Below are 288,358 nucleotides of genomic sequence, written 5' to 3'. Positions count from 1 at the left end.
TGTAAAAGATGAACTTGGAAAAGTTATTTTTTTATATAACTGAAATGCTTTGCAAGTTTTCAAAACAGACTATGCTCTGAAGGTATACCATAAACGTCTGCAGATACATTGCATGTATCTTGAGTGTACACTGCAAAAAAAATGTGAAGGAATGTCACATCAAACCTTTTGCAGAACCTAAGTCTGAGAGCAGGCAAAGGTTTGCTGTCTCCTGATAAAATACCTTTAATTTCAAAAAAATCCTATATTATATAGTAACTCTTTTGATCTTTCAAATTATCCCTTTTAAACTTATGCTTATCCTAAAATAAGGATTTACAGTCATACTTTTACAGAAAGTAATGATTAACTTCCCGAAATGTATATAGGAACCAGTTTTTGCATCACGCAGCCTAGCATTATGTCAATTCAATAAGTCATTCAATTAAAAACATAAGTTATGCAGCCTTGAATTCAACTAAAACATTTATTAATACATTTTCAAAATAATTTTATGCTCTTCAACTTTTAAGAAACAATGAATTTTAGGTCAACTGTCTTTCCCAGTATTTTACAGCTGTAATGATTATTCAATATGTTAACACATAAGAAAAAAAAAAAGTACCAGTAAAGATTGTTCCACTGGAAGGTTAAACAGAAGTTTCTTTTCATGAAGGAGTGAGCTAAGTGAAACCTACACTAAAACTTTACTTTTAAACCTAGATTTTTATTTCCCTAAATTGTTTCTAAATCAGGTATTTTTTCTAAAACATAACACATGAGGAGATACAGATCTTGATGATGTCCTCTAACATGATTTTTTTCTTTTGAGCAGTTTTTTCCTTTACATGGACACTATCGCTTTTAATAAATTTTTAATTTCAATAAAAGCTCTACAGTTAATTTTCTTGGCATTCTGGTGGATGATCAACATGAGGAATATTGGCAATATGTCTGTAAGTCAACAGAGCAGCTTTAACAAAAGCCAAAACCAAGGCTAATAACCCTATAGAAGAGCAGCAATATTTCTATATGCATGTAATCCTGAGTCACACCAAGAGGAGAATTCCAGGCAAACAGAACACACACAGAAAGAAAACATACTAGCTAAAGGAGCAGCAGAGAAGCACTACTTGCAATAGCTGTGGGCAAACCAACCATATTGAAGCTACAGCTGCTTCTCTAGCCCAGGTTTAAAGGACATTTTTCAAAAGAGATGCTGGCAAAGGATCCTCTGAAATAATAGAGCTCTATAGCAGCTCATTACCTCAGATAAGCTTTTATTTTGCTGGATTATATAAAAGATTTCATAACAACAATATCACTAAGATACACATTAGGAAAAGTGGGAAAGTTAGCCTCTGCGGAAACCTGGTCTTGAAAAGAAGCATCGCAGGAACTGCACTAAAGATTTGTGAATTGGAACCTAATGGGTGATGTTTCCTCGTTGTTCCCTAAGGTTTCTTCCTTTCTGACTTCACATTAATTTTCATTTCTGTTTAAAGTGCTGGTTTTGACCTTAGTGACCTTAGCTTAGAAAGAATGCTGCACAACAGACACTAATGTTTACTCAAAACTTTGGGTCTCCAGAATTTTCTAATATAACTGTTGCTGACACATGCAGCACACTGCGATGTACTCTCACGTACTATTGCCATACACCTTCCACAGCTCTGCCAGAAATTACTTTGAGGAGTCCTAATTCCAGTGGGAATAACTGGTGTTTCGCCTTTTGTTAAGACAAACTTAATATTGCTGTGCTATACTGCACTGAAGGGGAACACGCCTTCCGTGGTTTGAGTAAATGAGAGGTTTAAACAACCCAGAAAAAGAGGAAAGAAAAGCTTGACGATAACAAAACCACTTAGCTAGTGCAGCGTGATAGCTAAGATAGAGATGCTTGTGAAAGTGTTAAATTTTCTCCTGGAACCAACTTGGTAATGTCTGTGTTGCATTTTATTTAATTTTATTTAATTTACTGACATTGTAGGACTTAAAGTCATGAAGCAAAATTTCCAAAAGCTCCTTATTTTCTTAGCAGCCTGAATAACTGCACTTTACAGTCCAGTCCAGATTCCCCAAACAGTCTAACCAGGGCAACTCGGGTACCATGAAGAGCTGTCTGACTGCCCACACTGGCTCCCCGGAGCTCCACACTGCCACATCTGAAGTGGTTCTGATACCTGATATTTGCCTCAGTTTAAATATCTCAGTGCAAAGCAAACATATGTTATCCCATTCTCAGCACAACTTAAGGCCGGCAGACTTACAGAGAGATGAGATTCTGAGGCACTTGAGGCAGCTCTCCATAATTTTGAGGTTCTCTCCATTTAATTTTGAAAAAGAACAGATAAGAAGCATTATCAAAGCAGAAGAATGCATTGAATAGGGCTCCACAAGTGTGTGTTCTTAGTCCATAATTTCATATTGTCCTGGCAGACAAAATAAAGATTAGGTTTATTAAATTTGCAGACTAGTAAAGATTGCCAGCAGTTAGGAAGATATGCTCAGGACTCATACTGATCTCGACAAATAGGAGATTTGGTCCGGAAAAAAAAAAAAAAAAAAAAGCTATTCAAAAGAGTAAGATAAATTTGCTATACCTAGCAAGAATTTTAGGGTACATAAAAACCAGTACAGGCAACAGTTCTGGAAAAGAGGTTCTAGGAACTACTATGGAGCCTTAGCTGAGCATATGTCATGATAATGAGCAAAATCAGTCTTTACATTATGATAGAGAAACTGTTCTGTGAGCAACATGAAGTTGGTTTTCTGCTTTTGTACTGACATTGAGAAAACCCCAGCTGATGCTCTAGATCTGATTTTAGGGACTAAGTATCAGTTGGAATACCCAGAAGAGAATGAGAAGAATGACACAAGATCTAGAAATGGGTCCTAAATATGTGACTTTTTTTTTTGCACAGGGAGGTAAATAGGTAAGGAGGTAAAATATGGAAAGAATCTTCACTATATGAAAGAGTGCTGGGGAGTAGAAAGGAGCAATCTCTTCTTGTCACATGGTAAGAACAGAACAAGAAATAATAGCAATAAATTTCAGGAAGAAAGATACAGGTAGGACATGGAAAAAACTTTTTAGCAGTAAGGACAGTCCAAAGATCTCTCAGTGGGATTACCCATAAGGCTGAACTCCATTCGTCAGTGGAGGCAATAACAGCAGCTTAAGGAAGCGTCTGTAAAGAATGGCACAGCACAGCTGACAACGCCTGAAGACAGGGAAACGGAGGAGATGAGATGGCCTTTCTGTGTTTGTCTCTTGTACAGAAACTGAACTGTGACGGAAGATACACATGTGGTTAAACCTTGTGCTTTTTAATCGTGGGGGGTGGTGTGGGAGAAGGGAAAAAAACCCCTAAAGCACAATTAGTGCATAAGCTTTACTAGTATACAAACATGTACAGTACATACCTAGATCTGTAAATGGACATCATCATTAGTCTTGGGAAGTGATCTCAGGACTTCTGTGACACGTCTCAAGAGATACATAGATATCAGGGTCACTTTGAAGATACTTGTTTTAACTTTAATTTCAGAAACCTGGCTAGAATGATTCATGAACGTCTTGTGATTCTGAATATTTTTGTAGCATTGCCATGGCAACCTGATGTGATAGATGCAGGAGATAGTCACAAAGATCTGACTAAAAAGATGTTGAGACTTTTCTAAAGAGAAGAAAAAACAGTGAAAATAAAACAAAATACATAAAATATTAAATGTATGCCTGCAACACCTAAATGTTGCCAGATAGTAGGAAAACCAGATTTTCCATGTAGAAATGACATTCTTATTCCCTCCTAATGCTTATCCTAAAATAAAATATTACCTCACAAAAGCATCTAAAAATGGTATTTTGTGTCTTTTTGATTTCTCTCATCACAGAGTTGCAAAGGAAGCATATGTTTTAGAAGTCATGATGCAATTGTTGCTGTATCCCCACATGTGCACAGGAATACAAGGATTAAACAGATTTGGCAGCACATTGCTTTACAGATCAGCAATGATAGGTAGTGATCCAGAAACTTCCACAGGAGAAAAAAAAAAATAGAGTGCTGGCTGAGAGACTTATCCAAACTCCTTGCTGCCACAGTACATGAGGGAAAGAGCCAAAGAGGTACAGAGGACAACTACAAGTGTTATTTTGAAAACGGCAGCAAGTGTATGGCTAACTGGTTTGGTGAAGGCAAGTCCATAATAATGTTTCACATAGAGACAAGACAGGCATCTGTAATGCTGCAGGCATGCAAAACAGTTGGGCTGTAATGCAAATGCTCTCTATGGCTATGATGTGCTTCACCATTCCCAACATATCTAAGGGAACAGATATCTATGGAGTACTGAATGAGTCTGCTCGTAATAAATTGATTCCCATTGGTGGTGTGGACTCAGAATCAATGGAGATATAAGACGCTGTAACTTGCTTTCATCCATGCTAAGCATGGCAATTTTAATGAGTAATTGATTCATAAAACTCAATCTGTTTCGGGATCATCCAGTATTGCAGAATATACTATAATAACATATTAGAACATGTTTAAGCACTAGTTGCAGTTATTGGCAATCCTTGGTACAGGGATACATCTAATATTTATGGGATATATTGTGTCTGATTGATAGCAATGGATATGAGTTTACCTAAATGCTGTTAAAAACAACATAACATAAAATACAAAAAAACAAAGCAAATAAAAAACCCCACTCAAAGTAACAGTGCTTGCTGGTTTGGAAGTGTGACAATTTATATTTATACCTTTTATAACTTTAAGATAATAAAAACTTTGTAAAGGAAATGACGATAGAACTGTGCTAATGAAGAGAACCAAATAAACTTTTAAGCAGAGACATTTTTAAACTTACATAGGTATGCAAAAAAACCCAAACACCAACCAAAAAACAAAACAATTGCTGTCTGACACAAATTTTTTACAACTGAGGGAACTGGGAATTTTCACAGAACCTGTCAGCTTCTGTGAAAAAAGACTAAGTACTGTATTTTTTGTGACTTTTAAAACTGTCAAATTTTAACCACTGAAAGCCTTGAAAAGTTCACAGAGAAAATGAACCTTGTTCTTCTGTGTGTTTCCTCAAACCATAATCCATGAATGATGTGGTATTGCAAATTGTGGCATGATATTAAAAGGGAAAAAGAAAGGCCTTTAGTATTTCACAATACGTTCTGAGCTATATGTGATGAAGAACATACGATGCAAGTGAAAAAAGCAATATTATGAAACACTTAGCTTTTGACTTAGATGTTAATATCCTCCCATTTTCTTTAGTAGTATGATCACTGCCAGAAAACCCATAATTCTCATCAGCTATAAATTCACTGGCTATCTAAAAAGAAATTTGTCCCATATTGCTTTAAAGCAGTAACAAATATGGAGGTTGTCATTCTGTAGCCTGAAACTTCAATCCCAACGTTTCTATTGCTGTAGGGGAAACTGTTTGGTTTTTTTTTGTTTTTTTTTTTTTACCCGGACATTAAAGTTTATAGATAATTAGAAACAGAAATATGTTGGTAGTTTTGTATTTTTAATAATTTTATTACAAAAGGTTTTTAGTCCTTTGAAGACAATTCCTCCCATTATATTCTTATATGGATAACTGATCACAACAGCAATTTAAACAAAAAACCTCCTCCTAGGTTTCCACAGACGAATCCTCCTGTCTGCAGGGTTTCCATTCCCTAAGATTACAAGGACAAAAGCTTAATATTTTTCATTCATTGGATGATTTTGTGTTTTCCTTAGTTAAACTCCTAGATAACAAATGAAATCAAGGATTGTGATGAATTTACACTATATTCTCATCTACTTAAATTTTTGCATTTGCATGTCACAGAGGAATTGTTTTCCAGAGCATTGAGCCTCATGGATGTGATAAAGGACTGGAAAAGAAAGATTTCACAGCGGCACATGGACAATCTCCACCTATTCATGGAAGCACTTCCAAGAGTTGTGCATCTCATTTTTTCCTCATAACTTTGTTTCATGGTCAGTGTACCTTCACTGTTTTTTTTTAAAGCATAGTCATTGGATGTTTATTGATTTCAGTACCTCCTAATCATTATACACAACACCTTGAAGGAAAATAAGAAATGTAAAGAGGACATATGTGTGGCATCTCTTGAAACCTTGCTTTCTCTGCCTGAGCACACAGTCACAGGTTGTTTTCCCCCCCACCTTTCTAACAATACTATTAATAAAAAAAGAATCAAGCAAACTACATAATGAAGTGAAGAAGTTAAGAGGACATTAACACATCATTTCACTTGTTCTTTGAATACTTTTTAGTTTTGGGGGATAAACACTGAGGATAGATGACTGAACTGTGATGTCTTTTTCACTTTAAAAAGAGCTCATATGAAAGACAGTTTGAAAATTTTGAATCTAGAAAGCTTGCATGGGTATTTACCTATCTATACTTATATATCTATACCTTCAGCTACATTTAAAACAGAACTTTGGAAATATATGCTTTTAATTAAAAATCTACAATTTTATAAGGAATGAGAGCAAATAAGAACATATTCTGGATATTCAGATAAAATACTTAAACCAATACCTGGATGTTGCAAGTTCAGTCTGACAAACAACTTGCAATGAAGTCAGATAAACTAGTAAGTTAAAGAAAGGAAACTGAAGATTTTCACAGTGCTCCATTATTTTTAATAGTTAAAGTCAAAATGAGAAGATAACTGTATAAGAACTGTAGCTGAAGAATTTGAGATAAGAGTTCTGTTGACCAAGTTTAAAACATAAACATATAACTTCAGTTGTCCTGAATTCATGCTTTATAATGCTGCTGAAGCACAGAAAAAACATCTCTTTATTCTATGCTTGTATTACACATTACAATAAGTTCTGTATCAGTGAAATGGTACCACAGATAAAGATGATCCCATATTAATTTTCAGTCAGCTGAGGATAGTTTTAATCTTTCCAATGGTTTAAATATTTTAATATACTATACAGATGGCAAATTTATGTTGATAGCAGTAACTGCTCTAGAAACTTAGACAGCTTTCCTCATCTAGACAAGAGAAATAAGCAAGACTTATACCCATCAGTCTCACAGTTAATTTAAGACGGTGTCTGATGGACACCTTCTCAGACAGTTTCACCATGTGGAAATTACCAATAAAATTTGATAGGAAGCAGAAAACTTTATTCCTTTGGTAAACTTATACACTACCAGATTTTGAGATGATTTCTGAAAAACCATCCGCTATATTGGAATTTTAATAGTCATATGCAGATAAGGTGGTTTACAAGAGACACCTAAATTTCAAGTTAGAACTATCACTGCAATGTAAAGAAATACAGAAATAAACCCTATTTGCAAGCAAGGAAATAATTATAAAATCACAAAAGAATTGAGGTTTAGCAATCTTCTGACCTAGATGTTGCAGAAAAAATAAGAGAAGGATGTAAACTTCTGATGTGAAAAATGTAGAGCTGAACTTGAATTAAGAATCTTCACAGAATGCTTAAAAATTGTTCTACTATCTTGTAGAAGCAGCAGAATTTGAAAAAAAAGTCATACGATATTTATGGCAATTTATTAATTTATCTTAGTATCTGTCACTTGTCCATATTTCCATAAAAATTAAAATTCTCCTCAACAGTAATTAGCGCAGTTGAATAGATATATTAGATTCTTTGGTAATTTGGATTTTACACTTTTTTTTTTTTAGAATTTGCTGTAACAAACAGAAAAACATGAGATATACATTCAGCTCTGTTCTCTACTTTGGGGCACTGACATGTAACTAGAGTTAAAATGGATTTTGTACTTGTAAAACATGTGCTTTGTTACACATTTTACAGTTCCAGAAAATGATTTTGTGAATGAAGGTGAAAATGAAGTATATATTTGTTAAAAAGTAATAGTAATGGAATTACCAAAAGATCATATTTATTTGTTTTGAATTTTTCTTTAATTTACTCAGATTTTAAGGCACTTAGATAAATTAACAAATACTTTCTTCTATAAGTAATTGCGTCAGAATGGAACTCAATAATGTGGTGTAACCAATAATCAACACCATGAATTTACAAAAATGTCATTGTACAGCTGTAGATCTCACTGCTATTAAAGTACCACTGTTCTGTGTGCTTTAAAATGAATATTAAAACCCAGACAGAACATGCAAAATAACAAAAATTATTTCTTTACTAGAATCTTAATGTGCCACAGTACTGATCTATGGTGAAAGATTTAGCTCTGTTTCAGGTTATTTCAGAAATCTGGAGGAAATACTTTATTTTTTTAGAAAAAAACTATCAATACAGCTGTTCAATTTTGGATTACTTTTTAATTTAGCTAGAACCACAGTATAGATAACGTAATAAATGGGTTTTTTGCTGTGAAAGGTAGTGCTAATCCACCCACCCACACCCCCCTAAAATATTGTCATTTATGTGAGTTGGAGAAGTTTCTCAGCCAACAACCAATAAATCATGTATGGTTTTATTCCCTTTCTTTTTTTAATATATACTGAAATGTAATAATCTGAGCCTGCAAAAGCAATAGGGATGTATTCTTCTACTGAATACAGCTGTAGAATTTACTTCTCAATACTAATATCAATGCCAGTCCAGTAATAACTAGCTCAAATCAAGAAATAAAAGAATCTTTAAAAGGAAAGATGGGTGATGGTTTTTGATCCCCATTACCAAAGAAGTCTTCACCCATCCTTCACTTCCCTTAAGATTATAAAATACAGATAAGTAATGTTAACCATTAGTCTCACTACTCAGTCCATTTTAGGACTTCTTGCTTGCTCCCATGGATTAATATTTGGTTTAGCCTCTAAACTTCAGGGATGTCTCTTTCTTTAAACTTCACTATTTATACTAAGTTGTATGAGGTTGGTTTTTTTTTTTCCTCCCCCTTTCTTTTGCATCAATACTCATTTTGTAAGCAGATGCTGCAGTAAGACGTGAGATTGAGCACACTTCAGAATATTAATGACAGAATATTTCCATTTAATGTCTTCATCACTGTCTTCTGAGGTCCTGGCCACTTCATTTTGAATTTAAGCAGCCTTCAGTTAGCCAGTTTGTGCAGGGAAGAGGCACCAGAAATACTACAGAATTAGATTTCAATTTCTCTAATCCATAATTTTCTTTTACTTCCTTTGAATTTCATGAAATAGACACAGTTTATGTTCAAATATACCTTTTGACCTTGACCTTATCAGACCAATTATTTCACAGTTATCATGCCGATTCATTCCCACCTAATTCTGAATAATTCTGTATACTTAAATCCAGTTATAAAGCAACTTTTCGTTTGGTCAGAAGGTTGAGACAATCCAGGCAGGGACACAGGACGTTCCATTGCCCAGGCAGCACAAAACACACCTCTGTCCTTTCTCCTATGAGAAGAGTGATAGTTAAAGCAGGGAAAGGAAAAGGACAGTAATGATTTAGTTTGAACATCACAGCTCTCCTCTGGTTCCACATCATAATGAAAGAACTAGAAAACTGGTCCTGCTTCTGTATTAATCAAATAGCTGGTATATAAAGTTGACTTTCCTTTTCAATAATCAATCTTTAAGAAGTAAATAGTGCAGTACCAAAATCTATTGAAGTGGTTACATGATGCTGATGAGCTTCTGATATGGTAGAGACTTCTCTGGGCAATTATGGAATTCCCTCAAGAGAAAAACACCCACCCCCTTTTCCAGATGGCTCCATCCATTCTCTGCTATGCCTTAGGGCTGCAGTGAATTAAATGTTAACATGTTATGCATGAGTTTACTCAAGGAATTCCCTTTCCTTTAATCAGTGCTGGTTAATTGACCAAGAAATTTCAGCTGTATATCAAAAATGCTCAAATTAGAAATATTTTGCCAGAAAAGTTTTACATTATGAAAGACTAATTCTAAAATGGCTTTTTCTTTTGACTTATAAGGTTAGTTCATTTTTGGTGTGAAACAACTGTGATTGCTTTATAAATACAATCTGAGTTTACAAAAATTCTGAATAACATAATGAAAAGAACTCTGGATGCACAGACTGATTTCTAAGAAACGGTTTTGGTAATAATCTATTTTTAATAGGCACAATATTATCATGTTATTACATAAACTGATGGGAGTGTCTTGCTTTGGCAGAAGAAGGGATGTGATGAATCCCGCTGTATTTATCAAAGCTTTGGGGATTGCTCAGAGGAAGCGGGAAGTGCCTTACCGATCTGCCCACTGTGGTACTTTTGGAGGGCATGGTATCATTTCACAGTTTCCTTTACTACTTGTTTAGAGCAGACATACATACATACTACTGCATTTTCATGTTCCCACCTTTTCTGATACACACGACAAAATAACTCTGCTATTCCTGGCCTTCTGCATCCCAAACCCAACCTGATTAACTAGGATTACCATTCTAGGCAGCCCGCAGGACTGCTGTACGGACAGGGAAGCTCCATACACCAGCTCTACTGCGGGAGCAAACAACTCCACAAACGCCTACACGAATCTCTTCTACTTTTGAACTGCAGCTAAGAAAAGCACCAACAAATCCAGAACACTTTTAACATATCCATCATCTTGGAATGATAATAAAGATTTCAGTTCTGCTTTAACTTAAAAACAGTTACCTGGTTAATCACAACATCACATCTAGAACATTCTCTATTCTAATATATCACAGCAGGCATCTTATTCTCTTATGTGTCTCCAAAAGGGAAGAGGGAGGAAAGCACCTCTAGCTGCAAGTGTACAAAACCAAAAGCAGACAAGTGTACACAGCCAGAAGCAGGCATTTTTACACTGAACTACCTCTAATCATGAAACTTTTCCATATGTTACTGTAGTACTGTAACCATATTAATGAATTATTCCCTTCATGACCCTATCATTCCATGTCCTTCAGGGTCACTAGTGCTGATGCTGTCTCCCTGTAATGTAGCTACATAGCCTTGGCCCAAGCCTTTCACTGTATCTTCTGCAGAACTGGCTGCTTAGTGTCACTCAGTCCCGTCATTGTTCCTTAGATCAAAGCAAAGTAGCTTTCACAGGTAGATCAAAACAAAATAGCAGAACGGATTCTGGACAAGTAGTCCAGTGCGTTCACTAAAGGTTCACAAAATTTCCAGGCAGATGGAAGCAAATACACTTACATTATGGCAATTCAATTTTCCTAATGAGGCTATTGCAACAACATCAACATAGGGCAGTCCAGCTGGCTGCAATATCCCATCAGCCATGATTAGGAAAGAGCAAACAAATTCCACTTGGTCTGCAGGCTCTCCTCCATTGTCATACAGACTTCTAGGACTCACACAGTATCAGCTATAGGACGGCACGTTGTCTCCAACATAACTACTGTGGTCTCATATTTTCTCAAATGACTTTTTTATTCCTCTCTACTCTTAACCAAATAAATCCAGTACTATAAGCTGATTTTTTCTTTTTTTTTAAATACAATTATATGACAGTTTTTAGAGAATATTGCCAAAGCTGTTTTCATAGAATGAAATAAATCAACAACATTGTTCTTTTGCGCATTTCAATGGGGGAATATTACTACCATTAGCTGTATGTGATCAATCAGTGACTAAAGTAACAGGGCAGCTAGTGCATTGATGTACATGTATGTGGCTGAGAAGTTTGTTACTTCCTCCTCTTTAAAGTCCTGGCTTGTACAAAATCTCAAGGAACCACTATTATACCAGTGTGATTTGTCATTCCCTCCAAGGACCTCAGAAGAGCTCTGAGCATTTTTATGAGCTCAAGACCTGCCTTGAGCCCAGAATGAGTAGGATGAACATGAATTAAACATAGGATTTTCCCAAAATGCACCATATACAGTGTATGATGAACAAGCTAGCAGACCTATCAGCTGGACATTTCACCAAAACACTGTTGTTATGTCCTCATAAAATAATTTTTATAGTAAATGAATTTATTAGAGATAAATTCAACAATATTTGCTCAGTTTATTCCCATTTCATTTCTTACTTATACTAGATTTATAGCATACATAACCCATATATAACCTGTATCCTTTATAATATATATATACAATAACAAAATTTTAAGGAGATAAAAAGAATTATCTACATTACTCCTATCACTATCCCCCAATTCCCTTCATCTCAATTTTTAGCACTAGTATAATGATAAAGCAATATGTAACTCTTCGTCCAGAAGCATCTGGCCGGATAGATTTTTTGAAGTAAACAGCACGCTAGGTTTAGCCTAAGACTTGTAGGGTGCTACCAGAAGATGGAGGGTACACTGCTGTCCTCATATATGAGTGTACTGAATTTTCACTGTAGGAGAAATTTCCAGTCCCAGAAATCCCAAGAAGCTCAGGCTGATTACAGTTTGTTTGTTGTGTTTGACACCACAGGATAAATGAATAGCTTTCTTGGAAGGATACCCATTCCCCCTGGCACAGCATTCATTTAATGATGTTCACAATTATCTTTACAGCAAAGATACTGGCTTATTATGAGCTATCACTGAGCTTGTGGTTCCATGTCTCTTGCAAGAAATTGCCAAAATTGATACAGACTGCAATGAAAGCAAGCTGTGTAAATTAGCCATGTAGGGAGTTGCAGGAACGTCACAGAGCACGTTAGGAATTAAGTTGAGGACACTCAGTCTGTTCTATATAGCACATATCAGTATGCAGTCACATGGTAAAAGAGAAATATAAGGTTTTCACATAGATGTGTCCATGGCAACTGACAGATTATTTTCACTTGTCTCCAAAGATGTTTCAAGCATGAAGGACTCCATTAAACCTCACAGATAAAAATCACTCTCAGAAAGACCAGCAAAGGGCCTTTGGTAAACTTCCATCCTGTTTTGATAGGGGCATGGAATTCCTTTTTTTCACTAACTAATTATGAGTTCCTTTTTACGGCAGAAGAAAACAAGGGGGAGTTTTCATATACACAACATATAAAACTCAAGAGTTTAAGATTATTGTAAAATGATATTAAATTAGAATTGTAACACTCTGTACCCATTTTCCACAGAGAAAGTTATGAGAGAAGGTTAAACATAATCCAGGAACATCAAGAGCTGAAGTAATTAACGGGTACATGTTGGAAAACTTGACTGGAGCATGGAAACAAAAATGCAGCATAGAGCACAAATGTGATGACTCGGAGCCTAACTAGTCTTTCCTTGCCTGACACGGCTGGGATGTTACAATGCCCTTGAAACAGGTCTTCCTAGAAGTGACAAGAAGCTGCAAGAATGCTGAGGAAGTAGTGCACTCTGCAAAACCTACGATCATTAGATTACAAGGGAATTAAACAGTTCAAGACAGTATGAGGAATAAATCACACTGTTTGATTGTTCAATTAAGGCCACTGCACAAATCTGTGCTGCAGATCACAATATTAAAGGAAAATAGATATGTGTTTCTAAAACAGTCCACCTGTTAGAAATTCTTACCATAGCACATGGCATGTCACACAGTAAGTATTTTAGTATTTAAAAAATAACCTTAATTTTTGCCCCAGTGTAGCAAATTTTCAGGGCTTTTCTGAGTATTTGTTGCCATGGAATGACCTGTCTCCTCTTCCAGTTCAACATTACCTCCATTGAAACCGAGCGATATATTTTCCATTTAAGCTAGATATTATATTTAGTTTTTACTGAATGAATCTTTCATTATTTGTTTTAATTTTATCAGATTTCATTGTTTTAATTTTAACACTTTTTTTTTTTTTTTTGCTAGTTCTTACCTTTTTTCTAAGCTTTCTGACTTCTGAAGTAGATTTATTTGCTGATCAATCCATTTATCCGTTCCTTACAGGCTCCCTGTGTATTTGTAATAGTCTTGAGTAGCCATCTCAATGTCGCTAACGTGCTTTTGCACCAGTTGCACAAGGCATAGCACACAATCTAGCAATTTAGCCAATGATGAACTTTTGACATGTAAATCAACAGTCAAGGATTAATGAATACAATTCAACAGTGAAGATTAATGAAGGAAGACAACAGGAAAAATTCTCAGTTACAAAAAGAAGGCACACTGCAACCAAACATTTTAGAACAAGTAATACAGTTTTTCTTCCTCTGGAGAGAATAAAAGAGGTTTCCATGGTACTGGAGTAATGTGCATGTCTGTCATTTTAAGTCACAGGTCCCTTAACCTTACCATAAATTTGTGAGCATACAGCGGGAAAACCAGCAAGAAAACTACATGTCTCTGAACTACTTTCACCATATTTCATCTAAGAAACGAACAAAACTGCTCTCCAAGTAGATCAGATACACGTTCTGGAGAAACAGACTCACACACTAGCCTATTGTATTTGATTCCTCCGGACCAAAATGGTCCTTTGTTATTTCAGAAAGGCTTCCAAAGATTTGGTAGCAATAAAGTATGATCACTAACACACACAGTCACACAGCATTGTTGTGTTTTATCCCCAGCACTTCCACATAATCCACTAAGGCAAATGTTACACTCTCTTGTTTTTCTTGCTCATCAACAGAGTCATAATATTTCATATACTTACATATATGAAACTTACATAAAGATTAACACCCTTTATCATACTCATAGGTTTCTTTCCTGCACTCCCTGAATTGTCACCAGGTAACTTGTTCTGCTTCTGAAAGGGCACTGCACACCCCTGCAGTGGCAGGTGTAATGTATTAGCTCTAACTTGTACCTCAAGATGGTTGGAGAAGCCTTTAAAGAGGGGAGTTGAACTACTCAAGTCTCAGGCTTGGTTTAATTCTTTAATGGGCAGTTATTCTTTATAACTAGTAAGTCTAATCCCTAGGAAGTTGGTATCAGTTCAGAATACAGGTGCTCAGTTAAGCATTCTCTTGTTATACAGAATAACTTAACTTCTTAACAGTGGTAAAGCTTCCTTCGTATTTGCTTAAGTACCATATTGGTTGTACACAGGTTTAACATGAGATGCATGAACGTTTTTTGAAGCCTTTTTAGTGAGATCCAAAAAGGACCTTCAGATTTACTGAAACATTTACATTGCCTTGTACATGTTAGGTTTGTCATTTAGCACTCAGCCACTTGCACTTGATCTTTTGTGAAAAAGGGTCTATGGAAATGGGAAAAAAGCATCAGAAGAATACAAGGGTTAAACCAAAATAATACAGCCTTGCTAGGGCTTAATATTTTCATGCTTGGGTGAGGGGAAAAAAAAAAAAAAAAAAAAAAAAGGAAACTAAGGGACATAAAAATCGCCAGATATACTACAACACTTACCAGCAGCCTTGTAAGCACATGTCAAATTCATACAAGAACTATTACCAACTCTCTGCCATGTCCAGTTCCAACTACTGAGCACAAAGCTGTGTTCTGTGTTTTTAAAGTGTTCATTTGAATGGGCACAGGTGATTTTTCTTAGTTCGTCTGAGAATATCTTAACGAGGTGGCTGGCCACGCCCAGGGAAGAGTACTAAAGGCTCCTAAATAACTGTAAAGAAGCAACTGTAATCACTGCCACAAGGATGCTAGAGTGACCTTGATTTCCCATTAAAAAAATATTTAGACTTTGCTAATGAAGACATATTATATCCAATATCTAACACTTTTTAAATGTCAGAACATTACTAGGGCAGATTACTTCAATATTTTTACAGAATTTTTTCTCATTTCATTCACGTTTTACCAGAATTTCATAATACTCACACATTCACCATTACAGAATTAATTGTGAATTCACTGTTAATAAAGGGAGTTTCTTTCCTTTGTAAATGGAAGAGTATTTATTAAGTCTGTGTTTACACAGCGATGGGTTGAATTGCCACAGAAGCAGGCAGTTATGTGGGCCTTAGTGTATCGTTTGGAACTTACAATTTTAGTCTTGACCCACTTTGTAATAAAGGCGGACAGTTGAAAGTCCTTACTTGGTTGCAGTTATGTTTGGGGTTTGTGTGGCAAGGTTTTAGCAGTGGGCAGTGTTACAGGAGTGGCTTCTGTGAGAAGCTGCTGGAAGCTTTCCCCATGTCCAATGGAGCCAGTGCCCGCTGGCTCCAGGACGGACCCACACTGGCCAAGGCGCAGCCCATCGGAGACGGTGGTGGCACCTTTGGGATAACATATTGAAGAAGGGGAAAAGAGCTGCACAACAGCAGCAGCAGCCAGAGGGAGGGGTGAGAATATGTGAGAGCAGCAACTCTGCAGACACCAGGATCAGAGAACAAGGAGGGGCAGGAGGTGCTGCAGGTGCCGGGGCAGAGATTCCCCAGCAGCTCATGGTGAAGACCATGGTGAGGCAGGCTTTGCCCTCAGCCCATGGAGGTCCAGGGTGGAGCAGATATTTACCTGCAGCCTGGGGAGGACCCCATGCCCGAGCAGGGGGGCACCCAAAGGAAGCTGTGACTCTGTGGGAAGCCTGTGCTGGACCAGGGTCCTGGCAGGACCAGTGGACCCATGGAGAGAGCAGCCCAGGCTGGAGCAGGCTCCTGGCAGGACTCGTGACCCCGCGGGGGACCCAGGCTGGAGCAGCCTGTTCCTGAAGGACATCACCCTGTGGGAGGGACCCACACTGGAGAAGTTCATGAAGAGGTGCAGCCCATGGGAAGGATTCACCTTCGAGAAGTTCCTGGAGGTCTGGCTCCCGTGGGAGGGACCCCACGCTGGAGCAGGGGGAGAGTGAGGAGCCCTCCCTCTGAGCAGGAGGGAGCGGCAGAGACAACGTGTGATGAACTGACCGCAGCGCCCGTTCCCTGTCCCCCTGCACCGCTGGCGGGGAGGAGGGAGAGAAAATCGGGAGAAAAGTTGAAGCCACACAGAGGGAGGGGGCAAGGTTTTTTAATATTTGGTTTTATTTCTCATTACCCTGCTCTAATTTGAATGGTAATAAATGTGATTTCCCCAGCTTGAGTCCGGTTTGCCCATGATGGTAATTGCTGAGTGATCTCCCTGCCCTTATCTCAAGCCATAAACCTTTTGTTATATTTTCTTTCCTTTTTCTAGCTGAGGAGAGGGAGAAATAGGGCAGCTTTGGTGGGCATGTGGCATCCAGCCAGGGCCAACTTGTGGTCAGCCACAACTTACCAAATGGTAACCAGTTATCATACATGCTTATGGTGAAATAAGAAGAAATCCTATTCTTACTGAAATAAATTGGATTTTTTAAGGTTTTAGGAGGAAAGTCTTTATCTTTCCTTGGTCACCGTTGTAATTATTCCACTAGGCCTGTAAAGATGTCTTATTCTCTCATGTATCTTGTTCTGTATTTGAAGAATTTTGGTGAACTACCTAATGTTGTCTGTACAGACCCTCTTTACAGAAGCAGTGTAATTCACCCGGACTAATTTTATTAGGTGTAACTGTCTTTCATGACTATTCAGATAGTTCTTTGCTTTCTAATGGATACTGTAAATTTTCTTCTAAAACTGCATTTGAAATTTTTTATAAAATATTTTATTACAGTAATTATTGCTCCTGTAGTATAATATGCAAATATTCATGGATTAAAGTCTCCCTTGAAAATGTGGACAATAAGTTAGTTCAAACAGCACAGGCCAATAAATTGACAGTAAAATTTGTCCATTGCTGCTTGGAAATCAAGGAAACATACTTGTAATAAAAAAAATTAGCAACCCTTTTATTCTTTCGATTTGAGATTTCAGTGCTTGTTCAGATAAAGGAGTTGTCAATCTTCTTTTCTTCAACATGAATATTTATTCTTACTATTTAATTTGGTCTTGAAATAAGCAAGGACTTCAGACCTTGGTATTCACATCAAGTAAAAATATCTAATTATCTAAATCTCCATTTCATACTAAGTAATAACCAGTTCTGATGGCCTGCATGCAGTTCTAAACAAAATTGGTCTTTTGAATGATGGTAAGGAGGTAGCTGATATGGATAGAGGAAGTCACTGAGGCTTAATATTAAATATAATATTAAGAAAGGAAGACTGGATGAGTGTGACACTGTTTTTGAATGAAAGGAGATATGTACATGGGTGTAGCTATTATAAGTGAATTTAGAAAACTTGCACGGCCCTTCTAAGTGCTCTGAATTTTTCTAAGCTTGCTAAAAAGTGTATCATATCTTCATATAGAAGATGACAGAATTAACCACCCTATATCTCATTACTGGCTTGTCTACTGTTCAAACACAAACACAAGAAAAAATAGTCAATAGACATAATGTCGAAAACCAGCAATTGGAAAAAAAGATCTTTTCTGAATCTCCCAGGCAATCATATTAATTCTGCAATATGAGATCAGATTAGCATAATATGGTTTTAGCTTACAAGACCATGAAATACTATAAGTAGTTGAACTTAGTACAGAATGTGATATTTTATTAATGTTAAGTTTTTAAATTGCTTTTAGAAGTAAATTTTGCTTTGTTTTAAATGGATAGCCAGGAATCAAATGTGATGTATGTAGTACCTTTTATTGGATAGCCAAATTCCTTTGGTACTTTTGAAAAATTCCATTGTAAATCCCTGATTTACCAAGTGCCCAACTTTAGTCACATGGACAGCCTGATTTATCTTGATAAGAATATGCAAATGCTAAATGTGCCAAGCTGGAAAGGGATACAAAATCATACTAGAAACCTTGATGTTCCATTAAAAAAACTTCTTAAGATAACACTTGACCATGTGATAGAATTGCTAATGCAAGGCTTTCATATGTTTAATTTAATGAATATTAAAACTTGCTTTCTTTTCATCTAGTTCTCATTACTTTCATCGTGAGAAATTTGCATGTATATGCATTTGCATGTAGAATAATATGCTAGATATCATGCCTTAAGGATAGATAAAAGGATAGAATGAGTATTCATACTGCACTTGTCCAGGATCAGGTCAGCTATGACGGTCTAGATGTACGAGCAAGCTCAACAAGGAAGAAAGCAATGGAAAACAAACCAAGATTGTACAAGAAAAAATGAACTAAAGGAAATGAACAAACATAGCAGAGTCAGTAAAAATGCTAAAGAAAGACTTGTGGCTCTATGAACACTTGTCTGTTCATATGGCCAGAAGAATAGTTGATTAAGACAGATTTTTTTTTAGTATCTCTTATTTTGAATGATATTTACAGTTAATTATCAACCACCACTTCACCCCCTGCAAAACAATATAAAATAGCCTGTTGTGTAGCTTGTCTCCTCTGCCTCATTTAGGAGTTAAACTGCCTTTTTATACTTACTGGGTTTTTATTGGATTGTCAGTATTATTCAGCTTAGCATACCCAAGCAGGTTCTTCTAAACCTATTTGCATTTAATTGTAAGAACACAAGTAAGTAAAGCTTAACTTTTTTTTCTTAATTAAACTCCAAACAACAAATCATCATTAGTAAGACACCCTGCAGGGACAGAGAGTAGAGATACAGAGCCAAACCTTAAAATCTGGTTTTGTGCCTGCAATGCAATATTTACAAAACTATCAGAACAGTTTGTGTATTTGTTAAAGAGGCAAGAATATGTTAACAAATAACGTAAAGAGTAAATACTTTAGGCAGGTCCATGTTCTCTTCCCCAAGGAAAAAAAATGTCTGTTGGGAGGCAGCAGAAACAACAAAAAGTTATATTGCCTACATTACTAATGAGATCTGACCTTGAGTTCATCCTTCACTGAATCATAGATCATGAGCACAGTCTGCTGCTTAGCTCAGTGCTGGTGATCCACCCGTAGCTTGAACCATCCATCTCAAATCTCCCAGGTTTTGAGGTACATCTAGAACTAACTGCTGCCAGCACTGGCAACGTAGGTCTGTCTTGCTGACAGGCAAATTTGTCCCATCTGTGATTAGAAACAGATTCAGAACAGAAACAAGTGGGTTTATCTATTTCTGCATTATCTTTGCTTGGAATGGTACAAAGTGATGTATTCTGCTTTTCAGTACCAGAGAGGATAAATATGAATCAGAGTCTGAACATTTTGGTGTGGACTAATATAATGAAGAGAGAGTAATGGTAATTTACATGGCTCAGGTTGCTGAAGGTGATTCCTAGGCTAGTGCAGAGGATTAGTGACTCCTTTATCAGACCGCATCTGTTTGGCCATGGACTTTAGAGTACCTAGCATGAGGCACGAGTAGTTTCTGGAAACTAAAGTAAATATTAATTTATTGATATAGCAGTTTCACCAATATTCAGGCTGAATAATCATCAGTCACAGCCCAAAGATTTCTGAGTATTTATTAACAACTGCAGTTGATTTGCTTGCGATTGTCTTTTGAATCCTAAGTGATAGTGCTATAGGGCACATTTTCAAAGGTTCACCATAACTGTGAAGTCTACAACCTTAGTTATAATTTTTAGTTATTTTTGGAAAACTGATGTGTTTATATAGCTAACAGTACTCATACTTGAGTTTTAAGGCAAACAAGACACGTTATGAGTCATAACATGTAATTCACAGAATTAGAATCAATCACATTCACTAAAATGAAGGACTTGGCCTGCAAATAGTATCTGTGTATGTTTGTGTGTGTGAAAAGATGAGGGAGAGACACAGCCAGACGGACAGAGACAGGTTCTCTGGCTTGAGCCCATTGCAGGAAGTCAGGAAGATCAGAAATACGACTTGGTATTTCCCTGTGAATGTCATAGTCATGAAGCATGAGTTAATCAAGTCTGCACCCTAACAATTCATGAGATAGCAATCTGTAACAATGACAATCACACGTAAACTTTAGAACAGAATTTTTCCTTCCACTTTTCTGATACTCTAGAAATGCTTCTGGTATTTAATTCAATGCTAATTTAAGAATATAAAGACCACGCCTGTCCCAGTAGATAAGCTTTTCCTTTGGGAGATCTTTTGCCATTATCCTCTAAAATCTGAGTTGACTGAGGCGAGTTAGCAAGGTTTTCTGCTACCTTTGTTTACCCTGAATCATACTTTCTGCATTCTACAGCTGAGAAGCTTGATCTGTTTATTTGCTGCTGCATTCAGTACTGGTAACTGTAATCATAGTTTTTACTATGACTTCCTTTGCTTTATTGCTTCAGCTGACTTGTATAATTCATCATATTCTGCATTTGCAGTTTCCTCCATTCTAGTATTTTCTTTTCATTTTGCTGGCTTCAGCTCCTCTTACCAGTTGCTTGCTTGAAAAATGACCTACAGCTAACCACTTTACATTTCTACTCCCAATGTCTGTTTTGACCGAAGGGCTGTGACTAGGATAATTTTAATTCAAAGTCTATCATCTGAAGGCATGCTGGGATATCCAGAAAAACAAAGGTTCCATCTAGGGAGATGATACATTAAGTGACATGGTGTTTAATTGATTAAACTTGTCCTTAAGTGATACTAAACAAGCAAGTAAGCCAGTTATCATCGATTAATTCTGTGTGGATAGATAGGCATCGGTAGCAATAACTGCCTCTTTTCCAGACTTTCTGGCTGATGTCTTTATATCAAATAAAACTTCTGAAGGCTTGGTCATTTGCCAGTTTCTCCATTGAAAATTACAGAAATTATATCACAAACATGGGTGTGCTAATAAGATTTATTTTTTATTTCACCAATTAAATAAAAAACAGGTGATAAATAATGCAGAATCAAATAATTAGCTTTTCTTCAAATTTCTGGTGAATTAGAAAAATAAGAAAAAAATAAACATTTTTGTTATTTCCTTGGAATCCTGAAATTCATCTTTCATTCATACCAGATTCATTTGGTAAGAAGGTGATTTTGTTGCCTAATAAATCTCCAGAATGCTAATTGAATTTTTAAAAAAGTATTTTAAAATAATATTTTCATAAAGAACAAGTGAACATTCACCAAGGACCTATTTACATTTGCGTTTTAAAGTGTTTTCTCATAAATTGTAATCTAAATTATGGCTAAGGTTTTTACAAATCCATCTCCTGTTGGCAAGGACTCTACCCTCCCTGACGTTATACACTCTTATAAAACCCTTCTCAGAAAATTAATGCAGAATTATGTATAGGAAATAATGTTTCAGTAAAAAAAGATGTCAAGTCAGAGAAAGAGATTGAAAACATTTGAATATTCAAAAGTCTGACAAGGATTAATCCAATAATAAGTAGGTTTAACCTACCTATCTAAATCAACCTGATCAGAAAATTGATCCAGTGTCTGTCTTTGCTAAGAAAATGCTTTCAGCATTGTTATCTGTTCTAGGGTTTTCAGTTTTTCATAGATATTTTCTAGGGTAAAAAGAAGTAAATGAGCCTGTGAAACAAAACAGATTGTACCCTTCAAAAGTTTCTTAAAATTATCATTTTCTAAAGAGCCATAAAATGAAAAAAACTAAAAAACTATGACAATTATTTCTTTTAGTATTTGCAAAGCTCCCATATGACAGTACACTATATTGCTGTGAATTTTAAAGGAGGCAATATCTCTTGCACAATAATATAGTGCTCTTCCTGATGGATTTTGACCAGATGATCAGTTGAGAAACATGAGAAGCTATTGTAACTTTTACTTTGTAAGTATTCTGTTTTTAAGTACTGCTTTGTTTTGCTACAATGGTTAAACTGTACTTTACTTTTTACTGATTTTAATATCCTCCAAGTTTATAATTTTGTACAGATGTCAGATGCTGTTCAAAAGCATCACAGCACCTCATGGGATTCTAAATTTAGGCTAGCTCTTTCCAAGCTGTGGTGTTCTTTTAGTACTTTAATTTGCAATCATGATATTTGACTGTACAAACTGCCTGACTATTTTGATGACAGAAGTATTCTTTTAAAAATTTACCTACCATTACAAGTGAGTGGTACTGTAAGTCAGCAGCAGAATGAATGCTCAAAGGTGCTTCCCCCTATCTTCGTCCTCTTCTGCATATTACTTTGAGTCCCTGCCATCAAAGTTCCTATGAAAAAGTATTGATAGCCAAAGTGGGGTGATTGCTAATATGATCAAATGCGAAACAGATTTGGATTTGTAGCAAAGATTATTTTTCTATGGGAAAAAGACTTTTTTCCCAAACTTCATACTACTTTTTTGCCTATGACTTAACTTTGCAGATTGCATCATTTGTTATCATGCATTACTTATTATTTTGTTAGTAATAATATGTCGTATTGGAGTTTATACTCTTAAGCATAGTAATAGTTAAAGAAATATGAAAAGAGAAGAAAAATCCAAGTAATAAAATAGCAAGTTTTTGATAAAATGGTTAAATCTGGATTTTCAGGCTAACAGGTTAAGAGATACTGAGATGAAGCACTCTGACTGTTGTACTCTTTCCTAAGAATGGTATTTTTTCATAGCTGTTCTGGCCTGATGCTTTCATTGCCAGATTAACACCCACGTATCTGCACATTCTGACGTGGTTGCCTTCTAAAATTTGGAAATAAATGCCTTAAATAATTCTGTATCTTTCCTTGTAATTGAAGGAGCTATGTTGTAAAGGGTTCTGTGTTCCTGCAGAATACCTTGACAGCGCAAAATCCAGTAGCCTTATTGCTTGCTTAAACTTTGCTGTTTTATTCTACTTTGCAAGGATTAGTCTGCAGTCCCATCCTCTGCTAACCATTTTGAATGTCTTAATCCATAATCTCTCAGTACTTAATCTGTATTCTGAAAACTGTTTAAATAACAGAACTAAATCTTTCTATTTAAACCACTGATTGTTTTGAAGTGTTTTAAAACTCCTTTGAGTTTGATAGATCTTGGTTACTGGTCTTTTCAAATTACTTTGAACATTGTTTTGATTGATTCATGATTTCAGGAACACTTCGTTTGCTATGTATAGTTCAGTTTTGGTGGCTGTTGTATTTCCATATACAGAAACAAAACCAAACAAAAACCATTCAGAAGTTTATATTGACACACCTACTTTTCATTTATAATAAGGCCATTCCAAGCAGCAGGATTGTGGTAATACAGTTTAGGTTTTACAAAACAGTGCTTTACGTGTGCATGTTAGGCTCGTGCTTCATTCGGAGAAAGCATAACTCTGTCAAGTGTACACAACCATAGCGCTGTTCTCCATTTGGTCACAGGGAAAGTAAGGATAGACCCTACAGGGCCCAAAATCTCACAGAAAATCTTTCCAGAGATTTCAAAGAATTTGAAACTATGCTCTCCTGAAGGTGGATACTGAGTATTTATATTCAGTTCCAGTACAATTACAAAAAACAAGCTCTGTTTACTTCCAGCTGTTTTCCACTCCTTCCATTCATGCATCTAGGTATAAGCTGTGCTCCACCTCTTTCCTCCCAGATATTTGAGACTAGTGTCAAAAAAGAAAGAAAAGGATAAATTTACAGAGCACAGAAAACTTACCTGTAGCCTCATGAAAAGCTGTGCAACCTGAACACTTTTAGAAAATACAAATTTAGCACAACACATATATTGTTTTCCTGATTGTATAAATGAAAAACCTGCTTCATTTATGCTGAAACTACTTATACTTTAGACCTAAGAGAACTGTCAGCAGGTACAAATTCATCCCTGATGATTTCCAAAGGGATTAGTTTTGTTCTTAGCCCTTACACACACAGAAAGGCAGATTCTATGAAAGTAATGTTTAATATACTGATATTATGGTTCACTGTTGAAAAAGCTATAGTAAACTTATTTCATACGTAGCACAAAAATTAGCACTATGCCTGGGTTTGTTCCCTTCTATCCATTTACAAGAATATTAGAAGTGGTACTGAAATGGTAGCTTACTCACTGTCTTGTGTTTATCACTGTATTACCAAATAATCATAAATGGGTTAAAATACAATAAATGGACAACTGACTACAGAGTAGAGCATTACACGTGAGTAACTGAAAGTACATTGTTATTCAACTTATGTTCCATGAAGCCATTACCAGTGATTTATTGCATTTGTCAGACATATCTGAAGCTGATATAGACCTAGTTTATTGCACAAGGTTTTATAAATGCTGCGTGACTCAGAGCTCAGCAAATATCTGTGAAATACAAGACATGATGCTTAGAATGCTTGCTTAGATAAAGGCGTTTATGCTATGCAACGGTTTCATTTGAATTGGGTCTGGAACAGTGAAATCTTCAGCCCTGGTAAACATTCAGAAAGCTTTTCTCTGTTGACAACAAAGTTTTCCAGGTGAAACTTCAAAAAACCACAATTTCTTTGCTAACAGTTCAAAATCTGACAGAAATCCGTATCTGTAGGCTCATGTTTATAGCTAAATCTGCATCTACCTCCATATCTGAGATTTTCAGAAAGGCAAAATTAAATCTAAATGTGTCTGAATAAATTGCTCAAATATTTGTTACCTTCAAATAAGTATTTTGATCAATTGTCAACTGTTCTGTTGTTTTCCATCATATTGTTATTCACAGAATGCAGTTTCAAATATTCATAATACTCTAAGAGAAGTTTGGACAGACCCTAATTTAAACTTTTGGGATAAAAGAAAGAGTTTTCAGGATCTGATACAATTCAAACATTTTAAAGATTAGAGATGTGAAGAGGAACATGGCTGAACAAATAGACTCTATGCCTAGAGTAGTATAAAGGCAGAATAGTTACTTTTATTTATCAGTTTAAAAATCTGTTCTTCCTCAAGTTCACATATGAGTAGATAAATTTTGTATGTTTATGTATAAGTAGGTAATATTTAACTACTCAAAGTGGAAAAAAGTTTTTATTTGTCCACTGTAGATTCAAATGCAACTTAATTGTTTACCTTTTGGTTGTAATAAAGTTGTTACCTGTAAATGACTGGTCAATATAAAATAAGTTATAATTAAAGGTATCTCTTAAATTCCCAGTTACCTCTGTTCCATGCCTTTAATTGATACCTTTATTTGTGGTGTCAGCAATTAAAAAAATGAAGAAATAAATGACTGTAGAAAAATAATTTCAGATTATGATTGAAGCTTACCTAACACCTAGGATGATGCAGTCCTTGCCTCTGTCTGAAGTACAAAAAATGGGTTGATTCTTTCCAGGTTGATTTTGACATGGGTTTATGTTGGTGGTAATAATGCAGTGAAGCTTGGAGAACAGAGGGTCTCTATTCTCAGTGGTATCACTGTGTTGAACACAAAGCAACTCTGCATAAATGGTCCTATTTGCCAAATAACTTCAACAGATGTTGAAAACATCAAAACAAAAGATGTCTGGGACTGTGTATTTAGCTGGTAGTGAGATTTTCAGTCTTCCTCTGAAGAAGCTAGACTTGAAACTTTAGAAGGAGAATGCCAGTCAGCAAGAGAATGGCAGCCAAAGGACTGGTCTAATGCAGAAGACAATTTCTACTGTGTTTGTGTAGCACATTGATGACACTGAAAAATTTCCAAGGGTGGTAGAAAGTATGTGTGTAGATTAAAATACTCAGCCTCTGTCCACCTCCCCACACTCAAAAACCCAACAACCTGGGATCAGTGCTGGTTAACTTAATATCCCTTATTAATATATAATTTTCAAATTCCAAATTGCTTCTGAGAATGAAAATATTATAAAAACAATAAAGCTGCCCTTTAAAAAAAACCCAAAAAACCCAAAATGAGCTTCCACATAAGGAACTAGACCATACTGTCTGACAGATTTTGTAGCATCTCATCACCTAATATCTTACCTGAAAATCTTCTGTATTTGTTATCTGATGGATATTTAAGACATATTATGGTATAAAACCATCATGTAAAAAAATAATTTATTTGGGCTACCATGACTCAGTTAAATTTACTTTTGAGTTGATTATGTTTTAATTTTATTGAATGGAATTATTGAAATCTAATACTGACTTATTCTTGTATTTTTAATAAAAATGAGCTATCTATTGATCTGCACAATTTAACAGAAGTTTCTTTTATTTCATGATATTTTATAAGCCAAATAGATTGGTCTCAGGAAGTCAGTTTTAAAGGTCTCATTAAACACTTTCAGCCCTGTAGATGCTAGTTATTGTAGTCCATGACCACAAGTGTCAAGCCTGTCATTTACCGCAGGCTGCTAAGAAGTCCTGTCAAATTTCCATGTTCAACATGTTCTTTCTTTTTTCTGGGACTTTAAATAACTACTCCATCTTATCATTGTTTTCTTGTTTATTTATTACCAACTAGATAAGCAAGAAGGAGCAGAATCTCACTGCAGTTGGTGCTATAGGTGAATCGAATCCAAAGAATTTATGGAGTAACTGCAGGTGAGTAAGAAAAACCACAACAAATGGCAATACAATACACACAATGACTGATCACATATAACTGTTATGGTAAGTATCTAGTGAATGATTTTTATATGGCTTTGCAAAATGGTTAGTTTAGCAGAACAGTTTTTACTGGGTTTACTTCCAAAAGACATATGTTTATGAATTAAGATATATGTTTATGAATTAGTTTCTTTTAAGAGACTGTTGATACTTTGCTCTTGAGTATAACATTGTTACAGATAGATCAGGCAGCTGAATGACCTACTGTAGTACTGACTTTCTTTCCACTGCAAACAGTACGTGAATATTGCCTATGTGATATTGCACAAGTCTTTTAAGTCAATCCTGTTATTTCTGGACTACTACTAATGTGCTCTTTATTTGGGCCTGTTTAATATGACTCTTACAAACTTGTGTTAGTAGTAAACATCAAACATGTAAAAGAATGTACCATTAATAAAAAAGCTATTATTTTCATCCTACCATCAGTCCTTATCAACCTCACCCTACAAATATCTAATCACCCAAGCATTGTTATTAAATTCTATTAATGATTTTAATTACTTTTGCACTTAAGCATTTGCAAAATTGGACTATTTACTTGCAAAGATGGCATGACTTTGAGTCAGAGCTGTTTCTTTCAGCCTGTCTTAAGATATAATATTAACCTGAGTGATGAATGCATATAAATTCCCAGACAACACTGCTCTTCGAAGGCTGAAAAACATATCAGAAGAAAGGATTAGAATAAATTATGAGATTATTGGAATCAATGCGGTATGGATAAACATAAGTTCTCTATTTGTCAATAGGCAATTTCTTTGAAACAAGTATTTGATCACAATTAAAGAAAAGTCAAGAATATTGTGCTTCTGACAGAAAGGGAAACATTGTGGGATATAGAAAAAGCAAAGTAATCAATTCAGTGTATGTAGTATTGGAAGATCTCAGCTGCAGACTGTATCCAACTTAAGCAATAAGTGGACTGACTGAAGAAAATCCAAGGAATGCAGTAAGAATAATAAGCAACCTGCAAACATAAGATACAAGAATGGTTTGAAGGAATAGGATTTGTTTCATCTAAAGAGAAGATACGCAGTATAAAACTTCATATACACAGTAAATACCTTAAAAGAAGAAGAAAAGTTTTTTCTGTCAGCACAGGGTAAGATAAAAACCAAAGTTCTTTAGCTGGACAGGGAAGACAGCTGGGACTGCAAAGCACTGAAACAAATGGCCCAGATAGGCTATGAAAGTATCACCCCCAACTAGCCTGTATAGGTTTTCAAACTAAAACTAATGAACAAAAGGACAGTTCTTGGTATTAAGCAAAGCAAAAATAACACTAAAAATGACACTGTTATGGTATGTTCTGACAGTAGAACATGATGCCAATGTGTGTGTAGGTGTTATTCCACTCAGAAATATAGGACAGCAGCTTCACAAGTTTTCCATTGTGACTCCAGAGCTTTGGAATCTCCACCTAGTAGTTTTGAAAAGGAAACGGTCATAATAAATGAAAAGATCACAAAAATTTGTAGCCAGAAAGCAAAATACAGAAGTAATTTTGTTGGTGATTATTGTGAATGAATAAATATTAACACAATAGTCAAGTGGGACTGACTGCAGTGACAAAATAGTTATGTTTATGTGGTTTTCTATTTTTCTATCTTTTTTATTGCCTTTATCCTGTGTGATGTCCTCCAAGATCCTCTGTAAATTTATGTCTTTACTACTTTTTTCTATAGATTCAATATTGTGATATAGCTAGGGAACATAAACCCCCCTCAAGATGGCACCTAAAAAACACCACAAATTTTCTTGCATTTAAAAATAAATAGTCAACTATCCTATTAACTTACATTTTTCAACAGAAATTTTGCAACAGTATCTTAATGATGTATTCATGAATTACGCATTTTATTTCTGTCTTATGAAACAGCCCTTTACAGGCTGCTGTTCTTCACTTATATTCCTGTAAGACAAGGCTATGGGGCATTTGTTAAAGTAAATATTTATATCTAATAGTATGTGTGTGTGTATATATATAAGAAGTATAATTGCTTAACCATGTATATATATGTTCTATGTATATATATGCTAAAGATATTAACTCAGGATCAATTTCTTTTGAGAAAATTAATCCTTCTAGCATTTGAACATGTCCTACAAACGTAAAGCATATGAAAGCAAGTGTTGGTTTTACATCCTCAACATGCTAGACAGCAAATGTCTGGACTCCCTCAGTAAAGGCTTGATCTTGTACTGGATCTTGCTGTCACCAGAGGGGAAGAATCAAGTGCCAGAAGAGCTAAGTTTGTCTCACCAAGAAGTTGGATCACAGTTACTCTATTTTTATGAATTACAAAGAAATAGATGATTATTGATGAAGGAGACTACAGGGAAATAGAATATTGGCATGCTGATGGCATTTTAAATGGATCCCCTTAACCAAAGAAGAGCAGTGTATATTTCTGACTACTGTGGAGTGCTGCAAGGCAATAATTAGATGCTTCAGTACCAGTGATTTCTCAAGTTCTGAAAACTACTTCTCTAGGCAAAGGAAAAAGAAAGCATTATAAAAGTAGCGAACGTATCATATACGGGAGTATTATGAAGAGTGCAATTTCATTTCCGGGCCCTCATCACATGACGTTGATAGATATGAAAAGGTTTGTATTATTTTGTATGGTTTTGTATCCAGTATCTGCAGTCATGAGTGTTACAACAGAGAACTGGGATTTTACAGGAAGAGAGCAGTGAAAACTACAAATCAGATGCACAAGAAAGGACTGAAGAAGACCAAAGCAAAAGGTAACATCTGTGAACAGCTCCTGGAACAGAATGCTGTTTTAAGGGAAGAAAAGTAGTAAAAAAGGAAAATAACTTCTGAATAGGTTTAGAAAAGGAAACAGAAATGAGCGATCTAGTAATAACAGTTTAAGATACACCTGAGAAAGCTATTCGTTTGCAAAAGGTGAACAGAGACAAAGTCACAAAACATATTAGCCATCTACCCAGTATGGAACTGGAATGACTCAAAACTTTCAGCAGACTTCCAGCCCCACCTGAAGTTGTTTTGCTGCTGATCTCTGTTTCATTCAGTTCACAGTGCATTTACATTTTACATAGTTTCCTTTAAAGTAGTCATCAGCCACGAATAGCTCTGACTCATGTGGCTCAACCTTAAAAGACTCAGATTTGGTTGCCTGACTTCTCCTTTGCTCCCTGCTGGGAAATTATTGTACAAACTTAACACTGAAGGCAAGTCAGGGATGGTAGCTGCTGGTGTTAGTATAGACCTGATAATGAACAAGGAGGAATAACAAGCATGCCTTAATAGTAGATAGAAAAACTCACTGGAGAAAAGAAAAAAGTGTAACCCTTGCTACCTAAGAATATAAACCCCAAACTATTTGCTGGTGGATGTCTGAAGGCAAGAGAATGCAGGCAGTGAGAGGATTTCTATTTCTTTTCAGCACACCCCTCTTCCAACCCGTAACTGGAAGCAGAAAAGGCAAAGTTCAATTCTGAGGACCAAAATGAATGCCCAGCTGAAAAACTTACCCCAAATTAAACTGAACTGTCTCAGGGCTCTGTGAGCCCTGTTATGCTCTAAAATGGCTTAACAAAATATTACTTAAAGAAAAGAAGAAAATGCCCAAGGGAGGAAAGAGGACAACAATCAGTAACCAGCCTTCTCTTCCCCGAAGTACGAAAATAATAACACTGGAGTCCTCTCCTCTTGCTATGGTAATACATTAAGCTTATAAAGTCTGAAATCTTATCCTGTTTCACAGTAAGACTTCAACCAAGCTTCAGTTGGCCTTCCAGTGTATATTGCCCACCAGCTCTTTCTCCAGCTCTAAAGCAATCTTTTTTCATCAGCAGGAGTACCAGAGCATAGCACATACCACATTAAGTTTTGTTGTCCAAAAAAGACTTGTTAAATAGAGTTTAACTGATCTCGACTTTTCAAAGAGGTGTGTCCTTTCCTCTTTAGAACATGCACTGTGAGGCTGCTTACTATGGAATTACATGAGGGTGACTGCTCACTTAGACACATTTAGATAAAATTGGTTTACACCAACTTTCAGTCATTTACTTCACTTTATCACAGGATTTCTTTTTTAAAAGAAATGCCTACAAAGATGGTAAAATACCAAATATGACTCATTTTCAGTTCTGTTGTTATGTCTGGCTATCTACCGCTTCTTTCTCTGCATCAAATGACACTTCTGCACTTCCACCCCTCTGACATTTTCTAGTAAAAGCTAATACTCAGAATTGGTCAGGAATTTTTAACTGGCTTTTACTTTAGTACCTGCTGAATTCTTCCTCTAAGGTGCAGGAAATAGTAATGTACACCTTAGCTGATGTGAACATTATTAGTCATGATGTCTGAAATGCTCTGTCTAGTAAAAGGCAACAGTTTCTGCACATAATTATGTCCTTCTTGTAGTAGTTAGTACAAAGCACACAAAGATAATGACTAATGAAGACTCAAAAAGCATATGAAACAATAATTTGAAATCATATTCTTACTGTCACCCATTAGTGAAACAAAAAGACATTTGTCTACTTTTGGTCTTTTAGTTCTTCTTAGGTAACAAGTTTTGTATTTTCTTTAGATGCAAACACAAATTATACTTGGCTGTTATACAATGAAGTGACTAACTAATAATAAGACATTACAGGTCATTTACTTGTGAAAAAGCCACAGGCAGTTGTCTGAAAAAGTCAGTTATTTTGTCTGTAAATAAAATTAGAAAGATAAGAAAAATTAGGAAGTAGAACTATGAATGACTGGAGATCTCAAACATCTTTTTACAAGAGTGAACGACTTGACAGGAATTCCCTTATACATGATGATACTCCTATCATAATCACTCATGAAGGATAGACTTCATTTTCATGCCAAAGATGCAACTGTTAGAGGCCTTAAGGTAATATGAGAGCATTGATGGACAGCCTCAGAATAGGCTCATACCTTGTCATAGACTTTCTCTCCCAGACATATTATACCCTTTTCATCCAACAAGGATACTTTATTTTCCATTTATAAACCAAACTGCCATCTTAATATAAGGCAGTAGGAAATAAAGACACAGGCATTGAAATAAAGGCAAAGGAAAGGCATAAGAAACAAAACAGGCCACCTCAGGTTCAATCTATAACGGGTTAGGACAGAAAAATGGTAAGGATGTAGTGTTTTCCATTTTGTATACTTGCACCAGTGAGACAACTTGTTTGCCAACATCAGACAAAACCTTAACCAGCCTGTAAGGTAATAGTCTGTTTCTCAAACAGAAAAAAAATTAGATATAAAGAAGTAGATTTCTTTCTAGAACTGTAATGCAAGTCAGAGTAAGAATAGTAAAATCCCCTCTTTCAGTTCCCAGATATATGCTTAACTTAACTCATTGCATTAGGCCTCCTGACCGGCCAAAGTAGTCAACCCTTTTAAGAAAACATATTAAGAACACACATTAAGAACATGCTTTTAGTAGGCACTGTTGTTTCTAAAAAAATCCAACAAAACCCACAAACACACACACACCCAAACAAAAAAAAAAAAGAAATTACACAAATAAGGCTCACAAGTAGCTCGAGCCCATTGAAGACTGCCAAGCAATAAACATGTTCTAACATAAGACATCCTTAAGCACTTCCCAGAGAGCTGGGTAAAACTTATTTGTACAAGGTCACTGATGTGGTGGGATTTGTCGTTCCTGACCTGCCATCAGTATAGGTCAAGTTAGTATAGAATAGTTTGGTATTTAGCTTTGGGCTCCTTGTAAACCATTATTATTCTGAACTGAAAAAGAAGCAAATAACCCCTTCTTCTGTGTTATCTGGAAAAAGAGAGCCTAGTACAGAAAAACAAAAATTCACCTTAAAAATGCTTTTTGGGGAATGGAAACTTTGATTCAAAGTGACATCTCTAATAATATTTTTCCATTTTGTTTTTAGTTTTCTTCAGGCTGTGGAAAAATAAATTAAAAAAGAAAATAAAATTATTTGAGTGGAAGGACGATAGAGAAACTGTTAAATGAAAGGGCACAAAGCAAGCACTGCAACCCACAAACCAAGGAAAAATATTAAATTAATTATATTTTAGGTACACTTAGTATTTAAGAACAGTAATTAAACCTAGAAAACTTTTTATGTCATAGATTTTAAAGCAGTTACAAAGCAGGCTAAAGTTCTTAACCACTTTTTTAGTTAAAATACTGTCATACAAGAAATGACTAGCATTTTCAGAGACAAGGATCGGAGCAGAAGACATGGCAATGATTTTAAAGTTTGCCCTTACTGTCCCAAATAACTATATAACTTCAATTTTGTATAATAAAATATTTATATAACACACATCAAAAGACTAAAGTCAGAAGTTTAAGCATGTTCTGAAAGCAGCGTCTCATCCTGATCTAGGAATTTGTCATGATGAGGGAAAAATCCCAGAATGTTACCTTTTATGATCAGAGAAGTACTATCTTTTAATTTGCTCAGTAGCTATCAAGTCAAAACAACACTGACCGAGTTATTTCTTTAAGGAAACAGCTAGGTAGGATAAGATTTTTGTCACAAGGATCTGAGAGCACTCTAATTTGACATCCTCTTACCATTAAAGGTGAATGCCCAAAGGTAAAAAATCAAGTAGGTATATTTCTCAATATAGAGATGTATTTTCATAGAATGACATGATGTTTGCAATTCTAGATGTTCAGCACAAGGAATAAATAAACTCCCTCAAGGAGCAGGAAATTCATGGCTCCATTAGTCAAAGTGCTAGCTTTTTAGCTTCTGTATGTTTATTACTTTCAAACCTGATTGAAATGATTTATTATCCAATCTCCATATTTTATTATTTTGCCTTACACATCTTTCACTCAAGTGACTGACCATAATTCCCTGCAGTCATTCTAATAATAAAAGTTTGTTAATATTATTTCCTCCATAGATCATTTAATATTCATCACACCTGTATAACATAAATGATTTATGTTCTGAAAGTGGGAGAAAGAAAGCCTAGAGCTCTGCTCAGAACTGAAATTTTCAGATATTTTTAACAGTGACTTATTATATCTTTATTATGCCAACTAACCTATTTTGACTTCAAATCATCTGGTAGAATATGAGCTTTTGGTCAAACTAAAGAATTCAATACCTTATACATAAATTATAATATTGGCTAGCCATAATGTGCTTGCTTTATGTAGGTCTGGTTTCATGACAGTAACTTGGTTAATATACAAATGGGAAAGTATAGGGATTTCATAGGGCCAAACACAGAATGAAATCCTACTTCCACAGAATTTAATGTGGCCAGGATTTCATCTCTGTCCTTACATTTTCAAGATAAACCTCTTAAATAATATTTACTGATCGAATGCTGCATCTGTTACATGTACACAAAACCATCCTCAATACCTTGAAAAGATGTAGCTATGTTAAAGCCAGGCTCTGAATACATCTTATAGGAAAGAATGTTTACTGATAGGAAAAGTTTTGAACTTAACATTCCTACTTAGATTTAATAATATATAGCAAGATAATAAAATATATGGAAATAAAAGAAACAACAGTGGGGATAATGTGCAGGAAAAGTTAATGTAAATTAACGTTGGAAGGCTGAACCTTGAAGTAAGTTTGGGAAAAAAAACTCTATAACAATATATATTGGTGAACATCAATCTAAATACCATTATAAAATGTTTTTTAATCACTGACTCTTCTTGGTGGCTTTCTAATATTTGAACAAATATTAGTGTCATTATTATTCAAATATCTGTACAATTGAAGATAAAACAAAGCACAAAATAAAGAAACCTAGGGCCCAAATCTTGCATTAGTGGTCACAGATGTCTATTTCTGAAAATTACAAGTTCAGAGGTTCTTGTATTTTCTCTTCACAGAGGGAATCAGATGGAAATACAAGAAATGTGCCTTTCATTTTGTGTATAAAACCTTTTTCTGGGCTATGATTTGGTTTTGATGTGAACTATTTTTATCAGCTATGTTTCAGAATATACTTGTGATTACAGTTTTAAGCGTGTATAGAATACTTCAGAAACAGCATATCTAAGTATTTTTTACTTACATAATGTCTGTAATAACAATAAAATCTGAGATTTGCTTCTTTAAATTCTTACTTTAAATTCTAATCTTTAAATTCAGATACATTCCTATCCTTTGGTTGAATGTGTTTGGTTGAAAGATTACTGTTCCATATTTTACATAGCCATAATTGAGACAGAAATGCTAAGGATTAAAAAGTTAGAGACATTATGTGTATAAATTCAGATTGTATGTTTCCTAAACACATTTCTAATCAATAACTTTCTAAGAATACAGTTCACATCCGGACTACTTCTCTATTACAATGATATGTCAATATCTTAGTTATTTTGCCTCTTGCCATAAAATGTGCTGTTAGGGATAACTGGAAAAAAAAGTAGTATAGATTGGAATAGTTAATGCCAACATGATTGAAGCAACATGAACCTTCATTAGCTGTCTTCAAAATGCTGATAGAAAAAACTTGAATAAAGCACAGCAAACAAATGGAAGGGCTAAGAAATTAACTTTCACCTTATGAATCCCTGTGCAATGTCTTAACTACAATATCATTCCTGATAACTAACATGGTGCATGATTTGAAAAGGCTTTTAACTTTTTATATGCTTATTATTTATTCTTAAAGATGGATAGGGACAAAGATTCAAATATTATGATTGCTTTGAGTTAACAACTCAATTTATAAGGGTATCTTGACAATTGCTGCATGTGAACTAAACCAGCATGTTGAAGAACCTGTGGTTATATTCCAAAGGCTGTGAATTTTTGGAAACCATTGCCAATCCAGGTAAAAAAAGGAGTAGGTTGACATCAAATGACAATTTTATCAGATACTAAGGAAGAAGAGAGAAAATCCTAAGAATTCTCACTTATGAGCTGTACTTCAAGTAGACAATTTTCATTTCACATTAGCCAGAAATGCACATAGCACTGTGCGTTCTTACCTTTCACCTAACATTTAAAAATTTGAAAGATTTTCAAACCACGAAGGAGGATGAAAAAGAAGGTTATTAACCTCACTTTTTGTTCATCATCATGTTTGGTATTTTCACTAGACCCAACAACAGACATGCATAAAAAGGGATCTATTTTACAGCTACAGAAATATTCCCTTTGCAAAAGTGGATGCTTTCTTTTGACACGTTCACTGGCACAACCTGAGCTGCATGTCATGCTTGTCATTTAGCTGGGGGTACAGACACTTTTTCACATTCATACATATAGCTCTCAAAGCCTTTATATAGTTCAACATGTTTATCTGCTTTAAAGAAACTACCAGGTGTCCTTGTTTCAGCTGGGATAGAGTTAAATTTTCATCTTAGCAGCTGGTGCAGCACTGAGTATTGGATTTGGTGTGAGAACAATGTTGATGGCACACTGGTATTTTGGGTTGTTGCCGGGTGATGTTTATACAAAATCAAGGGCTTTTCAGTTTCTCAGGCCCTGCCAGCGAGAGGGCTGGGGGGCACAAAGAATTGGGAGGGGACACGGCCGGGACAGCTGACCTGAACTAGCCAAAGGGATGTTCCATACCACATGATGTCATGCTGAGTATGTAAGCTGGAGGAAGAAGGAGTCGGGGGAGGTTCAGTGTTACAGTGCTTGTCTTCCAAAGTAACCATTACACATGATGGATCCCTGCTGTCCTGGACATGACTGAACACCTGCCTACCGGTGGAAAGCAGTGAATTAATTCCTTGCTTTGCTTTGCTTGCATGCACAGCTTTTCCTATACCTATTAAACTGTCTTCATCTCAGCCCACAGGTTCTCACTTTTACTCTTCCAACCCTCTCCCCCATCCCACTGTGGGGGGAGTGAGTGAGCCCCAGCATGACTTGTAAGAGGCACTTAATCACCAGCCAGGGTTACATCTCAACACCTGGAAACAATGGAAAGTACTAATAAGGTATAAATCATTCCATTCAACAAGGACAGGGGTTGGTGATGGCAGGTCCTTTTCATCCTCAAGTGCTTGACAAGAGTCTAAGTCAATGGAAACACCTTACAATGAGCTTTTGCTTACACCATACATTTCCTAATTTGCACAATGCCATAAGCACCAACAGTACAATCTTCTTAAGATCTGAGATCTCTAAGAAATTAACATGTAACAAATGGCTTTGTGAACAGCAATAAATTTATATTATAATTTTTTATATAATATGCATTATTATGTCTATATTATATAATTATATAAATAAATTTATCCTCAGGACTGAGCTGTGACTTGCTGTGCACATAAACTGAGAGGATAACACTGTAAAAAAATCCAAACACACAGACTTGGATATTGTTTTCAGATGCCAGCATTTCAGCTACTATTAATGTGCACCTTTGTTGATAGGATGAAACAGCACACAAGCATACCCTGGGGTTGAGGGTGAAGAAAAATCTTCAGAATCAAGTCCAGGAATTAAATTATTGCTTTCACTGGTGTGATCTGTATTTTGAGAAAGTCATATGGGGGTGTAAGGTAGTCATCCCTAACCCTGAGTAATTAAGGTACCAACAACAGCAGGACCTGCATTCTGTCACTTCCAACTTGTCAGGACACTGTATTCTTTAATATCAGATTTCATTAGAGACATCTATGCTCAGATGGATTAAGAATCACTTGGACAGATGCATTTTGTCATTTATAATTTGGAAGGATACACCTCAAACAGAAATAACAATTTCTGTGAAGTCTTAGTAAGAAAAGGCAGTAACCTTTGGCTCTCAGTATACTATTTTTCTGCACCTTGCCTTGGCTCCTTTATATTGTAGTGCGTACCACAGCAGCTGCAATTTTTCAAAGCTACACTATTAACATGAAGGACTCTGGAAATTAGAAAATGGGATTTTTTTGATCAAGAATCCTGGAAAACGCCAACTTTTCTCAGAAAAAATAAAGGCAATGCCAAGGACTGAACAAGTTTACATTCTGTTGGTTCATTTTTGTGAAAGCCTACTGCAATAATCAAAGATGATAAATTAAATAATATATAATGAATTAAATATTTATAACAAAATAAGAATTACGATTCAAGTACCTGGGAAGCCAGGAAAAAACAGATTCCTATAAAGAGACTTAAGGACTTTTTAGTAAACTATAAAAGAATACATACTTTTGATATAATTAAAATTATATTTGATAACTGCATACCATTAAAATAGATAATCCAGTCAGTATAATAACCAAGGTTTTACCACACATAAAAGAAAGTCAGGGGAGGGGGAGGGCAGAGGGGAACATCTTGCTTAAGAATCCTACGGTTAAAAAATTGTACTTCTGTACTGAAGATGGTTCACTGGATCTCTAGAGCAAATTTGCACTCACATACAATTTTTTATTGTGTTTCCCATTAGGTCACATCATAATTTAGGCCCCTAGTTAGGTGCTCCATTGCCTCCAGGTATAGGGGTTTTTTTGCTCTCAGTGAAGACAGAGGAATCTTTTTAGTAGAATGTAGTTGACTTACAGTAGCTTTGCTTTAAAGTTTTTGAAGCAGATTTTAGAGTAGATTTTTTTTTTTTTTTTTAAAGTAGGTACTGTTGCTATTTCTTAGTTGACTGTCAGAAATTTTCTGGAAGGAACAACTTATTTTATCCAGTTTTGAATGAGTTGTCGAGGAAAATAATTACTGACTGTTAAATATATTTCTTCATAAAATTTAAGGAATGCAAACTCTCTAGTCTGTTTGAGGTTGTGCAAGGCTATGTCCTTTATCAGGCTTTTGACTTCTAATGTCCTTAGTACACCACTGGGCAACAATATACTTTAACAAAATGAATTCAAGGACTTCCATTAAAAAAAAAATAAAGCCTGGCCTGAGATCATACAGCTCCCAAGATCACTCTTTACTGCATTGATCACTGTGGACTTTATTCATTGACTCTGCTGAATCAAAAGACTCTCTCAGTTTATGCATCTCAGTTTAAAGCATGATTGCTCAAACCAGTAGCTCCTATTCAGCTTCTGAGGTTATAGACATAGATGCCTGGATTCACTGATTCCTATATGTAACTCTAAGGATAGAAAAGTTCATCTGTAAGAAACCACTCACATCACTAGGACCTAAGTATGCTTAATTTTTACCAAATATATACAGAAAAAACCTAAGTATGCTTAATTTTTACCAAATATATATAGAAAAAACCTAAAAAACCATAAACAAACTCATGTTAACATAGCTCAGAAAAGGATGGAGACTTTGTTTGGGAACAAAAATTTCAGACTTTTCATTTATATGGCTAGTGACACCTCACCAGTTGCTGAAGACGCATTAAATTTACACTTTAGAATTAGGAGTATGTTGGACATCAAAAATAACATATCATTGCTAATAATTCTGAAACCAGTTGATGAATTGACAGAAGGTAAAATAACAGTAGAATAGATTAAGAATAGATGCATAGTCACATGAAGAAATGTCATGTCAAGTGGTGAATGTAAACCCAAACATTGTCTTTGGTTTTGGGATAGGCAAGCCAATAATAATTTCTAAGAGACACTTTGGTAAACATGATACAAATGTGGTGTTTAAATAAGAGAAATTTTAGTTATAATCCCTACTTCCGACTGTAGCATCCACTTTCACGGAGGTTAATACCTGGAGGAACTATCAAATGCTGGTTTTGGTAGGTCTGGTAGGAATCAGGAGTACTAAGATGTAACCCTGTGAGAAGTAAACACATACTGCTTCCCACTTCTATGTTCAAGTAGCTTTTACCCCAATAACTCTTCTACCTTCCCCTAAACAGACCTCAGCTTAGCTCAGTTAACCAAAATCCTCTGCTTTTACCTTTATAATTATGGTCTAACCATCTGAAACAGGATACTTTGAAAGCAAAACCACAATTTGTTAAGAACCTAGAAAAAAAAAAACCTCTAAATACCATTGTAACTGATTCACAAAAGAAGCTCTTTATGTTCAAGTATGCTTTTCATATCCTCATAATCAACAAAGATAAGAAGGGGAAAATACATGCTAATATTCAATAGTCTAAACAGGAAAATGAAGCCTCAATGACCGAATTTTCTGGCTTTCAAGGCAGACCAAGACTGAGTGTAAGGATAGATGATGGTCATTTATTTTTACTTACTTGAAATAATAATATGCCTGAACACGTACTGGACCCCACTACATAAAGGGCTGCCTGAGGAACGTTCCATTTGCCATGTCAAATTGATACAGCAATGTGCTGAACATGGTATTTTGCGTGAACTGTATTGGGAGCAACTTTTCCAGCATCCCTGAGCAACTGCACTGATCATTGATGTAGTAAGACCTGTAAAACAAATTGGAAATAACTTTTATTTTGTACCTATTGGTAAATTACATGACATTTCTGCCAAAAAAAGCCTCACAAGCTGCCATACCAGCTGGAAATAGTTCAGTTTAGTATAACAAGTGCAACCCTGAAGAGCTTTTATAGATATGACTAATTCAGTTTAGCTTCATTGTAAATTAATGCATTGGGACAGCCAATACTAAAGCTATTAAAAGAATGAAATGTCAGTGGAATTGTCAAAATTTCTCCCTTAGCCTGCATTTAGGAAGACAATTTCAGCTACATGGGTCTCCAGTCAGTGGCGGAGACAGTCATCCATTACAATCAAACACGCATGAGGTTTTTGGGGGAAGTACTTGAGAAAAACAGTCTCTCTTACCCACTGAACAGCACGATGTGCAGGCATATGAAATTTACTTTAGTTAACAGGACAAAAGGGGTAACACTGCAATCAGACAAAGAAGGCCCCCTATCAAGCAAAAGCCTGTCCAAACAGATGGGCTTTCCAATACACTTGAAGGTCAACAGATTCTGAATTTGCCGAATGTGTCAGTAACCATGATATTGCAGCTACTGGATCTATCTAACCTGTACATATCTCAGCAATTAAAAGATAAGGCCCATAAAGCAGCTATCCAAGAAAACTGAAAAACAAACTAGATCCCACTTTATTTAAAAAAATAGAAAAGAAATCTTGTTGGCCCTAATTGGAAGAAGGTTAAAGGTTAATAGGGAGTTTTATTTCCACTGTAGGCTATTTAGATTTTGTCTGTAATCACAAAAGAGCCCAATCTAGAAACCACAGGGAGAGCATTTCCTCAAAGTTTCTCCTGTGGGACTTGCTTTGAAGTAAGGAAGTTTAAGGACAGAGGTAGTCTGGCTTAACCATCAAGGGCTTTTTCTCTGTATTTGGAAATTCCTTTTTATTTGTGTCTTAAGTATATTTATGGTGCAATACTTCAGTGAAACTTAAATGCATATTCAAAATGCACTTCTACATGGAATGTTGATGTTTTTGCATGGTTTAATGGATGCTCCATCTACATAGCCAAAGCAGGAGATTTAAGTGAATATTTAACCCCAAATAACACTCCCTTAATATTATAGTTTCAATAAACAAGGCAAAATGCTATTTTTTGTTGCACTGATACAAATCTTACATAGCACTATTAAAATAAATGACATTAAATCCACTGTAAAAACTGTAAATAAAAACAGCATTTTAGGCTTTCACAGTAAGTTCTCCAGAACTAAGCATACAAAGGATATCCGATCATTCTGACATTCTCAAAACTGTAATGGTCAATATATCCTCATTCTACATGTACTCTTTTTTAAAATCTAGGTCTTCAACTCAGTTTCCTTGGTATTTTTTTTTTTTTTTTTTAATTGCTGTTCCATGAGCCTTAAGCACCTACAGAATATGATACTTGTCTGTTGCACTCAGTGAGATTTTCTAGTCTCTTATTCTGTTCCTCCTGATTAATCTGTTTTGACTTTGAGACTAACTTTCTCTCCTCTCTTTCTTCATGTTTTTTCTTTTTCAAGAAAAAAAAGTTCCTTGAACCACCAAAAAACAGACTAACCTCTCTGATAAATTACCATCATCTAAGGCTTGATGCAAGTTGGAAGAAAATTCTAATCAGCTAGGAACAGTCTCTCAGGGAAATCTTTTACCCTATTAATCAATCACATCCTTACAGTGTAGTCTGAACAACATTAAAGGAAATTATTTCTATTTCTTAGCTGTCTGAAAGGATGCTCCCTTCCATATCTGTTTCTTCTCTCAACATCTTGCTTCTCTTTTTGTCACAGGGAACATTTGGATCTACCAAACTTAACTTGGACATGTTAAAGAATGCAGACACATCCACCGATCCTTGCAGCATGCCAGATGCAAAATAAGAAGGTAGTATTTAAACACTGGTGATAATGGGACTCACTCAATCTTCCCAGATCGATACAGTGCAAAACATTTTCACTACTAAACCTTATTTCCTGTTTTCTTGCCTAAACCTCAAAGTTACTGTTTGTTTTGAGAAACTGGATGACTGTCACCAGCTTGGTCAGTAGTACCTTATTCTGGGATTCAATTTAGTGCAGTAACCCATAGCAGTATCTCTGCTTTCTCTCTTTGTATAGAAAAACTAGAAGGATTTATGTTTTAGAGTAACAAAAGTTGCATCTCTGCATGCCCAGTATCACTCCAAGTCAGAATAAGGACTGATATTCTTTAAAAGAATCATCCCTTATGTCAACTCAGCACAAGCATGCAGTGCAGTGCAGGTTTTCAGTCAAACAAAACCCCAGCTTTTTCATTTTAACAAAATGAAGCAATTGTACAGAAAAAACTTGTGTACAGCAGTAATGAGATGTACTTTATATGCTTCAGATTGTCTGCAAAAAAAGACAGGAAGAACTGGCTCTTACAAATGAGTCATGGTGCAAAAGCAATATTAGTGTTTTTTAAAAGAATCAGTAAATATTTGAAGAGAAAAGCCTCATGGTATGTGGACTTCCAAACACTTCAGATAGTCCTCAGAAAAGGCCAAAAAACCCTTTGCCTTCGTTTGCAAGAAAATGATTTTGTCTTGAAAGCAAAAGGAAGGTCGTTTTGTTAAAATGTTAAACAAGCAAGCAAAGGCAGAAATGTATTATAAGGTTGCACAATGGAGGAGTTTAGCAGTGAAGTCTCAAAGGAAAGTATCCTGGACTTGTGTTACAGATGTACATACATATACATACACACACATATATAATCTGAAAATATGGTCAAATGTCTGTGCTAAATGTTTCATAATAATCAAAAGTAAAACTTACTACAAAGGGCTGCAGAAAGATCTCAGAAGACAACATGACCTGACAATAAAACTGCAGCTGATATCCAGTATGAATAAATAGAAAGTAATGCACAGAGGGATAAAAATCCCTAAGAATATATACATAAGCATGGGTTCTAGAATACAACTAATGAAAAATAAAAACTGGATTCTGGGGGAATATAAGCTCTTTCCTCAGCAGAAAAGAAATGTTTAGAACATTAGAGAAATAAATAAAAGAACGGACTGCAAAACAGAAGTCTTGTTTATAACTTCCAGTCACCCAAACTAAAAAAATTACATAAAAAAAATTAAAATGTGAAGACTGGGCTGACAATAGCGTATAGAAAAGTTTACATAAGATGCCCTTAGGGGACCATAAAGCTGAACAGTAAATGAGTCAGAAACTACTCTGGTCTGGAAAAAATCTGGTTAAAAACAATAGTAATAAACTGAATCAGTTCCACCATCAGATGCACCATATGGTCATACAAACACTTGTGCCAAAACAAGTGATAAGGCAGCATGGGGAAAGGGATTAAATGAATGGGGGGATACTGTGATTACACCTTTCAGGGACAATGCTGGCTTCAAATGTTTGCAAAACAACAGACTATCCAGACCACAACATTTCACCTCAGAAAAAAAGCAACTGAGGAGGGATATAGAGAAGGCAAACCAAAAATTCTGTAACCTAGCTCCTACAGAAAATTTTGCAACAATCGTAATTAAGGGAACCAATTTGTGCTTCACTTCATTCTTCAAAAACTGGTGGGTACCAATTTGCAATTATCTGACAATCCCCTCTCTACAACACAAGTCGTTCTTCAGGCATCATATTATGTTAATTAAAATGTATTAATTAGACTGCTGAACAACTTACCAAATACAGAAAGTGTTTATATGAAATTTTTTTCCAGTCACACAGGTGCTTTAAAGGAGGTGAATTTTATTTTTTTTGTTAATTTGACCACCTCTGAGACTGAGAGAGAAAAATATCTTTTTTCTATAAAATTTACCATTTTTGGTAAATATTTGCATCTTTTGATCTACATCTGGCACTTCCACTACTTTTCTCCCCTGCAAGAGCATAGATACTAAAAACAGAAAAGGCAAGTGTGAGTAATGAATGAAATAAAAAACTGGAATGAATAACCTGAAATTTGTAACAGATACTACCTGCAAAAGTCTCTCAAGTTCAAATATTGACAACTTTATTTTTATCCTTCCTGTACACAGGTGTAGCTTACATTGAAAGATCCATTCACGACAATTTTAGTAAAGCCTGAATAGATTCATGATGTCTATTAAAAATTTTAAAATTACTGAATTGTTCTTTCTTTCCATTGTTACAGTGCTTTGTTTAGTTACAGACGGTATTAGCAACAGTTCTTACTATCATCCTCATCCTAGAACAGGGCAAAGACATTTCTGTTGTTTCCCAAGATCATCATGTCCCCAAAAGCTCAAAAGAGAAACACATCTTCAAAGGGGAAACAAGTTAGAAAGCAATCCATGATGAGCAATCATTAAAAAACAGTGATCCTTACAGAAACTGACAATTAATGACAGTTTTAAATTTAGAACTGAGTCTTGAAACCCATTTTTCCTATAGTGTTCCAGGGACATTTTTCTTCTTGAGGGAAAATAAACTCACGACCCACTTACAAGATAGCACATAACCTTGTGGCTCTCAAAGAATACAAAATAAATAACACCAATCTCCTTCAGTTTTTTATCTTTCTCACTTTATTAAAAAATTTGCTTCAAGTAAAAAATGTTAATAACTGAGGTCCTTTAGCCTATGAGAAATTATGTAATAACTCAGGGAAACCCATATGGCAAAAGTTTCAGATTTGAAGCATAGTTGAATTTGAATCACCAGAGCTCTTTAAATAAAATTAGTGAGAGAAAGACTATTAAGCATTCCAAAGGGTTATTTCTGCTTGGTATGATTCATGTTGGAGAACAACTCATTTTTAAACCAAATGAGGCTTAGCACAAAGCTATCTGACTTAGGCCACCGTCCTGATGAAGGAAGACTCCAGGTGGCTCATCTTGATGCACCTGGGTACTGCTATTATTAACTAATCAGAAAAGGAAAAAGGTGAGTTTATGGTCACAGTCACAATAGACCCATTATATATTAAGGCTCTATTAGCAGGAAGGATTTTTCATGCAATTGCAGAGTGGCTTAGCGTAAACAATTTTTTTGTTTTTAGGTTTGTTCGACAAGTCTCTAAAACCTGCCCTACTTAGGGATCCAGAGGCAATATTGGTTAATAGGAATGCTAGGATCAGCATTCAGAAGATCCAGCAGCAGAATGGCATGTGCAAAGCTATAATTAGTTGGTTGAGAGCAGGAACAGAATTGTTTATCTGGGTTTCAGAAGACTTAAGCCCTATCAAATCTTGGTGGATCACTCTTCACCTTCTCACTAAGAGTCTCAGAATGTCCCAAAGCACACATATACAGATGTTGGACATGGCTTACAGCTGGGTACAGATCTACTTGAATAATTCTGTATAAAACATGCAGGATGATGTTTGAATTTGCTCACTTAGTGCAGTGTCACACCTTCACCTATGTCAGACTGCAGACCTTAGCCTTAAACAAGGTGCAGACCTGAGCTGAATAAATAAATTCAAAAAAGCAGAACCCAAACGTTATAGCATTGCTTTTGGCTTCTTATTAAATCCTCAATGACATAGTTGAAGCTTCAGTCTGTGTACAGTGAAAACAACTAACCAAAGTAAATCAAAGTTTACTTCCTTTCTAAAGAAAGCTGGACAAATTCCAGGGTCACTTACAAAAAAAAAAAAAAACAAAAAAAGAAAATAGAAAAGAAAAATAAAAGACTAAGACAGTTACAGAGAATTGAGTGGTAGATACATATTCTCTTGTCATTTTATGTGAACAATTTTCAGCCTCTGCAAGTTATTATAAATGAGCCATTTTTACTCTCCTTGACCTGACCAGGGAGTTTATTTCACTGTCTGATGAAAGGATAATTTGTATTAGAACATACAATCATTTGCACATCACTGGCCTTCCCACCTCTTCATGTTTCACACACCTACTCATACTCCCCTCTTCCTTCCAACCCCCCTCTTTTAAATGAAACACCCAGATCTTGAAATCTTTCTCAGAAATACACACAAGAACATATTCCTTGGCAACATGACTCACTCCAGTGTCTTACCCTCATTAGTAAGCAAGGCAGATGCTCTGATACCAATGCTGTCTGTTTTATATAATATCTCATTATTTATATATAAATGTATAATGCCTTGTCTTGGGAATACGGCATCAAATTTTGGTTGAACATTAGTAAGATTCACTCATACGTACAAGTGTCTTGTTTATTTTAGTTCACTTTATGGTTTTCTTTAAATTTTGTCATGAATTATGCTTACTTAGAAGAAAGTAAACCCCCTTTGGGACATTTTCCCCTGAATGCATTGCATATTCCAATGGCAGAATCTCTCACGATGTAGCAGTTGACAGTCTGCATACTTTAATTGAGCCAGAAAGTTTTAATTATACTGCTAGAGGCATCCAATTAACATTTATTTTCTTTAATAAGGACTCTATGAGAAATTAAAGAAAAAAAAAAAAGGTAGAGACTGCAGCTTTTTGGAAAGAAAGAGGAGGGCACTCCTCTGTTTCTTAAACACAGCCAAACCTGAACATTATCACCATGAAACAACCATGGAGTCATGGAATCATTTAGGTTGGAACAGACCCTTAAGATCTTCAAATCCAATTGTTAACCCTGGACTGCCAAACCCACCACTAAACCATGTCCCTAAGTGCCACATCTACCCGTCTTTTAAACACCTCCAGGGATGGTGACTCAACCACTGCCCTGGGCAGTCTGTTCCAGTGCTTGACAACTCCTTCTGTGAAGAAATTTTTCCTAATATCCCGTCTAAACCCTCCTCTAGCGCAACTTGAGGCTATTTCTTCGTGCCTTACTGCTTGCGACCCAGGAGAAGAAACCCGCTCCCCCCTGCCTACAACCTCCTTTCAGGCAGCTGTGGGGAGCGATAAGGTCCCCCCAGAGCCCCCTACTCTCCAGACTAACCCCCCAGTTCCCCCCGCCGCCCCTCCCAGCACTTGTGCCCCAGCCCCTTCCCCAGCCCCGTGCCCGGCTCTGGACACGCTCCAGCCCCTCCATGTCCCTCTGGCCGTGAGGGGCCCAAACCCGAACCCAGGGTTCGAGGGGCGGCCTCACCAGTGCCGAGCACAGGGGGACGGGCACTGCCCTGGCCCTGCTGGCCACGCTGTCCCGGCTACGAGCCAGGGTGCTGCTGGCCTCCTTGGCCACCCGGGCACGCTGCTGGCTCCTGCCCAGCTGGCCACCAGCCCCCCCAGCCCCTTCCCCGCCGGGCAGCTCCCAGCCCCCTGCCCCAGCCCGCAGCGCTGGGGGGGCTGTCGTGCCCCCGGGGCAGGACCCGGCACTCGGCCTTGTTGAACCTCCTCCAGCTGGGCTGGGCCCCTCGGCCCGGCCTGCCCAGGTCCCTCTGCAGAGCCTGCTGCCCCCGGCACATCAGCTGTCCCCCAGCCTGGTGTCCCTGCAACCCGCCTGGGGGTGCGCCCAGTCCCCTCGCCCAGCCCCTCGGTAAAGATGTTAAAGAGAACTGGCCCCAGCCCTGAGCCCTGGGGAACACCGCTGTGACCAGCTGCCAACTGGATGTAGCTCCATCCCACACCACTCTTTGGGCTTGGCCATCCGGACAGTTTTTTACCCAGCAAACAGTACAGCCATCCCAGACATTAGCAGCTAATGATGTAATTTGTTTTCTTTTACAGCAAGAAAGAGAAAAAAATGTATGATACTGTAGTGTATAAGGCTTTCAGATAATGTAACTGTTCTAACAATAGCAAGACCTTTAAATAAAATACTCCTCCCTGTCCATTTCCCCATTTTCTGTCTTCTGGCATTTAGTACTGGGAGTGGGTAGCTCCATGCAGTTGGGAACTGTACACCTGAACAAATACAGCTGTAAGAACAGCATGTGTCTTGCCCTATTTAAGCTCACCTTGAACAATGTCAAGGCAGGAGATTTTAGTTTGGGAAATGGAGCATCAAATATAAGGCCTCCTCAGATGCCTGCTTTGGGAAAGAAAGGCACTGTTACAAAATACCTGTTGGCCTTTGAAACAGAATTTTGGAAAAAGCAGAAAGACTGTAATCTATTGAGACAGATCTTTTCTTCATCTTAAAAGGGTAGCATGATTTCTCACATAAATTTATTTTAGATTTAAATGTTTTCCTGCCATTGTCATTTAAGTCACAATTTCAGATATTGTTGAATAATATTTTTCGCTATTTCATTGAATATATGGAAGTAATGATCTGCTTTTGATGCCTTGTAATTTTGGGCCTGAGTTCATAATTTGCCTTGTGGTTTTTTTCGAGGATGAGCTCATTAGCTACAGGGTTCCTGATTTCATTCCAAATCAGGTAGTTCTTTCTCTACAAATTCTCTTTAATCTTCATTTGGGTACACTATATTTCTCTCCCTTGTCTGAAAGTACTATTTATGTAACATAACTGTTACAAGCTTTTCCTCATTCTTTCTACACCATAGGTGGCAGCACTATAAGAGTGAGAAAAATAATCTGTATGTGATCAGTAATGGCTGGGAAGTTACAGCTGGAAGATACATGTTATATAGGACTATTAATGTAGGTCGCAGTAGAAGGATAACAGACAATTTGGCTGAAATTGCAGTTAAATACCAGATCAGTTCTCTCCATAGATTTCTTGTTTGACTGAGCAAATACATACAGCACATTTAAAACGGTATAATCATCCCAAAACAGATAAGATACCACAAGTTGAAAAAGGGACTTAAGTGCCTAATACATAAATCGCATGGAGTTTAAACTCCCAGAACCAAAGACACAATCATAAAACTATGCCCTTGGATTACGTGGACTCTAGGGAGCATATAAACCAAAGAGGGAGTTCAATATAAAAGTGTTTCAGACAAAAAAAAAAAAAAGAAAAAAAATCAGCTTCTCTAAATGATGAGAAACAATTCAGTCCTGTAAGAGTTTAGTGTCATGTACCTCACTGCAGATGGCAAACCTAAGCATTCCTCTGCCTACCCCTGTAAATGCCTTGTGCCAGTAGGTTTTAAAGCATACTGCAAATTCATTTCCTCTTTAAAAAAAAAAAAACCAAAAACCAAAAATTTCCCATAAATCCTTTTTCTTTTTTTTTTTCCAAAATGCCAAGAAAAAGACTGAGATTTTCCTTCTCCTTGCTTTTAGACAAAAACTTACTCATTGGAGCAGTGATCCAGGCTTCACTCATTTTCCGTCTTTAAAGTGGTATTCAAACCTATACATCTACCACGTAAGAAAAATGCACAGATGCAAAGACAGGAGCTCTTTCCAGATACCTCTGGAAGCTTGTGGCATTTTCCATATAAGAATTAAAAGACCATTTGTTGGGGCATTAGGGGGAGAATAAAGGTTGAATATTACTCTCTGTCCTATGAATTACTGTGGGCAGCTGGGAAGGTGGATTCCTAGGCTGACCTCCAGAATAAAAGCACAAATGTAATATAAAACTGTAAGGAAGAAAAAGGAAAGAAAAGAGATCTTTGATTAAATGCTAACCATCTCTTCTTTTTCTTTCCATTCAAATGTAACCAATCCTCCAGCTTAGGCTGACTCCAGCAACAAGTACCATACATAAGAGTGCAGTGACTGCTTATGTAACAACATATTTACAGCTGTTCCTATGTGGAACACAGGTGTCCCCTTTTGATATTTTTCTGGCTAGACAGACAGCATAATAATCTTTTGGAGATGATCCACAGCGATTTCATAAAGAGAATTGTACATCTTCACTGCCACTAATTATAGTAATCATCTTGCTCTGTAACAAGCCAAGGGCTTTCGCCAGAGCAACTAATTTTGCTTTTAATCCTGACTCCAAATTGCTACTACATTGTCCAGCCTTCTTTCAATTAAAAATTGTGTAAATGTTTAGTTGGACTTAAAGCTGAGCAAGTAATAATATTTTCTTCAAGATGTATAGTGATTTCTAGACATAGGTTGTTAAGCAATGCTGGATTCAACTGTGAAGCAGAAGACAACTGCATTTTGAGGTGTGTCTCAGGAGAGCAGGTGATTACGTTGTAATATCATGTTTAACAACAAATTATCCTTTTGATTAAAAAGTATCTCAAAAACACTGGTTATGTCAGTGACAACATTTAAAGTGGCCCTCAATAATTTCTCAGTTTTGATGAACCAAAAAAGGAGGACTAAATAAATAAGCTATGCCGGTAATGTAATTTTATATGGTGTCAAAAATTGCATTAACCTATTTGAAATTAATGCCCAGTAGGTAAGTATGAAAGCCAAAGAAATGAAGCAATGGGAGTAAAGTGATGATGTATATACTTGGTAAAAAGCAGAAAACATTAACGTTTTAACACCTGTAGCATTCAGAAAATTCTCACAGACATGTTATAATGGATCTGAAATTTAACTGTGACATTGAAAAATACAGTATATATAGGAGTATGTCAAAATTTGAATATTGTTCAGACAAATTATATATATATGAACGGTTATAAAATGAATAGAAAAAATTACATAATTATCTCCACTAACTTCCTCATGCAGTTTCCTGTATCTTTTAGAATAAAGATAACTAGTCTGTCCTGTAGGCATTGTATCCAAAGTCATCTTAGCTTAATTCTGTTCCATACTTTACCAACTATAAATATTTTGTGATTTTAAAATTATTGATACCTATGCAAACAAGAAATTTTCAAGTAGTATTGATTTTATTGCCTCTGCATAGAATATGCCAAAAGGCTGAATACTCTGTAGGCTGCTTGAGTTACATTTCTCTGTTAACTGGGCTAGGAATATAATTTCTACGCTGAGAAATTCTTAGTTAGACACACAGTGTGGGACTGATCTGGCTTAACTTAAACATATAAATACTAGATGCAGAAGTCTGAGCTAGTCATTCACAATCCCTTTAATAATTGAAGAACAGGCATCCTTAAATGTTTATCATTAGATCACTTAAACTGCATATCCCTGTTCCCCCCCCCCCCACTTTATAAATAAAGAAATTATCCTTCAAAACTAGACATGTGATTGCCTTAAAATTATTTAAAATTTCCATGTCACCATTATGCAGTGCTTGTTCACAGTGCAAGTTGGGAGAGTGCAATGAGAGTGATAATTAGTTGCACAACAGTGTAAGGTCTCCATATCTTTTCTGTACTCTTCACTGTAAACACCAAATATCAAAATGTTGAACTTACTAGCTTTTAATGGAACTTCAGTTGTTGTTCTCTGTTTCTTCATAGTCTTAGTGCCCTTATGTGTTCTTGAGAGATTAGGATAACCTTGAGAACAAAAGAAAAAGCAGAAGTAATTTATTGCAAGCAGTACAACTGCAGAGGGTATTATGTTGATAAGGGAATAGCCCTGGAACATGACAAATGCAAATAAGGCAAGCAGTAATGTACTGCATGTTTAAGAACTACTTATATAATAGGTAAGTACTGGAGAAATTATTTCCTACCTAGTATGGCAGCTTTTGATATATTTTGCAAACACCAAAATGTCATTCTTAGAGATGAATCACTGCTTATCAGTCCTTCCTCCCTCAATACATACATACATACACATTCATAAAAATATTAATAAGAACAAGCAGAATCAATTTAAATACATTATTTTATATTTTTTAAAGAATGTATGGGATGAATTTTAAGCAAGACAGCCAGCTCAAAGTATGTTTCAGTACAAATTACTGCAACAATAGTTTAATTGAGACAAGATATTTACAAGGTAATTCTTCTAGCCATTAGAAAGGCAAATATGCAAACCATATAAGTGGAAGTAAGCAGCTTCAAAAACATTCAGAAAACATCCCACATAAATTTTATGAAGTTATAGAATTAAAAAGGGAAAAGAACATTTAGTAGCTTAAGGTTTTCCTCAGGGAATACTTCTTTTCCTCTCTCATGCTCCACTGAAAGCACTTCAGATCCTTCAAGATTGTAGCATGACATTTCTAGATGTTCACGTAGGTAATGGACAAACGGAGTACTAGTTCATCCAAAATGAAGTTAAACAAGCAGAAATTAACACAGAATAATCAACTCAATATTAATTTTCCATCTTTTTCCTCAAAGATCAGATCTCCTTTTGCCTCTAGCTGCCTGTTTCATTGCGGTATGGTGATCTCTGTCCTGTTAAATGTTTTGATATGCAAGGAAACAATATTCTTTAAAAAGCTTTGGAGCTTCCATTGGTTTGCCTGTTACCAAACTCTGCTTAGTGGCAAATAAGTCCCACAGGGTACTTTCTCTTTAAACTTTTTAAATAGATAAGATTATCCATTTTCCCTTGCTCATCTGGAGAGGTGTGTCACTGCAGAACACTTACATGTTAAAGTACCACATTATTTTGTCACTTCTTCAAGTGAGCTAGCTAACAGAAATAAGAGACATTTAGAAGGTAGAAAGTGCAGAAAAATACATTTCAGATAGGTTATGAACAGAGATGGAGAGTCATCAAAGCCAAACATACAAAGAAATTATCTCAGAACTGAAATATTTCACTCACGTGATAAAAATGTCAGAGAAGAAACATGTATTTGAATTTCTATGTCTGTCAGTGACACTTTTCACAGTGACATCTGAACATCTCATTCACATTAATTAGCTGAAATTCATGACACTATGCCTGCAAACTCAGGAAGGGATTGAACATGAATACTTTATGAATAGAAGCTGAGAAAACAAAGAAATTATGGATCTGGTGTTCCAATACACTAAAGACTGCTCCAGAATTTTGCTTGAGCTGATAAGAGAAGTATTTGTCAAAACAAGAAAACAATTTTCCAGCATCTTCTACAGAAGAAGTTATACTTCTGTTGCTATCCCACATACTTCTATTTGGAAGTCAGTGTGGTTTATCCTGCATTATCCATAGAAACTAAGATGCTTAAATCCATGGTTAAGTTACTGACATTTCTCAGAAGGTAAGAATGAAATATTTGATCCTTGGAATAGAAAAATCTTTGCTCTACTGGCCAAAAAAAATTATTTATATTTCCTTAGGAGTGAAAACTTTCAAACATTTTCATATCCCTGCCTCTGTTAGTAAATAATGTCATCTTTTGTGAATTTTTTTATTAAAGTTGCCTTTCATAACTGAGTTCAGATTTTTAATCATAGTAGAATCACTTCTTTAACTTTTCACTTTGTATTTAACAGACACTTCTCTCTTCAGGTTTTACAGACTTTTGCCTCAGCCAAATGACGTTTTCTGGCAGTACTTAAATCAATAGTTTAGAGACTTCCTTTCCAAAGAGTTGCTACAAAGTGTTAACATACAAAGCATTCCAACGCATAAGATATTAAAGTAGGAAAAAAATGTCATTTGTCTCTCCTGCTCCCTAATATAATTAATTTTGTAAATCTTTACTGTATGGCTATTGATTTCCTGAATCAAAAACACAGAACCTTTTCTTTCTCCTTTTATTAAAAAGCATTTTTACCCACCTTCTGAGAGTTTTTGGCTACAATCCACTCACTAACTTGAAAGCAGTAAGACTCTGGAAGTCTTTCATGCTGCTGGTTGCAGAGTGAAATATTCACGGAAACCAAAGAACTTTAAACTTCACCACATTTCACTTATGCACTCTCTCTGCAGTTTTCTCTGTTTTGATAGTTTTTGGCTTTTAGCTATAATGCTGCTTGTTTTCCTAAATCATTTGCAGTGAGAGTGTATGAGTGTGTTATTTTTGAGGCTTGAAGTACTGGGGGGAAGGGACATGGAGCCCTTGAAATGACTGCTGAAAATGCAAAAAAACTTTAACTTAACTATTTAATTCCTCTTTGTGGCAAGGTGAAAAGGCTGGCACTCTTTTTAAATGACTTTTGGGCAGGTGTACAGCCTCATAAGCAATTCTCTTTATTCCAGTCAAACATATTTCCATACTCTAATCTCTGTGCAAGAAAGCTTATGCTGAACAAATTGTGGCTATTGATATTTGTATTCCCCACACAGTCAGAGCACCCACATTATCTAGCTCATTACTGGAAATTGCTTTAGAATGCCTTTAGTATGAAAGGTGTTATTATAGTATCAAATCCTACTCTAGTCTGCATTTCAAATTCTTGATTAAAACAGTATTTTGGGCTAACGAGTCCTCTATTAACATCTCACCTATATACTTTACCCTGAATAATTCTAAATAATTTGTTACAGCTAAGGAAGGTTAAGGCTGCTTAGAATAATAGTCTGCTATTACTGCTTCAAATGAGATGTTTATTGCAGTACTGGATTCAGTATTATAAAATATTATATTCAATCAGCTACTACCAGTGATAGAAGCTCCTAAACTGCAGTGAATGGGAGTGATATGACTCGGGCTAGCATCACACACTGACATCACAAGTATACGTTCTTTGAACATGTATGTGAACAGTAGATTGAGAATTAATTTTTTCATTCATAGCAGAATGAAATAAAATTTTGGTTACACTAAACTATCATCAAATGAAACATGCAGACTCTCTTTGCAGTAAGTATTATATATGCTTACAGTTGCAAGAGTATGGATAGGACCAGGATCTCTCACTTCTGCTTTTGGGAATCTAATCAGATGCACAGCCTTAACATATATGTCTCTGTGGGAGAGGAGGATAGTGAACGTCTGAAGAGAGATGTATGAGAGGTGTATGGAGAATGTCTGACCATTACTGATGGGAGATAAGAAAGAGGAGGATAGAGAATGTTTGGAGAGAGATATATGAGAGGAGGATAGAGAACGTCTGATCTGACAGAAGATGAGAGAACAACTGCGTATCGTGAAGGAAAGTAAGAAAGATAAACATGGTTATCTAGTGGTCAAAAGGTCTTTGCATGCTTGTGGTGATATATAGTTATGTAACTGCATGAATAGTTTCTGCCCTGAGCCTGGTGGTACATACAGCTGGAATTTGTATCCAGGCTCAGAGATATAAATATGAGCTTCTCTGTACAATAAAGTATCTCTGGTTGAACCACAACCTGAGTCTGTGCCTTCACACATACCACATGTCTCCATAAAGGCGACCACAAAGATGTGCCTGAAAGAAATTAAAACAAGGCGTTCTGGACACAGAAAACCAAGGCCTGTTTGCACATTAGTGTGCTTGGTTTAGCATTCACTTACTACAGGCTAGAAACAGTGAAGTACTCTGAAGGAAACAGTGCCAGACTGCATTTGTTGTGTCCCTTGTCAAAAAGCAAAAATAAAAGCACTCAAATACCAAGGGTTTTTTGATTAAGGGACCAGAGGCTTAATTTAACTACCTGAGGTCAAGTCTAGAAGCTCTGCGACCCTGAAAACCTCTGCATCCCAACGCCACAGCGGAGGTGAGGCTCACAGGCCTTGCGGAGCAGCTGCTGGGAGAGGTTCGGGAAGGCGGCTGGCACCTGTGCCTCAGGCTGTGCAGCCACGTTCACCCCAGGCCCTCAGCCCCGCCAGAGCATGGTGCTGCTCACCGGCTGGCAGGCCCTTCCCCACCACCTTGCCCACTGCCCGCCGGGGCCAACGCAAGCTCTGTGCCCTGTTGTGCCACGGGCCACCCATAAAGCACCTCCTGATGATAAAAATTGCCCCTGATACCCCAGCTTCAGAAGGTCCCTGTCATTGGCAACACAAAGCCTTTCATTTCCAGGCGAGACCTGGTACACCCCAAGCACTGGGATGCTCCTCGTGGAATTGCTTTCCTCTGTGCAGTTGTAGCTGTAAGAAAATACCTCAGTTACGTTTAAAATTGTAACTTCTCCATAAAAAGAAGGGCCCAAACCCTGGAATACAGTAGTATAAAAGCACTAAATCTGCGTCAGAAGGGTTTAACACTCCAGACAGCAGTGAGTAGGCTGAGACAAACACGACTTCAGAAACGATCTAAGAAATTAGGTCAAACTTAGTTACCACCAGGGCATGCCAATCCCTTAAGCAACTTAAAAATGCATGTAAACTGCTTTATCAAAATACTTCCCTGACATCCTTACACGCAAGAAAGTTTCTTTCTACTATTCATACAGTTGATTTCCAAATCCAATTGAACTTGATTTTAAAATTCAAATATATGGACATTAAAGGAGATCCCTTTATTTCTTAAATAACAAGTCACAGGTCCCCAAAGGAAAGAATTATCAAGCCCACAGGCAAATGTGCAGGGATGGCTGAGAGCTGGGACGACACAGCCCTAGGGTGGTCACCAGTGGAAAGAATGTGGAATTGCTTCTGCACAGGTCAATGTCAGGTACCTCAGAAGCAGATCTAAAGAAAGAAAAAATTAGACATGCATTTAACCTTGCAACATAACTTGGTTCAATAACCTTAGAAAATAGTACTTTTAGTAGGAAAATATCAGAGACATTTTCATCTGCATGTGAAAAAGATTACACTGAAGCTTGAAAATCCCTAATAATTTATGGCAATTCACAATATTCCAAAATCAATCCTTACATACCTTGGATGTTATCTACATTTTCGGAAGACTCTTTGAATTAATTACTCATTTTAAACATTTCACAGCCTCTGGAGAACTGCGCAGATTATTTTCCCCTGCATAACTATGGCAAGGAGATCACTTTGTTTCAGGGTTAATTGGGTAGTTTACAGAAAAATGGGAGAATGAGACAGAGGGACAAGCTTTTCTTTTCTTTAATAATACTGAAAGTTATCCATGCAAGTCATAGCCTTCAATCAACTACAAACAATAAAATCAATCAGGATACAGTCAGAAATGGAATTCTGATTTTAAAAAGGTGCAGACTAACTGTTCTATCACTTATGTTTCCTCCATGACAAACAAAAAGTTTGAAATTGCATTTTCTCCCAGTGACAGCCAAGTAACTGTAGGCTATAATGTTTCTTTTATAAAAGTATAGAGCAAAATATTTTCAATACTGAAGAAGGAAAAAAAAATAAAGAAGCAGCTTACAAAATTTTTTTTACAAGCTCAGCCTCAGTTCTGATGACCTTGCTCTAAGCACCTCACAGACTTTGAAATGGAGAACACAACTTAAAAGGAACAACAAATAAGTTGAGTCCTGCTGAGGTTCACAGTTTAAAAATACACATCTTTCAATACAAGACAAAACTTTGAAATTTACTTGGCTCTGTATTATATTGCCACTCATTCACTGTAATGTTAATATTTTCTAGCAGACAACTTCACTACTGTGCATTTATTTATGGATTTGATTTAGAGGCAGGCAAAATATGTTCAAGCCATAATTCAAACCAATCAGTTCTACTTCATCTCTCATTTTCAAACGCTAAGAAATTTTGCTCCTCTCCCTATCTCCCTAAGTACTAGCATAGTGTAGCAGCTGAAATCCCAGTGTTTCATCTTCTGTGAGCAGGCACCATATCCCTGAGTGCTGACCACTCTTGTGCTCTGTCTTCCATTGAGTTTGCACTGAGTCTTGATTCCATTTTGGTCTGAATTAAAATCCACTGTAGCTGTGTACCAAAGGAAGCAAGGCCAGCTGCTCATTGTACATCCTACATATAAAATAGTCAAAGATGGGACCAAAGGAATCAGAGTTACTGCTGTGAGAAAGCAGAGCAGGAACTAGCAATAATATATGGGGACGGAGACAGAAGTGCTGTGTCCTGAAGCTGGCAGGAAAGGAGGAAAGATACATAGTGCATAAGCCACCAAGGAAAATAAAATTGAATACTTAGAAGAAAGGACAAATTGATGGGCTGACCACAACCACAACCTGAACAATGAGTCTACAAAGGAGTCAAGAAGCCTGAGAAACAGAGCCCATAAGTAGATAGGTAAAGAAAATGAAGCAAGAAAGCTGAAGTAAGGAAGATAGTAATCTATCATTGGAACAAATAGGACAAAACAAATGAGAAGAGCTTAAGCTTTGCAAGGGAGAGCAGAAAAGCCTTTGACTGTGAGAGGAAACTCTTTGGAGACAAATGGAGGCCAAGATCCCTGACATTTATGGTTCTGAAAGTTAGGACATGAAAAAGCCATCAGGCATGGTGCTCCTTCATTACATTTAGTACCAATGAGCACCAATCATAGTCAGCACCTCAAATTTGTAAGTCAAACATCTATTGAGTAAATTTAATGGGTTCCTTATATGCATTCCTTAATCTTCTAGGACAAAGTACATAAATTTTTATAGTTTTAGTGCCGGTTTTGTGTGTACAAGTAAATATGTGATTTTAGTAAACGTTTTGTTTCTGTCTTCAGCAATATAAATTACTAGAAATAAAGTGAAAAGCAATAACCTTGAACACATGCTTTTGAATTGCTGCATAGGATTGACCAATAAGCCTGATGTTTCCTACTGAAACTTAATGGAAGGTCTACAGAAAACTACAGAAATGGAAGCACTGTATTTAATTCCTTAATAAAATATCAATTTGAAACCTCAAGTGAAAAAGACACGTTCACAGTGGGGCAGATAAAACTCAATAATCTTACATATAACCATGTGAATGAGCTACAGCGATCTGCCATACGTTTCCTGTTTGCCCATATGATTATTGCTGTGGCAGTGGACCCTCAGAGATAAGCCTACAGCTGATGAAATTGCTTTGCCATGCGACTTACCTCGTAGATCACCCTCAGGAACACAGCTGGGTAACCTGGGATAGACCCTGCATTTTAAAATGCAGTCAAGAGTCAAGTTTCCTGTGCCTGGCCTGGCAGTCTTTGCCATTTTACTTGCTTTTGTGGTGCCATCTTACATTTGGTACCAGAGAGACAAGAGGCAATCCTCTTGCACTGACGGTATCACCTACCACAGGAGTAAATCGGATGGGTAAATAGCTTTTGCTCAAACTAAGTTCAGGGTGATTGTGAAACAGTATAAATGCAAGAAATCGTATAAAATCTGTTTCAGGTTAAATGGTTACTTGCAATCAGTCCTTCAAAAACAGATCATATTAATTTTTCTAACTTATTGAGTGATCTTTTGTCTTTTAAAACTTCAAAACCATTTGAAGTGTATCAAAGACTGTTTCATCCTAATCTATGTTAATCTTGTGGTCCACATATATGATGAGGGCATTAGAAACAAAACTATTTGCAAGTATCAATATCAGTCTGGTTTGAGTGAACTATGAAAAGTGAACAGCTGAAAATTACACTGTGCAAAAGGGAGCCAGGCAGCAATTGTATTGCCACGGACTTCTGAGATTTCAGAATATTCCCACTGTATATTACACCAAACTAAACCACTCTCAGAGCTTTTCATGACAAAGGAAAGAGCGAAGAGGAGGGAAAAAGACCAGAACTGCATCTGTGCCTACTATCTGAATGTTCACTTCGGCTGTAGGGAACCTATATTGTTGTTTTCAGTCTCGTCGACTGAAAGCAGGAACTTTGAAAACAGTTTTCCTTTCACAGGAACTACAATGGCTGTGGGTATGGAAATCCTTTGTTTTGCTCAGAATCAGTCCCTAGGCTAATCAAAACTTACCTTCAGGAAGGGAAAAGGGATTTTTGCAAAAAAAAAATAAAAAATGGTGTATTCCAGTAGAAAGTTTCAGGTTTTTATAAACTTAAGTTTCTTAATGAAAAGATATATCATCAGAAAATTCCTACTCACCTCTAGGAAAAAAAATCTTTCTTCATTCTTTTGTTTCAGTTGCAAACTTTGTCACTGTAATTAAATGATTTGTTTCACAAGATAAAGCTCCTCTAGAAACTAGTATTGTATTTGCATTTCTATTAATTATTCTGATTGCATGTTATCTTGAAAACACAGTGCTTAGATTACATTTACTTTTTTTTTACTGTTTATTTTGAAGGCATAAGATTTTCTTTGTGCAGATATCTATGGAACTTTTAATAAGTAATTCAAATGTTTGGTTATTAAATGAAACCCATTGATTCTTAATTCAATTTAGAATTCAGCATTTGCTCATTTCTCTGATTCAGTGTTCAGAATCAATTTGCTCTATCCTGATACAATTATTTTAGGGCTTAGCCTGAAAAAGAAAAGTTTTTGCAGCTGTTTCTTTGGAGTACATATAAAACAAAATTTCTACAAATGTAACGTATAGTTTAATGTTTGCCACCTTCTGACCACGAATTTTAAAGTTTTCAGGATCAACACAGGCAATCCAGGTAGCAAGGTATGATGTGACATTTGACTTACCTTACCACCCGTCTCAAGCTGGAATAGAAACACATGTAAAACCACAGACAAGTGAATACAATTATATACACATCTCTTAACATCTCGAGTCACTAACCTAGCAAGAATCAATTACACCAGAAGCATTGACTGGAGCTTTAATGAGAGTAACTATCATGGTTTCAAGTGGTAAAGACTCAGTGATATTCACTCCATCTTTCTACTGCCGAGGGTGTCCTCTCCCTGCAAAGGGAGGAAGACAGAGCATGTGCCCGCCCCTCAGCCTTCAAATTTAAACCCACATTTACCTGCAACTTTAATTGAAGGTCCAGAATTTGGCTAGAAATAGTTAAAACATTGTTGAATTTTACTGAATCTGTTAAGACACCACTCACCTCTGATATAATGGGCAATAACAAAGAATATAAGAACTTTTGTTGTTGTTGTTTTATGTACTTTTCTGTGCTCATGAAAGATGAATACTTGACTCTTTTAAGAAAGAAGCTAAATTTTTAATTTTATATAATTCTATGAGCAGGGGTAAAAGTATACGCAATATCTGTCTTGCACATTGTATTTCACAAAGCAGTATTTACATCAAACTGAGCAGGGAACAATAGCCACTGTTGCAGCTCTCTAGAAGGAGAGCCAAACAACAGTTAGTTACCCTGCTCAGAAGAATGGAAGACATATTACCATCAATGAGAGAACTCAGCAATGTGATGGTAAATGAAGAAAATTGGGTAGGGTTGTTAGCTCTGTGCATTGGAATAACTGCAGAAATATAAGGAGGACACAATTTCATTATCCCGTTGTTCAGATAAGTATATTGTCTCCTGGGCTATTTCTTAATGTTTTCTTCATTTTATTTAGTATTTTAGAGCTTAGATCTCCCACGTCAGTCACTGAAAAACAAGTTCTAGAGAATAGATTGAGGGCTTCACTTGAGGTGTCTGAATCTGGTGACTTGCCTTGCTCTAAACTCTTCTAAACTTAGAAGTTTTACTCCATGTTTCCTTCTCCCACTGAAATGTGTCAGGTTTTGAAGCACTCAAGAATTCATCATTTCCTGGCCTTCTGAGGACATAGCCTCTCATTGCTAGGATAGGTGAAATCAAGACTTATCAGCCAGGATGATATGTAAACAGATTTATTTCCTTGACCCCTTGATGATATTTACACAAATGTATTTGTTTTGCAAAGAAAGGCTTGGAGAAGCTTGCATACAAATATTTGCTACTATTTGCTCCTGCTGTTTTAAACCCTAGGTAGCTCTGCTTTTAGTAGTTATTTCTTGAACTGCTACCAAGTAAATAATATGGCAGTGCAGATTCCTCTAGTACTGTTAAGAAACCTTTTTTCCTGGCTCCATATTTAGTTACATTTCAAAGAACAACTGGGAAAGCCTGTGCAGTAGTACCATGGCAGTGGTGTCTCATAATATGCAAGTTTTTCTTTCATTGGCTCATAACAGGGAAAAGATCTAAAAATCTCTTCCTTAAGTAAAACCAAGTCAGCTGAAGTAACCAATTTTTGTAACTAAAAGTCCACACACACATCCATTTCCACATAGTTTACTTTTTAAAAAGTGGTATTTATAAAATTTTCTTTAGAAAATTCAGCCTAATGGAAAATTGAGGCACATAGGAAGAGAGGAGGAGACATCCTCCCTTCAGTTCTGGCAAAGTAAATTGAAACTTCTTGGCATCATCATTTACTATTTCCTGAGTAAAATAAAGCAAGTATGATTCTTTTTTTCTTTTTAAGTTTACCAGAATTATGAAAAACTTTAAATGTTTCTGAAGAAAATTACTCACACTGATTGAAATCTTCATGAGGTGAGATTGCCTAGATGTAACAGCAGAGATAATGCTATTGAGTAACTTTTTACAGTTATTCTTTTAGAATGTAAGCACAATTTCAAATTTTCAAACTATTGTCTGATGTTGATATATGAAGACTGCTATATTCTCTTTCTAAACTTATTTCTTTGGCCATTCAGACATTTGCAAGTCAATTTCCACTTTAACAAAAACTAATTTTGTTTGGTTAATTTTCAGGTATTGCCTTTTTTGAAAATACTCAGTTGTTTGCTAAATAATATATGTGGCAGAGTTTTCTCTCCACTACTCTAATAAAAATTAGAGGGAAATAGAGCTTCTGTGATTAAATTTGCTTGTAAGAGGAGAATATATTGTAAATCAGCAGCAATAATGGTCTGTTACAATTAAAAGACAAGAATTAAATGACCACTTTATGACACAACATTTCATAAACCATGAAAACAGACCCCATTAAGAAGTATAAACTTTTTTTTTTTTTTAAAGAAAGGCATACAGCTGCATATGCCGAAGGTTTCACATGGTTTTGAAGTCTATATATAAAAGCAGCTATGAAAATGGACTTTCACGTCAAGTCCTACATAAACTTCAAGGTATGTGCTATCATGTATTAAGATAATTTCTATTAATACCTATTATCAGGTATAAATTTAATGTCAATAATCAGTTAAGCCTTATGTTAATATTTGAACTCAATCCCTGTGCCTTGACACACTCTTTATTAAAAACCAACCCCAAATCATATTCAAATCACTTTAGCCTAACTTAGAAATAATAAGAGTAGATAAGACATCAGTGGCTGTAAATTGGTGTAATCTGTCTGCAGGATGTGAGATCACACTATCACAGATTTGAAGATGTGGCTTTTGCTTGTTTTTCTTTAGGAATGATGTGTGGTATACCTATTTATTATAAATAGCACATAGCTCTTGGGTTTTCTGCTCGGCAGAAGCTGTCTAGAATTCCAGAATTAAGTCAGAGAAAGCTATTTGTGAGACATCAAAAGGAGCAAGCCAATAACAAAGATAAAGCTTTCACATTGGAAAAGGACCTTTTTGTACATGCATGTGCAATTAATTACAAGTTCTGTTATGGCCAGCATGGCTGACAAAGTTTTCTCTTCTTAAAGCTAAAACATCCCAAGAGTGTAAAATTTTTGAATCTTTGGTAATCAGGTAGCAATGAGAGAGAGCAGGAGGGTAGTGAGGAGTTCACAAGGCTGAGAGAAGTTTTCCTGACTTCTGTTTTGTGTGCGAGAATGCACTCTACTAGTATCCTCACCGACTTCCCTCCTTTCATATCGTCTTCTTTGTAGAGCACAAAAAATATTATGTTTGTTTTGAAAAGGGTTTGAATCTTTTTGATCAGGTATAGTCACAGGCTCTTAAAAGAAAAGATTCATAATTGATGAATTTAATTGGTCATGCTGTGTTTAACGTGGTCTGGATATAGACAAGTTCTATACTGTATTTAAATGCAGGGCTACTCAACTTCAGAAAATAAAATATGTGTATATATTACCTACCAGGATTTATAAATTATCTACCAGGTTAATTGCTTTTTGCAACAATACTAAGTTATTGGTGTAATGAAATAACTCATTGTAAAATAAATCTCTCAATTCAATGTCAATCATAAATAGGATAATTGTTACTATACATTATATTAATAATACATTAATCAATGTAAATAAACTGGGCCTATATTTCCCTCTCTCTAAATCTATTTTTCCCTTTAGGTTTAAATAATGTGTTGTTTTTCTCTACAGTACCTCCTAACTTCTTCGTGTTCTCTTATCTTTCCCTTTATTGTCAGTTTAAGTGAGATCTTAGTGCTCTACAGATTCTCCTGAGTCTCCAGGTGAGCATTATGATAACTGCCAAAAGTTATTTCTGAGGTTTTAGTAGAAGCAATAATATCAGCAGCAAATCAAAGATAATCCAGGAAATTCTTCTCAATGATCTGTTCTCCCTTGAAGATTTTGTACAAAAGGTGAAATAATGGTTAGGACAGTGTCTTCCTGTCTAATATATCACTTTAACTTGCTATCTTAACTTCTTTTGTCAAGTTTAAAAGTTGTTAGGCTAGTCAGATAGATCCAGCTGAATTCAGTTTTGTTTAATTTAAGGTTTATCTTGTCTTTCATAAAAAGAATCTCAAAGTGCTTTAGAGCTGAAGATAAGAAATGGGTATTAAATTTGGTACAATTACCCTCCTAGAAATAGAAAGACAGATGATTTTTTTGAAATTTGACTAGCATCTGAAGAATGGGAGGAGTAATTGGGCACAGAGGGAAACAGAAAAGACAGAGATTTGAGAAAAATCTTTCCAAAGCTGTATGTGTGAATTTATGTGCTAATACCTGTGCATTCTCCTTTTGGAAACACACAGCTTCCAACCATACTAACAATTCATAATTAACCTTTCATATTGGTACTGAAAATTAAGTAACACAAAATACTGGGTAAGAAAATTGCATTGATGTGACCACTTACACACTTGTTCAATCTAATGAACATTTTTGGAATATTTTTTTTCAAGAGTTCAGAAGACAGTGCAGGAGGAGCAAGGCTGAGTAGCAATATTTCCTTCAAGATTCTGCCTTTTGCAGAACTGACTTCCAGAATTCACAATCTTACTGTTATCTTATTCATGCAACAAAATTGTGAAATTCTGTTCTTTGAATTTTTGTCAGGAATGAAACTCAGTAAGATAAAAAGAAAGAAAAAACAAGAACAAATCAACAGATGTGGAAGAAAAATAGTATTTTTTATTTTTTTTTAGTTTTCAAAGATAAATGCTATAAATAACATACGAAAATGAAAATATCTACTGGGAAAAAAGTCTATGGAAGTAAAGAAATTTTGCAAATTGATGTGAACATGGAAAATAAAAAATAAAGAGATAGGATTCTGAAATTGTATGTACAGAATCAAAGATTAGTCTCAGTATTCTAAGAAAGATCAGAAAACCTGAGAGGAGGGATTTAGAATTTCTAGAATGGCTATTGCAATCAGATTTTGTAAAGGATATGATCGTGCACAGCTGCATGACAGTCTCTAAAACATAATTCATTCTTCTTGTGGAATTCATATCTGAGAAATTACTTCAGAACCTTGTTATATATTCTTAAAACTTTGAAGTGTTTTGTAGTACTAGAAGTTATTAATACTTCCTTTCTTACAGTTCAGTATCCAGGAATAAGACAAACCTGAGTAAGAGCCCCAGTATTTGGCCATTTATTTTTCAGAAGATTAATTCTTTGGAAAGACAACTCTGAATCAAAGTCCCAGCTATATGCTTCTCTAAGACTTCATTTATATAAAAGTTCAGTTATTAACTTGAATTTTACCACTGGACATACTTGTAATTGTTTCTAAATCCCAGATTTAGTTTTGGAAATTAGTTGAAATCCTGATCAGATTTCTTCTTTGTTTCACCTTAAAAATAAAAAGAAATAGAAGAAGAGGTAACACAGAAACATATCTGGCTTGCATGTTAATACCTTAAGGACACCGTTGTCTTTCTTTTCTACATCTTTACCAGATGTAGCTTAACTGGTGTCTGAATTTACGTTACTTACAATAACTTTGAAATCTGAGTTCTGTTAAACAGAAGTAAAGCCCAAATCTGAACCAATGAAAATTCATAATCTCTGAGTCAGCACTGAATACCTCAAAAACAGAGTATGTGCTTTTTCTGAGAGGGAAGGGTGTTATCCATACAAGGTGAAAGAAATGGGAGTCTATGAAGAAAGTGTTTTATTATTTGAAGATGTAATGCAAACAGTTATCCCAAGGAATTGCATTTATTGCTCTATTTATTGTCATTGCTTTATTTAATGAAATGCATCCTAACCAAATACGTTTCCAATAGCTCTATCGCTTTTTCCTGTTTTAAGATATGAATAATAAGTGCAATAATCATAAATGTTTGTTCTGAAAGATCCTGTATCTCCATTTTTGCGAGGAAAACTAAGTAACATAGGTATGAAATGTAATGCATACAGTTCAGAGTTAGAATAAAGGATGAAATGTAGGCAAATGTCCTAGAAAATATATTAAATGTAAATCAAAGTTAACTAATGTACCCATTAATCCTTAGATAGATTGTGAACCAGATAGAAGATCACTTGGTAGAAAATTGCCAGTAAAAATACTGATATAAAATTTCCATGCCAAATGGCTAAGTCTTAAGTTAAACTTATCATTTAAACTTCAGGAATAAGCTTTCTGAGAAATTATGCACTAAAGCAGTTGCGGTTGCCAGAAGGTATCTGTATTATTGCTTGGATCCTCAAGATAAAAGCTCCATTCATAAATTATGGCTTGAACAATTCTTGAATGAATGTATTTTGAAGTGGATTAATTTGTCACAAAGAAAACATGTGGAATTAACAAGGTAATACCATTTAAAGAACATGATTTAACACTACTTGAAAGCAGAGCCATCCCTCATACACACAGAAGGGCATTTTTACATTATAGATTCCATTTTGGGTGTAATGAAATCAAGAGCAGATCAGGGAGTAAAAGAAGAAAAAGAGCTGTGATTCTTACTGCTCTTTGGATTTAGAAACATTATTTTAAAATTAAGCTGTAACTTTCTATAAAAGAACAATTGAGTCAAGACAGTGGAACAAAGATTTTGCTAGAAAAGCGTGTCAAAATCCTCTTGAATAGCCAAGTGGTTCTAACTGTTAAAAGAACAGTAACTGGGAAACGGTGTTGCTTGAAGTGAGGTGTAAGTAAACGTGGTGACAAGCCTTTACCTTTAGTGCATGGCTAAAAAAGATCTATGATTGCCTTCTAACCTTACAATAAATGTGGCTCAATTAAACTACGAGAAACATAATAGAAAGGTTTTTTCTTCATCTTCCTTCCTGTTTTCACAGATCAGTAAAAGTTTATTTTTCTTTTCCAATACCTCTGAAGCAACTCCACAATCTTTCTTTCATCTCAGTAATTCCTATAACTCCCACTTTTCATACATTCCACACAAGTAGACTCCTCCAGCCCTTAAAGACATACCTACTTCTCTCTTATCCCATCATTATTTACTACCGTTCAATATTCTCAGTATTTGTCCCAGCAGAAAACTGCTGTGGTTTAACCAAATCAACAAAATCTTGACCGCAGTAAATCATATGTCACAGGGTGTAGCAGGAAAGCCTCTCTTTTCCTGAAGAAAAGAAAGGGAGGTGGGGGTGGGGGTGTGATCCTGTACAATTTAGGCTAACCTTTTTAGATTGTCAAGCCATGAATTCTACAGTATCATTTGTCTTATGTCATTTTTTAACAAACTTAGTGTAATTTTTGCTATTATTTTGGTAAAACCACCTCAAATGCATTTTCATTATATAGTTGTGTCTCTTCAATAAGATAAACTAGAAGTCTGAAAAAAACCCAAAAAACCAAAACAACCAAAAAACACTTGCTAAAAAGGATGACTAAAGTTAGTAAACCTAAATAGTAATTTGAAAGGAATTTTGATTTTATCCACATTAATAAGTAACTTCAAACAATAACAAGAGACCAGCAGAACAAAACAATTGGTGCTGAGGCCTCAACATGTACACTACACGTGGTCCGAGAGCTTTATTTTAGGCAAGATTCAGTTTGGCCCTCAGGACCCCGTCTCCACAAGTATGTGGTTCAAAATGCTCTCAATACGCATTATTGTTCTGAAAGAAAAGCTGATTTAGACGCATCTTGCAAGTATTACCAGCACCACTTCCCCCATGGAGAAGGGGGGGTGGGGGGGTTGTTTTCTCTTTTCTCCCACTGAAATATTTACAGAATGATGAAATACTTGAGCTTGGAAACCACATGCCTGTGCCAATGTTTGTTGCATGACCTCCACGATTGTCCTGTTAACCCAGGCAGCCACATCGTAGCAGAAAGCATTTGGTAATGCCTGAGGAGACATTTGCAGAAACATTCATGGACATAATCTGTTGCAGGCTAACATTTGTTGTAGACATACAGTATGCAGAAAGTAAATGTGAATAAGATACATTTTTTACAATTTTACTCTTCATAGGTAGTCGGAGAGAAGACGACTGTCACTAGTTGTTGATCATGGTTGGCTTTTAGAAATACTTCGACAATATTGTAGTGTGCCTAGGACAAAAGGAGATAAAATTGGTAAAGCAGTTTGTTTGTTTGTTTGTTTCCAAACTTTACTATTCTCCACAAGTGTCAAGGTACACAAGTGTCAAATGTACCCTGCAGATCTGAATAAAGGGTTGGTACATACCTGTGAAAAAGCAACGCTCTTCAGCTTCCTCGACTTACGTAAAGAGGAAAATAAGTAAACAAAAAGTATGTGCATATTTTGAAAATGCCATAATGGTGTGCTTCCAAAAGATTCTAGAGACAAATTTTTGACTAATCTTTCCAGAAACCAGAAGAACTGTTAGCTGCCCAGAGATTTGGATTTGAAAGCTGCTTAGTGTGGTTACTGTTACAAAATATATGCAGAAATGGAGACATTTCAAAATTTCCTCTATTTGTTCACATCTCTACAGCTTAAATAGACTGCTCATGGAGTGAGAATCAAGACATTAATGTGAAAATGGAGACATTTTCTCCCAGTGTAGTTTTAAAACTATATTAAAAGAGCTATCCATCCCCTACATCTTCACCTTACATAAATCAGGTTAGCCTACTGACTTCATTGTAAATACAGTTTACAGGAGTTGTCTCACTGTACCTCAAGAGCATTCAAATGTACCAGAAAGATCAGAAATAACAGCTGTAAATGCTCAGATGATTTTTTTTTTCCTCATCTGAGATGATAAAGTGAAGACTCTGGTAATTGACTGTACTGAAACCTTATTCCACTAGAAACAGTAATTTTGTATTTCCTACAAGAAAACATATAACATTTGTTATTGCATTAAAAACAAAGAATGTTTTTTCTTTCTGGCTTCAGTGAGAAATCCTGGTTTTAAGCCCTGAAATCTCTGGATGTGTTCATACAATTTTTTATTTTTTTTTTTTTTAGATGCAATGAAAGAATATAAATGTCATAGATTATAGATGAATTATTATTGCTTTATTATTCCATCATAGCTTCAACAAGCAAGGGTTTTAATGTGTAAAGGCATTATCAGCAGTCTCCTTTCAGTCCCTCACCATTTAAAAGCAAAATTGACTTAATGGACTGGATGAGAGATGGTGTTTCCAGCTAGAGAGGAGGAAATCATTGAAAAGTGGGCTGGTGGAATTTAGGCTTTTCTGAAATAATGGCATTCAGCAAACAATATTACTGTTTAAATCCAATATGAAACAAAAGAAGCAGATGGATGCAATAATTCAAGTCAACATGCATATAGAAGTTGTATGGCATTTTGGCAAATGTGCAGTTTGATACATTTTCAACTATTCTGGCTGCCTGTACAGGCTGAGAAAATCATAAAACCAAGGACCATCTCCAGTAATGAACCATATCCATGGCCACAAAAATCCTCATCAGTAGTCAACTACAACTTTAAATGTCAGGAAAAACACTGAAACACATCTAAGGCATTCGCTGAAAAGCAGAAACTAGACTTATGACATTACTACTGAAGAAATAGTGTAGAATTTTAAGAAATGAGAAAATAGTTAATGTTCTGAATATGCAGAAAACCCACCGAACTATTTCCTGCTGTCCTTTCCCCCAAACACAATATTCTGGTGAATTCTTGTCACTGCTAAACATTTCTGCAAATGTGTTGTTGGTTTTTGTTTGTTTTTTCTCTCTTTTGTTTGTTTTTGGTTTTGTTTGTTTGTTTGTTTGTTTTGGTTTTGGTTTGATTTGGTTTTTTTAAACAAGAATTAGAGAATTACCAGAATTACAAGATTTGAACTTACTGCCACTTACAGGAGAAGGCTCACTGGGAAGGGAATATCTGAATTTCCATTTTCAAGAGGTATCCATTTCAGCTGGTTAAAACATTTTCAGGATGTTTACAGAGTACTCAGAACTATATTACAAACTTTGCACAAAAAGGCCTTCTGTCTGGATGTTGTTTTCACTGACCAAAATCCTGATGAGGACACACAAGTATTTGTAGATAGCTGCTTTCTTCTAGAGGTCTCACTCATGTTCAAAGTTGATCCCACAAGGAGATGCTGAAATTCATCAGATTGAAAATTACTTCAAAGCACAGATTTTAACACTGCAATGGGACTGTTGTCTGCCTCTTCCCAATTTTAAATGTAATACATCCCTTCAGAATGACTAGACAATCATTTCCTGAGTAAATCAGAATTTACTGGTGTTTCTACAGTACTGATATCAGATACCTCATGATGTTTTTTCACAGCACTTAAGTCTGATCTAAATCAGTGCTGCCATAATTTGGTCCTGCTCTGACTGTGCATTCCTGCTTCTTCCTGGATGCCAGCAACCATGACTGATGAATTGTGAGGTGGAGAAATTCAAAAGATAAATGGGGGTGAGACATTTCTTGGCAATTTTAACTCTCATGTTATACAATGCACAGACAACACAAAAGAAAGGACTGCTTGCCAAGAGGCAAGCATATGTATGGTGGGACTTCAGTAACACTAACTTACAGTCTTGCAGAACTGCACACTTAGCGTGCAGCCTTGCTCTTTACAAGCTGAAAACTGCATGTATGCAATCAGCTAGAGAATCAGGTACAAAACAATGTATGTAACTACTTATGGCTGCTGGCTGTAAAGTTAATCAAGTGAGTTGGGGTTACAGAGGGTTTAGGGTGAATTTATAGATGTAGACTTCACAGATCTTGGCAATCCTGTGATGTACCAGCAACATATATACTTCTGAAAATGTCTAGGAAGGTTACTGGACATGGTGTCAGAAGTGTTCACCTGTCTCAGATTAAGTTCAAGAGGTACTATGACAGAATGGTGCAGGAAAAAGTTGAGGATGTGATGGAATGGATTAATGGTTTAGAAAATAGGTTTGACTCTCTGTAATTATAGACCTTTAAATCAAACTGCAAAACTACAGCAAAGAGCCACATGTTCCTGGTTTTGGCTATCACTGCTCTCTGGTATGATGTTTTGATTCTTGCAACAAAGCTTAGGGAATGGCCAAGCTTGTCAGACCACAATCTATTTCCATATCCTCCTAAACACTGATGATAGAGGGAGGGAGAAAAAAACCAAAAAAACAACAACAGCAAAAAATATTAAAAACCACACGGCAGGAGCCTGAGATAGCCAGAGCCTTAAGGCGGGTCTGCCTCACATTTCCTTGAAATAAATATGCCCCCTACCCTGAATCCCAGTCTCTGAAGACAGGTTTTATTAGAACACGTAGAACAAAGTATAAAATAATTTTTGAAATAATGATGCCTTGTGGTCAGCTGGGTGAGACTGACTTTGGGAGAACAAATCTGCCCTGTTCTCTGTGTCGTTATACGGCAACTACTTTCCTCTACACTTCAGTGGCTTTGAGGGCTGAATGAACCCCACAGGGTCCCTTTGCTGGTCCCTGGGATTGTCCCTCCCTCACCCTGGTGGCTTGATTGTGTGTTGACCCCCTTCCTGCTGCAGGAACCCTGCTGTCACCTCCTCTGCAGCATCCTCTCCCTATTTGCATTGTAAGATGTTTAGAAAGCAGAGCATGTTCTGTTTCTCTAAAGTAAAATGCCACCTTCACCTCCCTCCTTACTAGAATAGATGATCCATAGCATGGCAGCCAGGGTATCCTGCACAGCATCAAATCCTGCCCTCTCTGTTACCAGATGAGTCCTTTGTCCATGTGCTGTACTAGACCTGTTCAAGAAACGCTGCAGAAGCTGATCCAACACTTATACTCTCCATCACAAACACTGTATGCAAAAGACCTAGTACCTATTTCAGGCAGTAGTAAGCCCTGGAAAAAAACCACCAGAAATTTAGGGGGGGGGGGGGGGTTGTTGCTGTTTTTTGGGGGGTTTGGTTTTTTTGTTTGTTTGTTTGTTGTTGGTTTTTTTTTTTTTAATAAAAGAATCATCTGGAAGGAAATCAAACATATTGAATTATGGGCTAATGATATAAATAACATTCCATTAAATCACAAAAGCAAAAAAGAAAATATAAATTACTTTAAAGCAAATCTGTCGGTCTTTCACTGCAGGATGCCACTTGAATCTATGGCACTTTACTACCATATCTGATTCTGTATTTGTGATTACATTTATCATACCCAGGAGACAGCAGTTTCCCTGTTCTAAGCAAAATAGTAACTAAATCAATATTCTTGTAACATATCAAATGCAAAAGGTGCTAATCTTTAAGGGGGATAGCAGAATTTGAAAAAGAAGAGGGGTTAAAATGAATTCTGCCCTTCTGTTCAGGTTTTGTCTTCCAGCCAAGCATCCATTTTTTAATACCTAGTTAAAGGCTTCCCACTGCTGCTTATGCCTGGACCACCTGTTCCCATAATGCACTCAAATCAGCAGGTTTTGGCACCGCATTAGATAGTTCACAAAAATACTAGTTCAGCATCAGACATTTAGGGTGAGCAGGCTAAACCACGTGACCCACTATTTCATTTCCATGAAAAAAGAAATAGTTATAACCAGGAAGGAAAGAAGGAAAAATATTGTACAAATTTGATGGTAGGTCAGGGTGGTGGAAATGAAGGAGAAGTGCCTCAGAAGAAATGCCTGAAGTGTATCTGTAGCATGAATGTTACAGAGAGGGAGAAAGAGACAGTGAGGAGGGAGGAATTAGATCATAATTGGTGGAGTTAAAGGAGAGTGAACAATGCTGAATAAAGAGAAGTAACAGGCAATTTGTCTATTGATAGATAAGAATAGGAAGAGCAGGCAATAAATCATCTCATCTAAAGAGGCAAATAAGTGGTATATTAAAGAACAGAGTGTAGGGGGAAGGAGAAGTAAAGTGATAGATGGCTAGCAGATCGAATAGGCAGGTTGGTTTGATAAATAATTCTTGAGTGGCAGTTTTAAAAACTCTCTGAATTATGAATTTTAAATCAGCCTTCACATCTGGCCTCTGACAAAACTTTGTTATCCATAGCTACATATTCACATCTGGAAGAAAATATCCTGAAAGACAGTTACAAGCCTTTTATATTTAGTGCATAAGAAACTTTTTATAGCTGCTTTTCTAGCTGGAGCTGTCTGGTCTGTTTTCTTTAACTTTGCATTGCCTCAGACATTAGACTGTGTCTAACAGCTCACATTTCAGCCAGTGAGATTGCCATTCCAGGAGATGAGGGGAAAGAGGAACTCCTCCTCTTTCTAGAAGAGCTTTTCATTCACTCCAGCTACAGCAGCAGGTTCAGACCTCTAATCACTTGACATTTTCATGGAGAAAATACTTTATTCCTGGCCTTGGCACTGCAGTGTTCTTTGATATTCAGTTCACAAGGGTATTATCCCACATGTAACACCATACTATGAGTGAATCCCACCCTTTTAAGTAAACAATACTAGATCTTAAACATTTAATCCACTACATCTGAAAAGATTCTTGATGTACTTTCACAACTTGAAACCAAATGTAACAATCTTTCCAGGTCCGTGCCCACAGAATAGTTCCTGATAAAGTGAGAGGCTTGCTTGGATAGAGGTAGCTTTCTCCGAAAAGAACATGATACTTAGCTAAAAGGTATTTTAGTTCTGGAACTTGGAGAAGGTTGAGAGATCGCTTAAAAAGGCAGTTCTTTGTTTGAAGGACTTCAGGAAGGTAGAAACAAATGAATGATGGAAAAGAATAAGGCTTTTTATGAGCTATCTCATACCTGGAGGGGCTGGTGCAGATCCAGAGCCAAAAAAGCCCAGCTATCCCCTTGCTCATTCATTCTGATGTCTCTGCTTGGAGACTTACAATTATGGGGAGAAGGTAGGTTCATTACAGCTGGGTATGCACAGGGCTGGCTCAGGTCCATGATGCTCAACAGTTTCATAATATATTTAATGGTTTCTTCAGGTACTTTAAAGCTTTTGTAGCTCAAATATATCATTATCCACAGTGACCTGCAATCCAGAAGATAAGTGAGAGTTAAAAAAAATATAAATCTTTTAAGATAGTTAAAAGAAAATCACTTTTTATCCCAGTCAAAACAGAAGTCTTAAGTTTTCAGTAAAGATGTAAGGGAACAATCACAACATGAACCTAAATAGTATTATGTTAATATACCTCTTACTTCAAATATACACCTTTTTTCGGGATTCTGCTCATGTAAATACCATCAGATTTTGGTTTTTAGGTTTCATCATACATATGAAGTGGATATAAAGAGACAACGCTGAATTTAAGACAAATTATTGAAAGAAACTTAGATTTTCTTAGTCCCTAAAACTCAACTGAAGAATGAGTCCTCTGTTTCTTTGTCATGCAGGATTGATCCCTCCAGAACAGTGCCTTTGCAGTGTTTTGCCACTTAAGAAACATCAGTACATAGAAGCAGATAGAAATTATTCATATTTCCTGTTAAGAATATATACTAAATTGCAGAGCTTGTTAAGGTGTCAAACCTGTTCTTTCCTATTTTCTTGTAGGAACAAGGATTAAGTAAATTAGTCTTCAGAGAGCTATGTTAATTTTGTTGTCATTTCTCAATTAAAATAAAAAAAATACTGTCTTATTTGACTGAGACCCAGCTGACACATGGTCTTTTTTTTTTTTTGCCCCATGTAGAGGAGTTAGAACTTCTGCCCCTGTGTTTCCCTTGGTCACGTCTCTCCACTAATACTGAACACGTGCATATTTCCTACACTTTTTAACGTCATCAAGCTGGCAACTGTCTCATCCAATTTGCTGGAGCAAACCAAGGTGCTGGCATGGCTTTCTTGAATGGTAAATATCATCGCTGAGTGTAACAGCTGAGAATGTTGCCTCTAGCATCTGCCCACATGCTGTAGGACTATCTGGCACATCCATAATCTGTCTGCTAGCAGGAAAATAAAAAAACCTCACAAAACAACCACAACCCACAACACACACACAAAAATACACAGAAAGAATCATTCAGCTCTAACTGAAGTTAACTCTTTCTTTAACAAAGACAGAAATATCACCATATCTGCTTCAAAAAGCAAGGTTAACAACAAGAAGATCACTTATACTACCCACACTCTGCCTCCTCCAAAGCTGCAAACATGATACAGTTACAGAGGAAGAAATTCTGTCAAATTTCATGTGGTTACTGTTGCTTGGGAAACCACTTCCTTGGTAACTACAATGCATTCTCAGCACGTCTCAATATCAGTTTCTCTCTGGCTCTGAGACACGCAAACCTGCAGTATGGTATGAAGAGAGAAAAAGAAAAACAAAAAACCAATAACAGTGAAACCAATCTGAAGGGAAAAGAACGAGCAAAAGATTTGTTGTTGCTGTAGTTTCAAATATGTCTAAATGAAAAATAATGTAATCGAAAATATATCTGGAAGTTGTTTTTAACATTGTTTGGAGGAGAAATTGTTGATATATGTCAATAAGTGTGTCTTGAATCATAAGCATGAGGTTGGAGACAGGTGTTTGTGTGGCTCTGGAGTACTGGCACTGAGCCTGGTACAGAAAGTTGGCTGTCGCTGTGATTTTCCCTGCTCTGTTCCAGTTTGTCAGATCATTTGTTGCTGAATCCACACTATACTTTAGAATTCAGCTTCAGAAAATATCTGTTAAAAATAACTCATTAGTATTTTCAAAATAATTTCTAAAGGAAATCATAAAAAGCAGAGATTATAAGCCAAAGAGTCCTTTCACAGACTGCTCCAGAAGTGTGGCTCTGGGAAGCCGTGACACCAGGAGATACTGCTGCTAAATCAGTGGCAGGTTCATCATTGTTAAACGCTCATTCACCTTTCTTTTCAGAAATATTTGAGCTCTTTGCATAGAATGCAAAACTTGATTTATTCATGGTTTTGTACCAAACCCCTTGCTTTCCGCTTACCTGGACCTCCAGTTTCTCTCTGACAACAAGACCATGCAGGCAACTCAGCACAGTTTTTGTTCTGGACAACGTAAAGGAAAAATCCAATCTTTATATCAAACAAATGGAAGGAGTGCTGCAGTAATAGCATTATCCATGTATTTTTTTCCCTGTTTTTCTTTTTCTGTGCCTTCTATCAGAATCATTAATGTGTTGTTCCAGCAGTCAAAATCAACTAATAGGGAGAAGTTGAGAAAAGGAAGCACTAAGAGTTAATGCCACATTAAGTGTCCTATGCACTATCCTTACAGGGCAAAGCAGACTTGACAGCCTGTGTGGGATATAAACGTCTGCAAAGGAAGTTCCTTTTTACACAGCTAGAAATGATCAGGACGGCAAAGAGGAGGCAGCAGAACCTCACTCCTGCTCCTATTTGTATTAACTAGCTTAGTTTTGAGAGTGCCTCTCAGCAAACATGGAAAAATATACTGTACATGTAATTTAAATCTCCCCTGCTCTCACTGTAATGAATTATTATTTTTATGTGTGTCTGTATGTACACACACACTCCTGCCTTTTCAAGGACAGTAGTAAGTCTTTTTGTAACTTTTTTGCAGATAAAATAATTAACTAGCTGAAGTTATTTTGTTCTCATAGGATGAGCATCATCCAAAACCATTAATAGTGTCATTTTAACACCCTTAGTTCAAGCATGCCTTCCACCCACACTCCAAATGGTGGAGGATATATGTAAACCACATCTCTTCCAGGAATTCAGTAACTTATTGAGTCAATGGAAACACTGGTGCTAAACTGCAAGAATATACTCATCCCTTTCCTGGTGCTGTTTCCTGGATTAACTACAGGGATAAATTAAGAAATCTGAAATTGGAAGACCAGACTTTAAAGTTTGTTCTCTGGGAATACAGCAGTTCATATATCTGCAGTATAATATGTGGCTAGGGGAGAAAGGGCAGGAGGATGACTCGTATTCTGATTACTAGAAAAGACATCATGGAGTGATGTGTAGCAGTAATGGATAGGATAGTATCACTTTCTGTGATGATTACCTGGGTCAGCACTAGTTTCTCATGAAGTATAGTGTCTTAATTTAGAAAAATAGATGAGAATGTCCAGAGGAGTTGAGCTGATAGTGTATTGTGCTACTATTCCTAGGTAGTTGACATACTTCAGCATATGTTTATGGTACTTAGAGAATGAAAAATGACAGTGGGATATGCCAAGTCTTCCACATTGCTGAGATGGCACTTAAAATGTTTTGGCAGTACTCCTTTCTCTCCCTGTGAATTTTAATTACCCTATTCAAAAGCACCAAGTAGCCATTAGAATCAATGTTATTCAAATACTGATGCCACGAAAGCTCTAGCCTTGAATGTAAGGTTGTAGGTCTTCTGTTGTATAATCATTGTTACCAAATTATTCTTTGATGAAAAGCAGGAAGTTAGATATATGTTAAATAAAAAAAGAAAGCCAAAGCCACAAAAAGAATGGGGATAACTGAGGGTTTCTGTTTGCTTTTTTTAAAAAAAGTTTGCATGCCAAACTGAATCTTCCAAAAATTCATACGTAATAGTCTCCATTCCTCTCCTGTCAGCACAACTCTAGTTCAAATTTAAACTCTGCAGTCATACTCTTTCCTTTGGCTGGATGAAAGAAAAATGCTGGAATATATCAAGCTTGTTTGTAAAAGTTTATCACTGTGATTTCACCTATAAATTAGCATCTTTTAATTATAATATATAAAATAATTATATGTTCTTGAGTAATACAATAATGTACTAAATATATTAACTAATATATGGCATAGACTTTCCTAAGCATTTAATACTTACTTTTGTGTCTAGAGTTTATTGAATATTTCACCACTGAAGTCACGATCAAAAAAAAGTTTCAGGCCTATATTAAAACACGTGAAAGTAAGCATCCAGTGTCATAGCATGTTAGACTTGCACCTTGTGTGTGGTCTTTTTCAGTGAGTACCATGTAAAACCAGTAAAATCCAAGGAGACTTTAGTATTTCACATTATCAATTCCTAACTCACATAAAGATTTGTGGGTTACTACAAAATCAGAGTTTGAAGATTTGCTGAGCCATTGTCTGACAGGGTCATTGTGTGAGAGCCACTATTACATCCTACTTGGCAGGTTATGAAATGAGGTGAAAGCAGATATATATCCATGTAAAAGTCATGTCTTGTACTGACTGGTACTGAAGTGACTGCATATGTCAACTTGCAGTGATTTAAAAATCTATGTTTAGAGCAGTATTTCATCATGCCTTCTGATGTAGTTCCTAATGCCTCATTCTGGTATTTAAATGAAAACAAAAAATTTATGTCCTCCAGACTGGAAAAATTCATAGAAGAGGAACCAAATCAAGACTGTATCTTTGAAATTTCTATACATTGAGTTTTAACTTTCCCTGTCTCCAAATGTTAGCTAAATGAGAAACTGCCAATTTCATTTGGACTGCGTTCTGAATTTCTCACAGCTCATTGAGTAACATGTTACTTCAAGAGCAGCCCATCTAGTCAGGGTGGGATGACTTACTAGAAATGCTTTAGACAAAGAAAAATTCAGAAAAAACAGAAGCTTGGTTAAAAAAAAATCACTTTTGTATTATCTCATAGGATTAGATTCTGTCTCTGTCACTCTGCCTTTAAATATATAAATATTGCTGCTTCTTGCATATTGCTGGCTTGATTCAAGCAAATCCGTCTAGGTTTTTAAAAGTCAGTGTTTGTATATTTAATTTCTCAGAGGATTCAGTTATGTCTACAGTCCACGGAATCAAATTGAGAACATTATTCTTGCCTTCCAAACATTCATTTACAAGCGCATCATGTTTTCTGTGATTTTATTTAAAAAAATACTTTTCCATAAATCTGAGGGAGGAGTTCAATTAACATGGAATGAATAATAAACTATCATTTATCTTTCAACATGCTGCAAATCAAGGTATTAATTTAGGTTACCTCAGTGTGCAAGAGACATTGCATTTCTTTGAGATGAGGGACAGAGAGATAAAACCCATTTCCAATATGGTTTCATTAGACAATTTTTTTCTTTCTGTTGAGATGTTCAGTGTCTGTCTGTGAAGTGTTCCAAAGCATTCACAGAAAGCTATATTGCTATTCAGTATTAAACTACACTGATAAATTTTCAAAAGAAATGTCTTTAATATACAAAGATCCTCTGAAGCATTTTTGCAGAGAGACATGTAATTAAGAAGGGTTATTCAGAGCAAAACTGTGATGGAATAGTGAGGACTTCTAGCAGAGCAAAGCTTCACACAGAACAGGAACAAATATCCATCTTTCTTGTACCTTTGGTTGAAGTCCTAATCTCTGGGATATTGGTATTCTGTGCCACTTCCATTATTTCTTTAAATATGCATCAATCTAATGAAGGGTGAGTTAGAACATTGCCCATGATGTTAACAAATCAGGAAGAACAACATCTCAAACCTTGGGCTCCTAGCAGCTATTCCATTGCTGCTCTCTCTGATGTTTTCACAAACTTAATTTGCATGGTCTTAATTTGTTTCGGTGCAGAATAAAGAACAAATGTCAAACCCTTGCAATTTTAAGAGTTTTCATTTTTCAGGCAGCCTTCCTTACCATTTCTGAAGACTGTTCCTATGGTCCAGAGGAGTCACATTCTTATAAACTAAACCAAATCAGTCTCATGGAGTCCACCTTTCCTCCAAATTAGAATAAACAAGAAAGCAATTTGTCTAAACACTAATTAAACCTTTCCTGTAGCCACAAGGAGCTCAAGCAAAATCGGCTCCAGGCAAAGCATGATTTGTAGAGGAGCACACCGCACCATGTGGGACAAACCAAGATCCTGTATTTCCAAACATCCTTCTAAACCCCAACCAAGGAGCCACAGGTGGCACCTTTAGGGCATTAAGAAAGGCACCAGGGAAAGTCCAGTGAACATCGCTAGGCAGTGGAAGCAACTATTACTATGGTAGCACAGGGACCTTCCAAGGAAATGTCCACCGACATTTTAATAATCTTTTAATAAGACTCATTATCTTCAGCTCATGACCTCTCTTGACACTTGCCCCTGACGACCATAACACAGCTTCTTCTTCCCCATCTCTCCAGTAAAATGAATTTTTCTGCTGTCCCTACTCTGTCACCCCTTGATTTTCTTCGGTTTTCTTCCCACTTAGGGTGTATATTTTATCTCCCGAACTTGTAACTCTAAGACCGTGAAAATTTAGTTTTATATATATATATGTATGTATGTATGTATGTATATGTATATATATATATATGTATGTATAATTCTGCCCCTTTCCCTTGTGTTTTTCATCTGTTCCTCTATTCTTTATCATAAACCCCATGATTATTGGTACGTAAAAGTAACGAGTTCTTCTGTTGCTAACTGAAACGCAACTGAACTAGTGACACCTATAGGAGTCAGGTTTTCGAAAAATAGTCATAATAAATTAGCTGGAAGCATTCCAAAGAAAGTGGTTTCTCCCTGGATAAGTAAAAATTGTCACCCCAGTTGGCATAGCACACCCTAGACTTCACCATCTAGCCATTTCTGTCTTCTATTTCTTAATTACTGGTATATTCATATGACCATAGTTTCAAAGATCTCTTCAGTGCGTATTTGTATCAACACAATTTCATATGAATGGTGGCTCAGACCACCACATATTATGAAATCACTTTCTAAAGCAAGTACTTTAAAGTTATCACAAATAAGGCTGATGCTACATATTATGTTTACCTTTAGGTTATTTGCTTTTTATTTTCAGCTTCTTAAACAATAACCCTATTAGAGAGCGCTCCTATAATTGAAAGTGTTTATGATACTTCTATTAATACTTCTGACACAACCAAATGCTGAATGTACAGCAGGGAGTCAGCGATCTTTCCTCTGTCATTTTAAAACTTCAGTGGCATCATTAGCCACGTTAGGTAAAGAGAGTGTTGAAAGGGAGATACAATAGAGATCTACAAAATTATGAGTTCTATGGAAAAGCTCAACAACAACATTCATTGTTTGTCGTAATAACATGACTGGAAGCCAAATTCAAACCAAAAGGAGAAACATCTTCACACAAACTAAACTATGGAGATTCTTGTTAACGCATGGCACTGATTCAGAAGTTTATATAGATTCAAAAATTACGTATACTAATTTATGGAAGGAGAATCCACTAGGTATATTAAGCATAGGATACCATCCCTGGCTCAATGAATTCATGAACTACAACTCACTAGAAGCTTGCAAATTCCACTCTACAATTGCTCTCTTGTATTCCCGCCCCCTCCCCCCGACACCTGCTCATGGCACCTACCAGAGGTACAATACTGCATGAAATGGCTTGATGCAGGCCAGGCTTATAGCGCATCAAAAACCAGAAAGCTCCAGCTGGTATCTGGGACCAGTATTTTCGGATTCATTCTATGCACATTTAAACATCAGGGTCTAATACTGTCCATAGTGAAAGAATTCTTTCAAGTCCTGTGCTGAATGTTTGAGCAGGCTTTTCATAATGTAGGAGGTCACAGTCAGTATCACAGAGAACACTGAAACCCTCACCTACTCCTAGTCCTGGAGGTGGTTATTGTATGGCCCTCTTTCAAGTGTCTCATAGATCTATAGACATATAGCTAATGCTGTGGCCACCATGATTCTGCCAAACTGAACTCACTCGCAAGCACCCAGGCTGGCACCCCTCCACTGAGGTGGCTTTTGTTAACATCACCCTTGCACAGGGCAGTGGTGCTGTTGAAGGCCCAGCGGTGCCAGTTCCAGATAGCCTCCAAACAGCTTTGGTGAAGCAGGTGGGAAATTTGAGTGATCTACCTTTGCTCAGAGTCGGGTCTCTGCAGCTGCTGCAGCTCCAGCTTTAGGTCAGGTGAACCATGATGGCTCCTGCAGGGGCCATCTCCCTGTGCCCTAGGCTGCCTCTACTTCTGACCCAAGAAGCTTACACAATTAAATTACTCTGTTCCTTGGGGTGCTAAAGCCTTACTTGTAGACTCCACCTCAGAGGATCCTGGGACAGGGGACCCCACAGAAAATGAAGACCTCGGACTGTATTAGTGCTTTTTACCATTGAGGTACAGATCTAAACCAGTAATTACCTGTTTTATCTCCTTCTCCCTGTTCTTTACCAACTACACCCAAGCTTCATTATCTAACTTTACCTTATGAGTAGCTATGGTGATCAGATAGCACGGTTCTATGCTGTTTCTTGGGCATCATTATTTATCAACTTATTTATTGGCACATGCATAAGTCATAAACAAACCAGGTAAAACACAAATGAGACAACAGCCTGCTATTACACAAATAAACCTTTTCCTTCCATTCTAAAATCATGGGGTTTAGAATGAAAATTGGCAAGACTACAGTCTTTCCTTTACTATCATTTAAAAGTGACAACTGTGTGATGTTATATTGGTGGACAAGGGAACTGACAGGTAGTTAAGACAGCAACTATTAAGATGCAGAACAGCAGCTGCCTGACAGAACAAGTAAAATTGATTCTTGCATGCAGCTTCTGCCAAAACAATGGCAAATCACGTGGGAATGTGTTGTTTGTATGAAAAAGGCTACCTTGAATTTTAAAACCTAACCCCCCCAGCAAACGTACAGGGCTTAAGGACATGAATCACACTTTTGCAGATAAGTAGGCTCTGGTTTCATGTAATAAAACTAAATGCTTGAACTCAAACAGATTTTTTCCTTAGATGTGGTTTATTGCTTCAAGTAATATGAGTTGTTCTAGGTACTTCATTTTCTTAACACTGAGATTACATTCATTTTAGATTTCCACAAAATGAGTGAACGGACAATGTGTCTGGTCAAAAATAAAAGACTTCCCTTTAAATTATTCTTCTAATTACACTACAGTAATGTGACACTGTAAATATGGAACATACCCATAATTTCAGGAAGTACTTGTATGAACAATGAACTTGATGATGTTCTTGTATTGCACTCAAAGTAACCTCAGTTGCACTGAATTTTCTATACTATTATCAATTAAATTAAAAAGAGAAATGAAGCAAAATAAACAACTTGCCTTTGGAGCAACAGTCTATGAACTGACCACTGTTTTTTGAGAAGATGACATTTGAACAACATATGTTATTTAAACATAGCCATCATATGTCAAGAGACTTTAGCTGCTGGCCACAGCCTTGCTAGACTGCCCAGTACAGAGCTGGCCTCGTTGCTGCAAGGGCACACCACAGACCTGCAGTCAGCTGGTTGCCCCAGAGGTCTCCAGGCTCTCCTTGGAAAAACTGACTTTTTCTAATGTACAGAGCTACTATTTACAGCAAAAGAATCCTGCTAAACCCGAGTTTCATATTCTTATACCCTTTTACAGTATTGATATTATGAAGGCTAAAAAGAGCCCTTTTTAGGATTCTTCTGGATTATTTTAAGTACCTCGCATGTAATCATCAGATCTAACCAAGAAATGCTTGTTTCCGAGTCTGACAAGGATCTTCATTAAATTGTTGAACTATTTTCCTACGCAGGAGTAGGCCAAACAAGGAAGCAAACCAGTAATATATTTCCAGTTGTCCTCACAGATCAGTAATTACAATCTACATTAACCTTTTTACATTCAAAAGCTAACCTATGAAAGCTCTGGTTCTTCATTAAAATCAGCTTTAAAAAAACTTTTTTATTATTTATGAACCTTCAGGTTATGCATGAACTTTCCTGATGTCCAGCTGACCAAGAGCAGCTTATTATCTCCCAGACTTCCCACAGCCTGCAAGGAATAGTTCAGATTTTAAATCCTCAAAATTTCTTGCCCCAGACTCTTGACATTTTCACTAACTTCATTTGAAATGGTGATATTTATATTGTACTCATCCAATTGAGTATATATTCTCAGTGCAACACTCCAAAGCCAAAAGAAAGTTGCAAACACCTGCACATAAACAGGGGTTTTTTTATGCAAATACAGAAAGTTGTTTAGCAAATTGCTTAATTAAGGAAAGTATTTGTTACAGAACATAGTTTAGTATGTATTCTAGTACTTGTTCAAATCTTTAGATGAGCAAACCTTATTTAGACCTTACGTTTTGAAAACGTGTTTTAAATTCAACAGGAATGCCACTCTTTCTGTGTGTTGCTAGTAACAGATACACCTAACTTGAGTCTATTTAAAAAGTAAGGCAACTGGACACACGATACTGTAAAAGGATTAGGATAACCATTCTGAGTTCAAGATTTTAAATCAAGACATTGAGACGTTTGAGATTCACCTCTGCACTCTTTTGAATGGTGAAAGAAAGGGAGCATTCAGAGACAGCAAGGAGTCCTTCCCTTGGGTTCCTTAAGTAACTCCCCAATCCTCTTCTGCTCTAGAGAAGATTATTTTCTTGAGAACGACTCCAAAAGAAGAAGAGGTAGGAGCTGGGACAGCTTGATATTTACTATTTCAAAGACCATCACTGTAACATAATTCCAGCCCAACATTCAGCTAAATATAGCATGTGGTGCCAAGACATCTGGAGGAAGAAGACATATTTTCCTCATCCATCTGTGCCTGTCCAAGAATGGAAATTGAGCTTATGGTCCAGAGGAATCCATTATTACTGTACTTTGGTTTCACAGTTTTCAGGAACAATGGATGCTGTACTTTTTTTTCTCAGAAATAAAAATTAGAATAGAATAGAAGAGAAGAGAACAGAACATTTCAGTTGGAAGGGACCTACAACGATCATATAGTCCAGCTGCCTAGGTTGAGTGGAATCACTTATGACCAAGGAGATGTTTCTTGCCTGAAAGAAGCATAAACTGCTGGTGTCCATTTTTTACCATCTTAAGATGATTTAGAAAAAAAAAATAGAAACAGAAATCTTTTCAATTTTTACTTGCTTCTCTTCTTCCCTACGTTTACTTATAAATGTCTTCTCAGTGGAAAATATTATCAGCTATTTAACCACGTCAGGAAGACATATCAATTAGTAGTATAATAGTCTTGCCATATATTTTTCTTATTATACACTAAAGCTTAATGGCAGAATTCCTGTGGATGTACTTCTCGTAGATAATGATTTACAGTATCCTGAAGGTATTTTAAGCCTAAGTCTCTCTCTTTCTCCCCTCTAATAAGGTGAAACTTTAACATGACATTAGGGAATTATACTTTGGTTTTAAAGATTTTTTTTACCAATTTGAAGGATTCTTATTCTCACAAAAAAACCCAAAACAACAACAAAAAAAACCCCAACAAAAAAACACAAAAAAACAAAACAGAAAACAAACTTTTAAAACTGTCTCATAGGGCACATTTTGAAACTATCCAAGTAAACTGCTATTTTCTGTACATTAGGGTAACTTGTGCTTTGCAGTCTTTTCTCTCTAGTTGCTGTGCAAACTGCTTAGGAGCAGAAGAAACCATAAGCTCCAGGAACCAATCTGCCACTGCTGTCTGTTTATGTAGTCTGATAGAATTTACATGGGCTGGCAGACAAAATTGCCCTTTGCATGCTTTGTCTCTAGGGGAATTTGGAAGTCTGTCCGAGTTTTATAAAATAATGATAATCACAGTATACACCAAGCAAAAATAACAGATTTTCCAAGGGCCTTTTCTGAGCAAGTTAAAACTGGACAAACAGAAATTAATGAATAATACTTAAAAGAAAAGACCCATTTATGCATCAAAGTTAAAATGGGTCACTTTGCAATGTAAAGCACATTTTTAGTGGATATAAATTTAGCAGCTCTCTGCAGCATTATGCATGACAGCAGTCTTGTGATATTTCAAGTACAGAACAGGTCCCTGGAGACACCATGTAATTTATAATGGACTAACCATAATAAACTGTAGTAGTCAGAAAAGGAGCTGGTTCCAATAAAATAAGGCATGTTGGTCTATTCGTCTTACAGGAATGTCCTGTTGAAGATCTAAATTATCTGAGATCACATGGAAATAATGGGGAGGTTGGTTGGTAAAAAAACAAACAAACAAAAAAACCAGAATGGAAGATCTCCTTCTTTGTCTTTCAAAGAGCAAGAAATTAAAAGAAAGAAAACAAATCCAAAGGATCACAGTACTTTTCAGTTGAGTAATAACTAGCAACCCTTTCCTCCAAGTGCACAGCAAACGTCTTACTGTTTTTTGTGCTGGCTGTGCTTTATCATAATTGGTGCAGTAACAAAATCCATCAATACCTGCAGGGCCATAGGCACTGCCTTCCTCAGCTTTGGTGCAAATTAATTAGGTACCAGCTGTCTACAAAGGCAGTCTTTATTTTTGACATATCTCTTACTTTGTTATTTCACACATTCCTTGCAGGTAGACTGTGGGTGTCTATTTGCTCTGTTCATAGCTACCAAGGACTGATACCTAACAATGTGCACAGAAACATGGGAAATGATAAGCAGATTAAAGGTGCTGATTTCCAAAACACAGGTGTATTTAGCATGTCCACTTAGTGCAGGGATGTATGCACTTTGCAACTAATGAAAAAATTAGGTTTACCCGTTGATATTTAAGGCCCAGAAACCTCATTTCTAGATCTTAACTTCTTACAGGCCTTTGATGACCTGAGAAACAATAAAAGATATTATTAGCTCGGATCTCTGAAAAGAAAGTTTCATTTAACATTCTTCTGTTCTGTCACGTGGTCCTTTGAAAGAACAATAAATAAGTGCTCCAGTTACATCAGGTTTTCAGTTATCAATTAATGATATAATTAAGGCACAGGTAGTACAATACTATCAATTTAATATGTAACATCAAATTTAACAATAGTTGAGAGGTAAAGGGCCAAATTAAATCTTGTAGGGTTGTTCTGTTGCAAATTGTTAGCAGGTATGAGTGACCTAGGCAGTCATGTCCTCAACGTGTGACTACAGGGAGTCTGCTGTCTTCATTCTGCTGTGTAACACAGCCATTCTGGGACCACAGACAGGCACTTCTCTCTCCAAGGAAAGAAGGTGGATGTACACATGGGATGCAAACCTCTATCTGACAGCAGGCCTCTTGTCTAGCTGACAAATGTATTCAGAAATCCCAAAGCATCCTTCTTAATTCACAATATGCAAAAGCTGTGATCACCTTCATTTAATTCCTCAAAGCAAAGTGACCCGAGTGCAACAAACATAGTGCAAAGCAATTGATGGTTCCACAGACATGCATGTTCATGGTCCTACCTGTTGTAGCAAGCAGCGCGGAGGAGGCCAAGCCTGCAGAGACATCACCACGTGGGAGCCTAGTACTGTCACGTTATCAGGTCCCAACATACCTCACATATGAATTTTAAGCTTTTAAATGAAACATCAACTAAATCAATTATAAATTCTATATAAGGAATCAGAAACCTTAAGAGTATGATCATCAAAGCATGCAAACTTTGAAAGTCTAGCATTATGTCAAATCATCGCTAGAGTTTTCTTGTCCTTTCCTACTGTTCTGATTCCTCCTCATGTCAAATCTAAGTATTTCAGGGTTAAGCTGACTGCTGAGTGGTTGTGTTTAGATTTTATTTTTCCAGGCACCTTGATGGAAAAAAACAAAACAAAACAAGAACCAAATTTTTGGCAAACCCCCCAACATTTCACATGAAAAATGAAAAATATTTTAGCTGAAAAGAAGAATGAAATCTCCCAGAACAGAAAGCCGTTTCCACAAGGATATTAAAATAGCATTTAAAAAAAACAAACAAACAAACAAACAGAAAAAAACTCCCACCCTATTAAATAATGTACTAACATGATAACATCCCTTTAACATTGTGGAAAATATAATTCTGGGGTTTGAAAATTTTCTTGAAATAAATATTTTACACAAATTTATATCCAAATATATCGCAAGAGTTTACATTAGTATAAAATATCCCCATAAAGCAAATACCATGTTTTCATGAGAAATACCCACAATGCACATACTTTATCCATACATATTTTTTTCATAAAACTAGACTCATGTAATAGTAAAGGGAACACTGTGTTTTGTCCATGCAGTCACCATTAGGCAGTCCAACTTTCTATGGGGATATAAAGTACATAAGAGAAAGACAAAAGCAAAGTACCACCTGGAAAGGTCAAATTAAGACATTTTGTTAATGAAACAAAATCAAAACTCATCTATTCCTTTATGCATTATGAATTACTGATGAAGTCATGCTTAAAATGCTTTTAAGCTAGAAAAGTACTGGCACACAATTCTCATCCTCTTTTTGAGATGGCTCTCAAACACAAGCTAGCAAGAGGCATTCTGCATCTTTTCTCTGCTAAAGAAGGATGGCGCCGGGGCACTACAATATGACTTTTTAAACTTATTTTCCAAAGTCTGTATCACTCTTATTTCATTAGAGCTAAACGATTCACTTGACTTCTGGCACAAATGAGCAAAGTCTGTTTTTAGTACTGTACAAATTTTGCATACAATTTAGTTTCCAGTTCAGCGATATGCATGAGCGCCTGCAAAATCTAAGGAAAACATTTACATTTACAGCCCAACAGAGCTGTCTTGTTATCTCAGTTATTAAAGGAGAAAGATCTTCCCTCCCTTCCTCCACAGTTTCAACCACACTTAAACGTTTTTCAGGGAGTGTACAGTAAATGGAAATGCTTAACACCTTGTGAAATCCTTCGGGCCAGAGCCTGCTCACCAGAGTAAAGGGAGCAGGATTTGGTATTTGTTTGCAAGCACTATCAGGCATAAAATACATACCTAGGGAAGAAGTATAGACTTATGCTGGACATCCTTTCCTTTCATCACCACCAGGATATATTATCTGATAAGGCTTTCCTGTAAGGAATCTGAAATAGGAAAACCAGGTGGTGGATGGCTGGGCTGCAGTTAAAAGACAGAGAAACATGTTATGCCAGAAAAGCAGCTTGTATTTACTTTAAAATCTTACAGCACGAGTGAGAAAACATCCTTTACTTTTCATCTGCCTGTCCTTTCCATTTTTTTGTCTCTTCCTTTTGTAAACTTTTGTTTGGATCTCATATAAAGGCTTTTTTCCCCTCCTTCTCTCATCCTTAATTAGGTTTGAATGTCAAACCTGTTCAGTAATCACATCACTTTGGGTAGTAATGAAGGCAAATAAATAATGCTTAACCTTTCTTAGAGAGATCTGGAGACCCTTCTACAACCAATTAAGGCTTGTGTGATTCACTGGAATTAGCCAAGGCCTTCATCCTAAGTTTCCAAACTTGTGTAAGAAAGAAAATATTAAAATTAAAGGAGGGGAAGAAACTGTCCTTCCTACAGTCTTAGACACTTCTAATTTTAAAGTATATTATGAGTGAGAGAAAAAAAAAAAGGCAATGGAGATTACACTTTGTTGCTGCTTGAGCAGTTGGGAGGGTATTAGCTGGATTTCCCCATGCTGGGGTTCTTTTTCTTCCCACCCAGCCCCCCATTTTCTTTCCAGTAATTTTTTTTTTTTTTTTAACTAATTGACACATATTTCTACTTCAGTTATCTTTGGAATGGTGACTAACAACCAACAACAACAGTAAAAAAGCCTCAATCTTTCATAACATAAAATACAGAAGAACAGCAAAACCAATCCAATTTGTCTGCAGATCTTGCAGATAAATCTTGTGTTCCTGACATGTAGGTTTCGATCTGTTTATTATCCACATTTCTTCTGCCAATGTTCTCTCACCTGAAGAAATAATTCCTTTGCAAGACATGGAAGGGGAAATATCCTCAGTAATACAACTGCACTGATCCTTCCATGACCAAATTAGCTGTTGTGCTGTGGGTTTATCATGGCACATCTTGCCCTTTTTGCTGCTGTCAAAGAGCGTATGACAGGACTTCATTCCCTGTAACCTGCATGACACTGCACTCCTGTGCCTGCCTGTGATCTCTCTTTGCAGTACCTTCATAAACATCAATGCAATAAAATTTCAACCAAAAGTTGAAGATTAAAGACTGACACGTTCAATCAAACTCTTCAGGAAACGTCTTTGGAAGCATTGAACAAGGAGATCTCAAAGGCCACAGACCAGTTTCATGTGGGCTTAGAAAGCATCAGCCTTTAGACATATCAGCCAAGCTTAAAAATGTATGTATGACTATACATATCCATAGATATAGACATATTTCTACTCAACTACCATTTGAAAAGGGCACCAAAACTGTTAAATGTGCATGGCTTACATGATTTAGTCTTTAAAGGATTTGTAAGGGGACCCAAGTAAGCCAATCCAAGACTCCAGACTTCAGGAAGATTCTGTTTCTTTGGCTATATTCTTTCTAAAAAAGAGAAAATTTTTTAAAAAAGTGGTCTCAGCTGGAAGCATGCCCTTAGCCATTAGAGTGCCAAAATGAATGCAGTATATCAGCTCTGACAATCTGTCAGAAAGGAGAAAAAAATACTTTTGCTCCAAGAATAAGATGTGTTCAAAAGTTTTGCCCTGAAATCAAAACAAAAACCCCACCCACACAAAAAAGTTGCCTGGGCCGGAGCCTCAGTCAAGACAGGCATATCTCCATTTACATGGGCAATTTACATCACCTGAATACCCAACCCCCACTTCTGTACATAACCATCTTTTTTTTTTTTTTTAATTTATTGCTTGCCTGGACTCACAATGAACATCATAATAAATCAGTCACTCCAAATATCCTTCAAGAATAACAAGCATTACGAATTAATAATGTCATGCTGGTCATTAATTTTGATAACCAAAGAATTTGCATTAGTGAACATACTTGCTATGTAGTTGTTAATGTTGCATTTATTTAATATGCAACAGTTACAATCTGTTAGAAGCCAGTTCCCATTATCTGATTCTTTCACAGCTGTTCAATGTTTGACAGATGCAGAATTTCATTCTTTAAAATACTGAATTTCCTTTTATAAGTTGAGACCTGTTGTTAGATAATTTCTGACACATTTTGCTAATTTTAGATTATCAAGATAGATTCAACAGTACAATTTACCTATAAGAAGCTGATAGTAATGTTTCTAATTTGCAGTCAAGTAAATTGAATGAAGCAAAGGCCGTGTTAACCAAGTCAGGAAGTAAGTGTTAAAGCTCAGAATAGAATAAAAGGAATAAATTATTCAAACACTCTGCAGAACTAGTCTTATTTTTATGCTAGTGGATTTGATATAACAGCTATTAGGATGTGATAACATTAAATGCATTTATAGATACAGACAGGTGAAAAAGCAGATAGACAATTTGCTCTACTTTGATTTGGAAATGATACTCACCAGTAAGTATAAATATTTTTAGACCCTAAAAATCACGAAGCAGTCTTAAAGCTTAAATACTTTGGTTTCTAGCTTGCAATAATCTCTGAAAATAAGGGCTAACGGTATATCACATACTTGTACTAAAGCAACCATGCTGACATTTTAGTCTTTTTTTCAGAATTTGGATCTTCAAAGGAGGATGCAATATATTTTAAACAGTGGAGAGATGAAGTCATATTTGACTTTTTCTTAACAGTCTGGAATATTTTGTGTCTCATGTTCTGTGTCCTCTGATAAAGAGCAAGCATCCTGCAGCCAGCAGCTCCTCACCTCAGTACCAGCCACAGGACTCACGGGTCTTCACATCTTCAGTCTCTGCAGAACTGGTGCTCTTCATCCGCAGAAAAACAAGACAAAACAGATCAGTCAGTAAAGCAGTGCTGTTGTGGGGCTGGGAACAGAGAGTAGCCAGGTGGATAACTTCAAAGGGAATTACCAATTGCCGTCTGCATTTCCAGACAAAAATGAGGATTTGGCAGTTTTAGCCTTTGGCAGCCTTTTGCCTGACAGCCATTTGTTCTCTTTTCTGGTGCTCCATCTGCTCCCCCTGGTTGGATCAACCAAAGAATCAAGTTGTGGCAGAAACTGCAGGTATGTACAGCTAAGGCTACCAAGAAACACCCCGCCATCTCCCCCATGTAGTGATACTTGGGGTTTGGAAACACAAATATTAATTCCCTTTTATTAGAGCTGGCATAGGACAAGAAAAACTAATAGATCTGAAGCCGTCCCTCGGCAGAGGAAACCAAGTCTAATTCCAAAGCATATTTAATGCTCAAGATCTACTAGGACAGAAAGAAGCAGCAAGAACAGAACTGTATTAGTGGACATTTTACATCCTGGGAGCACAAGAAGACACAGCTTCTGGTCCCTGCTACTGCCAACCAAGTTTTATACAAGACAGCTGATGGAGCACGGCACTACAGGTGCCCCCCCAGCCATGCCCAGCTGCACTCTCCTCCTGGTCTGCTAATCTGGAATTGGGTTTTATGCAACAGAACCGCTCCCAGAGGAAAATCATACTAGGTTCACCATCCCGAAAGGGTCAATAATTTGGTCATCCAGGATCTCTCCTGTTAGCTCTTCAGTAGGAAGAGGGAGGAATGGAACTTGGGTCTTCCACATCGTAAATCCATGCAGATTAAGACTATTCAACCCTTTCTCTATAAATGGCAACACCGTCCCCGTGAACAGCTGCTCCCGGATTTCTGTAAGGAGGACACGAGCAACTTACCATCAGTAACAGATTCACAAGAGCTGACTCTGAAAAGGCGTTACTGAACTTCTGAGGTTTTTCGGCTGTTCCCTTCCTCTCAGCATTTTCTTATCAACTAGCACTAAGCACCTCGCTGAACATTGCTTAGATTCCCCAGACGCTCAACTCCCCCTGACTGCTGCATAAGCGAATCAACACCGTGTTAACGGCTACCCCTTCGCATACGCAGCCCACGCTTCAGATGCCTCAGTGCCCAGCTTCCTGGTGTCCCTTTCTGACCCAAATTCATAGACGTTCACTTCATACAAGAACCGTAATCTGCCTCAGTGCCCAGCTTCCTGGTGTCCCTTTCTGACCCAAATTCATAGACGTTCACTTCATACAAGAACCGTAATCTTCTGCAGCTTTGAGAAACCAGCCTGCCCAACATAACACAACTACATATACATCTTTTAGTTTTTCTTTATTTATATTTTTTTTAGTTCAAGAATTACACACTAGCCAACATTATTATATATTTACATGCTGAAACTGGCTGCAATAATTTTAAATTCAAGAAAATATCTCTTATGTGCTACTCATTTACAATCATCATTTTACTACCTCAAATATCCCAGAGGTTAGCAGTCCTTTTGAGAAAGACATGAAGATCTGATGCAATGATATCCACTAGTATTTTGCATTTTCTAGCCATTGGAAAATGTGCATTATGTGCATATAAGAAAGGCTACAAGGTCATTAGTAAGGCTGATGATTACTACATTATGAAGTAAATAGTACTAAGTAAAAAAAGATAAATCAGAACTGTGCAAAGACAGTACTAACAGAACCATTTAAACACCCATGCAAATAAAAACGTGATAGCAGTCAAATCATAGTCAGCTGGTTAGAATTAATCATGTTTCAAATGTTCTTTTTGTCTTCAACTGAAAGTAACAGGACAGACCATGAACAATACAGCCTGGTGAGTATCTGTCAAATGACAGTAACAGTGAAAACATACAAAATGTTATCAAATTGGAATAGATGACCTCATGTCTGAAAAACATTAAAAAAATACAAACCTTAGTATGAAAGTAGAGGTGAGATTTTCATTATTTAAGTTTCATTTTTTGTCAAAGCACTTACAAAGAAAATAATTTTATACTTATGAAATGTTAGTGTTGCATATTCTCGTAGAGATTATCTATTTCAATTTTATATTAATGGATATTTAAATTATTACTATTTTTACAAAGTAGAATAGGGCAGTCTTTTTAATCAACATTCCATTTGCTCCTTAAAAATTTGGACAAAGTTCCTAGTGCATTTTATTAAGCTTTACCTTTGGTGTTAAGCAGTGACTTATTAGATTTCCCTTTTAAACAATTTCTGGAGTGAAGATTCTTTGGCTTTGGGGAATATGCTATCTAACGACAGTCAAACAACCTTTTTTTTTTTTTTTAAAGAAAAATATAAGTCTACTATTAGATACCATAAAAGATACAGATTTCAGAAACAGACAGACGCAATATGCAGGCTTTCTGTAATGAAATCACCAACAGCTGAATTCTCACTTACCCTGGATTCCTCCACCTCTCCACTCACTGGAGCAACATAAAGGTGCCTTACTGTAAGTGAAAACCAGGCCCTATTTTTTACGCTAATCCGAGTACTGAGTGCCAAGCTACTATCTTCCGTTGCCTGAACATTTTAACCATACAAAAGAATCAATTGTTCTAGCAGTAACATTGATGCAATGGCTATTTTACACCACAGTACCTTCTGTACTTTTTTATATCTGGAATCCAAATCTGTTTATGCAAAAGGGTGTTTAAATTACTCTGCTAGAGCACTGCAATTATTGTACTTAGTAAAAAAAATTCACTAAACAATTACTGTATCTATCGACTGCTCATTTACAGCTTATTTAATTATTTACATAATTTTAGGACACATTAACCTAAACCATAAGTAGAATTAGCTTTTTGCCTTACCATAAAGTACAAATTAGAAGTTAAAAATGTTTAAGAAATCTGATAATATTTACACACGTTCAGCTTAAGTTATGGTTGCTCACATTGTATGTTCTATGTACACATAGCAAAATGTTATGATCACTACTGATATAGTATTGTACCCTGGCCATCCCACCCTAGATTATTTTATAGAAATAGTTAATATTTTTGCCTTTTTTTTTTTCCCTTGGTTCCCTAAAGAATTTGTTGGTTTTCAAAACTTACTAGTGGACAATGCTGTTATAAAAAGAGAGAGAAGAAATAGGCAAGCAATGTGAGGACTAGTCTAATTTCAGATGCTAGGAGGTACAGTACTATCATCATGTCAAACGGTGCAATGCTCCATACGAATTATAAGCATTGATCTGCTGATATAGAAATGCCCAGTTACCCTGTATAGTAAGTTGTTTGGTTTTGTTTTTTTTTTAAATACATTAACCTTTTCTTCTCAAAAATATATTCATACACTGGTTGATGGTAGAAACAAAACTATTATTAGCTTATTCCTTTAACACGCCAACACATAAATGTCTGTGCATATATATACTCAGTACGTGTATATATACACACATATGTCCATATAGACATGTAGGTATATGTCCATATGCACATATAGTTGGAAAATGTTTAACATCTGTTCTCTTATGTTTAGTACTGTGTTATAATATAGAATTGGAACACAGTCTAATAATTACAGTGAAAATTAATTGAGGTTTAATTTCAATGCATATTTGTCTGAAATAAATAGAATTTTTTTTCCCCAGGTGTAAGACCACCACTCATTTTCTCTATGCATTGTGCTTTTGTACCTTACAGATTTTATGTCTTTTTTATATAGAATGAAAAACTCTCTGAAGAACTCTGTGACATGCTGTTTCTAAGACTCTGTTTTCCTCCCCTGGGAATGAGAAAAGAAATGGCCACAATGTCATTGCTTGAGTCTTTCTTCCCAGTCATTACACTGTGATAGGATAGAAACATAACATTCCTTATGCAAACACAGAAATATGTTGCATGAATTTTCAGTTCTGAAAATGTGTATCATACCTATTAGCAGTCATGTACAGTATATATTTACAGATTGATCTCAAAGATTTCATTAAAACTGTGCCATGTTATAGTCATAATTTGCCCATGAATTTCACAAAGATGAAAAACACCTTAATTGCTGGCTATTATGTCTAAGAGAACAATAAAATGTGCAACTATAATTATATTACAAGGTTTATCTAAATTATTAACTTAGATATTTTGTTTATTGAAACTAACAACAATTAGCACGATTAAAAAGATCTAGAATATTCATGTTCGGTCAATTCCAAAGTAAAAGCAAATTTATGCTCGTTTACCTGGAGGGTAGCACACATAGGAAACCCCGTATCGCATGTGTGTTGGCATAATTTCTCACTTTCACACAAGTATCTCAGAAGAGGAGTAAGTGCTCACCTTGGGCTCGAGTCACGCTTTTCCCTTGACAGTGTCTCGCCAGTCTTACCCCCATCTTTTTGTATCACAGTGTTAAGCCTTAGTACAAAATGATAGAATCCTTCTCTTTTGCTAATTTTATACATCACATTAATAGCCAGAAGGATGTAGTAAAAGCAAAAGTGCTCCTTCCCCCCAGATAATATATCTTTCCTAGTGACACCTGAGCAGAAACCAGACATTTTCTTTCACTCTCTGAATAGCGACATCAGAGAGTATTATGGCTTGTACTGTAACTTCAGATAAATTAATGTGCAGTTCTAGGATTCAGTCTCTGTGGTTTTCATAACAGCTGATGCAGTAAACCAATGTGGAGTCAACATATTCTCTGTAAGATTTTATATTTGACGTGTATCAACCACAAACGGGCTGTGAGCTCCCTGTATTCACACTAATGCTTCTGTGACATAAAAAAGGAGTTGGCAGCAATTTGTGAAATGAAAGAAAAGCTTGTACAGAAGAATACTATAAGACTGCTTTTATTTATGATAATTGATAGCATTTTTAAAGAACAGACTTAGAAGAGAAATACTGAATTTTGATGTGGCTCCTTTTCTTAGAATTGGGAACCAATTCCAGCATGATTCATACCTATCAGTTGAAATTCCAAATGCATCTACAAATCTTACTGCGTTATGCATGAAGTGCACTCAGAAACTAAGGATGTGAACAAAAAGCAACATTTTGACTTGGAAAGTTAACAGCATGATGAAAGCCTGCCTCTACGTATCGCAGAGCCTGAGCCTGGAGGCAGTACACCAACATACGCACAGATCCCTTGAAACCCACAGGTGCTGTGTCTGCCTGGCAAACCCCACTTCAGGCTCAAAAATATTCTCTCTGATTTGAGGCAGAAATAAGCATATGATATGCTCAAAACAAAGGCAGGAAATTGGCCTCTTAGTTCCCAAAATTGTTTTCCTCCTATCACTGTTATTCACTGTCAAATGTGGGAAAACCCCACAGAAACTTGTAATAAAATCACTCTTTTAAAGCAAGAACAAAAGATTCAAATAAAATATTTTATGAAAAATATTCTTAAGAACTAGCTTAAAGTATCGCCAAAGGAATACCTAATGGGGGAAAAAAGTATCTGCCTGAAAAAAATTCCTTTATTATTTGGAAGCTACTTGAATTCTAGGTTCTTTCAGAAATTTGTACACAGGTGAGAGGTAGCATAGATACAACAGATGTGGCTTTTTCTTCATGAAATATTTTGTGTCAAACAGTATTGGGGATTAAGTAAAAGCCATCAGGAATTTATACTTTTTATACAGTTCTTACAAAGTGGTTTGTTTGTTTGTTTTTTTTAATTACAGAAAAAGGTTCCACAACAGACTAAACGGGAAACTCTGCTTTGGCTATAAAACTACTTTCTGTCTATTCTATTTCATCTGTAAGACTAAAGCTCTATGGGATGAAAAAAAACCACAAACCCAACCTTTTATTTAGAAAAGTTTCCTAAAGCAAAACTGAAGTTTGCTACTTTTTCAATGGAAATCACCCTAAAGCAGGAAACATTCAGGAGTGTAATTAAATTCTTAAAGTGATGGCTTACCAAATTTTTCCCTTTAAAACAGTGCATTAAGGAAAAAAAAAAAAATCAAAAGCGAAACCATATTGCCTAATCCAGACTGAGAAAATACACTCAGTATTTTTTCTACTGAAATACATATGCTTGGACGGTTGCTGTTGAAAGAGGTATGATACCTTTAATCAAACTGGATGTGAGGTGTTAAGCGTAATGACAGTAGCAAGCACAACACTGGAAAGATTGCAAACTTGGAAGAAATCACACAACTCCACATAAGTATTTCAGACTAAGGTATGTACTATAACTGACAACATTCAATTGCACAGTATACATATATGTGTGTGTGTATGTCTGTGTGTGTATATACACACACTTTAACATATACGTAGCCTTCCCTCCCCTTGGCCCTGTATTTTACAACTGCTTTCCAGCTCTCCCTACCCTAGAAAGGCAGGGCACCATTGGTTTCCTTCAGCCACCTCGAGAATTACTATTTGGCCAACCAATTTTGGCACTTTGGACAGATGGGTTTGCTTTCCCCAACACAAAACAGCAGCGTATCTCCCCATTCAGAATTAATGCATTTTTATACCATTGCTACATTCCTCGATTGGTCACCACTACAGCCACTTTGACTGTGAACATGTGTTCTCTCTTTAAAATCCAGACAAAACTAGTGCTTTTTGCTTCAGTTTCTGTGCAAACACCCAACCCTAATATTACCAGTCAAAGGTTTAGTTCTTTCAATAAATAACAGGAAATACCTGAATATGGTTGGGAAACCTCTGACCATCATAATCTTGGAAAGATGATAGGCACTACTTGTTTTCAAGTTTACACATTTAAAAGGTAAAGTGTGGATGTTTCATAAGCACGATAACAACTTAGTACACTCTTCTAAGTGTAGATGCATGGCTCGGCTGTGCAGTTTCTCTGGGAATGGTATGTACTGCTGTTGAAACTAGAACTTGTTTCTCAAATGCTGTTGTACAATGTGTATCACTAAACTCAAATGGCCATTAAAAAAAAAAAAGAAAAAGACAATTAAAAAAGAAAAGAGAGTGAGGGACAATGAGAGAAAAGCGATTGTCAAAATCCTATGCTTTCACGCTCAAAATGCACTTATATTTTGAGAAGGGGATATGTCCATACTACAACTTAACATATTTACGATTTAGCAGATACAACCAAAACATTATAAAAACAGACCATAGAGTGGGCCAGCAACTAAGGTGTTTTAAAATAACTTTTTGTCCTGAATAGAATTTTTCTAAGTCCCACTTTTGGCTGTACAACCGATTTGAAGAGAAATCCAGTTCTTGCTTCCTGCGTGGCTTTGTTTCTTAGTTCACATAGTAAAGCCAATAGACAATATTGAAGAAGGAAAAAACAACAGGGAAGAATATGCGCGACCATCTATCTATGGCATTTACATCAGTCAAGTCAGGAATGGTAATTTTCAGTTGAGATGCACGTCTCCGTAGCCTACTTTTCTTCTGTGCCACATGTCGCTCCAGGGCGTTGCGACCGAAGCTGTGCCGGGGTAAGCCAGCTTTCCGGTACTGGATGCTTGAAGTGTCATACGCCAACATAGTGCTTCTAGGGTCCCCAAGCCCCATCACAGCCTCGGAGGCAGCCATCTCATTTTTAATTTCAAGTGTGCTCAGCAAAATATTTTCATGCGGATCCATCTGTAAAAAATAAGAAAACAGATTTAACAGGGAGAAAGAAGCGCGATCAGTTGCAAACTGAAGCCATGCTGACAAGGGCTAGCTAGATCTAACATTACTAATTCATTGGATGTCAGCCTGTCTAAAAGACTTTAAGCATAGCCGTGACTGTATTTATTGCCTTTTTTTAAAAAAACAACAAAACAAAACAAAACAAAAACTCAGGGAGCAGTAAGGCCAGTATATTACAATGGAGTAACCGGTGTTGCCCTAGCCCCCGTGGTCAGTGAGCAGAAGCAATACCTGGAAATGGAATATATGCTCAGCTCCTGAAAGTGGGATTCTGTCACTGGGTAGAGTTATCTGGGGCAAGTATTAAACTTTTCAGGGTTTTTAGAGGGAAATCAGAGGGGAAAGGGTCTGATTTTTGGGGTTCTCTTCTTTCAAATGAAAGCTTCTGTTCTGAAAAAAACCTTCAGGTATTCACAAGGTGTCTCTGCCTCTCTGAAATAAGGCCCCGAGCACTGCACAGAGAATGCAAGCCTTCAGTCCCTGTGTCCCTAACAGGACTCCTGATTACTGGGGCAAAGGCACCCACAGGGTCTGGCTACATCTAAGTGAAAACTCCATTCCCCAGCGCTAATGAATTTTGTAAATACGGTGCATGCTGTGGAGACCTGAATGCCGGGATAGCAGAGATCTGTGATTTCAAGCAAGGAAAAACATATACAGAGTGTAATCACATCAAATGTACATCGACAGTTGTTTCAATGGGTACTTTTAGCTACTATATATATTTTTAAAGGCAGCTCAGTGAAAAAAATATTAATGCATTGTTGTAAAGAAACCCCTTAGACAATCAGTGGGATTTCAAAGATGAGAAAGTAAATTCTGCTCTTAGGCAATCTGGAGTAGATCTGAAGTATGGTAGGAGAACTTCAAAATAATCCATTTATAGAAAACAAATATAAGGTTATTTAGGAAGTTCTAATCCTCCTCAGTCTTCCCTCCAAGTACATCTTTTGAACTGTGCAGTTACAGATTATAGTTAAATAAAAATACTTTAAAAAGCCATAACAGCTAATGAGCAGCTAATTCAGCACACTGACTTAGTGATGCTAGTACAGATATACTCCAGGCCAAATACGAGATGAAACTGTGCCAGAACTCCTTTAAAAGTAACTCAGTCACATTATTAATCATGTATACAATATACACCATAGTTATTATTGAAAGTGCCTTAACTGTGACTTCTGTGGGTTCCTAAACAATAAGATGGCATTAGTCTATTTTGTATTGTTTAGAAGCCAGCAGTCAGCAGCAGGTACCTTGCTGCACTACCCAGTATAGCATCGTATTTGCTGTTATTAAAAAAATCCCTACGTAATATTTCACATGGCATGGTGACAGAACTGGGTGGAAAACGCAGTGGGTTTTAGTAACATCCACTGCACAGCGTTATGAACTGGGAAGTCAGTTACTCACTAAAGTACTTCGGACCTACTGAAACACTGCCATTTGAGTGATTACATCTGTTCAAGTGATGCATAAAAACTGACATCGCTGAGATGCCAGATTTCCTTCCCTCTCTTCACCCCCCACCAATCTCTGTGAGTTTGCACCCCTCTAGTTTCTTTATATTTTAGTTTTAGATGAAATGTTGCTTGCTTTTCAACAAAGCCATACAAAATATTTGAATTTTCTAGTGTGTCAGGGAATTCCGTCTTTTTTGAGAAGCACTAGAAAAATGGGAAAGTTGAGCTGGAACTCAAGAAAATATCCTTTAAGGCCTCCATAGGATGGTGTTGAGCATGGTGAGGAAGCACTGTGTGCCAGCCAGGCAGGTGGTCCAATCAGTTCTCCTCTGCATTAGACAAAACTAAGACAAAAAGAGGATTCTGCTACTGTAATACAAACTAAAGCAAACATATGCAAATCCTTTCAAATAGATCCATGAAACTTCTAAAGAGAGCTTTCAAATATTTTCTTATCATGAGTGGAGCTATTTAGAAAATTCTTCCATGATATTCGGGGTAAGAAAAAATTGGCTGCCATTTTTGGTATAATATTTCAGACAAATAGCAAGACTTTCAGTATCCTGGAAAGAAAAGCAATTACAGGCACTTGGCATTCATTGATCCCAAGGACAAAAAATAAGAAAAGAAAAAAAAAAAAGAAAGTATCTTACAAGAGGGGTGCAAAGCCATTTGGAAACTACATTTTTGATAGTTTCACATAGCCTTAAGAAAAGAATAAAAATTTTAGTTTCCATGACATCAGGGGAAGCTTGGCATAACATCCACTACTACAACGGTTTTACCCCTTAGCCCAGAGGGTGGGTTATTTTCACCTCAATGTTGTGCATGCTAAGATACTATCTTTGGAAAGGTTTTAGTGCCAACAGATTGGTTCACATCTTAAATCTTCTTAGGATGAAACTACTTTAAACATTTTATCCATTTGATCTGCAATGATATTAGAAATTTGAGTGCTGTTTACACACTCATATACTTTCAATGCAACACAAATGCAAGAAAAAACATTTTAGTCTACTATAGTCAGATACAGACATGCTTTACCGACATGATATCACTCCTTCAGTTAACTTTTTGATTTGATTCTTTTGTCACTTCTATTCTCATTTCAGTAAATTTCTTAACACAGCAAATTGTGGCAGATATCTCGTAATCTTGGCAGCAGTTAGTAAGATTAGCGATGCTGAGCAGAAAAAACATTTGGCAATATTTTAAACTACCTTCCAGGGCAAAGTGTCTTCTTCTGCACATATCACACTGATATCAGAGTTGAAGCACAGCATTTTTCAATATTTCAAGAATTTTTCAGAAGAAATAATGCAAAATTAGCGATGGGCGAACCTTCAAGTGTTAGAATAGCCAGGCAAGCACCACAGAGGTCAGGTGCTTCTTAAGCACTCATGTGACCCTCCTGCACCTGGAACAGTGGATTGACTATAACAAGAACTGCATTTTTCATGGTATTTTGAATTCCCAATCTGAAAAATTCCCCAAGTTCCAATCCAAAAGTAGAAATGAATGTGAAAATAAAAAATAAACAACAACAAGAAGAAAGAAAGAAATTAACCTAAGTTTTCAACCTTTGACAAAAGGTTCCTTGTCAGATTAGAGAGAGCTGGGAGTGTTCTTTCCATCAAGTAGGTTCGCCCAACTCTAAATAAAACATGCTTTTGTAACTAAGTGAAGCCTGAGATAGAATGACAATGAATTACATTTATTGTACACAGCACCGCCCATTCAAAAGGATCCCAAAGCGCTTTACAAGCATTAGAAAGAAGAACCACTTCACTTCCGAGTGAAGTGCAATGTGGTGACTGACAGTGCAGAACAATACACTACATTTTAGTCAAGGCAATGGAGAATGCTGTAGCCAATTGAAACTATGGGGTGGGTGAGTGGTGGTGGGGAATGTTAGGTAAGCAGAACAGTTACATAAATTGGTATTTGGCCAGGTGCTTGGGGTTGAGATGACCACGCTATAAAAAAGTGCCATGGGATCTTTAATGACCATAAGTGGTCAGGACCTGAATTTTAAGTCTCTGAGGATATAAACATTAGAAAACAATGAAAGATACCTTTGTTGAATACATTTCTGGACAATGATATGTGCCAATTATTCTTCTGTCCTGCAAGTTAATAAAATCAAGACCAGATTCCTTAGAGATAAGGCAGCTATTATCTTTCATTTAAAATTAAAGCACTCTAGGGTAATAATAGGACAACTAATTAAAAGATATAGGGACCTCTAAGCCAACAATTAGCATCGGTATGTTCTGGCTTCAGAGGTGCTGTTACTGCCTTGCTCTGCTCCTCAAGGTAACATAACGTTGTGATGTAAATGTGTTTTTTCCAGCTGGTCACTTGACCAAGGAAGACATGATGATATGAAAACAATTGTTAAAATTATTCTGGGGGAAAAGTAAGTGTAAAAGTGGTTTCAGAAGGAGGTGGAAGAAAGTTAAAAAGATCTCTTGGTGCTGAAGGGTTGTTCAACCATAGAACTAGACTCTTTATGGTGAACAAAAGAGTTCAAACTTAATGGAGAAATTCCCAGGGACAAGAAAGGAAGGGAAGATGAATATGAAGAAAAAAGCAGCAGCAAGTACCATGGAAAGAAAAGGTGAAAGCAGAAGTGGAAGAGAAATGACTGGAGCTCAGCAACCATGCAAGAGGGTGGGGTTTTTATAAATCCGTCTTAAAGGTGGATGACAAAAATATATGATGTAAATGATGTTCACTTGTAGGTCCAGGTCAACTGGAAGAACAGCTGACTCTGGAGCCTTGAAAGAGACCACAACCTTTTTTGTTGGCCTCAAACAAAGGGAATACACAGGAAAGTGTAGAAATGTTACCATTATATATTCTTCCTGCTACCTAGAAACTCCAAAATGATGGCTTTCTTGAGGAATTCCTCTTACACCAATACATTAGCAACTGTAAAATACAAGGCAATTACAACTCCCACACACATACATTACGAATCGTCCGAGGATGACCAGATCTCTGAAACTACTAACGTCAACTAAATCAGCATCTTGGTGATAATGCTTTACTGTTATTCCAAACACAGCTTTATAGTAGGAGGTATATTTATAGCGATGAATTGGAAAGATAGAATATTGACATTTTTCCTTCCTCATATACTGTTTATTTTCATCTATAACCTTCAATTACAGGCAGGTACTGATGGCTCATTCTAGGCAGAATGGCTCAGAAACCATGGATAAAATAGACAGCAGGGCTGGAATTTCTGATGGAAAAACCTTGTGAAACAAAACAGTTGTTAATTCAAAAGTTTTTGTTAAGTAGGGCTGCCATTAGTTAAAAGCAAAATACGGTGAGCTAAACCATGAAGGGAAACCAGAAGTATACCTAATCTGTTAAAAAGATTAACACCCGAGATTAGGGCTCAGCAGCTATATCCTGAGATTAGGGCTTAACATTTATATGTCCTGTAAATCGACATTTTTAAGAACTGAGGGACAGAAATAAAAATCCCTTTTGCAATGAAGACCAACATGACATGCCTAGACATATAATTTAATTTGTTATAGATAAAGACCTTGGTACTATCTATAGCCTAGCTTCCCACCTCTCAGCAGCTCAGATTTCCTTGGAAAACCAGTACCATCCCATTCCTGACTAGTCACAACATCTCTGGCAAGATTAGGTGAAGTATGAAGTGCACTTTACATGTAATAGGGATCTTCCACCTCATCAGCAAAGTCTGACTTATTGATTGGGAACCACTGATGCCTGGGGACTGCACTGACTACACGAGACAACGTGCGGAAGGCAGATAGTCTTGTATAAGCTGCTGCTAGGTACACTCTGGAAGAAAAAAGAATTAATGATTTTCAAATGGCACCTGCTTAAAGCTATTACAGGCATTTTTGACACGATAAGCAAGTCTACTGAGATAAAGCTATATGAACTTATAAAGCACAAATGCCTGATGTTTCAAAATATCCACATTTGAAACAGCCCTAAGAATGTAACAACCGCTGCATTTCCATTGTCTGGACAGCACCAAATTTATCGCCAGTACCACAGTAACTATTGATGAAACCATGGATTGGCTCAGATTGCATCATACACCTAAGATTTGGGTCAGGCTGATTGGTTTCAGGCCAGAAAATCCAGAGAAACTCTGCAAATTAAATCAGGGTTTTCTTTAGGATCTTTTAAAGCCTAAAAATCTAAGCAAAAACCCAAGAGACCTGTGAGAATTTAAAAATAAAGTGAGAGAAAGTGCAAGATCTGCTCACAGAGCTGCAACACTGTTATAACTACTTATAATTTGACTCCTAGGCATCCAGTTTTACCCTCTGATACATGTCATTCCTTGATCACTATCATTAGGAACACATCCACAATTTAGCTGTAAGGATTGTACGATTCTGGAGAAATGGTTGAAAACATACACTTTCCTTTGGCATCCATTACTTCCACACAAGGTTCCCTACTTAAGACATTCAGAATAAGTGCCCACATAAAATGAAAAAGGCTAAAGTATCTTTGGCTTGATGACATTTGAATATAAATCAAGAAACATGAACTTGTTCAAACTGATGCACAGAATCTAATGTTCTAAATGAAAAGCCAACAGGCAAAATAGGCAAAATCAGGACTGCTTGTTTGAATTATGGCACAGAATAGGAAAAAATGGAGAAATGGTCTACTGGTGTCCTGTCCTCAGCTTGAACCTTACACCAACATCTTCTAAAATACCCCAAAATCATCCCTGGGGTTTTGGGAGTAAAAGAAGATAAATAACCTTAGCCCACCAAAAAAGAAAAACAGAGTACACTGTGATTCTGTAGAAAAACGTCTTCTCCTATTTCACTTTTGGACGAGATAATTCAGTCCAATGCAAACCCTGGTAAAGTGGAAGGAATAAATTATATAAGTAAGGCCATGATGTTGTACTACATGTAATTTCCATTCAAGTGCAGCAAATATAGTTGATCATAAAAAGTAAATAGATATCTGATGCAAGAAATGAGCTCGTAACTTTACTTAAGCAGATACATTAATTTAATGGGACTTAAATATAAGGTTAGCCACGTTTTCAAGTGATTTCCTGTGAATGAGACTTTCACTCTCAATCCAAAACCAGAATCATGCATATACACATAAGGAGGAAACAATTTTGGGGTTTTTTAACCTGCAAGAACTTATCACAGTGGTGGAGCTAAATATTAGTTAAGGAGAATTCTAACTGGGAAGTCTTCAAATTGGAATAAGGTTCACATTGATGAAATTTGAAGGTAGTTGCCCTCCTATCTGGAAATTTCAGGTACAGGTTTCTTTTTCCTCCAGAAGATTGCAAAACCCTCACTCAGATCAAAACAGTTCTTTGTAAGTGATTCTATCTTAAAAATCAAATTCTTCCATGAAAGAAGAAACCTCTCTTATGTTAAAGGTAAGCATCAACGACTTCTCTAGGAGAAAAGTTGAAAAAATAAAAAAAATTAATATCTTTGAACTTTCTGAAAGTATTTATTTTTACAAAACAAATTTTATAAATAATAAAAGGGGAAAAATATCAATCTTTCACTAAAAATTAACAGGAAGGAAGCAATGCAGAACTGGAATTTTTAAAAATTCAGTTGCAATTTTCAACGACAATTTTTTACCATTGAGACATTTAGGAGGAAGCAAAGGCAAGTGCTTTGGAATAGAAGTCTTCTGGGGCACCAGCTAACAACAGCTCTAAATGCTACCATTTTGGCAAGAAACAAGGTGTTAGGCAGCCCAGATTCTTATTAATACTGGTCTGGTGAAGTATTTGTTATTTATTTGTTAAAATATCATCCCACTTATGTCTATATAATTAAAGATATTATAGATGATATAAATGAATAACACATCAGCAAGAACCTGCATCCTAAGAGGTGCTCTCTTGCACCTGTGATAAATACGACCAAAATTTCATCAAACGTTCATTATGCCCATAAGCTAAGTCTCCTGTTACGCTGTCTTACAAAATGTACTTTAACAGATAGACCTAGCACCAAAAATCTGCTGCAGAAATATAGCGAAACTGCTTATACAAGACAGCTTCATGAAAGACGTAAAATGAATGGAACATCTGATCGTCATCACAACTGGCAAAATGTCCAAGATGTGATTTGGTGGATCTAGTTATGGTTTTGACATATGAACTGGAGAGTAAAAATAAGGCTGATAAGGTTGCTCCACTAAAACAGACTTCTGTACAATACATAGATGTTATTTTTCTTGTTTGAAGTTAAATCCAGTGTGCAAAGAACTATACAGCATATACTCGTCATGAGAGAGGGTGGACTGTATGGCAGTCTGCCAGTGTTTTATCCGTCTGACCACGATATGCTCACGTCTCAAAAGATTTAGGCTTGTGATTTTGGGGAACACCAGCAGCATAGTCCTTGGGGCCAACCCAAAAATTAACATGGCCAGAAGCAGCATGAGGGCCAAGGAAAAACTATGGGAGCAGTGACAAAGGCCAGATAAAACACTGGAAAGAAACTGATTAATTCAACAAAAAAAATTAAAAGAAAAGCCTTGAGGTTTTCCTGTGGAAAATCACAGATGAGTTTTAATTACAAATAAAATAAAGATGCCTTTTTAACTTTTGACAATGAATTTCTGAACTAAAAAAGATCTAGAAAGCTACTAGTTATGATCACGTTCAGAACTGATCTAAAAGCCTGAAATACCACCAGTTTCATGGCTATAATACTGCAAGGCTCAGAGGAACTAGTCCTGACATTATTAAAATGTAAAGTTTTCTGCTTTAAAATAATAATAATAATCGGAATTTGTTGACTGAATTAGAACATTCCTATTTGTACGCTAAGAGTCTGCTGTTCTGGGGAGAGTCTAGTGACAAGACTGAAGAAACTTTGTTGCCAAGACATGGTTAGTCGTTTCAAGATTTGTTTCTAAGTAAATTTCTGTGTTTGCAAAATATATACCAATATTATGCATCATTGCAAATGTTGTATTATACCTCAATTGTTTTTGCGTATGCATTAATTCTAGAGAAAATAAAAACTGTATTATAGTTTTCTCCCTGACACGTTGGGGGCTTTTTTGCTTGTAAATTTAAACCAAACTTGAGTTTGACTAGTTAAACATATTATAGTCCTATAGCAATATATACACACACACATAAAATATAGATATGGACAGTAGAATTTCAGAACACATTTAAAATGATGTAAAAAAGACTGGGTTTTTTGGCAATAGTATGCAGTTTGTTCCTGACGCACATAATTTTATGGAAAGAAGAGAAACAAATAGTTTACTAACAGGCAAACATGGTAGGTGTTTATGTAGAATATGAATGTGTTCAACTTTGTAAAAGTTTCGTAAAATACATTTCAGGAAGGGTGATCTACTCACAACTGAGAAAGCTATTAATGAATTAATGAGACAAAATATAGCACTTTTTTTTTTAATTGCAGATTATTGTATATTGTATATGCCTCATGATATAAAAAGGAAGAAGAAATAAAAGCTGATGAATCATCCCTGCCAATAGCTAGCCCTCTTCAGACAACACCTACATGGAATCATCTTTTGGGTCTTCTCTGGCTGTATTGTCAGATAATTTAATAAACAAGAGACTTTCCAGGCAACAACTTAAACTTATGTAAGGGCACTTTTCCTACCCAGAACTGCTGTGTCTTGAAAGTATAAACCCTCAGAATTCCATCTAGCAAAACGTGAGCTAAAATCTTCCATTTCTGAAGACCTTCATTTCCAGTTACCTGCAGGAACCTTCAGATACTCAAAGGACACAGGGACAGAAAGTGGCCCAAACAAAACATTACAAGGAAACAATCATGTTGATATAGGCTATATGACCTTTACTGTTGCATCCTTCAGGCCAGCCCAAAAGCATTGTTTCTGACATCGGTATTACCAGCAAGTTGAGTACATTTTGAGGCCACGAGAAGGATGGGCACATAAGGCTTTTTGTACGTAGCTTTAAGATGCATGAAGTTTAGGGAGAAGGCTCAACAAGTTTTTTCGGTGGGGAGGAAAACTAAATTGAAGTCTCCCACACTTCTATAAAAAGGAAGGGAGATGTAAGAATAAACAAGACAGATTTCTATGTTGTAATTTAATCTTATATTCTCAATTCTTAAGACTACTATCTAAGGAGTAAAAAGATATATTCACATGTATAGACATCTAAGTCTCTACATATATATGCACATACTAAAATTTAGGCATACTCTTACCAATCCTAATCTTTTTCCTCAGTTATGTGAGAAACTGACTCTTGGTTCTCTACATGCAGAACTCTGGGAAAGCAGCTAGTATCCAAAAGAATAAGTAACTAAGTGAATTAACTGATAAACATAGGGCTTCATAGTCCAGCAGGACTGTTTCATTAAATTTAACATACATGTATACAAAACAAACCCTAATTCTCTTAAAAAAAAAGAATATATGTAAGATAGTATTCAATTTGTACATGTCTAAGTGGATGCCTAATTCATATGCTCCATTGACAATATTTTATTATGAATACTGCCAGATATGTTATTCCTAGGTTGCTTGGGCTATTCTACTCATTAACCTTGCTCTGTCTTCACCCTCACACAAGACAAGCAGCCTCTGTGGCATGCTGCAGGGAGCCTGCATCGTGTCTCTCCTGGGAATCAGAATGTTTCCACTGTTGGGGACGGGGGGAAGATTCTGAGGGGAAAATATTTTTGAAATATTGGGGAAAAGTCTTTAGAATGTGTTGTAACGCAGCAATTTTGGGGGTATTTAATAGCGTTGGAAGTATTAAATTGATTCAATCTAGGAACTCTTATAGCCTAAAGAGCAAAAAAAACAAAGGTAAAGCATCATAATTAATAGTTACGGATAGATTATAGATGGGCAAAAACTAGAAAAGAGGGATTTGAAATATGTATCTCCCTTCTTACCAGTTTGAGATGCTACCATTCTGATTATGTAAATGCTTCTGATATGAATTTTGGATCACCTGAAATCGATTTGCCCTAAATAAGACACAAGGATGCATTGCTATCTGCAAAGAGAAACAAAACATGATCATCTGAGACACTATAAATAAATCAAAGGGGCTGACAAACAGCCGTCTTCTATATTGTAATAGTATATTTACCACTTACTGCCACCCTAGCATACACAATCCAGTGATCTCAAGATTCAAGGCACAATGAGGTTACGTTCCCTAATACATAACATTTAAAGTTACAACTTATTTTTTGGATAGAAATTGGCTGACTCATGGCCATTCAATTAAAACTTGGCAAACTCTTTAGAGCTGATGTGTTTTGGGAAATTAATTCACCAAATTCACTAGCCAGGCACGCTTTCTGGACTGCAGCTATATACATTTCTTCTACTTCACTGTACACAGTTTGCCTTTTTTGTGCCTTATTTCCCCACAATTTGAAATAATGATATAAACTGCATTAATGGATTCTTTTTTGCAACCAAAAGTGTATTTTAATTCAGGGTCACAGGTGGATGGAAGGTTTGTAGATGCACTAGAAAAGCAAAAAGGATAACGTGCTTTAAACAAATGGAGTGTACATGCACTGGTCTTACATTAATTAAACATGGCATTCAAAGGAGCACGGCTGCAGAAATAAAATCTCACGCAGATGACTTGACCTTTATTCAGATGTCATGTGGAATACCACCACAGACCGTAGAAATAAATCACCTTCTGACTGCTTCTGCAAAGTGCTGCAGGATAAAACTAGAACTTCCTCAAATTTCACTCCTATCAAATCTCTGTTTTCAACAAAACACGAAGAGGCTGCCCAAGCACCCGGTGCTATTTCATTTGCAAGTTTTTTCATGGATAAGTCACGAATGTAAATTTAGGAGAAAGGTTGAGCTTTTATAATCCATGCCTACTTTTATTCCATGTCCTTCTAGAAACTGTGTAAGGAATACTTTCCCACCCTGGATCAAGAATCAATCTCCCTACAGTTTTACCCATACTGCAAACCAAAGCAAAACTCTCCTCGGAGGGGAAAGGAAAAGGATGAATACTTTCACTGAAATCTGCCAGTGGCAGCATTAGCTCCAGTGACATAGAGCAGTGAGGATTTGAAATTTTAGACTGAAATTTTAAGAGCTTCATGTTGCCTTAGTGTTTTAATAGCCTGCTCTGTTTATTAACTGAGTAGTGCACATAGTCATCTTAAAATTCCTCTTTTTTTCCAAAACCTTTTACATCTTGTTGTAAACATGTTTCACATTCTTACTCGTGTTTTATACTAGAAGTACCTCTACTGCGTAGGGTTCAAGGTGCAGCTCTATATAATAAATACTGACTCATTTGAGGTACCTTTGCAATAATTCACCCTCGCTAGAGATGCATCATATGTCTTCTTCAAATAGAAACAAACAAATATTGCTGTGAACTGAAAAGGCCAGAGGCAAGCCAGCAGTAAATCAGCGGGGAAATAAAGGCATTAGCCAAGCCTAAGCTAATGAGCATTGCTTTGGAGCACGGTGTATTATCTCAGGCCTGCAGCCCTGTTAATGCATCTTTGCACCTTACTCTAAAAACTGAGAGTGACCTTGTCTGTTGGCAGTGCACTGGAAACTGTCACAAACTGGCCTGCAAGGGGCCACATGGATTTATCAATGGCTTCACACTGGCTCAAGTCAACACACTTCACCTAATCCCACCCCTCCTTTCCAAAAGAGACATCTATGGATATGACAGTGGAAAAACCGCACAGGCTCTTCCGCTTATTCACTAGTAAAGTGATAAGTTTGGAAGCTGTCGTGGGAAATGGCAGGCAGCAAAGTAATATTCGAGCTGACTGTGCCATTTCCAAGTGTGCCACTGTAATGGATGGCACTGTTGGCACAATGGAACGGAGTATTCACTCCTGCTCGAACAGCACACACACCTGAGCCAGCGACTCTGAAACTGGACCCCTGGGAAGGAGGATGCTGTGGCCCCAGTTCCTCACCAGACTATACAGTGTCCAGAGACTCCATCCTCAGCCTGCCCAGTCGCGTAGGTGAAATAATTAGGCGCAACTACTTGTGAAACAAGTAATTATATGGTCGTATCTGTCTTAAAACCCTGATAATGCAGTGGAGTTTTCTGAAAATGAGAGGTCTGAGGACAACTATTCAACTTTTCTAGTTAAACCTTGTCAGACTCTTTTCCTTGATCAAAAACTTGTAGGGGAAAAACTCAGCAGCTGAGACAGCTTGTAGAGGAAGAAAGTTACCACGTTAAGTGCAGCTGAGGGCAGGTTAAGCTTCTGCTTGTTCTTTCCGTGCCATCTCCTCTCCTTTAGCAACTCTGTGCTATTTTAGCTATAACAGTGGGTCAGGAGGGCAATGAATTGCAAAGGTACCTCTATTTGTTTAAACCTTCCTAGCTGGCTAAGCCCTACATTTGTTCTTCAAGACAACACTTCTTTTGTGATTCAACTCTATTAATATGCTGTTTAATCTCAGTCTCATATTAAAGTTCAATGTTTCTTATGTAGTACCCAAATTTCTGATAGAAAAACCTCATCAGTCTGACAGTGTCACTGGTTTGTGACTTGGCACCCTGTAACAGCAGTGCACTGTAACTTTCAGGCATGCTGACTGAATACCTTACGTAATAGAAAGACTACTGAGTAAAGAATTACTCATTGTTTTAAAAATACACTCAGTACATTTAAAAAAAGTCTTTGTGTTCAGAAAAAAATTCCCCTTATCTAAACATGCAGAGGTTAGCAATGTCAGTTCACATTTATTTAAAAAAACCCAACTGAATAAATCTGTATAAACAGTTTTATGAAGTGTTGCATAATATGCTGACATTTCCCCCCTCTTTTCCAGAGGGAAATTGCTTTATTAATGCTCACAATAACAACAGGATGATTGCAAAATTAGAAGTAGTTTTATTTATGTGACTTATGTTATCATGTACTTCAGGTATATAGTCTGTACACTTAGAGCATCTCTGTGCCTTAAGCTAGGCTGGAAACATCCAGGCTTCAGTTATTACTGCAACTGTATGCATTTTAAAACCACATTCAGTGATGTATTTAGATTACGCAAAACATAAAGCCACTTCTGTGAAGTGGCAAATCAAATTACTTTGAAAAAATATGACAAACAACTTTTATACAAAAAATGTTAATTTGCAGTAATTAACTGTTCTAAATCTAGATGGTCTAACTGTAAAGAAAAAGATAAAGAATTCAGAAATAATTTAAACACTGCCTGAATAACGTGAATGTAAGAATTGGAAAGATAGGGCTAGAAATGGAAGGTGTACCAAATCTTTATATGGTAATGCCTCTGTTTTGATATCTGTTCCGAAAAAACGCAAGTATCATATCGTGTTTCTAGCTAATGTCCAGGTAAAGAAACATTAGTGATGTCTAAGACTGACAAGGTGCTCCATCAGCAGATGGATCTGTAGCCCTTCTTTTAACAAAAGCCTTGATGTAGCAACTGATATCAATACTCACAGCAAGCTATTGTCTCTGCTCCCTGACACACTTCCAGTGTGTGTTGCTTTGGAAGAGGATGGCATACAGCTGCTTTTCCATTATGATCACCCCTTGTCAAATGTACAGACAGCAAGACGCAGGGAGTGGTTCTTTACAGAGGAAGAAGGATCAGCCTTTCATTCAGCCCAGTACATTTACCCTGGTCTTTACAGAGACAGCATTGGTTTCCATTAAATTACCACACAGCTGTAACAGGGGGGTTCTGATTTATCCAGAGCAACAAAAACACAGATATCATTTATACTGGAAAGCATTTTCACCTTACTTACACTTCCAGAGAAGTCAAGGCATGTATGTAGTAGTCTGAATCAAATGACTCAGACAAGCAACTGTGAAAAAAACAGTAACAGAATTCCAAACATGCAACAGCAGAAGCAGCAGGTTGGCTGGGAGTTTAGTAACAGCAAAACATAAAGCTTGGGAGGCAATGTGACTGCAAATCCTGACCACCACAAAGAGCAGAAGATGCATCAGACACATCACAGTGATCAGCATCAGCAAGCCCATCTAAGCCACAGTTCCATGATCGAAACACCCAAGGTAAAATCATTTGATCTAATCACATAAGAGGAAAATTTAAAAAAATAATCAAAAATACCTTGGCTACTGGATTCAGGAAGAAACTCATGGGGAATAAATCAGTACTGAGAGAGCGCCAAGAAGCTCACTCATTATTTGGACTGCGATGTCAAAAATTAAGTGTATTAAAATGGCTATTAAATATAGTAAGTGTATTAAATGGGATCTACATCAGAAATTATTTGCAGTTGTACCAGGCTCTACACCGAGATCCTGATTAGGTAATCATCTCCTTGAAAGCAAAGCCAGGCTTCACAAAGAAGAAAACTTGAAGAGTTACATCACAGTAGCTTGTTTCCCTCTTCCCATTCCCTTCTATCCCAAAAGGAAACAGAAACCGAAATTAAAATTAGAAGAAAAAAACCCAACCTCATAGAGGCTTCTAGACCAAATCCTTCCAGACATTTTTATGTAATTACATAATCAACAGATGAAAGCTATGGATTTCAGCGAAACTTTTGACACATTATCTTAAAACTGAAGAGATGGTCTTAAAAACTGAAGAGATGGTATGTCCCAGATATATGTACAATTACCCATAGGAAGACAGTCAGCTGAATGGTATCGTGAAGCCAGAGCTTAGAATTTGGCACTGTTTTTTAACATATCTGTTACTTATCTAGAAGAAGCACAGACAATACATTAGATTAGTGCCCAGAGCCTAAGGAAAAGATAGCACAAAGTGTGCCTACAAAGAATCAAAAGGATGGTGATGACTGCCAACAGTCCTATTTAAAATAGAAAAGGCCACAGAATACAATTGCATAACAGTGGGTTAGATATATACCCATATATATACATATATATGTGGGTATCTATATATACACCAGACCTCAGGACACGGAGTAGGTCTTCAAGCAGAAATACAACACTCCTTATACATACACTTGCAGTACTATGCCATTCAGAACAGAAGAGATGAAAAAACTCGAGACCGTAAAGATAATAAAGGCATTTGAAGAAATAATGTAAGATAAGAAGATAGGCTTGCAAAACGAGGTGAGGAAATGATGTGAATGCTATCGTCAATTAATGAAGGAATTCTAGAGTAAGAGGAAAGCCAGGGCTTCACCTGTAAGCAATGATATAAATGTTTACAGAGAGAACAATTAGCTTTGACTAAGGCAAAAGATGACGAGTTAGAATAAAGGAATAAACTGCTGAATGCAGCTTGAGAAGCTTCAAGAGCGGAACTATCAAACACACAGCCATTTTAACCTCAAATCACTGCAAAGAAAATTAAGCATGTCCAACATGGCCTAACAAGTCTGTGATCACATATCTACTAGTAATTGAGTCTGAATCTTCCTGGAGTTTTGTCCTTTAAATTTCTCTGATTTTATTACTCAGGTTTCAGGATTCAAATAGCAAATCAAGATATAGGGCAAATCCCTTCTCTTTCTTTCCCTTGCCCCAAACAGAGCCATCAGTCTCTGGAAATGAGGGAATATATGAAGTTACAATCTTGTGTGATAATTCAGACTAGACATAAGGAAGAAATTTTTTACAATGACAGTGGTGAAACAATGGCACAGGTTGCTCAGACAAGTGGTAGATGCCCCACCCCTGGAAACATCCAGAGTCAGGTCGGATGGGGCTCTGAGTGACCTGGTCGAGTTGAAGACATCCCCGCTCATTGCAGGGGGGGTAGAGTAGATGACCTTTAAAAGTCCCTTCCAACCCAAATTATTCTATGATTCTAAAAATCCAAACCAATACCAAAAGCACCACAGCGGACATATGACATGAACCCAAGATGAAATTTAAAGAAAGATTTGCCACAGTTTCACGTGGCATAGCCCAGGGGAAGCTCTGCAGCCAGCCTGACAGTGTTCGTTCAGATAGAAAAAACAGGACATTCGCCTCCTGAGTCACCGAATCCCCAAGGGATCACATTGGATTCAGCAGATACCACAGACATGGAAGAACAGCTTCTACTGTGCTTCCCTACTGTTTTTTAGGCTTTCTAGTACCTTCTGAATAACTCTGAGCAAAAATACAGAGACTACTAGTGCCTGTACCTGCCCTGGAACCTCTCCATACAAAAGAATTCAGCAGCCTAAAGGGATCATGTGTTAACTTCTACTTTGATTTTGCAAATACTTGTGGATGGAAGGACTTCATCAGTACTTCTCACCACCTTTTGTTGCTCGAAAAGTTGTCAGAGGCTATTGTGAAAGAATGGTGTTGGAATCTGAAGGAATTTATTACAGATCTATATCTGCATATCTGGTCTATAATGTGTAAACAAAGGTTTGAACTACTGCTTGTAGTGCAGCGTAACTATCCACCTTTTTTACAATGTCTATGCCAAATGCAGCAACATAGCTTTATAAAAGTTTTCATCCTCACGTTTCATGAGGTTTATTACTCATAGCATTAATCTTTCTGACATAATATCCGATTCGGATAAATTCATCATATTCCATGCAGTAATACAAAAGGAATCTAGAAATATCGCAAAACACTCATACTCCGGAAATTTAGTCCTTCAATGCTGGATCCTGATTAGAGATGGAGTGTTTGTTTGGTCCCATTTCTAAAATACTTGGGTTTTCATGGAAACCTGCATCTGAACTGAAACATTTCTGGTTCTTGTAAATGAAAATAAATACATAATATTTCCCCCCCCTTTCATAGATAAACTATTCAGGTCCATTAAATATGAATCTGTTCTCTTGCTGTTGGTCAGAGCAAGAACAGATGTCAGCTCCCTTCCTCCTGCCCAGAGCAGCCTACACACAGTAGGACAGGGCTCTCGGAAGACTACTCTTTACTGACCCTCTGCTGCTTGATTCTCCATCTATTGCTTAAGGGATTGCAAACCACGTTATCACATCAGAGCATAACCGGATACCAGAGCAGAGCTGTTGTAGACTATGAACCATGCTGGCCTCCTATATTAAGCAAAAGGCTCAGTATAAAAACCCCCTACAAATAATGTAAAGTTGTTCCCAGTATACTTTGTGCAACGGTTATTGGAATTAACGTACTCTCCTTAGTGGATTGGATTAGTACACTAGTTAGTGCTTTCAAATTCTAGCTCGTGATTAGCAATTTGCCACTAGACTTTGGCTACTCTGTTAAATATCGGAAAGATCTATTGTAAGAATAAGTATACAGAAAAAAATCACAAGTGAAGCAGTATACAAAAATATACCTCAGCTGGAGGTGACACTGACACCTATGGATCTTAAATTTCCACTGATGTTAGAGTAAAGACTTCAGGTAAACACAGACCTAGTCTCATAAAATTACCTACAGAGTTTCTTCGTTAATAGCTTTGATTGTTTAAAGGTTAATTATTTTTAAAAAATGAACTTGACAAATTAAATAAAAGCTTGCAGATCTTTTACATCGCTGAAATATCACCAATAGAAGAAAAAGATTTTACAGTGTCTCCATGAAACTTTACGATGGTAAAAAATGATCTATGGTACCATAACATCAAAATTAATCTCATCATTATGCATTTGCATTCTTTCATTAAAACATGTATCTCTCAAATTAAAAAGAAAAAAAAACCCCATAATTAATGAATGGGTGAGATATCTAAGCCATGACAATATAATACTGAATCTTGAAAGAGTATATAACCTGTAAAACTGTTTTATGCTATCAACATGCGATGAATTTTTGTTGTTCCAGCCAAAATAGAACAAAACGTTCTTTTGTCTGCAGACACAGTATCCCAGTGTAGAAGTTCTGAACAAACATGAGAAATTCCACCACTAGAGCTGTATGAAACTTATGTTTCCACTTCACAAATAATCACTTGGGGTTCTTTATTTTCATTCTGATTTAGACTTTTTCCTTTAATTCTCATTTTGATTTTTTTCCCCATGGATTATCATGCTGAATTACAAATTCAAAGAGCTTCTAATGAAAAAAAAAAAAATATTAACTTTATTTAACTTCCAATTCTCTGTGTGTGTGAAAGTTTATACATTTCACACTGACTACATTTTAGCATTCAGCCCAGATTTGCCACTGTGTGAAACTCATTCAAAATGGTCAAAGTGAAAAATGACAAGTGCTTTACATTAAGTGCTCCATTTTCATTAAGCATAATGGATATTTTTTTCTAAAAGTGTGTATCTTGGCAAATATATTTGCTGCCTCAATCCTCCAACCCCAGGGGACCATTTTTAGATTCAAAATTAAGTGCACAGCAAGTTGATGCTTTATTTCTGAGCAGTTTCACATTTAGTCAACAGTATCCTGGGCCATTATATGTTGAAAATATGCAAACGTTTCAAGCTTTAAACACTTCTGTAGCAAATGTTTCTTATCCAGGTCATCTGAAAGATTTATGAAAGTAGGTTAAATTTAGGTTTCATTGCCAATGTTCCATACAGCTCTTACTAGAATATCAGCTATAGCCATCATTTTGGATTTGTTCCTTTGGAAACAGGTTAGACATATTTAACTCTACATCCTGACAGAAAACATCTCACAGTAGAGCTTAACTGAGTGCATGCTTTAGAAAATCATCATTCAGTTTTCCAGGCTAGAGGGCAGCATTCATTGCTGAGGGGGTTAAACACACTGCTCTGCAGAGCTAAGACAAGGTCATCATAATCCCACTCCACTCATTTTCTACAAGAAATCACATTCTAAAGCTCTGCCTGGCAGAACTTAAAGTCTGCCTTCCTGGGGCAATGCTAAAAATATATCTCCATTTCAATGTACCTTATTGACATCCATTCGCAACTTCTCGTTGTTGGCACTGGCAGCTTTTTCTGCCGCCTTCTTTTGGCGCTGCGGTCCCCTGCCAAAGAAGATGTAGTTGACCAATGCATACTCCAGCAGAGCCATGAACACGAAGACAAAACAACCCATAAGGTACATGTCAATGGCTTTCACGTATGGAATTTTGGGAAGAGTCTCTCGAAGATGGGTGTTAATTGTTGTCATTGTGAGCACAGTTGTGATTCCTGGAAAAAAGAATTGACAAGTTCATTGACTGAATTAATTTTAATTTTATAGCATAATAGCTCATAATATTCAAACGCTAGAACTGACAAATTCTAAGTTGATGGGTTGGGTTTTCTTCCTGGTGGAAAAAAGCCCACCTCCAACCTCTGCCCATATTCCTTATCTTTATTTTTTTTGTATAGAAAAGAAAATTATACCTGTAAGAAATTGCATTCAACCAAACAAACAGTAGTTGCATTCTATGAGTATGTTTTTAACCAGATAAACTGTAACCTTCTCTAACAAGTCTCAGTTATAAATTACCAGCCTAGAGTCACTGTTATCTTGCTTTCCTCCAGCATTTTCAAAATATCTGTAGTCTTGAGTTCTTAGGAGAAAATGCTACACAGAAAGGCCTGGTAAAACCCAAGACAGTATTCTATAAAATTCAAATGTCAAATTCTCAATTGCATCTTTCATGGTGATGCACTTACTTTAGCTATACAAGACCTGTACTGGCAGGAATCAGTCTGATTTATACAAAATTTGGCAATAGATACTCGTATTTATTTTTATAACGCACTTGGATCCTCTGACGAGGGACACAGTATAAACAAACACCCATGGGATTAGTGATGAGACATAAGAGTACTTTACAGATTAATCAGGGAAACGGTCTTGCTTTTAGACTGTAACGTAACAGTAAGGAAAAACGCCCTCAACTTAAGGAGAAGTTAGCTATTCAACCCTAGTAAAACTTTATTTAATTCATACGTGAAAGGACAAGTAATTTATAATCTATAGCCCAGAGCTGAATGTGCATTCTGGACTGCCATGGGCAAAAGCAAACGAAATGCATTCTCTTCAGAGAAAACAACCAGCAGTAAAACAACAACAGAAAATGTTGAGACAATTAGGCTAATTCTAGTTACAATGATTATACAGTTAGCTAATTCAGACATGAAATCACTTTAATTTTTATTTAAATTGTGATGATTTAAGTGCTGATTCAAATAATAAAAAGCTTAACAAGCCAGACATAAAAAGATCTAACAGATTTATTTTTCAGATCAGGCACTATTCACTAAGCCAGAAGCAAGAAAAAGCATTCAGCTAATGCACACTGCATGAGATGCGTAAAAATGCCTACCTAAAGCAACTCTTGCAGCTGAAGCGTCATAATTAATCCAGAAGGAAACCCAGGACAGGATAGTGATCAGAATAGAAGGCATGTAGGTCTGCAGAATGAAGTAACCAATGTTTCTCTTAAGTTTAAAGCTGAGAGACAGCCTTGGGTAGGCACCTAAAAGAGAATATTTGGTATGGCCATAATTTACTTGTATAAAGCCTGAAAACAATTTTCTGTCATTTTGGTTTTATTGTTTCATGCAACATAGAGTACACACAGAGCTGTAAGATCCAGGATAATCAGCTGCAGAATTTCTAGCAAGAATTGAGACTAAGTAATCTTTTATTCTAAAGGGTACAAGGATGCTCTAGGTGCATATCTTCTGCTAATCAAAATATTCAACAATCACCAGCCAAAGTACATTCCAGAGCATCAAAGCATAGAAATGCTTCTTCTGTGACACAGTGGGGCATGCCTGCTCCAGTGTAACTCTTGCTCTAACTTCTCTCCAAGCAATGCAACACTTGCCCTTTGCCATTTGACACCAGAAATATTTTGGCATATGAAACACTTGTTGAAATGGGTGTCTAGAGATGCCTATTCAAGTCCTATTTCTGCTTAGTTTTGAAGAATTTGGGATGTGCAATCCTTCTGTACTCCAAAGATGATTTCTATCCATACCTAGAAAGTGAGTTTTTAAGATTTTCTTTTTTTAACACACCCAGTAGCTTTCTCAGGTAGGTAGAAAACATCACACAGTAATATCCCAACTCATTTTTTGTCTCTCGAGTGATTCAAAGTGTCATTGAAATATTCTAGCTGTTTCTTATTTTTTAAAATTTATTTCATGAAATCCAATCTTATTTTCTACTCCTTCTCACAAAGCATCTTTTCAGCCTTCAGAAAGTCATACGCTTGTTAGCATAGGCTAAACTACAAAGTCCTGTGGAACAAGGATTTGAAAGGTTTTACAGCTATGACAAAATAAGTAGATTAATACAACCACAGGTTGGCACAAGGAACATCTAGAAACAGTGAGAAAAAGGTTCCTAAATCTCCTAGAGGCTGGGTTACTTCTTGTTGGGTTTAGGGCGCTAAGGCATATAACTGGCTTAATCAGTTTTCATAGGAGAACAGAAAATACAGCTTGACTGAGCCGTAACGTGACAGACTACTGTATCCTCTTCATATGTTAATGAGTGATGCCTTATACACTATGAAAGCTGTAATAAGAACTTGCTGCTCTGATTTATTCCCAGTTCTAAAATTTTTGCTCAGATCCTGAACTGCACATTGAGAATTAATCCATTTGTAAAAGTCTTCCCAGTGAATTCCCCTCTTAGATCCCCCTCCACAAACCTGTAGAGAAAACAACATTCTTGGTGATAAGCTTGTAGTCTACAATGGAAAACTGTGGCAGTTCAATCTTTGTCACTCCTGTGACTGCATTATCACCCCCACGCCAGTAAAATTCAATGTCATCTGTTGTATAGCCATCTATAAAAACAGGAGTAAACAGTTAAGATATACATCTCTTCTGACATCATGGAGAACAGTCCAGCGAATTAACTCAGAAAATAACTTCAAATATATTTCTAAAACTAATCCATTAATAACATAATAGATGTATAGAGACAGACAGACACAAGTCATTCTAAATATGATTTCCAATGGCAATCCTAGGAGCATTTTAATCTTTGGGTTTTTAAAGATATATTATATCAATATATTAGTAAACCAAAACTTTAAAAGCAAAGTAAGACTACACACATCCCATACACAGATAGTAACTGTACATCCAGCGTAAGGTTACTTCTGGTCCCAAGGCTGGATAAAACAGTCTAGGTTTGCTGTAATTGCATCCCCTGGGCTGAAACATCAGCAGTGGTACCAGAAATAAGACCAAGTCACCAGGAGATGCCTGGAAGAGATGCTTTTCTGTCTCATGCACCATGATCGGCATACGAAAGAGGACAGTGAGACCAATACGGGTAACAGAGAAGTTCAGCGTACAGTTATCTCACGACATTTGCTCTGGGCGCCATGTAGTTTATAATGTGAGAAAAGAACAAACTCTAGTTCAAACCCATTTAGGTTCTTCTCGTATTCCCAGCATCATTCTTTTTCTGAAAGTGGCCCGAATGCCACAAAAGGCAGCCACAGTCGGTGAGGCCCTCGTAAGAAGCAGCTATAGCAGATGCAACAGCCATCACTCTGCATGGCAAAAACACACCCACAAAAAACCAACCAAGCAAAAAAAAAAAAAAAAAAAAATCCCACCACCCACATAAAAAAAACCCAGAAGATGGCATGTGTTCACACAGCCATAAAATAAATGTATGAAATGTGAATCTGCGTTGGCCAAACGGCAGCTGAGCTACCTCACATACTCCAGCGCTGGTGTGTAGAACTGATCAGTAGACCACAGAAATAAATCTACTACAGAACCAGGGAATAAGATATCCATGAAGGTTCATAGCCTTTTAAAGGTTTTTGTTGTTGAAAATTGTAAATAAAAAGAACAACTTGGAGACAGAATAGCGACTATGACATTCTGGGAAACTGACATAATAAAATGGTAGATATATGACCTTAATTTTAAGTTCTCACCCACAGACAAAGGATAAAATTCTATACTAAACATTAGAGTGCTCAAATAGTGCTTAATTTCAAGGAATAATTGAGGTTATGCATTTTGTGATAACCTAGAAAATATAAAACTGCTTCCATGCATCACTAATTTTTTATAATCGAAGTATAATCCAGGTGTACAGCAGCAGATGAAGTAACTGAGTTTTAAGAGATGAACACAATAATCTGTAAAAACACTGAAACAACCATAAAAATCTATCCCAACATACAGCAGGTCTTAAAGTATGTTACATTCTTATAGCATATTGATAACAATTACAGGTTTTTTTTATACATGAATCATTCTGTTTTTCACGGGTCTAGCAGCAAATCTAAACTAGTTTGAGGGCAGAAAATGGAAAACTAATTTCAGGAATCAGAGCAATCTCATTCATACAGGACAGATTTCAAACTGCTCCTCAATATCAAGAACTCAAGATGGAACCTGCTTTGCTTTGAAAGTTGCTGACACTGACAGCAAAACTGATGAGAGAATAGATTTTTTTATTTTTTTGTGAAATAAGTTCTTCCTTAATCTTTTCATTTACCCAAAGGTTCACTAGCTCTAGCTGATAACACCAACCAAAGAAAAGAAGAGGTTTGTATTTTCTAAAGAAGCTTCAACAGTCAAGGGAGAAAAAGCTCTACAAAGTGGAATGTTACATGCTTTTGACTTATCCAGAACTCCTTAAGAAACAGTTTAAATCCGCATCAACAAATAGCTTGCATCAGTGGTCACTGATTTGTTTCCCCTCATACTTTCTCTTGTTTCACCAAGAGGAGAATCATCAAAGGAATAACTGAACATAAATTGGACTAATAGCTTCCCATAATATTTAGCTTCCCTCTTCTGTTTGGACAGTGCCACCAAAAAAAATCCTCATAGATACCATAATCTTTCAATTTATTGTATGTTACTTGTTCAGAGTCTAAAACATGAGAGCTCTGAAACAGAGCCAAGATTACTGCTGTCTGTCAGTAGAAAGCTGATCCTCTGTAACCAAAAAAGCATTAACCATGACTCCACAACCATACTCATGCTTCTTACATACTTTGTGATACAACAGAGTATGTTCAAATCTGCCTTTTTCATTATCAGAACCCATCAGCATTTTAGTTGTCTCATGAAGATCAACATGTGATTTAACTTTGTTTTTCGCTTACTGCATCTTTGCATAGGAAGACCTATAGCATTCCACATAGACTTGTCTCAGAAGAAATTTACAGCACATAATTGTTGCATGTTGACCAAGAGATGCTGTATCTAGAGATAAGAATAGCTTTAGCACAATGATTTCCAATAGCTAAGCAAGGCATCCGCAGTTCAGCCAAGACTGCTGTTAGAACCAATTTTGAATTGTTCTATAGTATCAGTTAAATTATTTCAATAGTCAAATTACAGACTTACCTAGGAGATTGGAATTGTTTTGTTCTCATGAGGAAATAATGTATTTTGGTGCTTAATTATGATTTTCTGAGAGAGACTGCCTAATTATATGAGCACCTCCCTCCCTATCTCTCATTTCTTCAATTAACCTTGTTCTACTTCCTCCACAGTATAAAGATAGCAAAAGGTACACAATGGAAGAGCACAATACTTTAAAAGTTTCGTTTCTTCTAAAATGACCTGAAACACTGAGGCACTTCTAAGCATTGAACATTTTAAGAAATGAGGAGTACTGGTACTTAGCCATGTAACTGAGATTACATTGGTTTCTGAACTAAACAGTCTTGTGGAAAACAACCTGTAAACCTTTGACAATATATTGTAATGTTTACTTTAGCTTTTTCACGCTCATTACTACTTGCGGTAAAAGTTTACATCAAGTTCTGGCTTTGACGCTGTTAATGTGACACCTTGGTAACTCTCCTCCTCCTCTTGCCGTGGTTGTGGGTGTGAAAGTCCCATCCTGCCTGGCCCCCTGTGGCTCTCCAGTGGGTACCTGTAAAAGCTCTGTTCCAGCAAACCGCCTTTGGTTTTGCAAATTGTTACTTACTAATACCCATAGCCGTTGTCATGTTCCCAAATACCGCATGGCAAGAAGGCTCTCCGCCCTTGCTGTGATGTCCATGGGACCATTACAGCTGTGGGTGCTCCTCCTCCCAGCGGAGAAGCAGCAGTCGTTTGTCAGGAGGGGAAATCACTGCCAGCACTGAGGCACTGCCTGTGGGCACGCTGTTTCTGCTCTCTGCAGGACACTAGATTTTAAGTACCGCTAGATCTGCTTCACTTGCTTTAGAAGGTATTTTTCCAGGAAGATCAATGGCACATGGATAGAGGTCGTTATTGATTGCGTTGTGGCAAGACAGGCCCACTTCAGGAAGGCATTTGAAGGGAAGACATTTGTTCCAGTACTTGTGTGAAGCACAATTCCTTCATTTGGTGCAGTAAGTTCTTCGGTCATTTTTTCTAAGCGTTACATGGTATGAGGAATACGTGCAGATTCTGCAGACCTGAAATCCATCAGGTTGTCAAGACATCTTTTACTTTTCCGGCCACAAGTCTATCTTCAGAAAAAAGGCAGACAGCTTACTTACGTTTGTCTGTCATTGGTTTACATTTGTCAAGTCTCACTCTAGGCTTTCAAAGAGAAAAATAAAATTAAATCTAACATAAAATAAAAATGAAGAAAAATTAATAAATTGGCTGATCTTGAGATGTAAAAGCAAGTTTATGTTATGAAAAATATAAAAGGGCATCCTGAGAGAGATTAGAAAGAATATTACACACCTTGTTCTAAGGGTTCACTCTTACTTTGCAATGTTGCTGAGTTTTGCTGATACTCTCTCTCAGATATTCCCTGCTCTCCAGCAGCAAATTCCAGATTCTAATACCATTTACTGAAGTCAGTAGGATTAATCTAGCTAATTTATTTAATTTTGAGTTAATTTAACTGTTAAACTTCATAACTAATAAACCAATCTTTTGTTGTTGTTGTTGACAAAACAAATGCTAACATAGGCTATAGCAAGAAAAAAATCCCACTTTTTTACGTAAGAGAAAATGTGTTTATAAAAAGCCCAAATGGCTCTTTATTTTAGTTTATTTTTTAGAACATCTGTTAGAACTTTTCTGCCCAACTGCCCATACGCAGTTTGGCCATCAGCCACCTAATCATAGCAGGGTTCACACAGGAGAACTCCGGGGTTTATGTTCCAGCAGACTGCCAACTGCTTCAGCGCTGCCCTCGACCAGGAAGATGTGGTTCAGCTTCTCTGTGTATTCTCACAGCCTTAATAATAAGCAAGTATCGACAACTACTTCTGGAGGAGAGCTGAACTCCTTCAAAAATCCAACCCCGAAGCTCAAACTGAAGATTCCAAAATGTGCAGCGGTGGGGCTGCTTCTGGGAGACCGCATGGAGCTCCCTGCTGCTTAAGGTACTTACACGGGGGAAGTGCTAAGCTGAGGTTTGGGCACCGAATGACAAGATTTGTTAGCAAGTATTGATGAGAAGAATTTCAGGAAGTCTCTTCAAGCTTTCATTAAAATACTTCTCTCTCTTTCCAAGATGGATGAATTATCCCATTCATTTCATAACACAGAGAAGGAGAGAAAAGATTATAGTCACCAGCACGAGTCCTGTTTTGTGTTGCTGAAGTACCCAAAGATAACTGGATATAAGTCTAATACCTGCAAAGCATCTGCCAGAAGAGACAACAGACCTACTTCTGTCTCTAGTGGATGTTTTACAGATACCAAAGTCCAACTACCAGTGTCTATAATAAACTCCATCTACAGGTATCTGGGACTGAAAACAACTCTACTTACAAGTTAAACTTATTTAAAGACCAACCAAATTAAAATAGTAATAATCAGTCTAGAAAGAATAACCTGTGACACTTGACAAGAAAAAGGCAGAGTTAATGAACATCAACTCAATGTTTCTAAATTATCAGATCACACATCAGTAATGTAGAAAGTTAAGCATACTAAAACGAAAAATTGTGCAAGTCGTTTTTGCGAGAACCTGTTTAGCACAGAACTATTTGATTTAGACTGTAAAAGAACTGTAGTTTTAGTATATATTGAATTGTACGTAGCACTACTACCAGTACAGAGAATCTGATTGATTGCTTTTTCCCAAATCATTTATATATCATCAGCAGCACCATTTACTTCACATTCAGAAAGTTCAATTTCTCATTTCTGTCATGCATCACACGTTGGCAGTCAACCAAATCAATACATTGTCCTGGTAATATGGCACCAATCTGGAGAGAAGGAAAGCATTCTCCACTAGCATGGACATTAGCATGGACAGGGAGTTTATCATCGCCTGTACTTCAAGGAACTACAAATGATGAAGCAGTGTAGAAGAAAAACAAACAGCTAGAAGAACATAAAATAACCCCCTTTTCACAGAACTAAAAATGCCTATTTTTTTTCCAGTCTGTTTAAAAAAAGTCAAAATTTGAAAACTCTTTAAATGCAAACAACCTAAAATGAAAGTTGTAGCATTACTGTCTGAGCATGAGAGTGTTTAGACACAAGACAGTTATCAGAAACACCGCACAATGGAAAAAAGAAGCCAACATTTCTAAAGAACTCAGGATTTATCAGTAGGATCCACTTCCTCACAACACTTTTGTTTGTACACAGCAGTTGGGCTATATTTTAGATTGATACATAGATACACATACACTTCTTCAGTGTGCACACCGTGTAGGAATTCTAGTTGTCTATATTACTACTACTATGGTAGCACCTGGACACTAAAGATAAGGTGTTTGTTGTTTTGTGGGGAAAAAAATAAATGACAAACATGCAGAACAGTGAAAATGTGGCTAAATCAGAGAGGATCCTGAGGCCATTCACTCACCTCACTCTGCTCTGAACCATCAGCAAACTGGCCATGTGGCTGGAAACAGCACTGAACAGCGCGTGCATACATCCAGTGTTACACCTGAGCGAGGGAGTACCACTCCAGTGCTAACAGTGAGGATCCGGTTGGGAGCTGTCTTAATCCTATCCCTGTCCACTCAAGCTTATCCAAAAAAAGGTGTTCCTCTAGTTACATCTTCTATCAGCGATTCTGGACGTTGTCAGCATGGAAGTATGATGGAGCACAATTTAGACACTTCAACACTTTTGCTCAGCAGGTGTGGAAGCTCAGAAAAGCTGGCATCATGCAGTCTTTCTGGTCACCTGAGGTACCTGTCTTTTGCTCACCAATACAAAACACACGAAAACTCACCTTGCGGCCGGTTCTGGAATTCAATACTATTATGAAGCAACCATTCACAAGAAGAATAGCATATACATTCTGGAAAATAACACAGTTGCATTGTACACATGGCATTTTGGAAAAAAAACATCACAAAATTACTTTACAATATACAAAAATCTATGGTCTCATAAGTAGGGAGTGAGTACCAAGCTACTTAATCTCTCACATCTCTGTTGCTATCAATTGGATTTTCTTTGCCTAGCTATTCACAGTACAGTAGCTTCCCAAAACAAAATGGAGAGAACTGATGGATGATATCTATACCAGACAATGTTTGGCTTAAGCATATACAAAGTATGCTTAGTTGACAGTCTTAAAACATATTACTTTGTTTAAATGCAGGTCATAGACTATCAGACTATATTGAGGAACTTGACACCTACAGGCCCTGCAGCATGAGATGAGTACTATACAGAAATATTAAATAAATGGCTAATCCTGTTTATATAACAGACCATGGAACATCTTTAGTAGCAATATCTATGCATTTTATTTATTCTTAAACACAGAACTACCACCTTCTTCTTTTCCAGGAATTTATTCAGCAGTTCTGCTTTTGCACAGAGCACACAGCAAAATGACTACAAAATCGTAAGTAACATGCAAAGCTTATTTTGAAATTCCAAACCCCTTCAGAACACTCAAACTCGGTTCACTGCATCACTTCATTCTTCACCATCCACTTATTCATTCAAAAACATAGCCAGAAAGTATAAGTTAGTAGTGTTTCTTTGTATTTGCAGGCATCTTCACCATACACTGAAATCAATGGAGTGATACGGAGAGGAGAAGGAAAGTCAGAGTTTGTGTACTGCTGAACACATTTGACATCAGAGAAACTGGAAAAAGCACATTGTACTTGTTTCTCTCTCCTCTTTCTCACCCCCCTCCCCCTCCAAATTCTGTCTTTCTGCATAAAACATTAAAATTCTTTTTACATTTCACTTCAAGGACTTTTCCCCCTATGGGTCTGAGGATTAGGATACAAAAGAAGATGTACTATTTTCTGACTAAAGTGAAACTCACTTGACTTTTAGATTATATTGGTAACATTCTCAAAAAACAACCATCTTGAAGTTGTACAAACAGTTCCTTATTGGAGAGAGTGGGCTGGGGAGAAGAAAAAAGGGAAGAAGGAAATGTGACTCTGTAATTACTGTAGGACAGTATGCAGCTATTAAAAGAAGGTGTTTTGATGGACAAGTGATATTACAGAACGAATCCCGGGCTCTTCCTGGCATTAGCAGAACCAAGTTTAATTTTCATGTAGGCACTTCAGGCTGAGTCTTGCTTACGGTAAGCGTAGTAACTTACAGAAAAGGGTCCTGGCATTGCCCTTTTTTTTCTAACAATTTCAACCAAAATCATTTGTACTTTAGAGCACTTGCTGCAAAATGCTTTCACAAGTAAACTTCCAATGTTACTATACCTCCAGGAAAAGAAAGAGAGATCAGAAACAGACAGAACTGTACCAGTGCAATAATATTCAAAAGCCTTCTAGCTCCTAGAACTTGGCAATTTCTTGCAATCTTTCTGCTTCCATAAGCTCAGTTACTCCCAACACTATGAATGATCTAAAAAGTTATTGGATTCAACACCGTGGAGGATCCTGCAAGTCTAAGTGTCCTTCACATAACAGAAATGAGCATACACAGCACAGTGGTGCCTGGTGATATGAAGCTAACGATGCCTAATTAGCCCAAAGCGGGTGCCATACTGTCAGGACTGAGTATATGCTTTCTGAGTCTCCAGCAACAAATGGGCACCGCACCGTCCAGTGCTAGTCTCTGCAGTGCGACCCACTGGCACTTTCTTTGTAGCTTGGGGTTCAGAACTTTCCCAGCTCTGTGGGAATTCTCAAATCATGTGCAAGAACGCTCTTCATCTTTTAGTCCTGATCCCCATCACTCATTTGGGCTTGGTGTTCGTGCAGACCAAATGACAGGTTTATGTATTAAGCATACCCAAGAACACGATAACGTATAATACATCTGGTCCAGTGTTACTTATTTAAATATGTAAAGTTCACAGATTTCCATCACTACTGAAATTCCTTTTCTGATTTCTGTAGGCAAACAAGTAATGTTAGATAACCATGCACATTTCATACAGCACCTAGAAACATCCTACCCCATAGCTCTGCCACAGTTTATATTATCTAACCCACTTACAGGGGACTTCTTCTGAGGGTAAGGCTAGCAACGACATGTCAGTCTTGTGCATTGATTAAATCTGGATCATCCTTGAAGGGGATTTTAGTGAAGCATGGGTGACATTGAGGAAATATTATGTGAAGAAAACATGGGAAGTGACTACTGACAACATAAAGATAGTGCTAAACATACTTAGTTCTCACTTTCATAGTAAAACTATAAAGAAAAAAATAATCCTCAATCTGTAAATTTAATAAAGCAGATTAGAATACATTAGAATTCTGCAGTAAAGTTTAATGACTCCCCATTAAACATATCACATAAAAAGGAGGTTTTGAACACATAAGTAACTAGATTACACATGACAAATCTGTCTTATATGTAAGAGACTTTTTAGGGGGTGGGGGAAATATCTTAGTTTAATTTGCAATTAAAAGTAGACTATGGTAGAATACCAGGAAGATGAATATTAAGAAGCCCAGGATAATGGTATATTTTCTTGAGTCTCAATTTGATTATCAGCTATACAGAAGGACCAAGAAATCTACTGTCCCTTTTTATAAGAGTAGATGTTCAAAGATGCAATAGGAAATTGCAATATATAACTTTGAGGATGATATCAGTCGTTGCTGAGGAAAGCAACATTTAGGCAGAAATAACAAATTGCTATTTAAATGTGAACTGCAACTGATTTAAATATGATAAAAACGAATACATCAATTCTTAAGTGATCTATTTCAACACCATTAAATCACAAAATGAAAATAACCATTTTGAAAAGACAAGTGCAATCACATATAAGCAGGCAATGGACTTTTTTTTTTTATCAGAGTAATCTACAAAGTGAAAATATAAAGTATTTACTATGTTTCAAGACCTAAGAAAACATTACTTCATCATTCATAACTATTTTCTTCCATGCTTAAGTCAATGAAATCAAGTCAAAGTTAAATAAAAATAATAAATACCTTCAACACCCTGTTTTGGCATAAAAAATTGCTTATAGAAAAATGTTTGTTTCATTCAGCTCACAAGTTTTAACCTTGACAAAAAACGAAGCCCATCTCCCAGGAAGCCAAACCGTGGTACACACTGATGGACTAATTCAGAATGCCAAGACCACTTAGGGCCAGCTTGAACCTTCTACCGTACCCCAAAACCTCCAGTGCAGAAAGGATGATAATCAAGTGCACATATTTCATACACAGGGCTAAAAATTTTCACCTGAACAAAATTCAGTCAATGAATCATGTATCTCTTAAATATCAATTGGATCATTAAATAAAATCCAGAAATGAACAGGGGAGCAAGAGCTCTGTTTGACTGTGATACTTCCAAGTGGATTTGTGCAGCGTTCTGTTAACTTATTTCCTAAGGGACTGAATAGTTAAACATGTATAGTATTAAAAGAAATACTATCAACTTTATAGAACTTTTAAAATGTCTGTAGTATGTTTTTTTGCGCAAGCAGCCCATAAAAAATAGATAATATGATTGAACATAGTAAGGGCAACATCACCCATGAGAAGTCAGAGCTGTTCTGAATGAGTGGAAGGAAGCCACAAATACCTGAGGCAGTAAACAACATCATTCAAGTCCTACATGATCGTCCTGGCCTTCTTATTCTGTTGACAGTACATTTCCTCACCCAAACAAATTTTGAAGACCTGCCAATATTTTATACCTAATCAGCCTTTTCCAGCCTCTGCTTAGTCTTCACTCAGCAAAGTCTCTCGTGCCTGCCTGTACCTGCACGTGTCCAGGGGCTGGGGAAGGGGCTGGGGCACAAGTGCTGGGAGGGGCGGCGGGGGGAACTGGGGGGGTTTAGTCTGGAGAAGGCTCCGGGGGGACCTTATCGCTCCCCACAGCTGCCTGACAGGGGCTGTAGGCAGGCGGGGGTCGGTCTCTTCTCCAGGTAACAAGTGACAGGACAAGAGGAAACGGCCTCAAGTTGCACCAGGGGAGGTTTAGACGGGATATTAGGAAACATTTCTTCACTGAAAGGGTGGTCAAGCACTGGAACAGACTGCCCAGGGAGGTGGTGGAATCACCATCCCTGGAAGTGTTTTAAAACCACATACATGTGGTGCTTGGCAACATGGTTTAGTGATGGGCTTGGAACTCCAGGGTTAACGGTTGGCCTTGATGACCCCAAAGGTCTTTTCTAACCCAAACGATTCTAGGAAATTAATTTGGCAGTACCTAACTTGCAGATTTGAGGAAATATCGTATTAATAAGGATATACTTGCAAAATAGATAAAAATAGAGTAAATTTTGCATGAGTAGTCTTGTCAACAAAAGAATCAAATATAAGAGCTATTCCGTGGTTTTTAAATGAGGCATATATATAAGCAATGATTCAATTTGAAAGTACTATTATCTTTGCATAATATTGAAGATCCAGCTTGGGTGCAGAGGGAAGAACTTTTTTGTACTTTCATGCAAATATATACTGAATTTCTCAACACTATTCCAAAAAGGTAGGTTTTTCTGATGGAAATGCCTTAAACCCCAACTTTTTGCATAAAACTGAAGACTGTTTCTGATGTTTGAAAACAATTATTAGCAACTGTCTTCTACTCTTGAGTAAGCCATATTTCTAGGAACAGAAATTTTATAGTAAAATGTACATCCACACTGTGCGGGTGTAAATGACAAATTATTTTCTCCTCCCACCCTTTATTAAGGATAAAGATCATCTGGGGAAAAGAAATACTTAGATTTGCACCCTACCATTGATTTCATCACTGTAACTGGTACTCTTCCTCGTGTTTTGAGCTGATCCCTAAACTTTTATGCAGAGGAAAATTGGTGTCCAATACAATTATATATGGTCTGGAAATGATGAAGGGGATCAGACACTGAATATTGTTTTCTAACAGGTAAATAAATCTCCCAATTTTCTTACTTAAGGGAAGACTTCATTGGAAGACTGTATACGTTGGATTTTTGCCTTTTTATCTGATTTAAGAGTTGGTCTTTTCATAATTAGAAATAGAAGTGAGGGGTATATCCAAACAAATGAATCAGTAAAGCATCATCTACATAAGCTCAATTTTTAATACCTTGCAACATTTGGTCTTACATATCTAAGTTCCCCACTACCCACTATCAGCCTACATTTTGAATGCTGATGTACATTACAAAAAAAAGAGGAAAAATGAACAACATCTGGCAACCTTAACATTATTTATAAAACTGCATTAATACTCCACTCTGCTTAATTATTCCATAGCTGTATTAAAAATCCAAGGCCACAAGGAGAAAAATGTAATTTGTAGAAGAAAACCCTGCTGCCTGGTGCCTGTGCCATTTGTTCAATTTAGAAAAATATTTATTCATTAAGATATGTTAGCTTGCAACGCAGTGTGAGGCAATGTTCTGGAATATTATTCTGTCTTCACTTGTAGTGTTCAGGACACCATAGTACCTAAAACACTTCTACTTTTGGATAAAGATCTGGTTATGAAAGAATAGGAACATTGCTCTCATCGACTGTCCAACAACAATATGCTAAAACCTGTAATTGATAACAGCTAACACCATTAGAACATTAAAAACAACACATGTTTTTACACATGTAGAATTAAGGTTGGTTTTGGACACTTATCTGAGCCTGTAAACATTAATTTTCTTTTAGTAATGACTAAGTTATAATGATTATTCTTTCTAAAGTCACCCATATATAAAGATCATTTCCTAGCTGGATAAGTCCTCTGTCTTCTAAAAGCTTTTTCAAGGATAACTACATGCACCTCTGCTGTGCAAAACTGTTTATACAGTACCATGTGAATTAAGTTTATAGGAATGTTCATTATATTGTTAGAACTACATCAATATTTCCTAAAAATTGCAATAGACCTGTAACGCTCCTAGATGCCCTTCACACAGCCTGGTTGGGATCAGAAATCACATTGCTGCCTTCTCAAAATATTTCAGTGGGAGCTGTGTGCCTCAAGGCTCAGAGGACTTTTCTGTAGGAAACTCTGTTGTAACACCTATATCAGAAAAGACAGCACAGGTTTATTGGCAGTATCCCAGCTACTTTCCTAGGATGCTGAAAGAGGCGAGAATAAATTCTTTTGACACTGAACCCTCCAGGTTGTAGAAATGGTATACAAAGAAAAGTTACTTGGTGGGTTAACGAGATGCTAATGGCTATGGATAGGTATGCACAAGGTAGCAGGACGTGGAAGTGTTTTAGGAGATGGGACAAGGCCACAGAAGGAGAAAGAAATCTACTTTGGCTCTCTGCATTTAATTGGCACACAAGACTGTAACCCTGAAGAGCCCCAGACATGCTGTTAAGCAGCTACCTTCTGTGAAATCTGAGGCAGAAACAACCTCCTTTCACATTTTCCTCCCTGGAAGAATTCACTTAGTCTAGTCCAGTTTAAAGTTCTGGCTGTTACGTACCACAAACCCATGTTAAATCCAGCTACGTAGGCAATATCCTGGTTTACTTGGTGTCCTCTATTACCCTCTGTTTGCACTGACATTCCCAGGGACCATACCAAGACAACTTCATCACCACATCTCACATTTCAGAGGTTTTCAAGCTAGGAAAATGGTCTGTAACTTTTCAGAAATTCATTTTTCTTCTGAATAGCAACTCCAGTCATTGCTCGAGCCTATGCCTATTTTTAAGGTAGATGTGACTGAGACAAGATAATGCCAACTCTTAAAGGAACTTTTCCCTGCAAGTAGATTTTAACACACTCTGTTGACTTTTTTTCTGTTTTCCTCTAGCTCTAGTATCGTAACTGTGTCAATATGCAAATATGTTTTACATAAGGTTGCCTCTTGGGCTGGAAAAGCAGGATATCTGCATGTAAATGTTCATTAAAAAGAATCCAGTACAATATTTTAACACACATAAAAGGGAATCAGCCTCAAATAAAAAAGTTAAAGCGCTACATCTTGATGCTGAGAGCCCCATGTGGACTGCACCTCTCTCGTGCCTTTGAAATAAATACCCTTCTTCAAAAAAACTGAGGGAAAAACACATGAATAATACAACAATGTATATTACACAGTGCAGCAACGGAAAGTGCTATTATTAGTACTTCATAATCACTGTATTTTTCCGACACAACTGCACAGCTTCATTCTTGAAGGAATTATGACTCAAATTCTGTTCCAAACTACCACAGAAACCCAAACAAAAACCCCAAGCAATTTGACAGTATTTTCACATGAGCCTACAGTATTCCACACCTGTGTTTGTGTGTTCCTTATTTAAACTGCTTTCTTCCTCGTACAGTGACATTCCTAGCACACCCTTACAACCCAAGGCTTATTTGCACTGCAAGTGTCAGTACCTACATTTATATTCCTATTGTCTAACCCTGTCCTTCCTTTGAAAAGTGTTTCCCTGTATGTGTCTGTGGGATTCATGAATCAGAAAATCATTACTTGCAGGGAACACATTGTTTCTGTGTTGAAGCAAGAAGTTGAAAGCACAGTGAGCCCTGTTACCATAAACATGAAAATTGGATTCCTCCCCTCCTCTGTAGCATCCTTGGCCTCCAGGAGGTTGTCATGGCTCAAGAGCACATCAGTGCCACAGGTATCTAACAGCCACCTTGTCAACGCGTTTATTAATCCATTGTGATATCTGTGGTGCTCCCAACTTTGTATAATATTCAAATTACTGCTGCAGTCAGTTTATGTTACAAGTACATATATGCTGTAGTATTTATTAGGAAATATTTATTACTTCTATTGTATAAGGTAACTATTTGTCCAAAGCTGAGAATGAAAGGCAAAGAAGAAATGGAATACATAACACCTGTCTTTGGGAGGCACTGAGTTGAACATACTGGTCTCGCTCAGTAAGAGTTTTACCATGTCATTTAGTCACAAGATAGAAGTGGGAACACTGAAGAGCTAAAGTGGCCCAAGTGGCTTTTAGCAGCCACTTTGACCCAGACATCTCATGGAGCTGTTAGATGAGTGGGAAGACCACAAACACAATGTTTTCCTGGGTACAAGGTCTGTAATTACATCCAACTTGTGTGTACAGTGGCGAAATGGCTGAGAAATACTTCACTAGCTCCCCTGTACCAAGCACTCGTACAGAAACACTGACTGAGTCTGATTCTTGCTTTGCAAAGTACTAAGAGTCATTAAAACAAAAAGTGTTGCTGAGACAAAGGGGAAGAAATAGCACACTTTTTCTTCATCAAGGAAACCAAAACCCATCTAGATCTACAAACTCATGACAATGCAGTGCTGTTTAAAAATTGTCAGTAAAGATACCTACAAAAACAAAAATGAAAGGGCTGAAGAAAACAGGTCTTTCTGGAGGACCACACAGGCTAGACTTAACTGTGCTGGAACCGGCTGGCCATTAACAACAGTAAATGCTGCACTAAGAAGCACCATCGATATAAATGCATGTGAACATAAAGGAGAGAGTTATCCTCAACCCCAGAAAAAACAAAGCACCCATATTCCTGTGGTCACAAGTAAATACCAGAAGCCCAGGAGCAGGATGATGAGGAGCAGCGCTCTCAAAGGATGCACCGCTGAGCTTTAAGCTGTGTGCTTGGTTTCTGCACATCCTTGAGCACAAGCCAAACTCTCCCTGCAGCGTCACCGTACATATAGGTGGAGATCACCCATACAAAAAAAAAAAAAAAAAAAAAAAAAAAAAAAAAAAAAAAAAAGCACCCAAACACACAAAAAAAATTCTGGTATCAGAACCACAATTATAAAATAGATCAATATCTGCAGAACACTCACTAGGACAAAGTGGGGAAAAGGGCCTGATATTAAATGCCAATGCCAAGTGAATGGCAAATTAAACTTAACTTTCCTTCCAAGTTTTGCTTGCTTGCTTGCTTGCTTGGGTTTTGGATGAAATCATATACATAGGAGGCCGTCTGCCAGCTTAATTAGAATAAATAAAATAAAAATCTATGGTGCACTGATCAAACCGTTGTCCTCCTCACTAACCCAAATGTATTCACGACCCTGTTCATTATAACTATTTGATGCATCATTAAATAAGGAAAATAGCACTATATCATTAACATTTTCTTTAATCAGTGCACTTGGAATAAGGTCAATAGTTGAAGATCTGGAATTATCATAACACAAACAGTTAAAGAGCCTATTGGCAAACTAGCAATCAATCAATTAAAAAACAGCAGAACATAGGAAAAAAAAGAAATGGAGATACTTACTTCTGAAAACACATGTAAAAATATGCTATATTTCTTTTAAATATCCAGATTTTGAAGTGTTTAACCACTCTAAAGAGCAGGGTATGAAACTGAATCTAATGCATAAAACTATGCATACAAACATAAATCTAGCTACAGACATTTGCTACATAACTCGAATATAAAGTATATCAAGAAAGATCCCATATAAATAACAATGAATAGCAGGAAAAAAGAAAATCACCGAACAGCCTTATTTGTTGTACTTGATAATGGAAAAAATCCTGAGGTCTTATATCTGAGCTGCCTATTCAGGAATGAGACCTTCTTTGATAACGAATTTTTACTGATTGTTGAGAATAATCTTTCACGCGTGTGCTGTTTTACCATGAGCAGACATACCAGAAGTTGCACTTACATCATCTGTGTTCTGCAGAGTTACCATATGGCAATATTTCAGAGCCATTGGTAACTCAGAAACTGCAGCAAGATATTTTTTTTTCCTGAGAGAAGACAGCAATCCAGGGCAGATACTCAGATGGTGTTGATTGTCAGTAGAGTCATGAGGGTCTCCACCTGTTAAGGATCTGCCAACAGACATTTTTCAGCCCAGAAAGGTGATCAGAAAGAATGTCAGGCTTACAATGGGTACTTGTTTTCAAGTTGCTTTTACCATCATGGCAACACTAGACAGCATTAGAAACTCAATCATATTAAGAATGGAATTATTAAGGGAAAAATAATCCCAGTTTAGAAAGACAAGAAGTAATTTAGCACTTAAATTACAGGAAGGCAACAGTAAAAATGAACTTGGAAAAGGGGAAAAAAAAAAAGTCTTGCAACAAAAAAGGTCTTTCTTAAAAAGGAAAATTAATTAGAAGCATATTAGGAAAAAGAAGGGGGCGGGGAAATGCTATTTCAAGCTGTCTGCCTTAACTTCAGCTTTAGTAGACTATAAAGTCTTTATTGCTTTATTATTAACTAAATCCAGTTCAAGCATATATTTAAGGTATGCGCAAATCAAACCATGGTACGCTATGAACTGCTGACTTGTGAACAGTCTAAAGCACAGAGAACAGACAATTTTTGGTAGCGTACTTCCAAAACACGTCTGCCTCATGAGAACAACGTTTCAGCTTAGTTCATTTTACAATCAGTCTTTATACCCCACTCTCTTTTTTAAATCAATTCTCAGCATGGATGAAGTTGGGGTCTGGGTTTGTTGGGGTTTTTTTTTGAAGAAGGAAACACTTTACAGTTCTAGCTGTACATTCCTTTGAGACTATTCTCTAACACAGTTTTTAGCCAAATAAAGTCACTTGAGAAGACTGGAGGAAACCAAGAATGACTTACCAGCATTAATAAATTTTAAATCACTTCACAAATGATAAGATACTGTATTAGGGGGTAAGGGGTAAGTCACCTACCAATTAAGTGCATCCATTTAATAGCACAAAGCAGCCTCACACAACAATTTGTGGCATACAGTGAGGAATACAAAATCCAATTAAAATTTCAGGGGGAATTTAGCAGGGCAGAATTTAATTAGCAAAGATACAATTTTGCCAGGAGACTGTGGCTAACACCTGTTCTGAAGTGTAAAGTGACAAGGAATCTGTAGTAACAAACATTTGGGTCATAATTTATGTTACACTTGCTAGACAGCTCCTCTAGTCGTGTGTGGATCCTTGTTTCCCTCAGCCTGGGAGCAGCACTGCTTTCTGTTACCAGTGCTGCTTACCAGAGTCTCTGACTCATTCCAAACTCCTCATCCAACCCAAGCAATACCGTTGGAACACAGAAATACACTTATTTTCATATTTCTGCACGCAGTGTAAGTCCTACTTATTAGCACCTTTTACCCTCTCTCAGCGAAGAGCTACAGTGCTTCCTACAAGCTGTTGAGTGGCCATAGGGATGCAGCGGCTGTGCCTGCACCACATGGCAAGTGGGCAAGGAGGTGGTGTGAACCATCCTGAGGTCCTGTTCCCTTTGGCAGAAAACAGGGTCAAACAGGCAGGGAGGGTGGTCAGTGAATGAAATGGGCTTTCTCCTACCTGAGAGGATGGGTAAGAGCGCCTTCTCAGCAGTGTGTGCAGAACCAAGACGACTCAGTTCCATTGCACCTTTAAAGTTGACTTGAGCTTAGATCTTCTTAAATCCCACTATTTTTCTTTTGCATGCCCGAATTTGGAATGAGAACATTGATTTACTTACAGGTATCATTAGAACACCTCCTGAAATACAGACCACTAATTTTTGAAGTGTCCCCAACAGTAGAAATACTATGAACTGAAACAAATCACAAACTGAATCTTCTCCATGTTCTTTTTTTTGTTTGTTTTTTTTTTTGGTTTTTTTTTTTTTTTTTTTTTTTTTTTTTTTTTTTTTTAACTTGCCTAGGAGAATGTTGGTATTTGCTTTGATATGTCCACAGAACCATACCCTTCGTTCACAATTCTGGAAGTGATATCTTGCAAAGTCTAGTAAGAGCATTGTGTCTATATGGGGTAAGTTGTTACAGTAACCAACATTGTGAATCAAAATCCAAATTCAATCCCACTATCTCAAATGATTGCAGTTAATGTTTTTCCTCTACATCCACTGGCAACTTCATTAGCATTAACAGCAAGTCACTCAACTGCCTCACTGATGAAAAGATGAAGTCCCTGATTAAGCCATTCATTATATCCATCAGCATTATACTTCTGAGTTAAAATCCTATCCTATTAATGATGAAAGGAAAGGAACAGATATCAGAAACCCAGCATTAATGAACCCTACTGTTAGTAAATCCACATGTAGCTGCAGTGCAGGACAAATACAGCATCAAGATTAAAGCTTTGAGCTTTGATTATTACATAAATAATGAGAGAAAATAATTTTGAAAACCTCACTTAGAAATTCTGGCAATGTCTTTCTAAGTGAAAATGCAAAGAGCATTTCAAAAATGTTCGTCTTCGCCTTGAGGCTGTCCTTTGAACAACAGAAATATGGAACACCATTACTTTAAATCTCATTTAACGTTTTTAACTTAATATTGAAAATATAACTTTTCATCATCAAATTAAGGTGTATGTTCTGTATTTCTTACAATTACAATTACTTGTATTGAAAAGCAATTTTTTTTTTTTTTTTTTTTTGTGATTTGGGAAACTGTGAATTAAGTCTATATATTAGTGATCCCCCAAATCAACTGCTACAAATTAAGGTTTTAGTATAAAATATATATATATTGAAAGATAAAAAAAATAAAAAAAAAAAAAAAAAAAAAAAGAAAAGAGAAATTATGTAACCAGTTCAGCTGTCTACGGTGAACGTGGCATTGCCAGATTACTAACCTCTCTTTTTTGGAAAAGTAGAAAGGGAGAAACATCTGGTACTAGGTAACATTTAGTTAAACCAGCTGTTTTAACTAAAATGTTTTCATTGCACAGAATAGCGCTATTGAAACAGAAAAGGATGATCATACTGCGTATCAAGAGGAAGGACAGAAGTATTTAATCCTTCAACTGAAACGTACAAAGTGCCACACATTAATCATGACAGTGACAATTCAGTGAACATCTGTAGGGAAAAGTTTCATAATTATTCAGCGCACTGAGAACACTTGAGGTGCTTTATATTCTCCTAGCAAACAAAAGGATACTGAAGATGTCAAACTATCTGCCTTTGCCATATACAAATTTATGCAGAATGCATTATGGTCTGACATTTTAATGGGAAAAGGTGCACACAGTGTCAAAGTGGAGTAAGAGTGACTATGGACAAGCCTGTCTATGGCACATCTTTGCCCTACTCTCTACAGTATGACACTAATAATAATAATTTTCGTAACCGCTTTCCTTGGTGGTATAAATAGGGAGAAATAATGCAATGAGAAAGAACACAAACAAACAGGCAGCAATAGAGGAAAATATTTGGAGTAACATATCTAGTTTGGGTGGAATACAAGCCATCACTGGTATAGATGATCTTGAGTGAAAACAAGAATGTTTTGCAAGTCCACCTCATAAACCCACCAAAACAATAGAACGTACTGTATTTTCTGTAGTGGATTTATTAAATACATACAGCTTTAATAAATCTGATGTATTTTGTAAACATGTTTGCTTTTGTAAAGTTGCTTTCACACTGGCAGGAAATTCTCCAGGGCATGATGTCTGCTGTGTTAATGCTACTTGTTTCTGCACTGTGCATTTTCTTCCCACCCACTTCTTACCTAGAGCATTTGGTTACCCTAGCTCAGCTCCCAGTCAGCAAGTGACATTAATTATCTACTGGAAAGTGGCTGTGAGCTGTTGATTAAAGAAATGACTCAATTCCTGTGTGTGCACCTAGCATCAATCATAACCCGGCATCTGTACCAATCAGGTATTTTAATTCTTCCCACAACAGCACTGCTTTTAAATCTCTGCAAGATGTAGAAATAAACATTTTTAGGAGAATAAAATGTGACTTAAGATACCTTAAAGGGAGTTTCAGTTCTAAAAGCTTAATTGCTAAGGAACTTCTGACAAACAGGTGCTGAGACAGTATCTCAAAGGCTCTGCGGGGTACAATCTGTGAAGCACAGTCCCTAGGACAATGGTCCCACCCTGAAACCTTTGCACTCCCCATCAGTCACAGTGAGAGCATATCCTCCATCTAAAATACAAAAGCAATGAAGGAATAATGAGTGAAGCACTGTCAGGCTTTGAGTAAAGACAAGTATCTAGCACTGACAGTCCTTATTCTGAAAAGCTGCTCTCTATGCTTATTTTCCATTTGTCTGTTGCAGTTGCCCTCTTTTGCAAGTTGCAATTTTGAATCCAAGTTTGCTCCAAATCTGTCTGACAGAAGGCACAATGGCTAAAGAGTTCCAGCACAGACTTGAATCTCCACTTTCCATTATTGCCTTGTCTCCCACAGCAGCAGATTTAAGTCCATGTGATGCTGATCACTATAGTTATCCTTTCCACTGTGCTCCCACTCCGTAGCCACCTGGGTCACAAGTGCTGTGATAGTAAAACAAGACTAAGATTACTCTCTGTAACAGATATGAGAAATTCTGGTGTGTGCAGCACTCCTCTCTGTTCTGGGAGTTAACATGGCTGGGAACATATGTAGGTGCCATGGAAGACACATGCTCCTTAGGCTGGGACTCATGGTCACATGAAATCACTCACACATTTCACTGTGTAATGATCGAAGCGTAGCTACAGATTCATACAGGCATAACCAGAGAGAAACATATAATATATAAATAGTATTTTTAAGCTAAAAGCAACTTCAAGGGGAAAGATAAGAACACACTCTAAATTTCCTTTCATCTATGTTCAATGAATATAAAATCAAAATTCCTGGAAAATTCTCTCTCATCTAGTTAAATCTTTCTTATTTTAATAAATTATGTGTTTGTTTCACGCTTCCTGTCTTTGTTGAAAGATGGCCGGTGTTGATGCTACCTGTGAGTGAATTTTGTGCTTTTAACTGCACATAGCAACAGTAGCAAAATGCTAACACAATCTGCAAGTAGTTCACTTTGGCTGGTCAATTGTCTAAACAGCAAATAGATGTTTCTGTGGGAACACAAAAGAACATTCCAAGTCACACACAGAGATCACTCTCGACTTGATTTAGATACAAGGCACTACTTTATAGCTGAGCCTTTAAAGACAGCCCTTCCACCTCTTCCGCTGATCTTCTGTACGTTAACGTTCACAACTATAAACTAGATGTCTGTTTTAGTACAGGTATCATTCATCTGGTACTTCAAATAGGCAACTGATGCTTTAGAAGAAACAAAAATGCTACCTCATCTTACTTTATATACATATATGTAGATATATATACTCTACATATCTTTAACACAGACAAATGTAATGGATTTCAACTTACATATACATTTTTTTCCCAAAAGTATTTACAAATTCCTCTTGTTTTCTTAAGGTGTAACGAACCACAGAAATACATTAAAAGAATTTGCAGTCACTAAGAAATCAAGATTCCCCTACACTCACACCTCTCCCCTTCAGTCCTAATGATGTGTTTGAAAAAAACCCACAAACTCAATTAAAAGCAAAGAGTACTAATCCCAACTGTTTTTCTTCTGTCTAGGAATAACCACCGCTAAGCTGGATCAGCTGTTACTGAAGATTGGAGAAGAAGTCCTACCTCATTGGCATTTAGACAGCTTTGATCAATATGCAATGCTGAGAAGTTATTTTAACACATTATTTTTTCACATAATATTGTTCCTTCTTCCTCCGAATAATGAATTCTCTTAATAAGAAAAGGTTTATAACTGAAATGGGGCAAAGCAGCTGTAAGAAAATTGAAAAATGTGCAAGGAATATGCTTGCAGACATTACTTTGGCTTTATCCATCACATATTAAAGCAATAAAAAATGGATTGATTCACGATACAGCTATGCTGATCAGCACCCTCGTCCTTTTGCCTTTACTCTTGCAACTCTTAACGCCTGTGGCTTTCACACGGTGAAGCAGCCAGCTATACCAAATCTAGCCTTTCTCTGAAATTGTATTTAAGTATCACTGATCTGAACTAAATACGCTCTGCATGTGCCATGAAAAATGTAGGTAGTAGCATAATCTCATCATTCAAATTTGTAACCCAGTGTCAAACAGAATACCTCACACAGCATCTTATCTCCTCCTATATCTTTAGTCCTGAATTTTCCCGACCTCTCACCCCTGCTGTCAAAGTTTACACTACAGAAAAAGGAAAAAAACCCAAATCTCAATAAAAAAAAAACCAAAGCCCCAACAAACAGCTCTCAAATCCATCCTACCAACCAGATGAAAGCCCTGGCTGGTTGCAAACATGACAAAATAATTGCATCATCTGAACCAGCATGACCCTGTTACTCAAGTTTTGCTGAAAACTCTGACCTGATGGTTCGTCACTGAAAAATTCCAGCTCCTCATGTCTACTTGAGCTCTGCTGCTATTAATAGCATGTGCAACATGGCTTATTCTCTCTTTGTTTGGGGATTTTTTGGTGGCTTTTTTAAAGTTCTACAAAGGAACACCTGTTTCCTCTGACAAACTTTTATTCTCATACTTGATACTCTACAGTTTTAAAAGATACAAAATTTGATGTCCTTGTTGAAGATTGGTTGTGCCACTAAAGTAACATTTTTTTTTCTCCTCATTGCACTCGCATTCTTATGTGCAAATGCCCTCAATATTCAAAGTGTTTGGTTTCAGTCAATGCCAATTTCCTCTGCAGCAAAAAATAAAACACGCCAACTGAACCATTTCAGATAGAAGGAGGCTGGCTTCTGAAAATTACACTCTCGTAACGAGCTAAATTCATAGTATTTCTCTGTTTTGTAAGGGAAAAAACAAAAGCATAGAGTCAAAGAAATAGAGAAAGGAGACTAAATCAGGAATTCATGCATATGTTATATAAGTGCAATCAGATGAAATGCATTTAATCCCCTGGATTTCAAGATACCTGCTCTATTTTTCAAATCTTGTTGACATTGAAAATCTGTTGATTACCTGAAATAATTCACTTTCTTTGAAAATACATGGATAAATAATACCAATTTCCTCTTTTTTTAGTGTTATATGTAAATACTGATAGGATATAAAAAGCACTTTTTAAGGAAATTACCAAAATATAATCTCTAAATTGTGTTCAAGCAGGACAGCATATAGATAGTAATTTTCAGGGAGACACAAACGAGATTAGTGTACTCATATACTGCCTAATACTATCAATTTCTGCTTGGAATCTGTAAGAAAGGCAAGAAAAAATCATTGAAAAATTAATGTGTAACAGACTATGGTATTATCTTATTATGTGGTTTGCACTAATGGGACCAATCTGTGTATGGCGTGCTTGCTCTTGAGGAATCATTAGATGCCTGAATCATAAAACATTATGTGAAAGAAGAGAAAAAGCTTTATGGAAACAGCTTTATATAAAGAGGTAATTAGATGTAAAGGGCATAATGATGATAGCAATTATTGCTGATAACCTGAAAACACAATGGACTTCAATAGTTACTCCACACTAGTACCCTTCTCTATTAGAATCTACATTATATTTCAGCTTTACTTCTCTTACTATAAGAAGCTTCTTCCTAATGTTCTATACTACTAACAAACAAATCGTTCTACATTACAACAGTTTCCACTCTTACACTGGGTTTGTTAGCCAGAGAAACATTAGTAGAAAAAGAAACTGTAGCACAGATAGATGTCACCACAGGTCACAGAAGTGACCAAATTAGCAGTAAAGGTGGAATCAAAGATCTGTTTCCCAGTCTGGTGCAGTCCCACACAAGACGCTCACCCTTACTGAGACGCAACTCTCATAAATGAGTTTTCTTTGAAAGTTACAAGATCTGCCAGCCTAGTAACAAAAACTGGTGACCCAATCCACAAAAAGAAACTCACCTGCTCTTACACCTTACAGCAGCACCCATTACATGGGACCTTCCATCAGGCACAGTCTCCAGGGGCTGGTGCCAATGTGCACCACTGTGAAGTGGGTTACGCACCTGAGATGTTTGACATTTCCTGCTCCTTTTCCTTGTAATAATTCTACTCGTATCAATTAGCATTTAGTCACCAATTTCATCTACAAGATACAAATTTAGCCAAAGCAATACCACTCACACCAGCATGGCAAGTCACCAGGTTGGCTTGTAACCACACAGGAGTGAGCTGCAAAGGCTCTGCTCAACACGTAAGAAACAGTGGTGTGTGATGGGCTGTGTTTGATAGCCTGGAAATTAAAAAAATATCAAGGGGAAAGTGCATACAGTGTTAAGAGACACTAAGCCTTGCTTCCATTGTTATGGTATTAGCTCCTCTAGCGTTGATGACCCATCATTCTAAAGATAACTTAGGAATTAAGACATTTTCTCTGAGACAACCTAGAGATATAAATACTTATTAGAGAGGGTTTTTTCCTGCAGTATAAGATGACAGAAGTAGTACATTCTTTCAAATCATGTTCACACCTAACCAGAAACCATTCTCATCTTGAATAAAGTACCATGATTGAAACCTCTTAGGATTCAATTCAATTATATATTTATATAAAAGATGGGTACTCATGGGCAAGCATTAAGACCCATGGTCAGTTGTCCAGATTATAGAGTTGCTGTTTGGGTATCAGGCACACATTCCATAGACACAGCAACTGAGGAGCTGAGGACATTTTCACCAGCAAAAGAAACAAGAGAGAATACACATTAAATGTTGATAATGCAAAACCACAAAACTAACATACCGACAATTCTGTGGATATCACCAGTGCAATTTGGGCTAGAGACAGGTTTAGGATCCCTAACTTCAGATTCCTAATCTTGAGACTGAGACTAGACAACTAGGCTCCATCTGCAGAAACTGGGAGGAATTAACAACCTCCAGAAGTGTATTTATCCCCTCTTAAGACAGGTGTGATGATCTGATTTCTGGCAGATATACAACTTTCCCTTGGCAATACAAGGAGACCCAACAGTTTATTTAGCTGCATGCCTGACTTTTAGATCATTATCCTTGGGTGAGCTAAACCCTAACTCATCAGATGAATGCTACCCTGAAGCTGCTTTGTTATCGCTTTCAGCATCTGGAAGAGTTCAGCAGAATCACAAAGCAAAATGACACTCTCCTGAACTGAAAGTTATAATTGCTTTTAATATTAGTCTCCTATTATAAGGAAAAAAAGAGGCAAGAAATATTGTGCAGCCGCAGAGAAACCATAGTCATGAAACAATATGTTCAATTTCCCTGTGACACCATGCCATTTTTATAACTACTATAAACTGTGGACACTTATGGTCTCAAGAAATGTAAAGCATCACAGATGCCCCGATATATAGGGTATGCTGCTGGCACATTCCTGAACTACATTAAAAGGACTCATATCTTCAAACAGCTCTCTTCTCCAAAGTACAGGAGGAATATAACATGGAGAATCCTAAATCCAGCAGTAGATCCCTGTAGCTGGACTTCATTACCTTAATTCACCGTACCGCATACTCATACTACAACACAGCCTGTAGTAAGGCAATCACGGCATTTTCCCCACACGACTCTCCCTACCACACAAAGCCAACAGCGCTTTCTTCTCTCAGATACAGAAAATATTCCAACAACTACAAGTAACGGTGTACATGGATATCCTTTGTTGCAACCTTGTCCTTTCATATTACCAAATCTACAAAACTGCATTGATTTCTTTCCTGCTACCATTAGTTTAAAAAAGAGAGAGAGCGAGAAAAAAGTAAGAATACATGAAAGAAGTGTAATATTCAGGTGCATATACCTTCCAGGGTATCCAGAAAATCACTCAGGACAAATGTGACCTGAATACATAGGCAGTAATACCTGTCATCCTTATTCAATGGAACTATTCTTCCATAGCAACCAATACAAAGGATTGTATTTCCTCAGTCCTCCTGTAACGTATTTAAAGTAATTATGAAATGCAAAAACATAACTTTTGAAAAGAGGTTGGAATATGTCTATTTAGACAGCTCTAAGAGCAATCAGAATCAGGAGCACCTGATCATCTGTGAAGACTTCCAACTCCTCGCCCTAACAGCATCAGACCGACAACAGCTTTCCCCCTTGGGCACTGATGTTTCCCAGGTGCCGGAGCACACGCTGCAGCGCAACAGCTGTCCTGCCTCCCCAGAGAGCACCCAGACGGCTGGGACATGCCACCCCTCTGCTCTGCTTTACAGCTGCTCACCCAGGAGACCTGCCGGGGGATGCCTCTTCATGTGCACCAACGCTGCCTTGCTGAGGCAGCTACCGCAGCAAAGGTCCTCCACCACAACATTAGCACGATCTTGTGAGGAAAAAAAACGTTTAAGACATTTCTGCTCTCCTGTCCCAGTGATTAATTAATCAGTGTAAGCACAGCCACTGACATAAAGTATGCTATAAAGTATTTTAACTGCATCACATGTGGGATTTTAACAAAATCAGATACACTTTTATGGGGCATTACTGATACGTTACAGCTTGTCACATTAAAAATCACATTCATTGGAAAAACAGCTGAATTTACAAACCTTCCATAACACAGAAAAATATTTACACTTAGGACCAATAAGAACTATTAGAAACTCACTGTGACTCAAATATTCTTTCCATGTAATAGCATTTCTATAAAACCGAGTAGCACAGTAATCAACCCCCTAGTTTATAAATTGCAATGTGTTGAAATAAGTTCAGGATTTTTCTTCACCCTTATAGACAAGAGCCTTTTAAATTCCAGTTCCACTGGAAAAAACCTTCACTTGATTACTGCACTATGGAATTCTTTCCCTCAGAGCTTCCTCTGAACGAAGTTTTGTTTTCCACTTCAGCAAGTCAATTCGATGGTTGATATTGCATCTCTATCATGTCTCTTTGCTGGGCTACACACGCTAATGCCCCGAGCGGCAATCCATGATAACAGAAGACAGCAGCAACACAGATTTCCAGACAGCAGGCTGCCAGTCCTCAGCATACTCCAAACTAGATGCATCATTTCTCTTTTCATAAACGTATATGGAGGAAAAAGAAAGTTTTCTTTCCAGCACTGAGGCTTCTTGAGTAAAACTTGTTCTTTGCATTGTTCTAAAAGGACTGCAACTTTCATTATCCTAATAAATTAACAAGAAAAGACATCTCTGTTGCAATCGTGTTACATAAACATCTCACCAATAGAGATATATCATTAGATTATATTTTAAGCTCCCATATGTCACTAGAATTCATGTCGAAACCACCTTACAGTACAATCTTTATGACAGATTTCTGTGGATTAACCAGTTTCCAGTTTTCTCTGACATTTTGTTAAAACTTTAATACTCTAAGCACTGTTGTCTGACATGCTTTCTGCTACTACTTTTGCCAAGCATAAGCATATGTTACAACACAGTAAATGCTGCTCTTTGATTTACGTCTTTCAGCAAGAAAAATATTTTGCACCAATACTGCATATTGTTGTAAAAATACTAAGCTGTATAATACTTCATTTTATACACTTGTGACTTTGCTTCCACGTTTTGTTACCTTTATCACAATCTGTTCAGATAGAATATGCTAATAATATGAAACTCATTGACTGTTTAAATATACCATCACTACCTTTCCCTGTCATAACAGAAACCTGCTAAGGTACATCACAGGAAAGACAACTCCTTATAACTAAGGAGCAGGACATAGTACCACACATAGCAGAGAGGAATAAAATGATGATGTTTGAAGACAGAAAACTGACAGTCTCTTTCTGCTTTCTGGGCATAGACCACAGATCACATATTATGCAAGTACACTGGCAGGGGAGACTCCTGGAATATCCACGTTTGAAGAAATTGTATTATTCTGTCTTCTTGCTGAAGGCTGAAATTTTTTCTTGAAAAACTTTAGGTTAAGAAAAATGACTCCCAGATCTGAAACCACGGATAATGAGAAACCACATGGCATAATCCAAAACTAGATTTCCGTTTTGTTCCTACACGTTCATCTGAAAAATCCTGGAAATACTTGCTGCAATATGGCATCTTTAAATGATAAAGCATGGCATTGCCTCCCCTGCTGAGTCCGCTCTGTAAAGAGAAGTGGAACCATCACACCACCACTTCTTCTTTACACTGGTCTACTTTGGGATATTAGGACAAGCTATAACTAATACCTGATTCCCAGAAAAATGATGTCTATTAAACAGTAATATCAGAGGAAACTAAAAGAACATAAAAGGAAAAAACCTGATTTCCAGAGCAAAACACCGGAAGCAAAACAGGGTTCAGAAATATGTTAGCTCCTAAATAGCAACCCAGAACATTGCCAATTTTACAAACACCCAGAAGCCAGGAATACCGACAAACTGAAATTGCTCAAAAGCCAGCAATGCCACCGTTCGCTCCAGAGGACAGTAAACAACAGCCTGCCAACACGCTGCATTTCCTGGATTGTAACTTCACATGTTTTTATGGGCTTTTTGTTTCACTGTCATAAGCAACAGAAACAATGAATAAAACACATACAGTACTGAAGCCAGATCATGTCTGCAGGTAGTAATTTCTCGCTTACAAAAAACCCCAACCCCAACCCCAAAACCACAACCACTAGTATCCATTCTCTGTCTTTTAAGATATTTTCATAGCGCAGAAATTACACATGCAAGGTAACTGAGACATGACACCTACTTCCCATGGCTATCATAGAGGAAGACCCAACACAAATTTATAGTCAGAGCCTATAAAGCTCACCCTGTTCTGCAGCTGCAAATAATGCAAGGCGTTGTCTTTATGCCTACTTAAATACTACCCGATACGAACAGCAATATACTTGTTGTTTACTGATCCTTGTATGCATCCCAAGAAGAACTGTACACCATCACATGGAGAAAGCGTAGATGACTTTCTACTAGAAAATAAAACAACTTTTACCCTTTTGAGATCTGAAAAGGGAGAGGAGAATGTCAAAGAGAAGGGGAGCAAAGCAATGCTACAGGTTACAGTTAGAGATACTTATCCTAGCTCTGCTTCAGACTGGTAGGAGGGAAATGCAAATGTAGTCCTTCAGTAAGATGTCAACTTCTTGAACTGTTTGTCAAGCCTTACTTTTGGTTTTTAATCAAGTATTTATACCATGATAATTTCATGCCAGTGTACCCATCTGCCATTGTATCTGCAAGGTCAGGGGCAGCTGTCTTCACAGTTCCTGTCAAACAGGGTTTTTTTGCTTGTCTTAAAAGCCATCCTACGGGTGGGCTACAGCGGGTGAAAGAGCCACAGTCTATCCTTGCATCTCACTGTGGTTAGCATTACATTTTCCCATTCCCACCACCTTCACTTTGAACTTCCACTGTTGCAGTTTAAGCTCATTACTTCTTGTACTAGCCAACACTAGAGAACAAATTATCCTCTTCCTCTTTGCGGTACATTTTGTGTAATCCTATCTCTTCCTTAGCTTTCTCTTTACCAGAACAACGCCCATTCAATCTTTCCTCTAAGTCACGTTTTCCAGGTCTTGGTTTAACTTCATTGCTATCTCTTAGATATTCTCTAATAGTCTCTATTGACACAAACCTTCCTTGAGGTGCAGTCCTGGGAAGGACATAGCCTCACCACCGAGTACTCACCACTGTGGAATAGAATGGAAGAATTACTTCTGTTATTTTACAAATAAAAGTTCTATTTAGAGACTTTGATGTCAGTCTTACCATTGTCACATCATGCAGGTGAGAAATGAGTATCACATTGCAATCCATGATCTCTCCCCAGGGTTGTTGGGTTTTATTTTGTTTTGATTCCCACACCTGTACCTGGACTGTTATCTACCTATCTCCCTGAACTGAGGTGCCATTCTTAGGTGTAAAATTTGCACTTTCATTTTTTTCAGACCACCTCTCTAGCTAGACGAGAACCTTTAAAACCTAACTCTATCCTTTTAAGCTACTCAAATGTTTAGGCAAGTTTCATAATTTTTAGATCACTAAATGAAAGCACTGAAGATGGACTTGATTCAAAATTGTTTCCTTCCAGTAAACTCAACAATCATGTTCTTCATGTTATTTTCCAAATGTGGTTTTCTCTAATCTGCGTTTCCCTACCTTGTTTGTAAAACGTCATTTAATACAACGTCAGGAATCCTTATTAATGTAAAAATATAGGACACACACTGCCTCCAGCTAACTACTCTGCTGTTCAGAAACGGTCCAGGCACCACCACATGGGACCCACTTAGGTTCAAAATGAAAAGACACAAATGGGAAATATTTGCATGGGGGCAGGGGTGGGGGGTGGGAAGATATATACAGCTGCCCAGCTTTGCAGACTATAGTTTTAAATATAATAACTGGGCAAATAATTCTGTTGCTCATTTAAAAACATTAACATTTCCAGCTCTTGCTGTGACTGCCTAGAGGCGATTTTTTCAGTGGAGACTGTGCCTCTAACAGTGCCACTGTGCTGGCAGCAGCCCCGAGGGCTCCTCAGTTGGCAGCAGAGGCTACAAGGTCTCACCGTGCTGCCAGCTTTGCAAATACTCTGTGCCTGTTTTAGCAAAGAAGGTTTAGAATAAGGAGAGCAATCCCTTGTTGATTCTGACACACGAACTCAGGAAACCAAAACAGTAGGTTCAGCATGAAACCATCAGTAGTGAGAGAGATTCCACTCCCCACAATGCGGCAGGGTAGACGCGCAGACTGACTGCATCAACTCTTCATACCTGCGCCAGTGCCACTGAGCAGGTCTTACTGTTAAACACAGTAAGGAAAAAACTAGAAATATCTTTTCTGAGCAGGGCAGGCATTACTAATCCACTTAACAGAGGCACAGAGGGAAGCACACGTATGCATTTAGTCCTACAAAGGAAAATGGTGACAGAAAACAAAGTAGAAAAAGACAAGGTCAATCAAAAAAATCCAAAGAGCCTAGAATTGCTTTTATGACCAATAAGGCAACTTACCAATTTTCTATAGGCAGACAACATTTTAGGAAAATGCCCCAAGAAAAAGCTTCAGGTTTGGTCAAATGGCCATACCTCACAGGCCATTTAACATGGCTGCGGTCATGACACAGATCACAAGGATTTTAAGTAATCAGCATGTCTAGAAGTGACATAGGAACCCGTGAATAGTCAATCTGGTTTACAATAGATAAGAACTGCTAAGCGGGTGCTAGGCTACCGTCCTGACACTGTGGGGTTTATTACCAAATTATTAGGCTGTAAGTTCACAAGAATGTGGACTCTGTGGAGCTTTGAAAAACTCCAGATGCTTTAAGAATGAGCAGAATTTTACAGACACATGCAAGACTTTGCCCATTGCTCAAGAGGCCTATGATAACCACAGCCTTCTTTTATATATATAAAAAACACAACAGTGGTCAAGTTATTTGTAGATTGAAGATTAAGAAACAAGAATGGATATTCTCAGAAAATCTGAGGTCCTAAGGCTGGTGCTTTGGGAATACTTTAATAGAAGAGATGGAAGAATTAAGACTGACCATGTAAAAAGAGTAAGAATGAAAACTGAATTTAAAAACTAAACTTGGGACCAGAGAAAAAAACAACAGCTATAGTGGAGGGGAACCTCCTGTGGACCACTGAAGCAGGGAAGCTCCATAACCCGCAGTAAGATCCTAAAAAGCTTCTTCTGTGTGTAAAGAGCACAGCAATGAAGCATTAAGTGTAAGACAAAAACTGATGGAGTGAAATTCCTCCCTGTTACAAACAAATTATGACAGTACTGCTGACACAGGGCTCTCCTCTTGTTCACACAACCTGCCTCACGACCCTTTTTTCTCCTCAAATATTCCAAAGGGGAAACAGAAAACTTGTATTTTTAATTCTGGTTGAAAAAACTCTCCATTATAAAATATTTTATATATAACTTACCTTCTTATATTTACTTCTAGCAAATTTACATCATCAACACCAAGCATACATAATATTGGAACTGGCTGGGCTAGTTTTTTGGAAGATGCTACCTTTTCTTCATGTTCAGAAAAGGGAATACCATGTCAGGAATCATCTCCAATAGGCCACCTTTTGTTTCTTAAAATACCCTCAAAGTTACAGAACTTACCCCCCCCCCCTGCCCCCCTCCCCCATTCTTTACTATCATTAATTTTCAGAGAAGTCATACAGAGCATACAGATAGGTAAAAAATGGATGAAGAATGAACAATAACCCTGTCCTATAGATGAAATATTAAACCATTAGCAAGATTTATGGAAGCACAATCATGCTTTCATAAGTCAGCGTATCTATCCTTGCAAAACAGAAATTCCTGAGATATCTACCCAATCACACACATCCCAAGGTCTTTTTGCATTAACTTGAATGACTTAAAATGCAACAATATGTAATTGAGCTGCAGACACTCAGTAAATAATACCCAGTAATTCCCTATCAAAAATAAAGACACAAATAAAGAGAACTTACATTATATTTAAATATGTTTAACTAAATTGTTACATTTATTCTGAAAAAGAGACAAAATGGTTTCAAAATTAGTACTTATTTTTTGTTTGTCTTCCCTTAATTGTAATGCTGTATGGTCAAACGTGGTTATGGTGATCAGTTTAGAAACGCCAGTTAAGAAGGACCTGGCGGTGCATACACTGATGCCAAAGGTAGGAGACTACTCAGAGAGGCAGGCACAGGAGACAGGTCCCCCTTGAAGATGATAGGAAGCACCAAAACCTGCCCTGTCCAGATGGCAACTCAGAGCAGACTAACCTCGCAACTTTGGCATCTAACATTAGCCATCAAGAAGAGACTGCACAAATTCCTCTCTGAACAGTAAAAATCGCATTTAGCCACTCTATCCCACTGATGACAGCAGAATGCTTCTGCCGGTAAAACCCAGTGCACTGATGACATTTTCCCATTCTCATACAATAATCTGGACTACAAATGCATTTACTAAAGGCTCTGGGTATCACCACACATCAACAATAACATGTATTACAAGACAACAGCAACATTCAGGTCAAAAGAAGTACACACACTTCCAGACTACGTGTTCCATTTGCAACAGTGGTGTCTTTAGATGAGAACATCTTATTTTCTCTATCTTTAAATGGTGATGGCTTTTAGTCAGCTTTTATTTACACAGATTTTAATGGTAAGGGCTCTGCGTCTCTTTTTGCCATGAACTTCTCTGTCCGTATTGACCAGGAAACTACACTGGCATCAGCTGTTCCCATCACAAGCAAAATCAGAACAAGTTCCACATACATTGTGGAATGCACTGCAGAAAATAACACCAAACTACTGCCAGATACTTCTTTTTGCAGACAGCTGCAATGCAGTGGACAGATACTAAGATAACCAAGGGTCTGAAAATAGTCCAGGTTAAAGCACACAGAGCTCCACATCAGCTCATCTGCCCTCCTCCAAGTCTGCAGGAACAGATGCATGCTATCTGCTAATCAGTGCAACTGATTCTGATATTTTGCTCAGATATTTTTACTGCATACTTTGATATTTTTATCATGACTGGCAAAACAATTTAGATAAGGAAAGATCTAACTAAAAGGCTTGCCTACTCATCATCCTCATAATTACTTAAGGCTTACATTTATCCTTCCTTTCAAAGCAGTTTGTAATCTATTCTGAATAACTCACCACGGATGGTAGTGCTCGAGCTGAGAGCTGAGCTTACTTCTTCAAAGGTCAGACATTCACGGAATAGCCAATATTCATAAGCAAATTAGGAAATTTGGAGACATATTTGTCATAACACAATGGTACGTCCTTAATAACTGCACCTAAACCAAGGTATTATCTCCTTTTTAACAGACTGAGCTCATTTTTGGCTGATCAAGTGGCCTCATGTGTTAACTCATGAACATGTGGAAACAACAGTGCTGTGTTTTCAGTCCCAGCTGGAGTCTCCCTAGTGAGCTTTGCTCTACCTCCTGGCTAAAATACTTTCCACAATCATCCAGATCCCTGAAGGGAAACTCAAAACCAAAACACACAAAACAAGCAGCTGCTCTACGTTGCCTAAATCACTGTATTTAAGAAAAACATGCTGCATTCAACATCAAGGTATTTTCCCACTAAAAGCAAGTGATATCACAAAATTACATTGTTTCTATATAACCTGAGATCTTTCTCATCTCCAGAGCAGCCACATTAATATCCAGTGTTAATTCAAGATAACGCTTTTCTATTCCAAGAAGAAACAAACTTACAGAAATGGTCACAGGAGCTCAACTTGGTGCCAGATGCTGACTTATGCTCCAGCAGGAAAGACAAGTGCACCAGCCCTTACAACAAAGTTATTCCAACAGCAGATCTCATATCCAGAAGAAAAAAAAAGAAAAAAAAAAAGAAAAAAAAAGTACAGTACTCTTTATAAAGCAGAGACCGAAAAGCTGCTTAGAATATGGCACTGTTTCATTGGATAATATCTCACAGGTACGACAATACAAAAAAGCACTTTTTTTTTATTTATTTAGCTAAGTAAGTTTTGCTGTATCTAGCCACCTACTTTACAGCATCATCTTCATGCTCATTCTGTGAACCAGTGAGTTTATGCACTAAAGAGTGAGCAAAAGTGAGACTATGGCTGATTCTGTCTGACCACTAACAGCACAGAAAGCTCGACAGCAGGCATCTGCCCTTAAAGAAGTCAGACTGCCACACGCCGGTTAATCAAACTAGTACTGTGTCTCAAAAAGAAGAAACACGATGATAAATTCCAGCACATCTCTTCTTGTAACATTTACTGTCATCAAATCTTACCTGAATTCAAGGCTAAGGTCACTTCATGCTAAAGGTAGTAAACCAGATACTAATGGTGCCCTATGTCCGCAACCAGATTTGAACAAAGTACTACACTGACGTTACTGAACCCAGTACTAAGCTCCAACGAGACCCTTGAGTACTGCCATATGATGAGACTAACGATGTTTTCCTAATCTCATAGGCATCCTCTCAAATCAACCAAGAACATTCAGATGAAAGTATTGTTTTTACCATGACGGAGTCCATGAAAAAACATATACCCACATCGTGTGCCCAGCTCTTCTCTGGTTTGTTGCCAGAGAGAATATCTCTCTGGACATTTAATAGTGGGCTTTCATTAAGTATACTGACCAAGAGAGATATTACAGCTGATTTCCTCTGCTTCCAAGATGAAACACGCAAAAAGTTTTACGTTTCAAAGCCTGTGTCTGATACGTACCTTGTCTCGGTACTCCACCTTTGAAACCAGTAATTCTCAGAACCACACATGCTCCCTCCCCCCAACAGTATTTCACCTTCAGAATTAGTTTGTGAGTCAAACCTGGTTTTGCTGAGTGTCAGGTGTAAAAAAGACAAAATTAACAGCCATCTTCCCATATGTGCTTCTGTAGAGAACAGTGCAAATTAACCGTTCCTGTTCATCTGTGCTGATGAAACTACAACATGTTTCAGGAACCTACATGGTTAATTTTTCCTCTAAAAAATAGTACTATGACAACAATTCAAGAGATTAACTTTAAAGAGCATCTACAGTTTTTTTCCTACAACAACACCGCTACAGACTCTAACCTTTCTTATAAAGTTGTTAAATATTATTTAGATTAAGCTAAAAGTCTTTATTTCATTGTCATCTCTAGACTTTATTTAGCAAGATCTCTCTGTATCATGGAACAGTGGTTAAGACAGAACCAGTATTGGAGTATTTTTTTAAAAAATGCTTCAGGGAATACTTTTTATGCGTTGGTTGGACCTTTCAGAGAATCTGAGAAACTCTCTGATCTTGCTTTCACTGAAATCAATTGGTGAAACATCATTTATTTCTTCATCATGTCAGGATATGCCAAAGTTCTTTTAACATTGCATCTGTAAAGGCCTCCTTCTGTCCTCTTTTGTTGGATGATTTCTTTTCTTTGCCTTACTGCTGAATGTCATTGACATCAAGTTTTCCAAGCAGTTATCTGAGTCACCTAAAACACTGGAATCTGAAATAAAACATTTAGTTTTCAATTTCAAACTCATCTGTTAAAATTATTTTCCTCCCACTGCAAAAGCTCAGGCAACCAACCCTGACCGCATTCTTGGCCTATAGATACACCAACCTAGAGTGAATATATTCTGAATAGTCCAAATAAAAGTGGGAATCCTAATATTTGTAAGCATTGTCTATGTCTACGAGGAGATTTTTTTAAAGGCTGAGCTGGGGCTTTGTCTCAGCAAGGGATCAAGTGTCATAAAACTTGTTTGACTAACATGGTATAGAAGATACAATTCAACCAGTCCTCAAGTGTCAGAAATCCAATTCTTCTGTTCCCTTCTATCTCCACAGTAAATTGCTGACAAGCCTTACTAATGGTCTTTTAAAAGTAGAAAAGATCACATTGAAAATATTTTAACATAATAAGCCCTTAATTTGAGTTTACAACACTACTGTGAGAGATTGTTGTACAGGATCCCTGTGAAACTGCTATTTGTATTTACAACACCCTACCTCAGGGCTGTATTGTTTCAGAACTTTGATGGAAATGGCGGATTAAAAATATGAAAGATTGCTTATGGACAAAACCAGAACAAGTGCAAAATGGAACGGCAGCAGAATCGGGCTGGCTGTCACTGGTCATAAGACAGTCAAAACATACCCTTGCTGGGATACGGCTGTAACAGAGGTGCAGATGAAGCACCCTGGCTCCAATTTTGAATGCTGATTCAGTGTTCCCAGAAGGCCAAAGCTCAAGTTTTAATCAGGCTAGAGAGCTCCCGGTAAAAGCAAGTCATTTTAAGATCTATTTTAAAATATGAGAACATGTTAAGATGCCTGTTCATATATGGCCATTAAAACTAAAAAAATCATCCTTAAACAATAATTACATCAATGTATTTATAATCCGATGTTTGGTAAAATTACAGCCATACCATTTGTAACAGGCATAATGACCCAATTTATCAAATATCTTTTTTTTAATTCAGTAAAGTCAAAAGCAAGTTGGCACCCAGCCACAGAACAAAGCGTCCCTGAGCACAGTTTCAAGGCCAATAAACATATGTAAATATGTGCAAATAGGAGCCCACTGTTCAGTTGCAAAAAGATGTGTCTTCAAAAAAAAGGTGACTAAAAGTCTGTACATGCATCACTGAGCAGCACAAATTGACAGGAATGTGCACAGTACAAATCTACTTATATTCGCATCACTTTCAAGATCTCCCATCCAAAATATTTTCTGAAAAATATTTTTTTATATATAAAACAATTTTTATCTATAATTTTTTACATTTTCTGTATTTAAAAACAGAAAAATCAGCTGCCAGGCATTCCAACCTTGCAGTCATCTTCTCTCAGCAGACTTCAAAAATTTCCCATGTTTTCCTGTGTTCACAATTCCTTTATACTGATAATGAAACACACAGATACAACAGTTAAAAATGCTGGTTTATTTCTTTAAGAAAGCTAACACATTTAGCAAAGACCTTGGAATTTTATAATGAAAGTAAGTTTCCCAGACCCATACAATCAATTCCGCAGTATTATCAGCGGCACACGAAGAGTCACTGTAAAAGAAAAAGAGAAGGCCATGCTGTACAGAGCACATGATAGGGTAAAGTGCAAATTTTGGACACAATGAGGTATAGGTTTTTCTGCCTTCATGACAAAATGTAAAACCCACTTCTTTAATCCCATTTCCCATAAATGAATAAAAATAGAGATAAGTAAAAATTAATTCTTGGACAGCAAGAGAACAAATTTTGATAGGAACTTAGGTAGGTTTTGCAGGAGAAAAGTATCATGGATTTACCTAATAAGACTGACTCTTTCTGGACCTGCAGAATATTCTTGAAACCTGAAAGGAAAATAATACTCTAGTTGGTACATATGCACAGCATCACCAACACCAAGTATGCTACAGCAAGATAAGCAACTTACAGTATAAATGCATTGCACTTCCAGCACTTTGATGCATGTGGAAAACGAGAAGTTCCTTGGCATGGATACCATCCCCAGGACAATAATTCTGACTGAATGGAGAGTCACTGTTCATATTACTCATTTTGGCTCTGCAAAGAAAATAAGATAGAGAGGGACCATAGGTAAAAAGAAAAAGAATAATCTACTGTTGTGTTCTTTGCCCCTCTACAGAATTTCCCCAAAACAGTGCTGGAACATGTCTCAGGTAACAGGTTACAAATGTCCAGACACAAAAAACCCAAAGGAATAAAAGCAAAATTCAGAAATAAAAATGTAACTTACCTGCATTTCAGTATCACTCAGGTTGGTCAGAACAGCCTTCCAGAAGCAAGCATTGAAGGGACTTGACCATTCCAGGCCGTGGTCAGAAGAAAGAAATTCCTGTTTTCTTGAAAAGCCCTTCATGTGCTCAGATGAGCTCTCACACAGCAAGATGCACGTGGCTGCTCTGCTTTTATGAAACCAGTTCTCATAGCAGCCCACAACAGGTCTTCCCCTTGAACAAAGCTTTGTTATTGAACACATAGTGACTTCTAATATAAGTTGATCATCAATAAACTATTTCAGAAAGCAGGATAAAAGTGGTGATTTTACCAGAAAATTGTTGTATGGGGTTATGCAAAAAGCATGAAATACTTGGATAATAATCTTTCACACATCGATAAAGCACCTGGATTCAGCACAGTACTGGATTCTATTCACGACAGTTGCAGACTACTGGCATTACAAGTTGCTATTTCCAATGTTGCATAAGTCTTCTCTAGAGCACGGTACCTGTACACATAATGTCAAAGTGGAAAGGGATGTTCTTAGACATATGGCTGAATGCTGCCTTGCATCAACTCCTTGCTGTTTCCATTATGCTCCCCTGTTATGCAAGATCATTGCCTGGGCTGAGGCAATATCTCAAATTCTGGCTATGGTTACACATCATTCACAAGATGAGACAAGCTTGTACGGCAGAAGAGGTAAGTAGTGGATTGCGCTGCAATTGAAGAGTAGAGAAATATGACATACCACAAGTTCCAAAGCTGTAACCTAAATGAATACATTTCCAATGCATTCCTATAAAGCTGACTATTCATACCTGCACTCCAAGACAACGTACACATTGCACAGTTACAGAACACAGAGGATTGCTTGTTAGATCTGTAGAACAAGAAAGACGTTACCGAGCCAAACATAATGAAAATCCTTAGATCATTATCCAGGGGAAAAGGATCCTTACTTTGAGAGCTTTTAAATCTTAACAAGAGATTGAGAATGACGAGGTATAGAGACACTTCAGTCTATATGGTGGCAATATTATGTGTGTAACTGAGTCAAGAGATATGGATCAGATTATAGCACGGCAGATCATAAATGGAAGGAAAGATACATAGCTTAACTCTTTAACTCAAAGTTGCCTTTGCCAAATTACAGGGCTACTTGTACAATATACTAATTAAATGTGAGCATTCTCATGATATTGTCATTCAGCTGTATGACGTAATTTTTTTACAATAGAGGTTGCACAGCACTTGCATCCTATTTCAGCTTAGTAACAGTAAATACTGATTTCCAAGGCAGATGCAGCATGCCAGGAAAGGATAAACCAGATACACACGGCCCCTTTCCACAATTGCAACAAAACTTCTTCGCTGTTAGGAGGACTGAAACAGATTGCCTAGGGAGGTTTTGCACTCCCCATCCTTGGAGGTTTCCAAGACCAGACTGGACAAAGCCCTGAGCAATCTGGTCTGACCACAGAGCTGACCCTCTTTTGGGCTGGTTAGACTACAGAACTCCAGAGGTCCCTTCCATCCTGAATTATTCTTCAAGTATGCCTTGAAATATAAGCACATATTCATAATCTACTTGGTGACTTCTCTTCCCCTACATAGAAAGCAACACACCTAAATTATCATATAAGAACAACAACAAAATAACAACCTTTTATAAATATAACGTAACATAAATGAAGACTATGATCTTTACAATTTCTCTAAACTACTTAGATATCCCTTCCTTTATAAATGTTCTTTCATAAAACATATATTTTGTGGATACTTAGAGTAATAACAGTATTATTTGCATTTAATTTTGACTCACAACAAATGCACATCATGAGAAAAGTTACCCAAGAGTTACAATTTTTCATACATAAGAAATACAACTCCTGAATTTCCTTCCAAATACTCTGGGACCGTGTGTCAAATACATATTGAATACTATGAGTGGCATATGTATCTGGAGTATTTCTTAAACTAGGAAAATTTTCTTGTGTAGCAATCCTTTCATGACTTGCACACAAATGCAATGCCTCGGCAAATTTGCAATTGCATTTTCTCACATCAATTTTAGTAGCATTAGACTTCTAGAAGATGACAGCTAATTCCCCTAACATTGCCAAAAGTTGGATAATACTGTAACTGATTTTTTTTTAAATTAATTACTACTGTTGTAAGCAATATTGACTCTGAACTCAACATAGAGGTTTAAGACATAGGAAAACAGGACTGCATCCAGAAACAGAAAGTAGCTTACATTTTCTAGACACAGGTGGAATTTGGACAGTCTGAGCTACCAGCACCAAATAACATGAGCAACTGAACAAAACTAACTTTGTTTCACAGAGCTCTCATCATTAGAAACATGCATTATAACAATCAAAGGAGTGAAAAGATAGTGATCTTCAACTTTGCCAATGCTTCTGCTAGTTCAATTTCTTCTCTGTTATTCCAAAGTAAAAGAATGTTTCCCAGGCTTCTCTACTTGAAAAGTCAACCCTTCTTCTACCCCAAACCAATGTCAAAATCAAAAGAAAAAAATATCTTATTCCCTCTGGCTCCTATTTGCTGAAACAAAAATGACGACTTTGTTTTCCCATTCAGTGACCAAAAATGAAATATTTTGCATTTGAGCATCAGCAAGTAAAGGAAATTCAGAGTTTGGAAAAAACAAAACAAAAACACACAAACAAACAAAAAAAACCCCAACCAAAACCAAACAACTCTGCTGGAGAACACAAATATATCTTCTTTTTAACAGGAGCCAGCGAGGTGGGTTAAGCTCACATTTGAGAGATTGAGCTCAATTCCAGCTCTAGAAAGTTAGGCTAAATGGAACGGTTACCAATGGAAAGTGATCCCTAACAGAGCACACTGCAAGTCTGGTCATGTGGCTTGTATTTCAAGTAGCAAATTCAATTCTCATCAAACAGAGGAGGAACCTGAATGAACATTGCTACATCTGACACCACGTCTCTGCCTGCTGTCAGTGGGGAAAGAAGGGAGGGACCCTGTCACCCAGTGTCGGGTATGAGTCGATCCTGTTTTGGTGGTGGTTGTTGTTTTGTAAGCAAGCCAAAACTGCTTGTCAAATTTCAGCTGAACCCACAGTTTTATGATGACTCAAACGTGCATTTTCTAGTCCTTCCCCCACAGAAGTAACTCAGCGTTAGCATAACTATTGGAATTGCTGTTATCAGTGGCCAAATGTAAACACAGATCAGACTGAAAACAGACTCAAACAACTGCCTTCCTGTTCATAGATGTTTTTTTACACTCATCTAAAATAAATAAATGAATAAATAAACTCTTTAAATGCATGTAATCTGATTTGATGAATGAAGGACCATTACAGTTACCCAAGAAAAATACTTCTCCTTGCTGAAACATCCTGACGAGCAAAAGAGCACCTGAAGCCACATATAGTCCTGCTTATTATTTAAATGCCAAAAGCTAAGGTATCCAGGCAGTTGTTTGTCTTGGCCCTTAACATTTGAGATAAATAGTTAATAAACTATTTTTCAAGATAAAAGGCCTAACAATTTGAACTATTCCCTTGGGGGAGAACCATCAAACAAATGGGTTTTGACCATCAGCTACATCTTGATGAGTTTCTCAACTGACTGCTCTTCGGTTCTTTGTCTTCAAATGACATCAGGAACTGCATATAATTTGATCAATGGGTAAAAGGTGAATCAATGGAATATATTTGGCTGTCTCACAATGAAAATGAATTGATACTTATTTCCTGTAAAACAGTGAGAGAGATGCTGAAAAAAACTCAACCCCCACAAAAAACTATCTTTGGAAATCAAATGACTGTAGAAACATATTTCAATTCTTTCCACAGGTATGTGATCACTGTGAGAAAATCAGGCTTTGTTGGCCTCTGTAGCATAAGACCCGAGGTCAAGCAATTCCAGCAGCTGACAAATATTGCTATTTCATAAAAGCTGTACCATGTCGAAGAAATTCTTACATTTTGAAAAATAAAATTTTACTGAAGTAAAATGATACTATGGATGATAAGCCATTATCAGCTTTCAGTGTTACTTCCATCACTTACAACAATGTAAAAAAAAAATTAAAAGAACGTAACTTTTAAAAGTTTCTCTTTTGTTTTAAATCCCTCCTCTCATTTTGACCTACTTTCAAAAGACAACTTTAGAACTAAGATTTGGGCACAGTAAGTTCACTCAGTAATTCTGTTTTTCCTTGAGACAAGAAAGGCTGGTTTTACGTCCTCAAAGGAAAAACAATTTTAGCTTTTTCTCCTCTGAAATCCATAGTGTATAGGAATTGCAAAGTGAAGGAGTATTTCTCTTAATATCTGAATGAAGTAAAATGTCAAGTTACATGGACGTGGGGAAAGAAACCACCACGGATTATTTATTTATTAATATAGAAATTCCTATATTCAAAGTCTCCTGGTATGTACAGGAAATTAGATAAATTGCCATGAAGTGTTTTACCCTTGTAATGAGACATGGATTTAATTGAATAAAACTCAATATATATTGTCAAAAAAATAGAGATTGTCTGGTGCTTTTTAAAAAGCTTAGACTAAAATACATTTGAAGTTTGCTCCTCACAGAAGGCCTGATGGATATTCTCAGGTCATAAACTGGACACATCCAAACTAAAAAAAGCTTGAAAACTGGAAGCAGACTTAGCACTGCATATGAATGCTGAAACATTTCACTCTTCCACAAAAAATAATGTAGGAATTTTGCATCACCATTTTATCTGCAAGTGAGACAACTGCCACGTACAAGTGTTTTTGACAGAGGCTGGAGTAAATGCATTATTTAAAGATAGCGCTTTGTTATTTAGCTCATTTCACTAAATCTTGAATAAACCTTTGTTTAGCATTAAACTTGGCAACCCAAGGAAGCCATGCATTACAGAGAAGCCAGACCCTGTATGTCAATAATGGGTTTGTAGGTTAAAAAAAAGGAGGTGGCAAAGGGTTATTCTCTCACCCCACTGCAAAGTCAGGTATGTTAGCTCTTATGAATCCAATGCAAATAAACCTCACAAGAGTCCATAAAAGCTGCAACATAACCTACAGCTGTCACAATAACAGAAAAAATGTATGACAAATTAATGTGTCAATGGGCTAAACTGAAGAAGTAGTGCCACCGCAACCCAGTGATCAGAAAATTGCTGGTATCACCACTTCAAAACAATGGCTACTTATTACCAGCAACAGCCTCTGATGCAATGCGACCTCTCCTTGGCAGGGAGACAATGCACACCAGCACTGAGCCTATTTTTTCTGTCCCTTTGGGAGATCTACGTAGTTTCAACCGTGACTCTACAGTTAATAATGATTGAGTCCAACAGTGAGAAGCACCAGGCAGCAGGTGAAAAATCACAGGTGAGCAAGCTACTACACAGCTAAAAGCAATCCCGCTTGTGCCTAAAGCAAAATAGGAGAACTTGGCAGAACAATGAATATTACTTGTAGACTCCAAATACAACAAAGATTCTGCCTAAATTGCCTACTGAATGAATCAAGGCTTTAAACCTTTTTAAGTACAGCAAACTTCAAAGAAGAACATAAGTACTACAAGGACAATAATAAAAATAAACTATAATCTCAGATCGCATCCTACACAGACCTAAGATACATAACAGTATCATAGATGTCCTTTCCAATAACACAAATACTTCTTTTTTTCAAAGGAATTACCAATTACAAGGAGCTTGAAAAGAATACTAGACCTACAGAAAAATATTTGCATAAATTATGAGAAGCTATAACAGAAATCCTACTAATCAGTTTAGTGTTAAAAAAAGAAAAGTGAATATTTAACTCATAAAATTCATACCTTTTTGAAACTGCACTGTAAAGCTCCAGCCCATCAGCTTTCCACACTTCCACAATTTATTGCATATAAGATCATCAGGGTATTTTTTAGAAACATATTCTTTGCTTTTGGAGTGCATCTTTCTACAGCATCAAAGATGCCTTCATGGACATTTAGGTTTTCCCCAAACCTTTAGGCAAATGAAAATGGTGCTTTCTGAATATGGACCCTTTGAAGTGGGCCCTTTTTGTTTCCAATAATCCCTTGATAAAAGGCAGGGTTACGTATAATAAGGACAGATGCACCCTAGCTCAGACTGGATATAAAAGGCAAAATGGTTTAGAGGTTTTAAAACCATTTGCAATTTTATGATTCTATATATTCTCCATATTCAACTGGAATGATTAAAAAAAAAAAAAAAAAGAGCTTCAAGCTATGAATTTCTCTATGGAAATCTACATTCCCTATATTGTCTGGTGCTGATAAACAAAGATTGGAAAATAGTATCTTGGATTTCCTTTTAAATTTAACTCTAGGTTGCTTCAAAGCATTAAGAAGCTGTTGCAGAACTTCCGTATAATTCTTTGCTCATTTGCAAACAGTACATCGTCTTGTGTTATGAGACCTTCCAAGACGCAGATTGCTGCAAAGATGCACTGATATAAAGAAAATAAGAAATATACTTCCTTCTTGCCTACCTGTAGGGTAATATACTTGGATGCTACTTGAGTTCCAGCCCAAAAGCCTTACCGAAGTCCCCAGCTGAGGGGAGGAGTGGGGGGGTGTCTGTTACAAAAACCTTACAAACACTGGTTCGCTTGTACACAACCCACCCTGATCATATGTGCTGAGAGTCTCAATTTCCTTCCCCATTTCAGACTAGCCAGAAGAATCATCTACTGTTGGGGTTTTTTTAGCTCTTACCAAATCATCCTATCTACACACTGAAGAGGAGTCAAGGATTTCCTGTTCATTGCCAGCGTGCATTATGCCACTGAAATTAGACCTCTTCTTTTCTTGACATACTTGAGATGAAATCACTAAGGACAAATCAAGAACGAAGTACCTGTCCCAGAGAAGCCACATTATAAGCTGATGTTGCTGAAACGGACAGAATGTGGGTACAGGGGTGGAATTCATCAATGCCTGTTAAACGAGCAGCTACATCCTCCCCCCCACAACGTGCTGTACGGGTTGGATTGTCACAGAATCCAAAATAAGATATACAAGCATATAGATGATGAACAAGGAGGAAGAAGAGGCACTTTGATAAGGTCAACATCCACTGACAGAGGAACGTCCTTCCTGTACGAGGGCCACTATGCGAAACAGACTTAGCTAAAGGGACAAAGGGGACAGGACATATGCTAATGGAAAGAAAAAGAAAATATTAAAAAAATGAACCACTATTAAGATTCTAACCTTCAGTGGCCCAAAAGTCATGTATTTAGCTTTCCACTTACTGTGCAATTCTTGGAAGTGACACATTCCCATGGTATTCTCCTGTGCTGAACACCCCACTCCCTGGGGCTCAGCAGAGCCTCTTGCCTGGCATCAAGCACGTTTGCCTCTAACCCAGAAAAGCCTCGCCTGGGCACTCCTGGAGTTCTACCATTTGTCCTGGGTGACCTGATTATAGCTTTGATCGATGGCCAGAGCAGCCATCTGCAAAGTACTCAAGGCTCCAGCAAAAGGTATCTTTGATTTCTTTTCAGTGCCTTAAACGCACTTGTGAAGTCACCTTGAGCACACAAAGATGATTTCTGTTTCTCTTGTTGATGAGCTTTCAGATGATCTGATTAGAAAGCGTTTGATACTGGGCTGCACTGCCACTGGGAGGAACGACATTTGCTCGCCTCTGTTCTTTCTGGCTTTTTCTAGATTTTGTTATCAAATGGAAGATTTACCTTATCTTAGTGTGCTTCTGTGACTTTTTTGTCATGAAACAAAAAAAACCACCAACAACAAAAAATCTAATGATTTCTGATCCAAACACCCCAGGCTGTTATATAAATGAAACATCCTGCAAACAATTATTTCTCATTCATCAGCAAAGCAGACCTTCCTCCCCGTCTGTGCATGCTGTTCTGACTCTGCCCTTTTTCCCTGGTCAGTGCAGCCGAGTGACAAGCTGCCTGTTTGCTGAGGCTTCAGACCGCACGCCCTGATGCGCTGGTTTGAACGCCACATCTTTAATACACTATGGAAAATGTTTCTGAGAATATGCTTCTAAGGAGAAACTCAGTGCGCTCTTGTTTGTTCCACAGCAACAAAGAAATGGGGGGGGGGGGGGGGGGGAATAAAAAAGTCACTGTCACAAGGCAGGGAGTTTCTGAATTATACCTCAGTATGACAAATACAGCTATGCCAAACACATTAAGAAATGAGAAAAGAAGGAACTAAAGTAAATTTTTGTCTTTATATGACACCACATAATTGAACGGGACAAAGATCCAAATGTACCAGATGAATCTTGAATGATTACACTTAGAAATATTGAAAATAATCACAGTCATTTTTCTCTGTTATGCTAGAGGGTGTGCAATACAATATTTTATTTGTTTGAATATGATGTATTCTTCAAACTCCCCTGCACATTTGCCTTTGAGCTCCCACTAGTCTTGTGGTTGATTAGCTAGGATATTCCTTTCAACAGTTACAACTCCAGAGAGGCAGGAAACAGCAGAGAAATAAAATTATTCTACAGCATCATCAGAAACTCAGCAATGCATACTGCAGTGGCAGAGGCAGGGAGCAGAAAGGAGAGGCATTTTACTGAGTCAAGTCAATATTCAACTGAAAAGGAAAAAGCTCTCTGTTGCCTGCAAGTTGGGAAACTAAGAACTGAATACGCAGGAAAACTGATTTCCCTCTGGTGTTATAACCCTGCTATTGAGCGTGTTGGGAAATAAAAAAAAAAGAGAAGTAGAATAGCTCAGATTAGATGCCCTTGGAAAAGATGGCCTACAGGTTTAGAAGCATCATCGCAACACTGAGCATTCAACACAATTCTGCCCTTTAAGGAAGAGCAAAGCAAAAAATGATCAGGGCTGTAACTAGCTATACATGGAAAAAAAAAAAAAAAAAAAAAAAAAAAAAAAAAAAAAGGATTTCTGTTCTCAGAACTGATACTCTTTAAACTAATAAGGAATAGTCCTCTCTTACACTTTCAGCATCTAATCTCATTAATACTGCCTTAAATTGAAGTAGGAAAAATGCTGTCTCTTGTATCTTAATAGAGGATACCAGCTCTCCAATTTCATTTTTTATATTTTACATACAACACTTTTTCACCATAATGTCTAATTTATCTTGAAAATTAATCTGTATTTACTGAAAGGTGACCACTATCAAATTTTTGTTAGTCTAGGTTTACATAAATCTAATGACACATAGAGAACAGTAACCCAGGCTGCTAAAAGCCAATCAACTCCGGCATCAGTAACAGAATGAGACGGGGAAAGGAAGGAAGAAGCTCAGAAAGACTAGAAGAATACAGGAAACGGCAACATGTATGGAAATGGGATAAAAATCTATCATTACTTAACTCAAAGGATCTGGCTAGACAACAGCTCCTTTTTTAAACGAAGTGTACCTAATCTAGGCTTTATTATAACATTTGATATAGGGCTATCTGAGAACAATTAGCAAAGATATATAAAAGGTTTGCAGGAAATTCTATTGCACTGCAAGTATAGATCATGCTCAGCACAGAGAATTATTATAAGCAAAGGTCTTCCTTCTTGGCATTAATATTCTTTGGTATTTGTATGTTAATGAAATTTCTACTGAAATAAAATCTGCAAGCACTGTTAAGACAAAGGATGGTCAGAACAAATATAGCAAGAATGGATAACCTTGAGGACAGTAGCAATATTAAGAACATTGATTTATGTGAATGAAGAGTGTTACGAAATGTCAAGTCATGTATTCTTAGTACTATGCAAAAGAAACAAAAAAAAGCCAAAAAAAAAAAAAAAAACCCCAAAAAAACCCCAAACCACCACACACAACTCCTGAAAGCTAGAATCCACTGCTGGAAAATGAGTGAGGAAGGCGAAGACTTTGCTGTACTGTTCCAGGAAAGAGTATTATCTGAGAAAGTTATGCAGTTGTGAAGGCAGGCAAAAGATGACTCTTGGAAAAAGGGCAGCATTAATGCTATAGTTTACTAAAGATTTCATCTGGGATACTGTTTATGGTATTAGTTATTCCTAATGAAGAACTAGCATTAGCTAGTTCTACATTTCTCTTAACATACTCTTGTATGGGAAAGCTAGAAGAGACTGGCATATTCAGTTTCCTGAAATGAAGCCTACAAGAAACTAGGACTGCTTTCTTTAAACATATTATGAAGGTCCCAGCAAGGCTGGGGAATACATTGAACTAAAAAAAAAAAAAAAAAAAAAGAAAAGCAAAGCAAAAAAAAAAAAAAAAGAAAATTGTTGACACAAGCAGCAAGTATAATTTTATGCCTTCATGGCCATGAAAACACTTGGGGTAGAATTTAGAGAATTTCTAACCATCACAAGAGCGCTGTGGTGAAACAGACATCCAACAGGATCAGCAGGGCAAGGAACCAACCTACTTTTAGCACGCAGCTTAATAAGTTGAAGGAAGCGATTACGACTTGAGTATCTGCATTGAACAACTTAGAAATTCACTTTCAATCTCATTCACTCTACCTATCTGCCTAGCAGCATTTTTCTGTGAAGTGATTCATAAAGATTAGACAGACTCAGGAGTTTTACCTGAACAGAATGACATATATAAAGAGCAATAATTTTCTAAAGCAGAATTCAAGTGCTTCGAAACACAGTTCAAGTATTACTTCTATGCACATTCTTTAATGGCCTTTGTTACCGCCAAGAAAGATAGGCTACATACAGTATTCTGATTTAAATCCATTTTACTTTTGTGATGCTACAACAGAGCTAATACATCCACAAAGGAGCTCTCCTACAAGCTACTAACCACTATGGTAAATTAACTCCTACCCTTTCTATGACACAACGAGTACTGTGTTCTTCATAGTAAGCGGAACAACAATTTTGAAAGTTCGTTGCCCTGTTTTCAAGGCCTGCTTCTTGAACAATAACAGATCTGGCTTCAAACTTCACATTAGATGAAAGGGAAATTTCAACCTAGAGGTCCCACATTCTAAGCCTGAATGAGAACAAGTGCTCTCATTGAAAAGCAGGAACATAATTTAATTTTCAGGTTTTTATAAGGACTGACCTAGGAAGTATTTCCTGGCAATATTTCCCAGAGTGGGTCCTACAAGCATGACAAGGCAGGGGCTATCTAGCTTGTGAATCCCAAGAAGACTCAGGCATTTCAGCAATGCAGAGACATAGCAAGACATTGCTGGTTGTTTAAACAATGCTGTAAATAGAGAGAAAGGATGCCCCCTGACTCTCCAGCTTTCTACCTTACACACACAATCAGGAAAAAAAAAATATTCAGGGCTGTGCTACAACAACAATTAAAAGACTCCAGCATAGCAAACCACATTATCAATAAAAATCTCTATAAACCTGAATACAGTTTTACCAGTAGCTCGCACATTAAAATCAGCCTCCTGTACTGCTAAAAGGCTGCAAGTATGAAATTTTGAATCAAGTGTTATCAACAGAGATTCTATTACGAACTGGGAAAAAAAAGAAACACAAAAACCCAGACCCAAGATTTCATTCATTCTCAAAAGAGTGAAGTCCATCACCACATTTGCTGCTTGTGTATTTCAGCATACAAGAGGAGTGAACCTTAATGATAAGGACTCATTTTGTTTACTTTATGCATGTAAATTATTTCAGACAGCAGTGTCACAAGTTTAATTCAGGAAAGGATTTTGGCATATCTTTAAATTACACTAAAATGAATGAAACCTGGGCACAAATGTAAAGCATATTTTTAAATGGTTTCTGGAACAGGAGAAGGAAGCTCAGCTGTAGCAAGTTCTTAGCAGACTGTAGCACAAGCTACTGTCATTTTGTACTTCAGTGCACACAGAAATCCCACATAATCTTTTATAATACAGAAGTTCCTTAAAAAATATACATACTTTCATGCCATTAATTTCCATTTTTCTTGCCAGTCAACTTAATACACCCCAGCTGAGTTACCTATGGTTCTCCTGAAAAAGGAGATTTATCTTGAGAGTGCTGACACTGTCTTAGAGTGCCAAATAATGCGTGCTTACAATATTGTCTTTGTAACAGTGATCATGAATTTTTTTTTTTCTCTGATGTACTTAAGATTCCCTAAAGATTTTTCACTGAAAAGATACCTAAAATTTATTTCACAAGTTTTATCTACATAGAAAGTTTGATAGAGACACCAGCCATTAAATCAGGAGATATATAACAGACAGCGTTGCATAAGCTGAAAGTTTAACTACAGCAGAGGGGTTAGGAAAAAAAAACCACAAAACACCTATTTCAAGGACAATTCTAACCTTTTGCTGTCATTTATAAATGGAAACAAGCTGTCACACAATTCAGCAGTAAAGGAGGATAAAGAACTGATAATAATCCTCATGCTCATCACATGAACTCCAACAAGGCATTTGAACGAGACATTTAAAGCTGTAAATTGTCCATCAAAACACAGAATAACTTTTGCTAATCCTGTGCCACAAATTACTAATCCATCTGGAAAGCTTTTTTTTTGCATGTGTTTACAAGGATCTAAATGTCGTCAGACAGAAAGACAACTAGGTTAGTAGCATGTTAAAAAAAATAAATAAAAAAGAGGACAGAAATAAAAACTCTGAAACAGTTGACCACAGAATAAGTAGGATTTGCAGAAGTACTTACAGCTTTCAATCTCCAGTGTGCAGTTCTGCTCATCCAGCGGATATCTCCGTAGGTCCATCATACAAGCAGCTGTTGTGGTAATTCTAGGAAGGAAACAGAAAAGCTGGTTCATGTGTCTGGTTCAAATCTTTCCTTGATCGCACACAGCTGAAAGACAAGAAATGTGTTTCTACACAACTGATGCTCTTGCCTATTTTTGCTGAAATACCGTGTCTGCTGCTTACTTGTAACTAATGCTGTTCTGAGAAGGTTATACCAGTCTGGTGGGCGAGCAGAGAGCTTCCCCTTTACGTGCCATTATCACAGTACTGTAAGCTTTAATAATCATCAACCAATTTATCCTGACAAAATTAAATATGAAGTAGGATAGCAGTATTTCCTTCATTTTATAGTGGAGGACTTCCAAGCCAAAAAAGAAAGGCTCAAAGAAAGGTGGCAGAGGAGGCCTAAAGAGGAACAGAGAAAGACACATACTTCACATCCTGGGTTAATACACCAATCCGTTAATGAAAGTTAATTCTTCTTTCTTCTGTTTAATAGTGCTTTGTAAATGAAGTATTATTTTATGTTCATGTTAGAAAGTGAGGATTTCCAGGACCCTTTTCACAAAACATTTAGACCATATTTGCGCCTCCAGATTTCACCGAACCTCCTAACGTTAATATGTCAGGTGTGCCTCTTAGACGTTGACAGAAACATCTGTACCATCAATAAATCTTTTGCTGATAGACCTCATGATGGTATGTGACCCTGAGCGGAATATGACCAAGGCACAATTCTCAGTAGCATTTTATTAACTGTGTTCTCATCAAGTCTTCTTAACGTGTAGACAAAAACCAATTCTTAATCCTCCCTCCCCTCCACCACCCTGAGAGCATGCTATATAACCCTTTAGTAATTAAAAAATATTACCATTTGGAACCTGCCAACACTCAAATTAGTATGTCCTGCATATACTCCACATAGGGCCAGGTATGGATGTAGTGCAGATGCAGAGAGGTTTCTAGACTTTCTTCCCCCTGTACCTGGCAAGAGCCCTTCTCCTACAGCTACTAGAGCCTGGTGGTTTATATTGACTCCTCAGAGAAACAAAGATTTTCTCCTGTGTGTTAAGTACAGCTGACCGGCCAACTGCATCTGGGGAATCTGCTTCCACACCAAGTAGAAAAATGAGAGCATTGCACAGCAGCCCACTGTACGAGTTTTGTTCAGGCTGAAGGCTGACCAAATGATTTAGCTCAAATCATCAAACCCAAGATGATGTGGGTGTGCATCCAAAATGGGACCCAAGTGGATAGACGGAGTGCCTACAGGACATGCAGGCACCGTCTGACCTGGCAGGATCAGCTGCTACATCGTTCCAGGGTATTCGTGACAGACCATATGACCAACAGTTTTCTTCTCAAAATCCTGTCCCCCTGTTTGAGGGTTTCATAGTAGGTATTTAGACTGTTCTATAACTATTTTAAAAACTTCTTTTAAATTCTTCAGCCTGACAAACAAAGAGCTCTTTCATTTGATGGACCTCATTTTTTTTCTCCTTAAATACCTAATAAGAGCTTGTGAGAAGCAGAAAACTGCAGCTGCCTGAGAGGCTCAAAATTCACTCAACATTGACTCCAGCAATTCCTTCTGCAAGGTACTTCAGAAGCGTTGAAGCTATACAATCTTTTCATTAGTATCCTTACTGTCCTAACAACACTTTACTGTCATTTCCAGAAAAAAAAGAAGAAGAAAAAATATCCCTGTAAATTAAAAGAAAAGAGAAAAAAAGTAGGGGCAAGTTATTAATATAAACACATAGTAACTCCGACCTCTTTCCCGTCAGTCTAGACAAGATCCCTCAATTTTACATTTTGACCATTCATATGTATTGGGCTTTCAGAGAAAAGAAACACCTTGTGCCACTAAGTTTCTCTTCAATCACTACATGGGTACTCACAGAACTGCTTTTGAAAATACATTGTTTTCAACGAGTGTGGATCACCACAGATGCTTCAAAAGGAAGCTTCCTGGAGTAGAAAAAAGCAGGGGAAAAGAATCCTTTGGCTCCCCTCAATGGAAGTCTTCCGGCTTTTAATAAACCAAACTGCTCAGGAATACATGTTTGTTGATAGCAAATGCAAAGGGAGCAAGCAGCAGCATATATTGTTAAAAATCCTCTCAGCAGCTCATAATTGGTTCCTTATTTAAAAATCTAGAGGAAAACCAAAAGAAATTGCTCTATTCCAGTATCAATGTCAGATTGATTATTTCAGGGAAAACGTCAGGAAAGCTGGAGTGAGACCAGAAGAAAATTACAGCTCATGTTTTTTGTTTAGTTGTGTTTTCTGCTGAAGAGGTTTGTGGTTTGCTTTGTTTAATACCTCAGTATTCCCATATCTATGTGTCTATTATAGTAATGAGTTTTAGAAGAATTTCAGTTGTTCACAAAGAGAAGAGACAGGAGCATAGATTTACAGCCAAGATTTAAGTGCACAAAAGATTCGCGGCAAATACTAGCCTGGTTGACCTAAGTTTTTTAATACCTTCCTCCTCACTACACACATTCTTCCTACCGGAGTCTACCAGACCAGGGGCTCCAACACAGACACTCCCATGCCTGTGTTACCCCCAGCAAAGTGTCTGTTCATCCTTACGGTGGAGCTGGACGCTCACAATTCTGATATAGCTTCAGCAGGATACCTGGGTGCAACAAATACCACAAAAGGGGCTGAAGGCTGCAGCCAGCTAGGATAAAAGCTCTGTAGGCAACATTATCGAATCATTAAAAGACACAGTGCCTTACCGCTTCAGAAAGTAAAGACAAAAAAGTGGCACAGTAATGAAAATGATTGGTAGAGAGGAGTTTTAATCAAGCCAAAACAGCAGTTTTGAATAATGTATTTAATTCAACTCGCTTGTTCATTCTTATCCATAATGCAAATCCACTGAAATTAAATAAGACTTCTGTCCTTTTCTCTTTGTACCTCCCTCATAATTTTACCCTGACTTTTCTCTTTCATCTTCAAAATTATTTAAACAACAAACTACCTCTTGATAATTTCTCAGTGGTTTGCAATTCATGGTGAATAGCTAAACCAAATTACCAATGCAAGAACATACAAGAATCACCACCTCAGAGTACTTCAAAGTCATGACTTTTCAGGCAGAGGAGGAAACAGCAATTCATTATAGCAACAAGGAATACTTGAAACAGGCCTAAAGCCCCTTCCCCAGAGCAGAGCTACTTCAGTTTTCATAAAAAGATTTAAAATATTTTTATACAGCCTGGACTAGCGCACAAAATACAACGCTGTATTTTGCATAATGTAACCTTGAGAACAAACAATGAAAAAGTGAAAGCTTTTCCAAACCCCCACTGTAACTCGATGCATTATCGTCATTAGGGATGATAACAGAACCACCGTGCTCTCACAGACACACCGTATGAAATGAAACCGTATGAAATGTCTCATAGACTAATCTTTCCATCTCCTGCTAAAGCAAGAGAAGCCTTGTGGTACTTTATGTTACGATTCCTAATAATGCAAACCAGTCCTCAGCTTTTTCTTTTATGGTCTGTATGTTGAATGTAGACCGACTATGGAGCACACAAAGAGGAAAAAAGGCAAACCCTGAAGCACTAAACTGACTAAATAATGTATCATGAAGTAGACCTCAAGAAAACCTCATGTATCAAAACAAGCATAGCTACAGTGCAAAGAAACCTGCACCACAACTAACTTGCAGGGAAAGTAAGGTTTGCTGTCAATAATTTAAAATAATTCAGGTAAACTATTTTTTCTGAGAAAGCTGAAAAACTGCCCTTGTCTCCAAACTTTTGTGGAGATTCTATGATTCAAATGAGAGCTGGAAATTGGCACTATTCCTTCCACAGGCCAAAGCTAAAGGCCATAATGCAGTTTTTTATAACACTTCCAAACTTAAAGTGATACAGAAAATAATATCCATAACAAATACTATCCCAGCAGTGCTAATATTTGTTACTTTTCAGTGATGTGTAAGGGACAGTTTTTCAAGATCCCATAGATTTTGCTCTTCTGACAAGTTCAAGTGGGATGTGAAATTCAAAATAGCAACTTAAACAGTTCTGACGTCACCAGTGAAGAAAAAACCTCTCTGAAAGACAGGAGAACAATGCTAATGAGAGGTGGAGATGGACAGAATCTAATTCCCTCTTGGAGCTGCAGTGGCTCTGCAAAGCTATGGGGAATAAGCAGCAACAGAAACTTATGTCTGCTCCGGAAGGAAGCAGCCCTGACCTATAATTACAGGATTACATACACAAGAGAAAAGATGAGCAAGAAGGTGACAATTTCAGATGGCTCCTCTGAGAAGAGTGGTAGTATAAGAACTACATAACACTCTTAACTCTAGCACTGACAGATGGTGATCCTGTTGAGTCAAAGACAGAGCTGAAGCCTGGGAAAATACAAATAATTCTTTCTTTAAATGTATGCACATACATCCTGTTGAAAGCAATGTGAGATTCTGCATCAGATTTGCATATGTGAAGGTAGACTATGACTCCCCATTAACAGCATCAGGAGCAATCCAAAGAGCTTGTAAGGACACCAGAGTATAACAGACTGCGCCTATCTGCAGCTAAACCCACCGTTCACTCCTAATTCTTGGAAACAGTCCTGCTGTGCCACAGCTGGAAACATCCGTGGCAGCAGCAGCCATCAGAGCCAATTTCAAATACGTGGAAATCTTGGAACAAAACTGGAACGTGATAAATCTCTCTCTTGAACAATAATATTGGATTTAGACATATGTGTCAAGGTTGTTAGACATACTAAGAGATCTACTTTTAAATTAAAATAGATTGATTGCTAATTATAGAGTTCATTGAATTCTTCCTCCTTCTGCTTATTCACATGAAAGATAACCTATGATCATGCAAGGGAAGCTTAAGAGCTGGCTTTAGCAAAACATAAAAAATAGTGACGTTTCTACAAGTCCATCATTAAATCTGAACATTCAGCTACTGACTGCTATATGCTTTGCACTGTAAACTGCATATGGAGTTTCTCAGTGTACTTTTATAGTGGGGAAAAAAAGTGCAATTGTTTTGTTGAAGTTGATGCCTCAGTTTAAGATGAAATTATATGCTCAGGCTACCCAGAATCTGCAATATGCTTCTCTTCTAATACCACTTCTCAACATTGTCTGAGTATTCCAACCTAAGTTCCACCTTGGCTCATTTTTCTTACTCCATCTGGGACTCACTATCTCATGACATGTAGATATTTTCCCCTTGTCTCTGTTGTGTGCAAACCTTGAATAGCTAGGTACTCTCTGAAAGCACTAAGTGTATTTGTTAAAGCTAGAAGGCACAAGCATAAAACAAGTTAAGGATAAGAAGGATATGATGTTAAAGCATTTTCTAAATGTAATACAAGATAGGAAAAAACTTTCGTAGTTAAGTTGGTGGTGGTGTTTATATTGCTGGTAAAAGAAGCATCCAAGATTGTTAAGAGGAAACTGAAACATATACGCTTCTGATCTTTCTTGGCAAGAAACTCTGCATTTCTCTGCTGAAGGATAGCCTGCTGTGCCGTTTGCATACCAGCTGGGAAGAGTAATGGAAAACTGAAGAATTTGGCTGTTATTTTATGGTACAGGAATTCTGACTCAGAAGAACCAGAATTTTGCTGCAGATTTCCATACAACGATGTGCAATTTTCTGCTGTATCTTTCAGCATGTAGCTTTCTAAATTGTTCTTTAAATTAGATAGCATTACCTATTACCCTGTCACTGCATCCAAAACTCAGCCATGACATCATGTTCATAATTTAATCCCTGCAAAAGGCACACATCACTCTGCAATAAAATCTTCTGGTACAATAACCTCAGCTTTAGATTGAAGTTACTCGAGCCTTTCTCTGAAGTAATATGTGCTCCTCAAGAAGATAACACAATGCAGCAGCTATGGCAGTAATGCTCAGAGGAGCACTTCATAATTTTAATATTTTATCACTGGGAAATGTATCCTTGTCTTTCAGCATTCACTTCATTTCTCCCTTTCAAAAGAAATAAAAATAAATAAAAGGGAGAATGCTAAACCACTACAGGACTCACAGAACAATGAAACATTACAGGCATGATGGCTGAGTGACTCACTATGTAACAACCAACTTTGGAATAAAGAACTAGTACATCTCCTCCACTCTATACATAGCCCTTGTGCTGTATGACCATCACTTTACTTTCAAATTTTTATCTAAATATGTTCCTTCTTATGGTTGTGAAAGTTGCATGTCTAGTTCACTCAGATAATGTCAGCATTGAAATAAAAAGTGCATTATTTCAGCTTCTTTCTCTTAAAAATTTATATCTGTATCACCCAAGACGTGTTACATTCTACAAATAAATCAATATACAGAACATCTTTAAACCAGTTGTGTCCTCTTCAACAGGCAAAAAAGTTTATAACTTATAAATTTCTTAGAAAAAACTGTATAACCAAATGCATTTCAGAACATCTATAACACCTTTCTCACAACCTTTTCGGGGGTGGTGTTCTAGTAATTCAATCTTATATACATGAGAGTATAAGAAGATTAAAATTTATTGCATTCTCTTTAAAAATAGCTAATTTACAATTCTGATATTACATTATATTTAATACAGATTCTCTTAAAGTATGGAAGAAAGCTAGAACTTTGGGAGGAGACACATGGATTTGGTGGCTTTTTAATCAATTCTCAGTGCCTAAAAATAATTGGTGCTTAGTTCTGGTGAATGTATGTATACGTATATGAATATGTAAACATATGAATATATGTAAACATACCCTATAGTAACATTTTTTAATCCAGGATGATAAAGATACAATGTTTAATTAAATAATTGAAAAGCTAGGGGGAAAAGGGAATCTCTTCTCCACAAAATCCGCACTGCTTCAAAGCACAAATTGTGCAGATAACACTGCTGCTAAAAACATAGAGATAAGGAAGTACAGATTGTCATAGTAAAATAGCATGCACTTTGCCCATGGGCTACCTTTTTATGCCTTAAGAGAGAGACAACTACAGTAATGCTATCACCATGTAGTGCAACTCTCATCTTTGGAAGCACAGCATCTCGTTTCCCTCAGGAGGCTGTGTCTGAACGTTCAGTCATGTGAGCCTTGGAAAACAGAGTGCAACTCTTCTCCCCACCCATGAAACGTCTGCAGTAATCCACCTCCAGCACCTGCTGGACACAGCTCCTTGTGGGAGCTGCCTTCAAGGCAGACGGTGGTGGTGTTTGCACTACCTGCATCTCCCACACCTTCCTCTGTTAATGAAGAACTTGTGCTCACAACGATGAGCTGAAGCAGAAACTTCGTTCACTGCTTTATCTCGTTCTTAATTTATGCTTTCTGTGACACAGTCAATCCTGCAAAATCCCTTCTCACAAAACGCCACCAAGAATGTTACCAATTACTTGCCTATTCAGGGAGACATCTGAGTGGAAGGTATTTTCACCATTCTGGAGAAAGGAAGTTCTACCCAAGTTAAAAATTAATGTGAAAGTCAAAACAATCTTCAGTGGAAAAGGCACATTCAGTTTTATGATTGCAGCTTATTTAGTATTTCTTACAGAAGTAAGATAAGAGCACAAAGCTCCTATTCCTCTGGCTTTTGTGAGTCAGAATAAGAAGGCTCATTTTCCACAGGGAAATGTCAATAGAAATAATAAATTTAAGTGGATTCTTCATAAGCAGAATTACTCTCAGATCAAAAAATGTGGAAAAAAGTCAGGAAACCCCCTCTAGTGCAGACCTGAAATTATTAAATTTCTTTCAAGAACCTCTACAACAAAAGCAGTAACCCATAAAATTCTAACTCTTACAAAATTCTGAGACAAAAGTAAAACAAACTGTCCCTGTCCTAAAGCAGCAGTCATGCCTTAAAAGCAACCAAACAGGGACACAGTGAACAGTCAGAATAAAGGCAAACTGTAAAGCACAGTAGAGTAACAGACACAAGTTATTACTTATTAATTCAATGATGATAAGACATTTTCATGCACTCCAACTGGAATGCAAGGATAGTTGCACTGCCTATGTGACTGTAGGATTTCAATTAGTCCATTTACTTCCATCAAACAATGTAATCTATACCTTCCTAATTCTAGCAAAAAAAGCTCACAAACATAATTTCTTTCCTCTTCACTCTTCAAGAGAACTTCACCACGGCCAAGAATGAAGTATTTAATCACCTTCCTGTCTGTAGACATTCCCCAAAACGCAGGAGATGCTTTTGCAGTAGCATGTCAAAGTGAGGGGTACCTACACCCACAGGGGATTTGCTCACCGTGAAAGAGAACAGGTAAGGGAAAAAATCCTCCTCCGAGTAGAACTGCAACCATTGTGTGCTAACACTGGTGCCTTTGAGGAACCGCTCCTGCCCAGGCTATTTCTAGTGCCCCATTTACATAAACTTTCCAGATAGCTTTCTTTACTCTAGGCTGCCTCTGTCTAGAACCAAGTCTTAAAACAAATTTAGATATTATTTTTTTCTGTTTTGCTTTTACTGATGACAAAGGGGATGACGTCCCATTCCTGTCTCCCTGAATAGGTCTAAAAAACAAACTGCCATTCACCAGATGCCCAGATTCAGAAAACAGAATTTTGGGATCTGTCAGCATACTAAGAGCCACAGACCGCCTGTGTCACAAGGGAACTCATCCTCCCCCATCCCACCCACCACTGCAGTTACCGCCGGCAGCTGTAATGCGCTCCGCATCCCTTTAAGTGCTTCTGCAAAACAGACCTCCTCACTTCTGGTAAGACATACCTCTTTCATTCTCTACCTGAGAGAGGTCAGCCACTATCGAGCAGCTATACAAAATATTTTTGTTTTTATTTTATTTCTGATGAGAGCTGAAAGCAGAGGCAGTAGCTAAGCGTGTCAGCGAGGCCCTCACGTTGACGTAGCTAGAATCTCTGCTGTCCCCATCTTCCCTCTCCCTTCGTCCTGCCTCTAAGCTCACACAATGCAACAAGCAAAAAAGAGAATGAGAAACTGCCACTTTTTTTACCACTATTGAACAAGCTGATTAAATCTACTGTAATATTCCAATACAATAAACCAAATATTCTTGTAATTGAATACTGTCATAAGATCAATATCTCTTTTTTTGAAAATAAACATTTCAGCTTCACTTTGGTATTTAGGGAGCAGTAAAAGACACATATCCAAATGCATAATTCCACCCTACTGACAGCTTTTCAAATATCACTGCAATATCGGCTACCTGAAGTACTGCCCTCATACTTTACACCTAGTTTGCTAATACATTAACACAACCATTGGCTAGATAAGCCCATTGACACTAATGTATCATTTCCCTTTTAATTTTACTGAATGACTGCTGTCTGTAGTTAGTAGGTAGTAATGCTTCACCCTCGTGTGGCAATAAGGGGTGGGGGTTGAGAAGTCCATGTACTAGATTGTGAAGTCTGTGACAGATTTTGCAGGGCTCAGTACTGCATACGAGTAAAATAAAGGGAAATTATATTTCAGTTAGGTTGAGACTGTCTATACTGCTATTAATCTTGTCTTTACAGTATCAACACATGCAATACTAATTGTAAGCATGTTTCAGTATCCTCATCTGATCAGCATCTCCAGGGGCTGTGTACAAGATTTTGAAACCAAATAAACAAATAAAACTACACTTGTAATGAGAATCCTGCCTCCCCCTCTCTCCTGCCCCTCACTTTTCATTGCAAGCTTTGTGATTTGGTATTTTCAAAACCACATCTTTCAGGACTCAAATTCAACCCAAAACCAAAGGAAAATGGGAACCCTATTTTTAAGGACTCCTTGGAAGTACCTGTCTTGCTATATACAGTGGGTCTCAAAGTATACGAAAGCATGATTGTAAAAAAAGAAAATAAAAATACCTTTGAAACATTCACAGCAATTCAATCAAGTTCACAACTGAGCAGCCCTACCAAAAAACACTACTGATTTCCTTTTGTGTTCATATGCATCATGAACAATCAGCAACACAAATACATTCACACACACACAAATATATATAACAACATAATATATGCTCCTTAATCATCTTTCGTTGATGCATGCTGTTTCTGATTTGTAGGGCTTCTCCCTGCAGTTGTATTTTCCCTTTTTTTGCAGCCAAATACTATTTTCAATCCCTGCCAAACAGGCTAACAAGAATTGGGTTTCAGTGACTGAGAAGTAGAACTTAGTTTGTTATCCTTCATTTTACATAGATGTTTATAATCAATAATTCATGAACTGTACTTCATTGCTGCATCACCTAAGTCAATTTATAGATATAACATAAACAACAAAAGCTGACCAAAATATTAATGCCATGAGACCCCAGTTAATACCTATCACTGATGTATAACTTTATTCCTTAGAATCTTACTTTTTACCATTTTTATCTAATTCCTTTATGCTATTTGATTTACTAATTCATGTAAGTCGTACATTAAAAATAAATCTATCATCTTATCTCAAGTTTTTTTAGCTGTTAGTTTTTATGGCAAAAAAGTTACCATCATTTGGCTGGGGAAAAAAAAAAGAAACTAATTAAACTGATTTAATCACTTTTTTGTTTTTGTTTTTGTTTTTTTTAACAGCTCTGATGTCAGTACATCATGCAACTGCATACAAAAGTACCACTGGCCAGTTTCCAAACCTGTTAACTGCTGCACTGAAGAGAGCAGGCACAGAAGTACCAAGGGCCTATTTCAAGATACTAGAGTGGCACAAATGACATAATACATAATGTCTTGTAGAATTAAAAGGGGCACTGTGAAATTACAGATAATTCCTTGGGGGAAGGATTTAATGCTTTTTTCTGCAGTGATTGTCACATACCTAGACCAGTTATTACTGAACAGTAGCAAGTTTATCCTTCATGAGTGAGAAAGTTTTTTCCCTAGAACAGGGAGAAATGTAAAGGGTCGAAAGAACTCAAAGAAATTAGATACCAAAAATAGGGGAAAATCCCCAGACAATATACTGATAATAAAATCTAGGTTTGATACTGACGTTAATCATGCACCATATAGCAAGTACTTCACGCTAGTCTACTTGTACAAATACAGGCCTGCAAGCTCTGTGGATTCAAGTGCATCACCAGCATCAGGTAGCGAAACCTCACAAAACTGCAGAGGGATAGGCTGAGGAGATTTTTTAAGGCAAAATGAATTCTTTCAGTGGCACAACCTCAATTAAGATTCAACAATCAAATTCTTTAGTCCGGTATAGCTAATAATAGACTACTTCCAACTACTTTCTGGCTTTTAACTTTTCACAGGAACCACTTCTAATCACGTGCTTGCCGTGGCCTGCAGAAAAAGGCTGACGCTGCACTGGCAAGCGGGCAAGAGGCAGCGTTACCAAGCAAAGGAGGACTGATTCGGTTGGAATTGCCTTGTTTTGTTTCAGTAACGTTTTTCTTTCTGGAAGATTTGGTTTGATTGTATTAAGCACATCACAGCATTTCTTCTGTAGAATAGACTTTTATTTCATATTTTTTAAAATATGTATTATCCATCAATTAATATTGGTGCTTGTATTTACTCTTCCAAGCTACCTAAGCTACATGTATGCCAAACAGCACATCAAATCCTGTACTGAGTAAATAAGATGCCATGCCTGACAGAGATGTGTAATAAAATACAGATACAGAGTATGCAAATATGAAAAACCATATTATACTAGCATGTTTTTTCCATTCCAGAACAATATTTTAAAATTACAGAAGAGAAACTGCTCACTTAAAATGGCTACCAGAGTTCTTCAAATTGGCTACAATTTATTCCAGTTTTTACTAACCATGATTTGTATTAAAGTACTGCCTATAGAGCACAAATGAAAAAGATACAGACTACGTAAAGCATCCTATACGTACACATCAAGAACTAATCCCTAGGGATATAAAGCTACAGAACTTCACCGTTCACCTGAGCCCCATACGCCCAGGGTGTCAGTGGCGCCTCTCCACCCCAATTAACAGCCAGATCTGGGGCTGTTTAAGCTGCCTTTAATAAATCATCTATTTGCATTGGAGTGACGTGACGTACCCCATCCAAACAAACTACTTCCTTGTGAACCGTATTTAACTGAGGACAATGAATAAGATTTAGCAGGTATTTTTAGGCTTAATTCATAGCATACAGGTTTCAAATGGCAGATTCTTATTAATGTCAATTGACTTTAGGTAAGGCTCCTGCGGGGGAGGGAGACAGAAAAAGAGACACACAGATGATTTTTTTTGTATAAAATGCTACAACAGGGAGTTCGGAAAGGAAAGGAAGAAGATCCTTCTTATTCATATCAATGCTTTAGGAGAGGTCTGACAAACAAAATATGAACATTTTATTCTTAAACATTGATATTTTTCCTACCCAGGCTAATCTGCAAGCAGACATCTGTGGAGAAAACCTGTTTTGCAGCTATTACTGATCATACTCCCTCTTTTCCTTCCCTGACACATAAGTCTACTAACATGATACCTAAGCCAGTAGATTTTTTTATTATTATTTTGACAATGAAAAAATACATTACTTAAAACTGCCTTCTATCACATTCCAGATATCATGCCAGGCCTCAGTGCTCTTCTCATCTATTGTGTTAGGCTTACACCATCAATCCTCCATCTCATACCTGGTCTCTTTTAGACATCAAATATACTTATTAATTTAATATATTATAAAAGTAGCAGCAATATTATTTTAAAAATAGGAAGCCATGTTCCCTTTTAACATTTCCAAATCAGTATCTGCATCTCAGACCAATTCGGCTTTAGTTAAGTGTTTATTGGATGCATGAGAGAAGCATACAGGTTTGTTGATTGTTTTTCTTTAACAATGAATCAAACTTTACAACTGGAATTAACAGGCATCTAACTATACTAACGTAACTCCAGCTGTCCTGCTGAAATCCACACCATTTCCGAAGGTCTACATCTCCTCCTGTGCCAGAGTTAGGATGCTCAGTTATAACTTTTCTTTTCCTCATCTTCATTTCAGAATGTTAATAACTTTGTTTCAAACAGAAACAGCGAAAACACTCCAAAAAATTCTGACATACTAGCTGCATCATACTGGCAAGGACAACTGAAAGCTTGATAAGCTATCTAAAACTCTGAACATCAGAAATCTAAATAGAAAAGCTGCATAGAGGCTGCTTTTTGATATTCACTTGGTCCTCTCCTGTTTCTGAAATAATACCTTTGAAACTTCTCAGTAACTAGATATCAGGGGCTAAAATGCTAATCCATATGTTGGAAAAAAAAAAAGGGGGGGGGGGGGGAGTTTCCTCCTAGTTACCATGTTTTGCTGCAGAATATGTTTTTTAATAAGTAAAATTTCCACTAAGAGAAGCTTAAGTAATCTTACAAGGTCCCTTCTTTTCCATTTTAATGCTAGTAAGATCCATCAGTTTCTGTAGACAGTTATTTGCATTTTTGATCAATAAAGCTATTAGATTTGGAAGATACTTGACTCTGACCTGCCAAGCAGCCTGAGATGATTCTGTACACAATGCCGTTATCAGATAGTGTATGACCTGACTCTCAAAGAGAATCAGAAAAGTTCAACTGATTCTAATCACAGTTTAATCAGGTCTCTGCTTTCCATATACTTATGCAGACAGTGGGCATCGCTTTCAACGTTTTGTTTATCCAGAAATGCATTTTAACAACTCTTGCTGCAGTGAAAGTTGAATCAATACATAGGCTATATATGAAGGATTTCTTCGTATTGTGTATTTTTATAATTTAATTTAGAAAACACGTCCTCCAGTGCTTTTCATGTTACCTTGGCTATGCACGAGACCTTCTTTTCTCCAAGAAACAAGTTATAACTAGTTCACATTGGAGGCAGATGAAGAGTCAACTGAAAAATATCAGTCCTACTCTGAATACAGCAAATATACATTTGCTGAGAATATAAACGCTTATCTGAGATGTGGGACCTCTCCTGAAGCCATTCCCTGTATTCAGGGATTTTTTTTAAAATTAATCATTTTGCTATAGGAAAATGCATCTTTTTCCTTCTTCTTTTTTTCCTTTTTTTAAAAAAAACAATCTAAAATTATGCCCATGCTTTACTTAGAAGTCTTTTATACATAAACAATAGGACAACACATGCTGAAACTCAGTAAATTAAACTCAGAGCATCCAAAAGGCATTTACTTGATTAAATGCACAGGTACTTTGCGGTGACTGAAAACACTGGCCTAAACCCACAAGGTGAAAGCATCACTTGGCTCGCAGGTTCAGCACAGAGACATCCCAGAGGCACAGCAGTGAGTCTATTACCTCTTTCATGTATCCTTACCCCCTCCTGGGCCCAGGTGTGGGAGCAAGGGCCAGCCAGCCACAGCCCTTTGGCAAAACACGGACTTGTCACAAAATGAGCCTGTTCAACAGGCTTTAGAGGAGGGACCTCCCAGCAGCAAAACAAGCATTTCCTAGGATTCACATTTATAAAAGAGGAATTCAAAACTGAAGAGCTTGAGTTTGTTCCCCTACGTCAGATTTGGTGTTCATCAGGGGAATCTTCACTGTGAAGAGCACTGAGCATCTTTTGTAAACATTATTTTTCACACTACGAATGTCTGCATGTCAACGTTATTATCTGATACCAAATGATGTTAAAGGACATGACGGTTTCTACTAACCACCTGGCAAGAACACCTTTTAATTTCCTTAGCGTACAAGGATAATAATAGTTTGCACTACTCCCTCTACGAGGCATAATACTTATGGGAAAGATGCTTGAAGAGCCTTTTAAAAATAACAACTCAACAGAAAAGTCTTAGCAGGGATGTGGACGTCAAGTCAGTGCTGCCTGCAGTGTGGGGATGTAAGAGAGAATGTTGTATAATGAAACAGCCACACTTTTATGGGCAAGCAGGTTTCTCAAGTGAGAAGTATGGGAAGGTACGTGAAAATTCTCTCTGCCACATCTTGAATGAGTGAGATAGTTCTGTATCCCAGTCGCATCGTTCTTCTCATTTCACAGTATTAATTTCACAATACGTATTCCCAAGTATCTAGCCGTATTAATGCTGCACAGGGAAAAATATCCATCTGTTTGTTTTTTTGTTTGGGTTTGTTGGGTTTTTTACTTGTCATAACATTTCAGAATTTCACTTATAAACTACTTTCAGATATTTCAAGTACTGACCAGAATTCCTCACTTCTGTCATGCATTACATATGTTCATTTAACCTAAAACTAGAGCTAGTGACTCTGCAAAATCTCTCTTATAGGTGGTAAATCTCATTTCTAACTATAGACCAGAAATTTAGTAAATAATGTCAACAGTTTAATAACTTTCTTGTTTAAGGTTGAATGTGTTTCCCCTGGTGTTCCTCCAAGCTGACAAATGAGAAGATTAATGATATGAACGTCAGTACTGCACAAAGGAAACAGGCCTTCAGAAGTTAGGTGGATACTGCTTATATTGCAATCCACTTCCCAAAGATACAGACAATGAGGTAATAACCAGCTTGCTCAAAACTGCTGTACTTTTCAGAATTTTCAGCAGCCTACAATCTCAAATTTACAACGCTGAAAGCAACCAAATATGTTTGTGGTACAATGGATCTGTCTTAGCTTTTCATTTACTCAAATTAAGTTTCTAGTCAACTGGTTCGATCACGACTGCAGTGCCTTACCAAGGTCTTAGTAACTTCATGGAATAGCAGACAGCCTCCTAAATTCAGAATACCAGCACGTCAGAGGGCAAACTACACATTATGCAAAGCCTTTACATCTTCTGTGTCAGGTAACAGAAACCCTGCACTAGGTGCAAGCCTACAAATCTGCTTTGTAGGAAAAACAAGTTCTTTTCAGGTCCTTTCTACTCCTTAAGTCACTTCTCCATTCACATTTCTGACCATATGTATCCCAGGAACCTTGACACTTGCCAAATACAGCCCTCACATCCCCTCCTCTTTCTCTTTCCCTCTCTCAGCATCACTTTGCTGTAACCCAGAGGCTCCTTACCCCCTTGCCCCCTCCCTTTGCAAGCAGCTTCAAGTACAGAGGTATTAATCCAGGTATTGCCATAGACAATGTATAGACTTGATAAGGAGACACCAGAGGTAGAACCCTCACTGTCAGGAAAAGAACTATTCACTCAGTTTGAAAAAATAACTTTTAAAAAGTAATCCTGAACTTTCCTGGCTCGTACCTGCAACACAGGATCTTTCCTAAACAAAGGAAGAGCAAAATAATGCATGAAGACTAAATCCAATTGCCCTAGTATTTACAAATAATGATAAGGGACCCAAGAGTGACACTCAAAAGTAAACAAGCCTTTAAATTATGAGTAAAATATATATATAAATCTGTGAGTTTTGTGAAGAACAAACCCAGAAAATGTAGAAACATAGAAATGGCAATACTATTCTGAGAAAGAAGCAATAGTAGACAATCTGGTGAGCAGGAGGGCCATGACAGACAGATGATATCAAAGGTGATGTGAAAATTTAAGGAATTGTCTTTATTTGTTGTGCCTAAATAATCTTTCCCTGTTGTTGTTTCTTGCAAACCATAAGAACAAATAAATGGGGGGGGGGGGGGGGGGGGGAGAAGCAAAACAATTAAAAAAAAGCAGTAAAAGTATTTACTTTCCATCTGTCACATACAAATCATATTTGAATTCTAGTAATTCCAAAAAATGTTTGTATTGAATACTTCTAAATTTTGACTTCAGTTTTGGCTAGGTTACAGACAGAAAAGTCTGTGAATCTTTTGAATGCATAAGGAATGATTTATAGTTACCCACATAAAACAGGCACTGCAAGTTTCACACGCTGTCAGTAGGAACAAAGATGAAAATTCAGTGCTTCTGGGTGTGATTTGCTTGAAGGTTTCAGGCAAAGCTTGGCACAGGTGTGCTTAAAAGAAGAAAGCACACATCCTAATTCTGCCTCTTAGCAACAAGATATAATCTTAGTATTTGATTTAAAAGGCAGGTGATGAATCATAAATCTTCATAAATAAGGAGATGGCAATACACCCTCTTTGCATGGTGTAAATGTCACGAGAGGAGGAGATGGAAAGCGAACTATCACATAGCTAAGTCACTACCATCTGCACAATTAATATATGTTCTAAGCAACGAGGGAGTAGGAGGGAAAAGCATCATCACTTATGACTATGTAGTCATTAGCCAAGATCCTAATCTTCATTAGACAAACGAATTAAAACTCACCATTTACTGAAGCTGTCACAGTGGCTCCAAAACAATACTCTAAAAATGGTCCCACTGGAGTTGGATGAAAACGATGCATTTTGAAGGAGTAGTTAGTAAGCAGAAGCATGACATCAAGATAAACTGACAATCTAATGCCATTAATCTAAGGCAACCCTCCCACCTCCCCCCACCTCCACCACCCCCCACCCCCCAAGTCAATCAATTTTTACAATAAGGAGGAAAAGAAAATAGAGCACATTGCAAGTTTTAGCAGAAAATGATGACTCAGGGGATAAACAAGGTCTGTAATTGAATGAAAAACTGACCACAAAACCACAACCGGCTTATCTAAGAGATTTAGAGATTGTGCACACTTTACATTAGGAAACTGCTGGACTGAAAGCCTGGATGAGCACACAGTGATGAGGAAGAACAGGAGAGTTAAGCAAAGCCAGACGGGGAGAGGATAATGCATTTTCCAAGCAAACACAAGGAAGCGGGAGAACTTTGTCAGTGCTAAGAATATATTTGATCAATTACAAATCGGGGTCAGGGGAAACCTCTCACACTGCCAGCCGCAGATCTCAACTTACCTACACAGTTTATTTTCATTACTCCTCAATATTGAATAGAACACAAAAGTAATGCTCAAAAGGGGAAGAGGAAGGGGAACGCTTTTGCTAACATTGACCCTTTTTGCCAACACTGAGAGGCACTTGTTCATCTAAATGAAAGCTCTCCATGTTCCTGGGTACAAAATGGCTTCACTAAAACTTTGTTAGTAGGTAAATCCTCTGATGCAGAGCTGACATGCTGTTCTTTTAACTGATATCCCACTTTCAGCATGGAGGACAAAAGATTATTTCTCACACTAAGCCTGAACTAACAATGTCTTTTAAACAGCACTTTGAACATCATATTTTCCAGGGCTGGTAAGAACTGCTAAACAACAAATAACTGTGAGGAATAAAACTTTTCACTTGCTCATCCCTGTCCAAACTAGTGAACACCAATGAACCCTCATTTTCTGGTCATTTCTTTCAAATGGAATTTAAGAAGTCTGCAGGTGTGCAGATACATTATTTCTATAAAAACTTCTAGTTTTCTGTCACAAGCACAGTAGTAAGTTTGCCACATTCCCACCTCATTTTGCAGGGGTGGAAAATTCAGAAATATAGTAGTGATACTCAGATATTTGCTCAGGCCCAGCAAACTCTTTAGGTTTACCAGCTTGGCCATCAGGAACATAAGACAAAATTTAATCTACTGGTCCAGTACTTAAAGCAAAACTAAAAGCTGTTTTTGCTCCCTAATGCACTGACAAATGCAACTTAATAAAAAAAGAAATCTAAGTGGGAGAAACTACTTCATCAATGCTTTTTTTTTTTTCTTTCATAAGTCATAATTACCTTTCCCTTGTTAAAGCTATATAGCTCAGGCATTGCAGTAATCATGTATTTCCTAATTGCTTTATATTCATCTAATATCTATACCTTCCTCTGAGCAAATTACTAATAAGATTCTGTAACAGCTATAATGAATAGCAGCTGTAACACTTACTATTTACTTTAATTCTTGACATTAAACAAGTATTACCCTCCATGCCCATTTTCTTCTGTTCAGTTCTGTGGAGTAGTATTCCCACTGCAAACAGTCTCAGTGCCTTTATTCAGTCTTACCAACATTTCTATGATCAGGACACAGCATATTTTTGCGGCAGTCCCACAGATCACAGACATAGATTGTATTGAAATTAAAGCTGTATTGAAATAAAAAGAAAAGATAAAACTTAATGAAAATTAAATGAGCTGAAGCAGATAAGATGTGACCAGATAAGACAGCTGGAAAGGGAGTTTATCTCCTAAAAATACATGAAAAATATCTTCAGTACTTGTGGAAACAAAATATTAACAGAGAGAGAAAAAAAAAAAAAAACCCAACAAAAAAACACCACCAAAAAAATCTCAAAATACTGAACAACCAAAAAACCACATTAATTATTTCTAAAGCCATCAAAACCCATTATGTGTAGGGATATCTCAGAATCTGATGCTGTGGTATTAATGTGCTTAATATAACAAAAGAAAGAGTGCCATCATACGTAAATGCATTATAAGCTTTGGGTCTGTACAGTTAAATCAAAAGAGGAGCAGAAAAGAGATGATAGCAAGTCAGACTGAAACAGCAAACTGCAGTTGCTGTTGATTTACACAAGTGGGACCCCACCTGCAGCATCAAAGGGTTCCTACAGAACCACCAGTGCAGGGGAAAGGTTTCTTCCTAATCTTTATGTAAGATGATCTTCATCCTGTCAAACAATGGGATTTTTAGCTCTTCTGGAACTATAACATGTACTCATGCCTCCTCGGATTTTTCAGTGGTTTGGTTTGGGTGGGTTTTTTAAGTTAACTAAATATTTTTAAAACATCGTAACTGAATCCTGCAGGACAGGTACCTGGAAAAGACTTCAGGAACCTTCAGAAACAGGTTAAGTTTTATGTATTTGTTTTATTAAATTCATCTATCACTGCAAACTGACATCACCTGCCTGAACAACAGCATCCAACAGTTTGTCAGTTTCCTTCAGTCTTAACGACATGCAAATAATTTCCCTGAAATTATACTGTGTCTTCTCTACGACATATAAACATCCTGCATCAGAAGCACAGAAGAGTCTCTCTTCAGTATCTTTTCCTTCAAAAGGAAATAATAATATTCAGTTTGGTTGGAGGCAGGGGCAGGAATTTTTGTTTCCTGCAATGCCATTACGCAATTTTTTTGGATAAATATTGCAGCTCTCGAATGTGTTTTCTCAAAGGTGTACCGAAGTGGTATGAAAATGACTAATGCCATGTCTTTCTTATGGCTATTCCATTACCACTTTAAAAATCCAACAGCAACAAAAACATTGCCTCTCTGTCATATGTGCCATTTCTCCAGCAACACTAACACCATCAAATATGCAAAGGCATTCAACCATAATATAGTGTTTGTACATTAGAATTATATGTGCTTCAGAGACCCTCTTGTAGAAACAGCCCACAGACTAATGTTTAAAGATGCACAGTGCTTTATTCTCGGTTGTTAGCCAAGAATAAAATGTAGTCTGGGATGTAATTATGAAATAAGCTTTTAATGTATATAATTAATAATAAAAGGAGAAAGGGATGAATATTCAGTATGTGCCTCCTTTCCATTGTCTTGTTCCTCATCTTGTGCACTGATTGTCATCTCTGCCTTTTACATACAGAATGGAGCAGATAGGAGCCATCTTCTAGGGAGAGAATGATAAGATGAAAACACAGATGATGATCCCTCACTGAAGGGATAGAGCTTATCAGCAAGGTCTAAAAATAATTTACCACCTCAGATGACTACGTACAAACATTATGTAGTCATCTGAGTTCAGGGGATTTCTAAGCTCCTTCCATGTGGTCTTCATTGCCTGAAATCTGTAATATTTTGGTAAAAATATCCATGGAGCAGATTGTGAGAAGCCTTATGATCACGGTAAATTAATGTTGCTCTCCAACCTAAGCAGAAGCATTCAGAATTCTGTTGGGGTGTTTCTTCCTATACAGTATTCACATATATTGCCTTGTTAAGGTACATAGCTATTATTCTAAAACACACATCTTGGGGTTTGATTTCAAAGAAAAAAATGCACAAAGACCAATTTTTGCTAGCATTCCAACAACAACAACTGCTGTAAAAATTGGCATGACAAAGACAGTCACAAATAGCAAATGACAAAAAAGGGGACAGAATTTGTGGATGGCAATATCATGATAAAGAACTTTCTTCTAGCTCCCACGTTTCTGATGTTTACCCAGAGATCTCCAAATGAGGATAGGTTCAGGATTGACAGAAATAAAACACTAAAGTGCTTTAGAAAAGTTATGGTTCATGAGAGAGAAATCTGCAAAATAAATGCTAGAACACTTGGTCCTAACCATACTGCATCAGTTTCAGTTAATGCAAATGAGACTGAGATCTCAAAGTGTTTCCCCAATGGCTACTCATCTCTTGGTTTTTCTTTCATTCTGACACTGAAGAGAACGTGCCATAACATTTTTCAATACATATTGAATAAATTTCCTATAAGCACTTTACACAGGCAAAACACTGGCATACAACACCTTCTACAGTAAAACTAACTTAGTCTCACAGTGCTTGTTAAGGTCTATCTTTGCATTTTCTAACTGGAAACAAGTGTTAGCTTTATAATCCCCAGTGGCCTTACAACCCTACAGAAGGCTTTAGGAAAAGTAAGATTTTTCACACAAAAAGTTCATATGCTTTTACATGCCTTTCACTTTCCAAGAGAAATTGTCAGAGCAAATCCTTTTAAATGTCAGAGGTTTAAAATAGTCCCAAGAGAGAGACTCTTGTCGGTAAATGAAAACATACTTATATGCTGTAACTATTTGTTTGGGCAATAAACAAGAGGAGCTGGAAGCCACTGTGCAGCAGGAAAACTATGACATAGTCACCATCATGGAAACATGGTGGGATGACTTGCACATCTGGAGCACTGCAATGGATGGCTGTGTACTCTTCAGAAGGGATAGGCAAGGATGGCGAGGTGGCAGGGTAGTCCTCTGTGTTAGGGACTGTACGATGGTGACGATGGGGTAAGAACCAGGCGGAGGGCCAGCAAGGCAGGTGAGGCAGTGGCAGTCTGATACAGACCGCCCAGCCAGGGTGAAGAGGTGGGCGAAATATTCTAGAAGCAGCTGGGAGAAGTCTCACAGTTGCCAGCCCTTGTTCTTGCAGGAGACTTCAACTTGCCAGATGTCTCTGGAACTACAGCACAGCAGAGAGGGAACAGTCCGGGGGTTCCCAGAGCATGTGGAAGAGAACTGCCTGACACGGCTGGCGGGGGAGCCAGCCAGGGACGGCACCTGCTGGAGCTGCTGTTTGTGAGCGGAGAAGGGCTGGGGGGTGATGTGATGGCTGGAGGCCACCTCGGGTGCAGCGATCACAAAATGATGGAGTTTTCCATTCTCGGAGAAGGAGGGAGGTCAGCAGAACTGCCCCCTTGGACTTGTGGAGGGCAGACTGGGCTGTTGAGGAGCCTGGCTGACAGGGTCCCTGGGCAGGCAGCCCTGAAGGGCCAAGGGCTCCGGCAAGGCTGGACAGTCTTCAAGCAGGAGGTCTTCAAGGCGCAGGAGCAGGCTGTCCCCGTGTGCCGACAGATGAGCCGGCGGGGAAGACCAGCCTGGCTGAGCAGAGAGCTTGGGCTGGAACTCAAGGGAAGGAGAGTTTACCACTTTTGGAAGAAGGGGCAGGGAACTCTGGAGGACTACAAGGATGTTGTGAGGTTGGGCAGGAAGAAAATCTGATGGGTTAAAGCCCAAGCAGAACTTAACCAGGCCACTGCCGTAAAAGACAATAAAAAAATGTTTTTACAGATACCTTAGAAACAAAAGGAGAGCTAAGGAAAATCTCTGCCCTTTACAGGATAGGAGGGGAAACATAGTGACAAAGGCTGGGGAAAAGCCTGAGATACTTAATGCCACCTTTGTCTGAGTCTTTAATAGTGAGACTAATCCTTCTCTGGGTCCCCAGCCCCCTGAGCTGGAAGACAGGGATGGGGAGCAGAATGAGAAGGAGAAATGGTCGGTGCCCTGCTGCACCACTCAGGCACACACAGGTCTCTGGGGCTGGATGGGATCCTCCCGAGGACACTGAGGGAGCTGGCACAAGTGCTCACCGAGGCACTTCCCATCGTTTGTCAGCGGCCCTGGCTAACTGGGGGGGTCCCAGCAGACTGGGGGTCAGCAAATGTGACGCCCATCTACAAGAAGGGCTGGAAGGAGGATCTGGGCACCTACAGCCCTGTCAGCCTGACCTCGGTGCCGGGGAAGGTTATGGAGCGGATCATCTTGATGCCATCACGTGGCACATCCAGGGCAACCAGGGGATCAGGCCCAGCCAGTGAGGGGCTATGAAATGCATGTCCTTCTTGATGAATCTGACATCCTTCTATGGTAAGATGGCCTGCCTAGTGGATAAGGGAAAATTTTTTTTAAAAAAAGATTGTTCTCAAGAATGATGTATCGTACTACGTGAAGACAGAGAAAGCAATGATTCATCAGTTCAGAAGCTGAGGAAGATAAGGCCCTCTGGCATACCCTCCCCATGCAGTGCTGAAAGTGGATTTACAGTTCACATATGAGAATAATTTAGAGACGTGAATATTTGTTCTTTTCTGGCAGTTGACCAGAAATGAGAGTGTCCACAGACTACGTGCCATGGGGATCTACATGGCAGTGATCACAGCCCCCTGAAATACCTTCTGCAATGGAGACAGCAGTTTCTGAGGGACCAGTCTCTGGGTCATGTCATTGAGGTAATTGTTAAAGGTCCTTTTTATTCTGACACTAGGAACATGTCTTCATGTAGTTCTTTCCTTGTGATTTGATCTCACAGTCTCCTCCTGGCCCTGAGACATTTTTCCCATCTGCTCATACAGATGGCATATTAAAATCAAGTGAATTTAAAAGAATAGTTTTCCAAACTTCTTCTGTTCTCACTCCCTAAAATGACATGGTTCTAGACTAGCAGAAGCAGGGAGCATTCTAAGGATGCCTATTCAGAAAGAAAAAAAAAACCAAGGTGGGAAAAAAAAAAAAAAGTATTGCTTTCTTACACAAAGCTATTTACTGAATGGCTAATGCAAACGACTGCATTATAGCCTAAAGATCAGTGATAAGCACAGCTTAAAAGTGCTTTTCTGCAGATGTTTACACACATCTCTTGAGTCAGGAGAACTTCTCTGGAAGCACAATTTGACAGAATTTTTTGTTACTTATCTTAGTTTCTCTCCTAAGCAGGACTGAATATTGTTCCAAGAAAATAGCTCCTCAGCTGCTTTGCACATTGAGGACCATAAGAAATTTAAATTTTCAGTGGAACAAAGAAATAGAAAATAGACCCAGGATACATAGGGAAAATATTAGATTTTAGGAGTTTAGGTAATTGTTATTTCTCAGCAACCATTTCACCATTTTTTAAAGCTCAATAACAAAGTATGATAAAACAGTGAGTGAACAAATCGGCTATTCTTTTCACAGAAAGTGCATTCAGATCACTAAAACTAGGTATTTAACTGGAATGAAAAATAACCCCAAGTAGTTGCACCTTCAGATAAAACAACTGCTAAAAGAAAAAAAAAAAAAAATCTTCCTTTCATTTGAGAAATAGCATTCAAAAATGCCTAACAGTAATGTTCCTAGAAGTGTAAAAGAAAGTACAATCACAACTAGAAAGTGACTATTTGTGACCTACAGAAACAGGTGAAATAGAAGATGCATTATTAGTGCTATCATCATATTTAGTTTTCTTGCACATGTAAGGCCTTAAAATTTAACTCATAAAGCTCTCTGACCCTGCCCCTACTTAGGAGATCCAGCTCATATTTTACCAATTTTAGGCAAAAAAATGTGTGCAAGTAGAAGTTTATACATATATACATGCACCACATTTATATATCAAATATATATATATCTCGTATTTAAGCATATCCATGTATACACACATTTAACATCCATCTCATTAGCTGAGTCTTGATCAGAGCATTCTGAGATTTTATGTATGACTGCTATATGAAAATTTGCATTGTCAGCATCACCAACTACCAGCAAAAGCGATATGATAGAAGACATTACAGAAGGGAAATAAGATAGACTGCTGTAATTCTAAATTATATTAATATTTAAATTAATAAATAAATAAAATAAATCAAGATTAAATGTTTGATGACCTCTATTTGGTTTTGGAATGTGCAATACCCTTGGAGCAATTTAAACCATTACATGGTTCTATAGCTGATGGAGTTTTTCTTGCTAATATAGAGTAAATGCCACAGTTTGTCTGTTAGGCAATAAAACTCTGAATTTTGTTCACTTCATTGCAATGTAATAATCTTGGATAATAGGGCTTTTAATGGAAAAGATTGCTGTGACTTAAGGCTTTTTTCTTATTAAGGTTAATTGAATTAATTATTCACATACTAATGATTTAACAACCACTTCATATAAAATAAAAGCAAAAGACCCTCTTGAATACTTATCGCATTCTTAAGATCTAATAAAGGAACTCAAGTAGAAAGATATCTTTGTTTTCTTTCAGACAGGGGAAGTATTTAAAATCCAACTACCCTCCCTCCTGCTGTAGATGGAGGTGTTCTGAAACAATACCATTCGAAATCCCACATCAAAATGCATCTTTAATCTACAAGTCCTTAATTGAAAAAGATACCTATGACAGTCAGTGATCTCCTTTTTATTCCAAAAATTGCATCTTTCCTAAAATTGGCTCATTTTGTGAATGGCATGCTATGGAGGAAAAGTGGAACAACGTGATTCTAAGGAGAATGGAACAGATTTGTATCCATAAAACAGCAATCCCAAGGTGCGTATGAAGGCTGGCATTTTGTAATTCTTCATAATAATGTTTGACACTCAGGTAGTGGTTTATGGGTTCAAAGCACTTTACAAACTAATTAATTAATTTTCACAACCCCCCTGTGAAAGGTAGGTTTTAGAATTCCAATTTAATAAATGGAATAACTGAGACAGAAGAGCTGTATGATTTGTTTCGTGTCACAAAAAGTCTGGGTCTTCAGTTTATATATCATCAGAAATAACAGTAGTACTATCTCCGTGCTGAATTCCTTGAGACTTTTGAAGAAACCATTTGCACAAGTAAGGAAAATAGAATTTGGCCCATACCTTCTTTGGTTAAAACAACAATTCATTCACTTAAGCAACACGCTAGGATTCAAATCCTTTCCTTATGTTATATTCATTGTGCAAGACAAGAGCTAGTATCTGACTTTCCTGCCCTAGGATTTCCAAATCATGAGGCTGGGGTTGTAATGCTTCCTTGTTAATGCAGGCGATGCTTTGTACTCAAAATTCTATATAATTGTACAGTATTCTTCACAGGTAGTTCAATGTTTTTCAAGACTTCACAACAGCTACGTGACTTCAATTTGAGCCAATGTTTTACTACATTTGCATTTATTTCTGCCCGTTTTCAAAAAGTTCCTGCTTTGAACACCTGCATGCAAGATTTAAAGGTTCTTATAAATATGCATGTGTACTCTCAACAGCCTTGACAATTTAGAAATAGAAATCCAGTTCACCTCATTTCTTGTGCAAAACTAAACAACTGCATGTCAGACTGTGAATTAATTTTAGCAAGTGTTGCAAGTTCAGTAATGGCACCTATGAGCATGAGCACTAGCACAAAAAAAATTACCCAGTTAACATAATGGAAACACTTGTTCACAGTACTGAGATTCTCACGTTCAAACAAGTCTTATTCAAATTACTTTTTAGTTACTCTTTGCAATGTTTGTATATGCTCTTAGTGTCATATCAAGAAATTTAGTGTCGTATATTTACATGAGATAAAAAGAACAACAAAAAGTGATATCCAAAATTAAGAAAACTTGTATGTTTAACTGGGGCAACAGAAAGCCATATCAATTATTTCTTATTTTAAGACAAACTTCTGAAACTTCACATTCAAGTAAACATTTTCAATCTGAAGTTCTGCGTCATCGCATGACGTGTCTCTCCACTGGGCAAAAATCACTAGGACAGAGAGAGTAAAAGTGCCCGATGTCTACGATGCTTAACATATTTTTCAAAGTAGAGTTTAACATGTAAATTTTTGGCCCACAAATTCACATTATGATTTTAGTGGTGATTTGATGTCCCTGGCATGACACTTTCAGGACCCTCAGGAAGATACGCCCAAAGTTTACAGACAGAACCAGAAACTCCAGACCCTGGTTAGTTACCATGATCAGGAATACAGCATCTAAAATAAAATCTTCCCCTACACCTCCAGAAAAGGCCAGGTCCTTTTGATCCCTTCTGAAATCCCAAAACTGAGAAAGATTAAAATGCTCTATTTTCGAGAGAGTTTTTCCTTCGATGAAAGGGCATTAAAAGTCTTTAAACAACTTCTGTCCACCATCTGGAAATACACTTTTGTAGCAAAAGAGGTAGGACAGGGGTCTCTATCTCTTTCTTGCAGAGGAAGTTTGGGAATTAAAAGGATATTTCAAATCTTATGTGCAGTCTAAAGATATAATTCTAATTCCAGCTAGCACAAATGATCGTATTGTCCTGAAACTGAAAAATGGAAATTTACCTCCAAATTATGCTTAGGATCTTAATAAAAAAATAAGCCTTATCACAGGGAAGGGCAGAAAGAAAGTAGTACCCCAAAGCAGCAAAATAAACATCAAAATAAACATTGATTTACTGAAGGATGTCTGGCATAAACAATTCACCTCTCAAATAGTATCTTCAGAGAACTAAAGGCATTTAGAAAGGCAATTGCTTTTTAAACTGTCCATCAGATTTTGTAGATGATAAGCTGTATATAAGAAGTTCAATTGCTGAACAAGTCTATTAATACAACAAAAATGCCCAGGGCTATTTTATCAGAGGGAAGCGTGGGAGAATCTATTTTACTTGCAACAGTGAAAATTTCCAAGCAGCTGAAACTGAGTGAGCAGACAGCAGAAGGCACAGCTGAGACAACACAAAATCCAGGCATCCAGAACTATTTTGAATTCATGTGACTCAATGCTGGTAGCAAGAAATAAAGAGAGGACCAAGCAAGACCATCATGTACATAATTCTCTTATTCACAGGAGATTGTTAGGTTTTATCAGTCAAACAGTTCAGAATTATTGCTGGTTGGGCTGAAAACTTATAGTTGGCAATGCATTAAATATTGGCAGATAAAACCGTTGGGCCTTCAAATGGGACAAGTCTTTCATTTCTGACAAAACTACTCTGTTCTAGAGTTCTTTTGGTTTTCTTTTGGCTAAAAAGAACGGAAATGTCATCATCTCACAGGATGTGGCCCCTGACAAAAGTTCTGTGTATATTCTATTTTTCAGCAAAAAAATGCCTACAAGCTTCAGTTACAAAAAGCATAAACCCGGTGTATGAACAGATACAGAAGTACACAATGCTCTTTGTCATGCAATTAATCAGTCCTCAGTGACTAAGCCACTGTCAAGAGTCCACTTGTTAGCACCGTTAGAAGCATATATGAGAGCAAATATCTCTAAACCCAGCCTGCTAATGGCGCAAAACCACATGAAACGTCTTTGTCTTCAGCCACTTCAACTACATTTAACCCTAGTATTGTAAACTTAGTCTCCTCCTTATTCTGACACACAACACCCAAGTGCTCTCTTTTGGCAAAGAGGTGAGTTCCAGAAAACCACCCTATGAAAGTTACACAAAAAGTACCAAATCCAGATTGGCAAACAGAAGCGTCTTGCTCATCACCCGTTTCAAATCTTGCATTCCAACCCTAGAAAAAAAACTTAGAAAACTTCCAGTGCTTCCACAGGCTGCAAAAATCAGAGAAGCGATTCCTCCTCAGGATTACACAGAATAAACCAGAAGGCAGCTTAATTTTCTGTCTGCATTTTAGAACAGATTTCATGTTGAAAGTCAGAGAATTTTATTTTTTTTTTAAATATACACCTAGATATATAAAAATAAATGTAAGAAACAACAAATCTTATCTACCATAGCAACTATTTCTGCTACGTGTATTATATAAACCAGGTATTTTAACATATAGAAATTCAGTTAAAGCCGTTACCTTTTTTCCTGAGTTCTGGCTGCGTATCTTATTCAAACTTTGCTCAACCGACTGAAAAGTGATTCTTATCTTAGATTTGAATCATGGTCCCCTAAGTCTATTTTTCCATATACATTGTCGAATCACTAATATCCTGTTGGAAGTCATCTTAACTACCAACAGATAGTAATTTTCCCTGTAATGACTCTTCATTCTAAAACTACATGCTGCAATTTTCTACCATTGTAGTGATTTAAGTATATCTTCTACTGAATGTCCTGGGCTTGGCAGCAAAGAAGAATTTTCGTGCCAGATGGAATATGAAAAAAAATATGAAATAAAACATTTTTTTAAACTGAAAATAAGGAAGTTCAAGCATATTTGTAAATATCATACTGCAACTGGAATGCAGAAAAAAGCATTTTCCCTTAACATGAACAGCTGTCAGCGATCTCTGAGAAATAAAAAAACCCCAAACCTCTAAACATAAAAGTAACCAGTATATCATGTTCCGTGTAAAAAAATTGGTCACAATTCAGTCATGCCCCTAACTAATGCCCTGTAGCAGTGAATAAGGCAGGCTACGAGGACATGGTAACTACCACATATAAATCTACATTTGTTATTAGCCATTTTTGTCTCCCTCCACCCTTTCAGTGAAAGCATAAACCAGGTGTCTCCAAAACTGTCTCCTGATCCTTCCTGAAATTTCCCTTCACAATGTTAAATCTAATGAGATCCGACATGCATACCAGGTATGGCTTCTGTTAGGACAAACAGAAAGAACCATGTTAAGGGATCACCACTTGCTATATCCGAACTGGAAATTAAATTATAGGGGCATAAAAGAATGGGACAGTTACATTTATATGTTACCATTTTGGTAGTAAGATCACTTGCAGTTCAATGAATTTGGTTACAGCAATCAAAGTAAACGAAACCAAATTCACAGAAACGTGTGTAGGTATGCGTGTGTGCATGCATGAGTGTACACTTACACACGCATTTATATATAGATGTATGGAGAGGCAAAAGTAAAAATTTAAGACTGACACTTAAAGGAATCTCAATCTAGTAGAATGAAACTCAAAGTAGGAACATGCCACTGCAAGAATAAGCTAAAGTAAATTAATGAAGCCATAAAAGTAGTGATTTTCAGAGCAGTAATAGGGTACACTTGGTTTTTTAAATGATATGTAGACATTAATATTAAGCAAGCATTTAAGACATGGAAACTAATACTAAGCAGGCATTAAGTATATCACTACTGTGGACAGTAAATCACATTAAATTTGAATTAATTTTAGATAAAATAAATAGTTAAAGCTATTTAAAGCTGTAAAACCGAAGCCTTAACAGGAGGATCATACCATCAATTGCCACATGGTCCACTGAAGGCAAAAGCAGAGTATGGTCAGTCACATAATTCTGTTGCGTTACCAGCATGTGTATTTGCCCCATCCACCCCAGCGTTTGAAAGACGTTTTAGCCAGAAAGCCTTTCTGAGACCTGTTCAGGTGAGTCTAAAGAGGAGGAGGAGGAGGTAGGACCTTCTATATTTCATCACAAAAATTTGTCTGCAGGTCATTAATAATTAGGACATATAAGAAGGGGGTTTTGAGGGTAATTGTCCAGCTATGACAGACCTATATTGATATTCGGGTTTGTTCCTTGCCCTTGGCAATCCCCTCTGCAGCCCTCCTTGGAAACAGGCTGCTTCCTGAGAAGGACAAGCAGACAGAAACCTTACAAACTGGAAAAGATAAAGCTAGAAACAGACATAATGCTTTTCAAAATCATAATAGTATGGCCTTTGCAACATGTTCTTGCCCAAACAGTGTAACATTGATACATATATATTACAAACATAAATGTACACAGATGCTGTCAAGATTTCTCTACAACAAACTCCAAATAACTGAGACCAAAGAAAAATTATTCATCCAAACCCATTACCTATTGTGCCTTTAAATGTTTTCTTTTTCTTTTTAGCTTGAATATGTCACAAAAGCTAGAGAAAAACCCTTAACCATAATTTTCTCTTTTTGACTTGAAGAACAATTAGGGTTTTGTTTCCTCCAACACTCAGGGTAGAGTGTGTGTGAATTTACATAAGAGGGGAAGAGCTATATGGTGACCTATCCAGCTGTATCCACTCTGAAGTGCATCTTTCTAAATGCAGCAAATAACCCCCACAGGTTTTAGTATAGCATAAGGTACAACAATGAAAAAAACTTTTTATTATTAAACTGGCATTGCTAGGTCCCCATTTCCATGCAAGTAAGAATAGATTTTTTTTATTTCTAATAGTAGCTGCTAACTTTAATCTGACAGTCGTCCCAGGATTAGAAGCTATTTGGTCAACCTTGAACTAGAAAACAAAGTGGACTTTATGAATATCCTATGGTCAAAAGGTGGACCTTTTCTTGCCATGTCCTCATCTATTAGGTTTCCGTTCACGTTGCATAGCCTCTATACCAGAACACACTACCTCTCCAAGAAACAAGAGGTGTCCTTCCCCTCTTTGCTGTTCCAGTACATAGTTGCAGTAGCACCCATGACAGCTGCAGCCCCTAACCTTGTGTGACGGGTAGGGGGAATACAGGGTGACACTTGTCTTGCTGCTGCCCTCAGCGTACAATTCCTTTCACACAAGGGAATGAAGGCAGCATTCACACCCATCATTCATCTCGTGCCAGCTCACAGGGCAAAGAGGACACTTGAAACATACCAAACAGAGTCTTAAAAGGGCTGGAAGAACTGATAATCACAGATACAAGATTGCTAGGTATACTGGAATACTAGAAACTTATTTCTCTGCTCTGAAATTCTTGACCTTGGGAAAAAAAAACCAACTCTTCTAAAAAAGCCTTTACTTTGGGCTGTGCATAAGTTCTACGATAGATACAACATACAGAAATTATTCCAGAACCATCTGGATACCATATTGTGACTGCAAGTATTGAAAAAAAACTCTGGGAAATAAAGGATCAAAGCATTAATGAAGCTTCATCTAATTACATTAAACAGCTTTAAGTAAAAAATACACAAGATTTCACTTTATCACATCATAAAAGATTTGCTACATACACTCAAGGAAAAGGAGGAATTGTTTTACCCAAGACAATAAAGCACTACCACACCAAATCAGCTAAAAAAAAGACAGCTAAGCTCATTCTTGTACTAGTCCAGAATATTTTATGCAAAGCATTTTGAGACAAAATTATCTTAAGTATATATAAAAAAAGAGTAAACGGTCTTAAAAATAATGAAAACCAGATTTTTTAAAAGCACAGAAAGTAAACCTAAGCTTTTAGTTGCCAATTGTTTTAAAGCTATCAATACCTTATTTCTTTGGGAATTAAAATCAAACAAAACCCCTAAACCTTAAAAAAAAATATTTTTCATTAATGGCTTTACAGCTTCAAAAATTTTTTTTTTAAAAAAAAAAAATCTTTCTTTGATTCTCCAACAGAACAGTTTTTTGTGAGCTCTAGTGACTTTAACACTTTCAAAAATAGAATTTATTATGGCTTGTTAAGCAGTCAGAATGAAAATTACTTGTCACAAGTAGTGATAAAAAGTCAGTATTATGGAAAAAAAATATATTTATTTCATTATTTGTTCTGAAAAACAAACATGACTATTTCAGAGTCTTAAATTGAAAATAAATAAAAACCCCTCCAGACTTGCTCCCAGCCATAGTGCCAAAGCCTGAACTGATCTCACACAGAAAACACAACTAAACGCAATAGAAATTGGTAAATATAACAAACAGCACAAAAGAGCAGAATCTGTAAATCAAAATTAATTCCATTTAGTTATATATGGCAAAATGTTTCTCTGCAGTTCATAAGAGAGTATCTGGTCCGTGCTACAGATCTAACAATGAAATACTCTGTTTCAGTTGGGGGGGGGTGGGATATTATTTTTGCACATTCTAACAAAATTTCTACCTGGTCTCATGTTTTGTAATGACTGGCATGCTGCTGCTCTTAAATTCACTTGCATACTTTTCTACCATGGTGATGCTTTTGCTGTGTACCAGATGTAGCTAGTTAATTTTATTTCTTTTAGCAGGTATTGCAGCCCTTTTTTTTCCTTCCTTTACTTTTTAAGTAGTAAAATAACATCAGCCATAAGAGACAATGTTATTCCTGAAATAGGAAGGAAGGAACAGAGGAAACTAAGGAGCCAGGAAAAACCCAGATCTTTTCCACCAAGTGGAAGATGTTCTAGGTTCTACAAAGAAGGATGAAATCAGCATCTTGCACATATAGGGGAGTGACTCAAAATCATGAAGTACCCGCTAAGTTAACATTTTCACATTTTTCATTCCCCTTTTCTGGAGATGAATCACCAGCTGGCAGTGACTGAAGAGTCCAGGGATGATCCAGACAGGAGGTGTGTGAAGCCTGACTCCAGCACAGTGGTGGCAGCACTGGTCTAGTCTCTCTCCATCTCAAGGAGAACGGTTTCTACCCAAGAACTAGAAGCCGCCTGTCCTGAGAAAGGCACTTCCTGGCACAAGTGACTGGTTAAACTTAATCACCCTGGAACTATTCTGGTTTGGGTGTGAAAGTTGAAGTTCAATGCCAAAAGTGTTAAGCCTGAAGTCCTAAAAGAGCTTAGGACATTTGAGTTGGAATTTAGGTATCCATGTTCTAAACAAAAGCCTCTACAGAGAAACACGTTAATGTATATCCAGAGTAGTTACATTTGCTCAGCTGCCTCTTAATCTAAGTAGTTCATGGTAAGGATTTCCAGAAACACCTGCATGTTCAAGTGCAGTATCAAAACTAAAGGCATCCATATCAGTGACTTGTAATAAATGGCTTAATTAGATACAAACTTCATGGTCCACATTTGTTCAAGTGACAGAACTAAATACATAACACCGTGCTGCTTTCCTGTACAGCTGTGTAGAAAACATCCAAGTTAAAAGCGCATGCTTCTTGACAAGATAGTTATAGGCAGACGATAGGACAGTCTCACTGACAGTGAAAAAAAATACAGTAACAAATATTTTGAGATTTAACTTCCCTGAAACTATTATTATATATTGTTCGCAATATGAAAATATGAGACATTCTAGATTTAAGTTCTGCAGATTTTCTTTTTTTGAAGCCAGTCAATGCTTTCTTTCTTTGTTAACTACTCATACCATATTAAGTCAGTCATCTTTTGCAGGAATACATTTAAATCACTTTGTAATTTTTTTTTTTTCTATAAACATCACTAAACAGACATTTCCCTGCAGTTTTCAGAACTTCTCATGAATGAAGTTGTTCTGTTGACTTCTTCATTCACCACTCTCCACAGAGTTATACACAATAACAATATCAGGCTGAAAAATATTTCTAGTCATACACCTCATCATAGTGAAAAAATCAGGAAACTGATTCATTTGGGTAGAACACAAGCCAACTGAATATTCAATCAAAAAAAACTTTAAATATATTTTAGTTAAACTATCAATTCAGCCATCACACACATTTTCCCTTTTTTCCTCTAATCCTCATTTTGTGTTTTTTTCAGTTCCTTCAAGGAAGGAGCTCTAAAACTGGCTTTTAATCCATTATATGTATTTAAAATAATTTTACAGTCCTATCTGTTTTTATTACAAGTGTCTGAATTGTACTAAAAATTGTAGTTTCTCTCCAAAATTTATATTAAAAAACATGTTTATCCATTCTTAGAATACTTAAAATTGTTTCTGGAATATCAGCAGTTATACAGAGTACAGCAATAAAAGGATAACATCAAAAAAGGCAAAGAATGGGTTTTAATTTGAAGGCATGATTAAAAGACTAAAAATAAAAGAAGATTTAGAAATGGTTCATACTGACCTGAGTCCATAAAGGACTGTCCCATCTGGATGCAAACGGATCATTCTGTTCTTCACAGTGACACCATGTACAAATGACTTCTTGTCATTCAGAAAATAGGTATCAGGAACCCACAGCTGATCAGCTACTCTGTTGTCCAGAGTAAGGTTTAGAGGTATTACATTATACGATAGTCTCTTATCCCTCCATGCTTGCTGAAAGTACATTGTCAAGGTATAGTCCTGTGATTATAAAAACAAACAAAAAAAAATGTTTGCATTGAAACAGACAGCATACATATGCAAAAAAACAATAATGCAAATACATATTTATTCATTGCAACTGTTCCTAAAGGCAAACATTTCTGTTCAGAATTTCCATAAGTAGATTTATTTACTTTTGCAGTACAGAACATCTTGTGTATACTTAATAACAGAAATGAGAATACAGAAAAGATGGGGTATTTACATTTTATGAATGACTTGGGAGTTCTCATTTCAATATTTAAAAATAAAATGTAAAAAAATTTGTAGATGTTTAACAGTCTGAAATTTCTGTAGCACTTCACAAGCCTGGGAGTTCTAGGAAACAGGAATATTCATAGATCTGCATTTGATCTCATGGTCTCCTCTGCATTCACAGAGCTCTAGATCAGGTCTTGTATCTCTGGAGTTGCTGCTACCACCCAAACACTTCTCTAAATTAAAATCTCTTCAAAGTCTGTTAACTTTCCCCTGGGCACTGAAATCAATGGGAAGTCTCTGAGGTTTCTATGCTGCCAAGTCTTAGTCGTCTACTTAATTTTACAGATGAAGTAACTCTGGTTACTTCAATGGAACAATTCAGAGAGCACAATTAAGCATCTGGGTAAATATTTGCAGTATTATGAGGCTTGCTTTGTCTTGATGCAGGCCACTAATGTACAATACTTTAGACATATTTTTATCTTTTGGTGGTTTAGAGAACGCTACAATTACAAATTATTATTTTTTTGTAAGACTGTTATACAAAGACAGAATATTCATTATATATTAGCTTATATAAAAAAAAACCCCACCTCCATAAATAATTCACAAAGGAGCTGTATATTTGATCACAGACCACAAAGTCAAGGGCTGTAAAATGATACTGAAGGAATACCAAAAGGAGGAATATTCTAAAACCAATATTTTGTTTTGCTTTCTCTAGAGAAGTCATAAAGCAGGCCTCAGACTATTATTTACAATTTGTATTTATCATGGACTTCATTAAATAGTGAGAACTTTTAGCGTACAAAAGACAGCTTTCAACAAAAAGTCAACAAAACCTGCTTTGATTATCAGCGACTCCAGGACCTGGCCATATCAGAGTATGAAAATCTGTATCCATGCATCAGTCTGAGGCACTTGGAAAGAAGGAAGGCCACCTAACTAATGAACTGTGGTGACTACATGTCACAAACTGATTTCTAGCAGTGCGTAACAAAAAAAAAAAAAGCATGCAAGATATGAACATTTTACTGCATAAATTGCAGTACTAGTTCTCGTTAGCCACTTTTGTATTTTAAAGGAGGAGCCCACTATTGAAACTATGTTTTTATTACAGTTGGCAAAGAAACATTTATCTTCCTGCTCAAATATGTTAAAAGCACTTGCCACATTTGTAGTTTACAAGCATTTTCATTTTAAAACCCCAAACTGTAATTGACACATAAACAATATACAGGACAAAAAATACAAAAGTTTCTTATTTTGCAGTCTCACAGACTAAACTTAAAAAAAAAAAAAGTCTACAAAAATGCCTCTGTAAGAAATCACTAAAATTTACTTTAAAGAAAAAGTAACTTTTAAATTTCTAGATGTTATCTTTACACAGGATAGCCATGGACTTGATAAACAACAAACGAATGGGAAAACAGGCACGCAAACTTTCTTCCACTGCTATGCAGAGGTGGGATTCATCCTACTTAACTTCAGGTCCTGGAGACACATCTTCCCCCACTGATTTTAGAACATCGAGGGCGATCAGTCCTAACCTACGCACATCAGGGAAACGCCTCCGGTTAAATGATGTGAATTGAAGCCAGTGTTAATGGCGAATTGAAAAGAAAAATCGAAATCTGATATAACTTTCATTACCAATTTCTGAGCATCCAGAAGACTATTTTTATTTTATTTATTATGAAGCTTTTTATGTATAAATTGGGTTGGCGTAATTACTTACTTTAACATGTATGCTGTCCACCCTTAAAAACAGGCATTAGGGAGAGGCTGTGACAACCATGGCTATTCCAGCAGTTCTCTGAGTAATGACACAGCACTTGGAAACTCATTGACCCTGCCTCTTCTGCACAACAGTGCATGCTCAGATGAATCAGTATAAAATGTTTTTTTACAGAGGTATGGGTTTCCATGGTGGAAACACTTTTAATTTTTTATGCACCTTCCCCCAGAAGAGCCCACATACACGAGCTTCAAATTGCCCCTTCAGTTTTCACTGAAGCAGGGAGAAATATCTGTTTCTGTCGAGAATAGTTATGACATTTCTTCCTTGTCAACACAAAGCCAGAATGGTAATGCTGTCCCTTCAGTTTTCCTCCTATTTGCAATTGTTAAAGGTTAATCATCCTCACTTGCTGTGCCTTCAGCCCTGCGCCGCAGTCGCTACTGGAAGCGTGCACACCCAGCCCGTGCACACACGCTGCTCAGCTTCCGTAGGGTGCCTCCAACATTCACCAAACTCACAGTTACAAGCAGGCAAAAACCAAGGAAGTTTTTCCAATTATTTCGCTGCCAAATATATTTACCTGGCAACTATTCTGATCTGATCAGTTTTTGTGATCTGAAATCTCTTCCTCTCCCCACCCCCTCGGGATGAGGGTGACAGTCTGCTTTCAAGAACATTCCACCTACATCTGAAGAATTGTACTGTTATGCTTCATCACTGTTCTGCAGTATTTGATTCATAACCAGATACCAGAAAATGTTCAGTAATATATTGCCAGTAAGAAAATGTATTAGTCCTCATTATACCAATATATACAACATAAAGCAGATGAGCTACAGCAATTGCTCCCTTATTATCCTTGGAATGTTGAATTTTATTCCTATACTAAGGAATAATCTATGTGTATTCATATATAACATATATAGAGAGATCATGCTTCCCTCTTTACACCTCGGTAAAAGAGGAAAAGAAGAGGAGGAAGAACACTAAACATGCATGGTTCAGTGCATAAAAATGAATTACATAAAACTGTAAAACTGGAGCACTGGTATAGCTGAAAGGGAAGCCAAGTCACCAGGCTGGAGTTCAGAATCAAACACACTGTGTTCCAGAAGCAGAGCTGGTGTTCCAACTAGAAGTTATTTGTCATCTGTTGGCCCTAGTTTTCAGATGTGACTGAAGTTTCTGATGGTCAGAATAGGACACCTTAAATAATCTTTATAAAACCCTCACAATCTTTCAAATTTAGGCAGCCTTCTTTTAAATTATTATTAAAAATAAATGTGTTCCAAGCTACATATTGCAAAATATAAAGTGATTAGTCAGAAAAAAAGGAAAACTTGTCACATTCATTCCTTGGAAAGGAGGGAGACATCTGTTTTTAACATTCCAAATGAAATAGTAATTCAAAAAAACTACATGCAGGTACCAAAGGTCACTCAAGTATCCCAAGACACTTTACACTTTGTGATTAAGAACATGCTCATCTAGTAGACACACACACAAGAAAAAAGTCTGTTAAATTCTCATTAAATACAGAAATCCCCCTCTATTCTAAGGATAAACATCAAAACAAACATGCAAATAACTTGTCTCCTTAGGAAGACAAACACACAAAAGAAGTAGAGGAGTAGAAGTGGCTAGTTACAAGATGATTTTGATTTGTTAGAGCCTTAGTATCCGACTACATTCATAGGATGAGATTGTTAGAAGCTTAGTGTAACTATAAAGGTGAAACGGGAGTGAATTAATTTAAAAAGCCTAGTACAAGGCAATAATTACAATGAGTTGAAAGAAATAGGAAACCAAACCTCACGATGACTATGTCAGTGTATACCATTACACAGGCATAAACTACAAAAGTAGAGGCTATTTACAATACAGGCATACAGAGACACATTGTACAAATAGAACTAAATAGGTTCATCAGTTACCGTGAGAACATGAAGCTTGAAATGCTGTACAAAATTTTACTATCTATATTTAGTCTATATATATTTAGTATAGACAAACTCATAAGCAAAACCTAGAATATAAATAGGCAAATACTGTATTTTCTGCAATACACACATACTATCATTTGTATAGTTTTCATCATTATTCCACTCTTCACATAATTTTAAATTTAAAAAACTTTTTTATTCTGTCCAGACACAGAAATTTAGGCCACAGAAAATAGATGGTTACTCCTATTCTATCATGATCAAAAAGATCTCTTTTCTTCCCAGTTTTCTTATTTCACACAATGAACAGAAGAGCAGCAAATATGAGACAAAGTTAAGCTTAATGCAAATTCTCTCATAAGAGCAAAAAAAAAATGAATAGTTTTATTAGTATTTGCATATTTATGAGTAAATTTTATCCTGAATGTTATTTTTGTGTGGTGGTTCTCTGCAAACACTTTTAAATGTAAATACGTTAAGTGATTTAAACTTAAATTTAGTTGACAGAGTTGTTACAGCCAGCCAAGTTGCCAGTTACTGACCATCAGCTTCAAAGAGCCAAGGGAAGATACTATGCAGGAAAGCATCAAATCTGATAACTGGCACTCTTATTTATATTCTCTCATTTCATTAATACTCTCAAATAAAAGTATTCTTAAGCCAAAAAAGAAATGCCAGTTTGGGCCTAGTACTAGTTTTAAAAAAAGATAGGAATACATACCTTAGCCAAACCCACCATAGGCCAATAACTGAAATGTATATTGCTGGTTGTCTTTTAATATTGGAAAAGGGAAGGAAATTCCAAAAAAGGAAATAAATTTCATGAACATTCAACAGTGACAGTGGGAGTCAAAAGACTGGGCCTGATGTAAATTTTTTCAAAGCATGCGGGTAAGGTCCAATGTGAGAAAAATATTTAAAATACAGTTTCACAGTACAGCTTAAAAATGTATAGCAACACTTCTGTTAACTGGAATATAACAGGGCTACTGAAACACTTCAGAAGTAATGAAAACAGGAAACTTTGGAGGAAAAAAAATAGAGGAAACATTCTGTATACCATCAATACAACACAACAGCATGGAAATGAAGAAGGTATTTATCTCTACTCATCAGTAATGAATGGATAACTCCTTTGTGCTTTGGCTTTCGTCCACTTCTCATCACTTTCTTGGTTATTCCTAACTAGTAAAAACACTTTACTACATTTCCCAGTGCAGTGTTTTTAAAGCAAAGTAATTTCCTTCTGAAAATGCTTGAAGCTGAAGATTTTGCCTGAATATTATACTTACCACATACATTTAAAAAGCTGTCTGTTGATGACATATGTAAAACTGCCAATAAGTAAATTATTAAAAGTATACATCTACACTGCAAAATGTATTGTAATATATTAACAGCTATTATATACTTAAGAAAGGAGCAAATTTTAATGCTACACCCTCCTCAGACTCACATGACGTTATGACTGATGTGCACAGTTTTTACAACAGGAAGCACACAAATATGTTTCACTACCTGAATTGTACATAAAACAACCCAAAACAAAGCACTTTCAGAGCTTCAGTGAATTTCCTTCATGAGCAATGTTTTTCCCTGAGTGCTTATTTCAACCCTCATTCTGTTTAACACCAACAACTACAACACATTTGATTCATAATTACCTATCTCACACTCACATCAACAAAATTAACATAAAAAGCCAGCCCTGTTAACACTGGAAGACACCACAAAGTGACTCACATAAAAGTAGAATGAACATTGAAAAAAAAAAAAAAATGGGTAACAGCAAAGACTTGTCAAAATAATATCTGTCATAGTCCCTTTCAAAAAAAGTCTTTTTCACATTCTGTAAATCTTTACTAAAAAAAAAATTACAATGACATCAAGAACCTTACACAGAGTTGAACTCTCTTGATCTATTGAGTCTTACTTGCCAGTTAATTGTGTGCCCTAAAACTTACCAAGTAGTTTTTCTTGATGGGAATTGTACGACCTAACCTCTACGATCTTTGCAGAAAGGAAAAGATCCCAACAAATAAGCTTACCATTTATTCGGCAGCAACTATCCCAGAATTATTCATCAGCTATACTCATTTCCCAGCTGAACAAATAAGCAAAGATGGCTGTTTATCTCCTACAACAGTTCTCAGAAAAACAGAGTACCGTGCAATCGAGCAAGAGACTTGCGTACGGAAGCCTGTCAGCAGAGCTTAACTCCTAGGCATAAAACTCCTTCTTACCGAGCGTATGAAATCTGTAGTAAGAGAGTGCTTACCATTCAGCGACATGAATTTGTGTCTCCTTAGCACTACTGACAGTAGCCAATATTTATATTGTTTCTACACAGTGATTTATATATTGCATTGCAATTCAGTGTCACTATATTTCATGCACTAAAATGAAATAAGGCAGTTATGGCCGATATGTTTCCTGTAATGTCAATTAGTTTAGCAAGACACTGTGACACTAGATTTTAATTTCCAGCAAGTCACCCAGACTGAACCATGATACTGCACTTTTACCGAGCCAGCAATCTGCGTGTCACTCCAGTGAAAAAGCATCTGCCTCATGTCTTTTGGCTTTCCCTGATTTGCTCTCTTGATAATAGGAGGAAGACTGATGAAAGTGAACTTGAACTGAAAATGTAATCTAACTGCTACTTGCTTAAGAGAGTCACGTATCTTGATATCTTCAGATTTTTTTTCTCTTTTGAAAGGATCTAGTCCACTTTATACAGTGTTGTAGGATTCTCAAATGAACAATGCGAATTAAGATGAATAAACGCAAACTATGCTCACTTTAAAGAAAAGTTATGGAAACCGTATTTTTCTGCCTCAGACAAAATTATGTACTAGAAGTATTACTCAGTCATGTCTTTGAAGTAGGATAAAATATTTTAACCCACAAGAAATATAAAAAAAAATTTATTTACATTTGAATTTTGAATTTTTACTTCACTTATATATCACAAGCTGTTTCAGAGAAGGAGAGAATAATTCTGAGTTCAGAGATCATTTCGTAGGCAGCTGTACATTTATACAGGTTCTTCAGAAAGGTAAATAGCTACTACAGAAATCATATTTATCTTGGTTTTATTACTAGACTTCCTTTATTGTAACCCATTATTAATAGTATTGCAAAAGAGTAAAAACTATTATTGAAAATACTAAAGAACAAAAAAAATAAATCATAACTTCTAAAATCGAGTGGAAATAAATCAGTGATTAAGCAGAACTGGAGATCCAATTGAAAAGTCTGATGAAAGCAGATGGTGGTCTAAACTACTCTTTTGTAGAAGAGGTTCAAAAGCAAACCACTAGAAACAGCTACCAGACACTTGCATGTCTTACTGATACTTTTAGTGAAATTTAAAAAAAAAATATCCAGGATAAAAATATAGTAATTGATAGCATTATTAAACCTGGCTGAAACATGAGAACTCAGGCTGTGCTTAGGTGCAGAACTAAACTAGCATAACATCTGGATGACTGTTGCTCTTCCTGATGCTTTATAGTTTCCCAAGTGGCTAATATGTAAATAAAGCCTTAAGAATACATTTAGAAACTAAAAGAATTGCCAAGTTAATGCTGCTCTGTAACACTGTAAATAATTTTTAAATATAATAAAAAAAATCCAAACAACTTATAAAATTAATAGGTGCTCACTTAAAGCATGTAATACTTATTTAAGATAAACATTTTGCAAGATTTTACAAGGGAAATATTGAAATGAATAAATATTCCCAGAATTTATTAATTTTTAAATACAGCCTTGCTTCCTTTGATCATAGAGATGTTGCTCTATCAAGGCAAGGAGATTGCAATACCAAAAGTGCCATTGATACGCCTGTTATTATGCTAGCTAGCTCTGTCTGCCTTTTCCTATCTAAAAGGATCCATAGCAATTCCTAAATTCCCAACTGAAGACTCTGGTCCAATAGAAACTGAGACTTAATGAGAATAAAACAGTTTGAGATGCACTCAGCATTTAACTACTAGAACAGGTTGGTTATTTACAGTACACACAGTTTGTTGAAAGATGAGGCTGCAACAGAATTTGGCTGCCCATTACAAACCCTGTTAAACCTCACAAACAGTTACAGTTCTTCCCTTTAACATATAGCCTGCTGACACTGAGTCCCCTATCACCTTACTTAACCTCACACATCAGGTGTTCATCTTCTCAGAACTACCGACAATTATCAGCATTTCACAATATTTCAGCCTCAAGAATTCAAACCTGAAGGGCTGTAAGCAGAGCATCCTCAGTGCCACATCTAAACTTTCAAATGTTTCTGTACCAGTAAATCCCTAGAGTCCAGGCTAAACCGCAAGCAAATTTCCAATTTATCTCACTAGGCAGTCACTTCTGCTTCTTCAGTCTTGCAAAGAGATGGTAGCACGTTCATGTTCTGTGGTGCTAGTGAACCTCTGAGCTGTGCTGAGTGATGAAGTAACAGGAGCACTCTAAACACTTACAAAAAACCATAGTAACACTCCCAGAGCTACATTATCAGGGATGCCACATTTCTCCTTTCAGAAATACTAAAACAAGGCACAAAGTTATCTCAGTGAAGAAATATACATTTAATTTTAATATTAAAAAGTTAAGAGAAATAGCTGACAAAAAGTTTATTATCTGAGCTTCAGACAGTATTTGTACACTTTGTGCTGTTGAGAAATGCAGTGTTCTGACAAAAATATGTCCCTCCTGTGAGCCCATTTAATTGGGTTGCCTGAGGATGCACTTCTAGAAAAAGAAAAATACTATAGGAATATTTTATTGGATCATTGTTATAGGCAAAGGAATTTACTTTGCTATATTCAGTTTGTTTTACTAAAGCAAGATTATTTTGCTAGTATTTCCTTTCAGGTAAAAAGTTAGCTGTCTCCTCAGCAATGGAGAACTTTCTGCAAAGTAACTTCCACAACAGACACAATAAAGAAAGCATATATAATATGTATATTCTTTATTTTCCTAAATATGCTCAAGTAATTATTCTATTCTGCTGTTCTGTTCTGATATTACGGCTACCCTCTGTTTTTCACATCTAAGTCATTTTCCCTCTGTAACACAGAACACCAAAACACTTTCAGGTGGTTTTCAGATACATTTTCTGGCCTTCAAGATTTTTCTCCTATGAATTCTTTCACAGATGAGAACACTATTAATTTTTGTTCACTTATGATCTGTGAGATTAAGATAAAACCTAATTAACCTATGTGAAAATGCTCTTTTGATTGAGAGAGCCAAAGACAACTTAGATAGCCTTACGGCAGGTATAACATTCTTAAAAAAAGAAGTATAAATATTAATCAATACTAAGGCAATGTTTTTGGCAGTTTCAGCATTACAGAATTACTAAACCTCACCTCCGTTTTAAAGACAACAAAGTAGAATGAGCTGAGAAGCTCAGATTAAAGTATTCAGTCAGAAAGATTTTAGGAGGCACCAGAGTGAAATTACTGATTAAGCCTATATTTTTTTTCAAAATTGTCAATACTCAGCAGACAAGAAAACCCTATTGTATTAGCATTGGGAAACTGGACAAAATCAGAGCACAGCATTTTTCAAAATGTTGCCCTAAACAAAGTGTCTGATAATATAATACAGTTAAGTTATTAATTCACAAAATGATGGCTTTCCTCAGTGCTTCTTGACACTGAAAGCTATCACATTTTCTGCTCTTGGAATATCCTTTAGAAAGATATATATTCAGTTATTATAGAGTTCTGTCAAGACAATTGTGGATATCGTATTTGTAACGTTTCAAAAATATGAAGGATATAACTAATAAGAAATTACAAATTTAAAGCAAATTTTAAGATCAGCTCACAAAGCAATGTTTACATTCATTAAACAACAATCTCACTGAAAATGCTGGCCTAAGAGAAAGACAGTGAGAACAAGAAAGTGAGTTTGAGGAAAAAAATTATTTAAAAAGCCTAAAACATTTCCTCTACAATTTAGAGCTTATCTCAGAATTATAAAAACAACAGGATACATAACATTTCCTTTAGTAATGTACTGTGTAACTGAAATAAAATCAGACTAATTGTTTTCTTTAGCTTATTATGGTGTCCAAAGCTGCTGCTAGTTCACAGAAATGTAGAGGACAAAACCAGACAGGTATGTGCATGCCATACCCTGACTTTATTTTTGCTCTATTTTTCTTCCAAAAAAACTCGCAGTCCTTCTCCCTCTGTCTCTGCATTTTTTCACACGCTACTACTAATCAAGTTAGGTTTCTATGCCATCTTTCTTGGCATTTTTCTGTTTGGTTTTTTTTTCTTGAAGTAAGAAAAGTAACACAGGTTGGATGGAAAGCCCAGACACCTCACCTGCTTTTCCCAAGCGCACCCACTTTGGAAACACACATGGAAATGGTTCTGGGCAACTGCAACCCGCTGGTTATTTTTACCAGCACTCTGCGCTCCCAGCCGAAGCACCAGCCCCAGTTCACTTCTATTGAACGCTGTCACCACAGATCCTGCAACACTTAGTCTCTCTGGCCTGCTGATTCCAAGAAGTTCTTCAAAACGGTTCATTAATCCGTCAGTGACAAACTGATGTCCTGAAAGCAGCAATGTGCTCTGGAGAGTACAAATCTCCCACAGATACATTCCTGTAAGCATTTATATATCATGGTCTAACACACAAGAGGCTACACGCTGCCCTTCAGACTAATATATTTCTTCCCTGTTTACATATAAATCTTGGGGGGGTAGACCAAACACCTTGGTTTAGCCTTCCCCAGCCAGTAGTCTCTTGAGTCCTGTAACCTTATGTATGGGTTTCATGGGGCTTGAACAGCGAAGAGTGTGAGGATGGAGAAAAAAAAAAATGGAAAAAAAAAAAAAATAGTGCCATGTCCCACAGGCCTTTTCCTGTATTTTAAACACTCTTCTCCCCATATCCCAAGACGTGACAGGCTGATCCTCTCAAGAATGTCGTGCACGGCAGAGAACTGCCAGCACTGAAGTAAAAGGACAATTTTAAATAAGTACATATCGTTTCTTTCATAGTGATGACAAGCCTGTGGAAGCTGGTAAAAAGTCCAATTTGCATGACAGCCCAACACTTCGGCAAAGAGAACACACTCAGCAGAGACACTTCCAAGAGAATAAGTGATGTAATAAGATGAATAAAAGAAATTCATCAATTAATTTTGTAGGGAGAAATATCTAAAAAAAATTTAGGCGGAAAAATTTTGCATCTTTAACAGTCATTGCACCTGTATTAATGATACTTTAAATCGTTCATGGTTCAGCAAAGCCAAAGCCTATTGGAGTATCTCACAGGGAAGAATTTCCATTCTGAGTGCCTTTACTACACTGGTGTATTTTCCTTAACACATACAGAAAACTTTATGGCAAAGAACAGCTGCAATGCCCCCAACAGCAAATTATCCCTAGTTTTCCACAATCAGCCGGCATATTTTATCTGCAAGAAATCAACAGAAGATTAACACTGGAAAGATCTTCCAGGACAATACTGTATTAATATTTTCATAGGGTCATAGGAAAACTCAGGCTAGAAGAGACCTCAGGAGGTTTCTTGTGGAACCTCCAGCTCAGCGCCAGAGCAGTTGTGAGGTCAGATCAAGTTTCTCAAGGCTCTATCCAACCTGCTCTTGAAGGCCTTGAAAATTTTTTTTTCTGTCTATATGGATTAGAACAACATTTTAATAACAATGAAATGTATATTTGCATTTAGAAATAAATTTACTTCCCTGTGCCTCAAAAAGGAAAAATCAGGGTGGTTACCCTAATCTAGGAATGACTGCCATTTAATTTAAGTTTGATTTAAAATCACTGTTGTCTGATATTTGGAGCCATTGCACACAACTGCTTCTATCTATTCTGTTTAGCCTGTTTTGTGTCATTTGCCCAGTAATTGCCTCCACTCTTTAGTTTCACAACTATTTCAGCCATATCAATTGACAGGATACATTTACCATTGAGTTTTAGAACTTATATATTGTTCAATATTTCCTGTGCTCTTCAATTGTCACCAACTTTACTTCTCATGAAACTATTCCCTGTTCCTATACAGTATATTTTTTGACAATTTTTTTTTTGGTTGTTCTCCCTGTGTTTTAATCTTAACCTTCATGGCTTCCTATCTCTACCAGATAACTTTTTATGCATTTAAATAATTCATTTCCATTTTCACAATGATTAATAGTTACTTTGTAAACAATCCTGACTGCACTTTGTCAGACAAGCTATCCTGTCATCAAGACCTATTAATTTAATGTCATTACACTTGTAACTTAATTTTTGTTTTCTCTTCTTGGAGTATATTTCTGAGAATTATCTAGCATCCTTCGTTACTGAATGGATTTAGTTAGTTGTCTGTCTCCAGCTAGATTAAATGTCTCATCTCAACCACCTTCAAAATTTCTCTCCTTCCTTGTGGTTCACTGTTTCTCCCAGCACTGAAGTCAGGCTTGTACTTCAGTTACCAAATGGAAGTAATTGCTCTGACAGCTGGAAACATCAAGAACAAGATAGAAGCTTGCCTTTTTTCAAGGCATGAAAGGTAAATGGTTAACGGCAATGGCATTAAAAGTATCTCTTACTTGGAATTAATACAAATCCAGCATATTTTAACAAAATAAGGATACATCTTTTTCCGTCAGCCTGCTTGTTGTGGAAATAAAAGAAGTTATTACTGGTCCCAGACTCTGATCCTTTTTGAGAAATGCAGATATAATTGCACCAGGAAACTATTTCAGAAAAATAGATCCTGTTTTAAATTAATCAGCTTCATTATAATCATACTTTAAATTAGTTTGATTCAGCAGCATCTTCTGAAAACACGGATGGTTTTTAAGCAATTTTCAGATCTTGCACAGAGTGAACTTTCAACTTACACAGCACTTCCCTCCAGCTGCTGTTATTGGAAGGCATTTACACAACTTCTCGGGACTTTTGGTTTTACATTGTTCTGTCCATCTGGGCACCAAAACCAGCGGTCTGGACGCAATCTTTCCTGCCTTCTCTCTACTTTACTCGATATTTATTAAAATTTCTGGGAGACAAAATGCCCAGGAAACCATGAACTCTATGAAAGAACTGAGAGCAAGAGTTCTGGTTTTTCCTTCACCCTGAAAGGACAATAATCCAGAGCTTGCAAGAGCAGTAGTCATTTTGCACATAACAGAAAGCAATGCATTTGCTTCCTTTTTTTAACATGTGGAATTGCATCATCATTCTCACATCTTCATGTATCTGGAAAAGATCAAAGTTGACCAAGTGAACATGTTCCATTAGAAAGAAGTCTCAAGAACACATTCCTACTTAATCCCTCTCAATTTTTACATTGCAAACTCTTTCAGAAATCTAATATAATAAAGATGTGGAAAACAAACGAATCCAGGGATCAGAAACAAACACTAAATTTCCAGGAGTGGAAATCATCAGATATTTTCCAAAACTTACACAAAACATGTTTTCATTTACCAGATTACTTGCCAAAGGAATTTCAAGCCCCGAATTTACAAAAAAGCTATTAGGAACTTCCCTTCTGATAGTCAGGAGATGTCAAACATACTTTGCAGTCCTACTGCTGGAATATTGAAGACAAATGCAAAGCAGTGATCTGAAACTAATTCTTAAAGAGCTCTTCAAGGCAGGGTGGGAGAGTACCATACTTTATATACTCTGCCCCTGTATAGCAGTTTTCATGACAGTTGTCACAGACTGATCCACAGGATACTTTGCCATTAAATGCCACACAAATACCTTCATCAAGAAAAGTGGTATTTTCCCCCAAATGCATTAAATTTTAAAACAGTAAGTTTGAAAGTATTTTTTTCAGCAAAATGTTTGTGTTTCCACAATAAAAACAACCTCCTCTTTGATCTGTGTTTCTGTCTGCCTCTTTTCAAAATTTAAAACCAGGTAAGCAAAACCCCTAATTGGCTCTCAGTCACTAAAGCTCATACACATGTTCACTGCTCTCCCTTGCCAAATAAACTCCCATCACAGTGTACAAATTACAGTTCCATAACACATGCTGAATTCCATACAGTTATACAGTTCCATAATACATGCAAAGTGTATATACGTTTGAACACACACACGTTATCGAGAATATCCATTTTTAACAATTCAAGCACACAGACACACACACAAATTAATCAGAAAGCTCCATGTTGACTCCACTGAGATTGTCCTGAAAATAATGGCCCATCTCCCAGCAGCTTGTTCTGTCTTGATGAATTTGTAATGCTGCGTTTCTGAATTCATTTTGTACTTTCACCATAAAGATTTTGTTTAATATTTCAGTCTTACCAGGTTCAAAAAGACATTAGCTGAAGTGTTTTGGTTTTTCTCTCAAATTATCACACTTTAAGTCACCGCAGTAAGTGCATGGTTTTAGCGGGTGTTGGACACGCAAAATCTCAAGTAGCTCCACGACCTCCCGTGCTTTATACAGTATTTCTGCCTGAGCACACTACACGGTAGTCGGCAAGCAGAACACATCGATTTGAAATCTACTAGTTAGTAGCTGGTTAATTCATGCATGAAATGCATTCATACATCTCACTTTACTACCTGTACCAAAGCCCTGTTCTTTACTACAGTATACTGTGGATGTTTGGAATAGATTGCAATTGCACTGGTACCTCTAATGAAAACACTGGGAATTCAGGGACAGAGACTCATCTTCTAACTCATGGTTTTATCTACAAAACTGTCACAAAATTTTGAGGGTTTTTTTCAGCAGGGGTGGAGAGGAAAGAACAGGGAATAGACGCAAGGATATTTATCTTTCAAGGTCCCTTCCAACCTGAGCAGATCTATGAACATTTTGAGACAAGTATGCCCTAAATTAATTGCTTATGATCTTGTATTAGACAACTTGTTATTAGTGTCACCAAATATTACAATTAAGTACTCCTCTTAAATCATCTCCTCATCTCTGCAGTATTTAAAAAGTCAAGCTAGACCTCAACTGGCCTATGGCATAACACGATTATCTATAGCCGTTCATAATTAATGAATTACAGTTATGCTGCATGCACTGTCAAACACTTATTTAGGAGATCACTGAAATATGAATCTTAATATCTGCTTGTTTGAGCTGTTCAGCATGGAAAAATTACAACTGAAGATGCTCTCAGAATCTGAGAGAATGAAAGACTCTTCAGATAAAATGGGAAGAAAAGAAAAATCTGAAGTTAATTACAGCAAAGTTTGCATGAACGGAAGGCAAATACATACCTAATACCTCACAGAAGTGCCTCTCCCGAGGAAAATGTTCAGTGCTTAAAACTAAGTGTATCCTTCAGCGCTTTTCAAAGATGCTTTGAGCACTTGACCAAATCAATACCAAGAATTGTTTTAAAAATATAAACCCAAACCAGGTAAAGTCACGGGCAAAATAGTTTGGTTTTGCATTTTCATGAGAGCCCACAGATTTTAGGCACAAAATTTCACATAAGGCTGGTCCCAGTGAAACCATGGCCGAACTTCAGTATAGGCCTTTGAAAAAAACTGAATTCTATGGGCTATTAATACAGACAGTTACAATTCTGAGCTTTCCTGAACTAGTGACACGTGAGCCACTTATGGAATCTTAAGAAAAATCCATTTATTTGATTCCGAGTTATTGTTTAGATCCTTATTTCTCTAGATCTGGGTGCAAGGAAAACCTTCACGTTATTTCACTTGTGTTTTATTTGTGTTGCTGTCACACTGTATGAAAAATCTGACCATTAAACAGTTAAATAAACACTAAATATCTTTTTTATTCCCTAGTATAAGTTTATTCTAAGTCCTTACATGAATGTGATTCCGTTAATGAGTCAAAGGAACACAAGAGGGTTAAAAAGAAAAAAAACAATACTGCTATAAGCATCTCCATTTTTTTTTTCTGAACAAGAAAAAAATCATCTCTGCACTCTGATATATCAAGATGCATAATTGTAAATAACTTGGGATGCCTTAATCAAAACATACAACTCTATACGACAGACCTCAACTTCTATGATCATATCACATCAGTTAATTTTTATCCTCCCCTTCCAAGCCCATGAAGTTACAACAACACAGAAGTACTGAATTACTGAGGCTATTTCTTAAGGACACCATGATGCTTTAGTAGTACAATACATGGGTTTTCATGGCTTTGGAACGTGGCAATACATCAACTGCCAACTCAGTGACTTAGATCTAATCTGTTACTTAGAACAATTTTTTAATCTGTCATGTAATCTTAGAGGGTGCTTTATATATTCTGGTAGATTGTCTATCAACTGCAATTTTAAAATCAGGACATGACTCCTGAGAAGTTCATCAAGAAAGTTTTGTGTTCCTCTTCCCCCTCCCCCCCAATGTCAGATGTTTCAAACAAAATGAAAGAACCTTAAATCAAGCACTGTTAGTATAATCTGCTGCTAGCTCCTAAATACCTTCTTAACCCTTTCCAGATGTCACAGTCTGGATTTGGTAAGAAAACGTTTTTCTACTCCTGAAAGTGTCAGGTGTTGGGTTGGGTTTTTGTTGGTTTGTTGGGTGGTTTTGGGGGGTTGTTGGTTTTTTTTTGGGGGTGGGGTTTTTTGGGTTTTTTTTTTTTTGTTTTGTTTTTTGGGTTTTTTTTGGGGGGGGGAGTTGAGGGGGAGCGCTCACAGGAACTTTATAGCTGATAAGGCAACCTCAGTGTATTCATTAGTTCATGCTTATTTGTAGCACAGTATCAACTTTTTAGATTCATCTTAGTTCACTGCAACTATCCATTTTGCTTAGAACAAAACAGACAATGAAATGAAGGGGTAAAATCAGGCAAAAGAGGATATAGATTTTAACCATTAGATAATTTACACAATACCCATACATATTACCTATGACTAACATTAAAACTCACACTTTAAAAATTTGGATGTTGAATTCTAATATTCCTGGCTGCCAGCCACACACAGAAAACAGACAGGCTAACGCTAAAGAAAACAAATTTTTATTCATTTACCTTCTATGTGAAATGAACTGTGTAGTAAATTATTTAGAAGAGGAAAATTGTAATTGCATGTGTAATAAAGCTGAAAATTAAAGAGAAGCAGATGGAAGACTAAAAGTTCTTTTTTGTAAGTGATAAGAGGATGATTCATAAGTATTTGACATTAGTTAAAATTACTTATGGAACAAATGTTTATGGAAAAATGTTCTTCTTAGGACAATGTGCCATCACATAACCAGCCAAGAATTATCTTGATTGAGACCCCTAATCAAAAAGAGAAAAGGAAATAAACTCAGAAAGGAGAAAAAGGGCAAAAATTGTTCCCTTCTGAGCTTCAGTGACTTGTTTTAGCTTCCTACCTCAAGAATCCAGGGCACTATCAGAAACGTCATAGATCACAATAATTCAATTAATTTTCAGTTTTAAGGGTACTTTACACTGTCACAAAATGCTAATGCACTTCCTAAAGTCAGCTCAACAGAAAGTGTGAAAGGATAAATGGGATTTAAGTGCATGGATGTAAGTACATGAGATTGGTGGTGAAGTTACCTCACTTAGTTATAGGCAACCCTGAGGAAAGGCTTTAAGTCTCCATCTACTAGAGAATTTTCTCTAGAGAAAAATGGAAATGAAAGCCATTTCATTTTCTCTCCATTTTCTCTAGAGAAAAATGGAAATGAAAGCCAATGATCTTATCCACACTTAAATGGTCGTATATGACTTCAAATATATTTAAGTGAACATTTTCATATATACCTAAACATTTAAAGTACCAGGAATAATTAAAAGTACAGATTAACTTCTTTTCATTATTTTCCTAATGTCATGTCATGAAAAATGCAGCTACCTTACAGATGTTCCTTCCATGTTGTTATTTGTTCATAGTAAATAGGCCAGCACTTTCACTACGCAGCCAAGGGTTCCCTTCACTCTAACACTAACACACATAGTGCCCATGCAGCGCAGAAGCCAGCCTTGCTGTAGTAGGAGAGGATGGTGCAGAATAAGACTTGAGCGGCTTGTTGCGGTCTTTCAGCAGCAAACAGGTGCCTTTTCATTCTAGCATCAACAGTATTTGTACTTTAACCTAGAACTTTTGACATAGCGGACAACTTGAGTTAAGGTATCATTTAACTTGTGCTAAAGTTGTGTGCATGCAAATGCATATGCATATACTATGTCAATCTCGAGGTAAAATTAAAATTATACCTGGAGCTAATAATGTAGTAAAGCACATCTAAATTCTTCCACAAAACTTTTGGTTTAAAATACACAGCTAAGTGTTACTGTCTCTTCATAGCACATACTCTTCCAGGTCACACTATGAATCACTCATAACCATTATTACTATGCAGTGGTATTTATGAAATATGTTAATCATGTCACATACAGGAGGTTTAACTGAGAAATTGAATAAATTAGTCCCTAACCTCTATTAACTGTTCAGAGATAATTAAAAAGATCTGTAAAGGTAGTCTGCATATTGGGCTTCCTCTTCCACACTGGCCATTTAAATTGATTACTGATAATACAATAGGACCAATAAGCTCTTCAGTGTTGTTTGGAGACAGAATATAAATGACAAAATGGTAACTTCTGTCACTATTTTGCTTCAAAATAGCCAGCCACTCGTACTTTGGGTTAAAAACTAGAAGGGAGAATCCCGAGACAAAATTTTAATTTTGTAATTTGTAAAAGAAGAATTTTTAAGTACCTTCGTATTTCCCTCCATTTTATTATTGAAATCTCATGCCATGACACAGAGCTATATTAACCTGCACGAATTATAACAGTGGTCTTATTTTCCTCTACAGATCTTTCTGATTCTGTTCTCAAATTGAAGAAAACACACTGGCCTAAGAACATTTCCTTCCTGTTAGACCACCCTGTTAGATGAGACAGGTTACCCTAAGGATTGGACTTCAATACCTCTTGGTCCCACCATGATGTACGAGAACCGTGAAGATGATGTTCAAACACTGACATTTAGAAAAGATAACAGAAATCTTTTGCTTCTTCAAACAGTAATAATTTTTGCATCCTTTTACACCAAACAGTGTTAACTGTAGAAAAATATACCTACTTAAATCCCTCAGTACTGGCAATATATTCACTGATACATAAAAACAACACTGAAAAAAATGATAGCTTCACACCTATGAAAAACGCTTGACAAAAAACCACATTTTTGCTTTTGATTTGGTCTTAGATACTGTTTCTCTATCTTCACGCAGTACTTTGAAACACTGATATGGTTTCCTTCATGTCCACCTAGTTAACCTGAGCATGGTAGACCTATTTTTGGGGGGTTAAGCAGCCTTTCAGTTTGTATTTTCATACTATCTAAACATACCACATTTTCCTCCCATAAAGGTCGCTAGTGTTTATTACACAGCCCCTGACAATCTTTTGAGAATTACTCTCATCTGGATTTCAAAGAAAAAGGTATGTTGACTTTGATTCCCTTGGATTTCTCCAATTCACTTTTCTGTCTTCCAGCCAGGGCTATAGATTACAGGATTATTCTTAGCTTAAGTATTTATAAAGTGTCCATCTGTTTAGTTGTTAATATAGAAATCAGAGACCCAGCATTGCTAGTTTTACCACAGATATTTTAAAATCTCTTGTAGAAACGTACAAACCCAATATAAATTTGCAAGAATCTGCAGCCAAACAGGCAGAGCAGTGAGTCTGAGCAGAGGAGCTTTGACTCTGGTCTTGTTCCACATTACTGCACACCCAGTCCAATAGGCTCATTACAACAGTTAGGTTCACCTGTTCAGCTGCTTAAAAAATTTCCCAGTCTTTTACTCTGCCTCTGTATTGCACAAAATTATCTTATGAATAGGGAAGAACACAGCCTCTGGGAAAACCTCTAAAGGTAACAGCCCTAAGGAAAACCCTGAAAAGTCCTCCCTTCTTTTCTGTGATGGTCAGTATTAGCGTGCAGCAATACAAGCAACAGGCATTTCATATCAAAAGTCAAAGCAACAACATAGCCTATACACCATAACGCACTGCAGTTCCACAACAGGTAGAATCAAGGGCTCAGTAAACTGAAAAGAATGCAATGTGAAATGCAAAACTTTTGATATACTTAGAGCCAGAAAGCCTTTTCAAATGTGTAAAAGGAACATCTAGATATACATGTCTAAAAGCAAATTACTTGTCTGTAAAAGCCTCCAAAATTCATTAATTTCTGGTTCTGCAAGACAGCACTTTCTATCTACAGTTTTAGATCAAGAATAATGTTGTTATACATTGAAAGTATTTAAGTGGAGCACATATATCAAATATAAGTTGCTGAAATCTTCTTGTGACAAAGCAACTGTAGCAGTCTTGAATATCTAGGGAAAGCAAACCATGACTCTGCTTACATTTCTACCTGGAGGAGTTCAAGTATATTAAGCAATTCCTCCACACACACAGATGTCTGGATGTTTCTCCATATTAATTTTAATTAGCTGTTCACATTTTTATTTTTATTGGCTCTTGCAGTGATCCATTCACCTACATAATCTCATGTTATTTTTCCTTTCTTCCCATAAAACAGGATTTCAATGACTGCCTCTAACTGAACAGGTTATCCAAACCCAGCTTACAATATCCCACACTATGTATTTAAAATCAGTCTAACAAAACTGAGAAAATATCCAACTACAGTGTAGAACAGAAAGTCAGGAGTCTAGCAAAAATCTGAAGCAACTTAAATGCAACTTTCAAAATTTCAGTTAAAACAACTTGCAAAAAATATCCTGTTGTGTCTCCTATGAAAGAGAACCATACATCACGCATAAAACTCAGTAAAAGACCACTTTGAAAGCAACAGCTGTCATTGTTATACATGAACAACAACCTTTAATAGGAGCATAATAAGCCTTCAGAAATCACTTTGGTACCTCCCTTTGGCAGACTGCTTCCAGACTTTCACATATGGATTTTACTGGCTGTATTGCAGACTTAACATCTGATGTTCTGCATGCCTGTTCCTTAAAGATGTGACTTTATTATGCCAAGCAAAGTTATCTGCAACTAGCTAAGGATCCCCCACTCCTGGGCAAAATACAAAAGTAACAGGACATTTAACGATATTAGGTCCATAAAAGCAAACCACATTATTTGCAAATTCAGGGAAGGAAAATGGCAATGAGGCAAGTACAGGAATAAAAGAATACAAATGGTGGCTTTTAATATGGTCATGCTACAGAGATCTCCAAAGTCAAATACAATTTCTGCCATGGAACAGGCAGAGCGATTGAGTCCCTGACTTTTTTTTTTTTTTAAAAAAAAAAAAAAAACAAAACACAAAAACAACAACAAAACACACACACACACGAAAAAAAAAAAACCCACAAACAAAACAATGAACCCACAACCCTCTGGTAGATGATTTTGCACTGACCACTTTGAGTTTAGTGAAAGATAGAGACAAATAGCCAAGAAAATGACTGCAGAAAGTGGCATGATTGTATCATATAACACATGGCAGAATCCAGGATCTGGTGTCGTAATGAACGACACCTCCACCAAAAGCTTTCCTGTTAGCGTGGCTGAAGTCCACAAACCAAAAAAAGCACCAAAAGGCCAACAAAACCAGCCAACCACATAACATAATCTGTCTTCCAAAAAAGTAGGTGGTTAGCTTGCATAGTTTTCCAATTAAAGTTCTAAGATTATCCGCTCCCCCTCCCCCCAAAAAAAAAATCAGGAAAAAAAATTGCCCTTCTTCATTTTGTTCAAACCATATGAAAATCTTAAATGTTTCCTATCAATAGAACAGTTCAAGAACTGCCCCTGCTCACAATCCTATCCGAATGAAAGAAACACACAGACCAACAGAAATTAGCTGCATGAACTAATATAAACTTTACATTTACATTTTGTTTTCTGTGTAGAAGGAAACACACCTAGACAATTTCTTTCTCTAATACTGTGTTATTTAAGAGATAATGTCAATGAAATAGTGCATTGTTAGAAGATAATGGTCTCCTGCTGCTATTAAATGCCAAGGCACAGCTAAGCCATTTATTTGCAAAGCAAGGGACATTAATCCTATGATAATATTCTACTACAAATGACGTTTCTATTATACTGAATAGGATATGTTGATTCAGTCGTTTGATCGGATACCTGCTATTGCAACAGAGCAACAGTTGCCCAAATGCGATGCTCTGAACTTGCAGCGTTTGAACTGACCCCCTACAGAAGAACCCTGCAACATTTGCAAAATTTAATCCAAGCATATAAACCTCAGCCAAGTCTCAAAGAACATTAGATATATATTTTTATGGCCATTTTGTAGGTAGATAAACTAAGACTTGCCCCACCTTACAGTACAGCTTAGCAGAACGACCAGAAGCAGAAATGGAAAAATATTTACCTTAAAGGAGAGGTACGTTTTTCTACTTGGGTTTGTAACTGTTCACTACCACATAAAAACTTGGGTGTGTTTTTGCCAGCAGCATGAAGGGCTGGTGTCCTTTCAACCTGCAGAACGAGGTATGCTGTATGCCAAGAAAAAGGGCATGGAGGACATGTGGGCATCATATTTCAAAGATTTCAGGTAGCTAAAGGCGGCAGACTGCTCTTTGCCTTTGGCTCATTGCTCCTGCACCACTCCTGCACAGCAGGGGCCTCAGAGGGGTCATAACTCTGAGATTTGTTCAAAGTTTCAGCAGCCTGACTCAATCACTACTTTAAAAACATTTATTTTATGAATTTCTGCACTGAGATGAACAAGCTACTCCTTGAAAAGGCCCTGCAATCCTTCTTCACCTGAGGGAAAAGTAGATGATTTGAGCAAGGTTTCACATGTCCACAGATTGGTTGTATCTTCATGTTTTCCGTTTTCTTTAGGTGGACAGAGATTTCTGGGATGGCCTGTTTGGGTGATCTAGTGTAAAAGAAGAGAACTATGATGGCAGAGCTTGTTGGCGAGTGCCTTGGTGCCTGTCCATAGCTCTTACCAAGACCATACAACAACAGCAGACAGAACTACTGCAAAGTTCTGGCTCAGCAACAGCAACAAGGAAATCACCCTAACGGTTGGGTAATGCTGTTGAAGACATACGTGCTTAGACAGCATCTGAAGACAGTGCAAAGATGCTTCATGTTAAAACAGAAACCCATCGGGGAGCCCAGAGCTGTAGGAGCTAGGACCCTCAGCAGCAGCAGCAGGAACCTGACTCTCATTGCAGAGATGACTGCTAGTGAAGGTTTGCTCAGTGCTAGCAGCTGCCTCAGGGCACACAGGTGAGGGGGCTGCAGCATCTCTCCTGAGACATACGGTGGCTTGCACACCGGAGATGCAGCTGTGGCCAAGAAGCTTTGCAGAGTTTCCAGTACCAGGAAGACGCAAGCCGAAGAAGCTGAAACATTCTGTGCATCAATTCACAGCCTGGTATTTCAGTGCTGAATAAGCATCTCCAGATTTAAGAACGTACCATCCACTGGCTGGTTTCTTTCCTTCGCAGCTGGTGAGCTGGTTTCCCAACACAGACTTGACAGAGTGGATAAGCACCACAGTGCAACACAGATTCAACTATGATTAGTTTATGGAAAAATATAACTGAAAAGCAATTTACTAATTAAAGCAAGGATTCCCCTGTGGTCCAGCTGAATGTAGCAAAAAATTAAACTTGCCTGTAACTCAGAGAGCAGGCGCTTGAGAACAAAGGCACGACAAAAGATCCATTTCACATTTTAACTAACAAAAATATCTTGAAATTTTGGAGCTTGAAACACATGCAATATCCAAAGTAAAGCACATATACAATCACGGGGAAAATAAACAAGGGGGTTTCACTGGGAAAATAAACAAGGGGGTTCTAACAATAATCATGTTACTTTCAACAACAAACAGAGGAGCTCTACAGTAAAAACTTCATGAAAGTGTTGAACTTTTAAGCTTGCTTCCAGTATTTTGTTTTGCCTAGTGCAAATGTCATCCAGCTACCTCTACTTTCACAGATTTCATGTTTAAAAGTAGATGTTACTATATACTTTACATGGTTCCTTTTGGAAACTTCAAGTTTTATTGTATCTCTCAGAACTCTATTTAACGCACTATTTTTTCTTTCAATTTATATCTGAATTATGAGTAATTTCTCAGGGAGCTTTCAGAATAAATAAAAGCACTGGATCTGTCACGAGTAAAACCACCCACATACATCAGTAACTCAGAGGTAACTTAGGTCATCAGCACCCATCCAGTTCAGACCAGGAAACCATAGCATGTAAAGCCAATGTGACATAAAAGCTTCAAACATTCCTCTTAAGGAATTCCAAAGCATATAACCTTGACCTTTTTTGCTCTTTCTTAATTTTCAGTCTGGGAGGGCAGGCTAGGCCCAGGGCATTTTTACACTCTTTTCTGTGCAGTCATCTTTGCTCGTTTGATGGTCTAGTGATCATCCAGCGATTTGGGCACTAAACCTCTGTGAAACACCTCTGCCTTCTGCAGACTTCTTTTGTAGGAACAAACCACTTAAGACATTCTGTAAGTTAAGCTATATATTCTTGCTGGAGGAAGTGTTTATTATTAGAAGACTTGGACATAGCAAAATTTACTGCAGTTTGATGAGAAATCTATAGATTCTTAAACATATCTCAGCAGACACTAAGAAACCATTAATGCTGTGAAGGTAGACTCAGGCTGCATGTGCTGCATATTTGTGTTTATGTATGTCTGAATAAAGGATTGTTATTTGCTTCCTTATACTCCCTGTGGCATAAGGTAATGTGGTAGCTAAAGTAAACAGCACCCGACAGACTTAGAAATTGATCCTACAGTTCATTCTATGTTTTCCTAAAGGGCCTTTCATTAGCAGCACCCGAAGAATGAAAGCATAATTTACCTTATGTAAGGTGGAGTTAATTATCCCACATTAGAGCCCCAGTGACCAATCCATAAAACAGCTGGTAACATCTTTTTTTAATTGCAAAACCATTGTCTAACTGCCTTTTTTGCTTCCAGAATGCCATGTGCAATTTTCCTTGGTAATTTTTGCCTGCTTCATAAAAAGCTGACCTGATTATCTTTTGATAAATACTGCATAACTAATGCTAGAGCTTAATAAACACTAAGGAAGTGCAAAATTCTGAAAAGATAATTTTGTGAAATCTAAATGATCTTACAAGAAAGTAACAATTTCTACTTCTGCATTAAATTTTGCACATGGTGCAAGCCAGAAATTTTATGACAAGTTCATAAGTCATTAGTAATACATATGCATAATAGATTAGGGCTGTAGCCCTAACATCCTGATCAGAATCTTCAGATTCTGTTCTAAGAAAAACAAAAAAAATTCCCAAAACAACCCCAAACCACAGACAACTCACACAGCAAAGGTGGAACAGTCCTGCAATAAAGATAACTTTCTGAAGATGTCACACTTGCAGTGAGAGAACTGCGTACCTATAATCAATCCATGTTCTCCTGACTAAATTAAGAAAAAAGTGTTAATGTGGACCCAATAAAACCTTAGCCAACTACAAGGCAAACGGCACTCCTAAAAAACCCTGTCTGACCAGCAGCTTACCTGTACTGATAATAATAATCACAGGGCAAGATAATAATTTAAGAAATTTTAAGGATATATGCCCTTTTTGGTTCCCCAGTATTTAGCAGAACTATGTTCTATATAATCAGTAGTAACACATTCAAGTATTTCATTTGAAAACTGACATACTCTTTTCAATGAAGACTGAAAAATATGGATCTTTTTCCATTCCACATTACAAGGTATGCATCAGCAATAACCCCAACACATCACTATGCTTTCCACAACTAAACGAAATATACATAAAAATCCCAAATGTGCAGACATTTTATCATCATTTGCTGTCTAAAAACTTATGCTGCTTTAAGCAAGATAATAACACAGTTTCCTTTAATTAAAAGGTATCATGACCCTACTGTAAACCAAAAAGCTACTTGGTACAGAAGAGAGGCATCCACAGCCTACATGTAATGGTATTGGTTTTTTAAATGTACTTATTATCCTGATAGGTTCTGTGACCTTAGTATTTTTGACATGTGAATACCAAAGGAATAAAACAGAATTAATTAAAACAAGCTAAACAGCTCTATTATAATTCAGTACAATAAAGATCTATGTGAAAACAAGAAAGAAAATGGGGAAAGAAGCATTTTTCATTGTATCCCTTTGCCCTTATAATTCCACTGCTGTCTAATTTTTTTCTTCCCACTATCAGGTCATCCCAGTTGGCCATCACCAATTGATAACATTGTTAAACATTGTTACAGAGCAAAGCACCCTGCTAGGGTTCTCACAAAAACATTTCAGATGGTTCAGATCATAATCCATGCATAAAGTACACTTTTACTTGCAGGTCTGCCTCTTTCTTTTTTAAAAAAGTCATTGTGCACATAACACCAAAGCAGATAGAAACCTGATGATATTAAATATATGAATAATACTGAGAGAGGAAAGGAAAATTCTTTTGTTTACAGACCTATCATAATATTACTACTTGCATGACTGCAAGTAACTAAGGCAAAGCTTACCAGAATTATTTTCTTACACATATTTGTTCTGATGAGAAGGGAACATTGATGAGAATAAAACTTGCTCATTTTTCCAAAAGTGGAACACAACACCTTTTTTCATTTTTCTGTCTCATGCATTATAAAAAGTCCAAAGCACTTACAATAAGAACAACTCAAAACCTGTCATTGCTGCAGAAATGTTTAAGTGATATTACTAGTATATTACAGAAAGAAATACCACAGTATTAGCTGTATGTAATGGTCAAGAAAGGTGCAGAGGCAATGTCAAGTGTTTAATATTAAAACATGGTGATATATATTAATGAGGTATTATCATAAACTCCAAATGTATAAACTTGTGCATTGCCATATAGCAAAGCAGGGGTGGGGTGGGGAATAGAAAAGGACACTTAAAATTAAATTGGTGACCATATTTCTGCAGTCATTAATAGGCTCATTTAATCTTAAATTCAATGCCAATGAACTTACAAGTGTAAAATAGAGAAGGATAATGAACCAGAATAGACCCTTAACACAGGGAAGTTGCAGTACCACCAATTCAAATGCCCCCCCTCTGCTAAAACTGCTCAGAAACCACAGATGTTTCCTTGTTTTGTTTTGATTGTTTCTGTTCATTCCCCCAAACTCCCATCATGTTACAGATGTGTCTTTCAGAGTGCAAAAGACTGTTCAGATTCTTCATGTATCAGATTAGGTGTGAAATTAGTATATAGCATACACATGATAGTTTGGCCACTGAGAATCTATGCAGATGAATAGACAAGTACATTTGAGTCCCCAGTAATTCATGAAAAGTGAGAATTATTTCTGTAACACCCTTAAAAGCTATCTCCAAAAGTCAATTATCTCTAAAGCAATGCATAACCAAACAGTATTACTCAACAAGCATACTCCTCAAGTATTTACGGAAGAAGTGGTCAACGGTTTTTTTACCTAACAAGTATTAGTCTTTCAGTTAATCTTTCCTTCTAATGGAATCTTCGGAGGAAGATGCAAATCTCTGAACGACATGCTTTTGTTCTTTGCCAAACCAGACGCTAACACAGATACTGCTAAAGGACCCACTGATCGCCTAATTTTCACCCTAGTTAACATAACTGCAAATGCGCTCTGAAATGGGTCGAAGTGCCCACCATATGACTAATTTAAAAACCAAGCAAATCAACCCAAACCCCAGACCTTTTCAAAATAGCACTAAAGTAGCTCTTGAGGTCCAAACTTCTCTATCTTGACCATTCTTGTGTGGCTAATGGGTGCTGCTTTGGCTTGACAGGACATTTGTCTTCCTGAATCTTTCTCTGCCCTGTGAGCAAGGCCTCCCATAAGCAGTCTCATGGCATTTATTACATGAACTACTGCACTTTAAAAACAAACAAACAAAAACTGAGTGAGATAAAACAGATTTTCCCCATTGTAATTATTTCTACCACAGAGTCGTCTCAGGGATGCCAGTAAAAGTCATTATGAGCTTCTCACCCTGTTGACTGTGGGAGAAAGGTATGGTGATACAGAAAGGAGGGAAGCAAAAGTAAGCATCTTTATTGCTACTAATGCGAAAAAATTGGTTTACTTCTACCCGAGGCTTTGGATTTGTAACTATTGTTATTTAACGCATCTCAAATGCCTCCAAAAGCAAGGAAGAAGCATAATGATTCTTCTAAAATTTGTAACCTAAATGTTCCCCCAGAAAAGCAGCAACTTAGCCTGCCTTAAGATTTGACATGAGAGAAGAAAGAATATTACAGTAAGAAGAACGTAAATAGTTGCACAAAACCACATTCCTTTCTGAGCAAATATGAAAGACCAGAGCTAACACTGCCAAACTACCCAGCTTTGGGCTAGGCAAGAAAAAAAAAATAATAATTGCTTCCACACGTCCAAAAAAAAAATTATTATGAAATATAGAAGTGTCATAAATGTTGTGAAAATGAATGGTAGATAAGCTTGCGTAAATAGCCAATCATAGATTTCACTTCGGTGATATTAGAGTGCCAAATCTTTTAAACAGAAATTTGACATAGTTTTGTTCTTCCTCTACTTCAGAAACACTGGGAAAATTGCTATGCTCTTCCTCAATATGAATTCTTCATCCCTTTACCAAAAGACTTCATCAAATATAATTTTTTTTTCTTGTTCACCTTCTCTTTTTTTTTGTTTCATACCTCCTGAAGTGCCACCTGCATAGATCCACTCATTTTTACATAGCCACTGGGAATCTTACAGCAAGGTGACTTGCATTTGTCACCTCCCAGCTTCTAGTAACCTAATGCCTCTTTGTATTCCCTGCTGCGATTACCAATGACTACATTTAAATGTTTCTCTTATATTTAAACACCTTAATATTACAAGTTAAATTGTGATATATAAAGTTAGGTCTGAAAATAAATTTGCCTGTAATTAACGGCTTTATCCTTACAGTTGTATCCATGCTTTTTCCTGAAGACCACTTGCCTCAGATTTACTGCTGTTGCCTATGGTTAGCACTCCAAAGCTCTGGCAACAAATTAAAGCTCCAATACGTTTGGCACTGGCCAAACACATAACGAAGGAATGGTCTCTGCCTTCAAAAACTCCGTTGAAGATTACAACGTTCAACTGTTCAGAGTTCCCAAAGCTGCATACTCACACAGACTTTCATCTCAAACAACAGAAATGCTGCTCTTTTCGCTTACAGCTGGCTTTCTCCACTGAACAAAGTCATCAGTTCTGGCTGGCTCCCTATATGCCACCTGCCTGCCCTCTCTCTCATGTTGTGGTCCTCATTTGTACCCATCTGTATCTTCTAAAAGAGGTCCCACTGCCTCGTTCAAACTACTTCTTTAAACCGACCTCCTCGGTGCCATTTTTCACTTTTCAGGATTAGCCAGATGACTTTCTACATAACTTAGTGCACCTGAATTAAAATGTAAACTCACAGACAGGAACACATGCAACTATGTGCACAACAGAATGTTCCAGAAATTACTTTCCCTCAGTAGAAAATAAAGATATTTTACATTTTAAAATCAACATTTTGTCTTTTGTCTCAATGTGCAGTTTATGCAACAAGGTTCAGAACATGGCAGGTAGACACAGATACTCATTCTGCTTCTGAGAAGAACCCTGCAGATTGTAAAACACACATGCTTATGAAATCACCTTTTTCCGCCCGTCAGAAAATCCTTAACAAACTAGCTATGCAAAGGTGTGAGAAGCCATGAGTGAGAAACAAAGAAGATGCAGGAAAGCAAACAGAAGCACCTGCAAATAGGAGAGGGCAGTCACCAGGTAGCAGGCCCATCAGAGGGGTGGGGTAGCAAAGACGGGTGAGCTGCAGAAGAAGCCTAAGTCAGAAGTTTAAAGCAAAAAGCCAACTCCTTGTTTTTCAGAAAGGTTGACTAAGGGGTAGCAAGAACAAATGGAGAACCAGAACCTTGCTTTAGAGTACGGCCAAACTGCACATGCTTCATACTCTACCAAAAATGTCTTCATTCCTCCTATACACCTCCAATTTAATAAAAAAAACCCCAACGTACAGCCAGAGAGGAAAAGGTGGAATTTTCCCAACAAGGAAGAGCTTCGCATTCAGTACCTTGAAAAAAAATCCTCATCCCCAAAATGCCCAAATAAAACAAAGCACAAGGACAGAAAGATAATATGTTGATATTATCACAACCACAGTTGATATGGCCAGTAAGAAAAATTATTAATATTAACATTGATACATAAGGCAAATGGACCGCAAAGCGAAAACTGAGATCTCTCCCCTTACTCTCATCACATCAAGAATCAGTTACACATTGCTCACAGCAAGAAAATTATGTTCCTAGTTTTCGTTTCTTTTGTTCAACTTAATTTGCTTCTTTAGCTCTTTGTTTACTTGCATTACTGAATGTCATAAAAGTAAGAGTGGAATTAAGAAACAAAGCAGTTTTCTGGCTACGAAACATCAGCCAAGTGACACTGATGATTGACATAAAAGGTAATGGCTGCTGCTCTAAAATTAGTATTTCACAGGTTTTGGACTAATCCATTTTCATTCTTATTTCTTAGACAATATTTCTGTTGAGACGTTATGAAAATGAAGTGTGGAAATAAATAGTCTTCAGGGTAGAAAATCTTGTATTAATGAAATGGAACAAGTCAACACTGATGCTGAGAAGTGGACTGTGGTCTCGCAGGGCTGTCCATTACTAAGAGTATGCTGCCCTGAGAGGTGAGAAGTAATTCCTAGGAAGCCCAGTTCCCATCATCTCCAGCACATGCCATAAGGATGCCGCACAGCTCTTGGTCCCTCAGAAATCATGGGACTTAAAGCATGGATTGACAAAAACAACTCAGTTCCCAGGGAGAATGACAATATCATCAGGAGTACAAATTTTGAATTATCTGACAACTCAAAAGACCCAGAAGAGGGTTGGAGTGTGAGAACTTATTTCTACGTATGTTATACTGAGGTTTCCATAATACAGAAGCCAAATATTATTTCCTTCAGTTTCAACTTCCTGTGGACTATTAACAGAAATTGTCTGCTGTCTGTCATCACACCTCTTGTCAGCTGCACATTGCCCTAAACAACGCACATGCCATTAGCTGGTTATAAATTTTAGCTTGTTCTATTCGCCTTAGCAATTTTTGTTTTGTTGAGGGTTTTTTTTCTTATTTACCATTACAAAAAATAATAAAAAAAAAATCAGGAGGCTTCTTTCTAATAGTTCATGAATGCTTAAAGAATGACCTATCTTTTTTTTTTTTTTTAGGTGAGTCAGCAGTGGAGGTCTACTACATTTCTTGCGTTGCTTTCTACATATTAAAATATATGCTCATATGGACATACACAGCTATGCAATCATTTTTACATCGCAGTTAAAGAAGATAATCGGTTGTCCAGAAAATACTCAAACACATTCCTTAGCTCAGTGAAAATGTTATGGATTATTAACATATAAAACAGCAATAAGGCATACATGCTATACCTTGAAATCAGAAATGGATAGAATTCTGAAAAAAAGTGTACTCGCATAAATAGGATTTTACATCAAGTAAGGTACTTCTCAATGTGAGGACAGCTATAGTGCACAGCTCTAAGAAACATTTTGTAGTTCCGATTTTCTTATCTATGTTCCTGCACATATTCTCTCCCCATCAGAATGTACTGGCTCTAAAGGCCTACTTATGGTGTGTGTATACATGATTAAAGTGCCCTAAAACCCAAACTGGAATTACTTTAAAAGCACAGCCATAACTTCTACTTGGGGGATAAAACTAAGATAATAGCAATGCATTTTTCAATATACTTACAGAAAAGCAGATAAGATTCTACTGCAGGCAACTACATTCCTTTTACCCATATTCACTTCAATTTTAATAAGTACATTAACTCTTAAATAGCCTCCTAAAAATGACTTAGCATTTGCCTAAACTGTACAACTGTAGGATATTGATATGAGAAGACTGCCACATTTGTCAGATTACTTTTACATGTCCATTATTACTTGACTGAATTCCCTCACTCCACCATTTCTCTTTTCATACTGTATGTGTAAATGTATTAGGTTGTAAAGTACTCCAAAGACATTTATACCTGCCTTTTAGGCCACTCTGACTTGCCTTCTACTACCGTGAGAATAACCCCCGACTGCACTGAAGAAAAAGTCTGTTACAGGTATGAAGGATTTAAGCATCTCATATTCAAAGTTTTATGAAAATTTAACTAAAAACTCTCTCCTCTGGAGAAATAGTACTCAGACATCAAAGGCACATTATCCTTGACTACAAGTGTCTCTCAAGATACCTTGCTCCCACGTGACAAAGTTTGTTGCAATCATACTTTCCAATGCACATTGTTAACAAGACTAATAAAGTTACCTTAGCCATAGGATAACGGCACGTGGAAAGCTGCTGAAGCTGAAAATTATGTCCTCCCAGCAACTTGAAAGATAAATTAAATCACTGGACGACAACAAAAAAAGTACAACTAAGATAATCCTGCAGAAGTAAGACTCAATCACTCTCTTTAACTTGTACCATTTTAAGCAACAACTTAACCATCATTTGTTGACCTAGATATTTAACTTGCCTTCCAGATGTTCTCATATTGTTTGGTGCTGGATTTGCTTTCTTACAGGCAGTATGAATGGGCAGCCCATTAAAATTCTTAGAGCACTGGATAGGGACAGGAGTACAGAAGTTTTGTTCACATTCTTTCTTAATGCTCTTATCCTACATTTTTGTTTCACTGGTTTTGTTCAGTAATAAAGGTTTTGGAAGCATTAATGAAAAAAAATAAAACCAGTTATTAAGAAAAATGGGTTAACTATGGCGGAAGAAATTATTAACAAATAATTACATATTATTAGTACTTAGTACATCATCTCTTCTCCTGTGAATACTGACTAAAGACGACTCACAGTAGCCTCTAACCTAAGTGCTACTGTCACTACTTTTTAGTTAGCAAAACAAGTATTACGTTACCGATTCCCTCTGTGCTACAAACAGCCTAGAGCCAAGACAGAATTTCATAATTAGACATTTAAAATTAACTAGACAGCTCATTTAATTTGCCATTCAAACTACACAGGATTGACAGCAGGAATATGGCTAAAGGAAACTGGAGTTCGGCTCCTATGTTGAAAGGAGGATTTTTTATTTTATTTTTTTTACGGAACTGAGAGGAACCCCATGACAGTGCTGAGATGCTCCAATATATGATGCACTTAAATCATCCTTCAGAGCTTATTCTGTCAGCCCAGAGGACTGCATGCTGTATTCTAGCCATATTTCCTTCTTCTCTAGGCCACACACTGACATCCTTCTAAAGGAAGGTTTATAAAGGAGCAAATGAAAAACTGACAGCATAAACAGTGTGTATTTGATAAAAATTATATCGAACTTTATCTACATAGAAGAGAGAGAAATGCATGCATTAGAAGTGTCATAAACAGAAAAAGGCAGCATTTACCTGGACTTGGTACTCAATGATATTTTAGAGTGATTAACTTCCAAACATACTAAAGTTCTAGCCCAACTACCACTCCATGCCTGTCATCAGTAAGCGACGAATTTTTAAAGGCAGTCACTACAGAAGTTATTTCAAATCTTTTAAAATAATCAACAAGTCAAAGCTCATGGATAAACACACATAGAGGTAAAGGTCTTATATACTGTCTGAAGGATGTTATACCTGTCAGTTTGGCATCCAAATGAAAAACTTGAGTTCTAATCAAAAAAGGGGCATATGAAGCCAGACTGTGCAGCCTCCAGATGCCTAAAGAGGAAGGCATTGAGTCTTGAGCTTTCGTAAGTTAAAATGCCTCTACTGTAACAGTATTTACTACAAAGAATATATGTATTCATAGGGAAATGTTTCCCATAATTATAAATAAAATTACCCCCAGAAAAATACTTGGGTTGAAAAAAAACAACAACACAAAAACCAACACAAAACCCAAAGCAAAACAAACAAGAAAACCAACACCCAAACAAGAAAACAAACCAACAGTTTCCTCCTAATGCTTAACCATAAATAACATTAAGTCATCTGCTGCTATTGCCACACCCTAATTCAGAAGAGTATAGGTAAGAGGGAACCAAAAATCAAAGAGATAAAAGACACCACACAAATGTAAAGAAATGCAGACTAATAACAGCAATGCACGGAGGACCAGGCAAAGGGATCATACTGAGGATTTAGTGTGTCACTGTCAAGCAGATGGATTCCTGGGAGAACTGCAGCCCATTTTGGTTTGCCATGGAATAACAGCGTAACCTTTTCCTGTAGAAGAGAGGAATACTGAATAGTATACCTATAAAATCTTAGCGATGGTAACAGAAGGAATGCCACTTTTAAATTAGTATCCTTGCGGGTCTGAATGATGCGAAAGGTTTGTTATGAATTATCACTACCAGTAAACACAGGAAGGCAACAAAGCAAGGAGAGGACAGGGAAAAAAACGAGTATAAAGAAAAACATTAGCAACAGTACAGAAAAGATAATATGCTGGTTATTTTATTTTGCCTGTGTCATTTTTAAAAGATTATTTTCATAGAGGTAACAACTATGGAAAACTGATACTGCTGATACACTTGAACAATTGGCTTACCCGTGTTCCACCTGTTCACTTTAAACCTCCTTTCCTTCTGCTACTCTTGATCACCTTCAGAGAAACCATTACCCTTTTGCTATTAGACAATGTTTAGGCTGAAAACAGAGGAAGTAAAAAAAACTCATAGGAAGGTGAATAATTACTACTCTCTCAAAACCAGGTCTTAAAAAAACATTTTGAATGTGCCTCCACAGTTGGATGCCTATAAACAGGAGACAAGCATAATTATTAGTCTCAATGTGTTACAGCACAGATGTTTTAGAACTGCCTTTGCTTAAAAGGGTGTTTCCTTAAGAAGAATTATTTTCATTTTTGCCAAGTTATGCTCACTTATAAAGACTAGTATGTTACTTTATTTTCTCTGGACATACTAATGCAGATGGCTTCAGGAACAAGCCTGCTATGGAGTTTTATAGTTAGAAAACACAAGGAAAAACAGCCCAACATAGCAATTCCTTTCTGCTGGTGAAGACTTCATTTGAAGCAGCAATATGGCAACTGTTCTTACCTTTGTGAATAAAGATCTATGTAAATTCCAGCTGTGAATTAGCAATCAATATCTTTAGAAGAAAAATATTTGTTATCATTAATTCCTGTAACTTAGGCACTGAAGGAAGTGAAAATTTTCTCAAGTCATTAATAATGGTATGCAACCACGAATTTGAAGTCTCATTTATAATGTAGCCACTTCTGTAAAATGTTGTGTCAGAGGTGTACAGAGGTAAAAAGCACCATTGTTCCACATCACTTAAAAGATATGTAAGTAGCATCCTGCAAGCCCAGGCACAAGGGATAGTGTAGTTCCCTTGTCAGAGAAGTCTGCTCACACACAAGCTTACTACTATCGGATGATTAACATAGTCACGTTGCCAAAAGTCTAACCAAGATGCTAATTCAGCATTCCATAAAATAGGATTGGTAACAGTTTGGTAGGATTGAGATGCCTTCCTGAAATCCATGTCTTTCTAATATTTTTTAAGTTTTCATCGTATGTTAAGGTAATGTAAGCAATTGCCATCATATTAAAAAAAAAAAAAAAAAGGCAACAGACATTACAGAATGCCCATTCACAGTAATTAGCTTCATTCTCTCTCCAATTCTTTCTTGTAAGTAGATGTAAGCTACAACGAAAGGAAACAAAATACCACTATCCTCTCCCACCTTAGCCAGCTGCAGAAGGTCAACCAGTATTTAGTATGCCAGATCTGAAATGGATGCATTTGAATCTGGTAAACAACAAATTACCGTAATATCAGTCTCACTCAAGAGAGTTCCAAAGTTTAACAACATGCTCGAGTTCATTAAAAATGACCTTTCAGGTCTTCAGATAGAAGGAATTAATCAAAACCTTAATTCCCTTATTACACCATTGCTTTTTACACCAGTTTATTTAGGTCTCAGGTTGTCTTAATATTGTGAGTATACATACAGAAGCAGAAAAAAAAAAAAACACTGAACCCAAAAAAAACCACCAAACCTAACACACATCAATAAAATCCTGCCCATAAGTCATAGCTTTACTCATGTTCTAAGGTTACCGGAAAACAGGTGTTTTTTCTAGGCCGGTTGTTTGTTTTCTTTTTTGCTTTTAAATACAGCAACACAATCCAAGTGGGATACAATTTGGCCCCTCTAGCTAGATGTTTCTACAGTGGATAGTTTGCAAGTTTGCACTATACTACTACAGGTTCTGGCAACTCTTTCCTCACCCGTAAGCTTCAGAAGTAAAGTTTGTCGTAAAATGCTGCATTTGGCGACAGATGCACAATGTTTCTCTTGCTTTTTGTAGCAGCTTTCATACACCTTTTAAACCGAATCTTTTGAGAAGCCTTTCAGATAGCAGGGGAACCACACTGTTGGTTACTACTCTGGAGCAAAAATTGCAGTTCATCTCCTTCGAGCACAAGATCTCTGTCCTTATTGCAGTGTGGTCATTACAAGGGCTGGTAGCTGCTACTGCAAAACAAACAGCAACTGTGGCACTACGTACCCCCTAATTTGGAAGCTCTTACTATGCCACAGGTGAAGAAACTCATGACACTGTCAAGCAAAAATTAAAAACTGAAGTCAACTTCTACGTAAATTGAATTCAATCTTAATTCAAATTTAAGCATTCTTTTGTCTAGATATTCATGGGAGATTTAAGTTCAAATATCTCAAGACCACCCTAGTTTGATCAAAATCCCAGTAGCCAACAAAAGACGGAGGTATTTTGTTTGTCTGGAGTAGTAATAAATAGCAAATGTAAAACTAGACTGATTTTTGTCTAGAAATGTATAGGAGTGGTTTGACAGAGCACTACCTCTACTCATATCTGATATAATTATTTTTTCTCCCATTGCTATTCATATACTGCCAGTGATTTCCATATACAACTGGTACATTTTATTATTTTTTAAGACATTTTTTACATTGTGCCACCAAGATCAAGCTTGCACTCTAAAATCAACACCTTTTCCCCAGAAGAAACTGGATGAAGCTTCACTGACCTCTCAAGGAGTAATTGTTTGCACCTTGCAGTTCCAAGAGACTACTCGGTGTAAGTTCAGTAATCTTGAAAATTTTTATTTTGGTGCACATGATAACTTGCATGAGTGCTTGCCTGCAGTGGTGACAGTAACATATGTATTTCTGTTTTTTTCTAGGAACTTCCTACATCAGGCCACCACAAGGGCAGTAAATGACAAGGGTTGACTACAAGTTCCCATGCAAATTATATCATAGCATTTTTCTTTCCACCCAGAGAAAGGCTGTTTTCCACCTTACCACTCGGCCTCCAGTGTACCTGGCCACTGTTCAATTTAGCACACTCAATTATTTAAAGCACCAGTTATATCTAGTTTTACAAATTGTTATACGGTTATATATTCTAAATGTAATACTTTGCATCAGGGCAAACCTTCTAAAAATAATACCAACCATATATGAAAAAAGTCTATGAAATCTGATGACTATAATCAAACTACTTCTTAAACAAATCCTTAACTTGGGAATTGTGTATTTTAAATGCAGTAATTATTTTATTTCATATTTGCTACTCATGAGTCAGCTGTGATCTGCTAAAATAACATACAAAGACATTCTTTCCCCTCTCAAGATTTTTATTTCTGCATTATAAACAAAATGCTTCTTTCGCCAGTATTTTAAAATTACATTAAGATGCCACAGCAAAGTAGTGTGGGTGAGAATGTGTGGGAAGCTCATCAGAAGCACAACGAACCTCTTGGATGTTCAGAACAGCTGATGCCTCAAGGGAAATTTGGAAAAAATATTCTGCATAGAAACAATTCTGCCTATATATCATATTTTATCTTTCTCTCCTAAGGTTCTTTATCACTGAGAGTATTTGCTGGAAGGCAGGTTTTCTTTCTTGATGGTTGTCTAATCTGCCACTTACAACTCAAAACATAACCCTGTTTATGACATTACCATTAGTTACAAAGGAAAACTCCCCCACCTCCTAACTACACTCAGTTTTGCAGACTGTAGCCAGGACCGTTGAAAGGACACTTCACCAAAACACTTACTAGCTTTGTAGCTTCTAGCACATGTTTACGTCTTAAAGGATATGTGTCCTCAGCGAATGAAGATGTGAGGACAGAACAGAGAATTTCTTTTTCTGTCTCGGTAAGCACTCAAGTTGCCATTATTGCTGCAATCAGCGTCATGATATAACAGCAGTGCCAGCTAGATTAAGGCCAATAGTCAGACATTTACACATGATGAATTCAACTTCCCATTTTTTGTTTGTAAATATGCTTAGGCTTGCTGAACCATTGATGCTCAACCATTTTACCTTATCAGCCAGAATAAATGTAACAGACCTGGAGAACTGAATGAATGGGAACTGTTACGCATGCATACAAGGGGAAGAGAGAGAAACAAGCACCGCAGTGTCAGGCCAAACTGACAGAAATCAATGAACAAACAGAAAGAACAAGATGAAACAGTGGAGAAATAGATCAGCTATGATGAGGAGAGGTTTGCACTTCAGCTGATGTTCAATACAAAGAAGTCCACGAATGCATTTCAGCTTTCATACATGCATTATTTGCACACCTGTATTATCCAACATTGCTGCAGTTAAAGTGCAAGTAAAAAAAAATTATGACAAGAAATTCATGAAGGGCATAAAGGTCACAAGGACTGACTTTATAGGATGAATCTAGGGAAGGGTAGTCTCCTGAGATAATCAGTAAGAAAAAAGGGCTGTTTTCAAATGGAGAACGGGCTCCCAGATGTGCTGCCTGCCATAACATGGAGCCAACCTAGAGCCTGGGGAGCAGGGAAGGAAAAAATTATGTTCTGTTTTACCATCCTAGAGTAAAAGGATACAGTAGCACCTGAGAACAGTCAAGAGGGGGGAAGCTTACAACTGGACTATTGCACAAGGAAAAACCCCTTTTTTTTAAAGGTCACACTTCTCAAGCAGATGTCATGTCTCTTCATGCAAAACAGGGGCAGACTAGAAGAGTAGTATATACTAATTAAAATAAAATCTCAGATGTACCTTTTTAGGCTAAATATTTTAATAAGCCTCTGGTTATACAGCAGGCATTACACAACAAGTTAATGTTTCAAATTCAAAACCAACTACGTGTTTCATAGATTTGATATTACTGACAATTCAAGAGTAGGTTGATGAACCTGTTAAGGGTGCTTTAACATAAGATGAAAGTTGTCAGTAAGAAGCAGTACATTTAAAATTAAGCTGTACATTTTTCTCTTTAAAGACCCACAAGACCTACATAAAAAAAAAGACTTAAAATACAGAAATGCTGATTTACAAAATTCTGTCCATAATCTGCCTTCTCCTTTCTCATTTAAACATTCAATTATCTTTTACTTTAAAAAGGAATGTGAGGAAAAAAATCAAGTATATATTCTATTTATGTAGCCCAAACAGCAACGGTAACAGCATGTGGTTTCTCCTATTACAAAATGACATGTTACATATCCATCTTTACCAAAGGAGCTCGTCACATAACCACATACGCTGACATTCTTTTTTAGATCTTTGGAACGATACTAGTTTCTCCAGCCTACAAATATATAGACATACATTATACACACTATCTTGTCTCTATTTTGAGTTTGGAAGATGCATCAACACATCAACATTTAGGACAAATGTAATTAAAAGCTTCTTATTGTATTCATCCTCTATTAATTTATTGCTGCTTTTACTACGGCTCTCTTTTGATGTCTCTAAAACTTCACTTTTTAAAATCAATTGGTCCAGAATTCAGTGATCAAGGACAGATGACCACGGGATTGAAGAGACCCTGTTTTCACAGTACCTGATAGCACCATGTTGTTCATTTTTGAACTTAGCCCTGGATCCCAGGACAAGCGACAGGAACCATCATGTAACTTTACCTTCCATTACAAAAGGTTAAACTACTGTGGTTTGTTACTCATCTTGATGACCATTCAGTTATTTGGAGTAAGTTCTAAAAGAAACAGAAAGTCTGAAAGTGGACAATTGCTTCCTTTCACTACCACCTCATCAGTTTCCAGTTTCGTGGCAGGGCAGTCTGCATCCCCAGGCTGAAAATTCCGAAGCCAATATGTTCTTCTCTTCTGCCTCCCTGCACTCGGAGATGCACCCACTTAGTTCCTAACCCCTTTTTCTGTCTTTTCCTCTGTATAAACAGACACTCTTCTTCCCATCGTTATCCTTCTCCCAGACCTTATGTGCAGAACAAAGCAATTTGTTGCTCCTCACCCACCTTTGGATTCCTGAGTGGGAATCCACCTCAGAAGGAAAGCTTATCTTAACAGTACCAGCAATAAAAGCCCCACAAATCAAATAACTGCAGACTCTGGAGAAGGAGTACAGAAAAGGCCCCGATTATCACACCGTCTCCAAAGTGGGTTCAGCTTTTGGTGCAAAGATAAACGTATGTGAAGCTCTGCCCTGATACTAGGCTTACATCCTTCCCCCAGAAGACAAAAATCAGTAGATGGAAAGCTGCATTCAAAAACACTCTCTACAACTGCCAACCCATAGGCGCAGAAATTGCAAAACTAAGTACTCCCTAATAAGTGACACTTGCTACACTCATGAACAGCGACCCCAAGATTTTACCATTCACAGCTTCTTACCAGGGTAGTCAAAGGTTGTTTATGTCTGGTAGTTAAAAAAAAAAAAAATTCAAAAAAAATAAATCTGTCCTTGTCCAGATCTTCCTTGAACATGCCAGCTTAGCCCCTAAATCCTGCTTCTTGCATGGCAGGAAAGCAAAATGCCTTCACAGACAGCAACCAGATTTTGCCTCCACACTTCGTCCTATATGAACAGTATCTTGGAATACCCCGACAGGGGAAATAGGGAGACACAAAGGAGTTCGCCACTGTGGGACAGAAAGACGATGCTTAATGGAAATCACACAAGTGTGATGCCTCAGAATTTTTTGCCCATTTCTCTTTTCTGTTATGCTTCTGTGACATATTGGGTAAAAAAATAAAAGCCACAAAACACCAGTGTTATACTTTTCATAAAACTTATTTATAAATGACTCATTGAAAGATTTCAGTGAGCCTTAAAAGAGATCCTTGACCTTCCACAATACTCTTGACAGTAGTTTAAACCTTCTGCCTGTCTTTTGCATGCATTGGGATCTTTTCTATGCTGCTTTGTCAGTGATTTCATGCAAGCCAATCATCTTTTACAGAACATTTTTTCCTCCATGTTTTAATGACTTTTAGTATTGCCTTTCTTCAAAAACTAAACAAAGACAAACCAACCATGTCTCCTTGCAAGCAAACCTGAGTAATTTAGTTCTCTCCCAGGCAGGACAAAACACTTAAAAACTAAGGTTAGCCTTGCATTTTAAAGGTATCTTACACATACCTGAATCTATTGACACTAATAAAGACTTTCAAGGTTTGTGACTACAAATTGTGTTTATTTGTGCATTCAGCTAGTTCATATAATTTACTTTCTTTCACAAGTCTGTCTGATTAGTAGCCTGCTGTTAATTCACACTAATAATACCTCATTCTCTCTACAATCTCAGGTTTTACCTGAGTGCATCTTGTAAATATTTGGTTATGACTTCACCTAGGATTCTGTTCTGTTGGTAGAACTGATGTTGTGTTATCCTTACCAAATACAAGTGATCGTAAATAAATTTAGAAAATGGGCTTCCAAACCCAGAGCAGGTAGGTTCAAGTATCTTATCTCACTGTATGTTCCTATATGCTAAAGTTTAGTATCTAAATATATCAAAATGGAAGATATCAAATATAAGTAAGCATTCTTTATACAATATTTCAAGTTCTTTGGAACACTGTGCACAGAACTATTTGCAAATGAGGTATCAACTTCCATTATCTACCAAAATCTTGTCTGGATGCTGAGTAACTCTATTTTCACTCAGATTTCAACACGAGGTCTCATTTACATAATGTTTTAACTTCCCATTCTAAAATCAAAGTTTCATAAATATATTTAAAGGCTCCATGAAAAATATATTCTCAATTTATTATTGAAGAGTAAGAGTAACTCAAAAATCTAGAAATGGGTGGCCCTAATGAAATACATGTATATATTGCACTAAAACCTGAAGATCAGTAGCAACACAGAAGACAATCTAAATTAACCTTCTCCTGAAACATAAGTAGATAAGATGTAAGAAGATTCCAGAAACAAGACTATCTTCAACACACCACTGTGCAAGCCACCATTTACAGACTGTAATTAACTTCAACAGTGGCAAAGAAGCCTTTCTGTCTGCAATAGCTGACCAGATGCACTGTGATTCATAGACTGAATTGCCAGTTCCTTGAACAGTCTTGCCTTACAGACTGCCCCCTCCTTAAACTGGTCAAAAAAAACCCCAATTTTACATATACCCTTGTCTTCCCTCCTGAATATTAGTCTCAACACACTCAATGCTAGCCAAGGAACATTCCTTAGAAAAGTGCTTACACTGACACTACCATTAAAAAAAAACAAACAAAAAAAGCCCAAACAAACCACAACCAACAACAAAACAGCAAAAACTCCATGCCAGCACTCTGCAAAAGAAATAATGATGGATCCCAGAAAGCCCAGCCACAAATACTAATCAACACAAACCCCATACATTTCAAGGCAAGCATCTTTCCCCCAGAAAAACATACTCAATATTAATATTAACTCCAAAAAAAAAAAAAAAGAAAGAAAGAAAGAAAAAGCCACCCTTAGATTTCTTATCTCAGTGAATTCAACCCATGGGACACTCCAACTAGAACCCCTCCGGTTCAAAGCCACTTTATTATTTCATAAAAATAAGGACCCATGAAGTGATTCTTCCAATTAACCACTATCTGTGTATTTCAAAAAGGTTCTCAGAAAAGAGCAATCTTGCAGAATATGATTGGTAAAATCAGTAGGCGTTTAACAATGCTGGCCCTATATTCATGATACTTGCCTGAGAAGCACCAGAATCATTCAACTGTAGCACAGATATACCCTGGCGAGAGATGCGCTAGACATCTCAAGCACATACTGAAAGTAAGGCTGAAATTATAACGTATAGCATACACATTAATAACATATGCAAAGGTCTTCCCTAATGTACTGACCACAACATCTGGTAAAAATACTAGACTGAAATAACATTCACCCCTCAATTTAGATACTTTAGATATCACCCCTTTAGATACTTTAGATAATAATCACCCCTTATATTTAGATACTAAACTCAATAGTTTAAAATAAATCAGTTAAATAAAAAAAAAAAAAAAAGAGAGGAATAACTTTCAGGAGCGTAATTACTCTCTCTCTGATTTCAGCCCACAATATAGGTTTTCTGTTGTCAAAAAAATGACTTCTAGGCCTTACCTAGCAATCTAATACAACCACACAGAAACACAACAAAACACCACTACCTTGATGATAACAGTACATAAAAACATAAAATAATTGAGTTTTTCCAGGTTCACGAATGCAAAAAAGTGTTTAGGCTGTGCAAAGTAATTCATTATGATATAATACCCTATGTACCACCATAACTAAATCAGACCATTTAATGCATGTAAATACTGCCACTTAACTGCTGGAATTACTCTTACTGCTTTTGATCAGCTTACATACCTGAATATCACAACTATCAGAAATGTAAAAAAAAAAAGTTTATCTTCCTAAATGAGCATAAAACTCCACGATGCTATACTATAGGACCAGACCTACTTCCATATGTGCTTATTCCTCTCAGGTCCTCTTGTACAAGATTTTTCATTTCTACCTTCTCAAACCAAGTTTTCCTCCTTGTCACCTGGTTTCTTACTAGGCCTAAGGAAATAAAAGGCGGCGATCAAAGAAATGTGATTTTGCTGTATGTCTACACAGAGGAGAATCTCTGTTATTTATTTTTTTAAATGGCTATAATAACTTAAGCTCTACTGTAATTTTCCTTATCTTAAAAGTAATAATAAAGGTAAAGAAAGATTAAGGAGTATGTTGTAGAAGCAGAAAGATCTTGAGGTAAAAGATCAAAATTTAAGGTAAAAATCTGAATCATACAAAATAATTTAGTTTGGCTGTTTTGTTTATATATTACAACACTGTTTTCCTGATTTGCCCATCAGATAAAATTATTTTTCAATTTGTGGAAAACAGTCTGATTTCAAGCTTGAGTAAGCAGTGTGCCGTTTATCATCTGAGCTATGAAACAGAATTAATTTATGTATTAACAGCGCATTCATAGTATTAATCAAAAAAAAATCTATTTAATATTCAGTTCCCCATTACTTAATGAAATGCAGATATTGGCTAACTCCTTAATTATGCAATAAAGGCTACCAGTTCCTTCCCATTTAAGATATCATTTAAAATAAACAATATTGTTTAGAATGCTAACTATAATGAAATCATGCAAAACTCCTGTTTTGTGTTTCTCACTCCTTCCTTTTCTCCCAAGGTAGGATCAACTAGACCCACAACCTTTCCGAGATAATCACAGTGATTCCTTAAGACTAACATCTCAGTCCCTCCAGTATTTGTACTACTAAAAATTTTGACTAATATTTGACCTGAATCTCGATGCTGTGGCTTCAACACATAACTCCTCATACTAAATCCTACAGTTCTGAATAGTAAATTTCAAAGTGGCAGAGGTAGACGCAGGCTCCACACCAGCCAAACATCAATGTGTTTGTTTTGACAGCAAATGCTCCTCAAACAGAACTCTGAGAAACAATTTTCAAAAGCCAAACAGCAATTTTACTACTGCATTACAAACGACCACAAGCAAACAGAGATTCACTTCTAAGATGGTTGGTGATGTGAGAAGGGTGGTTGCATGTCATTGTCAAGAAGGGCACAGCAGAATATGGGCAGAAAAGGAAAAAAAAAAAAAAAAAAAAAAAGGAAAAAACCCACCAACCCCCAAAGGCTGTGTTATCTCACTAGACAGACCCCGAGACAAGTGGAAATATTAATCTCTCTATCTAAATAACAGTTTGGTTCCTAACACCTACAAAGATAAAAATGTTGTGTATATTGCAGTCAATACGTTATTTAACTATAATGATATGATAGCCATTTAAAAAAAATTATGCTTTTTCCAATATAATCTGACCAGTACTACATGTTCCACTTGAAAACTTTCTTTGGTCTGTATTACTTAAGGAGGAAACACATATGCAATTTTTGTTTTCAAAAAGTTTAACTCAAGAGATAATTGAAGTTACATAAAATATTAAATACTTCCTTGCAGAAACAATTGTTTCCCCATAAAACTGATTAAACCAAAACCTTTTCATATGCCAGAGTAGCAATTATGGTTGAAATCCTTCATTCTGAATCTTTACTAAACGACTGCTACCTTCATGCTTTAATGAAACTGTTATCTAGTCAGCACATTATTGTGGCATAGATGTCTATCTCTAAAATGTCAAATGCCGTATCAAAAGTTCATACATCATCATGTTCTCAAAAAGTCAACTCAATTAAAAAGTTAATTAAAATTTAATTCTACACTTAAGGTTTTGCATTACCCATCTACCTTACCAAAGATGATTTTATGATTCAGAACAAAAAGATTCATTTTTATTCACTTAAAGTAAAATGAATGCCAGAAAGTTATTTATGTAAACTTACGTCTTCCCTTTACCAGCAGGCAAAGTCTGGCCCTGGTAGGAACCACATGAGCATTCTTATGCTGCCTCACCAATGATTTGGTTACGGTACAGGCTAAAGACGAGTAAAAAAGTACACTCTTCCCATGTTAGGACTCGTCAGCTTTTAAATGTCCTTAAATCAAAGCTGCCAACAAGGTCCTACAACTTTCTGGCCAATAAAACCTACCAAGTACATCTGTTCACTCCAAAAGAGCACCTATTGTACAGCCACTATTTTGTAGACTCCTACCCCGTCCCCATTCACATTGAACATCCAAGACATCAGAGGAGCCATTTCGTATTGCAGTTCAAGTCATTTTAGTACTAACAAATCTTCTGTGAAAACAGGGCAGAAATAGCCTCAGTGGAAAAATCAGCATCAGATTTACACGTTTTAAGACTTCAAAACAAGTCTCATGTGGGATTTGAGCTCACCAAAGCATTCTGCAAAGCCTATGCACAGACGTGGGTACTTCTGAATGCAGGCCATTAACTAGAATTATTATGGATTTCTCTAAGTGGTCACTTGTGTCACATAACAGTAGATTAATGAAAACTGTATTCATTTCTAGGCATTTACACTAACAAGAATGACTGTAACAAAAATGCCAGGAGACTCTTAACTATAAATCTATCTTTTGGGAATTTATAAATCAGCTATAATAACCCATTTTTTACTGGAATTTGATACAAAAGGTCTCAGCTATGCTTAACTCGGTAAACGTTCTTACAACTTTAAAAAGCTTCTTTCAAAACTGAAAAAAGTAATTTTGCAAGTCAGTTTTGTATCTACTGAGGTTGTCAAGCATTTCATCCTGAGCACCAAAGGTGGCATATGCTACAAGATATGAACGTTACATCTCTAATTCTATTAGGCATGGAATTCCTGAAAGCATCACAGAACATCAGTGAATAAAGAGCAACAGGACAGTACAACAGATAGAACATTCATATAAATTTTAGGAAGATTTCAGATAAATTAAAAGGCTTCTTTCATCGTTCCTGGACTCACATGATTCGTGAAACGATGCAATTATTTGCAAAATGCTGCTTTTCATTTGTAAATATAACATGTGTATTTGTTTAATCCTATTTCCTTCTTCCCTATAAGTTATCTAAAAGAATAAATAATTTCTTAATAGGGAATAGTAAGAGACTCACATTCCTGAATTATTTAATTTTAAATCTCATAGTCTACTGGACCATCCAACTGATATTTTTTTTTTACTTAAATTTTATTGCTTCTTCAGTGCATATCTTCTCAAACATGGATTAACACTGTTATTGACACCCCCGAGGGAGCCAACAGAACCTATTGGGTCAGCAGTCCTTGAAAAAGAAAAAAAATAATTCCACAATGCTCTACAACTCCGTTGGAGCTGCAGGGTCTATTAACTCAAAAATACACTTTATAAAAGCTACAAATATTGGTTACACAATGGATCAAAATGACTTCTGGACTACTGGGTAACAACTGTTATGCAAATGATAACACACATTTACCGTTACGAACCATAAGAATTAACAATACGTCACTACTTTTACTAAATGGATGCAATAAAGTATTTATTTTTTTTACAACATATATTTTTAAAGGCCTATACAGAGAACAAAAAGGTTGAACACTGATATTACCAAGTTGAGCAGAACGTATCTCTGTTCCAAATATTAAAAAACAATTTAAACTTTTCATGAAAATAAAAAAAAAAAATTAATCTACAATAGAAATTAGGACCAGGTTTACAAAAGGGCTCTGTATCACAGCAGTAAATAGCTTTTCAAAAGGCTTCAGTATCTTATTCAGACACTTATTACATGTTTAAATAGGTAGTTCTCACTAAGAAAAAAATTACTTCATTTCCTTGAAAGCAATAGTAACTCCTGGCTGCTTCACAGGTGTATGCAATGGAAGAAGTCGAATAAGAAACACTTCCAAAACCCAAAATCGCAGGGGTCACACTTCTCAGGCACCCCAAATATATGAAAACCCACAAGCTTTTCTGGAAGACCATCTCATCTCAGAGGGGTTTAGCGTGACTTTTACCTAACTCCATGCTTTCTGCCCATTTTTCTCAAGGGTCATAACTAAACCAATCAAACAAAAAAAACCCAAACACAAAACGTTTAGGGTATTTTGCACATTAGGACCCTTCACACTACACCAATCTAAAACAACTTTTCAAGAAAATTGACTGTGATGAGTCTTCTCTGGAAAAAGTTGCGTTCACAAGTCTCTGCCACTTTGACGGTTTAGTTTCCCGGTTCCTGAGGATCTGTACCGCACTGCGACACAGGGTACAGCTGCTCCAGTTGGGCAGGCATATTTTTCCCACTTAAGCCCATTCAGACAGGTTTACAATATCTAAATCTCATGAAAAAATAGAAATGTAGTACGTTTAAGTCATGCCTAACAGCAAGTCACGGCTCCTGTAATTCCAAACCATTTCCAGCACAGAGGAGAAGGTTGTGTTGGCAGCCTTTCACAGCTTCACTCGCGACATGAAAGACCTCTCTGTTCCTGGTCCTCTGCACTTCGAATGCTTCCACTCACAACCACCACAGGCTAATAAGCTATCTAGAATAAAGGTTCACGGCACCCAGGCTGCTATGTAGCAAAAGAATTCAAAACTCATGAGCACAGGAAGGAGACATTCAAGAGCAGCAATCAGGACACTCAACTGTGAAGGCAAATTCTGGGGTTTAATCCATTTTCATAGAGTTGCTTAGTTAATGGAAATGCCTATTCATTAAAGAAGAAAAGGAAGAAGAAATGGTCCAGACAGCAGGCACTGGAACAAGGATTTTTCACTTCAAGCAGCTGGATTTTTTTAATATGCTTTCATTAGGGTAATTTAATGTACCACCCCTGTCCAAGGCCAAACTCCCTGTAATTTTTTTCCTTCTTCTACTTGTTCAAAGTTTATAGAGCTCAACGTGTCTTCCAGCACAATCACAATGGATCAGCGGTTCGCCTATAGGAACGTCAGTGGAAATACTCTGAACTGCCACATCTACTACAACAGCACACACTTGAAACCCAAAATACATCTCTCAGAAGGGTTCCTTTTCCCCCCCATGTAGTTAAATTCTTACTACTTGAAAACTAACGAACGAATCCCTCTGTCAGCATTCACAGAATAAAAATTAATAGGAGTTAACCTTGACAGAGATATGCACAAAGCAGCTCAGGATAGACAGAAATAGCACAGTCCCCTCATTCTTTAAGTCTGGGGATATGGGAAGAGCTCACGTTCTAAATGCTGTGATAACCTACATTAAATATGATCTACAAATTCTATATTCAGTTGCACACATGTCAACATCCTGAATGTTAAAATATATCTTCTTATTTAGAACATTTTCATTTTGATTGGGAATTACATACTTATTTGCAAAACTCATACAAAAAAGAACACATTCGGTAGATGCAATTCCAAGTCTGGGAGAATCTTTGCACTGATTAGCTAATTTGAAAATACTTAGCCAGACAGTTTGCATGCAAAGATCTTCACAGGCAAAACCTATAAAGTGAGAGCATTGCTACTTCACAAACTGGCATTCAGACAGGTCAGACTCTAGCTGTGAATAATGCCACTATATCTCTATTCCTACAACGCTTGTGTTACACTAGCTGCTATGTGTCCATTGTACATAGCATTGCTGTCAAGAAACATGAGCAGGATGGGAATCCCTGTAGAAGCGTAGTAAGAGTAATTACAATAAAGCACAAAGTCTGCTGCTTCTCTCTTTTTGCCAATCCACAGTATGCCTACAACGTTAATGTATTTATGCACGTTCATTTATTTTTAAATTATAGATTGCATTTACCCATAATAGCCAATTTTTCAGTATTAATAACTCAAGATATTTGACTGTTTCTAAAGTTAACTCTAAAGACAAACAAGATGCTATCTTTCATTACTTAAAAGAGGCATTTCAAAAATTACCTCATGGATGATCACCTCCCTTTGAAATGAAGGGACTAAATCTCTCCTAATTCATATAAGCACTTGCAAAGACCTACAGCATTAACCACTAAAAGGCTACAAGGAATCTGGATTACTTCTAGAAAAATAAAAGAATTATTACTCTACAAGACCGTACTTCAACATGGTTGAATACTAAAGGCTCTGCTGTAAACCTTGCAGAGGGCTGCATGGGGTATGAGGATAAGAAAGGGAGGGAGGAATAATAAGGATTTAGTCATGGTGCACTGACAGACTTTAGAGACACTAAGAAGCACAAATACAACCATTTGAACAGCTTAAACTTGTAACAAGTTTGTAGAGCCACAACATAAAAATCTTCCATTCTAATACATGGTTCATCTATAAAGATTTTATGTGATTTTCAGTGGAGTAGTTATGAAATAAAGCAGCCTATAGTAGGAGCTAACAAAGTACACTTCATGTTCATTCCCACGCTTTAGCATCAAGCCATTGCCCATAAAACATATTAAAGATAAATATATCTTTTCTTCTATGGCAGGAGCCAAATTACTTAAATATTTATAGGTCAAAGCCTTCTAAAAACAAGGCAGCAATAATTATTAATTCAAATATACAAATCACGTCCAAGGCAATCTCTTTAAATTACTGACAACCACCCCTTGGTCTGCTAAGGCCAGCGACCACTTGAAAAATCACCACCAACAACAAAACAAGAAGATTTTCTACTGATTAAACTGTTGCAACACTGTAGCACAACAGAAGCACAATCCAATTAACAAACCATTTATAGGACCTTAAAAAGAAATAACAATTATGTCATGCTTCCAGATACATAATATATAAATATACAGAATATATTATTGCTTCTGAACTGGCTTATAAAAGTTGTTAAGAACTCAGTACATTCCTGCATACATACTCTAGAGAAATCATTTCCTACTGTGGCTGCAAATATTCTTGCAAAACCAACACGAAAACTTCAATCCACATGTAGCATACCAGTAGGAATAACTTGCTTTGGTCCCCAAGGGTAAACGTGCTACTTGAACACAGGAGCTCTTAGTTATTTTTACATACCTTAAAGCTAAGAAGGGAAAAAGCCTGAATTAGAGACGTGTAGTAACAAGAACTGGAAATCCATACTAATGTTATTTACTCCTACTCAAAAATAAACTCTTGTGATGTTATCCTAGACAATAACTAAAGGAACAGGTGAAACAGGGCTTTCAGTAAAAGAAGTTGTCACTTCTAAGATGTATATCACCTGCTCTGCATTCACAGGAGTCTCTGCAGACACTTCAGTATGAGTCAGTAGTGTATGAGCACAATAATTTGGCAAGAGCCAAATTCAAACTGTCTGCTGAGAAACGCAATTTTGTGTGAAGAAGCATATACCTCTACGACACAGGGGAAATAATAAAACCAACAGTCTCTAGCAGCAGGAAGTATTTAGGATTAGCGAAGCAACACCTTCCCAATATTTCTAATATTTCATTTTCAATGCATTCTCAGTCCTGTCCTTTCCTTATTCTCTCTATGGATCATATAAAGCAACACATACAACTAGGATGGATCGACAAAAGAAGGTACTGTTCACCTCTTTCTGTACCAGTGTATATAGGACACTTGTTACGATTTCCTTTCTCTTCATTTTTCTTTACCAGGGCTTTCCCCCTGAGTTTTCTGGTTTGGAATAGCTCCGCCTTATTTTCTTACCACTTAACGCCCATTTCTTTTTATATCACAGGCTATCTCTTCCTTTTTCACACATAAGGATAATTGCTGCTACTTGAGAGGTAGCCACACAGCTCCCCTTGTTTTCAGAATCTAAACCTGAATCTCTTGGGCTTTGTTAACGTCCCCCACTGAAAATAACTCAAGAAAACATGAGCGATTAAGAAAAGCAGTAGTGGGTCTCTATTATCAAAAGCAAGTGTAAGTCAGAGGTCTATCAGCAAATTACAGCTGTGCCTGTACTTTTTTAGGCTGAGAATATTCTGATCTATGAGTATTATACTTTACTATTTTATGCAACTTTGGCATATCTAAAATACAGAAGTGAAATATAATACCTAAATAAAAGCTTCTTTTTATTTTTAGAGCTTTGAAGTTACTAGGTTCTGTTGTGTAAAACTTGGCATACACTATTGAGTAAACCTTTCTCTGATAGATAACAGCTCTTTTGTTTCTCCAGCTCCCACTTGATGGAAGGATTAAGCATTCAAACAACCCTAATGGCTCCCACTAAAACAAACCAACCTATTGTATCTATTTAACTCCATGTACACATACTGAGCCCAAGTGCCAAAATCTGTACAATGATAAGCAAGCAAATATTTAAAATTAAATAAAGAGTTCAGATTCCTCTTAGCAGACCCCCAATGACCCACAGTATGAAGAGTTATATTTAATTAAATTTACAATCCATTACCTCAAAAAGTGTATATTTCTTGGGTAAAAAATATATCCGTAGAACATTTTTCTCTCTTTTCAAGACATCCTGTACTAAAATCCCAGAATAGTCACAGACCAAGGGGCAGGGGGGAGGAGAGAAGGAGATGTTGACCTATTTAATAGGAATAAGCCAAGACACAGAAAACCACCACGTGGCTGACATTATCCACAGAAATTATCATGTCTTATCTGGATAGATCAAATGTACAACATTTTATGTAAAATCTTCAGTAGTGTCTAGGGAAGAAAATTTATTCCTGTACTTCTTAATGAACCTGAACCTATTTTTTAAATCAGTTTATGAAGGAACTGTTGGGAGGAAAGGTGAGAAAATAGGAATGGAGGGCAGTCTCGGTTGCTGTGTTGTCAAGGAGTCTACTCCAACAACTAAGTAAGGAGGTGAAAAGGTGGAAACGTGACATCCCAGCTAGCACTGGTTATTTAAAACAAAACAAAACTACTGTTTAAGCTCTCTGGAGATATTTTTACAATGAGTGGTTATTATTAAGGAAAAGGAGGCTAGGAAGAAAATTCAAGCACAGTAAGAAACACCTGGAAACTACCTTGAGAACACTGCATTAGACTCCCTGCAATACATCTAATCTTACGCAAGATCAAATTTATTAGCCCAGGAAGACCACTTTAGTAGCTTTCACACCTCTCCATGTCTGTTTTCTATTCTTACCTGAATAAGGAAACCTTAAGAAAAGCCACAGTATAGTTAACATAAAGCACACACTCAACAATACTGCAGGGCCTGGTCCAGAGAGATGAATGGATTAGCCATAATCATTATTGTACTGCATAAAATGTATATTTTTTCTTCACAAAATACAAAAAAATTAGTCCAAATAGTCATAGCACTTGTCAAAAAACACACACGCCTGAAGTTCACTTTTCTCACATGCATTTGGTGCATTCCCTAAAGCTGGAAAGAATTCTGTTCGCAAGTACCAGTACTTTAAACTCTTTTTTTAAAACCAAGGTAAATGCCAGTTCAAGTTTCTGACAACAAAAGATTGAACAGCTTACAGTTTCAACTTTGTTGCATACCAGAAATATCTGGATAGCTGTAAAGCCTGTTACACCCTAAGTTTCTTACAAAGTGAAGTACTGAGAACCTCCTTAAGAATTCAAAGTCAACAATCACGTTCTTGAACATCCTAAACACACAGTTACTTTCTATAACAGCAACCCTAAATTTTCCCATCCAATAAAGTAAAAACTTTATGATTTACTTCCTGACACTGGAGACAAGCCTTCTGCCTGCAGAGCAACACAAATGTATATGGTAGATGGAACGCGTCAAGATGGGAAGAGGAACGTAAGACCAATAATTTTAAGGTAAGTTAACACTGGAATTAATATTAATTGTCTCAAGCTTAACTACAATTATTTAGCCTTCCTCTCAAGGCCAAAGTTTGCTCCTGTTAATGTTAATACCTGACTCCAGGCAACAATTTGCCTTTACCTCAAGTCAGTGGTGTTTGCCATGACTACAGGCAAAGCAACAGCCAGCCCATGGCTCAGAAAAACAGGTTCATACTTTCAGAAGACTCTCTCCGTCTCATTATCTCAGAAGGCTTTGCATCAGCTAGCATTCAATAGCATTCCTCCTGGTTTCTACCTTAAATTCTGGTGAATTTGCAAGGAAAAAGTCGAGGCCATGTGTACCAAGTTATTTGTGTCTGCTTGCATGTCTCCTCCCTTACGCCAGGCCTATCAGGGTACATTAGTACTTGTTATGTTGCAAAGATCATGGTGAAATGAACTGTTGCATGTTACATTTTGAAGTTAAGCAGATTAAGAAAGTAATCTTGGTTTGGAATCTCTTCTGAAACTGTAAGTGAAAAAAATTATGTAAAATAAATGCCTGGTTTTAAAGAATAGTCAGCTCCTTAGAGTAAAATAAGCCCAGAGCTTAAATGCTTTAGGCAAATGTGGGAGACAAAACTGCCTATACATTTCCCCTCCCTCCCCCTGGAGTTCTGCATATAGTCTGAAAATTTTTCTCACAAAGGTCAAACATTTCAACAACAAAATAAACAGACTACAGAATACTAAAAACACTCAGTTTTACAGTTTTTGTGAGATCACAGTCTTCTAATACGCTCCGACTCTTAACTGAAGCCCAAATTTCTAGAAATCATTGAAAGAAACCGAGAAAATAAGACTCACAGGAATCTTCACAATCTTTTTGTAAGAAAGGAAAACATTTGGCAGTACTTTCCAGTTTTGAAGGGATGCAGGGATATAACACTGACCTAGTAGATCACAGTTCCATCAAGAAAACTGTCAGCATTCCCACATTGCTCATGGCTGTCTAAGAATTAATTTGTATGGCCATATCTCTCCTACCCATAGTTCTTTTCATGAAAAGCAGGTTTAAAATACATTGCAATGTTCTTCCTTTGCACTTAAAGCTCCTGGAGGTAGAATACTAAATTACAAGTTCAGTGAAACAAAGTTTGGCAGCCCAGTTTAGCCACTTGGAAATATTTCACAAGTAATGCTCGAGGTGAAATTATCCAGAGTTTTCTTGGTATCTTGAAAAAAAACCAATATCAAGCTCTCAGTCACCAAGACCTCCCAGTGTCACAGAACAGCCACCAGTAATGTCATCCTCAAATTAGGCCAAGGGTTATATTTCACATCATGAAAAAAAAATCCTGTATATCACACAACACAACTAGTTTGAGAGCAAATATTTGCCAATTCATTCAGTGCAGTGTCCCTGAAAACCCAAACATGCCACTGAGGAATTAAAGAAAACATTTTAGTAGTAGAATGATATTAACACAACTGGTAACTTTCAAACTATTGTTTTGAAATGCATCACTACAGCTACAGCAGTATCCCTAAAATGACATCTGTCTTTAGAAAGAGTTTTCCTTACAACTTCAAGAGTAATAGAAAGTTTGCTTCAAACAATAAATTTCTATCAAAATATTCACAAACATTTATTTTGTATCAGTGTCTGCTACTATACTTTGGTGTCTTTATTTTATATTCTTCTTGTATAAAACCCTGAGAGCATGAGGCCAAATTCTGTGTCTTTAACCAAGTAAAATGTAAGTTAAAAACTTCAGAACTTGACACCAAATTATCTCCAAATAAGCAAATGTTAGAAAAGTTTAGCCTAAACCAAGAACAGCTTCTACAGAATAGATCCGAGGCTTCTCCACACTTCGTTACTCCCCCAGGTAACAAAAACAAACATGGGAAGCCATACTGTGCCACAAACAAGTTCAGCCCCTCAGCACAGTCTGTTCAAGACAAACATCTTGAAAAATTAAACTTGTAAAATCCTCAACTCAGTCATGACCACCCAAAATTGTAAAAAAAAAAAAAAAAAAAAAAAAAAAATGTCACGTGAGCTTTGGATACACACAGAAATAAAACCCGTTTGGTTCTTATCTTTTTTAATCGCAACTGCACTGCTGGGACAAAAAGGAAAAATATTTGTAGAATATTAGACCGAGAAAGGCGTGGAAGCAGGCTACAGCCGTTCGCCCCCGGCCCCTGCCCCCCCCCACGCGGCGGTGCAGCCGGCCCGGGGCGCGCCATGCCCCCCCCCCCCCCCCCCCGCCCCCGGCGCCCCGCGGAGCGGCAGCGCGGCCCCGTGGCGGCAGGGTGCCGTGCGGGCCCGCGGCCGGCAGGGGGCGTCGTTGCTCGCGGCACGGCGGCGCGGGCGGGCAGCGCCTCGGGAGCGGTGCGGCAGGACCAGCCGTGCGGGCGGCCCGGGGCTCCCACCTTCTCCGGTCCCGCCGCCGGGGGGAGGAGGTGGCGGGGGGGGGGGGGGGGGGGGGGAAGGAGCTGACACGACCCTCCTACCGCCCACTCCCACCCTCCCGGGCCGACCCTCTAGGAAGCGGCTGCTCCGCCCCGGAGCCGGAGGCCGCGCCGGGTCCCCGCACGCCCGTGGGCGCCGCTCCGCCTCGGCAGGGGCGGGGGAAACGACATCCACCCCCGGAGCGAGCGACCAGCCCCGGACCCTAAATACTCACCATATTGACTTCTGAGACCATGTCTATACTGGCAATGTCTATGTTCATGCCGACAGCCACTGGGGGACCTGCAAACCGACAAGATGGTCCGCAATGTGATCTCGAAGAAGTTAACTCGTTCTTACCGGAGTTCGCAGCGCTACGCGTAGAAACGACACGTTTAAGCAAAGCCAGGAGGCAGGCAGGGCGCGCCCCCACACCTGCCCTCCCCCGCCCCCACAAAGGCAGCACAAGCGGGCTGCCCCCCGCCCCCCCTGGGCTCACCCTGCGCGCCCCCCGCCAGCTGTAGCCGGGCTTTATGTAACGCGCACACACGTGCTGGCAACGGCTCGGGGCCGGACGGGGGGGTCCCTCGCACCCCACACCCCCCTTGCCCCCCAGGCCGGGGAGCGCGGCCCCACGCCACCCCCCCGCCCCTGCCACCCGGGCAGCCCCGGGCACGGCGGGCAGCGAGCCCCGGGGGCGGGGTGGGGGCAAGGGGACACCCACCGCCGACGCGTCCGGAGTGAACAAACTAGTTGGACGTGGGAGCGCGCAGGGGGTTAAATGACATTTTCGTATCGGTTAACAGCACATCTTGTACTCAAAAATAGTAAATGTGATCACAGGCACATTAGGCTGAGAAGAACAAAACGTTGGGTAAACTTAAGGGATTTGCATCTCGGTAAAACCAGTTAAACGAGGGCTTAATTACAGGTTAATAAAGTATCAGCACCCACACGAGATGAGGGACCGATTGCAAACGTGCAAGACGTTTAAGTGATCGCATTAAAGAGCATCCTGTGCTAAGAAAATTGAGCGACAATGGGCTTAACTTTGAATCAGCTTGAGAAAATGGCAACACACACGCACCCCAAAGCAACAGCACCCACCACACGTTTAAAAGCCACACACCCCGTACACAGCCCACATAAGCCATCTCCCTTATTAAAAAGCAGTCAAATTACCTCCAAAATCTGGCCTCAAGCGAATGTCATAGCCCTTCAGCAGTCTATCCACGGTCTCTTTTACCAGTGACATGTTACTAGGGTCATTGACACTAAAGGAAAAAAAGAAAGAACAATACCACATTATTTCTTATTTCTCAGACTCTGGTTGCACATTCCTCTCGGCAGCAGCATGCAGTGCAATTCAAAGTAAAGCAAAAGAGGTACCTTCATCACTCACCTCTGTGCACACACCACGGCTATTATCAAAGGGAATGACCAAATCCCAAAGTAACCCTTTTTCCGGACTCTCAGCATCCCTTTAGCTTTTGATATGATTTAGGGTTTCAGTGAAGAGAAGAAGAGATCCAACTTATTCTGGCCAGTGCAGTAATTCTAATGTGAAGCGCATGCGCACGGCGTACCACAACATCAAAAGGAGCAGTGGTTGCTGCTGGAGATGGAGCAAATTTCCTTGCAAAAAAAAAAAAAAAAAAATTAAAGGGGAAGAAGGAAATGCATTATTTAAAAAAAAAAAAAAAAGTCATCCACAGGAGTATCGAGTATATTTTTGTTGTCCTTTTTGTTAGTCTAGAAAATAAATCACAGCAAGGAGAGAAGTTTTAGGAGTTGCAGGGTACAGAGGCTTTGCAACCCAGTTTAAGGGGGGAGGGGGGGGGCGGGGGCTGGACGAACTCGGACTAGACGGAGGGGGAATAGGTTAACGAGGGGAATGCAGAGCACACGTATGGTGCCGGGGGCAGGCGGCGAAGAAAGGGGGCAGCTTAACTTTTTGGTCCCTGGAAAGAAGCGCCTGAAACGAGACGAGGTGCGGGCAGAGGAGCCGGCGCTTGCAACGGGGGCGGGCGGTGGGGGAGGAGGGGAGATGGGCGCCTACAGTATTTCTCACGGAAAAAAAAAAAAAAAAATGATGACGAATAGTTTCTTGTAAGAGGGGATTAGGTTGTTTCCTTCCTTACTGTGCTGCCACGCGCTGTTCCAGGGGCAGCGGCGCTGGGGACTGAGGGGTCCGCGGCTGCCGCCGCCGGCTCCCGCGGGTCATTTCCCGGTGCCGGAGGGGCGGGCGCGGAGCCCCCTCAGGACCCCGCTCCCCCCCGGCGCATTGTCCATACATCGACCGATGATTAACCCAGGGATGCAAGTTCCTCAGGTTGAGCTAAGCCTGGCCTCGGGGCTGGGGGCAGGGGGGTGGGGGAAGGGGAAAAAAAACACCACCCTGAAAGGCAGTCAAGCTTTTGGTGACCATGCAGACCCGGTGCAGGTTCGTAAGCCCACTTACCTTCGTGGGTAAAACGCCCGAGCTCTTCAAATGCAGCGTCTGATCCAATTAATGCCTCGGAATAAACCGGAGACGAGCGGAAAGCTGATTTGGGGATGCTTTGAATGACATTTAAATCCTGAGCAGAAAAAAAGATAGAAAGGAGAGAGAGAAGGAAAAAAAAAACCCAAACCCCGAAAAATAACAAACACCGGAGTTAAATTATTCCTCGCAAATCTGCTTTGCGCCCGTGGCTCCTTTTACACCACCACCTCCTCCTCCTCCTCCCGCACATACCCGCTCGGCCCCGCGGATCGGTGCTGCTCCAGCCAGCGGATCTGGGCGTGCTCACGTCCTCGGCCGGCCCGGGCTGTGCGGGGAAGGCAGCGGGAGCACTTCGGGCGTCAATTAACAAAAGAAATATTTAACTCGCTGCAGGAGGGTGGAGAAGGGGGGGGGAGAAAACCCCCGTGGGGGGAGGGACAAGGGTGTTGCACAGCGAGCGAGGCGGGCTGGAGAGCCCGTTCGCTGCCCGGCACAGCTCGGTCCCACACGGCGGGGCACCGCGCAGCCCCCGGCCGGCCCCGCCGCCTGCACTTCGCGGCAAGCGGGGGGGTCCCGGCTGTGCGCGGCCCCCAGCCCACACACGGCGGCCTGGAAGCGGGAGCAGCCGGAGGGGTGCGGGGCTGGGGGCGGCTGCCCGGGGAGCAGAGGTAGCCGTGGCCCCTCGGGAAGGGCTGAGGTTCAGGCGGTTGGGATGAAGCCTCACCTGGGGGAACGGCGGGGCGGAGGGGGGGCTCTGCCCCCGAGAAGCGGCAGGGCTGCTGAAAAAAATCAGCAGCAGAACCGTAAAACAGCCGGCAGCCCCGAAAAGCAGGCAGCCATTTAATACGGACCGGCAGCTACCTTGGCTGGAGCGCTAAGGAGCAGGGACGCCCCGCGACGAGCGCCGCAGCATCCACCTGCCGCTGAAGCGGGGCCAGGGGAGCCCCCCCCCCCCCCCCCCCGCCCTGCCAGCGGAGCGCCCCGGCAGCCTTCCCAACGGGGGACAAATCCTGCCCCCCTCACCCCGCCGGCAGTGCCTTAGCACAGCGCACCGTGCCTCTGAGATCACGTATCTGCTTGTTTTTCACTTCCAGGAGAAAGGAGAAAAGAGAAAAAGGGGGGGGGGGGGAAGCCTTTTGAGGGGCTGGGGGGAATTCACCAGGACATATTTTCACCACCTTCTCCCACACGTAACAATTAGAATTACACAGAGGGAGAAAATACACTTTCCCAGATGAAACAGACAAGATTATGTTTGTGACAAATAAAAAATGCCTCGATGTATTAAAAAAAAAAAAAAAAACAAAAAACCACCAAAACACCAAACCTAAACAACTAAGTTAAAAAACGTCTAAGCATTTGTTAAAATGACAGCCTCACTTTGCAGCTTTCTGTTCCATGGCTGATGTTACAGAGCCACTCTCCCTGTTCACCAGCGGAGGTTTCTGTTCTCACACAGCTAGTCTGCTTCACTGCCAAACCTCTTGAAATATAGCCCTGGAAGGAAGATGGTGGATACTCTGTGCAGTGAATCATTTTACTTTACATGTATAATAGGCACTTTTTTTTTTTTCCTTCTGCAATCATATGATAAGAACAGGAGGTCTCAAGGTAAAACACTTTAATCCTGCACTGTGAAACTCACCTGCAAGTGCTAACTTGGGACTACATCTGACACTCCTGATTTCTGAGCTGTTTCTGAGTCTCCACTATTAATTACCATTATACCACAGAAACGTTTCATCTACTATATCGGAATATGAACCAGATATCAAGAGGAACCTGAGGCTGAAGGCTGATAATATTCAGTGCTGGACTCCCAGGGATCTTTGATTTACATATCAACATAAAATCAGGGGCAGAAAAGCACCATATTTCCCTGGGAATGTTGGAATAGTACACCCAAAGGTTTCAAGCTATGGCTTATCTAGCATTTGTTCTGTGATCTGGCGTATGCACTAATAACCAAGCAACGCTCGCTCTGGGCCCAAAGTACCACTGTGCCATGTGTAGTGAAACCTGCTCAGTCTGGCTATTCCAGCAAAAAGGAATGGCACATCTCAAACAAATTCTACACACATGGATGTCACGGTGCATTATGCATCAAAAATTAACGTCTATCACTGGGTTTGGGAAGTAGAAAGGCTCTGTTGAACCATGCTTGAGATGATCTGCATAACTTATTATTTTTGCTAGCTGTACATGTACCACCAGCTACATGGGTCTATGCCAGTAACACTTCCTTACCACCACTCCAGGCCCTGTGTGCCCAAAGAAGTCTGTGTGAGTGGGGTATCATCATTATGTACTGACACAGAGTACAAAGTCATACAGTAATTTTCCTTTTGTAAATAGTTTCATGCTTTGCTATGCATTTTCGACAGTGCCACTTTTTCTCTGACCACAGGGTTCGGGTCTATCGCCCTCATTCAAAATTTCTCAGCACCTTCAAAATCTCCCATTTATTTTAAGCAACTTGTCAAAGAAATTGTTCCCCTCTTTCTCACTTGTGTCTGTGTGTTTGATTGAAAAGGAGAGGAAATAACTGGTGTGAACACCAGTATTGGCAAGATGCAGAACTCTTCATATAACATGTTTAAGGATTGCTATCTAAGATTTTGGGTGTTTTACAATGGGGAAACAACCTGGTTCCCAGCTGCATATGATACTTCTAGCTCTAAAAATATCTCAATTAGGTTACAAGTAGTGTAATTTGAAGAGAAGCCAGCAAAGATGTTCATATTTTAAATGCCAATTGCAGATTATTTTGATTCCTAGCTTTCAAGTTTGAGGCGTACAAAAGAATACCCCCCAAACCGAAATAACTCTGATGTCCCACAATCCTTGCTGACCAGCACATGGCACTGTGCAAGAAATGGGCTATACGCAACATTATACTTTGCTTGTCTTATCAGCCCTTGACTATAGCAGTACATTCCTGTCACAAGCGAGATCTTAGGCCATGCACTGAGAACTGCTCTAAAGTAGTTTTCAAATGGTTTGCTGTAAGTGTATGGATTGTGCAAAATAAGCTTTCAGGTAGCATAAGAATTTCAAGATAGGTTCTCAAGTGATCCAATCACTCAAATCAATAGAGACAGAAGAGGTGCTGATTTATGCTAGCCCAGGAACAATAGCCCTGCATCACAAGTAACAAGGGCAAAATCCCACTTAAAAGAAAATTCTTTTCACTGCACCTCAACAGGCTGGTATAAATACAGTTCTATGAAAGTGATGTTTCCTGAGTTTTTGAGCATTTGACTAAGATGCAGTAGTATCAGAAACACTCAGGTGAAGTTGTTTCCATGTAACAGGTAAGATTTTATTCCCTAATTTAGAGAAGAATTTATTTTGATGCATGATTTCCATTATCACTTCCTGTAAAGCTATAAATTAATGTAAAATAAACCAAAATGTAGTCAACCCTTGTTGAAATTTCCTGAACAAAGTTTCAGTATACTGAAGTGGTTTCACTTGTCATTTTAGGTCTTCAGATCCAGTATGTCACAGCCCATGCACCACACACCATCACATTAGCAATCAGCCTGTCAGCATAAAGATCCCTATTACATCACATACACAGAAAAAAATATTCATGCAGGTGTACCTTGATTCTGCTTTTCATGGGCAACGGAATTCACTTCTGCATGGTGATGATAATCTGGGATTTACAGGTTCATATTAGCTTCACCTACTGTTATATCTAAAAGAGGCCAAAGTGGTAAATCTATCAACAAAAGCAATAGTGTATGACGTGTCAATTATACTGCTCTTGGCCCTTAAAAAAACATGAGATGATCAGTATTGCGCATAAACTGAGTCTGATAAGTTGCTTAGGAAACAAATAGCACTTGATCCAGCATAAATTTCACTTAATTGCAAGCGAAGGGCAAATGGGAGGGGCAAGCAATAGTCTCTTATTTCTTTACATCCTTATGTAGGACTTTATTTGCTGGAGTTCATATTTGTTCATTCTGTGACTCACTGCATGGCATCTCCACAGGGTTAAAGACCCTATAGCTAAGACTTACCCCAGATCATGACTTAGGCTATACTTAGTGGGTCAAAGACTTGCTATATCTTTTAACAAAAAAACCTTTTGTGTAGTTTGGGATCAACAGATCTTAGATGTATATTGAGGACAGTCTTTTAATGTGAAACTGAATTACAGATTAAAAAAAAAGAAAAAAGGGGAAGCAAAAGGTTGTGTGAGACATCCACAAGTGCTTTGATTGCAGACAATTGTTAGCAACTCAGTGGGGACTGGAGTGAAACACAAAATGTCTGGCACCTAGAATTATGACAGAAAGCAATCTACAGTCCTCTTATCAAATCGTGAAAGCACCACAAAGCACCCTATTTCCTTCAAAGTGGTGGAATAAATTAGTTTAACAGCTATATAGACAGCAGTTTTTGAATTCCTCAATTTTAGCTACATTGGCACTTGGATATCTACAGTATATACATCCTTTGATAGGAGGGCCGGGCAGGGCACAAGGAGCGATTACATAGGGTAAGGATAGTAAAACACTTAAAAGACAGCACAAAACGTACACCAAGATTATGTCACTCTGTGTCTAAATCTCTTCCATGCTGTTTGTATAACATTCAGCCCTGAAAGCAGATTGCAGAAACCTGTTATTAAATTAATGGAGTGGCATTTGTCTGCATCAACTGATTGCAGGATTTGGTCTTCCTTTCTAAGCTCTCTTGGATGGAGAGTTGGTTTCCTAAATTTTTTATATTGGGTAATACATTCCAGAATACTGCTATAAAAAATAAATAAAATCAAAGGGTCCTAAAACTGTTAGTTTGGAAGCATTTGATGAAAAATGAAAATTGTTTTCTTTTTAAAGGCATTTAGCTTCAAACATCAGTCTTGGGTCTGGTATAACCATATGCAATTTTTAAGACTAAAATGGAAACCTGCATAGCTTTAGCTGGATTTTTCTCAGCTGGAAGGACCCCACTTCTTCAGAAAACTCCTCCTCAATATCACCACCACATTGACCAGGTGAGGGGACAACAGTAGGGAAAAAAGAAGTGGGAACCAAGACAGGAAAATGAAGTAAGTAAATTAACAGGGCATATGAACAAGTAGTGAAGGGGGAGAGAAGGAGAAATAGTGAAGGCAAGTGTTATGTCCTGGCACAATGAAATGTGAAGAAGCCATTTACTTAATAGGGACTCAAAAAATATTACTGCTTATTTAAACTAACATGTAAAACGTGAAATAATCCTTCTATCTCAGAAATTAAACACAGTTCCTACATCAATTCGTTTTTTCTCTAGACAAAGGGAGATGACTGAAAAGTGATCACTGAGACTCCTGACCTCTGTGATACCAACTATCAAACATGTTTTGATCCAGGTGAAATATTTTGAAATTTAAAATTTATTTTTCCTGTAAATTAGGAAATGTCACAGGATACTTTTAATCTAACTTGCCATTTGTAGTTGTAAAATGTATTTTCACATGAAAAATATCTTAATAAAAGTAAACAAACCTCAAAGAAACCAACTGTGACCACAGTACAACAGCCAAAGCATAATCAGTGAATCCTATTTTAATAAGGCAAAATATTTTACACTTTTATTTAAAAAGATACCAGTATTATGCAATGCACTTCCTAACTCAAACAAGCTCCTTATACCTTCTGGTAAACAATGATCCAGGTTAATGACTTTGTAATAGAAAGAGCTCAAAGGAGAAGTGCTACCAATGGATGTAAGCAATACTCTCACTGCTCTTCAAGCATGCTTTTTTCAGTAAGAACTAGGAGAATACAAGTTTGTATCTTGCTGTAAAACAGATTACAGCTATTCTTTTATTGCTGTGCTAGAAAGAGAGATGAAACTGCTTTCTGCAAGTGTATAGTACCATTACTTCAAGCCTTCTTGGAGAACAGAGAACACACAGTGCCTCTCAGCTTTCACCTGCTTGTGTGCCCACCCCAAATGTGCTTGTGTCAATGTTCCTATTTTTCCCTCGTTACTCTAAAACCTCAGCTAGTCCTAGCAAGGAGGGTATGTTCCACAGTGGTGCAGTAAGCATAAATACATCTTTTGTAACACATTTTGCCCCTCACTGTTGCTTTCTAACTTTGAGCATCCAGGCCAAATGTTTCATGGAATCAATACTTGCTTTACATGTGATTTGCCTCTATTTACAGATGCTAGAAAGCAGAAATTTCACTGACAGATGTTTCTGTTTAGCAGCAATTACTAAGTCTGAATGGAATAGTTTTGCTGACTTGAGAGTGTTTTTATACAGCTGCATCACCCTCTACAGAAGAGGTATTATTACTTAAATGGTGTACCATGGAAATGGAAAGGCCAGTCAAGCTGGCAAGGCACTTGTCCAGCAAATGCAAAAACAGTTTCTATTTATCACAGAGAGCACCTGAAGAAGCAACTTAACGGTTTATGGGTACGTATGCATCAAAGCACATCTAAAGCAGTGTAAAATAGGTAAGCCTAGATGAGTGAATGAACCAAAAATTAGAATTTGAAAACAGAAAGTAAAATTAACTCAGTATCAAGTACATAGGTGTTGCAAATCAGTCCTAGAGGAAATCGATATAATCTTGAGAAAACAATTCAGAATTCCAGGACAGAGGGGGAAAAAACACCCAAACTCAACAAAATAAACCACCCCAATCACAATAAACTAACTGTGGAATAATCCCTCTGAAGGAGCTGTATACAGAACAAAACTTAGTAATACCGTCAGTATTTATCACCTATGTATCCAAGGATCTCTCTAAAATACCTCAGTATTTCTGTGGATAGTATATCTCTCTCTCTCCTCCCACCTCATTTTGGGCTCATGCGTGGTAATTTACAAACAGCTATGATCTGGAAGAGATCTCATTCATGCAAATAAGTTTCTACAATATTATTATGCCAATTTCACAGATGAGGTAGGTGAAGCACACACTGGCTAAGCACCCAAGCCAATTCCTACTGAAATTAATGGAAAAATCCATATTCAGCTCAGGAACAGCAATGTCAAGGCCCGTCTTACAAAGCGCTAAACGGTAGAAAACTGGAGGAGTGCCCAAGAGCCACGATTATCGAATGACTTCGTACCAGGTCTGTACCACATTTTCAGGGATATTAAAAAGAACTACTTTGTAATTTTTATCAAATGAAGTACTAGATGGAAATGAAAACATCCTACGGTTCTTATATTTCTAGAAGCTAGAGCTTCTGAAATAAAGGATGTGACTTATTGTAGAGAGGTCAAAGTTTGGTACAGGTATGGTCAGTCCTCAAGCAGAGGTGGAGGTGCTCAGAGAGGGTCTGGAGCGATTGTAAATTACTGTTCTGAATGTGATTTGGGTGACCTCCTCCCTAATGCCTAGGGACATACTGTGTCTGTCCCCCATATGCCAACATAAGGTCACTTTAACAGCTGGATCACTCTTCCAGACATGGACAGTTCAGTGAAATCTTTAACAGGACAATAAAACTTTCTTCAGAAATGCTTTGAAGAATTGTGAATTAACCAGTCAGACCAAGAGTCTGTCACTGGAAACAGAACAGCTCTGGGTAGCAATACTAATCATGGTATTAACTTTGTAAATTTATTCTGAAAGGCAAAAAAAAGAGCTGAGTAATACTCATATTTGATGTTACACAGCAGACTCAAAGTACCGCTCTGCATTTTATGTCTTAAAATGGCAGTTCTGGATATCTCATGGCAGTTCTGGATATCTCATGCCAGCATAAATCAGGAGTAAATACAAATTTTACATCATTACAAAAAAACCCCACCCTAAATTAAGAGTTTAGAATAAGACCTTTTCTGTATAGTAAAATAATAATGCATCTTTATTTATGTATTTAGCTTAACTTTGGTTACACCCAGCTGCTTAGCTCACTATGAAAAATTAAATATGCTTTATGTAACTTCCACAAAGCAGCTTGATAATCCCAACTCTATACACTAAAAAAACTGTATGTCCATCGTGACTCAGAGTTCAAGTTCAAAAAAAGCTGGATCTGTCTTTCAAATATCTTTTAATTTCTCCAGTTACACTTTATAAATATAGATAATTTGCATCACATAAGGGATCAAGGGTCATTTGAACATGTTAAGAAATTAACACTTTCTTCGCTAGTTTCTTCAAGTTTAAGTCCCATTTAATTTTTTTTTCTGTTTTAAACTTGACTAGCTTGTTCCCAGCATTAGTCCCTAATATGACATTTCACATCAAGTAAAAGATACAGTTGACACTGTCACAACTTATTGTTGAGGCTAGGGATAAGAGTTTTTATCTTTTCAGGGCAAGGCTGATGGATGGTGCTGTCATTCACTTGCGATTCTTTTTCTGAACTGATCAGTTTTCTGACAATGCAGTATAACTCCATAGCCCCACAGGGGAACATGCCATATGCGCAAGAGATTTGTCCATTACTGCCACATATAATTCTGCATGAATGACCTCTTTTTTCTTAAGGTTTTTACAATGTAAAAGTTTATTATGATTCTAATTTATACTGCCTCAAATCAAAGTGACTCACCATTCTTCACTTCAGACTTTGTTTTGAGGGAAAAAATAAACTGTCTTCCATTTCCTGATTCATCGCCTTCAAACATTCTCATAACAAATTTATTTGCTATAATGAACTTATCTCTTGCAAGGAATGCAAGCACTCATCTCATTGTTTTGAATATCCTCATTAGTAACGCTACCTTTCTTTGAAGAAAAAGATTTAAAAATTCTCATTCCTACAGTCTATATAAGAACAGAAAAATGGTGAATAGTATAATAAAACCTTTTGAAATAAATACATTAGTACAACAAATAAATAACAAAATCTGCAAAGATGAGAAGATTTAAGGTAAGCTTCACAGAGTTTGGGAGGAAGTTTGCACTTCTGAAATATATCAAGATAAATATTTTTGGCCAATGACAAAGACACAAATACATAAACATGTTGATAAAAAAATCAGGGTCTGTATAAACATTGGGGAATATGTAGCATGTTTACATTGTATAGACACAGTTGAACATGCATATACCATGCAGCTTTGGAAAGAAAAACGCAAGTTACAAGTCAAAGATTGCTTATTAATGTTACCTGTGGTCCTGTGACTCTTCTTTGCATTGCCCTGATGATAATGACTCTGTTGATGACTGTACGCATCCAATCCAGCACTACAATGTTTTGAAGGTCACAACAATTGATACTGTCTTTTCACAGTCCACTGAATATGTGATTCAGTATCTATGTGACATGAGAAGCGCATTACGTCTGTCTTCCCCACCCCAACACTACTGCCCTTTTTCCACCTGCGCTAGATGGGCACTGGATTGGTACAGGAAACTTCTGGTTCTATGCACCTGAGGGATAACTCTTATTCTAAGATGGTCTTTTTGGGGCCAGTTTAGAGAGATCTCTAACTAAACAATGTTGTATGTGTAATTCATACGTCGGAATCTACATAGGTCCACAATACAGCATGATCCAGGTTGTAAAATACTTACAGTTGAAAGTGTTTGTTGTTCTTCAGAGAGATTAGGACAATCTGTAACAAAATCTGTTAGGACAATCATCATACCAATTACAAATGAGTTGAATGTCACATTACAACGTAAATTGGAAAGACGATTTTGAAAGTAATAAACAATTGCATCTTGGAACAGGCATGCAAGAGAACAGGCTATTTGTGACTTTGCCTTAAGTAACTCTCTGAAATAATTCCTGTAAGTATGATTGAACTGTTAAATAAAAAAACATAATATAATTAAATTTGACATGTTTTGTGAGATCAGACTAAGCGGTAGTTTGCCACACTGAAATTCGGGGACCGGATTCTATTTAAATGAGTTGGCTACAGCAGTTTGAAAGACAATGAAGTAGAAAGAAAAGAAAATTAAAATTCATAGGAAGCAGCCTGGACACCATCCTGTTAGACAGTCGGGGAGAGATCTGATAACTCTTATACACCAAAGCAACAGGAGTGAAGTGAACAGGTCAGGTACTGAAGTGGTTTTAATACAAAGTTTGCAGACCTTCAAGCCACTTCTTCTGATTGAAACTCAAATTATGGCAGCAAGTAAGATTCTAAACAATGGTTGGCTAGGGAGGTTACAATTCCCATACAACTGCCAAAAATAAGAACATAATATGGTAAAAAACAAACTTCAGAAGCTTAGCAGAATGCAAGTGGGATGTCAGTAACCCCAGAGATCTATCTTGCAGTGAGGCAATCTTCTTTACTTAGTTCTCTAAACACAGTGAATACAAGATACCTATATACAGAAGTGAAGTAGAAAGCAGCTTTTGAGGCATTTCCAAAGATAAAATATCAAAAACTATAACAGCAGTGGGTGAAATAAGAAGAGGAATAAAATTGTTATGAGAATTACATGAATCCATCCAAGAGTTTTGAAAGAACTGACAAATGCAGTAACAAGCATTATCAGTCAACCTATGAAACTCAGAGTTAATACCTTCATGATGTGTATACACCAGACCAGGTTTTGAAAGAACTATTTCTCTGACTTCTCAGAGTTCTTTGGAAAACTGGTAGATGGTATCTGTAGAGCTCTTCAAAGAATAAGAATATTCTTTCTGGTTAGGTCTGAATTGAGACATATATGGTCTACTACACAGATTCTAATTAAGGACTCATAGGTATAGTAAAATTGTAGTAAAATAATATGCCAAGATTAGTAGGATAAAAAATAAGATATATTATCCCTTCAAAGTATCTCCATCAGTCAGATGAAGCATCTGTGAAAGTTCGAGACTTTCTCAAGAAAAAATAGCTAGCCAAAAGTACAAAGGGGAATACCTATTGCTTATCCTGCTATGAATTCTGGACTGTAGTTCACATACGTCATAGCATAGGGCTTCCAAATTAGTGGCATCATGTAGTTTCACACATTCCTTTTAAGTTCTGATGTTGACCATTAAAGTGGATAGACTAGTATTATACGTGAAGCACAGAACATATACAATAAAGCCATTGGTTTGCGTCATTCATGTCTAGATGCATTATGTAGAGTACTCATGCTGTTTTAGTTCCTGCTTGCTTTGGAGTCAGTCCACAGCTTACTCTTCCTCCAGATGTAAAATTCCGGACAGATTTCCAATGAAGAGTAGGCAAACCATAATGTTTAGTGGGCTACAAAAAGGTTTGTTACACCTATCCTGTTGAAGCCCTGTTTTGATCCTTCAGAGAAGAGTGAAGTAGTGCATTGCCTCTGAATTTGTACTTTTAAAAAACCTCACATCTACACTACTGTATCTTTGGAGGGGCTTCCTGTGGAACTATTTTTAGCCTAGGTATCAGGAGCTCAGCTCTAGCAGCACGAAACTCAGCATGCACTAATTAGGCTTCTCAGAAAGCACTTGCAGACCACACTGAGCTCCGCAATGCTGCAGCTTACTGCTGTTATTTGAAATACAACATGCTAGCCTAAAAAGTTAGCTTGGTCTTGTAACTGCAGTCTAGGAGGTCCTGCAAAAGATGCATTGCACCCTTGCTTGCAGGTGTTAATGTTCTTGAAAACAAGACATCAGGCAGTTGAGGATTAATATAGGATATACAAATATACTATGTTAGGTCATATCTTAATTTTATCTTCTCGATTTAATGTCTATAGGGAGAATATATACTGATAGTTATAATATAAGCACTTCCGGATTTTCTTTGCTTTGATTCAGCTGAAAGTTGTGTGTTATGCAAAAAACAACTGAATCATGAATAACAAAGGCATGTTTTTTAATTCTCTTAGTGGAGACCAGCAACTATTATATACTGACTGTTCAAGGGTGTTATTTTTGTAAACAAGAAAGAAACTAAATGAGCATAGAATTCATCATTAGGAAATGGTCTCTTAATCAATTAATACACATTCAAGACAGCCCTAGTCAGCTAAGTACTGCAGGAAAATAGGAAGAGATCTCCCAGGGTGCAGCAAACCCTGCTTTCTCTACCATACGTCTTCTAAATGTGTTCCTCTGTGTCACAATACTCACAAGACAACTTGCTGATTCTTGGCAAATTTATTCCGATACATTAAAAACATATAATTCCTTAAGAATAAGCTTTGCTTATTAAAAAACCCCCAAACACAACAAAACCAAACTCCCCAAAAACACAAAACAAAAAACCAAAACACCCTTACAGAAGTGATCAGTGTATTCTAGCAACAGAGATATATATACTTCCAAAATTGTGATGCAGGTTTTTTTACTTTCTGGAGTGATTCCATCTAACATCCCATTCCTTTCCAAGCTACGGCCTGAATAAGGCGCTGAAAACCAAAGCTTAAAAACTTCGAGAGGTCAGCTCCATGATGCATGAAACATATTAGTAGTATTTATTTGGATGAGGTACTACAGACAACAGTTATTATAAATTTAAAGAGAGCATGACATCAATTTAGGGAGACCATAACTGTCTTGAGGTTTGCCTAAATGCAGATTAAAAAAAATATATATAGTGAATTTTCTAGAAGAAAACTGTAATATACTGCCCTTTTTTTTGTTTTGTTTTCTGTAAGGCTAGAAGAAGCCTAAAAAGCTCAAATAGCTAATAAGCTGCTGGTAAGTCACAGATTTTAAATAATATACTAAAATTGACATTTATAGTGTAAATCTTCAATACCTTTCCTTAAGCTGTACAACACATTGGGTAGGAAGCTTTGTTCCTAAAAAGAAGCTTTTAAAGGCTCTCCAAATAGCCACAGAATGAGGAACTACACCTTAAAAGGAGAGGGGGAGGTACAGGATGAGGGAAGAAGAAATAAGTGATTTATTTAAAATTCAAAATATATTTTAAGGGGGATGCACGTATTATTAAGAAGAAGAAAGACAAGTTGAGGTGAAGTAAGGTTGGATAAAGGTAAAATAGGAATAAACTAGCATCTACAGGTGATAACTAAGAATGCAAATTCAAGAGTGGAAACATTAGCAATTACTATTAGAAAGTCTTTGACAACTGAAGAGGTGTCAGTTGATTGGAAACCAGCGATTTTTTTCAGTACTTAGAACATCTTTCTTAAAATTATTTAAAATAGATACACATCTGCAAGTTCTGCATAGCTTTACTGTGGGCTTTAGGAACACGAATTTCAGTTTGTCTGCTGTCTTTTGCTTCCTAAACTTAAGATGAGTAGAGATGCTTTTCCCAACATCTCAGGGAAACTGGATTTCTAACTACACACCCCATGGGTCTCCTAAAAACTGTTTGAATTTGGGGAAAACAAACTGTTCTAATGCTTACTATGGCTTTGCCCAGCCAAGAATCCCACAATACTTTGCTGTGTTTTATCAGAACTTTTGCAGTCAGTGACATCCTAATTACTAACAGTTCTGAAAAGTGCTCTTAAAGCCAGTTCTATGAATTAGCAAGTTTAATTGAGTCCAATGGGCAGAAAAAATAAAGGGAAAAAGTGTGTGTATAGATGTTCTGTATGTGATATAATTTTTTTACAATACAAAACAATTCATTTTTAATACAGAATCTTTTTACAAATGGCTGTTTGAAAATATGAGCAGAAAAGTCCATTTGCTAATAAGATAGATAAATCAGGAACTAGTGAATATTCACTGGGTAGATACGATTTATTTCCACTGTGCTCAACAGAATCCATCAAAATCTATCACATCATACAATGTAGAAAAGGTGGGATCTATGTTAAGATTTTAGTGTTTAGAAGGCTCAGTATAAATCTTTTTGCAAAGTAAACCAAAGTTAAGACATTGCATGTCATGATAAAAGGACTCCAAGGAAAATTCCAGCTAAAACTTGACAGTGATTCTTGCCATAATATCATAACTCATAGGAGTTCATCATGTCCATTTTAAGAAATTCAATCATGTTATAAATCACAGATGAATGGAGCTGTCTTATTGTATATTCATAACACCTCACGTAATATGCAACACATTTTATTTATCTTGACTTACATTCTAAACAAACAAGGCTTTAGTTATTCTAAAATAACATATAATAACAAAATACGCAGTGACCACTGATAGCATCAACAAAAGTGTGTAGCTGGAGGGTTTTTTGTTTTGTTTTGTTTTCCCCATATATAGGAGTAGCTTTCTTCTCCTCAGAAAAATGCACAATTGGAAATTTGAATCCGAGGCTTTTATTGTACATATACAGATAAATCTGCTGAATATTACACGCTTTTCAGTAAGTCTCCACCTATACTCAGGGTTTGAAGATGCATCACATTGCATTTTTGCCACATATATTCACTGATATGCCATGATCGCATTTGTATGTTACCAATATTGTGTTTCAACTTTTTGTCTTTGACATCAGTCCCTGGCCTTAAGACTGGTCCTCTCTTCAATACATAATATTTCCTATGTAACAAAATTTTCAGTCAAATATTCTAAGAAAATTATTGCCTTTAAAAATGTAAAAGGCTTCCCATCACACTGTTCAAAGAAATTAGTATTTAAGGACATTTTTAAGATTTAAAAAAATGCTGTATTATGTGCAAGGTATTTGCACACTCAAAATTGCATTCCAGTTATTCCATGACAACACTAACACTTTGCATCTAATTTTTTTCTTCATCAAAATTTTGCTTGATTTTATCTGCGCAGATCTCTTTCTGGCCATTCAAATTTAAAGATCCTTTTGAGACCATTTCAAAAATGCAGCCACTAATGAAAGGGATGATTAAGAGGCCTAGTAGTTTGCTATTAGCATATGGAAAAGTGGAACAGTTTCCATCTGCATGCCTATTTTTATCTCTGTTTCTTCTCCTGCCCTTAAAGTAGAACTATAACAGCAGTATATCTGCCTTGTTAGGGCATTGGAAAAAAAAAAAACAAAGTGGGAAACCTCCTATGACTGCTGAGTGAGCCAGTCCAGAGCAGTAGTGGCTCATCTGCCCATTATTATCTTTGTGCTATAGTCTATCATAGACTGAGCACTGTAGTTGTGTTCACTGCCCCCTTTGAATCTAAATTATTTTTTTCATCCAACTCTTTGAGGATATTTCAACACTTCAGGTAAATAAAGATGCATAGAAAGATGTCATGTATTAACAGCAAGTACATTAACTGATGTGTTATATGTTAAGAATATCTTCCAAGTTTATACATTTAACTTTGATCCTATCACAAATAAAACATATTTGACAATTAATTGTGAATATTCAATGCAGTACATCAGGCTTAATCTCCAGCATTCAAGTTTAAATCTGCTAACAGTTTCTTATTAAGCACAAGACAAAAAAAAAAAGTAAACAAATCCATCTTCCATTGGAACTCTGCACTTAATTTTTTTTTTATGACAAAGACTATCCGATGTTTTGGAGAATGAGCAGATTCAAGAGTAGTAATAATCTGTAGCATTAATGTTGGGTTCAGTTTAAAGCAGACATTAGTTATTCTTCAACACAGTAGCAAAATTACAACAATTTCCGCATTAAAACAGTAGGCATACCATGAAACCATGAAAATTAGTCAAATTCTGAAGTATTTGCTCTGAATTTCTCATGTTTAAATTGAACCCAGAATTAAAAAAATTAAAAAAAAGTGTGTGAAATCTAGATGGCCAATATAGCTTTTGCTTTAGAAAAAACTGTATTAGCCAGACCAGAAAGAAGATCTGGTAGGCAAATAAGAGAGCTTTTGACAGGGAATTTTATTAAATTTATAGAGGGGCAAGAATTCAAATTTGAACAACCAATCATTGCCTGCCCTCACTTTTTGTTTCCTCCTTCCCAAAAGGGCAGAAATGGACAAAGGTATGATACGGTATCTGCAGGTGGGATCTCTCAGTGAGCTCCAGGAATATCCACCAATAGACTGAAGGAAGTTTCTAAATTCTTTCACTGTGTACTGTTTGACCTTGCCCGAGTCAGGCAGAGATGTCGTCAAACCACACCTCAGCATCCAGCAGAAGACCAATTCCAGTCGGAATAGCCATATGAACTTCGAAAAGTTTGACCTGTGTAGCTTTCCTACAAAACAATGCCTGCCCATTACTTCAAGTTGTGTATTTCAAATTAAAATACTTAATGACATTTCTTAAGCACAAGTAGTTCTATGAATTTTAAGCCACTGTGAATTATTACTAGCCTAAGTTTGGAAAGGAAAACAGAAAAGCAGTTATTCTTTGTCCATTCTATTAACAAGTTTCTGCATCTGTTTTAATAGATTCTAATAATATAGTCAATAAGTATTTACACAATTTGAATCAAATATTCTTCTGAACACCAATCTAACAGTCAAGAGTGTGTGTCTTCGGGGGAAATAAAAAGCCACAAAACAACAACAAAACAAAAAACAAAACACCCCACACAATGCCCTGACCAGTACTGCTTATCTGGGAGCATGAATAATAGTAATTAGAACAAACAGTACAAACAGAAAGCTACTTCTAGAAAGTCTAAAGGAGTGAATTTTTCTTATATAGTAAATATAATACTCTGTCCAGAAAAATATATATGGCACAGACACAAGAAACTGAAAGCAGGCCTCAGAGTGGCTTACTTATCAGAAAAGTAAGAAATGAAGCAAGCAATTACTGAACTATTGCACTATCTGAAATATATTTCAGTTAGCATGACACAGTAAATTAACTTGCCTAATTTCAGGTAAAAGGGAGATAAAACTGTACTTGATCTCAAAATCCCCATAGACAAGGAATAGTATTTCCAATTTGATTCACCTATTTCCTCTTGAAAAAAATATTGCTGTATGAAGCCAGTCACTGCATGTTTGCATCCTAAAAATGCTTATCGTCAGGTTTGGCCCCTGCCCTTTCTTTTGTAAATCCAGTCAGCAAAGATTTAGTTCCATTGAATTGGGCCTGTAAGCAGTCTAAACACAATGAAAACATTGATAGACGTTCACTGGTTTCAGGGTGGTTTTTTGTTGTTGGATTCTGAAAGCACCAGCAGCTGTTACAGCTGCTCTGTATCTACCAGTTTGTCACAGTGATGTTTCCTAGGATGCAAATATGAACTGATACAACTATGATCAGGCTGAGGATTTTACAGCTGACTAGACTGGGAGATGACGACCAAGGTCAGGCATAACCTGCCAGTTAGCATTGTTCTAAGTCAGCTCATTTTTGTAAACTGGTGAGATGTTACAGGAAACGATTTCCCAGTCTAATTGCATATTCAAAACACCACCTATTAAGTATTGTTGCATCCTCACTGCTTCACACCCCCATAGGGCCTTGTTGCTACAAGCAGCACCTAATGTCCTATGGAATCATCTAGTAAACAAGCATGCAGTTTGAAAGTTACACTGCAGCTTTCTATCTGGGGTATGTGTTTCAGTGCCTCCCAAATCTCTAGTGCTTAACCTTCACAAGTAAATCTTTGAGGTATGAATAAGGTACTGAAACAAGAGTGTTTTTAACTATACTTAGGCATGTAACTGTCTTCAAAATGAGTTAAGAGCCTAAACATCTTTACAAATTGGTCTTAAGTGGGTAGCCAGGAATATAGATCAGGTAGTTCAACTATAGTATGTCCAGTCTTACCTGCAACAGGGGCAGAGTTAGCGGCACCACAAAATCTTAGGAACAGAGAACACAAACAACATTTTCTAGAGAAAAACTGAACCAAGAGAGCAAGAACCGGTGGCAAAGGCAAGTGTAGGGACTGTGCAGGGGACAGGAAAGAGAGTGAACGGAACAGATCTATGCAAGTGAGCCAGGCAGCAGCAGGTCCTGCCCTAATGCAGTATGCCAAGATCTCCTGTCCAACTAATGACACCTGAGGGTGCTACTCCACATCAGAATCTGACTTAAAATATTTAAGTATCCACCAGAGAAAGCACTAAGCAACATTCCAGGTCCTTGAGATACCATTAGGGAATTCTCCACAAGCATCAGTACTTCATCAAATTAGAGATTTAGAAAACAAAGGTTATACAGATAATACTGCAAACCAAGTAAAGTATTTGTTCAACTTGCTAAATTTAACATATAGGAAGACTACTTCCAGTGGAATCAGAGGCAGAGGAGCAGGGAAGCGCAAGCAGTATTTTCATAGCTCTCACAATTGAAGGAAACTGTTGGATGGTTGGTATGAAGCTAATTATATTAATTTGTAGAATATTAAATCAGGTTTCCATGAGAAAGAAAAATTGAATGTGAATGGAACAGCCTGAATCTTTATATATAAAAAGGCTAACTTTCTGAACAGAGGATTAGAAAATCATCAATAAAGTATTGTGTAACATTATGGTAACTGAGATACTAAGGCATCAAATATAAATAAAGAACAAGTGAAAGAATATTTCATTTGTTTATATGTCCACAATAAAGAGTGGTTAACATGGAAGATAAATTGGAAATTCTCAGTGATGGGAAATGAACAGATATATAATTGGTATTATTGATGCTGGTTACCGGTATTGAAATCGTTGATTACAAACTATTTAAATGAGTAAGCAGATGGAAATTCATCACTTGTTTCAGGGGTGCAAGAACCTCTAAATCATAGTTATAGGTGGGTATTTCATGCTTTAACAAGCCCAGGAAGGTTCATCCCTGAATCAGCCCACAGAACAGGAAGAATCATTTCTTCAGCACCCCTTTGGAATGTATGGGCTCAGCAGTGTGTTAGAACTTCAGTGTGGAAGACTGGCCAATGATCTCATGCAGTCAAAGTAATAAAATGCTATTCAATTTTCAAAACACAGAAAACACTGCAACTGATTGTATTCTGGACTTTGGTGGTCATTTAGAGACAAATCATCCTGACCAATTTCTTTCAACATGAACAAACAAGCAGCACTCCCCCATCTTCAGTGCTTAAGAAAGTTCTCTTTCCCTCAAAAGAAATTTATCGGCCAGCAAGAAAAACTTAGAAAAATAAGATTGAAAAAAATCGAAGGTTTCTTAAGATCAGAATATTAAAAGTTCTAAATTTATGATAGTACTAGAAAGAGACAACTTCATTTCAGTGATCAGGTGAAGACAGAAACTGGATTAGTAAAAAACCCCCAAAAATAAATCAGATAAGTAACTAATATAAATTAGAAGTTATGAAGCATGGAAAAATCGATCAGATAAAGTACAGATAATGTTTTTAGCCTAGAAAATCTTAAGATATTTAAGCCTATTCTTATTTCTCAACTTGATTTTAGGATTAGTGATACAGAAAATCTAATTAAAGTTCTGTTCTTCATGTTTCAATGAGAAATACAGCCATCTCAATCCCTTCTGTCTCAACTTGAATTTAGGATTCTCTCCCAGACAGTTGGACTGCTAAGATTAAGTCAATTCTGCCATTTTTAATTTGGAATACATTTTTGAGGTGTTTTTTACCTCCTAGCTACAGTCAGCCTTAACATGCTTTTCTAAACAACTTAGTGTAATTTCATGAAAAGTAGAAACCCCATATAAAGGGGAAAAAAGTACCTGTAGTATATACAATACCAAATGGTGTAATTCATAGCATAATAACTAGGGATAAATAAAAAAAAAGTAAAACCAATAATGCTTTATATGAAAAAAAAAAATCCAAAACAAAACACTAAAACCCAGGACAAGTTTTCGCAGAGGAAGATGAAAAATAATTTGTTGACAATTAATTATTAGGAAGGATGCTAAGAAAACCTTACCATGGATAAACATCAGAAAAATCAGAAAACCTAGAAGAAAAAACACAAACAAAAAACCCCAGAGTACTAAAGGAGAGCAGGCAGAGGAGATCTCTTGTCTGCTAGTGTTAATTTTCTAATCTTCTGGAGTTTCTCCAGTTTTCCATGATTTATTAGAAGAGAGCCAATGTTGTGCCCATACTAAAAATGCCAAGAGGGATGAATCAGGTAACCACAGGCCAGATGCCCAACTGCAGTTCTTGGCAAAATAACAGAAAGCTGCCGCAACAGTCTGACAAATTAAAGTATAGAAAAAAATACTTAATTCCCAGCTACATGATTTCAGAGATAATTGGTCTGGACTAAAAGCTTGATTTTATTCTTTCAAAAGATTACAAATTTGGTTGATTAAGGTAATTGCTTACACGTAATAAACTTAATTTTTGCAGGGCATCAAAAATGAATACAATTCAGTACTGTATTCCATCCATGCAGAAAAACATAGCTGATTGCTTTGGAGGGTTAGCCCTCAAATTACTGGGGTTTCCTGCTTTAAAAGAACAAGTAATATAGCTACATCAGAGTTAAGAGATTGGAGTAGCCCTGCAGACATCTGTGTCTGGCTGTCTATGCTTAACATCTGACTGCCCAATCGATGAGCAAAGTTGTAAGAAATAAGACAGGAGTTTGCCTCTAATCACTTTTTCACAAAATAAATAAAATTGCATAGAAAATTGTTTGATCAGAATATTTCTGATTCAGACCTTTGCTCAGAATATTTTTTACCAACTTGAAAAAGGAAGGAAGAGGAAACTTCCGTGGGCATCACTGAAAATGCTGAAAGGGGAATCCTGCATCCAGCTTCAGTATATGCATTACCAAAAAGTAAATATTTTTGCCCTACCCTGTCCAGGGCAAAATGGAGCATATAACTTAGGGGGCAGACAAATTGTCTGTCTAGCTGCTTGTCTTGAAACAGACTGAGAGGCAGCTTGCTGCTTGTATTTAAGTATTCACTCACAATGAGAGAGACACCAAGTACCACAGAGTTCTTTAGCGGCAGGACAAGGAGTGATGGAAACCAATAGCTAAAAGCTACAGCCAGATAGACACTAGCTGGGAATAAAACACAGTTATCATGGAGATGGTTCATGGAATAGGATAAGTCAGGCTGGGGGAGACTTCAGCAGTCATTTAGCCCAGTCTCCTGCTAAAAGCAGAGTTAGCTCTGATGTCAGGGAGAGCTCAGGACTTTATCCAGTCAGGTCTTGAAAACTTACAAAGGTGGAGACTGCAAAACCTCCTTGGGCAACCTCTTCTATTGCTATTAATTACCTCAGTGCTCAACCCTGACAGTAAAGATGTACTTTATCTATACGTTAGTCTCTGAATTGAAAAAAAATGTCCACAATTACAAAAAAGTATCGGCGTCATTCAAGACTCAAAATGAAATGCTGGTCCTAAGAAAGTAGCAGCTGAAAAATAGAGATGGTAAGTATAGCGATAATGGTCTAGTAGTTTTACTTTATGCTCATTCTTTCCTCCTAATACAATCATATAAGCATCCTAGAGTAATCTGGGACATTAGATCTTTGCAATGTGATACAAACTCTTCACTAAAGTCAGGTATTCAGCTTTTTTGATCAATAGTGATGGTCACGTAACATAAGATACTAAAGGCAAGACCGAAGTATAGGTGTTATATATAGGGAACAACAACATTTTCACATTATCATCAAAGTTATGGATGATATAATTTCTTTTAGATAAAACAAGATTAATTTCTTGAGACAATATTTTTTGCTTTGTGCCATACAATTCATCTTTTCAAAAGTAACTGAGAATTTGACATAAAGAGGCCTTAGTCACCAGTGAATTTTTGTTTGAAAACAAAAGATGTGTTCCTATACTGTTGAAAAAAAATGTAAGCAAAGCAGAATCAAGGATACTGAATTCATCAGACTGTAGCCTATCATTATTTATGAAGTCACAGATGTCAGCAGGAAAGGTTTTTAAATAATTCTGATGTAAACTCCTAAGACATAAAAAAGGGGAAGAATATAAGCAGCTCAAATGATGCTAACTACTCCTATTCTTTTTACAATACAAAAAGTAATATTATATTTTGTAACAGTAAATAGTTTCTTAGGAAGATCTGTCCTGTTTTCAGTATGAGATTTTGGGGTTGTTTGGGGGCTTTTTTTCCGATTCCCTTTGCTCCTCCCTTTTAGTGCCAGAAGCATGTCCCATAGCAGTTATCGCCCAGAAAAAAACATATAATCAAGGAATAGCTCTACACATGAAATGAAGAGTTAACGGGGTGTGCGTGTTGGGGTGTGGGTGGGGATAGGGGGAAAGAAGCCCCAGAAACTACTGTAGCTTCAAAAAAGATGAAATTTTCAATCCATTACTCATTTCAGTCAAACTTTCAAGGCATTACAGATGTACCGCTTCATGTGGCTTGCTTCAAAATAAAAGAATCTTAAATTGTGAATCATTTAGTGCTACTTACTCTGTGCAACCTATGAGATGTCTGCCACTTGAAACTGCCCATGACTTTAATAATCAATTGGAGAATACAGCCAATCAAACTTCACCCGGTGATAGTTTCCAAGGTAACCAACAAAGATACCGACATGGGCTGCATGTAGTGGGGAAAAAAGGCACAAAAAATGCTGCCGCATTTCCACTTTTTTCAATACTTTGGATTGTATATTATAAAAATGCTACAAAAACTAAGTCAGTATTGACAAAACCAGTAGCAAAAAACAAAGCAGAATTAAAAGACAGTGAAGTATACAGTATAAGCACCTCTACTTTCAGGGACTCAGGAGGGCTACGTAGCTGTCTTGAAGCTCTGCTTCTCATGGACTACAGTAGGGACCCCTCCCTTCGCTGGCGAGCCACAGAAAATGAAAACAGCAGCTCATTATCACAATTAGGACACCTCTGTTTTGTCCTTGTAAATATTTTATTAAATTGATATTTGTTTGTCAGTGATCCATGCTGAAGTGAGCTGCCTTTGTTATGATGCAATATAAGACACTGATTTTTTACAGATATTTGTTAGAACTGTAAGTTGTCAGCCAAAAAAACCGCACAACCCCAGCAAAAAAGAGCAATAGTATTTCAATGTAAAAGAGGAGTTGTCAAACTACTCATTAGAAAAGCTCTCCCTCCTCTCTTTTCTCTTCCCATCC

General features: G+C 37.2%; 1 protein-coding gene across 2 annotated transcripts; it reads right to left on the bottom strand.

The window, feature by feature from the left end:
* Positions 1-95,017: 95,017 nt before the first annotated feature.
* On the bottom strand, positions 95,018-265,953 carry GABRB2 (gamma-aminobutyric acid type A receptor subunit beta2). Of its 2 annotated transcripts, XM_005231726.3 has the most exons (12): positions 265,848-265,953; positions 265,572-265,689; positions 264,513-264,745; positions 264,293-264,384; positions 263,346-263,413; positions 207,111-207,331; positions 172,433-172,515; positions 121,299-121,436; positions 119,961-120,113; positions 118,586-118,830; positions 102,872-102,922; positions 95,018-99,282 (listed from the first exon to the last, which is right to left on the bottom strand). In XM_005231726.3, the coding sequence occupies exons 3-12, from the start codon at positions 264,587-264,589 to the stop codon at positions 98,935-98,937; spliced, it is 1,476 nt and encodes a 491-aa protein (XP_005231783.1). In that variant the 5' UTR covers positions 264,590-264,745; positions 265,572-265,689; positions 265,848-265,953; the 3' UTR covers positions 95,018-98,934. The 2 variants fall into 2 exon arrangements, with proteins under 2 accessions (XP_005231783.1, XP_005231785.1); XM_005231728.4 differs by lacking the exon at positions 102,872-102,922.
* Positions 265,954-288,358: the final 22,405 nt, after the last annotated feature.

This window comes from Falco peregrinus, chromosome 8, assembly GCF_023634155.1.
Source record: "Falco peregrinus isolate bFalPer1 chromosome 8, bFalPer1.pri, whole genome shotgun sequence".
NCBI classification, from domain to species: domain Eukaryota; kingdom Metazoa; phylum Chordata; class Aves; order Falconiformes; family Falconidae; genus Falco; species Falco peregrinus.
Note: the sequence above shows the minus strand (reverse complement) of the source record. Positions and strands in the feature narration are given on the sequence as shown.

Coding starts and splice junctions, on each gene's coding strand:
- GABRB2 (XM_005231726.3), bottom strand. CDS start 264,589: ATGCTGAGAGTCCGGAAAAAGGGTTACTTTGGGATTTGGTCATTCCCT. Junction 264,385..264,512: donor GCCGTGGTGTGTGCACAGAG/GTGAGTGATGAA, acceptor TTTTTCCTTTAG/TGTCAATGACCCTAGTAACA. Junction 263,414..264,292: donor CTTGAGGCCAGATTTTGGAG/GTAATTTGACTG, acceptor GTCGGTTTGCAG/GTCCCCCAGTGGCTGTCGGC.